Source organism: Petromyzon marinus, chromosome 28 (assembly GCF_048934315.1).
Source record: "Petromyzon marinus isolate PM22_M1 ecotype Great Lakes invasive population chromosome 28, UKy_Petmar_22M1.pri1.0, whole genome shotgun sequence".
Classification (NCBI taxonomy): domain Eukaryota; kingdom Metazoa; phylum Chordata; class Hyperoartia; order Petromyzontiformes; family Petromyzontidae; genus Petromyzon; species Petromyzon marinus.
This window is the reverse complement of record NC_133694.1, coordinates 8,128,704-8,417,061: the sequence shown is the minus strand read 5'-3', so window position 1 is coordinate 8,417,061 and position 288,358 is coordinate 8,128,704. Positions and strand designations below refer to the sequence as shown.

General features: G+C 45.3%; 4 protein-coding genes across 13 annotated transcripts in view; 2 read left to right on the top strand and 2 right to left on the bottom strand.

The window, feature by feature from the left end:
* PLCH1 (phospholipase C eta 1) overlaps window positions 1-94,884 on the top strand; it is a 348,896-nt gene extending 254,012 nt beyond the window's left edge. For 3 of the 6 annotated variants that reach the window (XM_032962321.2, XM_076070313.1, XM_076070314.1), the window contains 19 exons: window positions 2,585-2,714; window positions 4,710-4,880; window positions 8,999-9,092; window positions 16,537-16,740; window positions 32,742-32,862; window positions 35,072-35,243; window positions 39,874-39,981; window positions 50,929-51,093; window positions 56,593-56,679; window positions 59,115-59,182; window positions 62,469-62,620; window positions 63,539-63,724; window positions 64,565-64,672; window positions 68,187-68,311; window positions 69,752-69,836; window positions 77,299-77,445; window positions 78,476-78,555; window positions 80,725-81,157; window positions 86,597-94,884. In XM_032962321.2, the coding sequence (XP_032818212.2) occupies window positions 2,585-2,714; window positions 4,710-4,880; window positions 8,999-9,092; window positions 16,537-16,740; window positions 32,742-32,862; window positions 35,072-35,243; window positions 39,874-39,981; window positions 50,929-51,093; window positions 56,593-56,679; window positions 59,115-59,182; window positions 62,469-62,620; window positions 63,539-63,724; window positions 64,565-64,672; window positions 68,187-68,311; window positions 69,752-69,836; window positions 77,299-77,445; window positions 78,476-78,555; window positions 80,725-81,157; window positions 86,597-89,133 (5,173 nt within the window). In that variant the 3' untranslated portion in view covers window positions 89,134-94,884. Of the gene's footprint in view, window positions 1-2,584; window positions 2,715-4,709; window positions 4,881-8,998; window positions 9,093-16,536; window positions 16,741-32,741; window positions 32,863-35,071; window positions 35,244-39,873; window positions 39,982-50,928; window positions 51,094-56,592; window positions 56,680-59,114; window positions 59,183-62,468; window positions 62,621-63,538; window positions 63,725-64,564; window positions 64,673-68,186; window positions 68,312-69,751; window positions 69,837-77,298; window positions 77,446-78,475; window positions 78,556-80,724; window positions 81,158-85,310; window positions 85,380-86,596 lie in introns of all 6 variants that reach the window. The other 3 variants (XM_076070315.1, XM_076070316.1, XM_076070318.1) reach the window with 3 other exon arrangements.
* A 2,265-nt stretch (window positions 94,885-97,149) lies between these two features.
* On the bottom strand, window positions 97,150-107,178 carry LOC116946991 (neutral phospholipase A2 3-like). Its single transcript, XM_032962316.2, has 4 exons — window positions 106,288-107,178; window positions 101,003-101,171; window positions 100,475-100,581; window positions 97,150-99,584 (listed from the first exon to the last, which is right to left on the bottom strand). Exons 1-4 carry the CDS (start codon window positions 106,334-106,336, stop codon window positions 99,442-99,444), a joined length of 468 nt encoding a protein of 155 aa, XP_032818207.1. The 5' UTR covers window positions 106,337-107,178; the 3' UTR covers window positions 97,150-99,441.
* Window positions 107,179-110,523: 3,345 nt separating this feature from the next.
* Window positions 110,524-286,661, bottom strand: VEPH1 (ventricular zone expressed PH domain containing 1). Of its 5 annotated transcripts, none has more exons than XM_032962312.2 (14): window positions 286,048-286,661; window positions 248,202-248,453; window positions 240,542-240,754; window positions 226,069-226,243; window positions 192,411-192,574; window positions 171,128-171,607; window positions 161,402-161,619; window positions 143,634-143,846; window positions 139,060-139,583; window positions 126,706-126,845; window positions 124,612-124,746; window positions 121,814-121,931; window positions 119,338-119,474; window positions 110,524-117,525 (listed from the first exon to the last, which is right to left on the bottom strand). In XM_032962312.2, exons 2-14 carry the CDS (start codon window positions 248,337-248,339, stop codon window positions 117,289-117,291), a joined length of 2,892 nt encoding a protein of 963 aa, XP_032818203.2. In that variant the 5' UTR covers window positions 248,340-248,453; window positions 286,048-286,661; the 3' UTR covers window positions 110,524-117,288. The 5 variants fall into 5 exon arrangements, with proteins under 5 accessions (XP_032818203.2, XP_032818200.2, XP_032818204.2 ...); XM_032962309.2 differs by lacking the exon at window positions 286,048-286,661 and adding an exon at window positions 285,727-286,012; XM_032962313.2 differs by lacking the exon at window positions 286,048-286,661 and adding an exon at window positions 285,727-286,012 and having other exon boundaries at window positions 110,524-117,522.
* PTX3 (pentraxin 3) lies at window positions 206,253-221,182 on the top strand. Its single transcript, XM_032962315.2, has 4 exons — window positions 206,253-206,616; window positions 217,147-217,391; window positions 219,074-219,311; window positions 219,725-221,182. The coding sequence occupies exons 1-4, from the start codon at window positions 206,523-206,525 to the stop codon at window positions 220,375-220,377; spliced, it is 1,230 nt and encodes a 409-aa protein (XP_032818206.2). The 5' UTR covers window positions 206,253-206,522; the 3' UTR covers window positions 220,378-221,182.
* Window positions 286,662-288,358: the final 1,697 nt, after the last annotated feature.

Sequence of the window (288,358 nt, the reverse complement as noted above, 5' to 3'; positions counted from 1 at the left end):
GTTTAAAATCGTTATTTCCCATAAGCAATGTGTGGCAGTGATCAAATCAAGTGTCATAAAGGCATGGATTGTGAAAAAAAAACAGTAACTCGTTTTCACCCTCAGATCATATTCGAAAACACACATTCACATAAAAGCAGTGTATTTTAAATATGTTATTACCATATGTACAAAACTTGAATTTCACAAATAATATATTTTTAATCAGTTTTAGACATGAAACGTTTAATGGCTATCCATGTGCCTGCAATTTGATCGTTTTAATAATAAGACACGATTTAATATTTTATTTCCCTTAAGCAGTGCGGATTTATAATTTATTAGTAAATTATTTCGTGTAATTTGCATCCATGAAATCCTCTTTCGCGAGTTATTTAGATGTTCACTACGACGTGTATGCAGTATGAATGCATGCTCGGCAGCTGAAACGCCCCACAGAAGATGCATGGTTGTGTTTGAATTTGAGCAAATCATTGCACATTCTAATACAGGCTCGAGGTTGGCAACTGAATTTCTCTTCAGTATTTCAGTAATATTCCATTCTGTAATTGTAATCTTACAAATGGTACTTTGCACAAGTGTAATGATCGTGAACATTACGACCATTAAGTATACATTTTTCTTGCACTATGTCGGCTGTGATTATTCCAGGTGAAAAGGTTACAATACGGAAATTGGATTCGGGTACCAGATATGTTAATTTTATGTTAATTGCAATTACTAAATTATAGGCCCTCTGAAATCATACAATTTGGCTCATTTGGGAATGTCTCCTTTAATTAACATGGCACACATGTAGGCACAGCTGTATATTATGAGTGAGATTTATAAAAGAACATTCTCAGGAGTGCATTGTACATGATCACAAGCTTGAGTTTATTTGTGTTTATTACACAGACGATGGTCCCATTTAGCCAGTCGCCCGGCTATTTTACAAGGGAGACCTGTGGTGAGTGAGCACAGCAGCGACAACAAAACAAAAACATCGACATTGCAGGGAACGAGTATGGCAGGGTCCTTAAGTAATATTATACCACGAACAACACAAGGTGGCTCGGCAGTACATTTTGAGCCGAGGCACTCTGTAGTGTCTCACTGATCACGTGTGCATTGGGGCCACCGATCGGCACCGACTGTCTCCATCACGTGGCCCTAAGTTCGTGGCAGAAATTCCACTTTCTGTGGCCTCTAACTCGTCCTCAAATCTTCCCATTGGCCACATTTTTACTTGTACAGATTAAAGGAATTGCACGCCAAATTTGAGCATAGAGGTCCACTCCCGAGGTGGTGTTTATGGATACCAAGTTATTGTCCATAACAACACTTGGAACAACGAATAATGGGGACAAATGATCATATTATCCCTCTTTATCCATGGACTTGCCTCACATGGACGTGCTGTGTTAGTCCTATTATCCACAATAATTTTTGCTGAAATCTGTTATTCAAGTGTATCTGTTATTTGATTTGCCAAATAAGAGGAATAATGTTAGCAGAAAACCACGGATTAAATATGATTTGCCAATAATTTCCCCACGATTAACGTGGATAAAAAAATATCACTGTTCATGGAGGTATGGGTATGGTTTATTTAGCTGGTAGGTGAATGTGAATACGATAAAACAGTAAAATCACACATTATGATCCTATTTAGAAATCAGAGGCTCGAGCAAAATTTACATTTTGATATCTGCCAGGATAAACTAATCTAAACTCGTTTTTTTATTTTACCAGGTAAATCCCACTGAGCTGTATAACTCTTTTTTCAGAAGCGACCTGGCCACAAATGATAGCCCAATGAAGTGGCTTGTAATGTGGAAATTTAAAGCAGCCAAATACTCTAAACGCGTGTTTCTAAATGCGGAGGGAAAAACCGGAGGACCCAGGAAAAAAATCCACACGACCACGGGGAGAAAATGCAAACTTCAAGCACAGGGGTCAGGTTTGGGAACAAACCCACGACCTCCTGTATATGAGGCGAGGTAGTTAACATCTCGCCACCGCCGATGCATTACACAATACAATAGAAAAAAATATTTTTGCCAGCAAAAATAACATTTGCCCATTGTGAATTGGGCCTTAAGGTTATTCCGTGGTTGCCTCACGATTACGTCCCAACGACTGCTTTCGCAGCTTTAAATTGTTAAGGTGTTCCAAAGTGGCCTGTTGAGACACTGGATATGTTCATTCTCTTACCACCATTCACCTAATCCACAACGTGCATGCCCCCTGCAAATATAGCCAACCACCAATGAATTACCCTGCGTGTACGTGCTAAAACATTCATTTACACTCGTGGTGTTTTATAATACGAATGTCAACGTTCCTACATAGCGAAGTGAGCATTGGTTGGAGCCTGTATCAATTGGCAACCTCGAGACAGAAAAGCCGCATTCCTATGGCGCGTGCAGTATTTTAATACAGCAACCGCTGTTGTCTTCCCACGAAGCGGTATGTATTTATTTGTTATGGAGTGTTGACGCGGCAGGCATGCAGGCAACAATAAAGCAACAACGCAGTCCTACATTTGCCGACACGTTGTGGCCGCGATGGGAAAACTCGTTATCCGTAACGGACCGTTCAGGTGGCTGAAGCAGACCTTCATGGAGGCCGACAAGAACGGCGACGGATCTCTGAGCATCGACGAAGTCCTGCTTCTCATGCACAAGCTCAACGTTAACCTTCCCCGCAGGAAGGTTAAGCAAATGTTCCAGGTGAGAGGTGGTGTTTAAGCGCGCATGCCCTTCATGTCGCACGGCACTACAACCGATGCGGGAAAGACTGCCACTCGTATGTCGATTTGAAACCCAGCAGACTGCCCTGGTTAATATTGCTTGTACATTGACTGTAAAGCATGCGCCTATCTGCTTCACAGTAATGTCGTTGGAAAAGAGTAGACCATTGTGTGTCAGCGTAATGGTAAACATTTTCCAAATATAAAAAAAAAAATTACCCACAAATTACTGAATTGTGAATAAACAAAACAATCATCGCCCCCTACTGGCAAACTGTTGTCTGCTTGTGCTGCACATGAACTGCTGCCTCTGGGGGGGGGGGGGTCCCTTTGAATCCACGGTGCCGAGATGTTAACGACTTCACCTGATATACAGGAGATTTTGGGTTCGATCCCGACCCTGTCGCCTGTATATTTGGAGTTCGCGTGTCTCTCTCCCCGTGGTCACGTGGATTTTTCTCCGGGACCTCCGGTTTTTCCCTCCACATTTAGAAACACGTATTTGGCTGCCATGCATTTCCACATGATAAGCCACTTAGTTGAGCTATCATTTGTGGCCAGGTCAATTGTGCAAAAGAGCTGTATAGCTCAGTGGGCTTTACCTGGTCAAATAAAAAATAGTTTAGTTTAGATGAGATACGATTTAAGGCACTTTGAGATGCTGAGTCATTTAAGTGCCCTATAATTGCATCTATTATTTTCATTGTTACTGTCAACAGCGTCATCTTTGCATGTAAAAGAAAACAACTATCATTCGTGGAGCGGTGGTGAACGAGTAATGGCACTCTGCTAATAACTGTCGTGATCACACCTGTAATATGAAAATTGCAGTCAGATGGTCAAATTATTATGGCTGCTACCTCCATGTGCTTTGGGTCCACTGCACGTGGGAGATTTCTCAGTGTATTCAAACATCGGTGCTCGAAGTGTCTTTCAAACTGGAAGGATATCCAATTGTTTGTTGAAACACACATTTCGGGGGCAACTTTGCTGCAGACCTGTATTTCTATTCCCCACATTATTGCCTGCCAGAAATGACACATTTTGTTGCCAAGTTTGGTTATTTGATTGGTTTGCCTTGCATTATTTATTTGGGTTATTTTTTTATTTCCTTACTTTGGCATTTATCAGTAGTGGTGTTGATGGTCCCGAAGGAAATACTGCTTTCTCACTATTGCAATGTGGGCTTATGCCACTGGCTTGGGATATTCCGAGGTGATCTGTGTTGTCCCATGCTCAATTAAGAAGCAAGAATATATGGGGTGCTTAAAGAGGTGTCATAACCCTTATTATAGAATTAGAGAAACCCATATGAAAAATCTTCATCCTATCAAGTAAATGTGCATATGCGTATTGAGTTTTATCAGTGGTAGTGTATCGGTTAGCGCACTGCGCTACGAACCCGGCCACCTGAGTTCGACTCCCGCTCACGGCTAACACCAGTGACGATTATCTGATCCGGTCCTGGGCCTCCTCCCCTAGGTCTACTTAGCCTCAATTGGGAACCTAGTGTGATGTGTAAAAACATTACCGCTAGGGGGACAAAGGCCACCCCACCCCCTCGTGTGCCGTGTCGGCCTTCATAGGTGGTCGCTAACAGCACTTGCCCCAACAATCTATTAAGACTATATGCGGGATATGTGTCTTTATCTGTGTTAAGTTTTATCAACCCAACTCAAACTGCTGCCTAATTCGAATTATTTCATCTTGGATGGCGCCTTCATTGACACCTTATACATTGGCCGAGATTCCCATCTGAACAACACAGCTGAGAAACACACTTAATTGGAAATCCCACCGATACCGTTTGTTGTGCAGGCGTCACCGCATTACCAATAAACAGCAACAAAAATCTGACCAAAGTGACCATTTGTCAATTCGAGAATACTGCCCTTGGACTTCCACGATGCACGCGCGCCTCTTCCCCCCCCCCCCGTGTGTCTTTTATCGACGTGCGGAACCCTCTGCTCCACAGGAGGCCGACACAGACACCGACAAGGGAACGCTGACCTTTGAGGAGTTCTGCGCCCTTTACCAGAAGATGTCCACCCGCCGTGACCTCTACCTGATCCTGCTGCGCTACAGCAACCGCAAGGACCACCTGACGGTCGATGAGCTTCAGCGGTTCCTGCAGATAGAGCAACAGGTGCCGCGCTCGCCTTGCGTCAACTGGATACGGATACACTTTGGCATTGAACACGAACACCAACAGGAGGCTAGCCAGAATAGTTAATTAAGGATATTGGCTTGTAGTGAGGTGTAACTCCACACACGTATGTATGTAAAAATTATTTTGCACCGTATGTAGCCAATCGTGCTCATCGGAGGTGCAGGATGTTAAACATCTGCAAGAACGAAGCATTTGCAAACGAATTAAGACTTGAGAGTTCTAATTACAATGGCCTTCCCAATTGCTTTGTATGTAAATTGAATCTTGGGCATCGGAAAAACGGTAACATTTTTTTGAGATTCAATACCACAAGAACACAGTTCGTAAATCCCTGGGTGGAAAGAATCACAAGCGGGCCACTTATTCGACGAATCCCAAATAGCACAGAGAACACTGAAGGGTGAACACCGTAGACAGCTGAGCTACTCTGGGCAAATTATATTAGAAGAAGATGCAGAAGTAGGCCTGTTAAAAGATAACCATGCAATGAAAAGTACGATGGGAAGAAGTGTAGAGCAAGTTTTTCGACAGGACGGGGGAGAGAGCGTGAATGAGAAGGCAGGAATTAATGCAGTGAGCAGTCGGAACGGCACAATACTTGATGAAGTGGAGAGTGCTCGTTGTGTATGCCGCAGAGTCTCACAGGGGATCTCCTAAACGACAACATCACTCGTGAAAGCAATGAGCTCACGTGAGCGCCTCCAATGGAAATATTTTGACAGTGGATGTCAACCACAGAGGGTGGTGATTAACATGTTGTCCTCGCGCAGAGTCCATATTTTCGTGTTTGCCATTGCACCTGTGTGAGTGATATTGGCTGTACATAATTTACATTTAAAATACAATTATTTCTCTGATCGAAGGCAAATGAGGGCTCACTCACTCAGAGGGGTAATCCCCATTCGCGTGTCGCCAGCATTCAACGTATTCATTCAGCGAGTGCGTAATCGCCGAGCCGCGCCAGTAGCGTCCTCGGTGGCCATGTGCGGTTCTCGTGGCCAGTGGACGGTCACCACCAGTACGCAACATCGTTTGTACGATGCCACAGCTGCAGCTTAGGTTGGCGTGAAGACCCCTTAGGGTAGAGGTTGACTGCGCAGAGAGACCTTGCCCTGTTCCAGAACCTGTTCAGCAAGGCCCATTCAACGTAAAACCATCCTATATACATATATACATACGTTTAATGTACAACGTGTCTTAAGTGTAACTGCAGCTCTAGATGCTGTAAATATGAAACGCAACACAATTTAAACTTGCGTAGCGTCTAAACGCCGCCGCAATTCAGGACACTTCACAAAATGCTTTTCGATACGGGGTGGGGAAGAGTCCCCCCATTTAATGTTGTCATTGCACCGAAACCATTCTCAAGCCTGTCTCGCCAGTGAAACGAGCGTCGCCGATAGTGGTCATCGCAGAGACGCTGGCCCCACAAACAACGTAACGGGCGAGATAGTCGGGCGTGTGCGTGCGTCGTCACCTGCGTTCAGGCTCTCCCTTATCTCTTCGTTCACCTGGCTTTAAGAAGTGAATAATAGATGAGGCAACTGTTTCTGAGAGCTTTTAATGCCCGCTATATAATGGGGGCAGACGCTCCGACCAGAGGTGAGTTGCGGCAAGGGGAGAGCGGATTGCACCTTGAGACGTTTCATTTGCCTGAGCGGTGAAGCAATTGACCCTCCACTGTGTTTCGGTGAATTGTTACAGTGTGGCCAAGAAACGATAGGTTGGAATTTTTGTTTTCGCTTTTCTGTAAATGGCGATTCCCTCTCGTGGATGCAAGAATTGGACTGAAAACTCATAAAATATATGCAAGATCAATTAAATCTTTGGCAACATTTTATCCTGAATCAGCCCTGATCTCATTAGATCCAGGAGGATAAGAAAGGTTGAGCATGGATAGTGCGTGTATGGGTGAGGACCATGCATAACACAGGTGCTGTTTCGGCTACTGCTGCTGTCAGCAAAAAGCAGTGCAGCAAACTCCATTGTTGAACTGTACTTGCTTCGGTATTATGCTCCTAATCTGCACCAAAATTTGCACTGTCCAGCGTGGTGAAGTATAGCTAAATAACCTCCATGACCCATGCAGTGTGGAGAGGCCCTCGTCCATTCAGCAGTGGATTGACAAACATATACTGGACATAAAATGGGGCCTTTTCTGCCAGTATCAAAGTATGAAAAAGTAAGAATAGGTTTTACCCTTTCTGGCCTATAAAACTGGTGTTACGATGCTCAAACACCAAATATAAACCTTTGGCAAGGAATAAAGTTCGCATTAACCACACACAGTACTTGTGGTGAACATGCAAACAAACATCCTCTGATAATACATGGGCATTGTCTTTGAAACTAATTGGCCTACACCAGAGACAGCCTTCTTTAGGGCCTAGTCTCACCAGTGTCAGACCACTGAACATGTTTGCATGTTCACCACAAGTACGTGTGGTTAATGCAGACTTGATTCCTTGCAAAAGGTTTATATTAGGTGTTTGAGCATCTTAACACCTGTTTTATTGCCAGAAAGGGTTAAACCTATTCTTATTTTTCCATATCCTGGATATATTCATAAAAAAAGATAAAACCTTGAATTTATTACACATGCAATTCAATGCATGTATCATCAGGAGCATGAGAGATAATATTAATTGATCAATCAATGCATCGCTCCAGCTCTGGCGGAAAGTACGGAGCGCAAGTTCCGTTGACCGCGCCGTATATGTGACTGCACGGGACGTGCCTCGCCTTGAGTGTCCTGAAAAACTCGAGGCCTAAATTTGAGCCACACGTTGCACGTTCAGCTGCACGTGACATTTACCGTGTAATCTTTGCGAACGTTATTTTCCACTCTTTGAGTGAATTTAAAAATAATAACAGCAATAATGGGGCGGGAGGAGGGAAAAACCCATGGGATTACTAGTCACAAACCACCGCGTGGCAACAGATGGATGGATTAACAACCCGGGGTTCTTAATCCATTGCGTGATCTACAGATTTACATGATGCTTTATTGCACTGTATCCCGTGTCTCTGCGTGCTGCCTATTCGATGCGGAGCATTCGCAACATGTTGTACAAAAGATGTGTGAAACTCATTTCGTTTGGAAATATCCCCAATAAGTTAGACACATATTATTTACATTGGCATCCAATGCCCACTGGCGGTGATATTGCAGCAGAGTCATTTTCTTGAGACTGCTTTTTAAACGTAGATGTGTAAGGTCAGTGCTGGTCACACCACGCCTGATAGGTGCTCGCAAACAGCACCTGCCCCCGACCGTCTTTAAAGATAAATATGGAATTCATATCCATCTGGGTTGGCCCTATGGATAGAGCATTCGACTGTCAATTAGGAGGACGCAAGTTCAAGTCCTGGTCAGGGATTGACTCAAGCCCATCATCCTATTGGGGACAATAAATTGTGTGAGCCTATCCAGTAAAGCCAATGAGGTTGGCTCGGCAGTGGAGCGAGTGGCTTGCAATTGTAAGGTTTAACATTCCTGGTTGAGGAGTTGACTCATCCCATCATTTCTGTGGGGGTCTCTAAAACAAGTACTGCTTCATGGGGAAGCAAACAGAATTTCCACCACTGCCTCAGGGCTGTAAAGGACAGACGAGCGCAAACTCAATGCTCATTTAACCCTTTGCCGTAACAAGATGTCTGCAAGTTGCAGGACGGGTGTCCCGCTTACCGCTGAATCTCGGAACACGCAAGCGTTTCAGCGTTAATTTTATTTTGAGAAGCATCACGCCGTTGTTTTAGAGACATTGTACTCGCCACAGTGAAGTGTAGCGACTCTATGATAGCTGGCACCAAACTGTGCCACGCGCCATCCCGCATGGCATTGTGGGAGCCTCAGTACTAATGAAGTTTATTTTATTTTATTTATTTCGGTTCCGTTGTGATAACGTACACATACGTCATTGGAACGGGAAAGAGTTAACTATCTCAGTGTAGCTCCTCGGATGTACAAGGCATTCCAGCTTATTTGCAACATCAAGGTAATGATGCCCTGTTAGAGAAAAGTATAATATAGGTCCATAAGGAAGAGGGGGTAAGCAGCGAACGATGTGAATGCTGTCTCCCACACGCTGCAGATGACGGATGTGAGCAGGGAGCACTGCGTGGACGTCGTCAACATGTTCGAGCCGTGCGAGGAGAACAAGCAGCAAGGCATTCTGGGAATTGACGGTAACAGCAAAAAAAAACAACCTCTCAACATCTGGGTGGACGTCGGTACCATTTTATGTTAACGCAGGGATAGTCCCCACACGATTGCTGCGGATGCCACACTGGCATGCAGGCAGCAGTAGAATATCACATGCTTATTGTTATGTCTGAATTACTGTATTCAAGCCGTCCATTCGTTTGTTTTCATGCGTTTTTCTTAGTGCATTCTGAATTTTAAAAGTGTGTTAAATCCTCAGTGTCATGTCCATTATATAACTAACTGCAGTGTTGTTGTTGTTCCAGCCGTATTCCTCTTTCGTACACTCCGAATTTGCACAGGGTCGTTTTTCAAAGTCGCATGCAAAGTGCTGGAATTTATGCTGAAAATTAATGCATGGCCGAAGCAAGCTTGGAGGAATGTAGCGCAAGGAACTATAAAAGCATAGGCAATAATCTAAGGCCATAAAGTAATAAAATTTAATGCATCGAACATATTAAAAGCAAGGCAGGTTTTTGCCACTATAGCAAATGTTTAATATGCTAATGTGTCACCACTTTAACCCCGGAACAAAACTAAAACATGACAAATGTACACATCTATATATACACGGCAGCCTGTGGTTCGGCAATGGGTACAGTTTGTTACGTGAATGTAGAAAGTGCATTGGCCTTGCGAGCAATATTGGCTCGCTGCCGTCGACTCAGCCCATCACCCTGTTTCCGATAAAGTTGTGTTCCACTCTGTGCAACAAAACAAACAATTACTTCTCACGTGAAGTGACTGCTAGAACTTCCACCGCTCGATCAGGGTCACCTATGGAGATAATTGCTGCCTTCTGTTTCATTCTTGGTGGGGTAAATGGGGGGTAGGGGGGAGGTGCATTGAACATTTTTATATTGTTGATATTGACAAAAGAGAATACATGGAATGTTTTATTATTATTATTAAAGTAGGGCCCTATTTGAAAATCCTGAAATTTCATGACCGCCTCACCCCCTCACCCCCTTGGGAGGTTTCTACGTTTGCCCCTGCTTTCCAGAAGCCATGAGAAATCAGACTCTTGAAAGGGATGTCCCAGCTCCCTTCGTGTCTCGTCCCAGTGCTTCCACAGCTGCTAGGTCACTGTGTGTGTGGGCCCTCCCTCCTCCTGCCTGTCCGTAGCCAGAGGGAAGCGTTCGTAAAAAATAAAATGTACTTTTTTAATTTTTCACTCGGTGATATTGACGTACAGGTGGGTTGCAGACTACTTATGTCCAACATCAACCCGCGCCTGCCTCTGACTCTAGCTTCTTCAACTCGTGCTATACCCAATCACAAACGAATTTGATGTTTTCGAGATATGTATTTGCCACTTGTCTTTTAACATTTCTAAAACACGGCTTAATACGTACTTGGTGTTAGGTTACGCTAACCGAGCAATAATATATATATTTTTAAAACACTCACGAAGCTCAGAAGTTGACCCGCGGCTATTTGATCCGTCTTTGCCACCCGCGTTGTCCCGGTCTGTTTCTGAGGGAAGCTTCAGCTGCTGGCTACTATGCCAAGGTGGCCCTGCTATCAGAGTCTGGTTGGCCTGACATGGTCAACACCGGAAATCCAGGTTGAACCCACTTCCCATTGGCTGTGGAAACACGGCAACTGACTCCGCAGGCTTCTGTAACACACAGAAGTTAATCACCTTTGACTGCCGATGATCAAAATGTACCTTTGAAATTGATTTTTTTACAATCTATAACTTAAAGAATGACAATGCACTGCTATCACTGCTGCTTCCCCACCATTCATGTGCTGCCGCTATTCATTTGATTAATTTAGCCACGCAGAGTGATATATCATGCCGACATGATTGATGGTACCTGTCCCTCCGTACATCGCTGTGGGCTTCTATTCAATGGCAGAGAGAGAGAGAGAGGATGAGAGAAGTTGTCAAAACACACATGTGCACACACACTTATACTCTACATTGTATAATGTGTATATATGTTCATGCAGGCTATATACATATCTTGTGCATACGTATACTGTATATACACACACACGTTTTATCTTTACACATACATGTACAATGCAACATACATATACACCCACAAAGTAGCCTATCGAGTAATTCATAACTTGAATTTATTCACATTGCTGTAACAGCAGCATGCTAACCATATTGTCATTATGTGAAACTATATAAACACATCGGTCATGCACGCTCATATGCACAAATTATCACCCGGTAGTTTAAGTAATGTTAAAAATTACAGTTGGATTGTGTTAGAGTACCCCGAGGCGGGAATTTATGATAATCACGTGACCCAGGATGTGGCCAATTTCATGAGATTCCAGATGCTAAGGAGAATGAAGCCTCGGTCGTGTTTGGATGGGTGACCACCACTGCTTACCATGTTTTGTAGGTATAAGGCTACAGGCTGTGAGGTGACCAGGAGATGACAGTACAGAAATGGGCTCAGCCCACATATGCGTCGAATGCATGTGGGCTGTGTGTGTGTGGGGGAGCTTGGATTCATCTGTGGGGAGCTTGCATCGTTGTCCCATCGCATCCAAGGGGTTTTGCCTTGGTACTCTGGTTTACACCAACACTCCAAACACTCATTAAGTCAGGGGTGGGTAACGTCCGGCCCGCGGGCCGTATGAGGCACCGCGGAATCATTTGGGTCTCTGGCCCTGCCAAGGCAACCGCAGGCGGGACTCGAAATTCAATAAATCTAGGAGCAAACGTGGAAAAGCAGTTGCGAGTAGCAACATCGTCAATACCAGCTAACATCATCACACGCCTCACCAAAGAGAAGCAGTTCCAGCCATCGCATTAGGGGCGAGTTAATTAAATGTTTGACCAAATATAACAGGCTAATTTTTCAGTTGATAATTTTGTATGGCCCACGAATGATGTTATAAATATCCAAATGGCCCTTGGCAGAAAAAAAAGTTCCCCACCCCTGCATGAAGTGATCTACAAAATGGGACCTTTTTTGCCAGTATCAAAGTATGAAAAAATAAGAATAGTTTTACCCTTTCTGGCAATAAGTTCAAACACCAAATAGAAACCTTTTTACTGCAAGGAATCAAGTTCGCATTAACCACACACAGTACTTGCAAACAAACATGCTCTGATAATATATGCATTGTCTTTGGCCTACACCAGAGACAGCCTTCTTTAGGTCCTAGTCTCACCAGTGTCAGACCACTGAACATATTTGCATGTTCATCACAAGTACTGTGTGTGGCTAATGCAGACTTGATTCCTTGCAAAATGCATATATTTGGTGTTTGAACATCTTAACACCCGTTTTATTGCCAGAAAGGGTCAAACCTAACTTATTTTTGTCATACTCATGAAGGGAATTGGCTAAACATCCCCAATGCAGGAACCTCCTGAAAAAGAGTGTCGTGACTCAGTGAGGCTTTCCTTGGTAAACAATTGGCCATTTTTTTATTCCTGTATTATACTATTAGTAAAATAATGCATTGACATTATTCAAGAGTAATTTAATTTCCCGTGTTGGCCGAATGAATTAGCCTCCAATCTCGTGCGCGGCAAAAGTGTTCGTCACGAGCTGTCCCAAAGCACTTTGTACAGGGCATGCAATATTTAAATGGCCTGCTTGAATTTCATAAGGTCATACCGCTGCATGCTGTGCCTGGGCGTTACACTTTATACAGCGGTTCACATTCGACTGCACACTATTATATCCTCATTAACCAGGATTTCCTCCCGCCCGGGGGTGTGTTAACCACGCAGAACTACTCTGAAGCTGTTGTTTGTCACATCACGCCACGTGTTAACACCACAGGGTAATCTGTCCTACACTACAGTGAGCTATACACGTAGCACATGCTGTGCTGTTTAACGCATCACATCTTTCACTAAAAAAAAAAAAGATGGAGCAATCGCGCAGCGGGTCATTCACCGTCCTAGGAATCCGGCGACCTGAGTTTTATTCCTGGCCATGGTTAACTTCAGTGGCGAGTGGTATTTTAATTTGCCCTGAGCCGCGCTGCACTTCATCAACCTGTACTGACAATTGTGGTGAGGTATGATAAAAACAATTTCCCGCGACTGAAACGGCATGGCAAGGCCTTCACCCAGCAATGGATTGCCACAGGGCTATAGTGTTCTTTTTTTTTTACAAGAGGTTTAAAAGTAATACCATTTGTAGTTTGGTGGTATAAAACAAATTGCTTGCGACTTTTTCATAGCGGTAGCAGTATTGTTTGAGCTATAGGGTGCAAACACACATCACTGAGCGGGAATATATGACGGGCATTTAAAAAAAAATTGAAACCGTATCCGTTCAGTGAGACGTAGAATTCCATTGCTGCAAATGGCAATCTGCCGAAGACATTGACCTTGCCGATTCTGTCACGTGGCTTTGGGCTGGGGGAGCGGGGTTCGAGGGCAGCGATGCTCCCCACCGAGCGAAGCGGCGATAGCTGACGCTGTGCGGCGAGCACAACCCCAGAACGCGCGACACGCCGCCACCGGGATTGTTAAGTGACCCTCGATGTCCAAGAAAGTTGCGTGCCACCCTTGCGTGAAGACAGGAGCCACGGTGCAACTGTTGGTCACCTTATAGGAAGCCCAGAGAGGCGTGGAGACTCATAGAGACGCGTAGAGGTACGTTGAGGACCTAAGCCACGGTGCGACTGTGGCCATGCAACCCACACTATGGGTTACCTTATAGTGAACCCATAGGGACACAGAGACTCATAGAGACGCATAGAAACACATTCAAGACACGAGCCACGTGCAACCCACACTATGGGTTACCTTATAGTGAACCCATTGGGACACAGAGACTCATAGAGACGCATAGAGACACATTCAAGACACGAGCCACAGTGTGACTGTGGCCATGCAACCCACACTATGGGTTACCTTATAGTGAACCCATAGGGACACAGAGACTCATAGAGACGCATAGAGACACATTCAAGACACGAGACACAGTGTGACTGTGGCCATGCAATCCAAACCATGAGCCAAGTATTAAACCACTGTCGTCTGCACTCATTCAATGGAGGATTAACAAAACTCACGAACTCTCTCCTGAAGCCCTCTCATGTCCCGCAGACCTCGACACTGGCATTTTAAAAAATCTCCCAAACATATCGACATTCTCAAGAATACAACTACCGTACAGTACTCGTTAAAATGGATTTTGAAAATGGTTGATGGGTATAACTTTATCAAATTTAAATGAGAATTATATTGTGTAATGCTTTTGCCTTAATTGCCCTAGCCAGTTGAATTCTCATGATGTAGGGTCACATTTTGATTCTTGATTTGATGTGTTGCCGATGTAGTGCATTTAGCGCCTCTGGTGGCTGCAGCAATTGCATGAACCAATTGCATACAACATTGAGGGATTGAAAATGTGTTGATTGTATACAGATCATTGAATTTTTTAATCATGAGGGTAAGAATAGATTTTAATCAATGAATCGAAGCATAATTGCATTCCTAATATATAGCTACTTTTAAAGGGTTGACTGGAGGTGGTGTATATTGCTTACAGGGCAATATTTATGTATATATTGATTAATAATGATATTTTACACTCACATTACATGTTACAAATTGTGTGTGACAATAAATTATATGCCATTAATGTAAAGTGTATGGAAATGGTATGCTAATGATACATTTATGGTAATGTAACGATCAAAATTGTACACATGACGCATAAATCATTGAAAGATAATGCAAGTAGAGAATTCCTATAAATTAGGAATACGTGACTTCATTAAAATTATATCCCCGCATTGTGAATATTCATCAACTTGCTGGTGGGTATGAATCATTACATTTATAGTATATACTACAGAAATTATTTACAAGAAATGGTTTTGTGCCAGGATGTGTTGCCGGACTGCCAATAGATTTATAGCGATGGAATAAACGTTCACTTTATAACTGTGCTGATAGACCAACTGGTCATCTAAGTCAGATGTATTTTGAAGCTCAATTTTACGACATTCTTTTTATGCAATCTTGATTTTAAGCTTTCGTGATGATGGTGATGATGATGGTGAGGGTGAGAGCCCTTCGACGGTCAAGAATATTTAGAGACACGACGGCGGCTGATGCCCTTGTTATAAATTGGCGTCTTACTTCTCCCGACCACTGCTTCCCCTGTACATCACCTCGGCCTCAAGCGAGGGCCCAACGCAATTGTCTCCACTGCGTTGATGTTGGCGCACTATTGTCCCTTGGTCGTAATTTTAGGATGACATCACTCAGCAGAGGCCCTTTCCACATTCATATAGTCATTGTGAATAGGCTGGTAAAGCGCCCTCCCACCAGATCCTCATGTAGGTATGCTGAACTTCTTTCGCACCGTACGGAGCCAACCGTGCTAATAGGTGCTCGCCAAATCACACTTTTCCCCAGCAATGCGTGTTTATTAAGGTGGGATCATTATCTGGGTTTTATATATATATGAACATCTATAAACCATATTGTTTGGGTGTTACGGTAAAGCCACGTAGATAGAAAAAAATTATAAAAATATCACGACGTATCGATCGCAACACAAGCACTCGTCATCAGGTGAAAAAATGGCGAGAGAGCTGCTGAGGCAGGATGTTATAAAGGTTTGAGATGGGTGCAGCCCAAGGGTCATGAGCAAAGTGGGCGGGGCTAGTGAAGAAATTTGCATGTCAGTATAAAATCGGAGTGCTGAGCTACCTCCACGACGACGAAGCTATGGAGGTGGCCATTTATATTGTGAGAGATTAGCATGTCAATGTAAGATCGTAGAGTCACCGTCATATCAAGGAAAACGAGCAACGGTGGCTGTGTTAGTGAGACATTTAACCTGTTAATGTGAAGGCATTTAACTTGTTAATGTAACACCAGAGAGTCGAAAATAACTACTAAACATCACAGCCAGTTATGACTTAACTTGGTTAATAACGTCCTTCCAATGATTTCCCAGTTTGTACCCATCTTCTCGGTTGAAATTGTGTCTGTGTTTATATATCTGGATGGCTTGATGAACGATTAAAACGTCCAAGAATGGTAACTTGCCATCCTTTACCGAAAGACCAAAGAATATGAATTCCTGCAGTCACGAAAGCTTTAAGCCATCAAACCGCACTTGAGTAAACATTCAATAGAAACACGCGTTGAGATTATTTTGATTATCTGGCTGCTATTAATGTCCACGCGATAAGCCGCTTTGTTGAGCTATCATTTGTGGCCAGGTCGCTTCTGAAAAAAGAAGCTAAGAGCTCCGTGGGCCTTTATCTGTTAAAATAAAAAATAGTTTAATTTTATTTGTATTTTCTTGTCATTTGCTTACCATTCCTATACTCTGCACTTCTATCTGACCCACGCCTACTGGACATCCGTGAAAAAACGAGCTTTAAAGCCCATCGGATTCCACCAGTATAAATGCATACTCTGATTTTGAATATCCATACGTACTGCTAATCCGATTCGGTTTTCAGGTTTCACAAACTACATGCGCAGTCCGGAGGGAGATATCTTCAACATGGAGCACTACAAGGTGAACCAGGACATGATGCAGCCGCTGTCTCACTACTTCATCGCTTCGTCCCACAACACGTACCTGACCGGCGACCAGCTCATGTCGCACTCCCGGGCCGACATGTACGCCTGGGTGCTACAGGCCGGCTGCCGCTGTGTGGAAGGTACGTACTTACGCCCCCGTTCTTTGTGTCTACGCTCCGTTCTCCTATAACGCGAATTTTGTATATAACGTGATGAATGTATCAGGGAACACATTTTTTTTTTTAATATGCGACTGCCAATTGGATATAACGCGATCGAATGAACGGAACTACGTCGCAGCGAGTAGGAATAAGCGGTTGTACGGCTGCCTCGGCGTAGTATCACACGAGGCGGGATGCTGCTGGATGCTTCTAGGTGCTACCCATGCGCGTTAGTTTTTGTTCAGCCTGCATACGCATCTCACGTGTTATCGCGAACTGTGCTTTATACCCGATGTTATATATTATTTATTATAGTGCGATGTTTTCATACCGCGGTGTTCTTCAAGAACGCAACTACTGCGTTATAGGAGAACAGACTGTATATATGTATGCGTCTTGAGGAGAGCGGCAGTGTAGTGATTAACCAAGTGCACTACAAACCCGCTGACCCGAGTTCGATTACTTCTCACGGCCAACGCCAGTGACGAATATCTGAAATGGTCCTGGAACCTCCGTTAGGTCGACTCAGTCTCAAACGAGTGCCTGGTGCGGTGTGTAAACATCGCCACGGGGGAGACAAAGGCGGCCCGGGCGTGGTGCCGGCCAGCCACCCCCTCGTGTACTGCGCTGGCCTTCATAAGTGCTCGCTATTGTCTATTGCAACGTGTTTTTATCTTTTGTGATTTGCTTCTCCTTTTCGGTACTTGTCACCTCCTGTCGTGTTTTTGTATTGTTGTAACTTTCTGACCCGCTCCTCCTGGACATCTGTAATAAACTCCTTAATTTTTTTTTTAAAGAACGTTTTTATTAACAACTTCGTTTAACTCACGGTCGACAAGTACGTGAATGGCGCTTGAGACACGCGGCGTCTGCATTTTGTGCCAGCCGATTCCACAGTTTCGGGACCGCGGCGTTTTTGACCAACACCAAAATATATAATTAATAAGCCGTCGATAGAAAAAAATTGTCATTGCTTAAAAGGAGGCAATTAATTGATGAATTGATGCCGAATTTCATACAGGCATGCATTGTCTCCGGATCTGAGTACGTGTTCAAAATTTGGAATTGATTGGACAACAGGAGGTACACTAACTTTTGATTACAAGATTTGACCGCGACAAACACAAGTGAAGTTAAATACAACCGTTGAAAAAGAAGAGCTTCATAGATCATCGGATTTCTCCAGGATAAATAAAGATTCTGACTCTGCTAATAGCTCTTACCCAAACAGTCTGTGAAGGCTTCAAGGGGGAGTTTTGTGTCTTGTGTATATTGAGTGGAAGTGGAAAGCCCGTTTAACACGTAGGCTTTCATGACTAATGTATCATCCATAATATAGGTTCATTTCGTTAGATCACGTGAATATAAATGTGTCATTAAACCTACCACCACCCGACACAGCCAAATAGTAAGGTTTGTTATGTAAACAGAACATGCGTTGGAGAGAAAATCCACAACATTTACAATCTGAGTACGACGTTTCGCCAGTGAATTACAACCAGCATCATCGGGCGTACAGAAATGTTTCTGGAGAAATCTCCCTGTTTTGTCCTTTAAATAGAGGGATAGTGTCGGGTGGTGGCGGGTTTAACAACACATTCATGCTTACGCGATCTAACCCAACAAAAACCTTTATTATGAATGGAAAGCCTGTTAACAAATCGGAGCTCCTATCCCCCATCCGCAGTCACCCATAAAAATCGCACACATATCCACTGGTTGATTTTGAAATGGAGCTAATGTTAAATGCTGATGTAAATGGTTGAACGGATAAGCAGCACCGGGTAAATACGCCGAGTGAGTCGACATTGTAATTTTAACCTCATTCACATACATTGTGTGCCATGAGATTTCAAATGACACCTTATTCATTGAATTTTGTGGAGTACCCTCTGATCATTTTTCTGGACAAGAATTCCAATGTACAGATTAGCAGCTTGTTATGGAGAGTCTAATTGGTATAGACTCCCATGACTGATGATGTAACATCTGTACGAGCTAGAAAGTTTAAATTAGACTGAAATATAGTATAATTTATGCTTACAGTATTACTAAATATAAAAAAAATACTGCAAAGTTTCGCCACCTAAAATGTATGGCCTGGAGATAAATTGGTTGGGCTAAGCCTAAACTTCTACATTTCCGTACTAAGGGGCCGTCCATAAATGACGTCACGCACCTCAGGGGGGGGGTCAGACATTTGTGACGATGTGTGACGAGGGGGGGGGGGGGTTGAGAAATGTGACGTCACATCAAAATGCGCAACTTTAAATAAATATAGAATTGTTATAACAACACTAATTGTTATAACAACACTAATTGTTATAACAACACTCCTACAACAGCAGAGTGCAGCGCCACATTAAATATGCACTACAATGACAATAGTTTAAAGCGATTTGAAGCATGTTTTATTTTCAAAATGGAAATATGGTTTTGGGGGGAGGGGGGGTCAGAGCTTTGTGACGTCATATTTGAGGGGGGTCTGACTTTTTGTGACGCCGTGTAACGAGGGGGGGGGGGGTAAAAAATCGTCCAAAATCGCGTGACGTCATTTATGTACGGCCCCTAAAACGTAATCATATGTGATAGTCATCATAATTATGGTGGCGAGATCTTAACTACCTCACATGTTATGCAGGAGATCATGGGTTCGACCCTGACCCTGACACCTGCTGTATATTTGGAGTTTGCATGTCTCTCTCCCCGTGGTCGGGTGGATTTTTCTCCGGATCCTCCAGGTTTAGAATCAACATCACGTGTTTAGAGTATTTTGACTGCCATACATGTCCACGTGATAAGCCGCCCTTGTTGAGCTATCATTTGTGCCCAGGTTGCTTCTGTAAAAGAGCTATGTAGCTCAGTGAGCCTTACCTGGTAAAATAACAAATAGTTTGATGGGTAATGTTTTTTTTATTGAATACATATCAACGGTCATATCAATAGTCGAATAATATTTAAGTACACCAATTAATTCCCCTCCAGGGGTGTGATGATGAAGCCCATATAAAGTGGGCAGAGCCTGATTATTTGTTTAATGTTTGGCATAACTACTGGAAGTTTGATATTTGAGTTACTTTAAATGATCAGAGAGTATATTGCATCTGCTATGAGATTTACTAAAATTTAAATCCAATTGTATGAAAAGATGATCAGCAATTTGCATATTTAGATGTATGAAATATACATGCAGTAGTTATATGATACCGATATGCACATAACCGGGATTTTCTGTAATACTGTTATTTTTTTTGCCGGTTTTATAGTTGTACGGTACCCGTGTTATCTTGATATGTGCATGTTACGTTGTTTATCATTTTCTGTTTTTCACTTTGGCCCTTTTTTTTACTTTGCGCTGTCGTCTGAAAATTTCACTCCCTCGTACAGTGGCACTCATTTCCTACTAAGGGGTGGGGGGGGGATGTGGAGACTTGGCATAAGGTAATTGTGTAATACTTCACAAATAATGAAAGCCTGGTGGCAATTTGGAAAACGCACCAGTAATTATGCTCTTTGAATGATTTTCGCGAGAACCGCAGCAGCCACCGTCGTTGCTGGTTCGCGATATTGAGGCTGGAGCGCAGCTTGAGCGCGGGGTGCATCGTTACCACACACAGGGCCCCCCTCTAACGCCCCTCATTATGAGAGTCGCCGCGTGCCCTGCCGCGTTACAATCGGCCCTCCCCTGAGGGCGGCTGAAATGTGGAGCCCGCCGTAGCGCTGCACGGCGGCGTCAAGTGGCTGGAAATATTGGCAGGGAGGACGGGGACGTGGACAGGGGGGGATACTTTGACCATACTTTCACCGCACTGGTCAGTGCGGGTTGGTGAAGGTAAGAGCGAGTGCTGAACAACAATGCTCTCTGCTGCCCGCAATGCCTACATCTGCACCCCGTCAATTTGTGTCTCTCCAGTCTGTAAGCACTGCTTCGCTTTGCGAGATTTTGACGAGAGCCGGGCGCATTTTTCAGGTGATGTGAAATTAGTAACCCGGTGCAATGTGTAAACACGGTTGCTTGGACAGCATACTGGCCTGGACATTTACATAATCTCCTCTCGTGGTGGTAATAGGTGTGTTGCTAACTTAATGAGGTTGATCTAACAGTGCGGAGAGCACATTATGATCACGGCCCAAGCGCCAATTTTGCACCATAATTGCTGGAGAGGGAATCGTGTAAAAGCTGATTTCGCATTAAATTGAGGCCATTGTCGTAGGAATTGCGTATGATATTTCCCAAGCAAAGTAAAATATGTATTTTTTTTTAACTAAGGCGCAAAGTAAGTTAATTGGGTTTTGAAGAGTCCAGAAATATAATGAAATAAAACGACACCTTTTGTTAAATATACGAACTGTAATCAAAAGATGATTACGTGTATATATGCGTTGTCTTGGATAACACTTCAATGTAATATTCACTGCTGGAGCTTAAATGTTGAATTTAAATGTGTCATTGTAGGCAACCATTGTGATCTCATTAGATGCTGTGATACCTCATGATACAACACGCATTTTTTTCAACAATGAGAACACCTTACAGTTGGAAAAAAAACGAAGCTTAAATTAATTTGTAAATGTCCCGTGAAAACCTTTAATTAAAATAATGCCTTGATGTTTAACGAAATCACAACCGGACTAAGTGCCATGTGCAATTCGTCCGTTTCATTGAACATTAATTAATGTCGCCTGTTGGAGACAGGCCATTGAAACAAAATTAATGCATAATAAATGAGCTGCAAGACATAATTTACGGACGCTGGGATATAAACGTGCAGTACTACACAATTTGCTGGTGTACAAACAATAGCGTGACAACGTTCATTGTGTGAAATAAATTGAGGTATATAGGAAAAGACATTCCGAGAACAATATACACATTCTTCATTGAATAACCACTTGTCACATGTGCGTATACACGAAACTATTTTTATTTTACCAGGTAAGGCCCACTGAGCTATATAGTTATTTTTCTGAAGTGACCTGGCCACAAATTATAGCCCAATGAAGTGGCTTATCGTGTGGAAATTTACGGCAGCCAGCTACTCTAAACTCCGCATGTTGCTCAATTTGGAGGGAAAACTCGAAGGACCTGGACAAAAATCTACGCGGCCACAGGGAGAACATGCAAACTCCAAATATGCAGGCGTCAGGATAGGGATCAATCCCACGACCTCGTGTATAACAGGCGACGGAGTTAGCGTGTATATATGCGTTGTCTTGGTGTATATATGCACTCCTTTCCATTGTGCCTACTGGAAAAGCAATTTCATAGATCTGATGAAGGTGGAAATGGAATAAAGTAAAAGACATTGTCATTCTCGGTCGTATAAACAGAGAGCACTGTGAAGTTCACGCAGAAAATAAAACACTAAAAGAAGAAATTAATTTCGTTCAAAACTTGTGCCTGGCAGTAAATGTTATTCTCTCTAGATTTGTCATTGAGGCTTCTGTGGAAATTTATCTGTAGAGGCATAGTGAATAGTGCTTTCACATTTTCAGAATTTTCATGCGATTAAAATAAAGCTTCTCGTGACCTGGTAATTTTCTTGGGGCATTACCACATCTGTGGTGCCAATTTGAAAGTATATCTACTTCATTCACAAGTACGTAGAGCATTGTACATGCCTGTTCCTTCGACTACATCTCAGCTCTGAAAATTACTGTCAATTAACAATCACCGCTACCTCGAGGTTATCACTGTTAATTGCTCAAGTCTTACTCTTTGTTTTTTTTTCAAGTTCAAGTCTTGCCTTAGCATTTATCAGAGTTACAAGCGTTTTATATTTGGTGGGCAGTATATAATATTTTCTGCTATTTGTAAATCGCATGTTAAATGCCTTGCTGTTTGGGCAGTCTACCCATCTGCAGAAATATTATACGAGGCTAATTATATAATTATATTTCTGTTATTCATAAGATGCTTCTCCAGGTTTCCCTCGCTTAAATGCAGGTTCGGTTTGTGCGCTCTCACGTATATGTGGTTGAACCTATTTCCACTCACAATGCACTACGTGTTGTTTGAATTTACTTACACGCGGCTATGCGGTCAGATGTGAGACAACATTGTATGTGTACTGTATGTACCGTGTGCGCTACTCGGCAGGCATCTCTCTCGTGCGGTTTCGCTTTGTGTGCCTTTTTTTGGAACGCATTTACTACTGTCGCATTAAGCGAGGTTAACCCCGTATAATATTATCTGCTGTTTGTACAATCCCATGCGAATTGCCTTGCTGTTCATGCAGCATATTACATTGGGCAAATGATCTTACCAAAATCCCTAAGATTCATTGGTGTGATACAACTATACTTTGTCACCGATTTTAACGGCATGCTGCTGCAGGTGCTCTTACTTTCCAACACCTGTGTGCTTACATTGGGACATTTGTGTGGTGTCATTAACTTGCTGCTTTGTCCCAGGCTGAGCAGTTATTATTACACCATCTGTGTACAGACTTAAACATGCATGCAGTGGGAGTCTAAAATACCAACTAGATATTTTAGCTTATGACATTTCTAATATGGCTTTCTTGTTGGTGGAAAAAAAAAACCCCTATACATATGTAAAAAGCAACTGTACGTATTTTTGTTGTTGTATTTCTTCAATATTGCAAAAAATATAGAGCAATGGGCAGATAATTCCCCCACAGGATGGACCCTGGGGATGAGTGAATGGTGTTACCAATTACTGTGCTAATCGGTGAGAAGATGCCTCTGCACTGTGGGGCCTTAGCCCAAACATCTGTAAGTGGCTTTTGCCTCATTTTGCTATCCACTCCAGCCCCTCAGGGGGCGGCATGTTTCTCTGAATCGTATCAGGCCATACCATGCGATTGTTGCAAGCGCGGTATTAAATTAACTTGGTCATGTTCATCCATACACACATTATTGAGTCTACTGGGCATTGTTTTTTGTCAGTATGTGTTTGGACCGATTGTAAGGATACATGATTAAATTACTAGCAACCGTTACGTAATTTGACTAGAACTGGTAACTTCATGATGGAGGAAGCCCTGTTTTATATCACTGAATTAAATGTATATTTTAATCAGTGCTTATTATTTCATGTTGTGCAGTCCCTCCTAGCCTTCCCTCCATTCTTACTTTTTCGTCCATTTATTTTCCAGTCTGGTATGGATTTTAATAATACATATTTATACTTGGAATACAGTTTCAGTATCAATTGTGAAAATCTCATTTGAGACGAATATATGTTGGAGTTCTTAACACATCCATTGTAAAATATGAACACCCAGTCAAACCTACGTGTTTTTCAGTATTCTTTACAACTCCACTAAATGTACGTATTTGTGTCTATACTTTCAAAGCTTGCACTGTACTTTCATACCAATAGTGTGGTCAATTATAGTTGAATGAGCATGAGTTAACTTCCAGTGGGAAGTATTGGTAGGGCCCCTTCCTGGCCTTACAGGATGACCCAGCAGTAATGTACATCACTTGACCTGTAATCCTGTCACACGGTGCAGAAGCAAGGTCTACAGGGCTAGGTAATGTAAGTAAAAAAAAAATCGGCAATGCTGAAATCACTCTGGGGAATCTGACCAGAGCATTCACTCACATCCTCTGGGATGTGTGCCACAAATGTTCCTCCTAAAGGTGCACCACAGGTTACTCGGTCTTTTGCTGAGAAAGGTTAACGGTGGGGCATGTTCATTACAGCACAGGAAGCCTCGACATTCGGGGCAATAGACACAGTCCTGCCATTGATTTTCGCTCCGCGAAACTTGTAATTTTCTCTGGGACAATGGGGGCATTTCTCAGCGAGAAGCGATTAAAGGTGACGGCGCTATCCTTTGACTATTTTCCCTCTGGGGTCAGGTTCAGGCCTGTGTTTGTGCGTGGCGAAAGTGTATTTGAAAATGCACGTGTCTTAATGGGGGAGGCAGAGCCATCGCAGGGGGTGTGACAGGCATTGTTGTCATTGAAGGGAGGAAATGTAGGCTTGCTGCAGATAGTCTTACGACAATTAATTATTGTATGTTGAACTTCTTTCGCGACGTACGTAGCCATCCGTGCTAATCGGAGGTGTGGGGGAAGGATAACAAACTAAACACCAAATCCTGCACCAGCATTTACCATAAATGGGGGATCAACGATATTCCTTCTCAAAAGCGCACGCGATTGGGTGTTTACCCGCCGCTTTTAAAATATTCAGCCGTATATATATACGCAGCTGAGTATTTTTAATCACGTTTCTAAAATCCACAAATCACCAAACGTAACAATCTGTTTGGCTTGGTTATGTACAATTGTTTTATCACATCTGCAAAATCAGCTTTAATTAAGCATATTAACACACAATTGTAGTGCATTATTTTCCGCAGATTTGTCAATTAGTAAAAATTAATGAGCTGGCAGTACTTTTTCAGTGCAAAGGGGAAGGGTGTCTAATTTATACAGCCGTTGTGGCTGTTTAATAATGTATATGATGATCCTAATTAATATTTGACTGCGAGCGCAGCTGCAATCGTCGCACGCTCAATGAATGAATTCCTGAAGCATTTCCAGAATGTACTAATTGATGCCAATCTTGCTCACCAGAAGAGTAATTTTATACACCCTTTTTTGCCCTATTTAGTATCACAGGAAGCGAAGGAGCTAAGGTGATGATTTCTAAAAGTTATTTGACAATGTTCAGTGCATACTTATGAATTATAATACTTTTTTTTTTTATCCACTGCTGAGTGAGGGCATCCCTACACCGTGCGGTTGTGGAAGTAATTTGGACAATTGCACGCTGGTGAATATGTCTATGCACTATCATGTCAACATCTACATTCTGGGATTCTGCATATACATAAGGAGTAGTTGAATATAATTTTGAGATGTTTAAAAGCATATGAAAGTTTTTTGTGAATTTTATTTTCCATATTGCAGTCTTGTACATCAAAAGCTTTCTCTTGGTACTCGTTGGTTCTATTCGGTAAAGTCACGTAGGTAAAAAATTAAAACAACACATTTTTTTACCTACGTGACTTTACTGAATAGAACCAAAGAGTATGGATCCTTGCAGTCACGAAAGCTTCAAATCTATAACTTTCTCTTGGTATCCTCCCTGGAGATGAATTGAATTCATTTCAGAATGTTCACAATAAGCAGTGTTGTCACCCACGTGTTAAGACGACTATCTCTGGAATGTGATATCAAATAACTACTCCTGAGAGTCCTTCAATTGCCTCTGAGCCACACGAGGTGGGGCACCATTTCACTACCATAGAGATATTCATCGGATTCCAATAAAACCAAAGAATGTTCAGTCCTCGAAACCAGAACATTCTGAATTATCATTATTTTTCAGCATTAAATGTTATGGATTTTGTGTGCAATCACTATCGACCAGGTTGAAGACAATTAAGTTTTTACAATTACCCAATTTTAACCACAGGTGCCTGCCCAGATTTAAACCCAGGATCTCAGCATTCCATGTGGATTTCATTTGAAGTCAATCGCTCTTAAAGTCACGTGATGGGACACGGCAAGAAGAAATCTCGGAGGTTCCTTGTTGACTGCTATTTCAAGCATACGGAAGGACCCATGGTGGCATCAGTGACATTGGTCGTGATGACTTCTTCAACTTCGTGCTCATAATTTCACCCACATTATGCATGTTTTGTTTCATTAAAAAAACATGTTAATTAATCCGAAATATATCAATAATGACTCCATGTTGTGCCCATGCTCATAATACTGGGTAGTTCAGATGTCTTGCGACCCGCAATTAATTGACCCCAAACATTTTTGCATATTAATTTGTTTTCACACACATTGGTATACAGACATAATACTTTTACAGAATGGGAGGGGGGGTCACCAGACATCTGGACCACACTGTAGAGAGAATATACTATTGCGCGGGTATATTCACTTTCTATTATAATCTTGATTTGAAGCTTTCGTGAATGCAGGAATCCATACTCACTTTAACATCATGCTAATCTCTCACATTAACATAGTCACTTCCGTACCCAGTTACATGCTAATGTCTCACATTAACATCACTAGACCCAGCCACTTCTTTATGACCCTTGGGCTACATCCATTTCAAACCTTTTAAAAGTCTGCAGCAGACCATGGCTTTCCCACCTGATGACAGGACGCTTGTGTTGCGCGCGAAATGTCGTGATCTATTTTATTTTATACCTACGTGACTTTACCGAAAGGACCAAAGAGTACTTTATATTATACCGCATTCAATTATTAAAGTACTGCCCACAAATATTTGTAACCCTCCCCCCTTCTCGTCCCCCACAAAGAGGGTGCATTAAATCAGCACGTGCCCTGTGCACAGGCGTGTTTAAGCGCCACTCATCCAGTGTTTATACGCAGGTGCTCCGTTAATTTGGCTGCATATGGGGGGGGTGCTGCTTCCTGCAGAAATGTCTCTTTCAGATTAATTACACCGCCTGGGGCATGCATGGGGGAGCGTAAGGCATTGTGTGCGGGTGCCACTTATACAATCTAATGGGAGGCTGCGTGCCCTGCCAGCACCTCCACCTCCCCACCCAGTGATGTTGCCCTTGACTTGACACAGCTGAGAGTTGCTCTCCCATTGGCTGAGCAGCAGGACACACATGCATGACGGGTTTCTTTTCTATCAAAAAGCTTCCATTAACTCTTACAAAAAGGCTGCCAACATTGTCTGGGTGTTCTTTCACGAAAATTACTGCGAGATTTGACGTACTCTCCTCTGGGCCCTTTTTAGAGTGACCATTGTTTTGATCCTCGCCGCTGCTTCGTGAATTCTGCAGGAGAGGTGATTACGCATGTGTGCTGCGTGCCACGAAGCCAACGCGTCAAAGAGTTTGCCTCTCTCTGATCAAATGAGCATTGGGATGATGCTCATCCCTCACTGGCAGCCCTGAGCCTGCAGTTAACATTCTACAGTGCATCATCATCAGACAACAAAAATCATCAAAAGACAGAATGTGTAATGCCACGGTGTTAGAATTGGTTCATTGTCACTCTTAGGCAGTGCCAAACTGTCCACACAGTGACAGAGGGGAGGGCTTGTCCACATGCAGACCCTGCAGCTAAAGGCAGTAGGCGGTGATGGCTATGCTCTGCTGAGGATTGTTAACATTATACATTATTTTAAGCGCTTTGAGGCCTTCTGCAAATTACGCTAAAGAAAACTGAGTTTATTATAATGTTATGACCGTAAATTTGTGTATTATGCAGGCAGTATCGGGATTTTCGGTAAAAAAAAAATCAAGGCATGATGGGAGGATCAATCCCGTGTTCACAATTGCACCTTTTTGGTTGTCGTAAAAAACTCACATTTCGCATGAATTAATAATATCAAAGTAGTACTTTATTAACCCAGGGGGAAGGATGACCCTTGACAAGGAATTTAACTTTAAACTTTCCCATTGTGAGCCAAGCACTCGAACCACAGTGCTAACCAGCCAGAGTTACGTAGTGGAAATTAAGGAGCCTATGACATTATTCTTCACCAGTTTGTCATAAGGCAAAGGGACATCATAAAGAAAAAGTAAACATTTACCTGTAAAGTAATTTATATACATATAGGTTCTTATTTTCCCTCTAAATTATTCTTCTGCAGATATTCCTTTCAACACATTTCATCACTGTAATTCCATATACACGCAATATCGTGCATATTACATTCATGCATTTATGTGTCAATTAACCGTTAATATTTATTGCTAATCTCAAAATACATGTATCGAATGGCATGTGTGAGAATCGATGTTTTTTTTATTCAAATGTTGCATGTAATGGGTTCAAGTGACCCTGTCAGCTACGAGATGCAGCAATACTCACCATAATTAAATATATATTGGATTCTTGAATTTGAATTGTGACCCTGAAAATTAATTTAATCAATGAGGCATGCAAATCATTAACCTCCTCTATATAGTAGGTATATATATTTAAACATCTTAGGTATTTGTTTCATTGCCGAGATGCAGTGACGTATAATCCATCAGCAAATCGCTCTTTCTGATCAATGTATCCCAGTAGAATTTGTGTTAACAAGGTAAACCTTGGAAGACCTGGCAGACCAATACAAGGCCAATTGATTGATCTAAGTATTATTTCTTCAGGTACTGAAAGAAAAACCCTTCCCCTATTTTTAGATGTTTTTTTTACAAGCATTATTATTATTTTTAATTTCATTTCGTATGTAATTACAGTAAATTCAATATGTGTGCATATGTCGTCATGATAAGGGCCTGTGCAATAGTATTACATCCATTGTCCAAAAACGAACAGAGCATGGCTTTGTTATGTGGATAAGGGGGGGGGGGAATCCACGGGAGTTGTAGACAATGTGTGTGGCTTAAATCAGACCGGTTTAAAAGTTGCTCGGGGAATTATGTCACGGTGATAAACGTTTGGCTGCCATCATACACGCACAGTCGCGGAGTTGCAAGGTTGCATTCACGCACGCTCGCTAAAATATACCACCTACGCCAGACCCCTTATAGTCCTCGGAGATAGCAAGGCGAGCGATCACAAAAGAGAGCGCCGATATCCGTGCCGTGCATCTGCCGGGCTCTTTGTGTGTCGCTGCGTCGCCGCCAAGCAGGGCCCGTAAAGAGTCGTCGCATCCGTCCCCCGCAATCGCTGCACCGTTCACGTGGCGCAGCCGCAACAATTGACACGGAATGGCGATATTGGCATTGCACCGTGCGTGAACTCCAACTGCAGAGTCTGTTCTCTCCGTTTGACGCGTCATTTACGCACGTAAGGTTCCTGCCAATTTGTGACCGCGCAAAGGGCCTGCTGTTGTTCTCGTGCACGCACGCACACACGCGCACGCACGCACGCACACAAACAACAATGACTCGCCCTGTGTAGACTACCAGGCTGTTGGGGCAAGTGCCATTAACAATCACATTCTGAGACTGACATAGCACACCATGGGGGTTGTGTGGCCAGCAAGCACTCCGCAGTGCTGATGTTTACACACCAAGTGCTCACTCACGGTTAAGTCCACCTAAAGGAAACCCAGGGCCGATTCAGATATTCCATTGATGTTGACCGTAAGCAGGAATCGAACTTGGGTCGCCGGGTTTGTACCTAACCGCTGCACTACCGCGCGCGCACACGCACACGGTAAATGTGCTAAAGCACACTCATACAACTCAATGTCTATAGCATGGTGGGGATTTCCACGTTGACTTGCACGCAAATTTGACAGGTTTTTACGCCGCTTAGTATTTATATAAGAAATGGCAATTTAGCTTGAGCACGTGTATGGGAACCATTAAGTACGTAAGTCATGCTTAAAGATCAAGGGAACCGTCCATTTAGTTGATGCTAATGCATTCGCGGTATATAATACACACACACACATTTTTCTGCTGTAATGTATTTGGGAGTGACAGGTGATCATTACGAATTCATAATAAATGTAGAGCAGTGTAAGATCCACAAAGGTGAGATCCGAGATGATGAGGATGAGAGCCTTTCTCTCGCGCTAAGTGCCCGATGAGCCAGCTGTATTGATGGCAGGGGTCCGCTGCAGATGCGATTCCCTGCAGATATCTTTAATGTGAATTAGTGGCTAATAAGATGCCATTACATTGGCTCCTAGTGGATGAACAGTGGCTGAGCGGCAATGACACCGTTAACGAGTTATAGGCATTGTTACTCGCAGCGCACGCAAACGTACATTTGTACACAAGTCTGTCCCTGGGTTCAGGATCGAGTTACAAACATGGTAACGTAATTGCCCTAATAAACCACGTTCTGCGATTTTGTCAATGAAAGCATCATTTCTTAGTTTTTCATGGACTTGGAAACCGTTACGTTCTTTGGAAGATCTGGAAATTTTGTTTACGCATCCTAAAAATAATGCGCATTTATATCCTGTGTTTTTATGTATTTTTAACATGACTGAATTGTGACTGCTACATCAGAATGCATGTAGTGGGGTAGAGTGCGGCTACTGGCGGCTAATTTCAGAGCGATGGCTGCAAGTTTGGTCGTACATGTTATGTATATCGTTTATTGTTAAATTTGAATCACAGTTCCTATGATTACTGTTGTTACATTGTTTTTATAGCTTCATTTTGGTGATTTCGAAAACATATGGTTAATCTAAATTGTCTTATGGTTATTATTGTTTGACTTGCATCACACTGGGATTATTGCACACAGCGTTGTAATACTTTTTTTTGGAAGAGTTTGCTGGTTTATCCTGGGATGTTTCTGTTGCGCGTCGTCACTTTAAGATGTTCTCTGTTCATAGGAATAGGTTTTACCCTTTTAACTGTTTGCATTTTGACTGCTTGTGTTGTGGTTATTGCAAACATGATGCCTTGAATAAAGGTGTCAGTTTTTGTGCCAGTTAAAAGGGTAACACCTATTCTTATACCTTGTTACTGGCAAAGGAGGTCTCATAATGTAAATGCTCACCCCAAGCCCTCAATACTCTGATAGTGCGCTCTTTTTGAGTTGTACGCCTTTTGGCGTCTTCTGGTCCAACACCAATGGAGACTAGGCTCTAAGAAAAGCTGTCTCGGGTGTGGACCAATCAAATTCAAGGACAGTGCATATTATTATCAGAGTTGTCTTTTTTGTTTGCATTTTGACTACTTGTGTTGTGGTCATTGCAAACATGATGCCTTGATTAAAGGTGTCAGTTTTGTGCCAGTTAAAAGGGTAAAACCTATTCCTATATCTTGTTACTGGCAAAGGTGGTCTCATAATGTAAATTCTCTGTTCATATTTAGTTTGTTGCGGTTGCACCCGATTTAAGAGCCGCATGGCTCACAGGGCTATACCTAATGAATGAAACTTGAATGAAAACTTGAAACTTGAATTTATCCAGTGTGGAAGTGTTGGCCAAAATAGCCTTGAGAGGAGAGGGCCTAAATTTTGATTTAAAGCTTTCGTGACTGCAGGGATTCATATTCTTGGTTCTTTCGGTAAAGTCACGTAGAAGGGAAACAATGACATGAAAAAAATATAAAACAATAAAATGTGAGAATTTTATTGTTTTATATACAATAAAATGTGAGAATTTTATTGTTTTATATTTTTATTATTTTATTGTTTCCCTTCTACGTGACTTTACCGAAAGAACCAAGAATAGGAGAGGGCCTCTTGAGAGCTCCTTCAAGTGGAGGCCCTTCTGTAAGCAGTTGCCTGCAAAAAGCTGTTGCAGGGCTGTGTCTTTACCTGCATGTGAGCAATTGTACCATACCTATAAACTATTAAACATTTTTGTTTTACCAGGTAAGGGCCATGAAGCTATATCGCTCTTTTTCAGAAGTGACCTGGCAAATAAATACCTCAACGAAGTGGCTTATCAAATACTCTAAATACATGTTTCTAAATGTGGAGGGATAACCCACAGGACTAGAGAAAAAAATCCATGCGATCACGGAGAGAATATGCAAACTCAAAATATACAGGCATCAGGGTTGGGATCGAACCCACGACCTCCAGTGTATCAGGCGAGGTAGTTAACTTTTCTCCATTGTGGCCCCCCATATCAACATTTCAGTGAAGACCATGGAATCTGATACGTACACATTTTAGCGTAGTTATCATGCTGCGATTACAGAGTTTAAATGTGCTTGTACAGCAGATTTAAATGTTGCATAAGAGATCCTGCGTCTGTGATATCATCACTGCTTTATATTTGCAACGCCATTACTGTGTGCATAGTTATGCCTGGTTTATTGTTCAAGTGCATTAATGCTATAATTCAAGGAATGAAGCAACACCACCTCGCATTCAATCTCTTCCCACCGCCCTCTGTATCGTTTCTTGATAAATCAGACCTTTATAATTCATGCATGTATTATTTATTAATATTTAGTGACTTGTTTACAATTTGCTATATTTTGCACTCCTATCGTTGTGTTTTTGTGTATTGTTTGCTGTTGTGGCTCGCTGACCCACCCATACCGGACATCTGTCACAAAGAGCTTCATAGCTCATCGGCTTCCTCCTCCAGACTAAATAAAGATGATTCTGATTCTCAGTGGACTGCTGGGACGGACCGGATGGAGAGCCCATTGTCTACCATGGCCATACGCTCACGTCAAAAATCCTCTTCCGCGATGTCATCGAGATCATCAACAAGTATGCCTTCGTCAAGTCACAGTGAGTACTGCCAGGGTCGTCCATGGTGTTGGGGGGTGCGTGGCCCGGGGAAAATCACACCATGTGACCCCTCACTCCCCGACACCTTCAAACTAAATCGGAAGTGGAAAAAAAAGAATAGGTTTTACCCTTTCTGGAAATTAAAACAGGTGTTAAGATGTTCAAACAACAAATAGATAACTTTTTTGTAAGGAATCAAATCTGTATGGCATAATCTCACCAGTGTCAGTACAAAAACAATGCACGTATCAGAGCATTTATAGCTTGTGGGGAGCAGCTATATCATGGGATACCTTTGAGACTGGCAAAAAAAAGTCCCATGATGAACCCGAAGTATTACATCTGACGCCGTGATGGCGAAGTGCGCGGCCCCCCAAAGCGCACGGCCCCCCAAAGCGCGGGGCCCGGGACAGTCGCCCCGTTGAGTACGGCAGACGTTTACTCGCGCCTCCGGGTTTTGCTGAGCGGTAGTGGATATTTGGCGAGGCTGTATTTGCGCCTTATATAACAACGCTGAGTGTTTTTGTCTGTTTTGTCACGTGAACCGTATTCTTCGGAAAGTATGACGCACACCCCAAAACGTTAAGGGTCGTTTTGAAGAAATGTCTGTTTTATAACTGGGAGAATATAGTATTGCTACGGAGAGCCGTCGGAAGGTGATATTATGAATGCGCTGCTTTAAAAATCGAGAGACGTCTTCTGGAAGATTCTTCTGAGTGGCTGGTGGTGTCTTCTCTCCTGCGGATGGTAATACGTTGCTGTGGAGAACCATTATCCTGATGATGACTGAACATCTCGGATACAAACACATCTTCCAGAAGACCAATGTATCCTCCGGATCACAAAACGCAACCCGCGACTTCACGCTGAACAAAATAGCGTCGCAATCCAGTGGATCTCGTACACTTTTCTTCATGCACATCGCTCGAGTACGCTTGTGATGGTTTTCGCACACGCCGCGTAGCTACAGATAACGCTGATGTACGCATATGTCATCGGAACAGAGATGGGAGAAAAAAATATAAAGTAACTTCATCGGTACCGGGGCTCCTGCGAGGCGATGCGAGAGGGGCGTGTGGCACAGTTTGGCGTCAGCGATCGTGGTGTGCGGTCGGGTCGCCATGGTGGCTAGGAGATGTTAACTACCTTGCCTGGTATGCAGGAGGTCGTGGGTTCAATCCCTACCCCACACCTGTCAACCCCTCATCGGTGCTTACCTTATCACAGACCAATTTTAGACCTTATCGGTCACCCCGTGCCCGTATAAATTCGGGTCCCTTCGAAAGATGAAGGCACCGCACCCCATCCTGCGTACTGCCCTTGAGCAGAGGTCGGGCTCTCCCACTCTTCCAAATGTCTGACTGTCGGCGTCGCTCGTTTCACCTTCTTCGCCGCAGGAGGTGACGCTGCCATTGTCGCCCGTGCTGTGGCGTGGCTTGTGTTTTGGAAGACCGGAGGTGCAGCTTGTGTGCACGATCTGTACCCAGAGCGTTGTAATTTCGGATAAAAATTCGTCGGCTGCTACGGGAATCGAGACTCTCCAGAGTAAAAAAGAAAAAAGCTGTCCCACGACTTTTTGTTATTTGGCCGTATGAGTCCTTTTTTTTTGCCCGTATTGAAACGGCTGTACGCCACATGGACCTGAAAACTCAATTTCCCTCTACAAGAATACGGGTAAACAGTATGGGCTGACAGCTATGCAACCCTGATGCCTGTATATTTGGAGTTTGCATGTTACCCTCATGGTCGCGTTGATTTTAATCTGGGTTCTCGGGTTTTTTTCCTCCACATTTGGAATAAACAACGCGTTTCGAGTATTAGGCTGCTATACATTTACACATGAAAAGCCACTTTGTGGCCAGGTCGCTTCTGAAAAAGAGCTTTACAGCTCAGTGGGCTTGACCTGCTAAAATACAAATAGCTTCGTGTAGTGTCACTTCGGTGAGTAGTTATGTCTTTAAAAAACAACGGCGCTATGCCTCTCCAAACAGACTTGACGCCGAAGCGCTTGCTCGTTTCCGAGATGCAGCGGTGAACGGGGACACCCGCACCCTGCAACGGGACACCCGCACCCTGCAACGGGACACCCGCACCCTGCAACGGGACACCAGCACCGTGCAACTCGCGTCCGGACGTCTCTCGGAAAGGGGAGAGAGGCCTTGAACCGCGACGCCGCCCCTTCAAACCTTGGCACGTTGTCGCTCCGCAGGTTCCCGGTGATCCTGTCCATAGAGAACCACTGCAGCGTGCCGCAGCAGAAGAAGATGGCCGAGTGCATGCGCGAGATCCTGGCCGACAAGCTCGACCTGTCGCGCGTGGCGGACGGTGACCCCAGCCGGCTGCCTTCTCCACAGAGCCTCGTGGGGAAAATCCTCGTCAAGGTGCCCGCCCCACACCCCACACCCCAACACACACGCACGCACGCACATCTCTTTTTTTCTTTTGCAAGTCTTAAACGAATGTTTGTTTTGAATCATTCAAAGGGGCGCAGCCACTTTGTTCCCCACCGTTTTGGGCTGGTGAGGCCGCAGTCTATGTTTGTGAGTTGCAGTAAGCTGTGGTTTTCATTATTATTAAAAAGTTCCATTGATACCAGACCATCCTCAGTATGATCATCTTTGACTGCACAAGTTAGTAAGGTGTCGAGTAAGGAAATAGACGACACCGCATTCTCCCGATAATGACGCACTTTCGCTCGCACATCCCTCTCTGTATTTAGCGAGTTATATCAATCAAGTCTGCTAATCCAGTAGGTGTGTGTGTGTGTGGGATTTGTATCACTTTATTGACACCCGGAACAAAAGTTTGGGGTGCATCTTGTATTCCGGAACGTCTTTTCAGCCGTAGAATAGGTAATTTGTGTGTTTTGTTCAAAGCTATTGTCATTGTTGTTTTCGTAAAATTATTTCCATGATATGGTTTTTAGCGAGCTATGTGGTTAACTTGCTTGCCACGGGAGGCGGTCGACTTCCCGGTTGTGGTGGCCTCAAATTTCACCTCTTCCCACAGTGCTTTGGGCACGAGAAATATATGACATGTGCTAAACATACATGGAATGCAATGCGACATTCTAAGCACTACAATCGTCGTTTTAATGTTTACCCACATTCCCTTAGTTTTTATTTTTTTTATTTATTTAACTCCGAGCACCGCTTTTTTATTGTTGTTTCATTATTTACCTGCAAGCTCAGGTCTAAAGCTGGACCATAATGTTCCAATTTGGCCATCATTTGAGTGACTGCACCGTTGCACACAAGTGGCTCGTTTAACTTGGCGCTCTGCTCAGTTCATTGCTTCTTTCTCTCTCTCTCTCTCTCGTCTCTGCCCAACTAAATAAGAAGAGAATATGTAAAGGGCAAAGCGAGGCTCTTTTCGTCTAGACGCTGGGCTGGGTAAGTTTGCCTGCCCACTTGAAAGTGCGCTTGCCAATGATGTGGACGATTTCAAAGGGTTAGGCGGTTCCAATGTTCACCGTGCGCTTCGTTTGGCATTCACTTGGTGCCAAAGTAAAACACAGAGTACGGTAATCCCTCGTTAATCACAAACTTGCTATCCGCGATTTAAATCGCTATCCGCCAATCGCATCGGGAACTCTACACGGCCACTGCATCGAGAGGGACAGAAGGGAAGCCATGTGATAAAGTGATGATAGAGAAGGTGATGAGCTAAAGCGATTAAAATGTTATAGTAATAGGTTTTTACCCTTTTAACTGGCACAAAAACTGACACCTTTATTCAAGGCATCATGTTCGCAATAACCACAACACAAGCGGTCAAAATGCAAACAAAAGAGACAACTCTGATAATGATATGCACTGTCCTTGAATTTGATTGGTCCACACCCGAGACGGCTTTTCTTAGAGCCTAGTCTCCATTGGTGTTGGACCAGAAGTCGCCAAAAGGCGTACAACTCAAAAACAGCGCACTATCAGAGTATTGAGGGCTCGGGGTGAGCCTTTAAATTATGAGACCTCCTTTGCCAGTAACAAGATATCTTGTTTTTGAGTTGTACGCCTTTTGGCGTCTTCTGGTCCAACACCAGTGGAGACTAGGCTCTAAGAAAAGCCGTCTCGGGTGTGGACCAATCAAATTCAAGGACAGTGCATATTATTATCAGAGTTGTCTCTTTTGTTTGCATTTTGACTGCTTGTGTTGTGGTTATTGCAAACATGATGCCTTGAATAAAGGTGTCAGTTTTTGTACCAGTTAAAAGGGTAAAACCTATTACTATATCTTGTTACTGGCAAAGGAGGTCTCATAATGATTAAATGTTTTTAATATATTCAATAGCTTTTTTAATGTATTTAAGATCATTTTCAGAGGCCAATATCATTATCCACAAAATCTACTATTCAGTAGCATCTCCAGAACGTATCCCTTGTGAATAACTAGGGAATACTGTAATAATAATGAACATCCTTGAGCTAGGAAACTGTTGCCAGGTTTCATCATTCAGAAGTTGTTCTGCTTCAGGATTCCGAGCCAATTTCCGTTCTCTTTGTTTCCTCTGAGTGTTTTGCATGTACCATTAAAGTGTAGAAGGTAAGTCACGAATGAAAGGAGAGGGCACTTAAAAAAAATTCCACACAGACTGGTCACAATTAATTTGCTCTCCTGCCAAAACGTGCTGTGCTGATCATACGTTGGTCTTCTTACAGGCCCGAAAGTTGGGCGTCTAATACCACCCGACGATCTCTGCTTGATCCACCAACTCCACTTCCAAAGCCCTGGGTTCAAGCAATAATTATTAAATTATGTTTCCCATCATCGTTCCCCGGAAATAATATGTTGCACCTGCAAACAAGAATGACTCAATACTCATTCTCGATGGCCATCATCATTGCCGCTGTTATATGAAGGCTATCCCAAGCCTCCACCATTTTTCACGATCCTACAGTTGCAGTGCAATAATAATCCACCGAGCACCTGTTTAGCGGTGAAAGTTCCACATGTCCATGGTGTGGGTGAGTCAAACCACAAGGCAACCATTGATTGCTTCCCACAGAGTGGCGCTGTTTTTTTTTCTTCATTTTAGCAACCCCTGAGGAATGACTGGCCGCAATTGCGCTCACCAAATTGTGCGAATAATGCGACTATATATATATAAAAAAACGACTGATTATAATGAGTACTTTTTTTCATCTAGTCGCATCATTCACGTGAATTTCAGCTCACAACCCTGCACAATCCGATTAATGAGTGTTTATAGACGTGGAAGAAAAACTGGAGCACCTGGAAAAAAAAAAATCACTTGCGTGTGAGGGGTTCTTTCGGTAAAGTCACGTTGAAGGGAAACAATAAAATAATAATATATATAAAACAATAAAATTCTCACGACGTTTCGACTGTAACACAAACAGTCATCATCAGGTGTGAAAAAACCAACGGCCAGAAGCATTTGAAAGAAGTGGCGGTTTGTATTTATTTATTTGCAAACGTTGTTTTACTTATTTATTTTTAAACGGTGTTTGTATTTATTTATGAGGCTATCCACATATACAAACACAGAAACAATTTCAACCGAGAAGATGGATTCTGGCTTAGCAATCATTGGAAGGATTTTATAAACCATTTCGGTTCTTAATTGATTGTTCACGCTTACGGTGGCTTTCAGAGAGCATACATAAAATTTTCGTCTCCCCCCTCCTCTTTTCCGAACATAGATGGACTCGTCCTTCTAAACAAACTGTCAAATCGCTCTCCGTGGTGCCAACGTTTTTAAAAATAAATAAATGCAAACACCGTTTTAAAAATAAATAAATAAAAACTGCGTTTGAAAATAAATAAATACAAACTGCCACTTCTTTCAAATGTTTCTTGCCGTTGGTTTTTTTCACACCTGATGATGACCGTTTGTGTTACAGTCGAAAAGTCGTGAGAATTTAATTGTTTTATATATATTTTATTATTGTATTGTTTCCCTTCAACGTGACTTTACCGAAAGAACCAAGAATATGAATCACTGCAGTCACGAAAGCTTTAAATCAGAAGTTGAAAATTAGTCCGCACTTTGCTGCGTCGCATTCTCCTGACACACCAGGGCGTGGTGCCTCGATGCCGATGGGAAAGGAGTTTTGAAACATTTTCTGCGATCAACCAAACCTCACCTCCACAGTGCTTGGTTGCCGGCATGGGCCACCACCAGCATTTAATAACGATGATTCCTGCGCTGAGCCTGAATGGGTTTTCAACTGCTATGGTGGGACGGATTTATTTTTTTTGTCATCACTTGCTGAGTACAGATTCAAAGTCTCAAAACTCCACGTGGCAAGCAACGAATAAGCACTTGCTGAAGGTGTTATGCACAGGTTAATTTTTCTTAAATTGACCTAGGTTAGAGGAACTTGGCAATAGATGCTGATGGGAGGGAATTCCAAAGTGGAGGAGTGCGTGGACAGAGGCAGACAGAGGAGTGCGGTGGCTTGCAGTGTGGTGGTTGAGTGCGACGTGGATGAGACGAAACGGTCAGTGTCTCAACATGGGTGGAGGAATCAACGAGTGAACTTGATGGCAACCCTAACCAAGGAGGTGACTGGGGGGGCGGGTGCCACGGTGGAGAGATGTTAACTACCTCACCTTGTATACAGGGGGTCGTCAGTTCAATACCGACCCTGCCCATGGTCGCGTGGATTTTTCTCCGGGTCCTCCAGTTTTCCCCTCCCGCATTTCAAAACACGCGTTTAGAGCATTTGGCCGCTATACATTTCCACGTGATAAGCCACTTCGTTGGGCAATCGTTTGTAGCCAGCTCGCTTCTGAAAAAGAGCTGCATAGTCCAGCGGGCCGTACCTTGGTAACATTAACAAAAAAGTTTAGCTTCATAGACTTAACGCCCGGTGAGCGAGTGACCGGAGCGCATCGGCGAGCGTCCGATCGTCGGTCGACCTCATCGCTCCACGCCGAATTCCGTCGAGCGCAGTGAGTTAGGAACTTAGCGCTCCGATCCAGGCACAACAGCGGGAACGTCGTGCATCAAGGTATCCGCGGCTCCCCGTGCACGCGCGCTCGCAGGGCAAGAAGCTGCCGGCGAACATCAGCGACGACGCGGAGGAGGGAGACGTTTCGGACGAGGACAGCGCTGATGAGATCGAGGAGGCGTGCAAGCTCATCAACGGAGACGTATGTCGTGGCGCTATCGCAAGGACACGTCGCCTCCCTGATTGGTTTCATTTTATTCTCTCCTAAGTGTCGTTCTTCTCCTGTCGCTTGCCATTCCGTCCGCCCTGGGCATTTCTGACTCCTGCGCCTGAGTAAAGTGCCAAATATTGTTCACTACACCATTTTCTTTCATTTATAAACACAATAAAGACAAAGATCCCCCTGTATAGCCTTAACAGACTGTTGGGGCAAGAGCTGTTAACGAGCACCTATGAAGGCCGGCATAGCATACGAGGGGGTGGGTGACCAGTGCCACACTCGACCGCCTTTGTCTCCCCAGTAGCGATGTTTACACACCGCACTGGGTACGCATTTGAGGCTGGGTACTGATTAGAGGCTGAGACGACCTAGAGGAGGCCCAGGACCTGTTCAAATAATAGTCATCGGCGTTTGCCGGAATTGAACTCGGTTCGCCGGATTCGTAGCGCGGCACACTAGCCGCTACACTACCACTCCCACAATACATACACACACACAGTATGGCATACATGTTTACATCTGGCTGTTATGTACTGAATGTACATAGATAAATGCTCCAATGTATTTTTTTTTGGTATTCAAATCTTCATATTGAACGTTTTACACTGTACTGTGTGTGTGTATACAAGCATGTTCGTGTGTACTCGTACGCGTTCCTTGTAGACATGCATACACAACACATGTGTTTGTGTGCATGCATATGCATGCTCTCATGTAACACTGCAGTACAAAGTTCGTGGGAGGGGAGGATTGATGCAAGTGGTTCCGGCAACTGAGCTGTGAACTCGGCGACCCGAGTCCGATTTCCAGCCACAGCCACCGCTAGAAGGCGGCGAGTTATCCCAAACAGTCCTGGCCACTCTTCACTTCCTCCTTAACTGGTGAAGTATGGTCAAATGAGCCTAACGATTGAATAGTTGCGCGGGGGGCTTCATCCAACGGTGAGCTGACAAAGGGAGGGGGAAAGTGATTGCTGTCTTTTACCATGAAGCAGCGTGGAGCATCTTCCAGTGTACAATGTCATTATCAACTGCACACTTCTTGCAACGTGCATTCCGAATATACGGCATGTGTGTTCATATAGAAGTTGAGATCACATCTCGTTGGAAGTTCTAGGATTTTTACAGCGGGACGCTTTTGTCACAATGCCATGGACGTCGGCCGCATCTCGTGCAAAATTCTGTCGTGACAGATAAACATCTTCAGGGCTTTAGGATGGGACTACATAGATCACGCAGAGGCTGGCCCCCATCGCTATCACCCAACAACAACAACAAAACGTCGATTTGCTTCTCACCCCACGCGTCCGGCATTGCCCCGCCTAATTGCGGCGCGCGACTGATGCCGCGGATTTGCAATTGGGAACGCACGCGGCGATGCCTCGGTGGATAACGGCGAGTCACGGGTGGGTGTGTGGGTGGGTGGGTGGGTTGGTGGGTGGGTGGGTTGGTGGGTGGGTGGGTTGGTGGGTGGGTGGGTTGGTGGGTGGGTGGGTTGGTGGGTGGGTGTGTGGGTGGGTGTGTGAGTGGGTTGGTGGGTGGGTTGGTGGGTGGGTGGGTGTGTGGGTGGGTGGGTTGGTGGGTGGGTTGGCGGGTGGGTGGGTTGGTGGGTGCGTTGGTGGGTTGGTGGGTTGGTGGGTGCGTTGGTGGGTTGGTGGGTTAGTGGGTGGGTTGGTGGGTTGGTTGGTGGGTTGGTGGGTTGGTTGGTTGGGTGGGTGGGTGTGTGGGTGGGTGGGTTGGTGGGTTGGTTGTTGGGTGGGTTGGTGGGTTGGTGGGTGCGTTGGTGGGTTGGTGGGTGGGTTGGTGGGTTGGTTGGTGGGTGGGTGGTTGGGTTGGTGGGTGGGTGGGTGTGTGGGTGGGTAGGTTGGTGGGTTGGTTGGTGGGTGGGTGGGTGTGTGAGTGGGTGGGTTGGTGGGTGGGTGGGTTGGTGGGTGCGTTGGTGGGTTGGTAGGTTGGTGGGTGGGTTGGTGGGTGGGTGGGTGGGTTGGTGGGTTGGTTGGTGGGTTGGTGGGTTGGTTGGTTTGGTGGGTGGGTAGTGGCGGCATGTGGCAGTTTCATCAAACAAAAAAGCATCATCGAATGATCTCCGCGAACATTATTTCACACGGAGAATTTGGCACCGATCTGGCATTGTGAAGCAGCAAACATTGCCTCGTGCTGCCAAATAAGTTTGTCGGTAAACAATAGTAAATTGAATGTTGAATTTTAGCAGTTACATTCTGGCGAAACATTGGAATGTGTTTGTATGTTTCTCTTCCTCCTATTGCCTCGGCCAAATTGGATTTAAGTAAATTTCCTTTAACTGTTGAGTAATAGTCAACGTCATTTAAACCGTCTGGCAGCTTTCACTTCTGTTTAATAAAATAAGCGCGGGCGCAGTGGGCTGCTACTTTAGAATGTCGACCCAAATTTAGGAGGGATCTTTGTCTAATTAAATGCGCCTTCTGAAAATAACCGAAGCAGACACATGCGATGCACATTCTGTTGCTCGTGATTGTAATGCAATTTACCTTTTTTAACTTTCACATTTGATTAGTTATATTCTTTTACAGTTATTTCAGCGTGATTATCGTGCGATAAACAATTAAGTTGTGGCTTTATGCTTGGATTTTGATGGGTGTATTAATTAAATAAATGAACGCAATCTTTTTTTTTTAGACAAACAAAAGCTATCGTTCAAACCAATGGCACGCATTCGGTTAAATTGATCGTTGGAATTAATATGCATATTCTCAGGAATGTTTTTAAATATCTGGAATATTACCATGACCATATTTGTGAATATTATTTCAGCCGAATAACAGATTGTGGTGGCACATTGATTCATGCACTGCGCTATGAACCCTGTGGCCTGTGTTCGAATCCCGGCCAAGGCTGGCATCAGTGGTGAGAGGTGTCTGAACGAGCCCCCCTCCCATACCACCTGACCCTGACCAACCTACAATGACCAGAGTGGTTGAGTATGGTCAAACAACCCTCATGACTAACATGGTTTTGGGGGACCATCAGCCGGCAGTGGATGGAAAAAGGCCTAATATAATGATCATTCTAAAAAAACACATACGTGCGTATATGAACATCTTTTATAAACAAAGTATCTAAAAATATGTCATCCCGGCCTTCGTAGCTGCTAGCTAACTGCACTTGCCCCAAAAGTCTGCTAAGGCTATACGGGGGATTTTTTGTCTTTGTTTTGCTTATCCTGTGTGTCCCTCTATCCTTCTACCTGTCCATGCAGTCATCTCTTCACGATGCATACACAGTGGGTCTCGCTGTCATTGTCACAGTATCTCCCACTCACCGGCACACACAGTACTCGCCTAAATCACCGTGGCACTGTGAAGTACAGGCAACGTTTGACTGCATTCAAACTAAAGCTTTCAAATTAACCCGTGCGTTATTTTTAAATCCAATTAGCTCTAATGAGCAATTAGCTATTGACCAGCTCGCATGCCGATGCCACTGCAATCATTCCAAATCTCCCCCCACCCCCCCCCCCCCCCACTGTCTAATGATGTGGGAGCACATTTTCACAGCGTGTTTCCTGCTGTAGGTAATAGTAAACAAAGCGCTGTTGTGTTCAGAATTAGACCAGAGTGTTACTCCACCGAAGAGCACGCTAAACATGTTAATATCGTCCGCTAATAATAGAGGTTATAGGAATGTAACAGTATAGGTATGTAACGATATATTGATTCATTGAATTCTATTCCAGCTTAATAGTACAACTCATAAGTGTGAGAGTAGCACCTTGAGATGCGGATGCATTTAGACGCTGTATAAATCCAAATTGCATTGCAACGTATTATTTACGAATTGTGCTAAATATTTTGTCAAGTGACGTACCATCGTCATATTTAGGCTAATGGTGTTTAACGAACAGGTGGAAACGAGATGGAAAACTAGAAACAATACAAGCGGTGTGGCCAAGAATAAGCAAAAATAAATCATCCTCGAATCGAATCAGAGCCCCAAATCATGGAAATGCGTCACATTGATTTGTGGAGGGAGAATCACTGGATGCACTGCGATAGAACGCGTTACATAAACTGCTTCTGAACGAAAGCGTTTGTGGTTTCTCATTATGGGAAATGTAAACGTATTTAATAATGTGTGTGACGGCTTAGTGCATTCATCGATTGGTTAGTACTGCATTGTGTATTACCTTTGGGAGGCTTTATCGATGGAGTCTTGCAATATTGTGACGAGCAGGGCCGGGGCTATTTGCTGAAAGATCCGAATGCGACCCCGGTCGTGAATACGCAACACTCGGCATATTACGTGCACTTTGCACCTGCCTCACAATCAATGAACATTCAGGTACAGGTAATGCCTGTGGAATAATGCCTTTGTTTTTCTTACAGGAATTTGTTTTCTGTTTCCCTGCTCACAGTGCCTGCAATAGATCTGGATCTGCCCTGTTGAGTGTGCCGCTGTCACGTCCACACTGGCAATGGTGTACAATTGCATTTCCTAGACGGCGCCGGATGAATCATACCTTCCGAAACTTTCACCTTTCTTTTTCAGAGCTCCTGCGACGATTTGACGTGGGTTGTGCGATAGTCCGCCGCAGAATGAATGGGGATATGCGTCTGATTGTGTGTGGGTCACTCGTTAAAAATGACATGCTTACAAGCCATGGCTTGTGAGAGGTATACTGTCAATTAGAAGGGTCTTTTTGGCATGAATTGTTATGGTAAGTAAATTGTTAAAATTACATTGAATGTCCTTGCAAATTGACAAGATTTGCATTTGCTCTTTATGCTTGGGTAAACCACGGTTGGTTTTGCATACACACATATATAAGTGACATGGCAAAACGTGGTGTTAAAAATGCAACTGACATCTCCGTTCATTGATTTTTTTTTACATTCTTTCAATAGCCGTCCTGTTCTTCCTTATGTGCAAATTACTTGTTGCGTAACAATGCATCGATTAATGTTGTTGCTTATTGCTGTAAATCAGACTGATCTATTTTTCTGTAGATCAAACCGATCGACAGCAACCCATTCAGCCACTAGAGGCTCTGATCATGGCACCGCTGAAATCCTGGGTTCAAATCCAGGCTATCACTTGTGATTAAACGAGGTTCTCAATTCTTAGCGAGTACATGGTTTCAGCTTGGTCACCAATGTTTGCACACACATTCACATTAAATTTGATTCTATGCTCAATTTATTGATCTGACGGTCTTGAAATGAACATTACTCTCATAAGCAGAATGGGTTTCGCTTGAAACGATCTCAGAAGTGGCTCTGATATCGATTTCCGTGCGCCACTCTGCAACAAGATGAATGATTGGACTGCTTTGTAAGAGATCTGATTGGAGCCTTTGTCTCGTGACGTAATGCTAAGAGCACAATCAGGGTAGCTTTTGGGGAACATGGCAACATTTTTTTTAGTAATGCCCTCTCCAATTGCACTCAGTTATTGTGGTGTTGTTTAATATGTATCGCTTGTTTTGTATTTGAATAGGAAATGGGAATATTTTGCTGCAATGTTACGATGTGTTGTGTATTTAATTTAGCGTGTATTTTATGAACAGCAATATTAAAATTGCAATTGTATAGCGAATATCTATACATTTAAAGTGTGTTGTACGAATCTGACGTGTGGTTTCGTGTTATATCCCGCACATTTTATTTTGCATGTTCAACCCAACCCTTAAAAAAACATTCCCAATGATTTAAGACGGTTTATGTTTTCCATATAAATTAGCCATTGCACCCTGAGGAGGTTATGCCTTCTCCTTTGCCTGCTGATACAAAGCATTAATGCTATTAACAAGCATTAATGTCATTTTCCTATGAGATCGTCTGTCTCACATGCTCACCCGGGCCATTGAAAACAGATACAGCAATTGATGCATTTTGCACACACGCAGATTCACTTTGAGGCAGAGACGAATTTGCTCAATTTTCCCAACCCTTAAAAGCACTTGGCAAATGTGTATAAACTAAAAGCGTTGTATCTTACCAGGTAAGGCCCACTGAGCTATCGAGTTCTATTTCAGAAGCGACCTGGCCACAAATGATAGCTCAACAAAGTATCTCATCACGTGGAAATGTATAGCGGCCGAATACTCTAAACACATGTTTCTTAACGTGGGGGGAAACACCGAGAGACCCGGACAAAAAATCCACGTGATATCGGTGAGAACGTGCAAACTCCAAAGATACATCTTCAGGGTCGAGATGGAACCCATGCCCTCCTGTATACCAGGCGAGGTAGTTAACATCTCGCCACCGTAGCGGCCATATAACCCAACACATGCCTGTTGGGTACTGGTCATAACTGTTTGTGAGAATTGCCATCTTATGATGATGCAATGCTTATTGAATTGGGGATATAGCCTCACTTAGATGCCATCCTCTGTGGTTGGTTATGGCTATGAATTTCCCTTAGCAAACTATTAAAATCCGCGGCACCTGGATGTGAAAGCTGATCCTTGGCAATATGTCATTCGTAGGGCTTTTAAAATGAACAAACTGAAATTCCCAGTGCGCATTTATTTTTACCATTGCCCCAACCCCCTTCAGAATGAAATGAAAGGCTATGGTGGCTTCAACAAAATATAGATAACATGAATGAATGTTATTCTGAAGTCCAGCCTGGGGGACCTTCATCTCGCAGACAAAGGACTAAATTATTAAAACGGTAAAGGTACAGCCCTGCAAGTACTTGCTCATGCTACTGCTGGTGGAAGGGCCTCCACTCGAAGCAGACCTCGAGGACCCCTTTGGAGGGTATTATTATTATTATTTTAAAATGATACAATCTAAAATGTATTTAAGTAATGACATAATAGAGTTTGTTTTGGGTTAGATCGCATAAATATAAATGCGTTGTTAAATCCACCACCCAATACGGCCAATTAGTGAGGTTTTTCACAAAAAACTAAATATAGTTCCGAGTTCAGCACACCGGTGTATAGGAGAGTAAACCCACATCATTTACAATTCGAGTACGACGTTTTGCCGGTAATTCCAGCCAGCTTCATCAGGCGACAGCCAGAATTGTGGGTAAATGCTCTTCTTTCGGTCTTAAATAGGTAATAACATGTGTGCGTCATACGCAACTGGGAAAAAGACAGGTAGAGCGCGTTGCCTTTTTAAATCTGCCACTAATGCACATGAAGAGCATAAAACTACGCAACGATATAGATTGTGCATTTTTTTACTAAACTTATTCGCGTTGGGCCTGCGAGCAGCAAATAGCGTGAACATTTACTCAAGAAGGCCCTACGGTCCTGCTGAGGTGCATCGGCGCACTTTCCGCCTCGTCCAACGGCTGGTCACTGGGTAACACAAGGCAGTCACTTTAAACAGCCAATTCAGTAAGTCCCGGCATGCTTTGCACGTCAAGATTGTAGCACCATTTCGCGTGCGTTTTCTGTACACACTCTATACTAGTGACGGACAGACACGGCACCTCCTTCCCCGACTTGTTAGGGCGAGGCTGCGGCTGCCCGCTGCACACGCCGGGCAGAGCTAATGTGCGGAGGCACTTTCCAGCCTAATGATTTATTCCTGCAATGTGTGAGATGCATCATTCTGACAACGGAGCACTTGCCATGCATTACCATAAACAAGCCAAAGTTTTTCCCCCCCCCCCCCAAGTGGAATGTTAAGGCTGGACACCGGTACATAATCCCCCGCATGCACCACCGGTTGACCCGTGTAACTGAATGACAAACAGTTTCAAAATTATTCCATCAATCCCATTGAAATTTTTAAAAACGCCTGACGGTGTTTGCCACGTTTTATTTGTTGCACTCGTTTACATTTTATATATATACATACATATTTCACTCACCCTTAAATCTTCACACAACACCGTCTGCTGCGTGAGATGAAATCATGCTCAGATTCTTTCTCTGTAGTTCTGACCTCGCTTTATCGTCGAAGCTAAAGTTGCGGGTTGCTATTTGGCTAAATTTTACTAACGTAGTTTTTTTCTTAACCTTTTGCCCAAACGTACGCATCTTTGAAGGTTAAGGTACAGTATGGCTCACATTTTTTTAAACATTTGAGAATTTGACTTTTTTTTCTTCTGGGTGGCTGTGATGTTGGGACAATGTATTGTTTTCTCTTTGTACTTCCTTTCAACAATAGTCTTGTCGTTTTAAGTTCTTATGCAAATACACACATATTGATCTTGTTCTTGCATTTGTTTTGCTTGTTTCCCGAATATGAGTTTGATCCAAATATAAGTTTATGTTGCAAAGTTAGTTTGCCTTACATTGTTGTTTGGAATGTAATGTTGATATAAAGCAAATCACATGTACTTACAAAACAAATATTAAGTCCTTTCCACCCATTCTTTGCCCCGTTTGAATTCACAGGTTTTGTAATCTAGAACCATCCACACAGTAAATTATTAAAAGTACGATTCAGCACAACATGTGTTTAGTGACCACAAATCGTTCTTTTTTATGTTGTTGCCAAAATCGATAAACCCAGTTAGAATTAATCCTGCAGGACATGTCTAAGTTGTGAACTCATGACAATGGCATAACAGGGCCGTGTTAACCAGAGTTTGAACTCGCCTGTCCCCTCCACCTACAGGTCGAACTGAGTTTCATGGACTGGTCACATCAGGCATTGTCAATATGGCTAATTGAATGATAAATGTGTGCATGTAACCTGCAGTAATGTTATTGGCCTCCGTCTAACCTCATGAATTCCACAACTGTTGCCCAAGACGTTTGGATGAATGGAGAGGACTGCCATTATTGTCGAATGACCATTTAATTTGCTGAAAAAATCCCTTTTGCAGATTTGTTTTAAATGGCAGCTGGCCCAAAAAAAAAACCCAAGGGGAATTTAAACAAAAACAACAAAAAACTATTTTGTATTTGGTGACATTTTTTTACTTAATGGAACCATATGTCGCAATTCTTGTAGCTGCACTTCCGTCAACTCTCATAACCATTGAGGTAATTTGGCAGATGGATAGCCTGGCGGTTAGTGCCCTTGTCACTGCATGGGGTCGATTGTTCAATTTCGTCTGCATTACAACTAATTCGGCAGGACACCAGCATGGAACACCGTGCACTTAACAGTGGACAGCACCACACACCCTGTGACATTCAGAGTCCAGCTCATGCCCCATGTTGCAAACTCTGAATATTATAGACAACTAAACTGAACAAAGAAGTAATTTTGTTTATTTCATTTCTTTAAAACAAAAATATCGGACGGTGCACTCGATGGAGCTCGTTACAAGTGGAGGTCCTGATAAGTAGAAATTCCACATTTATATGGCAGGAGGAGGTCATTCACATAGCACAATAACTATCGACGTTTGCATTAATCTGTTTTATACTCTTTTTGGATCTGTACAAGACACAACACATCCCAACGCATTGCTACCTAATTTGTAACTAAAGAGACGATTTCATGAAGTTTAGACATAATATAACACACACATAAATGATACCGGTGATGAAAATTATATCTTTAGAATTCCAAATTTATTTATTTTGTATTATAAATAAATTACCGCTTTTATTTTGACCGATTCCCTTTGGGTTTTTTTTTTTACAAATGAAATATTGCAAAAAAAATTTGACCTGAAATACGATTCTCAAATCGGCAGGCACATATCGTTATTTTTGTCATCATTGAAAATGTATGAGAAGTGATTGTTATCCGGTTTCCTTGTGTCCGCGTGGCCATCCATTCATATTCTCGGACTGCACTATTGTGGTGACCACAGCGAATTGAGAAAGGGCGCAGAGAAACGCCAGCAATGAAATAACCACGTGGACAAATGTACCGGGTTAAATTTTAGATTACATTGAAAGTCCAACAATGGATGTACTGCCATACAATCGTAATGAATGTGTTTTTGATTGCCTGCCATTGACTTCCTGTATTTGGCTGTCGCTTAGCAAAGTGAGAGCCACCAAGGGCTGAACAAAACAACCCCATCCGCAAAAAAAGCGGCACGCGCAAAACAGGATTCTTACCCCTTCAATCGGGTGCCACGGTGGCGAGATGTTAACTAGCTCGCCTGGTATACAGGAGGTCGTGGGTTCGATTCCGACCCTGACGCCTGCTGTATATTTGGAGTTTGCATGTTCTCTCTCCCCGTGGTCACGTGGATTTTTCTCCGGGTCTTCCGGTTTTTTCCCTCTGCATTTAGAAACATGCGTTTAGAATATTTGGCTGCTATAAATTTCCACATGATACGCCACTTCGTTGAGCTATAAGTTGTGGCCAGGTCACTTCTGAAAAAGAGCTTCATAGCTCAGTGGGCCTTACCTGGTCAAATAAAAAGTAGCTTTATAGTTTTTGACATTATCGTTATATTTCTGCCACAGCCAGATAGATTTCAACACGGTTTGCTGATAGCCTATTAGCAAGCCTACAAATTCAACTAACCTGTCAGAATCAGAATCTTTATTTATACTGGAGTAATCCGACGGGCTATAAATCTCTTTGTAACAAATGTCCAGTAGCTTGTTCCGCTGATACGATTGGCGGGTGAATTGACGAAGTGTGATCATTGGCAGGTTCATAAAAAAATGTACGGTCAATCAGACACGGTGAGAGGTCGCTAATTCGGTCTACCGACACGGGCATTTGAAAAAAATGTACAAGTTTATTACATCCACCCTGCATCTGTCAGCCCAACAGTATAAAAGGCCTCGTTGCGTGTGCGTGATAAAGTGTGGGTACTCCCACTTCTTCGAAGACATTTGGCCGGCGTTTGAAGAGTAGGCCACAATACCCTCTCGAGGAGCTCTCCATAGCTCCCTCTAGCGGAGGGCCCTTCCGCCAGCAGTGGCGTGAGCAAGAAATTGCAGGGCTGCGCCTTTACCCCCTTTTACTGTTAACGCAAGGAACCGTGCAGCTGTGCCGCCCGAGTGCGCTGGAAAGTGGCCGCTGCGAACCCATTTCTGTGCCGCCCTTGCCCCGTGCAGAACAGCAGCCCCCACCGCAAGCTGGTGGAGTCGTTCGCCAAGAGGCGCCTCGAGTTCATGAAGAAGGAGTCGAAGCTGAGGAGCCACGAGGAGGAGGTTGAGGAATTCACCATCGGAGCCCTGCCCCGTGCCACCAAGCCCGCCATCTGCCTCCAGCAAGAGCAGGTGGTTCACTTTTGCGACGGTTAGCACAGCGTTGAAACAATGGTATTTGTTTCTTTAAACCGCCCCCCCCCCCCAAAGATAAAGACATTGATCCCCCGTATAGCCTTTGCAGACTGTTGGGGCAAGTGCTGTTAGCGAGCACCTATGAAGGCCGGGCACTGTGACACACGAGGGGGTGGGTGGTCAGCGCCACGCCCGACCAGCTTTGTCTCCCCAGTGGCGATGTTTACACACTGCACTAGGTACTATTTTGAGGCTGAGTCGACCTAGGGGAAGTCTAGAACCGGTTCAGATAATCGTCACTGGTGTTGGCCGTGAGCGGGAATCGAACTCCGTAACCCCGGGTTGGTAGGGCAACGTGCTAACCGCGACACCACCGCTCCCCCCAGCCGTAGCCCTGTCCCCCAGCTGTATGTGTGGGCTCACCACAGTAATCCCACCTCTTCAAAGATATCTGGGCCAGTGGGAAGAAATAATAGACCAGATTCCTCCTAGAGGGCCTTTCTAAGAGCTGTCTCGAGTGGAGGTACCTCTGCCAGCGGTGGAACGAGCAAGGAATTGCGGGGCTGCACATTTACCCCTTACCTGAATAAACTCCAAGAGCGTATTTGTCCGTGCTAAAATACGCATTTAGGCAGTGCTTGACGACCTCTGTGACCTTAAACCAGGAGTTAAAATTCCTAATTTTACTAACACAGGCACCTTCGCTCGTTTTCCTCGATGTGGTGGGGGCTCTGTGATCTTACATTGACATGCTAATCTCTTATAATAATAATACTACGGGTTTTCCCATTTTTTCTGGCAACAAAACTGAAATCTTTTTACAAAGATTCATGTCTGCATTAACCACAATACCTGCAGTCTTTGAGCTGTACGCCTTTTGGCGTCATCTGGTCGTGCACCAATTGGGTCGAGGCTCAAAAGAAAGCCGTCTCTTGGTGTGGACCAATCAGTTTCAAGGACAATGCCAATATATTATCATAGTATGTATTTTTTTGCATTTTGACTGCAGGTATTGTGGTTAATGCAGACATGAATCCTTGTAAAAAAAAGGTTTCAGTTTTGTTGCCAAAAAAAAGGGGGGAAAACCCCTATTATTACATTTTGGTACTGGCAAAGGAGGTCTAATGATGCTAATCTCTCACAATACAATCGCTACCTCCGCAGCTTCGTCGTTATCGCTAGCCCCGCCCACTCCGCCTATGACCCTTGGGCTACGCCCATCTCAAACCTTTATAACGTCATGCCTCAGCAGCTCTCTCGCTATTTTTTCACCTGATGACGAGTGCTTGTGATGCGATCGAAACGTCGTGATATTTAAAATATATATATATTTACGTGGCTTTACCGAAAGACCCAAAGAATATGAATTCCTGCAGTCACGAAAGCTATAAGTCAAGATTTGAAAATCCACTGACTATTTTATGTTTAAGGAGGTAATAGCCCCGTGAATGTAAAGCACATTTATATTTTGCTTACAGTGGTGGTCTTAACAAATATTTAACAACATTTGCATTGGGTAAAGTTGTCCAAGCAAAGAAAAATGAGGCATAAAGCTGCTGGAAATTGAGTAAAAAAAGGTTTCCTCAAGAAAGGTTTTCATATCCACTCTCTATATAATTTTTAAATATATGCAGCCTCTAGAGCAGTGGTTCTTAACCTTGTTGGAGGTACCGAACCCCACCAGTTTCATATGCGCATTCACCGAACCCCTCTTTAGTGAAAAATAAAATGTGATTTTTTTCAAATTCAAGACATAGATATGTTTTTTACTGGTACACAAAATGAGCCGTGCATGAACATTACCTTGTTCAAAGAATAAAACCAACACAATGCATAAACTCACAACAAATTACATACCTGGAAATCAATGTGACTTCTGCTGTTGCCTTTGAGAGATCAGTTCAGATATGCGTGGCTTCACCTTGGCAAGTGCCACTCTCATGTCATTTTCACAGCAAAGTCTGTTCCTTTTCTTCGTTTTTATGTCCAGCATCCTCGAAAAGGATTGCTCACAAAGATATGTTGTAACAAATGGTATAAAAAAAATCCAGGGCTTTCTTAGCAATAATTGGATACTTGTTCATTTGTCGACACCAAAACGTTGAGAGCGTTGTTGTTCTGAAGAGTTGCTGTTGAACCTGGCTCTGCTGAATTTCAATGATTTCGTCGAGGAATTCATCATTGACATCTGCTGTTTCAACAGCAAACGTGAACGGCTGTCTCACCCATGCTGGATATGACTCTCTTGTAGGGAAATATCCGTCGAGAGACTTTGCAAGCTCATCTAAGTGCGTGGCAATTGTTTGCTTCAGTTCCGTGGATACAGAAATATCTCCGATTCCAGACACATCTTCGATCTTACTTGCACAGTCGTCCAGAAGCGGGAAGTTTGCGAAGTTATTGTTCTCTGTTCGTCGTTTCCATAACGGTAGCTTTTTTTGAAAAGCCTTCAGGTGTTCTTCCGCTTCCATGATATTGACTCCACCACCCTGCATCTGCTGATTGAGATGATTGAGAGCTGCGAATATATCAGCCATGTACGCTAAAATGAGAATGAACTCAGGATTTTTGAAGCAATCTGCATGGCAGTGTTGGTGCTCTTGCAAAAACAGGGCTAATTCCACACGCATGGCAAAAACACGATTCAGCACCTGTCCCCGGGATAACCACCGAATATTAGAATGGAGCAGAAGTACCTCAAATTCAGAGCCCATTTCTTTACACAGCTCACTGAAGATGCGGTGCCTCAGAGCACTTTTTCGCACATAGTTCACACATTCCACCACAGTTTTTAATACTTCTGTCATTTTTGGAGGTAAGGTTTTTGTTGCCAACGCATGCCTGTGCAGAATACAATGCGTCACAATGATGTGTGGTGCATCGGCCTTTACTAGCGCACCAAAACCAGACTTTCTTCCCAGCATGACTGGAGCTCCGTCCGTACAAACTGCAGAAACCATATCCCATGAAAGATTGTTGTCTCTGAAGAAGTCATCCACAAGCTTCTTCACATCGGCTGCCTTCGTTGTTGTTGTAAGAGGCTTACAAAATAAAAACTCTTCTTTTATCATGTCGTCTTTCACATAGCGTACAAAAACAGCAAGCTGGCTTAGATCAGAAACGTCTGTGGTTTCGTCGAGTTGAAGGCTGAATTTTGCCGGGCTTGAAATCAGATCCGCGACTACTTGAGCCAAGATGTCTTTACTCATGTCTTCTATTCTGTCACTGACGGTGTCATTTGAAAGGGGAATTTGGGATAATTTACCTTCGGCCGCTGTTCCGAGTATCAGATTCGCCATCTTTAATGCAGCTGGTTTCACAAGTGTTTCACCAATGGTGTGTGGCTTGCCCTGCTTTGCGATCAGGTAAGCAACTTCGTACGATGCTGTCAGGATCGGTTTGTTAACAGGTACAAATCCAAGAGCAGGCAGAGTGGCCCTTTCATCGAATCTGGCTCTCTTCACCCTGAATTCAGCAAGTGTTGTGTTCTTGTATTCCCCGTCTCCATGCAGCTTCAAGAAGTGTTCCTTTAGTTTTGCCGGTGCAAGACTAGAGTTGCTCAACTTGGCGTTGCAAATCATGCAGATAGGATGCTCACTCCCATCACGTTCCGTGATACATGAGAATCCATGTTGTACATATTCGTCCGACCACTTTCTTCTTTTGCCCGACATAGTTAGTATGGATAAAATATTAAAGAAATCACACGACGTACGACAACAACAGTCACACGTTGACTACTGAGTACGCACTAAATTCCCCACAGCGCTGATTGGCCAAGCAGTGTAGCATGATCATCTGCAGCCAGTGATGGCCAAGCGGGCCGTGTGTGTCATCACAAATTTACACAATAATTCAAGTGTGTCCGGACCTCCGTGGCGGGGGCTCTGCCGAACCCCTGAGATCGACTCACCGAACCCCTGGGGTTCGATCGAACCCAGGTTAAGAACCACTGCTCTAGAGAATCGAGTAAAAATTGTCACTCGTGACAAAGTATCAACCGTTTGTCTACATTCAGCAATCTACCCAGCCCCTAACTGCTGCAAGTTTGGGACATTTCAATAAAACTTGCAGCCTTTCCGTGACATAAAAATATGATGAAGTGACATTTTATTGATCTATTAGTTTACTTTGTTTATTTTAAAAAAATCATTACATCTCCTGGCGATAGATGTATTTTTTCAACGTTGGCAAGCTAACGAATGTACTATAGTTATTGCCTGAATATGTCTGTTGACTTTATAAAGCTGCATCGTAAAGATAAAGATACGATGCAGCTTTACACAGCTTAAAGGTCGTGATCTGAACGTGGCTCTTTCACTCCAGCGCTGTCCTACCAGACAGTCTCGTCCCTTCAACTGATGAAGGCCGCTTGTGTTGTGGCCGAAACGTCGTGAGAATATTATTGTGTTATTTTATTTTATCAATTTATTATTTTATTCTCATTCTAACGGACTTTACCGAAAGAACCAAAGAAGACGTAAAGATACTCTTACTTTGTTAAACCTGAGATATAAAATACTGTCATCTGATAAAGAAAGTGCCCATATAAAATGAAATTCCATCCAAGCAAAGCCATGTCATGGTACAGGCCTTTTAATCTTTCAAATAATATAATACAAGTACACGATGCATTTTATTATTATTATCTGCATAAAGACAATAGCTTTAACCTTGAACTTAGATACTGCACGTACAGTTACAAACGTGGAATGCATATTGTAAAATTAACCATGATCCGTGATGGCATCAACTCAACTGGAAGTGCTGATTGAGAACAGCTGAAACACTGTGCAACAGTGAGAAGCTGCCTTCTTGAGTTGGCGTGCCTGCGTCTGCATTGGCGAGTGAGACACATGGCCCTGTTTAATTTCCCACAGGAATATTCACTGAAATCTAATTTTCTCAAGATCAGCAGGGGGGTACAGCTGGACATGTTTATGCTCATGATAATGGGCCTGCTTCTTTGTGTTAAATGCAAATTTTGGCTCGCCTCTCAGTGGGGATACAGCTGAACTTCGGGGCTAAACTTTACCCATTGGCATAATTGGGGCTTAAGAGTCAAAGATCGAAATAGGTTTTAAGTACAACGTGTGCCCCACGACTTGGTGACCTGGGAGATTTTTTATTTTTATTTCTGGCACACCAGCCATAACACCCAGGATTCAAACATTGCCAGCTCCTGGAGAAGCTAAGCAGGTTTTGTTCTGGCCACTGCTTGTACAGATGATTCACAATTGTGTGCGAGTCGAAATCCCAGTTAGAGGTTGATGCAGCCCATCATCAACTAAAAAAAAATGGCAGCAATTTGTGAGAAAATTTTACCAGTTATGTTTTTCGTGACTGCCCTTTATCATAGAAATTTAGAAAAATGTACTTACCAAAGGGCCTCATTTGAACAGAAGGCTTGCCTCTTGCTTGCTTGAGCAGGGAGACACCTTGGCTTTTACCATTAGTTAAGCTCGTTTGATTATTTACATTCTCGCTTCACTGCAGCTGCCGAAGTCGGAGGGAACAGAGGTAACGGAGGAGTTTGCCGTGAGAAAGAGACGCTCCATCATCCGAGCATTTCAAAAGGAAAAGGTAACCTTTGTCTTTAGTAGATAGTGGATTTTTAACCCGCATATTACGCAAACCCAAATCACTGATGCACGCGTATGGAAAATGCATATTTCTTGAACTCTAATAGGATTGCTCGGCAGTGAGTGGCCCTGGATGATGGCAATTTAGAACGCCACGGGAGTCACTGCAATTGGCCTATTCTAGTCAACACGTGATTGGCACTGCTTCGTGTACTGTAACGACTCTAGTCGTCAAGGTTTCATCATCATCATCATCACCATCACCGTCGTCATCAGCCATGCTCATTCTAATTCTGGATAAAAGCCTCCCCCCAAGCCTTTTCCGCCTCCCGGAGAACTCTGATTTAGTAATCCACGAGCGAATCTCATCGCTCCCTCTTGGCAGAGGATGTCTTCTCGGTTGAGTTCCCCTACTTTGGCTGCCAATCCGACGTAAAGTCTTTTCTGCTGACCATCGTCCCTTCTGACGACGTGTTATGCCCCACTACTCTTCTCAGCAAGTGAATATAATTTGTATAACTCTCATACGTTTTCTCTCACGCACGTGTTCTTTTTTTCTGTCCATCAATGTAACTTGTAATCTTGCACAGATCTCTGCTTATTTGTTCAATTTTTGCACGTGTCACAGTCGTTAATTTGCACTTGATTTAATAGTTTCCCATTTAGTTTGTCGCGAGCGACATTGATATGTTGCCTTTGTTAAACTTCACAAAAGCACTCCAAATTCATTTTTGTGTTTAGATCGCTGTCCTTCACCCCCCCCCCCCCCCCCTGCTGATTAGCACGGTTGACTACGTATGGTGCGAAAGAAGTTCAACATACACACACTATACACACACAGAGTGCTTCAAAATAAATGTTAACACTTCGGAGAATTTGCAACAACACCACGGGACATGTGCTGCTGCCTCCGGGCTCTGGAGATCACCTGGAGAAGATTCCAGGTCACGTGCGTTGGCAACGATGGCGAACAAGTGGAGACTCTTTGACTATTTTAAGCTATTAACATCACATTTCTTTTCATGTTACAGTGCATTATCCGTTCTTTTTAGTCCCGTGTAAGTGTTCACGTCTTTTTTTAAGCACCCTGTATATATATACATTCCTCAATTAGAGTTTGGATGGGGAGGGGGGGTTGCGTGTGCAGGCACTTGCGACTGAGCAGAGACCTTCAACTCGTTGCACTGGAGAATCTGGTTTAATCATGGATGTCTGCCCAGATTCACATTCAGCATCGCATTGGCGGTGGCGGACCGTCTCACACCACAGTAGAATCATCCCCTCGAGGCGCCCAGCCACATCTCACAACGTCTAATCTCAGTCAATGTTAAAACATTCATCAAATCCGTTCTATAAGCACTGTAATGCCCCCTCTTTGAGACGGTGGCTCTTAGCTGTCGCCTCAAATGCCGCGAGTGTTTTATTGCAAAATTGCTGTCTCTGTGGATGCTGCGTCTGCCGCAAGCTATTTGGATCCTGTGCCGACTGCATTAATGGCCTTAACAAAACTGGCACATGCTAAATTAGAAACACTGCCGGTTTCGTGCCTAAGTGGGAGATTTGCGAGCGGTCACAACAAGACAACACATTTATATACAAAGAACTTAATCGTGTCGCCATCCTCAGCCACGATTGATCCTCTGCTGGATGCGGGCCTCCATAAACTGTCGCTGTCCGTTACGATGGTGCGATGTGATGATCTGTGAGCGTGTGTACCCGAGCTCATCGCGCGTCTCCCCCTTCTCTCTGGACGTCCTCTCTGACGCGTTTTGAAAGCAAACCTCTGCAGTGGACCAAGAGCCGTTTCAGAGTAAATCAAATGCCCGGTCGCATATACATACGCGTTATGCTGTTTGTAGTTGTTTCAGATGATGCAGGTTATCTCCATGAAAGGGTTAAAGGGTTATAATACTCGATCACTAAATAGCATCGTCATACATCTCTGGTTGTTAATGCATAATAGAGGTGTTTTGTTTTTTGTTAGATTGCGTAAATATAAATGTGTTGTTGAACCCACCACCACCTGACACAGCCAATTAGTAAGGTTTGTCACATAAACAAAACATGACGATCAGTTACTAGGTCAGCGCACCGGTGTGTTGACGAGTAGACCCACAACATTTTACAATTTGATTACGACGTTTCACCAGTAATTACAACCAGCCTCATCAGGCGATAGCCAGACTTGTCAATTCAGCACAGCGGTGTGCTGAACTAATAACGAATTGGCATGTTTTGTTTATGTGACAAACCTTACTAATTGGCTGTGTCGGGTGGTGGTGGGTTTAACAACACATTTATATGTACGCGATGTAACCCAAAAGACCTCGATTAATGGATAATATTGGTCGCGAGAGAACTACGTGTTAATGTGGTTGTGAATATTAACGTGGAGGGCGGTAATGTTAGTTTGCTTTGCACCCTCCTCTGATTTAGAAACGGAACGTGAAGCCAAAGGTCGCTGCAGACGAGGCCGAGCAAGAGAATGGCACTCAGTCGGACTGGTGAGAGCCATTGCACCACAGCAGTCGTTATCATTTTAGATAACCTAATATGTATACGGGGCACGAGGTTCATCTGGTCGACGGAGTGTATGCTACCGAGGTGATCCCAAGAGTACAACGCTTCAAAGCGTATCCGCGCTCGGCAACGCATCGCCAGAGTGGCATTGTAAACACGCCTTGTCCGTCATTCTATTAGAGCCCGTTTGGCATTGTGTGTTGAGATGATAGCTGACATGTTGAACATACATATATAGAAAAAATAAGTTACACATTTTTTTTTTAATGCCAAAGTCCTTTCCTGTTAGAAGCCCTTGAGGCAAACTGACACATGCAATAGCTAGTATTCATATGATGACACCATGGAAAGATGAGATATGTATGGTATTTAAAATTGTGAAAGGCACAAAGATTAACATTATTTTGCATATAGTCCTCTGGGCAATGGCAGGTATTTGGCTCGAATTCCCTGTATTCTACCTGATGTGGAGCTTCATGTGTTTCACTTGAAGTCATCCAGTGGCGGCACCTTTGTTTTTACCCCACACTTTACCCCACCGCACGCGGCCTGCCAATCGACTAATTGCTTGGTGTGGACAGAAGTGGGGAATTCAAGAAACGTGCACCATCGTTGCAAATGCCGTGCTTGCAGATCAAACGTGCAACCCTCTGGACTACAAGCCCAGTGTGTGCTAACCGTGACACCAGCGGCAGCATTTAAGTGGCCGATAAGTGCAGCCAACGTTGTAGCGTGTGCGTGTTTTATTAGACGCCATATCGCGTGCTAAAACGCGTTTTTACACTTTTGCATTCACTGTTTCACACGTGCTGATTAATTGTGCACTCTGCGACATCGAGAAAAGATTGGTGTGCATGTCACCGTCGAAGTTTGATTTCTTGGGACTAGTAACCTTGCAGATTCTTAAAAAAATATTTTTTAATTGGGTGCCTACTATTGACCTCCTTTGTAATCTGCTTTTGTTAACTGAGGTTTTTTGACGTAAAAGTTGGGGCATGTCCAACGTCTGAAAGTAAATCTCCCTCCCGTTCAAAGCGTACCAATTATCGCACTGTCATATCGCGAATCCTCATGGCAGCGAACGTGGGAGCGATCGAGTGATACAAACGTTGGACTTTGCACTTTAATATCTGTTTCAAATTTCCCTATCATCATCATCATAACGATCTTCTTCTTTCCACGTGGCACATTGCAGAGATGAGCAATTGATTTATATTTTTTTACGGCACGAGGCTCTTCTGCATAATTGGCTTAACGTGCACGATTGTAGCCACCGTCGGGCGGCAGTGGCTGCTACGCACGCCTGCAATCCAGCACCGTGGAGGCGAGGGTTGGGAGGGAATCGCACAAACGTCGCGAAACTGCCTTCCCCGTTGACGTTCAGGTGTCACGCTCTGGCTTGCCAGGATAACACGGTACAGTGCGGACGCCACCTGTTCCATCTGCATTGGAGGGAGTGTTGCACCCCCACCCTGGCAACACACTCGGTGCTCTTGTGTCCTCCCACACGTATTAACTTTAATAGTAGAGAACATCTTTATATATAGAGGACCGCAGAGATGTGGTGGGGGTTGGGGGTGGGGATTTGGTGCTTCCCGTTCCTCATCTGGTTCCTTGCATCGCTGAGTTGTTCTCTCGCTTTGAAAGCGACGGGAACATTTTTGCGTCCACGCGTTTACAACTTGACACTTTTTGGTATTATTACCGTCGTGAGCTGTCATAAAATTACTACATTGCTACAGTAGTATAATGCCAATCATCTAATTGCATATGATGATTGTGTTATATGTACAGGATATGTTCACTTAAGGCCATTTTAAAGGTAACTTACTTTGTTTAGCCAAATGAAACAAATGTGATTTAAATTCTCGCTTTCTTCAAAAAAATGTTTGCTACAAATTGTCAAATTATGACACTGACGCCTAATGGTCTCATCTTGTAATTGGTGACACTCGCACATAGTAGACTTCGTGCCATATTGTATGTGCTTATAAGAGTAGTATGCAATAAAATAAAATAAATCACGGCGTTTGGATCGCAACACAAAAAATATAATCCAACAGTAGAACAGTTCAGCAGTTCCACTGCTGGATGATTATATTTTCCGCCTGAGGACGACTGCTTGTGGTGTTGCGATCGAAACGTCGTGATTTATTTTATTTTCTACCCACGTGACTTTACCGAAGGAACCAAAGAGTATGGATTACTGCAGTCACGAAAGCTTCAAATCAAGATTAGTATATAGTGAGTCTGCTCCTCTGCAGTGGTGTTCCAGTCCAAATAAAAACCTCTAACTTTACCTACCCACTTCAGTCCAGAGGGCAGTGCAGAAACATTCATTGCTGTACTGTACTGTAGTATGCTCACACTTACATGCTGCCCACTTTCACCAGCACCCATGGTCAAATAATTCCCATGACCCCACGACATATGGGGAGGCCCTTAGCACGGGTGGCTATGCACGGTGCGAAAGAAGTACAACATACATATACCCAGCATGGGGGTTGACAAAAAGGCCATAAATGTCCATCCCCTTGTTTGCTATTGTTCACCACATACCGGGTGATCAATCCAGAGATGCACCACTAAAATAACGAGGGAGAAATTCGAGAGGAAACAACAAATGTATTTCAAAAGCTCCACATGTCTCCCTTCAATCTCCATACACTCTTATCTAGTAACACTCTCCTCTGTAGGATACAAAGCCGTTGCTTCCGCAACATTCAATCACCTTTTGAGAAGAACAAGAGTCATTAAAAATCAGTGGGTTGTCACTCAATGGATCACCCGGCACATTTCAAATGTGTTTCCATCATCAGTGGACAAAGTGGAAGCATTTTTTTTTTTTACAGATCATGTAAATATTAATAATATGTAAATATGTTGAACCTCTTTTGTAGCCAACCGTGCTAATCGACAACAAATTAAACACAAAAAGCAGTTCTAAAGAGTTTTCAATCTCGATCAGGACACCCTGCAGGCAGCAGAACCACATGCTGTCTACGAGGTGATACATCTGGCATTGGCAGTATAGATCAACCATCAGCTTAAATGTTCAATTTCTTCATGACCAGGGCTCGTGCAAGAGGGCCCCAATGCGCGCCTTCGGATGGTGCAACGAGGTGACCCACGTGGGCGGTCTGCCCCAAGGGCCTCCAGCATGAACCTCTGGGGCGGTCCCCGTGCTTGACGCCCCCCCCCACCCCCGCTCGTCTCTCTAACCCTCCTGACCCCTCTGCCCCTGGGGGCTCCTCCCCACCACGTGCGCAGCGCCCGACTCAATGGGCAGGAGAGCCGGGGCAGCGGTTCGCATCGCGCCTCCCCTCGCCGCGGTCCGGGCAAAACCATGAAGCTGTCGCGAGCGCTGTCCGACCTGGTGCAGTACACGCGCTCCGTCGCCGTGAACGACGTCGATCACGACGGTACGCGGCTGCTAGCGTCCACTGGGCGCCGCTGTGGCTAGGTGTTAACTCCCTCGCCTGGTCTGCAGGAGGTCGTGTGTTCGATCCCGACCGTGACGCCTGCTGTATTTTTGGAGTGTGCGTGTCTCTCTCTGCCCGTGGTCGTCTGGATTTTTCTCCGGATCCTCCGGTTTTCCCCTCCACATTTGCGTTTGGAGTATTTGGCTGCTATAAATATCCACGTGATACGCCACTTCGTTGACCTATCATTTGTGGCCAGGTCGCTTATGAAAAAAGATAATAGCTGCGTGGGTAAAATAAAAATAAATGTTTTTAGTTATTTGTTTACCTTTCCTTGAAATTGCACTCCTGTAGTGTTTTTGCATTGGTTGTAGTTGTAACTTTATGACCCACCTCAAATGGACATCTGTGAAAAAAAGTGCTTTATAGCTCATCGGGTTCCTCCAGTATAAATGCATATTCTGATTCTGATGAATTCCTCAAAATGCGTGTTATTAAAAGACCGCTGTTTATTTTTCGTATCTGGGGTAATGCAGTGTTACTCCACTCCAGCTGGGTAGTTCTGTGGTTGAACCACTTAACCTTCAGTAGGAAGGGCCATGAGTTCAAATCCCCGTCGGGGTCATTAAATGCGTGCTGCTTTGCGTGTGAATTCAACAGCGGTTTCTGCAGAGATGGCAATGATGAACTACCACTGCTGGCACATTAACAACCCCATTGGAGATGAACACGATCCAACGCTTGTTCGAATGTAAAGTTTTTCAGGCTGTAATTTTTTAAAAAAATTATTATTCTATTTTCAAAGTGATCACATTGTTGTATCATCCTGTACAGGCTCTGTTGATGTCTCGGAACCTCGTGAGGGGGAATTTCACTGTCTCTCTCTCTCTGTCTCTCTGTCTCTCTGTCTGTCTGCAGCGGTGGCAAGCAGCTGGCAAGTGTCGTCCTTCAGTGAGAACAAGGCGAGCCAAATGCTGCAGCAGAAATCGCAGGCGTTCCTTGCCTTCAACCAGCGGCAACTCTCGCGCATCTACCCTTCCTCCTACCGCGTCGACTCCAGCAATTTCAACCCGCAGCCCTACTGGAACGTGGGCTGCCAGATGGGTGCGAACATCGCCCATTTACTCAGGGGTAGAATCTTTGCGTGCAAATGTTTGATTCCCAGCCAAGGCTCACATAGCAGGCAATCACCTGTGATGTTGGCCTTGGCTGGGTTGATCCTGACATCTGTATATTTGGAGTTTGCATGTTCTCCCCGTGGTCGTGTGGATTTTTCCCTCCACATTTAGAATCAACGTGCGTTTAGAGTATTTGGCTGCTATAAATGTCCACGTGATAAGCCACTTCGTTGAGCTATCGTTTGTGGCGAGGATGGATGAGATTGGTGATAGAATGGTAGCCAATAGAGAGAACACGCCTGAGAGGATGGCCACCTTGGAGATAGAGCGATGAGATTAACTCATGTGCAGGAGCGGGATTGTTTCTACCATCTCAGGACTTGTGTGGGATTGCAGTGGATCGATCATGGCTGATGAAAATGATGATTGCCTAAAATAACATATTGGGCTCATGATGCATGCATCATGTCAAAGGAACAGATATTCTCTTCATGCAAATATGAATACTATTCATGCAAATTATATGCACACTGTATGCTATTACCGTATTACTTTTAGCTGATGGGACCAAAGAAATGGACTAAGGGCACGACACAAAGAAACACTGGCTAATAACACAGTAAAGAACCGATTCTTTAATCAAATTGTGACCCCCCTGAATCGTAACCAGAGGTGGTTTTAGTCTCCACTTCAACGTACAATGCTGAGACAGCAAGGCCGGGTATCGAGGCCCTGCGGATCTGCAGGATTGTCACCTCGTGTTGCTGCCAAACGAATGTTTTTTTTTTAATCCCGTGCGTGTGCGTCTCGATGCTTTTCCTTCCAGTGGCTCTGAACTATCAGACAAGTGGACGGGTCATGGAGATGAACAGGGCTCGTTTCATGGACAATGGCAACTGCGGCTACGTCCTCAAGCCGGACTGCATTTTCGATGGTGCATAATTCGTCGGCTCATCGCGACCTGCCTTAAAATATCTACACACATGTATCAGCTCAAGCCTCCCGTCATTCACGTGACGTCTGCGTGGCCACGCCCACCCTGCATCCCTCCCCCTCTCCCCATCCTCTGCGTCTATCACAAGGCACGAATGTAGCCTCTTCTTCCCTACCCCCATCTCTCCTGACCCTTTGGTGCCGTTTATCTGTTCCTTTTCCATACTTCTCTTATTTCACATTATTTCTTTCTTCCCTTCCCGTTTCCTTTGTCCTTTCATTAACATATCCTTTAATTAGTTTCAGATATTAGGAAGCAACTAAAGCGATGCACTTTCAAATCTAGATTGAAAACTCATTTCTTTAGAACTGCTTTTTGTGTTTAGTTTGTTGTCCTTCCCCCGCACCTCCGATTAGCACGGTTGGCTATGTATGTTGCGAAAGAAATTCAACATACATACGTACATTATATCCTTAACTCTACTCCCCTTCCCATGGTGTTTGGCCATGGGTACATGTTTTATATGTATATATCATGATCATCGTCACCACCATTGATGCTGCGGTGGTATCACGATCAGCACACTAGTGTTTCAATACAGAGGTTTCCGGTTTTATTTCCTGTACGTATGCACGTTGAACTTATTTCGCACCATAATTCTCTGGCACGACAGTTGAAATAACATTGAGGCAATTTCTTGAAAACCTCCACCCCTCTACGCTACGTCCGGAAATATAAATGAGGACATCATAGTTAGTCAATTGGTAGGTCACCTGTGATAACGTAAAGTGTTGGTCCTGCTACCTATTCTACGATCACCTTGTGCGGTGTGTAAACATTGCCACCCACCCCCTCGTGTGCCGTTCTGGCCTTCATAGGTGCCCGCTAGCAGCACTAGCCCCAGCAGCCTGTTAAGGCTACACGGGGATCTTCTTTGTATTTGTCTAAGATGTCTGGCTAGCTTGGAATGAGTAAAGGTTTTTTTTTTTCAAGTTTCCTCAAGCGGGTGCCCTTCCGCCAGGAGTGACGAAAGCAAATCCTTCCAGGGCTGCACCTCTGGCATCACCGTCATGAATACCCACAATGCAACACACTTCTGATTACGTATCCAGCTGGGCGGCTCTCGTGGTCAGAGGCGCAAGTCTAAATCCCACTCTGCAGTCAGCTCAACCGAGGTTTGATCCAACGTTTACCACTATCTGGGAAGTGAACAGTGGTTGTCCTATGGGAGAAACTGATCAGACTATTTTTCATAATCAGAATGTTTATTCATATTTGAATAATTAGTCAGATGAGCTGTAAAGCTTTTTTTTCACAGATGTCCAGTAGGGGCGGGTCAATATCCCTGTCATACGATTGTGGAACTTACATTGTGGGCTACAGCCACCAGCTGGGATGAGCAAAACGACGATTGCTCCTTTGAGCCTGTGGGCACGTTGACCTTGGCCTGACTTTAAAGTAAAATAATTCTTTAAAATTGCTGGTAATGGCAATGCGATTTACTCTACAAGGAATGGTAAGGAGTTTTTAATTAAATAATTTGAATGTTATTTTGGAAAGCCCCTCTCAGTCTCAGGACGTTTTCAGTGTCCTGCGTTCGGGACGTTTTCCCCAGTTCCATTGGTCACCATGCCTAAGTGGATCTACGCATAACGTCGTTGGCCGATGTTAGGGTAACAAAATGGAAATGATCGTCTTATCTTATTCTTATGAACGATACAAATTTGAGTTTCCCATGCACTAAGAAACCCACATCAGATTGGTCACAAAATAAAACAGCCCACGGCATACTTGCCTCGCGGCTCAACATCAATTGTGACGAATTTCCAAAGCCTACACCAGGACTCATGGTTTATGAAAAAAAAATACAGTTCCAAGACCTCACTTAACGCATTCTCTTGATTGTGAGACGCACTATCGCGCTCTCTCTCTCTTATTTTAAAGAAAAAGTTGAGGTACGGTATTATATCGTCCGGGCAGATGTGCGACCAGAGTCGTGCAGCTTTATTGATGCCCGGACGCAGGTTTCTTTTGGGGGGGAGGGTTGTGGGGTGTGCCTGACTTTCAGGAGCATCTTCTAAACCGGGAAGCACTGTAGCCAACTTGTGCCAGTGATAGGTGCCCCTACAGCAGACGGCTGTGTTTCCGCGCCCACACACAGCGGATTTCATCCGACACTTGCGGCCGACCTCCGCTGTCCAAACTGAGCCACGCGCGGCGGTCGAGCGCCACCGTTTTGACTCGTCGCGCCGGACGCGTTGGCGGTTAAACAAAAAAGAAAAAAATGTCGCGCGGGAGGAAGACGTGAAAACGCGCCCGTTCCCAACTTGCGCGCGCGCCCGTGTTGAAGGGTGGCTCGCCGCGTGAATAAGGGGCACCGTTTCAGAGGACGTGTTTGCCGTTTTTTGCGGCGCGGGATTCGCAACGAGGCTTTGCGGCCGACATCCACGCGCACGCAAGCGTGACCTTTGAGCGTCCCCAGCTGCTCACAGCTTTGAGAGGACGACGTCTTCTCCAAAACGCGCTTCTTATTCATTTATTTATTTGAGTTACATCGACCCCTGATTTTTTTGGAGTTCCCATCGAACCTGACGTGGCCTTGCGGCGTTTTGCTACGGTGTCCTTTTGTTTGAGCAGGAAAACTCTCCAGACTGTTACGGTTCTTTATTTGTAACCCCTGTGACTACGTGAATTGAATCCACCGCACGCAGGAAATAAAAATTCACTGGGCACCGACTCCTCAGGAAAGACCTCAGAAACATCTTTTTTGTGGTAAATTGGTGAAAAATTTGCATTTGTTTTTTGGATTGTTGTAAAAAAAACATACGTGCATAGATTTTTTAAAGCATCGCTTTTTATTAGGTCCCGCACCACGATGGTGACTAGTAATACTGTTTTAATTGTTCTTTCATAGTGTAGAGGAGTAGTGTGTCGATGTGACGTCATGAGCGCTGTGAGGCGCGATGACGTCACGTCATGAGCACCGGAGGCAGATATCGGGAAGAACGAGGGCGGGACCGAGAAAGGGGGAGGAGCCGCCCGAGGGGATACTTAAGGTGGACCCGGTGACGAAAGCGTGGTTCGTTGTGGGAGCCCGGGATGCAGAGCGTCTGAAGGAGGTCTCTGCTGCTCGTGACCGGACGGTGTTGGCCGATCCCCCGTCCGGGTTCGACGAGTAGGAGAGCCGAAGAGACAGCCAGGGGTAGGGCTCGGGGAAGTCTGTGAGAGCCGGCTAAGGTTACGTGGGGTGCTGCCCTCCTCGGCCGGGCGGTGTTGGCTGAACCCCCGTCCCGAATCGAGTGAGAGAGGTGATAGCCGAGGCTAAGGACGGATTGGAGCCTGAGGTCCACGTGAAGGACCGAGTGTGTGGACACCTACCTCTGGTGTAAGTTGTTACCTTGTGCTTAAGAAACCGGCGCAAGCCCTTACTAGAAGTTCTGTCTTCGAGTCGTTCTGCACTACACAACAATAGTATAGAGCAACACCGGCGTCTCTGTGTTTGGGGTGTGTCTAGGAACCTTCCGCCCGTTTTCAGAAGACCCCTTGCCAGGCTACCCCAAGACCCAGCTCATCGTGAAGGTGATCAGCGGGCAGCAACTCCCAAAGCCCCCAGACTCCATGCTCGGCGACAGAGGAGAGGTGAGTGTCTACCTTGCTGATCTAGTCAAGGAGCACAAACCATCACGCAAACTCCAGTCATCCTCACAGCAGCGGCTTTTGGATCACCATCGAGCAAAGATGATCACCGCATCTCGCGCTTTCCGATGCACTTCTGCGGACATCTGGAACACTCTTCCTTCTGATATTCGGAAGCCACTGGAGCTGTGCACTTTTTAATCTAAATTGAAAACTGATTTCTTTAGAACTGCTTTTTGTGTTTGGTTTCTTGTCTCCAATGAGCACGGTTGGCTATGTACGGTGCGAAAGAAGTTCAGCATACATATGTAAAGACAGAAAACAACAGACCACTTATTTGACACGACACTTGTGCAAACGGATAGTCAAGGAGTGTGCTAAGGGCCTCTGTTTGGTGCAGGGAGGCCTCAAAAAGGATTGGGTAGGGCCAGAGAGTTGAACTGATTGGTGGAGAGATTGAAACGTAAAAGGCGGGGAAACGAGGATGGACTGTCGGGGTAACTATTGACAACCGTCAGAGAAGAAGGAGGAGGGAAATGGGGTGAGCGAACCTTGGAGAAAGGGGGCTGGAGGAATGTTAAAGGGGATGGCACAAGGGCAAGGGACAGTTGGAAAGAAGACGAAGTTCACGCATCAAGAACCGAAGCCCGGGCCTAGAAATAGTGATAGTGTCCACAATAAAGGCTCGTGAGTAAAGCAAGAACGTGCGTCGGCGTCACTACATACCTGAGCGTCTTCTCTCACATCCAGGAACAGAGAACCAGAGCAGCCAGCCCTGCACCGGTTTTATCTCAATTGCTAAGCAGATGCCAGCCAGTGAGGCTGCAACAAAGGTAAATAAAGAAGGCATAGGAGAGATATAAAAAAAGCTTTTTCAATTGTCAGATTATATGAGGTTTGGAAGATATATTTTACAGGATTTAAACCTGCACTTGCGTGTTTAACTAATCCTCATTGTGTTCAATCCCCTCAGCTATAGCACCTCTATGCAGCAGCTGCTGCTGTTTTCCTACTTTAGGTAGCCTTAGTCCAGACCCCTGCCTCCCTCACTCCCCCCTCTCAGTCAGCCCTCTAACTTGTAAGTCGAAGCCTCCTATGCATGTATGTATGTTGAACTTCTTTTGAACCGTACGTAGCCAAGTGCTAATATGAGGTGCGGGGGAAGGACAACAAACTGAACACAAGAAGCAGTTCTAAAGAAATGAGTTTTCAATCTAAATGTTAAAGTGCGTAGCTCCAATGGCTTCCTAAAATCGGAAAGAAGAGCGTTCCAGACGGCCGCAGAAGCGCATCTGAAAGCGCGCGATGCAGTGGCCGCCGTCTTTGTTTGAATAACAACACGAGTCCAATTTAGGCCAAAACGACTGCTTTCTGTAGCGGTTTATTTCCCAATGCCATTGGATTCAACGTCGATGCTGGGTGTGACCTACTCGTCTCTTTCAGATCATTGATCCATTTGTGGAGGTGGAGATCATTGGGCTGCCGGTTGACTGCTGCAAGGAACAGACTCGAGTCATAGACGACAACGGTAAACAAACGGCGCTCACATTGCCAAACACACAGGCAACGCACGAAGCCCAAAGGGTCCATGACAATTATCAGCATTTCCACAAAGGCCTCACAGCTGAGGGTGATGCTGTATCAGTGTGTGTTGGGAGTTTCCGCCTTCTCCCCTCTGAAGAGTCTTGAATGTTATTCATTCATGCGTGTGTAATTATGCTCTTTGGTTATTTCGGTAAAGTCACGTAGGTAGAAAATAATAATAGATCACGACGTTTCGATCGCCACACAAGCAATCGTCTTCACCACCTGAAGACGATTGCTGGTGTGGCGATCGAAACGTCGTGATCTGTTATGTTTTCTACCTACGTGACGTCACCGAAAGAACCACGGAGTATGGATTCCTACAGTCACGAAAGCTTCAAATCAAGCGTGTGCCATTTTTCACGTGCACGCATCTGCATTCGTGTTTTATTTTTATTGTCGTCATCGGGTGTTTGTAGTGCACTGTTGTTATTCCACGTCGTCAGTGTAAGACATATCCTAGTTCAATATGCATGAATGAAGTGGCGGCTCATTGAGATAGACTGCCCTGTTTAAAGTCTGCGTACGCGGGGAGTCGTAACCACATTATCTTTTGCTATCATCTATCCACTGCCACCGCCTTCCCTCACAGTCCTGCTGGGATGCTACAATTAATTTCACCCTTCACACAGGAACTGATCTCATCGGTGGTTGTCCGTTTGGGGGCATTCTATTTTGGCTGCCATTCCATCACACATCTCATCCATCAGTCATCTTGCCTGCTAGCCATGTCCTGCTCAAGCCCACTGGCTTCCCCTCGTAAGGTCGCGCTCGTTACACACAAAAGTGCCTGCCACAAGTGAATACCTTGCTGATCACGTCAAGGAGCATGAATCGTCACGCGAACTCCGATCATCGTCCTCGCAGCAGCGGCGTTCGGCGAGCCATCGAACAAAGATGGTCACTGCGTTGCGCGCTTTCAGATACACTTCCGCGGCCGTCTGGAACGGTCTTATATTAGGAATCCGATGGAGCTAAGCACTTTTAAGTCTAGATTGAAAACTCATTTCCTTAGAATTGCTTTTTGCGTTTAGTTTGTCCTCCGTTTCCCGCACGTCCGATCAGTACGGTTGGCTACGTACGGCGTGAAACAAGTTCAACATGCATACACAGTAACAGTCAGTATAATGTCTCTGATTTGCACGTGTTCCTTGATCCATGCGTAAAGCTGTCTGTTGCACAGTGTAATTCCCAGCATGCGTCATTCTCCTCTTATTTGTGAGCTTTTCTTCAACACTAATGCGGCTTTATTGTATTATGTTGACATCTTTTTGTTGTTGCAATCTCTTTTTTTTGCGGCTCGGACTCACACGTAACCCTCGCAGAATATCATTCCGGGGTCGGTCAGGTTTTATACCCCGGAATTTCAGACACTTACCACCATGGCCCACAGGTGTCTTCCTGAGTTGACTTCCATGAAAGGAGTCGGGTGAGAACACGTTGACGCGGAAATTCTGCCCTGGGAGAACCTCAGGGCGGGGGGCGTGGAATACCGAGGAAAGTTCAGAGACAAGAAGGGAAACGGGGGAATTGAGTTCTGTACATCATACAAGGGCTTGAAATGTATTATATTTAATAGATTGACACCGAGGAAGGTGCTGCTATTTATATTTTGAAGGAATAAAGGTTTTTAAATCGTTTAATTTTCCACTTCCCTTTCTACCAAGATACACTATGCTGTTACATTTCTATATATGAATAAGTAAGCAAAGTAGCAAAAATACATAGTTAAATAAATCATTAAAAAATCACATCATTCCTCTGGGGTTTATAAGCAGAAGCGGTGTTACAATGGTTAGAGCAATGTACGATGAACCCAGAAGCCTAAACCTGTAAAAAAAATATAAACTATTTTTATTTTACCAGGGCGACCTGGCCACGAATGATCGCTCAACAAAGTGGCTTATCACGGGAAATTTTATATCAGTCAAATATTCAAAACGCAAATTGATTCAAAATGTGTGTGGGGGTTGGGGGGGAAGGGAAACCGGAGGACCCGTCCTCCTGCATACCAGGCAAGGTAGTTAACATCCCGCCACAGCGGTGCCCACAATACATATGATGATGATGATGGACTGGATCAGAGCAAGCACGCCAACATCGACGATGAGTGGTGCATGCCATGGCACCGCTTCCCACTCGGCTCTTCACAAACCCATGCTGACCATCACGGTGAAGTACGGTCAAACAACTCCCGTGACTGACGCTTCATTCGGAAGGCCTTCATTCAGCAGTGGATTGACAAGAACCATACATTTCGATTTAAAGCTTTCGTGACTGCAAGGATTCATCTTCTTTGGTTCTTTCGGTAAAGTCACGTAGAATGAGAATAAAATAATAAAATAAAATAAAATAAGACAATAAAATTCTCACGACGTTTCGGCCACAACACAAGTAGCCTTCTTCAGGTGAAAGAACAGAACTGTCGGGACGACAGACCTTGAATGAACGCTGTTAAGATTCTTAGCGTCTTTTAAGCTCGGTGAGAGGCGTGGAGAGCCTTGACAAAGGGGTTTACCTATCAAAGCAGGAGAATTTAGCATTGAAAAAGCTGAGGGATTAGCTTGTGACAGAAATAGCTGTGTTAAAGTCAAAGTTTACATATCAACAGAGGCATTTAGTATATGGACGTTAAAGGCCTCCAACTACCAACTATCAGAAAGTAAACGGTGTGAAAAAACTAAATCTATATTACATCAATATGATAAATGTACTTAATATATTCTTCAATAAGCTGAGCTATTAATCACAAAGCAACTGGGTATACACTACACTATGTAATGAATACCATATAGTAAACCAATTAAAAAACCAAAATATAAGCTCCCTCAATGTTATCAATAAACTCTATATACTCTCCAATCAGCTGAGCCACCAACAATATGTTATTATATATCAATGCCACATGGCAAAAAATTGTGTTTTTTTTTCCCTTCCCCTCACCGCTAGTCCCACGGACAGCGACGTTCAGGCGGACGAGTCAATCCATGCTTGGAACGGAGGACGGGGGAGAGGGAAACAACTCCAATGCGCTGTTATACTCCATGTTATAAACCATACCATTAACCGTGGTGTGAGAGGTATTAAGAGGCAATGCCAGCGAAAGAGCTGCGGTCTGACGGTCACCGTAAAATAAAATTAATTAAGAACCGAAATGGTTTAAAACATCTTTCCAATGGTTACTAAGCCAGAATCCATCTTCTCGGTTGAAATTGTCTCTGTGCTTGTATACGTGGATGGCCTCATGAACGAATCTCTCATGGTAGACAGTTGGCTTGCAAAGAACCTCCGTCTTGGAGAAGTCAATGTCATGTGAACCCACTGAATTATAACAGTGATCTGCCACGGCAGAAGATTTCATCCTACTGTGTTTCAAGTCTGCTTTATGTTCGCGGATGCGGTCCGATATATGCCGTTTGGTTTCCCCAATGTAGTTGCTACCAGAGAGGCACTTTCATTTGTAAACGCCCGGGTACTGTATGTCTGGAACAGTATCTTTTACAGATGGAACCAGATCACGGATATTATGTACTGTGTTGAATCGGACCTGGATCTTGTGTTTATTCAGGATTTTGGAGATATTTTTAGTGACCCCTGCAATGTAGAGTACGGTGATGGTTTTGAGTGGCTCCTCAAGAGGATCCTTCTTCATGACTGGAGTGATGGCTTTGCGGATTGTGTAGTCGGAGTAACCATTAGCTCTGAGAGCCTGGTGTACGTGCTTAAGTTCACTGGCAATGTGTTCCTGGTCGGAAATGCATTGGGCTCTATGGTATAGAGTCTTGATGAGAGAGTTCTTCTGGGATGGATGGTGGTGGGAATCCGGTTTCAAGTAAGCATCTGTATGGGTAGCTTTTCTGTAGACAGAATGGCTCATTGAACCATCAGGTCTCCTTTTAATTAAGACATCCAAAAAGGGTAGCTTGCCATATTTTTCGACCTCCATGGTAAATCTGATGGATGGGTGCATGGAATTGATGTGGTCGAGAAATTGGTCTAGAGCAGGCTGGCCATGTGGCCAGATAACAAAAGTGTCATCCACGTACCTCTTCCATAAGGTCGGGCGTAGAGTGGCAGTCTGGATAGCGTCAGTTTCAAATTATTCCATGAATACGTTGGCTACAACCGGAGACAGGGGGGAGCCCATTGGGGTGCCCTCAGTCTGTTTGTAGAAAGTTACATTCCAGGTGAAGTATGTGTTGGTTAAGCAATGTCTCACCAGGGGGGGTACATCAGTATGCAGTCCTTGATGAACCAAGTATTCAATGATTGCGATGGTGTCAGGTACCGGAACTTTGGTGAATAAGGACACCACATCAAAACTGACAAGCAGGTCGTCTGGGGACAGGGAAATTCCTTTGATTGTCGATACCAGGTGAGTAGAATTTAGTACCGCAGAGATGGTTTTTCCAGTGAAAGGTCGCAGTATATCAGCCAGAAAACGCGCCAGTTTATAAGTGGGGGAGTTGATAGTAGAGACGATGGGACGAAGGGGTGTAGCTTCTTTGTGTATCTTTGGGAGGCCATATAATCTTGGTGGTCTGGCAGCAGAGGGTTTCAACGAGAACTGTTTGGTCTGATCAATTAATGCTGTTGAATCAGAGATGATTTTGTTCGTTTTGGTAACCAGGCTGTTGGTGGGATCTCTTTTATTTTTGTATAGCTGCCATCGTTGAGTAGTTCTTGAATTTTGTTGTTATATTCTGTTTTATCCATGATGACAGTGGCATTGCCCTTGTCGGCTGATAGGACAACAATATCATCTCTCTTTTTTAGTTGAAATAATAAAAAGCATTCATCTTTGCTGATGTTGCTAGGTGGCATCTTACCGTTTTTGAGGGTTGCAGCGATTTCAGATCTTGCTACGTCTGCAGAGATGTGACTCAAGCCCTTGAGTGCAACATCGACATGGGCAATGAAATCATTAACTGCTATGTGTCTCGGTGTGACAGCAAAGTTTAGCCCTTTAGCTAAAACGGATTTCAGGCCATCAGAAATGGAACTGTTACTGTGATTAATTACGACTTTGTTAACGTCTATCTTTTCGGTGTGTGGATCCGATTTTTTGTTGGATAGGCGGTTAAATTTGGAAATCAAATTGTCCCTACATTTGGTCGACATAGTGGCAGCCGAAGAGGTAGTCATATTGTCTACATGTTCCCAATCCGATGTAGACATTGTTGCTGTCAATGTTAAGTGTGATTTGTAGAGTATCTTGTCTAACTGATCTAGTTCGGTGCATGTAAGTCTGATTTTTTTGGAGATAAGAGCTAAGCTAGATCTAGCTAGAATTCGTTTTGCATTAAAGGAAGTTGCAGCAGCAGAAATGAGTGTAAATGCGGTTGGTATTACCTTAGAGTCACGGCATTTCTTCAGAAAGGTGAGAGACTCGATTAGTTGAGCCTTCTTGTCCCGGAAGTCTGTTGCCAGTGAACTCAAGCACGTACACCAGGCTCTCAGAGCTAATGGTTACTCCGACTACACAATCCACAAAGCCATCACTCCAGTCATGAAGAAGGATCCTCTTGAGGAGCCACTCAAAACCATTACCTTACCCTACATTGCAGGGGTCACTAAAAAGATCTCCCAAATCCTGCATAAACACAAGATCCAGGTCCGATTCAACACAGTACATAAAATCCGTGATCTGGCTCCATCTGTAAGAGATGCTGTTCCAGACATACAGTACCCGGGCGTTTACAAACTAAAGTGCCTCTGTGGTAGCAACTACATTGGGGCAACCAAACGGCATATATCGGACCGCATCCGCGAACATAAAGCAGACTTGAAACACGGTAGGACGAAATCTTCTGCCGTGGCAGATCACTGTTATAATTCAGTGGGTTCACATGACATTGACTTCTCCAAGACGGAGGTTCTTTGCAAGCCAACTGTCTACCATGAGAGATTCGTTCATGAGGCCTTCCACATATACAAGCACAGAGACAATTTCAACCGAGAAGATGGATTCTGGCTTAGTAACCATTGGAAAGATGTTTTAAACCATTTCGGTTCTTAATTAATTGTATTTTACGGTGACCGTCAGACCGCAGCTCTTTCGCTGGCATTGCCTCTTAATACCTCTCACACCACGGTTAATGGTATGGTTTATAACATCGAGGATAACAGAGCATTGGAGTTGTTTCCCTCTCCCCCCTCCTCCGTTCCGAGCATGGATTGACTCGTCCGCCTGAACGTCGCTGTCCGTGGTACTAGCCGTGAGGGGAAGGGAAAAAACACAATTTTTCGCCATATGGCATTGATATAAAATGACATATTGTTGGTGGCTCAGCTGATTGGAGAGTATATAGAGTTTATTGATAACATTGAGGGAGCTTATATTTTGGTTTTTTTTATTGGTTTACTATATGTTATTCATTATATAGTGTAGTGTATACCCAGTTGCTTTGTGATTAATAGCTCAGCTTATTGAAGAATATATTAAGTACATTTATTATATTGATGTAATATAGATTAAGTTTTTTTTACACCGTTTACTTTATGATAGTTGGTAGTTGGAGGCCTTTAACGTCCATATACTAAATGCCTCTGTTAATATGTAAACTTTGACTTTAACATAGCTATTTCTGTCACAAGCTAATCCCTCAGCTATTTCAATGCTAAATTCTCCTATTTGATATGTAAACCCCTTTGTCAAGGCGCTTCACTTCTCTCACCTAGCTTAAAAGACGCTGCAAATCTTAGCAGCGTTCATTGAAGCGCTGTCGTCCCGACAGTTCTGTTCTTTCACCTGAAGAAGGCTACTTGTGTTGTGGCTGGAACGTCGTGAGAATTTTATTGTCTTATTTTATTTTATTATTTTATTCTCATTCTACGTGACTTTACCGAAAGAACCAAAGAAGAAGAACCGTACACACACAGTACACGTGCACATATACCCCCCCCACTCCCCACGATACACGTCATACTCTCTTTGTAGGGCGCCTTGCAATGCAGTTGCATTGCAGTTGGATGCTAATAAATCCAGATTGCGTTTGAATGTGGGAATTTGTGCCGCACAAAGTGAATTCACTCAATGCTGCTTATCGCCCCTTCCCAGACTACAGGCAGTCGCTGGGCCAGTGGCTCGTTGGCAATGGCTCTGCCACTCTCCCTGCCACACGTGTGCTGCTGACTTGCTGCCCATCGTGATATTCCTCTTCGTTCAAACACCGCTGTCGCTCACTCCTGCCATCCATCCTTTTGCCACGGTCTTCCCCATCGATGTCCCTCTTATCGGCGTGACCAGTGCTCGCGCTGGAAGTTTTGGGATGGTGCGTTCGTGTCTTGTGCCGCTCGAGTCTTTTTGTTACCATCATTGTCATCGCTTACTGACGATGCAACGTGGGATCGTTAAGGACGGCCTCTCCGTAATGCCGCCTGCTTTGTGCGCGCCTCTTGAGCAGGCTTCAACCCCGTGTGGGACGAGACTCTGGTGTTCACGCTGCACATGCCGGAGATGGCGCTCATCCGCTTCCTCGTGTGGGACCACGACCCCATCGGCCGAGACTTCATCGGGCAGCGCACCATCTCCTTCAACGGCATGATGCCCGGTGCGCTGGCAGGCACCCCCCTCCCTGCAGCTGTGCTGTGCACCGTGTTTTGTCTGTTCCAGTTCATTGTCATGAGAATAATGATGCATTGCGTTTAGCTCCCTGTGTGTTTTCGAGTTCGGCGTTCCGTTTGTCCATTTGTCCGTCAACTAAATTGTAAGAGCCTTTCAGAAGGCCTGAATCAAAACGTTATATAAAGTGGACCCCCCCCCCATCCCCCCAGATGTGGGGGTAAAAAGTTGATCCAACAGGTTTACAACAATTGTCGACTCCCGAAAAATAATGTATTTTGTAAGCATATATAGCTACACATACAAGAGTCAGTAGTATCTACATATATACCTACACACCTTACATACAAGAGTCAGTAGTATCTACATATATATGCACCTACATACCCGGCATGCAATATAGTCAGTGGTATCTACATATTTGCCTACACACCCTACATGCAATGAAGTAGTATTTATATATATACCTAGACACCCTACATACAATAGAGTCAGTAGTATTTACATATATACCTATACATAAGCGTTTTACCCATAATTCACAGCATCAGAAATAATTTTTCTCTTTGCACTCAGAGAAGCATTCCACTATACGAATGTTGAACTTCTTTCGCACCGTACGTAGCCAACCATGCTAATTGGAGGTGCGGAAAATCACACTGTAGATGGCCATATAAACCCATCGTGTTATATTGGTCCTCATAAGCTCTTATCAGTGAGCCACAATAAGTTATGGATCGCCTCAAACAACAGGGTGCTGTTTATGGTCGCTCATAAAGACTCATACCTAGATATGGACTTCCATTGAGTGTCCACAGTGCAAAAACAGATGGAGAGATGCCAGCTGGCATGTAAGATCTGCGAAGGAATACTAAGACTGACGATGACTAATAATGTAAATCACTGAATTAACATTTGAGGCGATGGGTTGAAACGACGCCGGCGGTGTTCCAAATATGAAAATTCATAATGCGGTCAAACGCTCGACGTGGTGTCGCAATGCTGTGTGAGGCTCGCAGGTTATCGCCACGTGTACTTGGAGGGAGTAGCGGAGGCTTCGGTCTTTGTGCACGTGGTCATCAAGGAGTTCTCTGGAAAGGTTGGTTTCACTGTAAAACAAAAACAAAATCCCCCTCGACTAAAAGCACGCCGTCAAATTTTGGCAGCTCAGCTACATACTCTAGACAAGTTGTAATAACTGAATACTTTTTTTTAGTTTAGCAATTATGGGACTTCCTTAAAAAACAAATGCTGATTAAGGCTTAGAAGTCAGCATTGAGACGTCTATGCTTCCTCGTCTTTACTAACCCCGCACTGGCCAGAGTGGCGAAGTATGGTCAGATGACCTCCTCGACCCGTATCGCGTGAGAAGGCGTAAAATCCATATTACGTATGAACCTTACGGTGGGACCTCGGGGTCCCGAATAAACGGAAGTCAAAATCGTAATGATTTTATTTATTTTTGGCGACTCCGTCCCACCGCGCACATAAACGCCGTGACCCACCTGGCGTGGATCGTTCTGTGGTCACGTCATGTCCAAGCGCAACAGCGAGGATGAATGCGCACAAGAGCTGAACAAGCGAATGCACTCCATGCTCGGTTATGGGCAGGATCATAAGTCTTATCCAAAGCTGCTCAAACTGCCTACACGACTTAAGTCCTGTATTTGTCATCACGGTATGCATAACACAGTGAAACTGCTCTCATTTCTTCATTATTATTTGTGACCTACCAATGTCTGCAGCCAGGATCAATCGATGACAATCCTATTACCTGCAGATATTTAACAGATGAGATGCGTTGCACCGTTAATGCCTCCTGTTTGATAATACTTCTCTTGTCTGTATACATCTGTGCAGATAGGTGTTTTTTTGCGGTTAAGCCATAATCCCCACATACCGCTCATATCAATGCGGATAAGAGGAGCGGCGACCCACTGCTCTGTAGAGTAACATTGGTATAAACGCTTGTTACAATATGAACAGCGCATTGAAAACGCGTGCTATTTTATGTACTGTTTACAAAGTCTATTCACAAATCCACACTGAGAAACACGATGATTGACAGAGGGGTGTAAATTATTTTTTCGATGGTGTATTTAAATAGAGGTACTGCAGGTAAGTAGTTTTCAGTTTAAAAAGCATAGTTTAACAAGAAAACACTTGCCACCGTCCTTCAAACCCATTGGTGAAAAAGAGCAACGTTTTTGTTTACATTATAACATAATGTTTACATTATAATATGTTTATAATGTTTATGCGAGAGCCGGGAGCTTATGGGACACAGGGGTCCCGCCATAAGGTTCATATGCTGCCTAAAAGAGCACGAGAATACAAGCCATCACAATACCAAATTAATATTTAAATAATGGCCCACCCTTTGTGTTTCAGTTTATCCTCTGGCAGCGTTCATGAATTAGTAACGAGAAACAACTAAAAGAAGAGAGCTTGTGCACCGTTGCCTGTAGCGATCTTGGTGGTGGTGGGGGGGGGGAGCGGCAGAGAATAGAGCTCCGGAATACCTGTACCCTCTCTCCCAGATCAATACCTGTACCCTCTCTCCCAGATCAATACCTGTACCCTCTCTCCCAGATCAATACCTGTACCCTCTCTCCCAGATCAATACCTGTACCCTCTATCCCAGATCAATACCTGTACCCTCTCTCCCAGATCAATACCTGTACCCTCTCTCCCAGATCAATACCTGTACCCTCTCTCCCAGATCAATACCTGTACCCTCTCTCCCAGATCAATACCTGTACCCTCTCTCCCAGATCAATACCTGTACCCTCTCTCCCAGATCAATACCTGTACCCTCTATCCCAGATCAATACCTGTACCCTCTCTCCCAGATCAATACCTGTACCCTCTCTCCCAGATCAATACCTGTACCCTCTCTCCCAGATCAATACCTGTACCCTCTCTCCCAGATCAATACCTGTACCCTCTATCCCAGATCAATACCTGTACCCTCTCTCCCAGATCAATACCTGTACCCTCTCTCCCAGATCAATACCTGTACCCTCTATCCCAGATCAATACCTGTACCCTCTCTCCCAGATCAATACCTGTACCCTCTCTCCCAGATCAATACCTGTACCCTCTCTCCCAGATCAATACCTGCACCCTCTCTCCCAGATCAATACCTGCACCCTCTCTCCCAGATCAATACCTGTACCCTCTCTCCCAGATCAATACCTGTACCCTCTCTCCCAGATCAATACCTGTACCCTCTCTCCCAGATCAATACCTGCACCCTCTCTCTCAGATCAAACAAGTCGGTGGTCTCAAGAGCCTCTTTTCGAGAAGCGTCAAGCACGGCTCGCTGGACAGCCGCACGTCCTACTTCTCTCGGCGGCGCTCGCTCGGCAAGGACTTCCTCCGGCGCACGTCCAGCGTCCCCGCCAAGGGCCGCAGGAAGAACAAGTCCATGTCGCTGCTGGTGACCTCGGAGAAGGAGGGCGAGGACGCGGAGCGGCCGGCGTGCGGCTCGGCTGCCGCCGGCGCCGTCGGGAACCCCGGCGAGGCTCCCGCGGCCGACGGGACGACGGCGACCGCGGCGCCGGTGACCTCAGCCCCGTCGGCAAGGGGGCCGTCGCGGCGTGACGGCGCCGCGGAGGAGGAGGAGGAGGTCGACGGCGGCGAGCGTGACGCTAGCTCCCGCGGGGCGCAGGCGGACAGCGAGGGCTGCCGCGAGGGAGGTAAGAACGCCCGCGGCCGGGCTCGCTCGGCACGCGGCCCCGTGGGCGCGTGCTTCGGCGGTTGCCTCGGCGCCGGGGAGAACTGCGTCGGCGGCTACAGGTGCGGCCTGGCGCTGGGGCTCGGCTGCCAGGAGACGGAGCCTCCGCGGCGGGCCGGCGGGCCGAGGCGCGGGCACGTGTCGTTCGACCAGGGCTCCGGGACGTCCACGCGGAGCTTCGTGCACGCGGGCGCCGGGGACGGCGGCGGTCGCGCCGCCCCGTCCGCCGCGGCCGCCCCGTCCGCCGCGGCCCCGCCGCCGTCGTTCCGGAAGCTCGGGCCGAGGGGCGGGTCGCACTCGGCTAGACGGGGCCCGGTTGGCGGCGGCGTCGCCGAGGCCTGGCCCGTCGGCGAGGAGGGCCGAGTTGATGTGCAACGGCGGGGGGCCTCGGTCGTCAGCAACGGAGTCGCTCCTGACGGCTTGCAGCCAGCGGCGTGTTGGGCCCCGCAGGCTCCGCAGAGGCCCGTGGGCACTCTGCAGAGAGAAATGGATAAGCTGCTCACTGAAAAGATAGAGGAGATCAGGAGCAAATCCCCCATCTTCCGTCGTGGTAAGGGCAGCAGCAGTGTTAATGTAGTAGGCATTTTAGTCGTGGTCTGGTCGACGACAACCTATGAAGTTTTAGTCGAGTCTTAGTCTGTGGATATTTCTCAATTATTTGCCTCAGACTAAAATGCCGACTAAAATGAGCACTGGGCGGCGATACTGCATAGGTCGTGGTGGCTCTAGGCATGGCCGGAATGGATTGTGGCAGAAGCACGTCCCTTTTGGAGAGCGGGAGATTGATTTATCGATGTCATCGTACTTTTTTTTTGTTATGTCCGTGACCTTGCGGATCAGCCAGACGTAAAATTCGAAGCACGTGTCCAGCACAGAAAGTGTGCTGCAGTTCTTAGCAGGTTATTGAAAAGGGACCATGGGAAATGGGGCAATAATGTCGCTTCTTTGCTCAATATCATGGGAATGTCGAACGTTGGCGAGTTTGTCCCAGCGGCTTCCCTCCAAAATGAGCCCGTACGTGCAACTGCACAATCGCCTTCTTTAGCCATGCGTTTTCCACACCATGAGGATGACAGCACTTTATTGGTTGGGTCTCTATGGCTGTGTAAGGAAAAAATAAAGAAAATATATTTTCTCACGTATGACTCCATTTAACAAAGCCACCTCATAGGATGCGTTTCAATTGCCACTGTATATGACAAAAATGTAATTAAAAAAGCGACATGTCACCCCAGTGTACGCGAGTATAAGCAACGTGTTTAAACTTTAAATCGTCGTCAAATGTCAAAGTGTAACTCTTTGGCGTGCTGTATGCCACGGCAGCTTTAATTATATAATCCTCACCATTGCTAACGCTTACGGCAAGTGAGTTTGTAAACGTTTCCTTCTCTCTTTCTTCGTGTTTAAAGCCACAGTTGCAACGGGCTTCCGTAAGAAATGCATGATGCTAATTTACAAATTGCAAATTAGTTCATGTCGAAACTATTTTTGTTTTGTATATTCAACCTTTGGCCGCAATTATTTTTGTTTGTCTTTCTACACGAACAGCACAAAAACTCTGAGCAACGTTTCCTTATTTAAAAAAAAACAGCCATCCATTTTTTTGGAGAATGATTAACTCGTTAAAACAAGTTATACCAGCACTTCATCATACATGAAACAACGGGAAACATTTATATTTGTTAAACACTTAACGAAGTTAAATGACCCATCCAATAAAAGCACGTCATGATAAACGTTCGTGCGGCATCATCATTATTATGCCTATAGGTTATCAGATTCACTGCAACTTGATATGCAAGCTTCGCCCCACATCCTGGCACAGATTTATCCAGTCCCATCGTCTCTCACTGAATTCTGGTCCCTCAGTGAGGCGTTACCGATCGGTCTGCTAGGTTGTTGGGGGAGCTATGCTTATCAACGTGAACTGGATGCAGACCTACGATGGTTTAATTATGTCCTTTTGAAAGAACTTCTCACTTGTAAGAAGGTATACTCAGTGGTGAAGGCATGAGACATTGGGGTGGCAAATGTTAGGACAAATGAACTACATGAGATTGCTGTTTGGTTCTTTCGGTGAAGGCACGTAGAAAGAAAATAAATACAATTATAATAGAATACGACGTTTCGATTGAAACACAAGCAACCATCATCAGGTACGAATGAATGAAAAAAAACCTAGTAAACTCAGAAATAAAATGCAATACAATCAGAGAGTCGGCCAACACAACAGTCAACACCCCACCTGGTTGATTACGTTCTTCCAAAGATTGCTAAATTTGAGAGAGGGATAAAACACAGACAAGGAGACACAAAGACAGACACACAAGCAGAGAGAGAACACAATATAATATGAGATTGCCTCGGGGCTGTGTGAGGCCGTGGGTGTCATACAGAATGCATAAGTCTGTAGTCTATAGGCTAGTTGCTGTTAATAACATACTCAGAGTTATGAAGCGATAAACGCACAACCACTTAACGGGTGACTCTAGCACGCATTGTGTGGGAACCCTTTAAGACCGATTGCTGTTTGTCACGTGTCACGTCTCAAGTTTTTACGTTTTTTTTAACCAGGTGCACAACTCAAGAGACCATAAATGAGTCTCATTTACAAGCGTGACCATACTAACGCGAACTATATTATCTATAACAGTGGTTTTTGTTTGGGTCAGATCGCGTAAATATAAATGTGCCGTTAAACCCGCCACCACCCGACACAATTAGTAAGGTTTGTCACGTAATCAGAACATGCCAATTCGTTACTAGTTCAGCACACCGGTTGTGTGTTGGTGAGTAAACCCACAAGGTTTACAATTTGAGTAACGTGACGTTTCGCCGGTAATTACAACCAGTCTCATCAGGCGGCAGCCAGAGTTGTGGACAAATCCTCCAGTCACGGTCTTAAATAGAGGGATAAATGCGATGTCGTCACTTGCGAGCCAATCCGGTGCGAAGCAACAAAGCTAAATAAATAAATGCGCAGCAGTGAAAAACATTAAAATCAGAACAAAAAGCAACCGTTTCACATGCATGATTGAAGTTTTATTTTACCCAAACTTAACTCAGAATTAAATATTACGTTCCCAACAGTGCAAATTGGTTTGGGCAGATTTATTTTAGACTCCTCATTGTACAATTACCAGATGAAGGTGCCATAAACATTGAAAAGATAGAATGTGATCATAGTATAGATATGTAAACAGATGACTGTCACCACTGGGTATAACTTCACGGGAGTAGTTTAGTCACGTATACGGCAATGTTAAATGTAACGTTAGAATACTGGCAGTAGAATAGAACGTTTTCAAACGTATGTGTATGTTTTTAATGAAAATGTTGCATTGCACTCAGTACTGGACACGTTCAGACAAAGGAGCAGCCCTGCAATGCCTTGCTCGCTCTCCTGCTGGTGGAAGGGCCTCTGCTAGAGGGAGCTCTAGAGAGCCCGTCTAGAGGGACATCTATTTGAAGTGCTCTCCCACACTGACACATTTGCAGGAAATAAATTGTGTTGATTTATTTTCCACTTAAAGTCATCATCACAACCGAGGTCGGTTATAATGTTTATAATTGGCCAGGATGGGCCTGCAATCCTTTCCTCTCACCTCGTAGAGTCTCCAGCTCAAAGGAGCTCCCTCAATACGGGGCGCCACGGTGGCGAGATGTTAACTACCTCGCCCGGTGTGCAGGAGGTCGTGGGTTCGATCCCAACCCTGATGCCTGTATGTTTGGAGTTTGCATATCCCTCTCCTCGTGGTCGCGTGGATTTTTCTCCGGGTCGTCCGGTTGTTCCCTCCACATTTAGAAACATTAGTTTTTAGTATTTGGCTGCTATAAATGTCCACGTGATAAGTCACTTCGTTGAGATATCATGTGTGGCCAGGTCGCTTCTGAAAAAGAGCTATAAAGCTCAGTGGGCCTTACCTGGTAAAATAAAAAAAATTGTTTTAAAATGTGGTGGGAATTTTTTTTTCCTCATTGGCAAATTTGCATACAGTGATAAACTTTTGGTTGAATAACGAATGCACCTTTTAAAACTTTTCCCAGTTTCATAATTCCAGAGCGAGCCTTGTGTCTGCCAGAGTGTTCTAATGGATAAGCATTACTTGTAATAGGCTGTCTTTGTTATGTCTCTTCCAACGCTTGCAAAATAGCTCAGGATTGACTAGGAACTCAACGTACAGGTAACGAATGTGTACATGCTATATCTGTCCGTGGTTTTCCTCATTCGTTTGTGCGCATGGTATCATTGCTGTTGCATTCCCATTCATTTACTGAAACACTGACTCTGTGATATAATGCATTATCAAAAAAACATTATTATATGTATTCTTATATGGTTCAGCATTATTGATGTCGGTTTGAAAAATCACTTACATTTAAAAATGTGATTACATTACAAATACAATACACATATTACGGGAAAACACTGACCTTCCTTTGAGCATACATTATTAATCTAATATAATTACTCAGATGAGTGTTATACATTCACACGATGTTTCATCCTAGCTTCAAAGTCATTAACCCAAAAAAATGGGGTAGCTTGCAGCCAATAATTTAATTGGCTGAAATGCCTATATAAAAATATCACGTGTGCACGTTTGGGCCAATCAAATTGGCTCTCGGTGGGCTTACATGAAACACATGCCCACTCTTCCTTTAGCAAATGCGAATTATTTGGAATTTCAAATAAAGTATACGTACTTGCACTGTACATTTCCAGCAAGGTGAGCAATTGTGTGATGCCACCGATGTTTACGTTAATATTTGCATATATACTCATCATGCTTTTTTTTTCTGTACTTATATCTGTCTCATAATTCAAAGAGACAAAGTTACGTTGATTATTTTATTATTTCCCTTCTACGTGACTTTACCGAAAGAACCAAGAAGATTACGTTGATTGCTTTGTATAATTAATTATTTTAAAACGTTTACTAACACTAAAGTCATTAAAATTGCGAAGTGATTAACATTACATTTTGTTACCAGCACCAGGTGTAGGAAAATAAATAAATTAAGATTTGGCTTACAAAGCACATTCACATTGGTTTGGTTCATCACATCTGGCATGGCACATTAATTAACTTACATAATAAGCTCCTTTGATGACATGAAATCCTTAATGTAGCCGAAAGCTATCTCTGTACAGGCGGTATCATTATAAATCCAATATACATATCGTACGTTATCTATTACCCATTTTCATCAACCGCACTGGATTTTCCTCATAATTCCTGGCACATCAACACCGGGCGCGATCCAGCGCACGCTATTTAGTAAAACTCCACTTGATGTCATGGTGTAAACATTGCAGGTTATATAAATCTTCTTGCGCGGGCCAATGTGGAAGTCGAACGGTGCGGGATCTAACCGAGATCTCCCTTTGTTTTCACAGCAGGTGGAATTGGTTCTGCATGCCCCAACTCTGCTCCAGACAACCGTGCACACTCCAACGACCTTCGCTCGAGCACTCCCCCACGTCCTCTTCTTCTCCACATGATCAACCGTGCGTCTCTCAAGAGGGCATCTTCTCAAAAATCTCAGAGCAGTGACCCTCCGTCGCCGACCTGCGGGGCCAACCCCGATGCGAGCCTGGCGGCAGGCGGCCCCACATCCCGGCCGGACGCACGACATTACGCAAGCCACCCACTGCTCAGCCAACACGCTTCCTTAGAGTCCCAGGACAGAGATCTGTCGGCGGCTTCGGACAGCGCCGATTCCGTCAACGGCTTCGACGGGGACATCAGCACGAGCTCGGAGTCGTCTTCCGACGAGACCCTGGCGAAGCGCGCCGAGCGAGTCCCGGGCTCGCAAGACCACGGTCTCGTTACCGAAGAGGTGACTCGGAGAGCAGGACACTGTCAAGATCCCTTAGACAAGAGCATGAAGAGGAGCTCCATTGAGCCGTCGCCAATGTTTTCGGTGAACGTCACTGCCAATGACAAGCTGTGGAGACCGCTGGACGGAAAGAGCGTGCGCGACAGCGTGGCATCCGCGTCGAGTGTCTCATCGGCCGACACGGTCATTGACGCCTTTTCGTATGAAGGCCGCTCGTCAATTGCAATGCTGAAGAAGAAGCACCTGGAAAATGTGTTCCTCAGAGGGGACACGGTGGGCCCAGATGCCCGTTGTGTTCCCAGTGGATTTCCCGGAGCAAATGAGTCGGTGTCTCCCCCAGCGTCGTCTCGCCTGAACGAACAAATGGCAGTGGACAGTAGAGTGGGTGAGGGTGTGAAAAACGACGTAGACATTGGAAATCAAACAAAACTGGAAGCTGCTCGATCGGACTTCACTGCAAAGCTAAATCCGGATGCAAATGGCATGTCGAATAATCAAAATAACAACCACATAAATGTAGGAAATGAAGACAATTCATCATCAGCTCTTGGCTCTAATGAAGGAAAGGTGCCTTTCGGTGTTGTCCAGCTTCGACAGAAGAAGTCCACAATGCCTGATTCACAAGGCCAAATAGAAGGCAACGTGCCACACTTTCGTTTTCCATCAGAAAAGCCAAAAAATGATTTGGAGAGGCCGTGCGATAACAGGCAATCACTTTCAAGCTTTGAGAGAGTAGCAATGTTGAAAAGGGAGTTTATGGGCATCTTGGGACACCAGTGGAACGACGAAGTAGATTCGGGAAATAGACCGAATGATCAATATACTCAAGTTACACCTGCTATGGAAACATCCTCTGCATTGCCAAATGGAAATGAACCTTTTAAAAGGTCCATGTCTTATGATGTCGCATACTTCAGCCCGGACTCGGCTGCGGTGATGCGTAAAGACAAACTTAACGGACCACCTGTCAGCGCAACAACCGTATTCACAGGGCACCCTGCCGTCTTCGGGGGAGCAGAAGAGATTCCACCATCCACCAACGGCGAGACGTCTGGGCCGGACCCCTGCGGCGGAACGCGAGTGCGGGAGATGAGCGCGGACGGCGATGCGATCGGCGGGGACCAGGAGCCGTCGCCCGACAGTGGCGTGCTGCTCAGGACGCTGTCGCTCGATCCGGCCACGTCGATGAGCGCAGGCAAGAGGGCGGCCGCCGGCGCTCACGGTCGCCGCCCACGCTGCGACACGGCGACGGCCGCCCGCCCGTCATGGAACAGGCTGTGCATGCAGACGCTCGTGCAGTCGAGCAAGGCGGCGGCCGAGGTGAACGCCCCACCGGGCGACAGCGTCGCAGCCAAGTCCAAGAGCCTGGGGGACCTGACGTCGGACGACATCGTGAGCAACTTCCAGAGCAAGTACAAGAGCATCTGCCGCAGCTTTATCACAAAGTCGATGCGCGACCAGCGCAGGATGGTGGCGCTCGGGCGCCTTCCGAGCCAACCACAGAACCCGCTGACCGAGCAGATTATTCAGCTCGCGACGCTGACTCAGGACGAGGTTCCCGAGTACACATCGTCGCCCCCCCACCGTGCGTCTGAAGGCTCGACCTCTCCCAGGTTGAGGTCGCCCGGGACGCGGAACCTCGGCCCCACCGCCATGAGAGAGAGGTCCTTCTCATACGGTCCCGCGTTCTCTGGCTCCCGGTCGAGGAGCATCAGCGACGGCAGCTCCCTCCACCGCAGAACGACCATGCCGGTGAATCTCTTGAGAAGCGTCTCCACGGAGCAGCAGGGCGCTTCGGGCCCACAGAGGAGGCTGCTGAGCGGACAGCCGCCAAGCGGCGGCCTCAAGCGGAGTCAGTTTGCGCAGAGGTATCCGGCGTCGAGCTACGGCCTGTTCAGGCACTCGGTGGGCTCGTTGGATGGCATTAATGTCAACCCGCTGCTGACGGAGCGGCGGGAGGCACCGGACGGAGCCTGCTCGACGCTCACCAAGACCCGCTTCATGGAGGAGCCCTCGGTGGTCGGGAAGGCGCCGTCCTACTCCGAGCCGAACCTCAGCGAGGAACCAGAGGTCTTCTTCATGCTCAATCTGTAGCGCGGCCGTGCGGTCGGGAGTGTGCATGCGGGTGTGGCGGCACGTGAAATGAATGCATCACGCGCATGAAAATTAGCGGCGAGTCGCGGGTGTCCTAGTTTAGGCTGAGGCTAGAATTGGATTTTTTGTTTTCTAATTTTAGTGCAAATGAATTGCAAAAAAAAAAGGGGGCGGCATTGTAATATTTTTTTTTTACTAATATAAAGTAGTCATTGGTAGAGTATATGCATATAAATCGTACATTTGTATAGTGTATTTGCAGTATGTTTTAAATACAAAATCCCGACATTGAACATCGTTATCTACTGGAACCTGTTTAATAGCATGCTATTTAAGCAGATATAACTTTAGAGTTAAATTAATCCCACACTGTTAAAACATAGTATTTTTAGTATAATTCGGGAGCGATGCTACGTTATCTTCACTTCCTATAAATGTGTACATTTAGGGCTGGACCATTTCTTTATATAAATTGTAATATATGCTGATACCCAAATGGGCATTGACACTAACTTGTAGAGCTATCCATCCCGTTTTTAAGTGTCCCCCAAGTAAGTAGTCTTTGCACAAGTGCTGTAGTTTTCAGAGTAGCGGAATGTGTGATGCGTACAACAGAGCAGAGAACACACGTGCCCCAGCATGTGTGGCGGTACTTCCAATTGGTTTTCCAAGGCATTTAATCGATATTATTACAGAGAACGGCGATTGTTCGCAGCCAGCGCTACCACCCTTTACTGCACGACAGTGCCTTCATACAGCCAACCAGTCAATCACTTACACCCCAATGCATAGCTTTCATTTCTTTATATGCAAACACATGTTGCTGTATCCCTCATCTTAATATATACACAAGTGTGTGTGCATATACGAAAAGTGTATCTGCATATACATGCATGCGTGTATGTATACAGTGAGGGAAAAAAAGTATTTGATCCCCTGCTGATTTTGTACGTTTGCCCACTGACAAAGAAATGATCAGTCTATAATTTTAATGGTAGGTTTATTTGAACAGTGAGAGACAGAATAACAAAAACAATCCAAAAAAACGCATGTCAAAATGTTATAAATTGATTTGCATCTTAATGAGGGAAATAAGTATTTGACCCCCTCTCAATCAGAAAGATTTCTGGCTCCCAGGTGTCTTTTATACAGGTAACGAGCTGAGATTAGGAGCACACTCTTAAAGGGAGTGCTCCTAATCTCAGCTTGTTACCTGTATAAAAGACACCTATCCACATAAGCAATCAATCAATCAGATTCCAAACTCTCCACCATGGCCAAGACCAAAGAGCTGTCCAAGGATGTCAGGGACAAGATTGTAGACCTACACAAAGCTGGAATGGGCTACAAGACCATTTCCAAGCAGCTTGGTGAGAAGGTGACAACAGTTGGCGCGGTTATTCGCAAATGGAAGAAACACAAAAGAACTGTCAATCTCCCTCGGCCTGGGACTCCATGCAAGATCTCACCTCGTGGAGTTGCAATGATCATAAGAACGGTGAGGGTTCAGCCCAGAACTACACGGGAGTATCTTGTCAATGATCTCAAGGCAGCTGGGACCATAGTCACCAAGAAAACAATTGGTAACACACTGCGCCGTGAAGGACTGAAATCCTGCAGTGCCCGCAAGGTCCCCCTGCTCAAGAAAGCACATATACATGCCCGTCTGAAGTTTGCCAATGAACATCTGAATGATTCAGAGGACAACTGGGTGAAAGTGTTGTGGTCAGATGAGACCAAAATGGAGCTCTTTGGCATCAACTCAACTTGCCGTGTTTGGAGGAGGAGGAATGCTGCCTATGACCCCAAAAACACCATCCCCACCGTCAAACATGGAGGTAGAAACATTATGCTTTGGGGGTGTTTTCCTGCTAAGGGGACAGGACAACTTCACCGCATCAATGGGACGATGGACGGGGCCATGTACCGTCAAATCTTGGGTGAGAACCTCCTTCCCTCAGTCAGGGAATTGAAAATGGGTCGTGGATGGGTATTCCAGCATGACAATGACCCAAAACACGGCCAAGGCAACAAAGGAGTTGCTCAAGTCTCTCACTGTTCAAATAAACCTACCATTAAAATTATAGACTGATCATTTCTTTGTCAGTGGGCAAACGTACAAAATCAGCAGGGGATCAAATACTTTTTTTCCCTCACTGTATGTGTGTGTACATATGGTGGATTATATATGCATATTGTGCTGTATTGTATATACATTTGTGTAAAATACGTACATGCATACGTAAAAAATTCCAATATTTCCGTCGAGTATTAATGTAATAAAATGTATAAGAAAGCAAAATCTACTTGTGAAAACAAACACGTTAATATGAGGCCAATAAGACAGCAAAGTCATTATATTTTTTAGCTCACGTATTTATTGAGATATACGTTCATATTCTTGGTTCTTTCGGTACAGTCACGTAGAAGGGAAATAATAAAATAATAATGAAACATAATAAAAACACATATAGATATACGTTAATTATTCTTTGGGCTTATTGAAAGCATTTTAACAATTTGTTTTAAAAAATACATCGCATTAAAAACTAAAATATAAAAACAAGTTGTAGCGTTGCACACAAACAGAATATCAGGCAGAGGAGTGACTGCGGAGATGGAGCGATGAGAGTAGTTTGAGCAGGAGTGAGACCAATTGTAGCATCACAGGATTGCGGTGGATGGTGGCAGTGTGAAGGGGCCTTCATCCAGTCGTGGACAGAACATGACTAATGATAGTAACAGTAACGGTGACTGCATTCGCTGCTGTTAAATGTGATCTTTAATATTTCTTATACGGGCAGTCCCCGACATACGACTTATGAACGATCCGCACTTACGAACGAACCGCCATAAGATTGTTATTAATTTTAGCCATCCAGCTTGCAAATGTTCGTTCGTACTTACGAACCGAACCGCGGAACTATTTTGTTCGGCGAATTAATCCTCCGCAAGATGTGACGAGTCCCAGCATCACCCTGCATGATGCACAATTACAGTGCTCCCCTTTGTTGTTGAACCATAACACACATTTTATGACACTGACCGTATGTACAATCAAAGATCGAGTTCCGAGATACGAACAAATGGACTTACGAACGGATCTCGGGAACGTAACTCGCCCGTAAGTCGGGGACTGCCTGTAATTGTGTGTGCAGTAATCAGTGGCGTAGCTATCGAGTGCGCAGGCGGTGCAACTGCTCCAGCGACCGTGGGCTGGAGGGGCCCAGCCGCAGATCTACGAAGAGGGGGGGACATTAAATTTCTTGCACCAGAAACCATTCCAATCATGCCACTGGCAGTTAACGAGTAGAAATTTTAACAGAAATTGCTTCATACGTGTTATATTTCATCCCGTTTTTACACAAGGGTAGAAACGATTGGCACACATGCTTTTTTCATCATTATTATTATTATTTATCAGGCCTGACCTTTAGTACTAATTTAAATCAATTATCTGGCGATGACCCTTCTCATTTGTTATCCGTCCTGTAACTTGGTGTGCGTTGCCCGTGATGTGTACACTTTAAAAAAACATCTGTAGAACTGGATGAAGTCCACGATATTCTCTGTGCTTATTCTTGTTATTACGCTTGTTTTACCCAGGAAACCCTCACTCAATCTCAAGACTGTTTTCTTTTTTTTCGGGAAGATCCTGCCAAGTTTTTCACAGTGTGGGGCGATGTTGCTGCTCCAGCGTAAGCCCAGTAAGAGTCATTTGCCGGTATTTGGTGTGCGTTTGGATGTTTTTGCCATTACCAGTTACCTTGTAGTTTTGTGTTTTTTTTACTTTTGGAGAAAACTGGAGAACTCGGAGGAAACCCCATGCAGAACATTGGGGAGGACGTACACACGCCACGCAGAAAGGCACCCAGATTGGGAATCAAACCCAGGGCCTTCTTGCTGCGATGTACAAGTGTTGCCACTGCGTGCCCCACTGCCACCCACTTAGACACTTTCAGGGTCCCTCAGCTTTGTGTCTTAGATGTCTTGCCTGCTACCCCCTACCTCCCCGTGTACCCCAACAACATGACTGATGGTAGTGATTGGTTTCACGGAGTAACGTACATCGAAAACACAGAGCGAAATAAGAAACATTTAAAAGTGCATCGCTTAAGCGTATCTAAACACTCGGAATATTGATGATGCGTTACAATCCAGTGCTTCTGTAATGGGATAAATCTGGGTATAGAATACTTAAACGGTACTGTGAACGAATCATCATCGATGCTCATCGAATAACACTTAGCAATGTGCAGCGTGCGTTAGAGACCTTTGTACATATGAGCTGTATAGGCACTTTGATCAAGTGGGTGTGAGGTTTTGGGACCGGTGTTCGACATTTTCCCAATCTAATATTGCAGCATTATACATTCTAGCAGGAACGTCGTCCCATAGACATCGCGATGGTCCTGGCACTTGGTGAGCACCACATTAAGAAGTCAATCATTTAATGTTTTTGACATTGGCCCCCATAATGTTAATTGGAACAAATCATCACGCTTCCCCTAACCTACTGGTGGTGTAATGATGCAAGGGACCTCCTACAGTCACGAGAGGACGCTATAGTCACTGCGATGTTAATGAAAGAGGCTCGATCCTTCGATTGAAATCGCGACCCTGAGAAAGTCGTCACAGGTGGAATGAATCACGACGCAGCGAGAGATGCATCCACCCCTGCTATAATAACACAGGCTGATCCATTTGTAGACACTTCACTAAAATAACGTGTGTGGGGGGGGGAAATAGAGACATTTGAATTGAAAACCTTTGCAAGTCTCACACCAATGACAATACACTTCTTAGACATTTGAATATTCCCCAAAATACTTTATTCACCATAGCCAATGTGCTTAGTAAGATGGTTATGAGAAAACTGAAGATATCTGTAAAGGGATCACCTTGTATAACAAAACACATACATTAATTAACACATCCTTTGAATGTAACCATTAGTATTGCTTTCCTTTCTTAATTTCACCTTCCTTTGAAAGTAGTTGCAGCATTCGATACACATTGTGTACAACCTGTATTCTGTGAATATTAACACAAATATGGCAAAAAAACAGTACTATCAAATTAACAGTTACTCTTGTTCATTAAGGACGTTCATATCATGGTGTTGTACTGTACGAAAATACAAAGCGTAAAGTTTCATGAATGTAACATTACCATTTTTAACCTTTCTTAGTACAGCGAGCTTTTCGTGAACATATCTGCTGTCAATATTTCTTTATAAAATTGCCTTCTCAGCCAAATAGAAATTTTACGAAACTACTTACATGACTGTTATTAAAAAAAGGTACCATAGGTTGTGCTCATTTTCCATTTGTTGCATGAACATACACAAAGGTAGCCGGTTTTTGAAAGGGTCATATCAGTGTGTAATGGCTATTATTCCTGCTCCGCTTCAGCTGATTTGACCACTTTAAATATGCAATTGTGTGTTTTCTATATATCTGCACTAATTATAGCTTTGGCATTGAAATTATAAGACTGTAACCTTGTGTGTACATTTAGTTTAAGCAGAAATTGTTGTTAATTTTTAATGCATTTCATAGCTTAAAATCATATTGCTTGTACGTATCCTGCATTTGATGAATACATTTTATGTAACGCTAATATTAAGAGCAAAAACTCTCATTTTGCAATAAAAAAGTAAGGTAGATTTTGTAATGATCGAAAAAATCAAGAATTTTTCCATGTTATCCATGCACAACTGTCTGTTAAACAAATAAATACTTATATGCATTTTCTCGTTTATTAGTCCAATGGAATATATTGTCGCATGGCATGTGCATAGGTACAAAATGTACGTCTCTTATTATTGAAGGGGTCTCCCGCTTGTCACAGCATCAACCGTGACGCCAGCATGGGATCACAATACAGGTGCTCTTCTACTCATGAACATTCGACTTACGAACTTTCAGAGATACAAACAAATCTGTCCTTATGTCCAGTTGCCTGTGCGGACCGAAGTTCAGCCACCACGCAATAGATGGCAGAGTGGTGGCATCTACATCTACAGGAGAATATACAACTTTTAAAGCCATTCCCCGTGTTTAGTGGACATGCCGTACAACTTGTTTGTAATCGACAGGAGTAAAGTTGGACTTACGAACAGACTTCTGGAACCTAGCTCGTTCGTAAGTAGGGGAGTCCCTGAAGAGTTCCAGAACTCCTCTCATCCACGACCCTATTACCCACGGCAGCAGTAGGCTCCATAAAACGCATTATCCGTGATTATCTGCAAATTCTAAGCCCGTGGATGAGAGTACAATAGCGGATAAATGCCACGGATAATCGGATCCGCGATTTGCCCCCCCCCCCCCCCCCCAATGTCTTAGATAAGAGAAGTGCTCCTCTGCTCGGACGCCCAATCCACACAGGTACTCCGTTAAAACGGAGCAGATCGATGAATTGGAAAGCTGAAAATATCAATGCGCAATCTTCGTAAAGGTGCTAAAACGAGTGCCAAACTCGGAATGCTTCTCGTGAGCCGCGTACGCTTGCCGACAGCGCCCATGTGTGACCACGAGATGAATGCCTTGAATTGCAGTATCAATTAAAACAACACATTTTTGTACGTGATGTCGCAGAACACACACACACGCACACACACACGTACATAAGCACCGAATGTATTATTCGGGGTAGAGCTTTGACAAAGTGTGATTTGTGCAGCTGCGCTATCAACCGAGTGGCCTCACTTTGATTCCAGGCAACAGCCTAACACCATTCATAATAAAGGTTTTTGGGTTAGATCGCGTTTATTTATAAATGTGTCGTAACCCTCCACCACCCGACACGGCCAATCAGCAAAAAAAGTGTCACGTTGACAAAAGACAAATAGTTCACTACTTTAGCCCACCGGTGTGTTGAAGAGTCAATCCACATTTACAGTTTGAGTACGACGTTTCGCTGGTAAATACTTCCAGCATCATCGGGCAATTCGCCAGAATGGTAAAGCCCTCGCTTGCTCTATATAAAACCGGGAGCAAGCGAGGGCTTTACCATTCTGGCGAATTGCCCGATGATGCTGGAAGTATTTACCAGCGAAACGTCGTACTCAAACTGTAAATGTTGTGGATTCACTCTTCAACACACCGTTGGGCTAAAGTAGTGAATTATTTGTCTTTTGTCAACGTGACACTTTTTTTGCTGATTGGCCGTGTCGGGTGGTGGAGGGTTACGACACATTTATAAATAAACGCGATCTAACCCAAAAACCTTTATTATGAATAATATTGGTCGTGTTAAAGCCTACGTGTTAAACAGCCTAACACCAGTGGCAAGCTCTCCGATCCGATCCTAAGCCCACCTTCGGCAGCCCGCACTGACCAACGTGATGACGTATGGTTGAGATCAGCCCCGTGGTGGACACAGCGTGCGGAGGACTTCATCCGCCAGCGCGTTGACAAAGCTGTAGATGATTATTGTTATTTGGATTCAAGTATATGCGTGTGAACCTGGGCACGTGGATTCAGTTCTGGGCATGCACGGCATCAATGGGAATTGCTCTTTGAACCGGGGGGCCTTGGGCTTCCCATAGGTTCACCGAACGTAAATTGATTTGTGAATCCACTGCTTAAGGTCCCCACCCCCCCCCCCCCACCCACCCCCTATGCCGTGTCATGGTGAATGTTTGACCATACTTCACCAGGCTGGTCAGTACAGGTTGGTGGTGGCAGGTGGAACGCGGGGACCAGTTGAGATATCAGCCGCCGCTGGTGTTAGACGTGGCCGGGGAATCGAACTAGGGGGTTCGCGTTCATAGCGCAGTGTGCTAACCACTGCGCCACCGCTCCCCGCCCCGTGCTGTGTTATCGTGTACGAATATCAACAATGGGTGATGCTCATGGGAGCGAACCATGATTGTGGCCACACCGCCCACGTGCCCTGTGCCGACCTGGATACACGTACGTGCCCGTTAGGAGCACTGGCCTAGTCTATCAGGCTAAACAGGAGACATTCATCCTCATGTGTGCTTGAGCAAGAAGACTCAATGCAACTGTATCAAAGCCAAAGTTTTTTATTGAACAAGAAAGCATCCACCAATGCAGACGCACGCTTGCGTTCTGCTTTTCACCGCGTTAAAACACACCGTGGAGGTCGCGGTCTTAATGTCAGCACTTTCATTTCGGACATTGCTTATCCACTGCAACGATGATGAGACGATGCTCAGTTCATACGCACGTGACATGGTCATCAATTCGAGTTTTTTAAAGTGTACCTAAATGTGAGTGTATGTGTACAGCACCAGTTGACGTGACGCATGATCATGTTGCGAATATGCTAATGCCTGGAATGGGTTACACTATGAACATGGAATGGAGTCGTGTTGATCGGAAATTAGAGAAAGATTAAACTAAAAATAAAACAAATCACGACGTTTCGGGCGCAACACAAGCGTCCGAAACGTCGTGATTTCTTTTATTTTCTACCTGCGTGACTTTACCGAAAGAACCAAAGAGTATGGATTCCTGCAGTCACGAAAGCTTCAAATCAAGAAAGGTTAAACTGTTCATTGATATTCTTTGGGTCTTTCGGTAAAGTCACGTATTTTCTTTGAACCTATCTACGTGACTTTACCGAAAGACCCAAAGAATATGAATTCCTGCAGTCACGCATGCTTTAAGTCAAGATTGTTAATTGATACTTTTATGAAGAACACGTGGAGCAGCATGCAGATTTTATGTTGACAATCGTACTCTCAACATTTTTTCTTTGACTAGTGAAAAGCATTATGGGATAGGTTTAAATTAGACTTAGGAGGAAATAAACAACTTTTAACAGGAGGCAGATTCAAATGAAAAGTCTAAATCGTGCAAGCTGGCAGCTGCTGCCAATTTTAAACTCACGTGCTAACTTAATTCGGTTTTATGAAGCACGCGCGAGGAGGCTTTCTCAACACGCGGTGCTCACATGAACGCTACGATCTGCCTTGTGGGTGTTGAATTTCAAACGGTGGCAGGTACTGAAACATAAGTTGACTATTACATTTTGGTTTGTAAATAACGTTCAGCTGAATGAAGTTTAATTCACATCCGACTATAATAATGCAGGCCGGCTATGCCGACGAGTATTTTTTTTTTCCCCTGCAGTCATAATTCCCTGAATTCCAAAACTGGGCTCACACAACTGTGAAAAGTCATTCGTTCTTTGCCAGGCGATAACGGTTGAACGCAGGTGGCAAAACTTGCTCCAGAGGCAACGTTCAGACCCCCCCCCCCCCCCGCCAACTCTTCGATGCGTTTTCGGGTTGCACTTGCGCGCCGTTCGGCACGACGTCTGACGTTTAGCTCCAACACCGACAACAAAAAATCCAATCTTGAAGAAGAATGAGCTCGCAGCACGTACAAGCGGATCGTCAACGGGTGCCGAACTTCGCGCCGTACAACCCGCAACCACGTCGAGGAAGCACAGCCGCACAGCCGCACAGCCACACAGCCGCACATCCGCACAACCGCACAACCGCACAGCCGCACAACCGCACAACCGCACAGCCGCACAACCGCACAGCCGCACAACCGCACAGCCGCACAACCGCACAACCGCACAACCGCACAACCGCACAACCGCACAGCCGCACAACCGCACACAAAAATAAAACCCACGTCGCCGTTGACGAACGCTCGCTGCTCCACTGGCGTGTGTGGTTCCACATCGTTACCGCGCGACAAAAAATATTAATAATATTGTTCCTTAAGCAAACAGTAATACCATACGAAGAGCAATACATACCGTGTAGTAAAACGTTTCATTTCAGTTCACCTCGAGGCTAACGCTTGCAGTTGGCTTCGAGGCCGTCCATAAATGACGTCACGCGATTTTGGACGATTTTTGACCCCGCCCCCCCCCTCTCTCGTCACACGGCGTCACAAAAAGTCAGACCCCCCCTAATGACGTCACAAAGATCTGCCCCCCCCTCCCCCCAAAAACGATATTTCCATTTTGACAATAAAACATGCTTCAAATCGCTTTAAACTATTGTCATTGTAGTGCGTATTTAATGTGGCGCTGCACTCTGATGTTGTAGGAGAAAACATTTATTAAAGAGTCGATTTCATTAAGTAAAACGTGTAGTCTATATTTATTTAAAGTTGCGCATTTTGATGTGACGTCACATTTCTCAACCCCCCCCCCCGCCCCCCGCCTCGTCACACATCGTCACAAATGTCTGCCCCCCCCCCCTCCCCCCCCAGGTGCGTGACGTCATTTATGGACGGCCCCTTAAGTAAACTGCAAAACGGTACTAAGAGCAATACAAACCGTGTAGTAAAACGTCTCAATTGAGTCCACCTCGGCTTAAGGGCAAGCCGGGGTGGCTCCGTAGCATTCCTCGTTGGGCCAGGCCACGAAGTTGTTGTCGAACTGAGCCGAGCGGAAGCACTGGGCCGCCTGCAGGTCGCACCCGCAGACCAGCTTGGCGCAGTCGTCGTTCTGCTCACCTGTTTGGGGGCGAGAAAGCGAGTGGGTTGACATTCATCATCATCATCATCATCGCATGTCGGCTCCTCACCTTTCCCCACCAAGGCTTCATGCGAAGCGTATCGATGACACTCTGCTCGTGTCGGTTCGCAGATCGATTTGGGCTTGGCACTCGATCGATACACCTCGCCCCACCCCCCCCCCCTCCCCCCCCCCCCCCCGTGTGATTTATGGTATGTGTGCGCGGATGTACGTTGAACTTATTTCGCACCGCACGTAGCCGACCGTGCTAAATCGGAGGTGCACTGGAAGGAGGTGCATCTTGAACTTCTTTCGTGCCGTACGTAGCTGACCGTGCTAAATCGATGGTGCGGGGGAAGGACAATAAGCTAAACGCAAAAAGCAGGTTCTAAAGAAACAAGTTTCGATCTAGATTTTCAAAGAAATAAAATAAACCCAGGTGACCACCGGATTGCCGCTCGCTATCCTTCGGTGAAACGCACTTCACCCCGAACGCTGGAGGCGATGGTGGTGTGGGGGGTGCCTCTCGTTGCAGAGCTTTCGCCGTTCGGGGCGAGTGTCCGTCGCTGTACGAGGCACCGCGGGGGTGGCGGGTGGAGTGTGAACCCACACAACACTGCAACGCCACCAACTGCACGGCGGACCTCGGGAGATCCCGTGACTTCGTTTGAAAATGGGGTGTCGCGGGGCATGTGTGTGCAAGGCGTCACGGCCAGATTTCAACATTTACACCGTATTTACAGAATATTCACACACATTTCTACGCATTTTTCCCCTTGCTGGCAAAAACCGTATCCGTCTGTGAAACATAGCGCCCTTCACGATAGCGCTTACACTGCAAGAATGGCAAATACAAAATGTACTTATTATTGTTATTATATAAACTCACTGCACGTGGCCTGCATGCTGTTGCACTCGTAGTTGTAGTATTTCATGTACGGATTGCAGCCGGCTTTGATCGCCTTCCCATAACAGCAGTCGTGGGCATGACAGCACCTGGTAATAAAAATACACGATATTTTAAAGACATTCATTTAAATCTCCGATGGGTTTTTGGGGTTATACAGCACAACCGCCAAAACCTACGTGACAGTATACATTCGATCCCGACCCTGACCCTTGTTATATATTTGGAGTTTGCCTGTGTCTCTCTCCCAGTGGTCTCGTGGATTTTTCTCCGGGTCCTTCGGGTTTTCCCTCCACATTTAGAAACACGTTCAGATTACGTGGCTGCTATAAATGTCCACGTGACAAGCCACTCCGTTGGGTTATCGTGGCCAGGTTGCTTCTTAAAAAGAGCTATATAGCTCAGTGGGCCATACCTGGTAAAATAAAAAATAAAGTATTGTATGGCACCAACATGCCTTTGAAATAACTTGCAGGAAGGAAAGTATAGAGAGTAACACACACAACCTACCAGTCTGTCTTGTCTACCGGACGTCCGTGGCCTCCCATTCCACAATAGCAGCCATAGCCATTGTACTCCAGAGGGTATATGCCCACCACACACTCGATCAGACGCCCGAACTGCAGAATGTTCCGCCTCTCCTTCGCGGGCGACACCGCGTGTGACGAGTACCCGCCAGCTGAGAGGGGTGAGAGCGGATCACAACCGCGTGGTTAACTTCTGGGAGGCTCCTGGGTAGGCAGCCCCAGTCTCAATCCCGTAGCTGCTCCCTCGGAAAGGACACGAGCCCCGAAACGTGATGACGACGATGCCGTGGCGTCTAGCCACGCTTTGCTTTAAAAGGCACCCACTCACCCACCCACCACCCCCAGTGGCAGCTGTCCCTGTGCCTGCTATAGATTTCCACATGATCGGGGCCACTTTGTTGAGCTATCATTTGTGGCTATGGGCCTTACCTGGTAAAAACAAAACAAATATTTTTTTTATCGTTTCGTTTTAGACCCAGCAGCCGGTCTGCAAATAGACATGAGTGGACAAGGATGGGGCAATAATTTCAATGTATAATCCCACGACTTTGATTCAGACAATTTGGAGGCAACGTCAATTTTACGCGATCTAACCCAAAAACCTTTATTGTGGATGATATTGATCGTGAAAGCCTACGTGTTAAATTGGAGGCAACGGTTGGTAGATTAAGTATATTTGTGAAAGGCAATTTTAGGGCAATCGCCAGCAATTGACACTGGAAATGCGTTGACTGCGAACAGCTGCGACAACCTGGCAATGTTAAAGGATGACCGAGTTGAATGCAGCCAATGAAAACGGAGTTTGTTGAAAAGTGATGAACAATGACTGGTCCGACAGAGCGCACAACCTTGGGAAATCATGTGATGTTTGTGATTTTCTTTGGGAAGTTGTCATCCTCGTGGCCCCCCTAGAGGGAGCAGCATGCAGGTTTGTCTAAATTCAGGCAGCTATTTTGTTTGACACAATAGAACATGATGCAGCAGCAATTGCAGTTGACAATTGCCAGAAACAATGGCCATTAAATTACACTACTTTATCATGGCCTTAATGTTGTCCGTTCAAATTCTGGCCAGGGGTTGGCACACAGCCCATCGTCCCTCCAGTTTAAACAACTGATTTGGTGAAACTGGTGGTGGCAGTGGTCCACAAGCACAGATAACAAAAAAACACACACATTCGTCAATAGCACTGCCTTCAAAAGAAAAAGTATATAACAGGTGACGTTTCGTGAAATGGCCCTTAAAAGCACATGCCACACAGGTAGAGTCTGGCCTCTATATATACTAAAGAAGGGCAATTTTGCTGAAATATCGTCAATTACATACTTTTTAATTAAAGGCAGTGTTCTCGACAAGTGTGCTGCGTTTATTTTTCCATCATCCCTACAGATGTTGACGAAAAGTAACACTTTCTCTGATCCAGAGAAAGGCCCTAGCTTTGGAATGTGGTTTAGATTATTTGGCAACCATAAATTCCCACGTATAATAAGGCCACTTCGATCAGTTGTGGCCAGGTCACCTCTGAAGAAGAGCAAATAGCTCAGTGGGCTTTGCCTGGTAAATACAATAGTTTCGTTTTTGTTTTAGTTTCGGCTCAGGGCCACCAAAAGGGGACACACATAGTCTCGTTATTGTTTGGACAAGAAGATGCTTTGACGTCCTTTGATATCTGCTCTATTCTGGTGAGACTTTTCAAATCACCAAAAGGTGTTTTCAGACAGGTCATTTTCCATCGGTGTGTGGATAACAATCCACGTGGGCACGGTAGGCGGGCAACTCAGAGAGCGGCGTTATTGTGAGGATAATTACTTAATGGCTGTGTTTTTTTTTATTGAAACCATCTTAAACTTCAATGAAACCGTACAAATTGCCCATTGCCCTGGCAATCGCTGACATAAATGGCACGTGTAAACATGCTCCCTTCGAAAGCAATTTTGTTAATTGTATAGTTTGAACAGCCGATCTTGACCGCTTCTAATTCACGTAATAATGTATAATTATGCGCCCAATCGTTTCCGCACTTGCTCCATAAACGACGCAATATTCCACTTTTACCAATTCAAGTTAACGAGCCACTTCAAATATGATTGTACAGTACGTGGTTTAAAAAAAAAAAAACTGAAATCCGCAATTGGCAGCGAACAATTGACAGCAAACCGTGGGCCACAACGTTGGAATTGCTGAAATGACAAAACCCCTCATTGTATCATCGTCGTTACCAACCACGGTCAATCCGCAGCTTCATGTAGGGCTCCTTGAGCAACTGCCATCTCTCACATTTCTACCACGGGAAAGTCGTAGAGCACCGGCCGATCAGCATTACGAATACAGTCACAAAAAGTGCGATGTACGACTGTTTACATTTCAGCATTGGAAATGTTGATAGGTGTAAACGTTGATGGATCTTAAACCTGATGTGTGTGTGTCTGGAGAAGCTCAAAGCTGCAATGAAATGGCAGTGTTTGTAATGCGGTTGTGATAGAATCGAGAAATGTCAGAGATACGGATGGCAATGTTTTAAAATTAGCTAATAAACATGCATGCCTCTAAAATATCAAAGTATTGTATGAAAACATATGGAAATAAATTAACAAGCGTTAAGAGACAAGGGGAAATATACAATATAACTAATAATAAGTAACCACACTAACATAGGTAATATCAACAACTTGATTTTCTACACTCGAGATACCCATTGATGTAATGCATGATACAAAATAAAATACTGGAGTAAAATATATCAGTGACACCGGTCAGCCTAAACCATCATCCCTTTGGGGTGATTGGAATCAGTAGTAACATTCTCTGGAACGTTAGCTGTCGATTCCATATACTGGCCCCTGCCATATGAATGTGGAATTTCCGTCGATGTCTTCGTGGCTGCCAATAGAGAAAGAGGCCAATAATTTTAAAGTGGTATCATGTGTAATATTAATATTGTGTCCATAAGCCAATACGTATACGGTACTGAATGTTCTAACAGTTATCATATTCTTGGTTCTTTCGGTAAAGTCACGTAGAAGGGAAACAATAAAATAATAATAGAATATAACAACAAAATTCAAGAATTACTCAACGATGGCAGCTATATAAAAATAAAAAGAGATCCCACCAACAGCCTCGTCATACAAACCAACAAAATCATTTCTGATTCAACCGCATTAATTGATCAAACCAAACAGTTCTCGTTGAAACCTTCTGCTGCCAGGCCACCAAGATTATACGGCTTACAAAAATACATAAAGAAGATACACCCCTTCGTCCCATCGTCTCTACTATCAACTCCCCCACCTACAAACTGGCTCGTTTTCTGTCTGAAATCCTGCGGCCATTCACTGGAAAAACCACTTCTGCGGTACAAAATTCTACTCACCTGGTATCGACAATCACGGGTATTTCCCTGTCCCCAGACGACCTGCTTGTCAGTTTTGATGTAGTTTCCTTATTCACCAAAGTTCCTGTACCTGACACCATCGCAATCATTGAAGACTTGGTTCATCAAGGACTAAACACTGAGGTACCCCCCTGGTGAGACACTGCTTAACCAATACATACTTCACTTGGAATGGTTCTAAAAACAAACTGAGGGCACCCCAATGGGCTCCCCCCTATCTCCGGTTGTAGCCAACATTTTCATGATAAATTTGAGACTGACGCCATCCAGACTGCCACTCTGCGCCCAACCTTATGGAAGAGGTACGTGGATGACACTTTTGTCATCTGACCACATCAATTCCATACACCCAGCCATCAGATTTACCATGGAAGTCGAAAAAGATGGCAAGCTGCCTTTTTTGGATGTCCTAATAAAAAAAGAGACCTGATGGTTCAATGAGCCACTCTGTCTACAGGAAAGCTACCCATACGGATGCTTACCTGAACCCGGATCCCACCACCATCCATCCCAGAAAAATTCCCTCATCAAGACTCTGCACCATAGAGCCCAATGCATATCCGACCAGGAACACATAGCCAGTGAACTCAAGCACGTACACCAAGCTCTTAAGGCTAATGGTTACTCTGACTACACAATCCGCAAAGCTATCACTTCAACCATGAAGAAGGACCCTCTTCAGGAGCCATTCAAAACCATCACTTTACCCTACATTGCAGGGATCACAAAAAATATCTCCAAAATATTGAATAAACACAAGATCCAGGTCCGTTTCAACACATTACATAAAATCCGTGATCTGGTTCCGTCTGTAAAATATATGATTCCGGACATACAGTACCCTGGTGTCTACAAACTAAGTTGCCTCTGTGGTAGTAGTTACATTGGAGAAACCAAACGACATGTCTCGGACCGCATCCGTGAACACAAAGCAGACCTAAAACACGGTAGGACCAACACCTCGGCCGTGGCAGATCACTGTTATAATTCAGTAGGCTCACATGACATTGACTTCTCCAAGACAGAGGTTATCTGAAAACCATCTGGCTATCATGAGAGATTCGTTCATGAGGCTATCCATATATACTGTACAAATACAGAGACAATTTCAACCGAGAAGATGGATTCTGGCTTAGCAATCATTGGAAGGATTTGATAAACCATTTCGGGTCTTAATTGATTGATCACGCTTAAGGTGGCTTTCAGACCGCATCCATTATTTTTCGTCTCCCCCCTCCTCTTTTCCGAACATAGATGGACTCGTCCATCTGAACAAACTGCCAAATCGCTCTCCGTGGTGCTAACGTTAAAAATAACCGCCACTTTTTTAAATTTTCTTGTTGTGGTTTTCACACCTGATGATGATTGCTTGTGTTGCAGTCGAAACGTCGTGAGAATTTTATTGCTTTATATTTTTATTATTTTATTGTTTCCCTTCTACGTGACTTTACCGAAAGAACCAAGAATATGAATCCCTGCAGTCACGAAAGCTTTAAATCAACAGTTATCATATTAACATTATCTATATTGCAATAAACAAACATGAAATGAGTATAATTGTATTATATCACCATGTAATTAATCACATGGTAAAATATTCCTTAACATGCGCATCGACAAGGACACATCGACAATAACCATATATATTTTTAATATATACACAGCTGCAGTGTTATTCAAAATTAATACATTCATCAAAATTAAATATCCCCACACAGCAACAATAACACTGATACTGTATATAAAAACATAACCAATACAGGCCTCGCCATCACTATCACAAGAGACATCGTTGCCACCGCCAATCCCTATGAAACCCAACAGCACCACGGCGAACATCATCGCATCGGCCCATCGGAGACGGCGTACTCTACCTTGGGTGAATATGAAGGCAAGCAGTAGCGCATTGAGCCACACGGACATGCTTGCTGATTCCTGGGGAGATCTATTGGCGCGGACAGCCCCGATTAAACCAGATAACCCTGATGGAGAGATGCCGCTGCCGCCGCTGCTGCTACTGTTTGTTATAAGCTCTCCCGCTAGCTTTGCTCAGTTGCCCAATCTGCAATTGCAACAGCTCCCGTGTCTATTATCACAAATTGCCGCGCTAGCGTGTGGCACGCGTGTCCGCGTGATGTTATGCTTGCTGGCAGTATCAACCCTGCCTGGCCTGCTGCCCTACACACGTTTTTTTTGTTTTGCAGTTTGTGCTAAAAAAAAAATACAGAATCGTGGCCGGGTACACGAACAAAGGTTTGCGAACGGTCGCTTCAAACGTGTTTGTGTTTGTTGCCCGTTCCGTGGCTTCGGTGTCGGCAGCAATGCAGAGGTTTGCCCCCTGGAGGAAAGAGTCATCATCGCAGCCCTTCGCTTCGCTCGTTGGTCATTGAAGTCGGCGGTGTTCGATCTTTAAATGCCACGCGTTGCAGTGAATAGACTCTGCTCAGGGTTTTACTCCGTGCGATATATCCGGGGTAGAGTTCCGGAAAATAACACCTTTCTGCCCTCCCACCTCCTTCAGGGAGGGCAGGGATCATTGATAAATAATTACCTATCCTTTGAGTCTTTCGGTAAAGTCACGTAGATAGAAAAAAAATATAAGAAAAATATCACGACGTTTTGATCGCAACACAAGCGGTCTTCATTTTTATTATTATTAATGGAGTGTGTTATTAACTTTATTTTTGTGTCCTGGTCACAAAAGCAAAAGTTTGTGGGAATTAATAGCCATGTTCTGTACTTTTGAAGCATAAGCAATTAGAAAATAACACTTACTACCCAGGAATTAGTTTTCTGTTACACAGTGAATTATCGCCGCTCTAAGTCTATGAGCAGAAACCCAAATGCATTGTATTGCATCTACTGAACTGTAGATGGCGACTTATGAATGCTAAATTGAGACTTTTCTGGAAGGCATGATTTTATTAGTCGTGTAGTGGTGATGGATTTAAGTGGCGTGAACTATAAACAATATACCTCTTTGTACATCCGTGTAAATTTAAACGTGAGCTCGGACCAGAGTGTTACTTGTGTTGAATCAATGCAGCTAATATTATCCACTGATGACTGTGAAAAATATACATTGTTTTCCTTAGTTTTATGTGGAGAGACAGACTATGAAGGAGACGTAGTTGCCTCTTTCATATGCCTGTTTGTGTGGCTGAGATAACTAACATTGATGGAATTACATATTCGCCCCAACCATTCATTTGTATTTGAATTGCATTCATTCAGCGTGTGTAATCGCCAAGCCATGCGATAACATCCTGGGTTAAATTAAAATAATAATGTATTTTATTGAGTGCAAGCTCCCATTGATCGATCTTCAACTAATACACAAGAATCACATCAGGCCACTCACAATACGGTACTGTGCGGTACATTACAACTCCCCAGATTAAATTACCTTCTGTTATCCAGATAATGGTTCAGGCATTAAGTGTTGACATTTAACATCCGTAATTGTTTCATCTGTAATTTTTGAATTAACGATGTTTCCAACAACTGTAATAACCGAGCACTGTGATGAATGGGAATGCACCTGCCAGCATTGTATACTCACTGCTATGTCGGGACCAAAGACGATTTATATTCTGTTGAACGAGTGCCCATGCCCATTTGTTCACGTGAAATGATTGTGTGGGAAGGAGGCTCATGCGCAAAGTTACTGACCACGTGTTGGACATTTTAAATTATGCAAATAAATGCTGAGGTTGCAAATGTAATTATGGGTGAGCAACTGGTGGTACACAACATGTGTGTTACAACTCTTGCCAAATAAACGTACCTCACTTGGAACCCTTCCCACGGTGACTCACAGGAACAACAACCGTAGGGGCGAACAGGGCTTCAATTAAGAATTATGTGGGATGCAATGTTGGCATTTGTAACGATAACATATACATACAAAATTAGTTTTGAACTGAAAAACAACAGGAATCGCCGCGTGAACTGCATGTCACGATGACATTAAACATTTTATTTACCTTTTCTGCAGACAGCCTTGTGATGGCCAACCAGCTCGAAAGAGCTGAGTGTGTTGAAATAAAAAAAAACATTTATAACAACACACCAGTACGGCCAATGGAAAACATTTACATGAACGCGACCTGTTCGTGTTAACGTGGTATTTAAAACAAAAACTAGACAGTAGAATGGACACAAAGCAACTGTATACCATACTCTTTGGTTATTTCAGTAAAGTCACGTAGGTACAACAATAAAACAAATATATCACGACGTTTCGATCGCAAAACAAGCGGTCGTCCTCAAAATATAATCCAGCAGTTCCCTGCAGGATTAGTTCCCTGCTGGATTAGTTCCCTGCAGGATCAGTTCCCTGCAGGATTAGTTCCCTGCTGGATTAGTTCCCTGCAGGATTAGTTCCCTGCTGGATTAGTTCCCTGCTGGATTAGTTCCCTGCTGGATTAGTTCCCTGCAGGATTAGTTCCCTGCTGGATTAGTTCCCTGCTGGATTAGTTCCCTGCTGGATTAGTTCCCTGCTGGATTAGTTCCCTGCTGGATTAGTTCCCTGCTGGATTAGTTCCCTGCTGGATTAGTTCCCTGCTAGATTAGTTCCCTGCTGGATTAGTTCCCTGCAGGATTAGTTCCCTGCTGGATTAGTTCCCTGCTGGATTAGTTCCCTGCTGGATTAGTTCCCTGCTGGATTAGTTCCCTGCTGGATTAGTTCCCTGCTGGATTAGTTCCCTGCAGGATTAGTTCCCTGCTGGATTAGTTCCCTGCTGGATTAGTTCCCTGCTGGATTAGTTCCCTGCTGGATTAGTTCCCTGCAGGATTAGTTCCCTGCTGGATTAGTTCCCTGCTGGATTAGTTCCCTGCTGGATTAGTTCCCTGCTGGATTAGTTCCCTGCAGGATTAGTTCCCTGCTGGATTAGTTCCCTGCTGGATTAGTTCCCTGCAGGATTAGTTCCCTGCTGGATTAGTTCCCTGCTGGATTAGTTCCCTGCTGGATTATTTTTTCCGCTTGAGGACAACCGCTTGTGTTGCGATCGAAACGTCGTGACATATATTATTTTTTGTTGTATTTTTATACCTACATGACTTTACCAAAATAACCAATGAGCATGCATTCCTGTAGTAACGAAAGCTTCATATTAAGATTCAAATGTACACCAGTTTCATAATATTTAGAGCTCATCAGTACAGTGAAGCCCTCCCCCACCTGGCCTGGAGCGACACAACTGGCAGAGCCTCAGAACAACAATGTTTACCAACAAATCAACGATTGTACTGCCTTTTGTTAATCCACCACGAGAAGAATGCCACATTAAAATGCCGGTTGTGTGACTGTGCCTCGCCACACACTGGACAGTGTAGGGGGTGAGTGAAGGTGCGCCCCTGAATGTTTCAAATATTACGAAACGAAACGATTTTTTTTACCAGGTAAGGCCCGCTGAGCTATGAAGACTTTTTTCAGAAGCGATCTGGCCACAAATGGCAGACACATACTCGAAAGCCACGTTGATTCTAAACGTGGAGGGGAAAACCTGCACAACCCGGAGAACAATCTACGCGACTTCGGGGAGAACGTACAAACTCCAAAAATACAGCAGGCGTCAGGGTCGGGATCATCGGGATCGAACCCACGACCTCCTGCATACCAGGCGAGGTAGTTAACATCTCCTAGCCACCGTGGCGCCCTAGATAGTATGTTAAGCTGTGACTGGGAGTCCAACTCAGGGGGTTTACAATCATGGGGCAATGCGCTAACCATTGTGCCATGCTCCACTCCCAAACAAATTGACAATAATTTTCATATAAATATCTCGAAGTACAGACAGTCCCCGGGTTGTGGAAGACCAGGACTTACGGAAATCCGCCTTACGGAAATTCTGCCGTAAACCATGTTCCAAAAATTCAATACGCGGAAATGTTTGCGTTACATTAGCGCTTGAGCTTCACTAGGATTAAGGTAAACGGAATTTATTTGGATTTTGCGTGGGGGAATTGCTCAGCTTCCGGGATAAGGATCGCTCTCGGGAACCTAACTCCCTTCCGTAACCCGCGGACTGAACGTAGTGACTCCATCCTCCATTGCTATCAGCCATTATCGCCACATGTTTTAGCATCAACTGCCATGAGCATTGTGATATCATTGTTCATTATTATTTTATTGACATCGAAATAATATTTGCAACGTACAAAAGTATCATCGTTATCAACTGTTTGTCTTTATTCACGGTACAATATTTACAAAAAAATGTTTACCAAAAAAGGAAAATTACATCTAATAGCCATCGTATATTCATCTAAATGTATACACTTTTAGTTTTTTCTCATGAACATCTCGTCACTATTTCTATTTACAAATGCCATAAATGACACTGTAATGAGCGTCTCTAATTTTAACATAATTAAAACCCCATCGTGTTTACCATCAACACTGTGGAAGATGCAGTACTACACTAAGTATGGCACTTTACAACATCGCAAACCCATCACATATCCGCACAGCCCGATTCACTGCCCACACACAGCGCTGTACCGTATTGGTGTGTGGTGCACCTTTTCATTTCACAAATACAACCATAGATTTTCACAAATGTGCTTTGTGCACCGCTGCCAAAGTAGTATTACAAAACATGACTTTTCACATTTTCAAATGTGGCCGTGTGTTTTTCACGTCGCATAAGTTTGCTTGCTTCTTAAGCACAGCCAAAACATTTCCCCCCCACCCCCCACGTTTAAAGCAGTTTGCGCTTCACGTGTTGTCCAGTGATCCTATTCGTGTATCGCGACGGAAACTGTCATTTTCCAGGGACGTTCACATATCCGACAAATATCTGAGCATAAACCATCACGCGAACTTCAGTCGGTCAACCTCGCAGCGGTGTTTTGCTAGCCATCGAATAAAAAAATGGTCACTGCATCGCGCGCTTTGTCCATATATACATGTGAGCTTCTTTCGCACTTTATTTAGCCTTACCTTGCTAATCGGAGGTGCGGGGGAAAGGACGTCTGGAACGTTCTTCTGATATTAAGAAGCCACCGGAGCTATGCACTTTTAAATCTAGATTGAAAACGAATTTCTTCAGAACTGCTTGTTGTTAACATTATGAGACCTCCTTTGCCAGAAACTGGATATAGGAATAGGTCACGTTGACTTTACCGAAAAAACTAAGAATATGAATTACTGCAGTCACGAAAGCTTTAAATCAAGGTTTTACCCTTTTAACTGGCACAAAAACTGACACCTTTATTCAAGGCATCATGTTTGCAATGACCACAACACAAGCAGTCAAAATGCAAACAAAAAAGACAACTCTGATAATAATATGCACTGTCCTTGAATTTGATTGGTCCACACCCGAGACAGCTTTTCTTAGAGCCTAGTCTCTGGTCCAACACCAATGGAGACTAGGCTCTAAGAAAAGCTGTCTCGGGTGTGGACCAATCAAATTCAAGGACAGTGCATATTATTATCAGAGTTGTCTTTTTTGTTTGCATTTTGACTGCTTGTGTTGTGGTCATTGCAAACATGATGCCTTGAATAAAGGTGTCAGTTTTTGTGCCAGTTAAAAGGGTAAAACCTATTCCTATAACTGCTTGTTGTGTTTAGCTTGTTGTATTAGCCCAGCACTACCGATTATCACGGTTGGCTACATACGGTGCGAAAGAACTTCAACATAAATAGATTTTCACTTATCCCACCTATACCGGCAGTCCCCAACGAGTAAGATATGCCACGTACTGTAAAGCAGGTTACAACCGTTTGTGATTAACTCCCTGTAAGTAACAACACCATATGTCGATTTGCCATGCTGGTGGTATATTTAAAGAGACTCAAGAGCTCTAGTCGTGGGTAAAAGCTTCCCGTGAGATTAACCGTGGGATTGTGAGAAAAAGCTGTATAAAAAAGTCATTGTTATGTGTGTGTGTCTTTGTGCTTTGGGAAGAATATACCGGCTCTCAAATGCATACTCAGCAGCCAGCACACAATGTAGCATTTTCACACAAAAGGTTACGTTCTGCATATTTTTTTCCCATTTTTTTTTACCGAAGAAACCATTACTGTTACGTTGTTTTTCACAAAACTGTGGCTCATAGGGCTTATTTGCCCAAACGCAAGTAAACACACAAGGGACTGCGCTGGCAGTGGTGTGCAAGCATGGGCCCAAAACACCTCCCAATAATCGTGAATATAACTACAGTCACTGCATTTTTCAAGCCTTGTTTTATTTTGCATGGGCGTCACCGCTCACACACCCCGTGGGTAGTTCTTAATTTTCCGTACAGATTTTGTATTTTTCCACGCTTCAAACGTCTTGAAAACCGACGAATTTTTGAATGTTCGACTTCGTTAAATGCCACGTAGAGGTGTGAGTCTTATTTTTTTTACGAATACTAGGTGCAGATGTTTAAAGCGAGACAATGGTATATATACTTCTTTTTACAAATACGCAGTTGATCACACATTGGCGAGAAAATAGCGCTGGCAAAAGCTACGAACTAAGTCTCGGTGCATGCCACTGTTACATCACGTAAAAAAAAACATCATTCCCAATATCGCTCACAACTGATGTTCAAACTCAGCGCTCAGCGGCTTTGCACAGCTGTGCGCTAACCAACGCGCCACCACTCCATCCACTTGGAACTATCGGAGGGCGTTTGTCCTTCAAAACGTCTTACTAGGACATCGACATCATCATTACCAGCCATGGTACATCCAACTGCTAGACGAAGGCCACACTGTTGCCATCCCTCACGGCATTAGAATGACGATCTTTGTTTCTCGCGCACGCGAGCCCAACTTTATCGCTCCATCTCTCTTGACAACGTAATTGACGATTTGATTGCATTGGGCACACAACCCACGCCTAATGCAATTACATTTTTTTTTCTAAACCATATTATACCTTTAACCCTTGAAATTATTTTTTTAATAGTAGAATTTCCAAATATAATGTACATCAAACAGGCTTTTCACTCTTTAAATTAAAGAGGTCACTGCATAAGCTGGTGTAAAAACCATGGGGTGTTTTTTTTCTATTTGCGCACATAAATAAGTCAGTTTCACAGTAACACAGTAAGCCTAATCATAGTAAAAACAAAGTGGTAAAGAAAGTGATAGTCGTATAACGAGCGAATGTTTTTCAATTTCCAGGACCGTAAATGTAGTTTTATATTGAATAGGAGCCTCTTAAGTCTCCTCCAATGTCTAATTACACACCATACATAGCACTATATATCTTGATTAAGGTTCTCATAGATATAAAAAAATATATATATAACATATACAGTACAGTGGAACCATTACTTTTAACTCTAATGGACTTTAAAAAAAAATACATTTCGTTACGATAAGTGTCCATTAATCCAAAGCAAGTTTCAAGTGTGCGATGCCATATCATGTTTTTACAGAACAGTAATTGTGGATTATAGTACGTACGTTTTCTGAGGCGTGTATTCATGAACAACAAATGTATGTTAACAGCTTGCTACACGAGTCATTATAAAGTTAAAGACACGAATTTCTATATACGCACATTTCAACTTCATCCACGAAGGAAACCCTCAAGAATATATACATATCACTGTTTGTACAAAGACGTTTTATCGTGACACTAATTACCTATACATAAATGGTTAGATTAATAAAATGCATTCCAACCAACATTACAATAAGTACTTAGATCAATATGTTAACAGTCCATGTGCTGCTGTTTTAAAAATGTCCGTTCATAAATCAAACTGTAACATCAAGCCCTCTTTCTATTCTGGCATACAGCATTTATTTTAAAGGTTGTAACAAGTTTTTTCCACCCATTTTATATCTTAACACATGCATTAGCTGTAAAAACAAACCAAGAGAGAATTATTCACAGTCTGTCGAGTAACTGAATTATCGTGCATTTCATAAAACTATGAGCTGCTTGTACCGCGTTGGCCTTGTAGATAGGAGTACTAATTATAATTATTAGTGGACTCGAGACTAATATTTATGAATGCCTTGTTGTGGGATGCAAGGGCGATTTGATAGTTGGGTAATTATGTGTCTGAATAGTTATGGGAAATTGTAGTACTATATATACTTTGGTCTGAATGGCCCAAAGCATCAACGATATAACATATATCCCCTCTTGAGAAATCGTACCATTGTAATAAAGTGTGCCCATTTGAATGTCCTTGTACACACCTTGGTTGAAATTCATGAACACAGACACAAGGCAGAGCTCAATGTCTGAGGTTGCTTAACGATATCGGCACGGTTGGACAGCTTGCGAGATCCTGCTGCAGATATGAAATGGCATGAAATCCTTAACTCATCCCAGAGAGGAGCGATCATTGCCATGCTTCTCCGTGGATGATTGAGCTGGGCTTAACGCCCCTGTGATGGGTTTGTGACAGCAACGCACTGAAAATGCTCATTTGGCAGTACGAGTGTTGTGGCAAGCAAGCGTGATCATCTTAAAGTCATCATTTTGCTCTCAAATTGGTTTGCATATCCGTGGCTCAAAGTGCCGACTCCTTCTACCTGTATATAAATATTTCAGAATGCTTGATAAAATGTTTAGTGAGCATTCACGCACAGTTTAAAACATATATACAGTGTAAAAAAATCACATTGCTGTGTTATAGCTTGTACATGTCCAGTCCTATGTGTCAATTATTTTCTGGATCAAGTCCTTCCCCATTGCTGTCGGTCACGGGGGTGGTTGTTTTATACTCCGCCGTGCTGGTCAGTGTCAGTTCGTGAGAGGGGGGTACCCGCGACTGGCTCAGATGTCACTCGCCACTGACTCCAGAGCTGTGGCCAGTCATCAAACTCAGATTGGAGAGGATCACAGCGCGGCGTGCTCGCTGCTGTGCCACTGCCTCCACCCCAATATTGGACCATTCTATACTTGTGGTGCTTTGTCAGTTTTCAGTGTTGAGACAACACGTGCAAGTAAACAGAGATTTTATTAGTATAGGTAATTTACAGTTCACGTATATATGTGCTCTAAAATGTATTTAAGAACACAGTTGACCTTGAAAGTGGTGTTTTGAGCTTCATTTCACGTAAAATAAAATAATGTATAATAATAATTGACATGCGGTGCGCAGTGCGTGCATGTACCTTTTGTCCCGCACCTCCGATTAGCACAGTTGGCCACGTACGGTGCAAAAGAAGTTCTACATACATACGTCCCACTACACACTTAAACAATAGTTCTGAGTGGAGGAACTAAGAGACATGGGAAACACCTATTTGTCAGCAATGCAGTATTTATGTACATCTTTCAATAAAGATTGTGTTCAATAGTGTCCGTGAACAATATCGGTTTTTCCCTTTAATACACTATGTATGGAAGTAATAAATACTTTATTAAAGTTGAAAATTTGTTAAGGATTGTTCTCTTCTCCACTGGTTACCATTTAGCCAATGGCAAAAATGGAAATTCCACGTGTCGATGTTGTGGACCAATGTCTGCATATTACATCCACTGTTGACTTCCTACCAAAGACGCACAGCCTCACCAGGCATTGCTCGTTTCATCAACCCTAAATTGATGATGGGCCGAGATGACCTGACCTGGGTTTTAACGAATATTTTAGTGATAGAGAGCTCTGCTGCTCTACCGACTGAGCTGTATCCTGTGATAAACACGCGATAACATCCACGATTCTATAAGCCAATGTGTTGTTCAAGAATAACACATTTGACGATCATCATTGTCAGTGATTGTTATTGACATATATGCAAATAACATACAACGTACATTTTGTAATGTACAGCCATCTAAGTGGATTACAAATTAACATAGCTAATGTAAGTGGAGAAAGCTCGCTTGTTCATTTAAACAGGGGGTTTATACTTATTCCTTCCCTTGAATAAAGTGCTCTTTGTCACAGTGGGCATAACAAGCAATTGCACGGTATATAATGAGACATCATGTATTTTAAACTAATCATGTACACCATTATACCCGATTGAACTGTGCTCAGCAACCGGATTTAAAACCCAGCTGTTTAAGTTTCACAGTCACACGAATCCCTAACGACCAATAAAACAAACTGCAGAGCGTTTGTGTCACATCATTGTGGGACAGGAAGCAGACTCTGGTAAGCATATGGATAAAACAGATCCATAATTGTAAAAAAAAACGTAAAAACAAAAAAAACATTAAACGGAAAATTAATTAAGCTTAACGTATGTGTATTTTTTTTTTAATCTGTAATAGATTTATGTTCCCAAACTTATTCCTTAAATTCCATATTTTTTTCACAAACCTGATGGACAAGACACAATAGTCAATCTCGAAGCATCATTTGCCTGAGACAGGCAAGTCTCTTGATGAAGCCAACACCATGTGATTGTCTTCAATGTGGCCTAAAAACCGATCCGTGAGTGAACTTGACAATGAAGTGACCCCAAGTTCTGCGATGCCCTTGACCATACAACTGCGCCTTCCCCCTACCCGGCTGAGCCTCACACATTCGTGAGCTCTGGTACATGACACAGACTTGGGAGTCCCCTCTCAGAGACACATCAGCAGCTGTGGAAACGGGCTGCTTCGCCATCGTGGAGGACCAATGCAGGGGACGCACAGGGCCTCCAATCAATCTTTAAGGTCCGGTGGTCGCCGCACAGCTGCGGCACCTAACGGCACAATCTGAAGACTGCCTCCCGTGCACGGGCTCTGGCACCTGCTCCACCCGTGCACCTATCACTCTGGCCCTGCCACACATCCCAGGTAGGGTTGCCATCTCTCCTGATTTCCCCTCTTCCAACAAAGCGTGGTATTCTTCCTCCCGTGCTGTCTTCTTCTTCTTCTTCGACCTCGACAGGTGGCAGCCCCCGGGCCACGCACCTCTGCCACGTGCACGCCACCACCCCCCGCGCCGTCATCAGCGCCCGGTGGCGCCCCTCGTCACAGGTAGGTGGTGGTCTCCTGGCTCTGGCGCTCGCGCGCGCGTGCCACCGCCACGTTGAGGCACCGCAGCCACTCCTCGGCGCCGCGCTCGTCGCACGCCTTGAGCACGTACGAGCGACTTTCGGTGAAGATCTCGAAGGCGCGAGGCAGGCCGCGCTCCTTGCGCTTGCGGCTCACGACTCGCACGCTCTGCACCTTGCTCAGCTCCAGAGGGCACTCCTCGCCCTCGTCCTTCTGAGCGACACGCGTGTGTAAATAAAATGCATGTATGTACGAATGAATGTGCGCATTGAACCTACATTTGATTAAATTTGAGCACGTGCACAGCAGTGTTGGCCACAACTGCGTCACGTCACGAGTTGCCACGTGCGTGCCGGCACACACGTGGGCACCGTGGGGGCGCCAGGGTGGCGAGGTGTTAACTACCTCGTCTGGTATACAGGAACTCGTGGGTTCGATCCCGACCCTGATGCTTGCTGTATATTTGGAGTTTGCGTGTTCCCCCCATGGTCACGTGGCCTTTTCTCCGGATCTCTCCACATTTAGAATCAACATGCGAGTATTTGGCTGATATAAATTTCCACGTGATAAGCCACTTCGTTCAGCTAGCTTTCATTTGTGGCCAGATTGCTTCTGAAAAATAGCTATATAGCTCAGCGAGCCTTACCTGGTCAAATAAAAATAGTTCAGTTCAGTTTTAATTCAAATCAAGGAACTTATTAGACTAATTTATTACGACTTCAATAATGCTGCTTGTTGCTAGCTGCTTGGTATTTAGGCTGATTAGAAACTGTGAATAAAAATAGATATATAAATGTGGGCCTGGGCACAGGATATATTTGGTGAGTTTGTGGGGTGTTGTTGCGAAAGTGAAATGCATGCTGGACCATGGGCATAGAAAGTCCATGTCACCGTCATTCACAATCAGAATATTTATTTACACTGGAGAGATCCTATGATCTATACGGCTCTTTTTTACAGATGTCCAGTCGAGCTCTGAAGCTATAAAGCCCTTTTTCACAATGTATGCCGATGCTGTTCCATGTGTGAGGCACGTTAAGTGCTGCATTTCAAAATGGCCTGCAACTAATTAACAATCTCGAAATTGATTGTCAGTTTAAAAGATGGATGTTGTTGACTTCACATCTGCAATGTCTTACATATTTTATCAAAACACATTTTACGTTTAATGTAAAAAAAAAAGCATGGCCCACAAAAACATACACAAAAAACATATCTGATGTAAGCTCTCATATCATTACATACTAATATAAAAACAGATTTTGCAGCATATATTTCTATGCAATTACCCTGACCCAAGCGTATTCCTCAAAAGTGATAACCAATCTCAGTGGAGTCTTTTTTTGTATTTTATCATAAGTATTGGGTTATATTAGCTAAGAAAACTAAGGGAAGGATGGAATGGAACAGACACTGGTGGAGGTCTTTGCCCATGAGTGGGAAGTTAAAGGCTGACTGTGCCAACAGCATTGGTTGATTTAATGACGGCGTGGAGCTGTACGTGTGTATGTTGAACTTCTTTGGCACTGTACGTAGCCAACCGTGCTAATCGGAAGTGCGGAGGAAGGGCAACAAACGAAACACAAAAAGCAGTTCTAAAGAAATGTTTTTAAATTTAGATTTAAAAGTGTATAGCTCCAGTGGCTTCCTAATATCGGAAGAGCGTTCCAGACGGCCGCAGAAGCGCATCAAAAAGCACGTGATGCAGTGACCGTCTTTGTTCGATGGTTATCAAAAACCCGCTGCGACGATGACCGGAGTTCGAGTGATGGTTTATGCTTCTTGACGTGATCAGCAAGCTATTGTGGTTCATTTGTGGCAAGCACTTTGCGTGTAACGAGCGCGACCTTACGAGGGGAAGTCAGTGGGCTTGAGCAGGACATGGCTAGCAGGGAAGATGACTGATGGATTACATGTGTGATGGAATGACAGCCAAACATAGAATGCCCCCAAACGGGCGACCACCGATGATGCAGCTGTACGTATGTATGCGTTGTTATTCGGCGTCGAAGGAGGTTTTCTCACCGATTTCCCCTTGCGGAAGAGCAACTGGTTACCCGCGAGAGTAAAATATCGCGTTCTCCAGCGCTTGATGAACTTCCACCGCACCTGCTTCTCCTTGAGCTTCCCCTCCATGAGCGGCCTTCCCTCTTGGTTCACATCTTGGCAGCGAAGGGACAAGGTTAGATGCCTGGATTGGGCATGGTCAGTGCTGGAAGGGTTTACTGCTCAGCAGTGAGCTGTCGCTGATCGGTTATCAAGGTCCTGTCGATTATATCTATTTTTTGGTCGTAATTTTAGGATTTGCTCGAGTCAAAGTATTTGTAACCCTCAACACATTCTGAGCAATAACACTGCCTTGCAAAAAATATATAATAGGCACATTTTTGGACGGTGGCCATTGCCTGAAACGTCACCAATATATGTTCCTTTTTAAGGCAGTTATATTGACGAATGCTTTTTGTTATTATTATACATGTTGCTTGTGCGCCACTGCCAATGCAGAAATCACCAAATAATGTGTTAAGTACCTAGTGTTTTGTCTATAGAGTATTTTAAATTATCGATAGATTTGTATCCTCTAAATATGGACGGCCTCGCTAAATGCTGCACGCACGATTGATAAACCTAATGTTCATATACTAAACAGCAATATTCTACTTCATGAAATCAGCTAATCAAAATGTGCGACCTTTGCTGTTTTCGTTGGCTCTTGTCAACGACATCCAGGCACACACACACACTCTAGCGATGGCTAAAAGCTAACACGCGGTGGGGGGCTTAACGTAAGCAAAATCACCGTGGATGATTAGTGCACAAACATTTTTTGTTCGGAGCCATCCATTTAGTACGTATGCATGGAGGAGGGGTTAACCCAAATGCGTACGCTTGCGTATGGGGGGTCTACTCACAATGTACGCATAGTAAACGGGGGGGGGGCGGGGGGGTGAAGCCTCGATAATAATTTATCTACATTGGCCTTCAAATAACTTTGATAGTCTGGCGGTGGACTATCTGTTTGCTTAAACACGTCAAGAGTATGAATCCTTGATCGTTTCTGCGTGGATTAAATATCGGCCGTTCTATAGGATTCGGGGGGGGGGGTGTAAAAAGTACGCGTGCGTACAGGGAGGGGGGAGGGTTCAAGTTTTGACAGATTTTTGCGCACCTACTCAATGTATGGCCCTTTACTTTACGGTCACTATTATGTTGGGCACATTTTTCGTGTACGTTCTTAACCGTACTGATGTTAGGAGGAACAATGTACGGCCTTGTAAGTCTCTGAAGTGATGCATTTTAATGACACTCAAAAGGAACCAGACCACCCAGCTCGAAGGACATTCCCGATTGTCACGATGGATTTTACTGATGCTGACCAAGCTTCTACATATTGTGTTTGTGTGTAAATGTATATATATATAGAATATATATGGAAATTAATGTGGGAAGCGGTCGTGTAGCGGTTAGCGTGCTGCGTTACGAACCTGGCAACCTGAGTTTGATTCCCACTCACGGCCCCCAACATACAGTGACAATTATCCGAATCGGGTCCAGGCCTCCCCTAGGTCGATTCAGTCTCAAATGTGTACCGGTGCCGTTGTGTAAACATCGCCACCGGGGAAGACAAAGGCGGCCAGGCGCGGTGCTGGCCACATGTGCCCTGCTGACCTCGCGTATGCGCTCGCGAACACTTGCCCCGACAGTCTGTGAAGGCTATGCTGGGGATCTGTATCTTTGTCTTTATATATAGAATGTACAATGCAAGCAAGCTGTGGTAGATCCGTGCGATCAATGGAGGCCCAGCGCACTGATTAATGCCCTTCGGCGTGCTTTTTTCTCCTGCAGATCTCGCGGACGTGATTCTTGGCTACCGGTAAAAGTCGGTGCGTGTGGTTTTTGCTGTGAGCAGGGTGCTATCTGCCAGACTTTAAAGTAATCTATCAGTGGGTGTGCGCGTGTTGTGTGTGTGTGTGCTCTCGATCAGTGTGCAAGTGTGTGCTGGGGCATGTTTGGATACGGCAGTTTCTCATCAACCCCGACCCACCCAACCCACCACCACCCCCTGAAACGGTTTTGATCTCCCACCGAAAAGGATGTGGCAAGAATTAAACATGGACGAGCCCATTGTTTTAAGAAGAGGTTGGTGGGTGGGGAGGGGGGCACTTGAGGAGAATTGCTTTTGAACGGGCATGGGCCTCCCCTAGGTCAACTCAGCTGAAAATAAGTACCAGGGAGACAAAGGTGGCTGAGTTATTTGGCTCGACCCACCAACCCCTTTGGGGTGTCGTGTCATCTTTGATAGCACGACTTCCCGACACCCGGTGAGGATAAAATTGAAATACCTCTGCTGTGTATGAAGCAACAGCAGATTTTGTACAGAACATTTCACTACTCGATTCGACATAATGTTTGTGCCAGTCGAATGCTGTGTGTTCAGTAGGTGGGTGAGTACAACACGAGGCAATGGGTGCTGTATTGCAAATGGGGTGATGTGTATTACCAAGGGCCTTGTCTGGGTGGTTACACATGTAACAACCCCATCTGCAGGCCTCTTCATCGAATCCAAAGACGTCGAAAAAACACACCTCTCCCAATTGCTGCCTCAGGAACTCAACGTCCTGCAACGCAGAGAGGGGGGAGGGGACCACGCGAACTGCTTCAATCGAAGACTTGAAGCAGACACTAGACTTGGCAAACTTAAGGCGCTCGTGACATTTTCGACGGGGTCTTTCGACTGAGGAGAATGACGGGACACTTTTTGTTTTGTCAATGGCCATGTTCAGGTTAGAACGTGTATACGAAGCCACACCATGCCTGGAGAAAAAAAGAAAAAAAAAGAATATTACAATTTTATTTGATTCCTTTAAGTGGGCGTTTAATCCAGCGACTTCCAGAAAAGTGTCCGACAGCTGTCTCCAAAATGGCTTCCTCCATGGATACACTCTACAAGGTGCTCCAGATGTCTTGTGACCTCCAACCTCCCTTTGCATAATCATTTATGTTTAAAATTTACCTTACTTTTAAAATGTTCACTTTTAGAGAATTTAACACGTAGGCTTTCGCGACCAATATTATTCATAATAAAGGTTTTTGGGTTAGATCGCGTTATTTATAAATATGTCGTAACCCTCCACCACCCGACACGGCCAATCAGCATTACTAATCATAACCAATGACTGATTACTAATCGATTATATAATTACAATACCCCCCCCTCCGCCTCTAATCACTGCACCTGAAATGAGTTAAATGATGACGTCACCCTGCTGCTCTATTTAAGACCGAGAGCAAGCGAGGGCTTTACCATTCTGGCGAATTGCCCGATGATGCTGGATGTATTTACCAGCGAAACGTCGTACTCAAACTGTAAATGTTGTGGATTCACTCTTCAACACACCGGTGGGCTAAAGTAGTGAATTATTTGTCTTTTGTCAACGTGACACTTTTTTTGCTGATTGGCCATGTCGGGTGGTGGAGGTTTACGACACATTTATAAATAACGCGATCTAACCCAAAAACCTTTTTTAGATAATTAAATGGGGGGGGGGGGTGGTCACAGGATATCTGTACTGTAGTACATGTATTGCAAATGCGAACAGGATGATGCCTCGTTTAAATAACGGACGAGTATGACCCTGTCGCTCGGAGTAATACTCTGAACCTCTTGATTTAAAGCTTTCGTGACTGCAGGGATTCATATTCTTGGTTCTTTCGGTAAAGTCACCACGTAGAAGGGAACCAATAAAAAAATAAAAATATAAAACAATAAAATTCTCACGACGTTTCAACTGCAACACAAGCAATCGTCATCGGGTGTGAAAACCACAGCAAGAAAATTTTCTTCGTGAGAATTTTATTGTTTTATATTTTTATTATTTTATTGTTTCCATTCTACGTGACTTTACCGAAAGAACCAAGAATATATATATACTCTGAACCTCCTCTCATCTGTGGTGATGTGGGTGGGGGGGGCACTACTGGCAGATCCTGTGCACATTTTTTGTATGGAAATTATTCCCTATAGCCACACGGAGGTCATTGGAGAAACGCAGATGGTCGTATGAATTTGATGCCACTTCCGTTCAATCCCCTTATCCATAGACATTTGGGAATAATGGGAAGAACTGATGCACGCAAAATAGGATTTTGTGTTATCAATGTTATAATAGAAGTGTCACTAGTAACACGTGGTGGTGGTGGTGTTGTATGATTCATAGGCTGGTCTGTTTCACAGCCATCGTGGCAATGGGTAGTCTGTGTTTTTTTCGCCACAGATTCACTATAATATGCTGCTGAGAACTCATTCAAATGATCAATCAATTAATTGATACCCATAGCGGCCTTATGAAATTTAGATTTCCCAGCAGCCTGTGTTTCTCTTTGTAATATGCTGCAGTTTTAGTTCCTTTCCAATGACCATCGTCTAATATCTTATGGGGGGTGTCTTGGACTGGCTCTCTGAGCATTAGGCACATCTGATGCACTCTATAATCGCAATTAATGACGCGTCTACCTCAACGCACTTTTCGCAAAGCAGAATGTATTAACAGCAAATGCGATGCCAACCTTGCTTTTAAGGAGGGTTCTGATATGTCCAGGGCAATTAGAGCTGACTTAGGTGCCCTCTATTGAAAGCAAAGGGGTGGATAAGCCCAGACTCTTTAAGTGACACCAGGTGGGGTCATATCTCGTGACATGAAATTGACATCACTATGCATGGAACAATGCATTACTGCACGATACAATGTACATGCATTAAATAATGCACATGAGAATATTATATTTGCATTTTAAGAAAAGATATTCAAACGATATGCAAATGTTAATCGAGCAGATGAGGCTGTGCAGAGAAGACGTAACAATACAAGTGGGGATGGTAATAATGTTTAACACGTAGGCTGTCGCGACCCATATTATCCATAATAGAGGTTTTTTGGGTGTTCGCCTGATGATGCTCGTTGTAATTACCGGCGAAACGTCGTACTCGATTTGTGAATATTGTGGGTTTTACTCTCCAACACACCGATGTGCTGAACTAGTAACGAATTGGCACGTTCTGTTAACGTGACAAACCTTACTAATTGGCTGTGTCGGGCGGTGGCGGGTTTAACGACACATGAATATTTACGCGATCTAACCTAAACAAAAAAACTCTAACATGGATGGTAATATCGACCAAAAAATTATTGGATCTTGTATAGCAAATATGAGAGCGATTAGTGGCAATTCATGGAACTGCTTGCGTTATGGCTAACCAGCACAGCAAGGCTTGCTTGGGCAAGCACAGCAAGGCCTGACCTTTGCGGAGGGCAGCGGTGAGTGGATAACGGCCGTCTCGAAGTCGAGTCCGCCCTTCTGGCGGGCCCTGTCCCACAGCTGGGCCAGCGTGCGCACCACCGCATCGTGCACAGACAGCGGCGACGAAGACCGACTCTGCCCACAGCAAAACAAGAAAAAACGTCGCACAAACCTCAGCATTCGCATGCTTTACCCGGCGGACGGGATGATTCGCACGGGTTGGCTACGGTCGTTGCGAGAGAAGTTCTACGGACATACGTGCAGGGAAGTGAGGGGAGGTGCGAGTGGTAAAAATGGGGCACGTGTAAATTTTTTTTTATAAATATAACATTTGGCCATTGACCAAATCACTTGGAAAGCATCTGATCTCGTCAGCTCTTGGACGCTGAGCAGAGTTGAGCCTGGATCATGCAGGTTGTTACAGGCTGCTGCACACCGGTTGTGAGCAGCAAAGGGCAGTGTAACACAATCCATTATTGTTCTGGACCTCTATGATCCCACGGCTATTTTCTCTACCTTCGCAAACCGGAAATGACCAGCGTGACCCGCAAGGTGTGTGGGGAGGTTCTCATCCAGCAGTGGATTGATAAATGGTTACACTAGTACGCAATATTTGAACAAATAATATGTGGTTTGTTTCGTCTTTTCCCTCAGTCACGTCACAATTTTTTCGACTTAAAGCTTTCGTGACTGCAGGGATTCATATTCTTGGTTCTTTCGGTAAAGTCACCACGTAGAAGGGAAATAATACAATAATAAAAACAATAAAATTATCACGACGTTTCGATTGCTGTGGTTTTGATTGCTGTGGTTTTCACACCTGATGATGCTTGCTTGTGTTGCAATCAAAACGTCGTGAGAATTGTATTGTTTTTATAATTTTTTAATTTTTCCCTTCTACGTGACTTTACCGAAAGAACCAAGAATACAACGTCCCAATTGTTCGACTGCAGTTATGCCGTGAGATGAACAAAACTCCTAACCGGAAACTCTTGCTGTGCTGCATCATCATCGTCAGTCTGTCACCCTGCGTTGGGGAACGGCCTTACAGGCAAGGCCCACTAAGCGATACAGCTATAGCTCAACAGAGTGGCTTATCATGTGGAAATGTATAGCATCCAAATACTCTTCAATTGCCTCTCACCCACATTAGGTGTGCTGAGCCTTCTCACACACTTTGCTAAAGATTTGCGAGTTGCATGACAGGTAATCAAATATATTTAAGTCCTCAGAACTCGAAATATGTTAAAGTGAAAACCAAATTGAACGTAATCACGTTTTTTGCAATGCTCCTATAATGTGTGAAATCGTTGGTGATTGGGCAGAGATCGTCAACTCATTGTGCACAATAACCTAGTTTATACAAACAAATGCCATTTCATGGCATTTATATACATACTCTTTGTTTTTTTCGGTAAATTCACGTAGGTACCTACGTCACGCAGGTACCTATGGATCCCTGCAGTCACGAAAACTTCAAATCTAGATTAACATTTATATTCTGAACATAAAATACATATTGCACTGGAAAAATGGAAGCGAAATATCTACAACAGGTCCTTGCCTCGTTTAAATAAAATGTATGCATGTATGAATGAATGCGCATATATAACCTACATTTTTTTTAATTTTAAGACGTGTACAGCAGTGTTGCCAACAACTGGCCAGAAAGTGTATCATATCACAAGTTGCCACGTGCGTGTAGGCACACGTGGCAACCGTGGGGGCGCCAGGGTGGCGAGATGTTAACTCCCTCGCCTGGTATACAGGAAGTCGTGGGTTCGATCCCGACCCTGACGCCTGCTGCTGTATATTTGGAGTTTGCATGTTCTTCCCGTGGTCACGTGGCTTTTTCTCCGGGTCCTCCAGTTTTCCCTCCACATTTAGAAACGCGCGGTTAGAGTATTTGGCTACGAAAATGTCCACGTGATAAGCCACTTCGTTGCGCTATCATTTGTGGCCAGGTCGCTTCTGAAAAAGAGCTGTACAGCTCAGTGTGGGCCTCATCTGGTGAAATTAAATGAGTTTCAACAGTTTCATAGTTACTGGATGGAATGTGGCAGCGCTCTTCTCGCAGCTCTTGAGTGTGGGCACCTGTAAGAAGAGTGTCATGAGGTGGAGCCAGGTTTGTGGCTGCCGAGATGGGAGGGAGAAGTGAGACTTGGAGTAGAGGCAGTACTCAGATTTCTTGGGACACCCGAAGCTCAGCTTGAACAAGCAGCGGGGTCCAAGCTCTGCGGAACGCACCTCCAATTAGCACGGCTGGCTACGTACAATGCAAAAGGAGTTCAGCGTACATGCACCGGACTTCAGGCGAGTCAAAGCAAGTAGATTTTCCACAGGAGAGGATTCCTTTTTTTTTCAGTTTCATATTTTTTACATTCATGGGTGCATGTTTCTGTAAATAATTGCACACTTCAACCACGCTATTAGCCACGAAACAAACAAAGCTTCACATTGAGGACGCACACTCGGTCACAGCTTTGAAAGCTGACATCAGAGAACAACCACTCAAGCCCCCTCAACGGTCATCTTCATGAACACTTTGTGGCACACATTCATAAACGTTGCAAGGCGCGTTTGCCGTATTTCAATGAAACTCAATGTTTTAGAAACTGGAATGAGCCCCTTATTTGTGACAACCGAATATTAATGTTACGCTTCGTGCGGGCAAAAAGGCTACACTTGAGAAACAAGGTTCATGGGTGGCTGCCTGAATTTAACAAGGTGTTAGGCCCATACGCCACCCCGGACCCTGCAGTTTGTGCATTTGATAAATGAAATCAAATTGTGTATATTTAATCGTATTATTATTGTGCTTGTTTACCCAGGAAATCCTCACTGAGTCTCTTGACTCTTTTTCAAGAAGGTCCTGCCAAGTGTTTTTTTAGAACAGGGAGGCGATGATTTATGTCACGTATCATCCCAAAATGTGGACTCCTGACGCCGGCACACAGTGACTTATTATTGCGAATGACGTCACGGGATCCGTAACGTCCGCTATAAAGCAGATGTCAAGCATCTCATGGTTAATACGTGCGTAGTATTCATCAAGGCCGCCACTGGATTCGAACCGTGAACCTCTGCAACAAGTGGTGAACGAGCTACCGCCAGGACATGTCGCAGCCCCATATTTATTATTATTACTTCCAATATTATTTATTGATAGGAACACTTTTGTTGATTATGTCAGGGTGCATGATAAAACTTTTTTTTAATGAAATAACATAACGTTTTAATTGTTTTACATCAACAGCTGGCCGACCCGCCCATCACCTTCACAAAAGGAAAATTAAAGACACAGCCACATTAAGTGCGACTGTGGCCATGCAACTCAAACTACGGACCGTCGAGTAAACCCATAGAGGCTCATAGAGATGCATATCCATACCCGTCTGGACTACTGCAACTCTCTTATGCTCGGTCGACTCTTTTGCCCCCCTTCAACAAATCCAAAACAAGTCTGCTCCGATCATATTCAACCTTCCCTATAATTCCCATAGCTCGACCCTCCTCGCACAACTGCACTGGCTCCCGTTTCAAATTCACTCACCTTGGTCTACAAATCCCTTCATGGACTTAACCCACCATATCTTGCCACACTTGTACCTTTCTACGTGCCTTCTCGCCCCCCTTCACTGGAACAAACTTCCCCCTGAACAAGAAGCAGTCACCTTCGCTCACTAAGTTTCCGCTCCGCACTCATTTTAGTTTTAGTTTTAGTTCATTTATTTTGATATAGCCCTGTGAGCCATTCGGCTCTTGAATCGGGTGCAACCACAACAAACAAAAAAACTAAAACACGAACAAGAAAACATCTTTATGTGACTGTGCAAACAGAAAATCCATGAAAAAACAGCAAAATATTCCTGAAAAAAGCACCGTACACCAACGCTGTGTACAAAAAAATCCCAGTGGGATGCAAGTCAAACAACAACAACCACAAGACAACTTAGATTAAGGCCGTCAGTCTAACTCCGTACTACAACAAAACAAACATGTCCAAACCAAAAAACTTTTTGAAATCACCAAAAAATAAAGCCATAATTGCAACGTAACAGTGATCATAGGGACTGTGACCAAATAAACTACGTAAATAACATGTAACACCAAATCCTAGAGCCATAGCTGGCTGCATGAGTTACTCCACAACAACAGAAGCATCAGTCGGAGTATTAAATTTTTCAATGCACCTTTAAGATCAGCACGCTAAATCAAAATACAGATAATACTTTGCAGAGTCATCCGGAGCGAAACATTTTATTTTATTTTACGCCAATGAATAGCAGTGGCAGCTAGGGGTGTACAACTCCTCTAGAGCAGTTTTGAGAGAAGATCTCATTGGTAGCGATTCAAGTTGCAGTTTATTGGCAATAGCATTCTAGACCCTGGGGGCTCAATAGCAAAGGCCCTTCCTCCAGTTTTTGTACGGCAATAAGGAATGTGAAGCTGGTAAATGAGCGAAGACCTGAGGTCAAATTTGTTCTTTGAAACAGAGAGGAGATCCAGCAGATAGTCTGCGGATTTTTTTGTAAGTACATCGTGAATAAATACGATCTGGTGCACAAGCCGTCGAACATTAAGAGATGTTAAGTTTGACCCAATGTAGAGATCACAGTGGTGAGTCCTATATGGGCAGTTCAATGTAAATCTTAAGGCCGAGTGATAGATGGAGTCAAGCTTCTTCATTACAGTACTTGGGGCTGATTTATACACGATGTCACAGTAGTCAAGTAGAGGCAGTATGGTAGCTTTTATCAATTCCAAACGGAACATTGGGGGGAAGCAGTGCTTGTGTCGATACAGAAAACCAATTTTTTTTGTCTTTTTACCAATATAATCAATGTGATCTTCAAAATTCAGTTTTGAATCCAGGATGACCCCAAGATACTTATAGATCTTGACTTGCTCTATTTGATAATTATTTAAGGAATGCAATTGGGGAAAAATAACTTCCTGCTTTAGTCCTGGTGAGAAGCATAGCACCTTGGTTTTGGAGGTATTCAGGACTAGTTTAAGACCAACTAGCTGATGTTGTAGTTTGTTGAAATCACCCTGTAGCTTAACAATCACGTCATCCGGAGAGCGGCCAGCAGTAATCAGTATCGTGTCATCTGCAAAAAGATTTACCCTGGAATGATCCAGGTCAGTGCCCAATTCAATGACATAAAGAGAGAACAAAAGGGGGCCGAGGATGGAACCCTGTGGAACCCCTTTTGTTATCTTAACACTGTTTGACCTCCAACCATCTGTGAATACGGTTTGGGTGCGAGAAAAGAGGTAATTTTGTAACCATTTTACTGCGTTTTCGGAAAAAACCGAGGCAACTTAGTTTACTAAGCAGGGTGTTGTGGTCTACTGTATCAAAAGCTTTGGACAGGTCTAGAAAAAGACAGGCACAGTACTGCTTATTATCAAGGCTACTGTAAATGTGATTCAGAGAGTCTAATGCAGCAGATGTGGTGCTGTATTTTTTTCGGAACCCAGATTGTTTTAGATGTAGTAGATTGTTGGTGGACAGGAAACTGCTAATTTGGTAGTTCAATAATTTTTCAAAATTTTTCATCAACGGGGACAAAATTGAGATAGGTCAGTAGTTATTTGGATCATCTTTAGGGCCCCCTTTGTGAAGTGAATGGACATAGGAATATTTCCATTATAGAGGAACTGATGCTTATTTGATGGACAGGTTGAAAATATGGGCTATAGGTTTGTATATTAGGTGACCAACAGTTAGTAGAACAAAGACGGGAATACTATCTGCTCCGGTAGAGGAGGACCCTTTGAGGTAGGATAGTTGTTTCAGAACATTACTTTCGTGGATTGGCTGGAAACTAAATTCGTTAAATGTTTGGACAGGGGTGTAGGAATTTGCATGAGCACGGGTGACTCCCAATACATTATCAAAAAGATTACCAGCTTCAGAAAAATGAAGGTTAAAATTGTCAACTATTTTTTTGGGATCTGAAAAATATTCCCCATTTCGGTTAAGCTCAACGGGCAGATTGTCTGTTTTGGATGCCTTTTCGATACATTTGATTGTTTTCCAAAAAATCCTGGCATTTCCATGTGATTCCAGGAGAGTGGAGGAAAGGTAGGCATTTTTTGCATGCCGTAATTTTTGGACACATCTATTCCTTAAAATCCTGTATTCTAGCCAGTCATTTACCAAATTACTTTTCTGAGCACATGCTCAAGCCTTGTCCCTAGTTTTCATGAGCTTTGTAATCAAAGGATCAAACCATGGTGGGCAGTTGCCTTTAGTTTTAAATCTAACCAACGGAGCATGTTTGTTAATAATTTGGAGAAACGTGTACCTGAAGGTCTCCCAAGCCGTAGTCAGGTTGGGGATATCACAGACCTTGTCAATATCCGAGTGAAGCACATCATTAGTAAATGCCTGAGTGCTGAAGTGTCTCAGAGTGCTTCTCAACCAATTTAGGGGGGGCTTTGGGTCTGGCTGATGATCTCACCCCACAAATTAAGGAGTGATCACTAAGGTTATTACCCAGAACACCAGTCAGTGTGAAATTGTGAGGGGCATTTGTCAATAGGACGTCAAGCAGAGATGACTGTCCCAGATTTTTTAGGTTGGGTCTTGTGGGGACATTTGTTAATTGAAACAGGTTAAATTCATCTGCAAAATTTGTGGCCACGGCCGGCGGGTTTAGCCAATTACAATTTAGATCACCCACTAAAACTATTTCACCTTTAGGGAGGCCCCCAAAAAGCTCTCTCAGTGCATATGCAGCTTCAACATCCTTCCCACTAGGCGGTCAATAGCAGCACACTACCAATATCTGTTGATTATTTGGGAGAGTTATTCTGAGAGCCAGACCTTCAAAGCAACATTTTATAAACGAGGAGTGAGCTAGTGAACATGCAATAGTATTACGAACATAGATGGCAATTCCACCTCCTTTAGATCCTCGGTCAAGCCGAAAAAGGTTGTAGTTGTCAATCGTCATCTGCAAGTCATTGACGGCAGGAGTGAGAAATGTTTCTGTTCGGCAAAAAATGTCCAGGTCAAGATTTGCCACTTCTAGTTTTAGTTGACTTAATTTAATCACAAGCCCTCTGATGTTAACATGTAGAACACCAACACCTTCCCTGCCAGAAAAATCTACAGAATTATACGAGTTATTTTCATTTGGGCCAGGATGAAGCTCAATACCACCCAGAAATAATAAAAGTAGAATTAATAGTTTGCACAAGTATTTTCTGTGAAAGGATGAAGAGCGGCGAACCTTGGACGAATAGCAGTAGCTCGCAGATGGTGTTATTTTTAAGAGCAGAATGAAGTTTGGAAGTAGTGCTGGTGAAATAATGGGACAAAGATAGGGTTTAAAAGGATACAATGATGGAGTGTACAAGTGTCTATGAGCTGTTTCATTAGCAGGTGTAGTGGCAAATCGAGCAACAAGTATGGACACAAAGTAACGAGGGTAGCTGTTTGTAGAGTTGAGTGTGGCACTAGATATGGCTGTGAGGGACAGCAGTAGGATACACAGCAGAGAATTGCCATCTCTAAAATATCCGGGGTACACACAGATAAACACACAAGCGGAAAATAAAAAAATATACAGTATATACTTGTAGACCGAGCACGAGAAAACGTCTTGCCGCACTCGTCATACATGCACGGCTTCTCGCCCATGTGCTAGGGTTGAACAGCGCCCCCCCCCCAGACAGCAGACAGCAGATTCTTGGCTGTTGTGGGCTCGGCTGAACCGCTTGCACCGCCTCCTTTCCCCGCCGCAGGATGGTGCTCGAGCTAGCCCTCCTGGAGCTCAGCCCACAACTGGAATGTCGTTTCTTGGCCTCTCGTGTCTCTGCTGCCCGACCAAACGGCCCCACTGAAGCCCACACAGGGGACTCTTCATTCACGACCCTTGGCTGTCTTGACGATCTCCGTGAAGTTTTCCAGGAACACACCTTGGGGTCCGTCGCAATGTTGCCTTGGCAGGAACACAGCTTGGGTCCGTGGCAATGTTGCCTTGGCAGTAACACAGCTTTGGGGTCCGTGGCAATGCTGCCCTGGCAGGAACACAGCCTGGGGTCCATGGCAATGTTGCCTTGGCAGGAACACAGGTTGGGGTCCACGGCAATGTTGCCTTAGCAGGAACACAGCTTGGAGTCCATGGCAATGTTGCCTTGGCAGGAACACAGCTTGGGGTCCGTGGCAATGCCGCCTTGGCAGGAACACAGCTTGGGGTCCGTGGCAATGCCGCCTTGGCAGGAACACAGCTTGTGGTCCGTGGCAATGCCACCTTAGCAGAAACACAGCTTGTGGTCTGTCGCACTATTAACTAGGCCTCACTCAGGCTGCGCCATGGGCACGATAAACCAGGCCTCACTCAGGCTGCGCCAGGTGCACTGTCAACCAGGCCTCACTCAGGCTGCGCCTTGTGCATGATTAAACAGGCCTCTCTCAGGCTGCGCCAGGTGCACGATCCGCCAGGCCTCACCTAATTCACGCATCACAGATTTGCCCCCCATTGCTTCCTCTCATCTATTTCATTCACCTCATCTCTACCATTACATTCCCATGTACCCTTGTTAATTCTGTGTAAAGCGCCTTGCTTAAGGCGCTATATACATTCCTTTAAGATAACATACTCATACAGACACAAAGAGACTCATAGAGATACACAGTTACATTAAAGATAAGCCATGGTCCGAATGTAACCACGCAACCCAAAATATAGATAACATAGTAAACCGCTGTGGTCCGCGCTGCGTCAACGGAGGAGGCATAGCAAAACTGCACAAACTCATTCTGCTGAAAGCCCTCTCGTCGTGGCCAGCAAACATTGGCATTTAGCTCCTGAACATATTTCTGCAATTCGCAAGGATATTTTATACAGTAAAACCTTGGATTGCGAGCATAATTCGTTCCGGAAACGTGTTTGTAATCCAAAACACTCGTATATCAAAGCACTCGTATATAATTTGTGATCACGTGACGCTCGGCAGACAAAGCATATACGTACTACTCGTATTGCAAGACCCTCGCTCGTTTACCAAATCAATATTTATTTACAAAATTTGCTCGTCTTGCAAAACACTCGCAGACCAAGTTACTCGCAATCCAAGGTTTTACTGCATATGGATAATTGATTTAAAAGAAATACATTTACAAAAAAAACTGCAAGAATGTATGGTACTCTAGCTACATTTTCCAAATTCCTGGTGGGACTGTGTTCCAAAATGATGCCCATCAACATGTTCCACTCATTTGTGGTGAACACCACAGGGGCAGTGCAGCAAAAATGCATTGTTTAAAAAAGTGTCCAAGCGCATGAATATGATGTTTTGTGTCGTGAAGTCTACGTGGGAAAGAAAGACAATGTCTTAAATACCATCTGTCATAAACTACGTTTCACGAAAAATCTGTTTTCTATTCCGCAGCAATATTCTAGAGAATGTGTTTTTGTTAATGATTATCATAAACTAAACGAATGATAAATGAGGAACACGTGTTAATTTTTTTAAGAGTGACGATTCCTCAGAAAACCTTGCTCAACATTAATCCGCCCTGCGGAAATACGGATCATCAAGAATTAGCCGAGCAAGTTTGATTTATTCGGTGCGAGCGTGAGCGAGACACGGGGGGTGGCTTTGGGAGCAGGTGCCGGGTGTCGTCCTTGTTACGGGCCCGCAAGAAGACAACCCGCACGTGACTAAATCACCCGCAAATGCGCCCCGTTTCGTCACTTCTCAGCATCTAAGTGGTGGGAGTCAAGTCGGGATAGTGCTGGGATAGTCGACCAACCATGCATAACAGGTGTTATAGACCGTGGGGCGAGGTGGTGGACAGCGGAAGGCACAGCACAGAGGGAAAAAAAAACGTATTGTGCTCTACTCCTACGCTACAAAGTCTATGCTGCAATTTTTTTTGCCAGAATGATTACATCCAGCACGTACTCAAATTGTAAACGTCACCGTAAACAAATTGTAAACGTTGTGGCTGAAGTAGTAACTAATTGTCACGTTTTGTTTACGTAACAAGCCTTAATAATTGGCTGTGTCGGGTGGTGGCGAGTTGGCGATATATTTATATGTACGCGATCTAACCCGAAAAAAAACTTTATTGTGAATACTATTGGTTGCGAAAAGCCTACGTGTCAATATGGTACCGTTGAGAATGGGTTTTCCCATTTTTTCTGGCAACAAAACAGCTGTGTTAAGATGTTAAAACACCAAACTGAAACCTTATACAAGGAATCATGTCTGCATTAACCACAATACGTGTGGTCAGAATGCAAACAAAAAACATACTCTGTTAATATATGATGCATTGTCCTTGAAACTGATTGGTCCACACCAGAAACAGCTTTCTTTGGAGCCTTCATTAATCTGCACTGACCAGTGTGGTAAAGTATGGTCAAATAACCCCCACATTCGGAACGGTGTGGGGACTCCCTCATCGAGCAGAGTGGATTGACACATTTGGTTGTTACATGCGAGAGGAGACGAAAAGCAGCACTGCCTCACGAAGCTTGTCGTTTTAGTGACTTAGTCCAGAGAACCTGCTGCATTCTGGGGTTGAAGTCCTGTATTTGTTCATCCCACCATCAGGGCATCGCTTGCCAGTTCGGTGACTGCACATTGAAAATGGTATCAAAGATAGCACGCCAGTGGACTCGGGTGTCTGCATGCACACAGCGGTGGATGCCAAGGCTTCTTCCAGGTATGTTCCATGTTTGCCTCAACACTCCCCAACCAAAAACCTGTACACAAGAAGCGTGACACTAGGTCCCTTAGTCTACAATGTACAGAGGCTTGCGTTTATCCCCAATGGCTCCCCGCAACTGTTGACAGCCAGATCAGAGGCTGCAAAACTTGAAGGATGTGCATGTTTGCAAGGCGGGTGGAAGCCTCGGCATTACACAGTTTGCACACATGCCGTGCCGAGTCCTGACCGCCCATATTGGCAAGGGATGTAATGAATTACACCCTGATGTGAATATCAATGGGAAGGAAGGGGGCGGGGGCTTATCTCAGACCCCTGCCTGACACCCTGTGCCACATAGGATATTACGTTAACAGTGAAAAGTGGTTCCTGCTGAAATTAGTATGGGATGGTGTTCATTTTATATTTGCACTCCAGGGCCATCGGTGGAAATTAGACATTCTTATCGAGGGGAAGATCAAATTATGCCATAGAACAAACAATGTTGACTTCCCACAAAAGTAGTACTCATTTACAGGCCCTAGAGCAGTGGTTCTTACCCTTACCTGCAGCCTTGCACCCTTTTGGCTCTCAATCTTTAAAAAAATGTATAATGTTAATAACTACCTAGGGTTTAAATATTGTTTTATATATATTTTATTATTTTATTGTTTCCCTTCAACGTGACTTTACCGAAAGAGCTAAGAATATGAATACCTAGGGTTTCATGAAACAAAGCAGTTGGAATTACATGCCCGTGCTGAATGTGTGTTTTCGATTATTTACCTAATAAATAAAATCTGGCGTGTCTCGCACACCCAGAAAGGGCATCTCGCAACCCCGAGGGGTGCGTGCAACCCAGGTGAAGCACTACGACCCTGGAGGGACGAAGGGCTGAGTCGACCCACGACGAACATTAAAAACGCGCCGCTTTTCCGAGTGTGAGCCACGAGGTCTAAACCACACGGGCCCACCCGGTCGGTCAGCATAGGCATCGGATAATCTGAGAAGCATGTGATTAATAACGTTCAGATTAATTGATATTTAATAAGAGCCAAACATATGCAACGGCGAGATCAGATAGCACCACAGTAGGCGAGGCGAATAATTAAAACAAGGAAAAGCGCATGTGCTTTGTAAGGTTAATAATTGAGAAAAGCTGACCAAGCATCGCAAATGATATCAGAAACGAGAAATCACTTAATCAAAATGTCATAGAGTAAAAGTTGTTCAGAGCATTTTAAGGAGATGCAGATGACATGATTTATAAGCATACGTGGGGCCCAAATGAAAGTTTGCAAAGTGCCCAGATTTTAATGCAAATATTTACACCATTTAAACTATACATTTTTTTGTTTTCATAACATTAAAAGGCATAACCTGCCTCTCCTCGTGTGTAGAATTACCACGCTATCTGTAAATCAACGAGTCAAGAAGTGCACTGCAATTTGATGAGTTTAGTTTTGCCAAAGATACATGTTCTGCCTCCCACCATTTCACTCAAACGAGGAATACTACCAAAACGAGTTTCCAGACGAACCTGTTCCTTATATCAATGTTTCAATTATCGTAGCAAAGGTAAATGCGTCACGTGTCACGCTCCGCGGGCAGTTTATTTTGGCGTGAAGTTCCATGGGAAGTTTGTGTTTCCGCAGTTATGTTTGCAAAAAAAATCCTTTTTACTCCCCCCCCCCTCACCAGCATGGAAATGTTGATCATTTCCCAGCAATGGAAACGGTTTTTTTTCTGTGCACATAATGACTACGATTGTGCAGCAAGACCAACAGGTCAGGGTACCCGTGCTTGGCACAGACTGTGCTTGTCTGTCAAGCCAGTAAAAACCTGTAGGAGGCTAAATATAAGTGAACGGCGTTTTATTATTACATCTTTATAAATGGATGGTACGTTGGCAAAAAAATGTTCATTAGGCAAAGGGCCATATGCCTCAGTTGTTTCGTAAGGCAGAGCCTAACCACGGCAAAACATGACCGAAACATTCAACATGCTCTTCTGTAAAACATGACATGGCTCTTCCAATAATTATATATATTTTTAGCTGGTGGTAAGCAAATTATAGAAGCACCACCAACAGTAATACCCTCGGGGAATATTGCTCCGTGTTATGTCAAATATATCACTGGTTTTGCGTGCTACGATAATGGCTCAATGTTATTCCTTCCCTCAATGTTGTCGTAACGCATCGTCCACAGCCAAGAATTACGTGCACTACAACATGAGGGAACATTGCCCGATTTGCAAAGCTCACAGGTCTGTAGCTTGACTGTGCCCACCGTTGTAGTTAAAATTGGGGGGGGGAGGGTTTCCTTGAGCTGTTTTATTTCAACCCCTGGCGCTGCCGGATAAGACTATGCTCAATGGTGGCTGTGTTTCAGTCGCCTCGCTTGTGAACTCACTGCCCGATTTATTCTGCTGCGAGTGCCACTTAGGCGCGGGCCCTTGTCACAGCTGTCGCCATTCTCTCCTTTGAATGGACGACATCACAATCCTACCCCGACCTTCCCTGTGACTAAACAGTTCAGCACATCTGTAGTGACATAGTCACGTAGCAGCATAGCGCTGGCTGCTGGCAGGGAAGGGGATCTGCAGCTTACAGCAGCCCTGACTGACGGCAGGCCACGTGATAGACCAGAGAGGGATCTAGGAGAAAGGTTAGGGAAGGGGCACATCGAGAACCCGCTGGTAGGTTCCAGAAGGAGGCGTGGCCAGGGGCGGAGCCAGGCCACGCCTCCTGACAGTATAAGAGGGGCCCCGGGAGGGGACCTCGTGGCTGTCGTTTGGAGTGGGATCCCCGTCGTGCTGCTGCTGGAGTCTTCACAGTCTCGGCGTTGCCAGTCAGGCAGTCTACCAGCTGTCCTGACTGGGAGCCGTAGTTACTAAAGCGTTAACTGTTAGGCCGTGTTAATAAACAGAGTGCCTCCTACTCTTAGTGTCTCTGAGTCAGTCACTACATAGCTACAAACACAGCCCACCCCCCCCCCCCCCCCCACCAATGATGCAATGCATCTCACGTAACGGCTTAAAGGGCAATGCGAAGTTAGGCACAGCAGGCGCACGCCACTGTTGGTATTAATTTGGCACTAACTGCTTTGCGAGTAATTGCAGCTGCTTAACGTCACCTGCAATCGTGAGGGCACGGTAACGTTGAGTGTAACGCCGCGTGCGAGTCGAGGGCACGGCAAAAGAAACGCAATGATCGCACGTTTCACCGCGAGTGTACGGCCTTTTTTTTCATCCAGTAACTTTTACAGTTTCTTTTATAAAGCTGAGAAATAATATGAATTGAATTTTTTACATTTACGATGCAGATTATCCCCCACGTGTTTGACAATGGTTATTGTACTGATGAACAAAGGTTAAACGTTGAAAAATAAGAATTGGTTTTACCCTTTCTGGCAATAAAACCAAACAGAAACCTTTTGCAAAGAATGAAGTCTGCATTAACCACACGTACTTGTGGTGAACATGCAAACAAATAAACTCTGATAATTCGAATAGGTCCCATGATAATGAACGTTGAGTTAAAATCTGGCACCCTCTTGACAAAGAACCTTGGGACTTAGTGATGATTTAATACGTAAATAAAATAATTGTTACTATTTTAAATACTATAATGATGTGGACATTGATGGTGATGCTTCCTGTACCAATGATGAAGATGGCTGTGACAGCGGTTACAATGAAAATAACAGCAGTGACGACGCAGGAGGAGATTGCAAAAGTTCCCACGTGACAAAAAATAGACAAAAGCTTACCTTCAACAACACAGCGCTCAGGAACTGGGATCTTCTTGGTGACATCAGCACAATAGGCTCGTATGTGCTTCAGGTTGTCCTTCATGTATCGATAGAGACCATCCTGCGGCTCGATCTCAACGACGGTCTCAACCTCCACCATCGCGTCCCTTCCATCGGTCGCATTTACCACCTCCTCCTCATCCCCTCGTGCAGCGTGGTGAGGAAGAGACCCATTGCTTCCCTCGTGCGATTCATCCACATGCTTTGTGTCCTTCTCTTCCGCCAATGCCGGGCTGCCATCGGCCTTCTGGTTCGCTGGCGGAGCAGTGACGACATCCGCCTGCTCATCCACGGAGGCACCCGGCGCTGGCTCTCTCCTTTCCGCTGGCTGCTCCGAGGGTCCACTGGCGTCTACCTTTTCCGCAGATTGATCAGCATGAGCTTCAGCTTGAGGTCCACTCTCTGCATCGTCCTCTGCGTTCCTCTCGTCGTCCGAGTTAATGGTTTTGGAGCGCAGGGCGTAGAGCCCCAGGCTTTTAGATCTGGCAAATGACACACGGTGCAGTGAGACCCATGTTTAAAAAATATATTTTTTAAGGGACATGTGTCTGGCAAATCCGGCGTACGAGTGACTGGTAACGGCACATTAGCGTACTTAAAGTGTACATAAGTATGAAAGTGTAAATCACACACTGACTTTCATGAATGAAAAATGTCTTAAAAGTCATTAAAATCTATTTATTAAAACGCTTTTCGCAAGTTGTCATTAGGATCTTTACAATTTATGAACGCACAAAACTATAATATGAAATTAACTGGAATTAAGAAAATGAAAGCTTAAAAAAGCCACAAATGAGGAATCATTAAGAGCCCTCAATAGAAGATTCGGCGAATCTGTTTTTTTATTTTAAAATACTCATCGAAATGTGTGCCAATGTAGTGATAATAATTAACACAGTCACATTTTTTTTGGCCTACATCATGCAAGTCCCATGAAGAAGCAACGTCCAGAACGCCGCAATACGTTGCCATATTTTTTATTTTACGTCAACTGCGGTTTTGCGAGCCCGTGCCATGGAACACTGTATATCAAGAACAAATTTCGTGAGATTTCCAAAATTTTTTTTTCCCAAATTCACAAAAGGCTGGGGGGGGGAGTTTCGGCACAGAAACACTGAGGCCCATTGTGTGAGGGGGAAAAAAAACACTCCCTCGTGCAATCATTTCCTGACTTTGGAAAGGCAGAATAACATGCAATTTATGTTCTTAATACCCCCTCTCCTACGCAGCTCATTAAGGCGCTCAGAAGAAGGGGGTTGAGACACAGCGCCCGTACTAAATCTGATTGTAAGCCAAACCACATGAATTGCCCCCTCGCGGCAAAGCAACGGGCAATGGTGGTACCTGTAATCTCTACGGGGCATTGTTGCGTTTCGTTTATTTTACCAGCGTCATTCCATGAAGCGCTCGGCCCGTTATTGAAGTGGGCCGTTTAGACGTTAAGCTGAAGCGGGGGGTCCCGTGAGGCCTTTGACACAAGTTCAAACGGCACAAACGTCGTGGGTTGGAATTCGCCCGGGTGGCGCAGTCGTCTTCAGAACGATTTGCTTATGAGATAGGTGGGTTGGATAGGTGCAGCCGTTAGAATTTTGGAAACCCAGTGAGAAGCAGTGATTCAGCACCCGTAAGCCACGTAAATAAATGTTGAGCAGCACCACGGCATTGAGGATGAGATACTGAAAACCCTTCCCGTGTCATTCGCAGCCTTACAGCGTTTCAATCTTCTTTGGTTCTTTCGGTAAAGTCACGTAGAATGATAATAAAATAATAAATTGATAAAATAAAATAACACAGCTTAAAGGCCGTGATCTGAACGTGGCTCTTTCACTCCAGCGCTGTCCTACCAGACAGTCTCGCCCCCTTCACCTGATGAAGGCCGCTTGTGTTGTGGCCGAAACGTCGTGAGAATATTATTGTGTTATTTTATTTTAGCAATTTATTATTTTATTATCATTCTACGTGACTTTACCGAAAGAACCAAAGAAGATGAATCATTGCAGTCACGAAAGCTTTAAATCGAAATTTAGCGTTTCAATCATTAGCATTTCGACGTTCACGCGATCAAATATTGATGAGTGTGTGTTGATGATACTACTGTACACTTCCAAAAATAAATGTCCCTTGATGTCATTTTAACATGTTAATCTCAAAGCCGTTTGAAAAGCTATAACACGTGCATTACTGCACACAACATGCATCATATTACTGCGATAGGTTTGTTTTAATCTGCTCAGTTTGGCAAAGTAGGCCAAAAACACCCTCGAGAGGGCCTCACCCTTTGGTGGAGGCCATTCTGGCAGCAGTGGCATGAGCACATAATTAACCTTGAACCTAGAAAGGTTTTATGTTATAGTCTTATTATGGGTATTTCTTTTTTTACATTTAGGGAATGTACGAGGAAGACACTGGCACACCAATTTGGCATCTCCTTAAAAAGCAGTAGTATAACGGGAATGTTATTGCCCCTTTACCTGATACAGAACACTCCCAGCTTGATAATTCCCCGCACACATGAATTCCACACAGCCTAGCCTAGTGGCAAATGCGAAACTGTCTCGCCAATCACGTTGCACATATACCGTATTACACAATTACACAATGCCCATGAATTATAGTTGGGGAAAACAAACAGCATTTTTATTTATCTATCCTAACTTGTACTATTATTCGCTGATGTCCTATCAAGCCGTTTCATGTTATGTTGGGTTGTGTGTTGCTCGGCACGAATGTCCGACTTTTCACTCAAGTCCCAGATCGTGCAGAACAACATCCGAAACATCCCAGCAAACACACCTAAGAGCTGTCGCAATACTTTACTTCGTATGGGACAATCTATAATTGTGGCTGCATGTTTGTGATCTTGATGGCCAAGAACTCCGCTTCGGACTTAACAGACACATCAACGATGGCTTTTCGGGTTAGATAGGGTGAAAATAAATGTGTCTCTAACCCACCACCACCCGACACAGCCAATTTGTAAGGTTTGTCACGTAAACAAATACGTGCCAGGTTACTACTTCAGAGCACAGGCGTGTTGGAGAGTAAGCCCATAACATTTTACAATTCGAGAACGATGTTTCTCGCTGGTGATTACAACCAGCTTCATCGGGTGATTTGACACATTTATATATATGCGCGATCTAATCCAAAATGATATTATAATTTACGTGAATCATGTTGGTCGCGAAAGCCTACGTGTTAAACAGGCACATCGACGATGGCTTTGGAACAACGGTACGAGAGTGAAAGAGGGAGGTGATCATGAGCCTTTTTAGAAGCGAGCCATGAATGCTGCAAGCACGCACGCACGCACGCGTGCAGCATTGATGGCGTGACGGCCGCTCAAGTGGACAGCTTGCGCCACCACTTGCCATGATGATGTGTCTCTGGCTGCCTTGGTTTGGTGACGTCGCTGTTTACCGGCCTCATTCGGAGCACGTCACAAGCACGCAGCACAACCGCGTGTAAATGTGACAAATTTGGCCCGATATCAATAGCCTTAACGGCCTTGTTATTATTGTGAGTGTGCATGTTGCACTTTGTGTCACGGTCGTTTCATAGCAATTGTGGGCTTTTCCTGCTCACTAATTTTCTCAATTGGGGTGCACAGATTTGCCTATCGTTAGTCACTAATTATACATAATGGTGGTCATAGTTGGGTAATCATGTATTGTTTAATGTGCGCTGCGTTTAATGAAAGTGCAATGATTGCTTCGCTCCGAGCCTTGCTACTCACTCTATTGTGATTAAATGTATGTTTTGCCACTGTCAACACTTTCCAGTACGCTAATCAGGCTCTAAGGTTATTTCTTTAAGGGCCTATGCTTTCACTTATTATAAATTTAAGGGGAAAATATAAATGTGGTAAAGTCACAGTTCGAAAGTGATTCTGCCAAAAAGCCCTCTACACTATTTTTTTTAAAACCAGCTTGACAGGGAACTGTCACAAGTAAGCATATGAACGGGATGTGTATGTATACGTATACATGCGTAGCTCTGCGTCAAGCCACTGCTGAATGGTAGCCTCATGGGGGATATTTGACCATACAGCACCACGCTTGTCAGTGTGAGTTTGTGGATTTGCTGCACGGCCCTCAGCTGCTAACTGCATGTGCACCGAACGTGCAGTAAACAAGATCGAGGATTTCCTTGCCAAAGACAAAGATTACATTTGATTTGCAACACCTCAACAAAGGCCTTGGAGCCCACAATGACAGGAGTGAGAGACAGACACTGTGGGTAGACAGACAGGGAGACAGACGTACATACATACGTACAGTAACACAGATGGACAAATGCAGTGAGAGATGGACTTATTTATAGACAGACCGAACAGCCAATAAGTTAGACAAATGGACATTTTGATGAATTGACAGAAAACGGATGCCGTGACAGAAGAGACTATTGGAGTGACAGCAAGAGACATGGATGGATGGATGGACAGACGGATGGGCGAACGGACTGACGGAATGACAGGAAGATGGACTGACGAACAGACGGATGATCGGAGCAACGCGCGCAGAGGTGAGCACCTATTAAACCGAAGATCGCGGCGCTCCTCCCTGCGTGCCTCCCCGCAGCTGTATCTCCGAGTCTGTGCCTGGGGGCTCCCGCCGCCCCCCTCGCTCCTCTCCTGAGCCGATGGGTTCCCCTCGACGTGATCCCTGGGCAGGGCCGAACCCTCCCCAGCTGCGGATGGCTGGCCGACGCGTAACGGACGCTCGCTGCCCGGGAACACGGAGGGCCTGCTTGCAGAAGGGCGCAGCGACGAGAAACATAGACTGCTTGCAAACAGACGAGCGGGACAAGCGAATGCACGTGCGCACAAATGAATCATTTGGCGGGACCCCGGGGTCCCGCAAAAATCAGGTCAATAATTATTATTTGTTCAGTCCGCCCACTACGTGACCCCGCAAGGACACCGATCAACACGACGGGCGCCACCCCACCGGCCAAACGCGAGCCCCGGGGGGGCGTCCGCCGCAGTCGCGCGCGGCGACGACGGCCCTCCGGTCAGCCGTCGATCCTCAGCTTCTCTGCCAAGGCGAGCCCCGCCGCCCCCCCACGCGGTGAATTTAACGTGTTTATGTAATTTTTCAACTTTTTACTAAACTTAGTGCCCTGAGTAGCTCTCGACGAGGCCAATCGATTGACCACTAGTTTTGTTGTCGGTAAGACAAGACTCGTGTCGCTACGCGGTTTTTCCCACCCCGGGGCAGTGATGGGACCCCGGGGTCCCTCCAATTGCTTCAAATGCACACACATACAGCGAGTCATGCCCACCTATGCCTACTCGGCTGAGCCAGGCTACAGTGTCATGTGCAGTGCTTCGTGCTCTCAGTCCTCCGTCCAATTTTCTCAGAGAACGATCCTCCTCCACATTATACAACTAACAAACTAAACTATTTTGTTTTTTATTTCACCAGGTAAGGCCCACTGAGACATATAGTTCTTATTTCAGAAGCGGCCTGGCCACAAATGATAACGAAAGCTGAGTTAAAATATATTGCGACCAAATACTTTAAACGCACGTTGATTCTAAATGTGGAGGGGAAAAATCGGTAGGACCAGGAGAAGATTCCGAGCGGCCACTGGTAGAGTCGGGGATCGAATCGACGACCTCCTGCATACCAGGCGAGATATTTAACATCTAGCCACCGTGGCGCCCCTCATATGTGCCGCACTCTACTCCTGTCCACGTAGCCTCGGCTCTCACGGATGCCCCTTCGGGCCTCATTGGCCATCCAGTGAACTTTTCCTTGCTAAGTTGTTCCAGTAAGAGCTCATGCATGACTCCATCTACCCATGTCCTCCCTCGTGCCCCAGTGTCTCTGTATCTCCGTGTCCCCGGTGTCCTCCTGCGTCCGTGCCATGTCCATGCATGGCAAGGCTGTAGGCTGAACCCTGGTGGTCGAGTGGTGGTGGAGGGCATGTCCACTGTGAACCCAAATATCGTATTCCCCCTCGAACATAAAACAGAGGCAAATGTTATCGTCAAGATGTACAATACAGGTAGTCCCCGACTTACGGTATTTCGATCTTACGATGGCGATAGCGATATGAGAAAATTGTAAGATATTTTTAATTTCGCGCGGCAGGCAAACGCAGCAGCGTACGAGGTACGATACTGAACTTATCATCGCCATCCTCCTCTTCCGACAACTAAGTTAATGTAGCCATCAACAACTTAACATCGTTCAAGTATGCAGACGACGGACATAATCTTGGTGAGTACAGTAGAATAGTAGAATATGATACGTTACGATACGTTCAATCCATGTGTATGATACGAAGCTTTAGCGATTTCATTTTAGGGTTACCACAATACAATACATACGTTCAATGCATGTTAAACGTTTTTTTTATATATATAGCAGATAGGATTGTTTCTTGAAAAAACTTTCTATGAAATTGCAGTTCATATAGGTAGGCTAAGAATTTACCTTGTTTTTTACTTTAAATTGTACTGTGCAATACAGTATTGTAATTCATAAATACATACAGTATATATTTTATACAGTACGGTACTGTAAATTGCTCTGTTTTGCTAAATTATCACCATTCTTTAAGACTCCTGGGTTAGGCTAGGCCATCTTCGACTTACGATATGTTCGACTTACGATGGGGTCGTCGTAACGAATCTCCATCGTAAATCGGGGACTACCTGTACTTTATCTGATCAGTCCAGTTGCTGGAAAGATGATGCACAGAAGCAATATCTGCTTTAGTTACCTGTTGTGCTGGCTTCCAAAAGGATGTTCTTTGCAAGTGGTAACATTTCCACGCTGTTGTAAACTGTTTGAATTTACTACAGCTTAGTCTTACACCAAGGCCCGTTGAGAGGCTTCGTCACAGTATGCGCAGTGGTGAGACTTTTGAGTCACGTTTAGGGGAGACAATGTTTTATTTCATCTATTGGCCATAACAAATGGAGCCAATTGGTGTATTGTTAATACCGGTCTTCACACAGTGAGTGTGCATACCATAGAATGATTTCCAACATTTTATATATATAACTGGGTAAGAGCCTATTGACACTTCAAATCGTATTTTCAGGGGAGAGTTTGGTTACAAAAGCGATTGAAAAAAAAACAGCGACAGCAAAAAGTGCAAGAGTTGCAAAAAATTGCAAATGCCAAAAATAAATCAACATCAGTTAAATTGTTTACAGTGGTTAAAGTATGAGTAAGATACAAACTAGGTGATGCAGAGTGTAATGATGAAGAGAAGTGAAATATGTTTTGCCCAAAACGTTGTTACTTCTTTCTTAATTACACTCTTTTTTGTGGGGGAGGGAGGCAGTTTAGCTCGCGAAAAAACGAAAATTCGCTTTCATTTTAGAGTATTTGCTTTCTCTTCAATTTGAACCACATTATAGTTTACCGCTGCAAACAAATCTCACAAGCCTCCTGCAGACACGTAAACACGCAGGCATTCCTGTGCGGATGTTACAGTCGGTCACTGCATGGAATGGCACGTGCTTACAATAATCTCTTAAAGGATGTCCACTTTGGAAAATGACAGCGAGCCAACTACAAAGCCATTGAAGCCACATGCGTCGCAAATGGGTTGCACGTGTGCATAAGTTCGGTAGCGTTTAATGTAATGGTGTTCATTAAACCTGATTGGGACAAACCCAAGCATAACAAATCTGTACAAGAACGTAGCTTTGAGTAGGACTGCCGTCATTAATACAAAAACATTTTTTTGTTAACAAAATAATTACGATGCTATTATGACGAGCGGTATTGAGTATTTCACTTGCACAAGGCAAATGTGTACGAACATTGCGGTGTTTCACACCGACACTATTTGCGATGGTGGTGGAGGACATACTTGAACAAAGGCTGTTTCAATTTCTCTGAGCCCTCTTTAAAATGGTTTCTTGACACCGAGTCATCTGGTCACCCATTAAAACGTCCCCAGCACTAAGTAAATACTTTACATGCATATATCACTTTAACATTTACGTTGGGTGGCTGGGTGGCTCAGGGGTCAGAGCAGTGAACCAGCACCTTTCAGATATTGGGTTCAAATCTGGGCAGACACCCTTAATTCAACTGGGTTCTTAGGTGTATTAAGTTAATGGTCGCTGTTGGAAAAAAAAAAACTGTCGTTAAATTACGTCTTCCACTCAACTTGGTTACATTCCAGCTGTGATATTTAAATACCAGTGAGACAACCATACACCAAACACATCTCTCTATAAGTGAGTGTAGGATAGTGCATGTATATGAAACGTAAGATCGATTCAAAGGGTTTCAGCAGAAGCTCTCTGAAGTCTGCTTCTGTGGGCCATTTTTGAACACGTGTTGACACGGGTGAAAATGGAAACGCTGTGCCATGACATAATGGTATCAATGGAATAAAGTTTGGGGAAAAGCTAAATAAAAAAATACTTCAGCAACCTGGCTGTCGACTGCAGAGTAATGTGGTCTACAGGATGCTAACAATGCTGACATCCCCCGTCTCTATCTCATCCATCCCCATGTATTTCGGATACGCCGTGTAAATCTAAGATGTTTGGGAAAATAGAACTGTTGCTGCTCTCTAGTTGCCTGGGTGAAAATTAGTGAACTAAGTTTTGCCCAATCGTCGCCAGCTGGATCATCAATGTAATAAATTAAACTAAACATCCGAATGCAGGACCCTTGTGAAAAGAGCCTTGAGACTCTGGGAAATATTTTTTTTGCATGAGTTAAAATATTTTATTTAAATAAAATTTCAATATAAAATATGTGTTTTAATATCATGTACTGTATTGTTAAAGTTTCGTTCAGAGAAACAAACAAAAAAATAAGTCAAGACCAAATATTGTACATCATAACAATCACAATATAACTTTATAGAATTTTATCCTAATCGGAATACATGTTTCATTGGGCCACGTATTAAATCTTGATATTGTTGTGGAATAAATCAATCATTCCTTTCTTAATATAGGACTGGCACTGAGCCGAGTGCAGCTGCTATAACCGTGAGAAATCTGTGTAACTTTCATAGGGCTGCACAGAAAGTAACATTATAAACAAAATTTATAAAAATAGATGAGTCAAACATTGCTGTTGGACTAAATTCTGGTGGAAAGGAAACTGAAAATATTAAATATAAACAAGACAAAAATGACAAGTTTTGTGACTTTTTATTTTCCTGTGTCTGAGTGATGTCTGAACATCCTACATTGAACTGTGTACTTTATTACAGATATAGCAATGAGTAGAATCTCTCTTCCAGAAATAATATGAGGTGAAATATACTTGGCTGCAAATCTCTACAGTGATCCTACATTTTATTTAAATTGATCAGTGTACATGAAGTTGTATATCTTTTAGAACAGACACTGTTTAGTCTTCCCCAATGCTTCTCACACTTGCGCATGTCTGTTCCTTACTAGGAGACTTCCTGTGCACGCTTAGGCTGTATATTTGTACAACTATAGTCAATTTCAATGTGTACGCAACACACGTGTATTATGTATACATGTCTTTGACTGCAAATTTTGCATGGCCTTGAAACATGATGGTGCATCCTTGAATTATGTTGTATTTTTTGGCACCTACCTATGACTAAATCAGCCTGAATGTGATCTCATCAGATTTTGGAAGCTAAGCTGAGACTAGATGGTGCTTGGATTTGAGACTGCCTGCGTAAACCAGATTACATAGGCTTGGGGAATGAGGTTTAGCTATTCATTATTTCATCTTTCCGTGGCACTTTTGAGTGTTACCAGCTCCCGTCTATGTGCAGGAGGTCTTTTTTGGGGTTTTCCGAACTCCTCCCAGAAGACAAACATTTATTAGTGGAACTGGTCAAATCTACCAATGACAAGGACCCTCCTGAAAAAAAAGGCATGAGACTCAGTGAGGCTGTCCTCGGTAAAGGCAAGGGCATTATCATTATTACATGTGACTCTGTAAATATTCTGACCTTTATTTCTATCCCGTAACTTAATTTAACCACATGTATTAACAACATGCTGTTTATGTAATTTGTACAAGGCAACTTCACAGCACTTGTAAATTATTGCATGAAGTGGACTGTAATTATAACATGTGTCATCAAGTATCAGTTAGGAGTCGAAATGTATTTTTTGGGCAATTTTTCAACTGTCACACCACAGAACTAGTTATTGCGTTATCTGCACTCTTCTTAAGTAACGGAAGCTTATTTAAGTATAGTTCCAATGAATACCGCGGTGGAAGAAAATATCATCCATTTCATCCATCGCTTATGGGATTGAATCCCGTGGATGTCAGAGGTCAGGTGTGGCCCTTGCGAAAACAACTGTGGCATTCTAAAGCGAGATACGGTAGCATCAACGGCAATGGCTGCCATGACCTCTTGACCTCGACCTGGTCCTATTCAGGCAACTATCACTGGCAGAGTTTAAATGAAAGCGAGTATTTGGTTTACCACGTTCGGTTCATTCAGCACGTACACAAAGGGTATCGTTTAACGCATGCAAGGGCAAGGGCCCGCTTGGCTTTGTCCTACACCACTGGACTCACGGATCAAGGTGGATTCGGCACCCTTCAGCACCGCCGCCGTCAGCGTCACACTCGAGTGGAACTGGCGGCGGCGGCGGCGGCGGCTCGGCAGCTCTGCTGTCACCGGCTTCGCCAAAACCCACGCGGGGTTTGGCGCCAACTTTCACCGTGCAGGCATTCACGCGCAGCCCACCCGCGGCCCGTTTGCGGAAGCTCCCTGCCTGTAGGATGCGAGCCTCCTCCCCCCCCCCCCTCCCTCCGTACCCCCCCTGTAGCCCCCCCCCTCCACCGCAGGATGCGATGTGGAGCGCCGCCAAGCCGCTCGAGGCGCAGCCAGGAGACATTCATCACGCGGGTCCCTGGGCCGTGCAAGGGGATGAGAACCACCTGCAGCGGGGGGAGCGCGTTGCGAGCGGCGCCAGGTGCCGCGGAGCCGAGAGCGCGCGCGCTCTAAGAACTCACGACGGGCTGTGCGGGATGAAGCGCGCGGGGTGTAAACGGTTGGCTTCGACGGCGATTCGATGAATTGTCGAGACTCGGGGGGTTGCGAGCAAATGCGAGGATTGATATTTGTCGTGCGTTAAGACCCCGTCGCGGACGGTGCACGTGGGTCGAACATTTTTTGTCGCACTTGCACAATTCGTTGCATGGTTCATGAGCTGAAGAACCGATATTTATGGAATCGACTGACGCATCATTAAATCTCCAACAAATGCAGTGCTTTTCCTGTTTAGTTTGTTGTCCTTGCCCCGCGACGAGCACGGTTGGCTACGTACGGTGCAAAAGAAGTTCAACATACATACACTTAAATCTTGACTTAAAGCTTTCGTGACTGCAGGAATTCATATTCTTTAGGTCTTTCGGTAAAGCCACGTAGATAGAAAATCGAATAAAATAATAACAATATCACGACGTTCCGATCGCAACACACGCAATCGTCATCAGGTGAGAGCCGCTGAGGTAGGAACAAATGACGATTGCTTGTGTTGCGATCGAAACGTCGTCATATTTGTATTATTTTTATTATTTTATTACATTTTTTCTATCTACGTGGCTTCACCGAAAGACCCAAAGAATATGAATATACATACACTTTCATAGTCAATTCAACGTCAAGTCAACGTTAAGGAAATTCAAGACATCTCCCTCCTCAAACAAACATTTGGTGGTGGTCACCGGTATTGATTCCCCATAAAGCAATATCAAACAAAAACAACAACAATCCACGTGCCTATGGCAAGGGCCACGATTTAATCGTTTGCGTTAAAACCCTGCGCCACACAGACCTGTAACATCGAACCACAGGCATGTGGTTGACGTGTACCATCACTTCGAAAATGTGAATAGAGACATTCTTGAGAAAGAAAAACACACCAACCCTGCACCACAGCCCCTCTACCCCGAATCTTTCTTCACCTGCCACGAAATGCCGTGAATGCGTTCCCACACGGAGCTCATACGCGGATTGTTAAGCACTGTCTGGTCCAGAGCCCTGTCATTATGCATTAACCCAACATGTCACTTAAAATTCGATAAATGCGTGGAACAAAAGAGACCAAAATTGGAGCCAGCGGTAATGTATAAACACCCAGCAAGAGTACCAATTCGCCCGTACGACGGACGACCTTATTCCCGGCCACATACACGGTGGCTGGAGGGCATCTATAGGATAGCTTTTGTTCTAACGCGAAAACAAAATTGCGTCAAAGCAACTGAAGAAGTCCAAAGAAAATCAACCCTGGGGCAGAGAATCCAATTTAGCCGTGCCAGTGATGGTGTCTTGAATACGTGTCTTCAAAATATAATTGGGCACGCTTGATATGATGTCCTGTACGCAGGAGTTAAACAATCAAAACATAAATTGTACAATGTACAATCTCACACTCTCTACACCAGTGTTTTCAATGCATTGTCCCAATTCAAGGGCCAAGGTTTGATCCAAGAATATATCCTTTGTTCTGTCACATGAACACCGTTTCTTGTTTTTGTGCCTCAATCATACGGCCTTATTTCCTCCATCGGCTTAAATGTAAAGCAAGAGAAAACATTTGCACGTAACTTACATTCACCGAAAATAATTAATTGTCACACATGCTGGTCTATAAATGTATCGTGAGCATAATGATGGACTTACATACCTCGTGCGCATGGAATCATGATGTATAAAAAAAATCATATTTTGTTTGGATTGGATTACGATTTGGTTAATTTTATTTTGTGTGGATCATGTCTTTGTTGGTGGACTTAGTCGTTGGATTGTTTGAAATTGCATTTGTGATCCTACCCCCCGCACCTCCAATTAGCACGGTTGGCTATGTACGGTGCAAAAGAAGTTCAAAATACATACATTTAACAATGATTTTTAAAAACATAGTTGAGAAATTCCATATCTTCGTTTGGAGTGAGCAGTAAAAACCCCCGACGTCTGTTTCGGCAAAAGCAATTCGTCAAAAGCCAGTACAGCTTTAAATAGTTAAGCCACTCTCAATAATTTGAATCCTAAACTTAATCATTACATTATGTATACTACAGTATACCAAATGAAACCTCTCCAAGACATATCACCAGTGTGGAAGAGTTACCCTTTACAAGGGACTCTCCAGAATGTCCTCTTGTGGAGGTCATTCCAGCAGTAGTGATGTGAGCAAGCAATTTCGGGGCTGTGCCTTAACCTTTACATTTTACCATGTTAATGAAGATTTAGTTTTTTACGTGCATTAATAAAATCACATTTCGATTGAAAGCTTTCGTGACTGCAGGGATTCATATTCTTGGTTCTTTCGGTAAAGTCACATAGAAGGGAAATAATAAAAAATACAAAAAATTCTCACGACGTTTCGGCCACAACGCAAGCAGCCGTCCTCAGGTGAAGAACAGAGCTGTCGGAAAGACAGCTCTGTTCAGCAGTCGAAACGTCGTGAGAATTTTATTTTATTATGTTTTATTTTTATTATTTTATTATTTCCCTTCTACGTGGCTTTACCGAAAGAACCAACAATATAAATAAAATCACAAATTATTTAAATATTGACCATTGCGTGCCCATTGGACCAGTTGAGCTCACGGATTTGCGTAAGAATTTTCCGTGAGAACATTTCCCATCGCGGACACATCCTGGCAATGCCTCGGCTAATTAACTAACTAGGCTGCGTGCGACCTGATGATTGTTCCTGTGGTATAATCGGTCAGGGATATGCAGGCAGGCACGCATGCGTGGGCATGGGCAGACGAGTCTCCGCCGAGACATTTAGCGTAACATTGCAAAGGCGGACTTGGCGATGACTCTGCAGGGTGTGCAATAGCTCTCGGACGATTTTGTGAAAAGCTTCCCGCCGTTATTAATGGAGTCTTTGTGTGTTTTTTGTGTCTCAAGAATTGCATTGTCAATCTTTGCATATAGCAGCGCACGCTTGAGTTAACACAACCCGTTCGGGGTTGTTTTCTTTCCGTTCCCGTTTGTTTTACAAACACACTTTAGGTACAACCATGTTGTTGGGCATTCGTTCATCCACTGCTGGATGAAAGTCTCTCAATGCCACGTGAGTCACGGGGATTGTCTGACCATACTTCCTCATGTTGGTGAAGGGGAGGGCCAGATGCATCTTGTGTTTGCTTCTCATACATTTTTGGAAATATATATAGGTATGCCGAAGTATTGTATTTTGATAACCACTCAAATATAAATTAGCAAACATTTCAGTCCAATGCCCCTCTGAAAAAGAGGCTTGAGGCTCAGTGAAGTACTTTTGGCAAATAAATGGCATTATTATTATTATCTATTAACCTTGTCATAAATGAGTCATTACCACTCACTTCCATGTAACCGCCATGCATACATCTGAATAAACAGTTTTCTGTAATGAGCTACATAATGATCTTTGATTAAGGAATTACTTTCCTTATTCCCTGCACAATTTGAGAAAAGCCCCATCGAAAACATAGTAATAGACAGGCAGGCAGGTAGGGTAAAAGACGAGGAGAGGGTATAAATGGCAATTCCCTTATCCACGAATAAATGTGTTGTCAAGACCTATACGTGTCGGAAATTGTGAACTTTTATTTTATGAATATATTTTTTGTCTCCATGATCAGTACCAGTTAAAGAATAACTGTCAACTTAACCATGCTGGTCAGCTAAGATGTATTTAATTTCTTTATTTACCGCTGAAAACTAGAATCTTATTAAGTGCTTTACATTCCCTGAAACTGGATTATGTCATTAACATGTCTTGACCGATCTTAAGCACGTGTTCACGCTGACATGAATTGTAATTCTTGGTTAGGATAACAGATACGAAATTTAAAAAAGTTAACGGTTATATTAATGACAATAGCCGTTCGCATTTATTGTGGAAAGGCCGTCTGAAAAAAATATTATAAATATATTTCAGTGCGCATTCCAGTTCTACTTGAAGAATGACTTAATGTCATTATTACCAGTTCTGAAAACACTTACATTGAATAACGCACTACGGTTTCCTAGAAAGGAGAAATGTGATCGCTCACATTATTTCACCTATCAACATCCTGCCAAATGACTTCCTTCATAAATTGTAGATAAGTAATCCAACACCGCACACCCAGAGAAAGAAAGAACACGCGCACCACTGCACTTCTGCGAACACTTGTTTTCCATCTCACGGTGCAACACATAAACCTCCACTCAGGGCCGATGAAAGTCATATGGAGGGGGGGGGGGGGAGAATGTGGATTGCCAAGGAGCCTCGTATATATTCGCATGGGTGACTGGATTCGCACAAGCAAATGGGTTTTCGTGCCCAGAGACGAGTTCAACGCACCTCTGCTTTCTGTCGCGAGGTCCAGAACGAAGTCTCGCTGGGAATAGTCTCAGACTTCAATAGAATTATTGTGGTCAGGGCCCACCAGTGGTGATAAGTGCCGCCCCATTGCCCGTGTGAGTGGGGAGCTACAATTAACGTTTTAGGACTTCGACCTGCATTCATTTTATTGGAATTAGGAGACCACGCGTGGCCAAGGGAAAATAATTGAAAACGTTTCCAGTAAAAATCGAGTTCGGGTTTAATCTTCTGGCCATAGCCTTGAAAGTGCCATCCTAACACGTGGAACTTTCTGCGTGGGTGGTTTAACAGCAAGCGATGGGACATGAATTGAAGAGGATGAAATTGTGCTGTTTTCCAGGGAGATGTCAATCAAAGTGTCCCAATCATTATTAACATCAATAAGTCTGCAATATCTTCTCAGTCAGAGACGCTGGAGCCGTGTGCAATACGAAATTGAATAATTTACGAGGAATTTTTTTCCGAATTCAGCCAACTTGGACCATGCCGCAGGCACACAATGCGCCCACTCGCTTCCAGTGACTTCAGGGGGTCTCTGACGTGCACTTAGGAGCTCACGGCGTGGATTCCCTGGTGAGTGAACCTACAGTGACAACGAGCGACAAGGGTGGGGCGCTGCTCATCTCCCGGTGGTGCGGTGCTCATGCCGCTACGCGAAAGAAGTTCAACGCACGTACGTACAGGTCGTGGCCCTGAGCGAGCGGTGAAAATTCCACATGGCCCTTTCTACTTTGTGGGCGCCAGTCTTATCCATAAGATGACCACCATTGTCTGTCTACAAAGTTGTGCAATTTTGACGACCTTCAGGGGGATAATTAGGTGAGTTTACTGTTGATGATTGCGAGATGGATGCACTACATGAGTGCCATCTGAGTGATCTCATTCTAATGACAACATTTGTTTCATGATCAGTGTCAGACCACGAGACGAAGAATCCATTCGTATCTCTCCCAGAGCAAGCATGGTCCTTCATGTTAGACAACGGCCCCCAGGAGCAGACTTCACAGGACTAGTATTGAGATTCCTTCAAGTGACCTCTGATCTCGCAACACTTTCCCGCACGAGTGCGGAAACAAATGAGTCCGGAACCACATTTAATTTGACTTTTTTTGTTTGTTTGTGCAGTCATTGGGCGACTGTGCTGAAACCGTCAACTCACACGACATTTGAGAACCTGTTCATAATCACGGGTGGATGCCTGTAAATGAGTTTCACAAATCCATACCAGTCTCACCCAATATTCGTACCTAGGATGACAATACTCGGACAAGAGGCGTTAATAAACCTGCTGAGCCACCCGCTAACATCCACAATGAGGGGGGAGTGGGGGAGGGGGCATGCGTTGTGGCCAGGGCCATTACAATTGACTTGGTTGTCATCATTGCCGCTTCAGACGGGCGGCGTGCCGAGGGCGTGTCGACATCTCGAGGCAAACTTTAGCTCCGCTCCCAGGAAGGTTTTAAAAGCAAGCTCTGAACGGCTCGCTCACTCAACGGTGAACAGCATGCGTGGCGTGACTGGGGTTATTTTTTCAGTGGGGCACAGGTAATTAAACATGAGCCGCATACGAGGACACGTTGCAAGTGCACAAGGCAGCCTAAACTTGCACTGACTTCAACAAGACGTGTGCAGTATTGAACGCTGCACCGGGAATTAAGATTTTTCGCTCATCAATTACATTTTACAAACAAATCTATATAAAATGTCTACATATTGGTATTTTTAGACCACCAAAATGGTATAAGTGGCTATAATTTGTATTTTACCAGGTAAGGCCCACTGAGCTATACAGCTCTTTGTCAGAAGCGACCTGGCCACACGTGGAAATATATAGCAGCCAAATACTCTTAAACGCGTGATCTTGATTTTGAATGTGGAGGGAAAAACCGGAGGACCCGGAAGAAACAATCCGCGTGACCACGGGGAGGACATTGATAATGGTTGTCCTAAAACACGGCTCAACAAAGGTCCTGGAACCTTCATTAATGCAGGAACCTGGGGCAGCCATCTCATTCCGCACTCAATGGCAACTCTAAAGTGAGTCGGCGATCGAACCGGCAACCATGAGATTGCAAGGCTAGTGTCCCTAACCAGTACCCCACAACAGCATCGCCCATGGCCATGGAAATTTAGTAAAATAGGCGTGAGGAGCCACACTCTGAATCCTGTCTTGTGCCCAAAATTGGCTTTTGTTCGGCACGGCCATATTCATCACACAAATGTGACCACGCAATTCATTACGCTGAATGTGAAATCAAAATTACGGGAATTGTATACGCAATGTACTCGAGGTGAATGTGCACATAGGATATGTTTTCTCGTTATAGAACCTCTCACTTGATGAGACATCGTGGTTTGAAAGTTAATCATCCCTAACCCACGATGTCTAGAGGAGTCTGGGAACGCAACCTGGATTTCCACCTCGATACCATCAAGCATCTCTATTTGTGCCGTGAATATATTGTTCGTCAGTATACAACAACGTGATTTACATTTTTATAGCCCCCCCCCCACCCCCACCGCGGCGTTGGCAGGTTATTTAGCATGCAGGCAACACAAAGCGGGTGAGTGCCACAAATCCAGCCGTGTTTAGACGGCACACAAAAAAGCGCACAAAAGAGACGCGGGAGTGAGCGTGCGTCGGCAGTGCAGCAGTGATCCCGTGCGCACAACAGGGCAAATCATTAAAACTCGCTGCAAGCGGACAGCATTGGGTACGTGCACCGTATAATGAAAGGCCTCCAATTAATTCACTCATCGGTGAGAAGGTGAACGCTCGTGCCTCGACGAGAGGGAGGGCCGCAGAGGGCCCCCTCTGCGGGCTATTTAGGCCTACTCTTCCACACTGGCCGGGTGACTCAGAAGAGGTGGGAGTACCAACAACTTTACCTCACTGCACGTGACCTGCCGATCGACTAACTGCGATGAACCCAACTGCACCGCTGGGCAGACAAGAGGTGTGGGAGATTTGAGAACTTGGCCATTATTTAAACTGCCGTGCTGGAAGATCAAACGAACCACCTCTAGATTGCAAGTCCAGTTCGCGAACCATCGCGCCATTTCTCAGCATCCCTAAATCATTTCAAAAAACTAAACTATTTTTGTTCTTTACCAGGTAAGGCCCACTGAGCTATATAGCTCTTTTTCAGAAGCGACCTGGCCACGAATGATAGCTCAATTAAGTGGCTTAACACATGTAAATGTATAGCAGCTAAAAACTCAAAACGGTCACCTATTCCTCATCGCATTTCCTAAATAAGACTCATCCGTCCTGGGGTTTTTTTTTCCCAAAACATGAAATCTCAGGAAGGCCTTGGCTTGCAGCGGGGGTGATTCACCCTGTTTGGCCTCTCTGGGGGTAGTGGGGAGGGAGCAGCTTCAAGCATGAGCTCCCTGGAGCATGAAAGCCAAGACCGCGTCTTGGCACACATTGTAAATAAACACATGATTCATGCAGGAAGCGAGTGGGAAGGACCTCCTTCAGCTTTGCGGGGGGGGGGGGGGGGGGGGATGTGGAAGGGAAAACATCACTCTTACCCGACGTCACGGCGAAACGACGTCACGTGCATACACGTGACGCCGTGATGGAGAAGCCCACTCACTGCCAACCTGGACGTGAATTCGTACCGGCTCACCTCCGGTGTTGTTTTCAGGTTGCTACCGCGTGTTGTTCGGCACGACGTCCGACGTTTCGTTCCACGTGCCGGGAGAAGATGGGGCGGGGCGGCTGCTGGAGAAGCTTAGCGGCGCGTGGAATGAGATGCTTAGAAAAATAATATGATCCAAATGAAATTAAATGTAAACTAGAGAAATTGATAACAGCGTTTAAGTGCTACGTGACGTTTTATGCTTGCAACATCTCCAACGGCCTTCACCCAAAATCTCTTTATCTTGCCAAGTCAAAGGTCCACATACGACAACGTAAACAAACAATATTTAAGAAAATAAATACGTAAAAAAGTGGCAGTCAAGTCAAACATTTGACATTGTTTACCAAAAGAAATCTGTTTATTATCAAAATTGACTCCTTGAAGATCAAATGTTATCCTTATCAAAGTAGCACACGCATTAAATGTGGTATTACGAGTATAGTCAAAGGCTCTGGGCAAACACAGCATTCCAAACTCCTCCAGTTCCTCCACGTGAGCAGAGGGTGTGTGGTTATTCAATGTCCTGCTAACTTTAAATCCTATAATTGCTGTGGAACATTGTATGGCGACATAGCGCGACCATTCTGACTAGATTTCAAGCCTCCCTCTAGCTGATGAGACTCAGAAATTCAAAACCTGCCCAGAGTTCGCTTGCTTAAACAAATGCTGCTAAATAATATTTGGTCTGGTAATCCATCAGGCCGTGGAGCCCCCTCTAGCCAGCCAAATAGAAGCTGCTCAGGCATATGGAGGTGGGCATGTGAGCTACAAGGCCCAGCCAATTCAACATGTATATCATGGAGACAACAAAAGCAGTTCTGCTTATGAATGCTTTTTTCTCTGATCTGGCCGAGTGACACGACGATTATAGGCAATCAGGAGATTGTGTAAGTTTAAATGCCCAGTGGAGCCGTTGATTCAGTCTGCCACTCCTACAGGGTAGACAAAATGTGTACATCTTTACGGGAAACACTCATGACTGGAACTTGCCAAACAGCCCAATGCAAGACTCTCCGATTTCGTCAGGAAACTAGGCTAGCACAGAGAATCCCCGTGCATGCGAGTGGATAGTATTTGGAGCTCTACACCGACGGGATTGCTAAACCGCTTGCCGTACTGCCATCATGGTCCAAGACCTCTGACAGACACTTGAAGCCCGAAGATGAATGCGGAACAAATGGATCACAGCATCGACAAACGTCTTGAGGCATCCGCTGTAAACCACGACAGTGTGGCGACAATTAGCCCATTGACCACACACACGCGCGCGCGCAATGGGATAATATTCAAGTTCCCTGGAAGACCAGTGCACCTGCAAGCTGGGACTTGCAACCTGCCCCCCCCACCCCCCTGCATAAAGCAATTATAACTCAGAAGCCACGTGGGAGCCATCTGCTTGGAACGTGTGCATAGATGGATTATTGGAATGAACCTGCAAGTGTGTACCGCAACGCCCATCACACATTGCTAATGCGGCATGACTTCATCCGATTCGCATGTCAGATCGCTCAGTTAATGCGGCCTATTATTATCCTCAATGGGCATCAAGCAGACTGAAACAGGGAAATCACGTGTATAGTATCTCCCGCGTATGTTTTCATCACGACGATGAGCCATGATTGGTCCACTGCTGGATGAAGGCCTCCCCAAAGCTGCTGCCATCTCTCGCAATCCTAGCAATGTCTTCACCCACCGAGCACTCTGCACACGAGCTTTAAATTGACTCGCACACTCGCCACAATTTTGAGAAGTGTAACGCGACTTTTTGTTCTTCTTCCGTACACAAGGTGAAGAAGGTCGTCGCGGCCAGCGCTTTTGACGATGCCACCACCGATTTGTCAGCGCCGCTTTAACGTGTCCAGCTGAAGAGTCGACATCTGATTTCCAAATCGGTCGCCGACCTCTGGGTGTCTCTCCAATGCCTGTCTCAATAACCTCCCCATTATTTATATTTCTATAACATGAGATCAAACACTTACCATTACCAGTGTTTATTATTATTTCAATAAATCAATTACCTTAATTTGCAAGTCGGTGAGAATACATTCAGCCAGAAGCCTCGAGTAAAACACCAATAAGAACTAGGCTAACTGCGTATGTACACGGTCAATTTGTAATCCACTGCTGGATGAAGGACAAACTCAGCTGTAATCCAATCTCCCTCGATCTTGCGAATCGATTTCATCCCTCTGTCTCCCTTTCAGTGACCCCTTCAAAGCGTGTTCTCTCTCTTAGTTTCTAGTCCATCACGAGGTTAATCCAGGGCTTATCGCCTTTGCTTGTATAGACTTTTACATACATGCACATATGCACTGTACAGGGTATAATAATAATAACGAAAGCAATTTGTCACTCTCTCCAGAGGGAGATTAAACTAATGATGCTGAAAAAGAAAAAAAAAGTTTTTAGCATTTCGGGGAAAAAACCCTAATCCCATCACACGAACAAAAGCCCTCATGAATGTTCCATTAAACAAATCCTGCAACATTTCAAGTGTATCCGATATGGATTGTAAAGCATACGTTTACAAGCCTGCAAGAATGTCTTAGTCATTCCAGGCATATAACAAATTGCCTCGGATATTAATAACCAAAGCCCGTTCGTTGTTGAAGGCATTTCATCTGAAGTGCAGCATTCATTTTTGCAAATTCGTAGGTTTTGTTTGCACTCTGTTTGTAAGGTGATTTTTTTATTTTGTGATATGATTTAAACATTCTAGACATTTTTTTTCCTCAAAAAATCTACTTGTCCACCCGAAAGCAACGGTGAGACGAAAAAAAAATTCCAACCAAAGTTGTACTGCACTCATTATATTGACCCTGAAGGAACAATCACGCTTGGAATTACATTGAGACGCAAGCATCAGCAAACAAATGGCCAATCTGGAAAATCTTTTTTGACTTGTTAGGAAAGTGAGTGGCCTTGGGCAGAACACATTACGAGAAGGGATTGAGGCTGATGGACAAAGTTGGTCACGCAATTAAAGCCGAGGGAAAGGGAAGAATGCGTCCCAGAGGTGCAATAAACCCAAAGCCACAGCGGTGAAATCAATTAATGCACGGGCATGATTTGGATTGTGGCAGCTCAAAACTGTGACAGATGGTGATGATATTGGGCAATCGTGCATCCAAAGGTGCTCGGGACGAGGAAGAACGCATGCATGCACGTTGAACTTACTTTCGCACCGTACGTAGCCAACCATACTGATCGGATGTGCGGGGCGGGGCGGAGGGGGGGGTGGTGTAAAGGACAATCGTCGTCGACAATCGTGGTCACCGCCATCGCACGAGCGTTGGAGGAGAACCTCCCTCTCCGTGATCCCGGCGCGTGAAGCCCAGCCCACCTGTCTGCCTCGAGGGCGGCCCTCTCGAGTTGGCCGGCGAGCAACGAGGCGATGGCCGCGTAGCCGTTGCTCATGCGGTAGACCTCGCGGCCGTGGATGCGCAGGAGGCCGAACTTGTCGGTGATGCTCTTGATCTCCAGCAGGAGGGCGTGGTGTGACGTGTGCTCCGTGCTGGACAGCAGGGACACCATGTGGTTCAGGCACTGGCGCGCCCTGTCCTGCGTGGCGCAGCAGGAACAAGAAATTTTTAAAAAAAGCAAGGTTTAATTGGTCCACATTAACGCTGCCAGCGAGCTTTGTGGCTGCCACTGCGAGTAAACATTTTCTATGCGGGGAGCCGAGGTTTTTTTTTTTTGTCGGACCGCTGAAATATACAGATTTATTTTTAAATGAAAAAAATCATCTTTTAGTTTCCTTCATGTTTTAATTTTCCTAAAATGAGAGAGGGCAATCTCACCAAGAGCAGAGGATTTGGTAGACTCACGCACACCAGGGCGTGGGTTTGCCGTGTGCACTGCTAGTGGTAACCTTGCCTTCTCTTGACTTTGGACATGAATTCTCTGAATAATTGACACTACATCGCTTGATCTATCGTGTCGGTCGCTTGATGTTTCTGCTGTTGGTGACCCTGAGGCCTCATGCTGATGTTGTAGCGAGTTAAAATTCTACTGTAATACACGTGCTCTACGTCAGCGTTAATGTGGACATCATAAATAAATATACAATGATATAGATTGTATGTTTTTATATCAGTGGGGGGTTATGGGTAAAGCTTTGTACTGACAAGGATTCAAATTGAGAAGAAACACATCCCAAAAGCTCGGATTATTTGTAAAGTACACCATCTCCAATTTGTATTCTCAACAGCTGTCAGTCCAGTCACATTCGATGAAACACAAACATCGCTGGTCCCAGAACGATCTGAAATTTTAAAATCACACTAGAATTCAACACAGCGCTCACGTACAATTTCACAGCGACACCTTTCCAGACTCATCCACCTTTCAGCTGCTGGGATGTCATGAGAATATCCTCAGCTGATTCTGAACGTTATTATCACTCTGTCCTCAGTCAACCACAGACACGTACTCAAACATATACTTGCAGCTTGTTCCAGTGCACGCCCGAATGGGCGTGCACTGGAACATCATCAGACAAAACAGCAAAACTTTTTTCAAATTTTCTTGATGTGGTTTTCACACCTGATGATGATTGCTTGTGTTGCAGTCGAAACGTCGTGAGAATTTTATTTTTTATATTTTTATTATTTTATTGTTTCCCTTCTACGTGACTTCACCGAAAGAACCAAGAATATGAGTAACAAAATGTTAAGAAATTTGATTTTAAAGAATATGACAATTATATATAGTTATAGCCTGCGTATTATTGTACACGGGTTAAAAAAAACATCCGTAACTCTTTCAGTAAAGTGAGTAGGAGGAAAGGATGGGGGCCCACAGCCGTATCCTGCATATCCCCGGTGAAATAGATAGTTGCGCCCCTGGGTATTCCGACCACTTCCAAGACGTCTGGCCGGTATGGGAGAGTAGGCCAAAGGCACTCTAGAGGGGCTCTCTAGAGCTCCCTCTAGTGTAGGCTCTTCTGCCAACAGTCGCTGACGCAAAACATTGCCGTCCTGCACCTTCAACTTTTGATGCGTTACCTTTACCTATGCAATTATCCAATACGATACGGCATTTTGACCTGATTTCATAATGATAGAAGATACTCAACCTATACTCTTTGGTTCTTTCGGGAAAGTCACGTAGGTACAAAAATGAAATAAAATAAAACAAAAAAATATTATAATAAAATAAAAAAAAAATTATAATAATTATTTTTTTTCTACCTACGCGACTTTACCGAAAGAACCAAAGAGTATGGATTCCTGCAGTCACGAAAGCTTCAAATCAAGACAATGTACCTACTTTCACACAAGTCATGCTTCTGGGCCACCATTCGCAATCTCTTACGCTGACACTCCATAGTGAAGGCACAGCAAACGAAACGTTTACATTTGCAATTTCCAAGGGATTTCTTGGGTAGTGGGTATAAAGACCCAGGTCATGCCACTTATTTATCATTATACGTATACACTATTTAACCCAGTTACTAATTTGAAGTAATGGACAACACTCCCTCGATGCAAGTGACTTAAACCTGCTGCATCATCTCAATGCGATGTGCGACGATGGAGAATTTCTTTTTTCATAAGGAAAGATAATAATGTACTGTGAACAACGCATGTACGAGTACAGCTGCTTTTGCCCATCCACTGCTGGCCACGTGTTCGAAAAGATAAGAGCCGCATAGCTGAGCGAGGGCTATTCCAGTTTTAAATCAAATGTCGATGCTCATGGATGTGGGTCTCTGCCCCCCCCCCCCACGTTGTCGAGTCGTGGGGATCATTTGACCAAACTTAACCAGGCCGGTAGAAAAAAAAGGGATGCACAGACACAGGAACGAATGTTCTGCTGCGCTGCCCCTGATAGCACCGCAGCCCTGAAGCGACCTGTTTTACACACGGTGGCAAGCCGTGCAAGCCACTCGCCGTGCAGGCTCACACCTGCTTGGCTTTCAAAGTCGAAGAGGATCGGGTGGTGGCAGACATTCGAAAAGGAGTGCGCTGTGGGTACGCAGGAAGGCTTCACTGAGTTTTTTTTTTGTCAGGAGTATCCTGCTATTCAGATGTCGGAGACCAATTCCAGTCTCGGATGGTAAATATAAGCCATACGAAGGCTTGATCCATATCTTCTCTTCGCTCTCGGCTAAGTCGAGAGCTCAAACCTGTGACCCGGGGGTGTAACAAGTGTGAGCCGTACGGACTGCTTAGCCACCGGGGGCCCCATGATGGATTGACGTGAAAAGGTGACTTTACAAACACGAAGGAGAATTTCCAGAAGAAAGTGGAAATTTCCATGTATACCAGATGGCCGTTATGTCCCCCCTCCCACGTCCCCAAATGCAGGCCTCTGTAAATGCTAGCAGACTGCTATTTACAGAGCTATGTATAGTGAATAAATACACTCTGGAATCTTATCAGAACTAAATGTAATTTTATTTAAGATTCTTCGGAGAATACTCAACGGTGCTATGGTCCATCGTCATCCATCTCCCCGTTAATGCCAAGTGGCAGTTTTCCCAAGAGGAGAAAAATTATGTAAAGCATTTACAGAAGAAACCTATTATTGTTTCTGAATGCTAACTTTGTATAAAGTGTTGGGTTTGGCCCACCGTACTGGTGCACAATGGACTATGTCTGTGAAGTCACGGGGTATTCAAGGTCCATTGCACAGCACATGGGACAAAGTGTAAATGCCTCGTAGAACTCAAAACATATTCCAAGGTGAATAAAATAAAATAATCTCTCGCTGGCTTTAACAACGTCATTCTCAACTATTTTTTTGCGATGTCTTCACCAGGGTTATTATGCTTCTTAACCATGTATTGTAAAACTAAAATTAATCATATTAAACAAATTGCCGCAATTTCGCCGCGTTTATTTTTGCGATTATAAACTAAACGGGTATTATCGCATCGGTGGCAGGGCCCCCCAGTAACGTCGGAGGCTTATTTTTGTTTCAGCCTCGTTTGTATGAGCAAGCAATTAATGTAAAAAACAATATTTGTGGAGAAAGAGAATTAAAATAAAATATTCAGTGGGTCTATTGCATTCTTTCAGCGTTTACTTTTCATTGGGATGTTAACAAGTGCATTGCGTATAAGCCTGCTATGCATAGTAACGTTCCCTCGAGCACACCGGAAATTCGTCATTATTGTTGGAATGTATTGAAAAAAGGTGTTAAGTGTTATTTTTAAATGTGTTTAATTTTAGGGTTTGTATTAGCCCATGAAAATAGTTTTTTGGGGTAGTTTGTTAAATTGGGGAAATGCATTGCTAATTATTGTTATTAAAAAGGTTTTAAATAGATTAGGCCATACTGTATTCGTGTTTTATTAAAGCTATAATGTTATTCATTTGTATATAAATGACAATGTGAGTGTTCAGAAGTAAGCTGGCATAGTGGGGAGCACAGTTGGTGCATCTGCCAGTCATCTCAGTCAGCCAACCCACGGCACCTGGGTCTGTTCCACAACCTCCTGCCAGCGAGCCTTCGACACTTCACGTCGCCTCAAAGTGCACCTAGCCTGGCACAAGTACCGTGGTGACATCACCGCCACTCAGTGGTGAACGGCGGTTATTGTTTTTGTAGTTATGATGATTATTTACTAATTATGATCGGCTGTTATCAAGCAGTGGATCACATTACATTTCTTTGAAGTCTCCCATATCTGCTGTGCTGAGAGTTGGCCAGAAAACAGTGCAGCAGCAAGCGGGTTCATGAGCCCATATTTGAGGATCAATGACCATTATTCACTCGTGTGACCTGCTATTCATGTTCAGTTTGTTGTTCTTTCCCCCTTACCTCCGATTAGCAAGGTTGGCTGCGTACGGCGCCAAATAAGTTTAACGTACATACATACATGTGCTTACTATATTTATGATAATGTGTTATCTATCACGAATCAAAATGAGTTGTTAGTAAACAGGAATTTGACAAACATTGGTGCTGGACATCTGTGAAAAGGAGCTTTATAGCTCATCGGATTCCTCCAATATAAATAAATATTCTAATTCTGATTGTAAATTAGGACCCTCTTAAATAAATCTTTACACGGTAGTGAGACTTTCCTCATGAAATCAAAAAATGACTCATGATTGTAACTAAACCCATAAAAAATTGCAAACTTGTAGACATTTTAACAAAACAAATGTAATGGCCTAATGTGATTCCTAAATGTGAGTAAAATTTGGGAAAATCCAAATTCGTCATGAGCTTCCCCTGAAAATTCCCAAGACATTATAAACAAAATCTGTGACAACTGAAAAACAAAATGGTAAAATATCCTTGAAGAAATATTGAACAATATTCTGTGGCAAAGACTTCATTCTATTTGCTCTAGAACATTCCACGTCGCTTCTGGTAGATTCCGTATTGGTGCTCTATCATTGCAATGAACACATTTAATCATGCTCCTGCAATAAATACAAAAAAATTGTGAATAACAACACAGCAATTGACAGCTCCCTAATCGATGCCAGACGTTACCCAACAGGGGCTACCGCCTGCCTTGCATTCGGGTGTTCTCCGTAGCAAAGTCACACTGCGGTGACGTACAACCCACGTGACATTGGTTACATCTGGCGTTGAGGCCGTCGACTACAGAGACACATTTGTGCGCCCTGTAAATACGTGCTGCTGCCAATTACTTGCAAACGACGGCACGCCACATGGATTCACTCACTCCCGTAATTGAAGCCAAGGTCTCCGAGCCGACGGAGACAAAGATGGAAGCCTCCATGAAGACGTTCCTGAACTCCAGAGAAACCGGGATGTTAACTAATTCGTTTTAATATGAAGGGTTTTTTTTTGTTTGATTAAGAGAGCTTTTGTTTGGTTTTGATACGTGAAAGTTGTTGATTTGTTGAGCCATGATTTACGAATGCAAACAATTGCAATGTTTTTTTTGTATTATTGATAAAGAAATCATCTAATGTTTACTGGATACATGGAAATCTGTTTATGTATTCATCTGAGATTCATAAATAACAATGACTGAGTTTCAATTGATTATATTTTCTGTTTATGATATAATGTAATTGTTCTTAAGGAGTAAAAATCTTTATACTTGTTGAACTACTATTTATTTGCTATGTCCGAGTGCTCATAAAATTGTAAAACTATTTTCAATAATAATTCTTTCAGGAGGTCCTGATCTGGTCAAAATAAACCTACATATCCTGAAACTTTTGACCTAACCTTGGCCCTGAAAACATAAACATTTGGCTTTCCTCAATGGGATATCTGCACCCAATGCTTTTATTTAAAACTTGTGTATTTACGTACCTTATCAATGTAGGAATTCTGAATAATTGTGTTGAATGTTTGGGTCTTTGAACACCAACTAAGTACCGTCCATCCTACGCTTATAAAATGTGTCTTTAATTTTACTTAATTCACACCAGGAATTTTTTCTCGGCATAAAATCACCCGCAAACACAACCAGAACTTCTAAGAGATAATAATTCATCTGAACGATTCAATAAAGTCAAAGGGCCACCGTGGCCAATGCTGTGGATGCCAACACACTTCATATTTGAATTGTTTCTTCATATAAATCCCTCACAGGTAACAAAGTCGACAGGCCAACCTCCAGGGTCTGATCTCACGTGACACCATCGTCTGGCTTTGGGCCTTCCCTTTGGTCGCCGATCTCGGGTCGACGCTGTGACACCCGCCTTCGGTAACCGACCCTCCTCCCCCTCAACCAGACTGCATCCGCCACACTTTCCTATCGCACTCTACGTATGCCGAGCCACTTACCCTTTTCTGCCACAGCATTCTTAGCATCGTCCACCACGTACCCAAATTCAATAGCCACGAGTGTTATTTTTTTCCGTTTCAGAATAAGAAAATGTATTTACACTCGAGGAATCCGATGAGCTGTAAAGCTCTATTTCACAGTCATGCCATAATTTTTCACAGATGTCAGGTTGCTTTTGTTTGAAGGCCAGCTCTCGCCCACGCGGCCACAGAGGCGACGAATACTGCGACGGATATTGAATTGCATCCATACCGTCGCAGGTGCCACCCCAAAAGGGGGCACATATGATCCAATAGGGGTCCACAGTTCAAACCGTGGCAGTAACCAACACTGGGGCCACGTAGCCCTCTCCACTTCCCTCACTCCCCCCCCCACCACCACCACCCAGCTGAGGCAGCGATGGAGATCATTTTCTTCGTGAACCAGTCATCTTTGAACTGTGCACCTCTCTCCAAGGACCAAGCCTTATTCTCCCAGACTCTGAGTCAGGCATTCAGTGCCATTGTTTTCGGTGAACTCGAGCTGAAAAACCCTCCTCACAGCCCTTGGACTTGACATTGTCCAACGCTTTTGCGACTCGGTACAATGCCAGATTTGTGGAACAACTGGAGTTTAAAACAACACCACGGGTGAAAGGAATTCAGGAGTCAATATTTGGTCTAATGAGGCTTCGTAGAAATGGGTACGACAGGCTAATATGCTTGACATGTATATACAAACACGAGAATTCACCCACACATATGTTAATACAGCCTTTGACCATGTCACCCGGAATGTACCACATCTCATGAGATCTCGAAAGGGGGTGACCATCATGCACGAAAACAGTTGTCAGAGGCTAAGTGGTGGGTAGCAGAGGGCATTGTAGCAAAATCCATTATTGTACGGTACTTCTGTGCCAGTGGTGTAGGATGGTTGACATGGGCGCTGGTGCACGGAATGAAATTGGGGCCCCCTCTTGTCCAATCCTGCTGGGTGCCACGGTGGCAAGATGTATGCAGGAGGTCGTGGGTTCGATCCTGACACCTGTACATTTGGAGTTGGCACGTTCTCCCCGTGGTTGTGTGGATTTTTTTTCCGGGCCCTTCGGGTTTTCCCTCCACATTTAGAAACATGCATTTTAGAGTATCTGACTGCTATATATATCCGCATGATAAGCCACTTTGCTGACCTATCATTTATGGCCTAGATAGGTAAGTGGGCCTTACCTGGTAAAATAAAAATAATAGTCCAGTATTCCCTCGTTATTCATGACGGTTACATTCCAGAGATGCTCGTGAATAGCAAATTTCACGGATAATGATATTGGCCTACAAAAACATATCTTTTTAATGAATAACATTAAATAAATACATAAATAGGCTTTCTCTCTCATCAATTTATCTGATCACTTTATTTGATCACTTCATCCCATCACTTTCTCTCTCTCTCGATGCATTCGCGTAGAGTTCCAGATGCGATTCGCGGATAGCCGAAATCGCGGCCAGCAAGTCCGTGAATAAACGAGGGAATTCCGCGGTGAACTTTGTGCCCCCTTCTCCGTAGACCCGCAGGCGAGCCCCCATCTGGCCCGTGGGTCCCCCCGCCGCCGTTGCCGACACACCCGACAGCTACGCCATCGACTTCGTGCCAGAAGGCCAGCAACGGAATTGGGGGTCACTCGCATTTTTGCCCGGTGAACTGCCCGCGAAGCCTCCCCGCATCCCAACGCGTGCAAGCGAATCCGTTCACTCGCGCGCCCACACAGCGGCGGTGGTGGAGTCAGCAAGCCCGCGCGCGCGAGAGATTACAACGATATACACCGAGCGCCGCGCGTAGGCTGCCCCGTGCCTGAGTCACGCTCGCGGTGGGGGGAGGGGGGGGGGAAATAAAAAGTACTTATCGTGTTTCCAAAAAAATTGATTGAAAACGTGCCGTATTTGTCCCGAGTCCGCTCGCGCCGTGCACCCTGACAGCGCGGGCAGCCCTGGGTCACGTCAGCGTTCGTCGGCAATTATTATCACCCACGCGGTACATTACCACGACGCCCCTGCAATGCACTGGCCGTGTTTCGCCCACTGAGATGTGTGGAATACTTCACTCAGTTCTGGCTCTGACCGAACCTACTTTCAAGGGCATTCTTTGTTGCAGGACCTGTGCTCTAGTTCCTGCTTCCCAAGGGACAGAGGCTCCTGTGAATTGTACATGCGTATTACTTACACATGCACGAACAGCCACATGTGCGATAGAGTATTGTGCACAATGGATACGTATGTATGGATGTTGAACTTCTTTCGCGCCGTACGTAGCCACCATACTGTAGGTGTTTCCACTAAAGCACGCCGGCGAGAGGAACGATAACGAATGGAATGTCACGTGCTTCCTTCCTTGGATGGTGAGAGCACCCGAGGTGCTCCTGGCATTCATTATGTTAACATCACGGTTGCGAGATGTCAACTACCTCGCCTTGTATACAGGAGGTCGTGGGTCTGATTCTCTGGGTCCTCGGTTTTTCCTTCCACATTTAGAAACATGAGTATTTGGCTGCAAGCAATGTTCACACGATTAGCTACTTCGTTGAGCTCTCATTTGTGGCCAGGTCGCTTCTGAAAAATAGCTACATAGCCCAGTGGGCCTTACCTGTTAAATTAAAAATAGTTTAGTACAAATTTTGCTTAGTTTAGTTTCACTTCATTGTGTGAGCCAATATCATTCAAATGCATACCGCACGCTCCTAATGAAAAAACGGACGCATGAACAGCCGTGCATGTATGTATGTATTCATGTGCACATTCAGCTTTATGGATTTTCGGGCCGAGTGATGTCCGCGAGCATCTATTTTACAAAAGACATGGAGAAAGAGGCTCTGTTGTGGCTAGGACCAATCATGGCCACCGTTATCTGTAGCGGGTACTTGTTTTTTGCTGAGTTGATGCAATGGATGCCCATTTGGGTTCAGATACTAATTGTTATAATTGGATCTGGATTGTGAGGATTATTGCGTAGCACATGAACCACACCTTCCCTAATACACAAAATGTGCATAAGGCCACGCATGCATGCATACGCTCACACACGTCTGCTAACGCACATCGTGTGATGAACATTACTCTCATATGCGGGGTGGGTGGGAAAGTGCTTTCGCTCTGCTGTGCCAATGAAAAAATATATAATTTCAGAGGTAGCCCTGCGAAATCCACTTTTACGTGCCGTTCTTTAACACGAAGGAAGGGTTGCGCTGCTCCGGGAGTGATCCGAATTATTGTCTCATGACAATCGGGACAACATTTGCGGGGGGGGGGGGGGAATACCCCAAAAATATTGAAGTAAAAAAAGAAAAATTCGTGAGAAAATCCATACCTGGCGCGTTCGCCCGATGACCCCAAGGACCCTGGCCGCCTGCCCCGTGCGCGCGGGAAACCACGCGGATGCCTGCAGCACCTCGCGCAGGGCCCTGTCGAGGCCCCGTCCCTCCACGTCCGCTCCCTCGGCTCCCTCGCAACCGCCGGAGCCTCCGGCGGCCCTGCTGGTGTCCCCCGAAGCACCTCGAGGCGGGTCAGCCGAGGGATTCTCCGGGAGTGCCGGTCCCCTCTCGGCTGCTGCTCCTGCTGCTGCTGCTGCTGCTGCTGCTGCTCCTGCTGCTCCTGCTGCTGCTGCTGGTGCTTCCGCTGGTGCTGCTGCGGAGGCTGCTGGCGACGCAGCTGCCCCGGCGATGGCGAGTGATCTGACGAGCAGGGCGGGCCCCCTCTCGGCCAGCTCTCCCAGCAGAGTGAAGGCGATGTCGCTGTGCTCGGCCATCCTCACGAGAGGGAGCAGCTGAGGGACGCATTCCGAGAGCACCTGCGCGCGAAACAGGGGCGGCGGTGCAGCGCGTCACAAGACGGGCGATCGATGGGGTGCACGTGATCACGCGTGCGGTGTGCTGCGGCACGAGTTTGTCGATACGCTGTTTGCTGGACGAGGGCCTCCCCACGCCGTGCAGGTCTTGGGGGTTGTTTGACCATACCTCACCACGCTGGTCAGTGGCGGGTCAGTGAAAGTGGTGAAGTATGGCTAAACTTCACACAAAATTTGCACAATTACGGCTGAATAATTCACTCCCTATTCCTCACACGACTAGATTACTGCAACTCCCTCATACTCGGAGGGAAGCTAAGGCATGATGAACACCCTCGGTATCTATGAGTTATCCTGGATCGGACGCTTAACTACCGTCACCATCTCAAACAAGCTAAAGGCTAAACGAAAGCACGAGCGAATGTTATTCAGAAACTTGCAGGAACGACCTGTGGGAAGCGATGCCAGCACGTTGAAGATATCGACGCAGGCCCCTTGTTCACTCCACTGCGGAGTGCCGTGCCCCGGTGTGTGGGGCGCAAGCCCCCGCACGAATCTTGTCGATGCCGAAATTAACAACGCGCTTCGTATCATCGGCGGTTCCCTAGAGTCTACTCCGCGGCCGTGGCTTCCAGTGCTGGCGAATATCGCTCCGGCCAACATCCGACGCGATGATGCGACGACACGGGAGTACAACGGGACAATGAAAAACTTGACTCTGCCGCTCCATCAAGATCTAAAGGAACCCCCACGCCCAAGGCTAAAATCCAGGAAACCGTTCTGGATACACGCCTCTGCTCCAGCAGCCGGAAATAAAGACGCCGTCATTCGGTGGTCTGAATCATGGGCGGCTATGGAGGTGGCAAACAAAAACATCATTGGCGATCCGGTGGTGGAAGTACCAGGATTCTCTCTGCCACGACGACTATGGACCACGCTGAACCGCGCTCGAACACGACACGGCAGATGCGCGTACAACGTTCCATAAATGGAAGATCGACCACATCACCGATGAACGCTCCATCCATGCACATCCTGGCGGTATCGCTGAAACCCACACTGCGTCAACCACCTCATTGGACTGGATAAGGAACCTTTGCGTTCATTCATGACGATCATAGAGAAAATTAAAAAAAAACTGTTGCTTTTCACAATGCCATAAGAAAGAAGAAGAATTCCCTCCTATGTATTTAAACCACTCCCAGACATCAAACTCTCCTAATCCAGCCTCGCTGGCTACAGGTCTACTATTGTTGCCTTTTCTAATTCCTCACCCGAGTTTATAAATCTCTCCACGGTCTTGCCCCCAAATTATCCTCTCGCTTGCCTCGCTTCAATCCACGCTCCTTCTCGCCCTCTCCGCTCACAATCCCAGCTGTCTCTGTGTCCCACCTCCTCCCTGTGCCCAATCACGATCCCCTCCTCTCTCGTTTATGGCACCCTCACACTGGAACAGGCTTGCCCCTAGACGTCGAACAAACGGCCTCACTGTCCACTTTTCGCTCGTCCCCTAAAACTCACTCACTCAATCTCCCCTTCACCCTCCCTTCCCCATCGCTAACTCCACCAATCCTCTTCCCAACTTCACTGCCCGTTTCGTCACACTCGCCCATCATGAGCCCACTCATTGTCACTTTCGTCATCGTTTATTTCACGCGTCGTCATTGTCCGGCATGTGCTACCAACCCTTCTCATCGACTGCTCTCATCCCATTACACTATTCTGCTGTACAAGTAATTAATTACTTGTTAAATATTAATACAACTAAAAAATATAACATAAACACCGCCCCCCCCCCCCACCCACACCCCTTATGGCCGCCACAGAATTGATTGACAAACGGCAGGAAATGGGACAATTTGATATCAGTATATGTATATCATGTACAATCTACTGCTGAACGAATACCATAGCACATTGCGTCAGTGACGGGGGGGGGGGGGCTTGTTTGACCATACTTCACCACGATGGTCGTTACAAGCTGTCGAAGGGAAGGGGGGTGGGAGCGCTCGGGAGTGGTTCAGATGTCAAGTAAATGTTTTTTTTGGGCACAAATCTGCCACTCAAAGCGCCGTCACAATAACAATCACGACTGATATTGAGCCATGGCTGGCAATCAAATTTGGATTTCCCCAGTTCATGGCCTGGTGCGTGAACCGCTGTCCCACTCGTTCCACCCCATAATTGTTTTATTTCAGCCATATAAAAAAAATGTACACTAATTTTTTTCTCTCGGTTCTCAAGAGAGAGAGACACACGCACACACACGTATTGCCATTGGGTATTAATCTGCGCATATTTTAATGTCACTTGTAGTTGTTACACATTACTGGGATACATGGAACCAATTCTCGTAGCCGCGTTATCTAGAATGAGTCACAAGCGTATTCTATTGCCTGCTGCACTTACTCTGGAAATAATACGTTACGATCAAATGAAAATCGCTAGTGCTCCATAAAACATGGTGACTAACTAGAATAACATGTAATAGAAAATTGTGTGTGACTCAGTGCAGTTGTCAAAGAGAAACATTGGCCACTAAATCACGTCTGGAAATACAGCAACTGATAGTTCCTCACTTTATATCTGCGCAGGCGACACGGTTGTTTGATGTGAAGGAACGATCGCTCGTGTTTATGAATAGATGCTCAATGCAGAAAATATCGCGCGCGCACATGAAAGCATTGCTTAAAGGCTGTGATTTATTCCGATCATAAAAATGTTGGTGACTGTTAGGGCCGCGGGGAGGAAATGCAGGAGGGCCTAATTAAAACAAGCACTCCATTCTTTTTTTGTCTTTTTTGTTTTCTCCTAGACCACCTCTAATTACGCAATTGGCAACGTGTTGTGAGAATAAGATTCCATTTGGAAATCTTGCAGAGCCGTGCGGTGCATCCCTGAGTGTCAAAGAATGCCTGCGGACGAGATTCTTCAGTCAGGTCTTCTGAAGAATTCTTCAAGCGCCCTTGTTTTTATATTCTTTACACAGCAGGCATCACACTTTCCAACAGACTCTGCTATGAGATTATGAAGTACAAAAGCAAGTTCAATAGGATGCTCCTGCGTGTGGTCTTCTTGATCCTCGATGTGCGTGTGTGTGTGTTTCATTGTGGGGAGCGGTAGTGTAGCGGTTAGCGCTACGCTGCGCTATGAACCTGGCGACCCGGGTTCGATTCCCGCTCACGGCCAACACCAGTGACGATTATCTGAACCGGTTCTGGGCCTCCCCTAGGTCGACTAAGCCTCAAATGAGTGCCTGGTGCGGTGGATAAAAACATTGCCACTGGGGAGACTAAGGCGGTCGGGCGTGGTGCTGGCCACCCACCCCCTCGTTTACCGTTCCGGCCTTCATAGGTGCTCGCTAACAGCACTTGCCCCTACAGTCTGTTAAGGCTATACGGGGGATCTTTGTTTCATCGTACCGCTTGTTGTTTGGCATGAAGCTCTCAGCATGTGGACGCAAAACGTTGGGCATTGGACGGAGTTAATCTGATGGCCTTAGGCCATCAAACTAATTACACCTGAGCAGTTGCATTGTGAATGGCTCGGCCACCTCTTATTCTGTTGTTGCGAATGGCAAGATGTTCGGGAGCTAAATGTCAATGTCGAGGTCTGCTAGCCACGACGAGAGGGCTTCAGGACAGGAGTGCAGACTACAGTGGTTTAATGTACGATCCATAGTTTTGACTGCATGGCCACAATCGCACTGTGGCTTGTCTTTAAAGTTCTATTCGTGAAAAACTTATTCGAGAAATCTTTGAAGATATTTAACTTTGCAATGCGTCACACACCCTCAAAAAGTAAAATGCCTGGATAAGAAAAAATGAATATAAAGCAAAAATCACTTTTGTTTAAATAGTGTTTTCTTAAATTAGCCTTTCTCATTTTTTATATGACAAGATTTGATTAATTGGCCATTAGCAACGGTATGTAAGTAATATACTACTTATTCGTGGCTTGTTATGGTTGCAGCAGGGCTAAGGCAACACATGTTCTTGGTTATCCAATGCTGCATGCATGCTCCTGCATATTAAGCATTATACAATTAATTTACGCAATACCAACGAGCCGCAACTTAAATCACAAAGCAATTCCATCGTAATTATCCATTGTTTACACATAAACTAGATGTTAATCGTTAAATAATTGCGCTGTAATTAACGACATCGGTCGCTAATATTACGTTTGATTATAATAACTTACAGCCCTGTGTTCATCCGATGCTGGATGCAAGGGCTGGCCCTGCCACGTCATTCATGGGCAGTTGTTTGACCATACTTCACGGCTCTGGTCAGTGCCTGTTGGTGAGGTGGGGAAGGCACAATGACCATTTAATATATCAATCGCCACTGATGTTAGCCGTGGCTGAAAATCAAACATGGGTGAAATCAAACCAGTGCGAAAATAAGTTGCCTTTTTTACTCTTGCATGATTTTGTTTTCCCAGACACCGATTTAATCAGGGCCTGCGTCACTTTGAAGAACCGAACTTTCATACACGATCCCTGGCCACCTTCTGTTAAATTCACAAGTGGTCTCTCGTGTGTCTCTCTCGCTCACGCTCCGTATATTCCCGCTGGGGATCGCCAACGATTATACTCGGTTTGCCCCGGTGTTTCTGCACTGGGTGTTGGTATTCAGATATATATTTAAAGTGCAACCCTTCCAGAAAATACCATTTAGAACACGCTCGACATCCCACAGAGTTGTACATTATCCACAGTCCCACACGGCCTGCTGTGAGTGGCACATGAAGGCGGGGAACTGGTGAAAGGCTTGACGCGGCGGTCACAACACGCCGCTACGACTCACCTGAGATTGTGACCGACACTTATTTCGAGCCCTGCCCCGTAGCGACCCGACTCGACGGAGATCGAATTGGCGCCACGTGGCCGCGCGCTTTGCACGAACAGCACCACCAACGGTTCACCGAACAAGCATTCGACACGGCCGCCCCTTGTTTTCGGCATGTTTGTGCGGTGGTTGAGAGGCTGTAGTCTCACCACGGCTTGAAGCATTCTCTAACTCCAAACAATTATTACTGCGACCGTGCCGACGCGAAGCATGTCAGAGGAGGAGCACCAAGTTCCTGCCTCGCTGCACTTTGTTTGAATTCAAAGTGAAGCGGTTGGGGGTGATTGATGATCCAGCACCCAACGATTCACTCCAGTCACTCGATAACTTAACTACTCATTCAATCACCCACTCATTCACCCACACAGTCACGCACGCAGTCACTCACCCACTCATTCACACCAGTCGCTCGCTCACCGGCAATCAGTCACCTCCGTATCACTCTTCTGTCGCTACTGCCATGGTTACTGTTCACGTGAACCTCAACCCATGTCGAAAGCTCGTATGTATAATATGTATGCCTGTATGTTGAACGTCTTTCGCACCGTACGTAGCCAACCATGCTAATCGGAGGTGCGGGAGAAGGGCAACGGACTTTGACTGCCCACCAGACTATTTCGATGCACCCTCGCTGTGTTCAACCACCACACTTCTCTCTCAGCTTCTTTTCGCCCGCATTTGTCCACTCTGGAATTCTCTCCCAACGCCTCTCTGCCCAGGCTCTTGTAACCTCGCTCAACGACAATAAACGCGTTCGCTCTCGTCTATTGCGACCTCAATCGTGCCGCTTGTTGCCAGCTGCTTGACGTTCAGGGCCCGTGCTCGTGAAATTGTGCTTAAATGTGAAAACGAGAAACTAAATTCTCGTGGAAATTTGCTACGAGTGCGGATAAAGAGGGCCGAGTGAAGGGACATCGGAAGTAATTCTGTGATGCCATTTTATCTTTGCCACTATCTAACAATTGCGATTTGAAATCTATTAATCGTATAACAATATAGTGAGAATGTGAAGTGGAGGGGGGGGGAGGTGAATAAAGAAATGGAAATGTGTTGTAAAAACTATTACATAATTTTTTTTTTTAATCTGTATTATCTATTCTATTGTTGAAATTCAAACTCAACTGGCGTTCAAAATGGCTGCTGCAACCCGCAGCTGATTTGCAAGGTATCGTGAAGCTGCAATTGTTTTTGCCTTGCTCATGTCGTTCCACGTCTGGTTTGAGCATCGGCCTCACAATAAGCAATAAGCCAGTTACGTTGGAGGTACGTACAGAGACGTTTTTTTATGTTGACGGGATATGTAACAAGACCAAAAGAAACATGCTGGAAGAAATTAAAGATCAGTGGTAGAATGTGCATAGCCCGGAGCACCCATATGTCTGCTTTGGCATCGGAACAGAGTAATCTGCTTATGGGGTCTGCAAATTTTCATTTTCCGGATGCAGTCAGTATAACTAATCTAAATACCAGGGAAATCACTTGTTGCGCGGTACCCTTCAGTTATAAAACAATTGTCTTAGTGCTGTTATTTTTTCCAACCACCAAATAAATCCTGCATGCTCAAGCCCGTAGCATCGTGACAATATTTGCTTACGGAAATCAATAACTTGAGGATCAACTGCTGTTGGCTGACTTGCTTCTTAAGCGAATACATGTTTTTTTTGTATCATTCACAGATCCGAGAATCCGAGAATGTTATCAGAGTGACAAGGCTGGAGAAGGGTGTTTGGATGAGTCAGCAGAGATTGCTGCTTCGGCATTGATAAGAAGCCTTGTATACCTGTAACGATCAATCGAAATATTAGAATTTCCTCCTTGTTCATGGTCTATTATTTGAGTTTCAATCTTGATTTGAAGCTTTCGTGACTGCAGGAAGCCATACTCTTTGGTTCTTTCGGTAAAGTCACGTAGGTATAAAATAAGAACCAAAGAGTATTTGAGTTTCCTTTAACATTGCAGTTGCCGCCATAACCTGTCTGGGCGAAAGCAGGAAACCCCTACAAGCCACACCCAGCGTTATACGCCTGGTGATGCCAATGACCTCACCAAGGCCCCGCCCATCATCTACCGTCTCACCGCACGTGGGAACAGAGGTGAGGCTTATTTTCAATGATGACTGAATGATTCGTCGAATATCCGAACCAATAATAAGTGATCAATTACTTAAAACATATAAATAGCCCAGCACTGGAGGACAATAGTGAGATGTTAACTACCTTGCCTGGTATGCAGGAGGTAGTCGGTTCAATCCCGACCCTGACGCTCTATTTGGAGTTTGCATGTTCTCCCTGTGGTTGTGTCGATTTTTCTCTGGGCCCTACGATTTTTCCCTCCAGATTTAGAAACATGCATTTAGAGTGATATACATTTCCACGTGATAAGCCACTTTGTTGTCCTATCATTTGTGGCCAGGTCGCTTCTGAAAACAAGCTACATAGCTCAGTGGGCTGCGTCTGGTAAAAAAAAATGTTTTAATCTTTTTTCGTATCATATTATAAAGCTTTACCAAGACTTTTCTTTGTTTTTGTCCCCCTTCATTACAGATAAACTAAAATCTACATGCAACAAATGACAGTACATTTTCCTGAATTCCAATTACTCACAAGTGATCATCACAGTTCCCCGGGGGTAACTATGAAACACGCTTTTTGCGCCATGAGATGAGACACGGCGGTCGTAAGCATTAAGGATTCTACGCCACTTGGTCGACTGGAAAAAGGCGCCACACTGAGCTCCTAATGATGGCAGCTGATTATAATGAAAGCATTACATGGCTTCTCGACGGGTGGTTAGGGTTACCAACAAAATACGATGGAGCGTTAGTGCAGAAAATGGCATTCTCATTTCACACAACCATATAATACGATTGATAGAATGATTAAAAAATACATTAAATTACTTACATCTAATCATTCATATTGTGGAAAGTGCACATTTCGCGAATAATGTCGATGGCTGTAAGTATCCGTAGGTGGCTTACGTGGCCTGAAAAGTGGCTGGTAAAGGCCCCAGTGGTATTTTCAGTCAGAGACTGTGAAATTGAACTTGAAATACCTGCATTTGGCCCATGTGGAAATGGGAAAATGTGGCCTCACGTAACCTCAGTAAAGTGCGTAAATAACAGGAAAGTGCCTGCAATTACGGCATCATCGATGGATCTGTCACAAGCGCTGATGCGCATCTACATAATGATACGATTTTACAATTTGATTAAATGTGATTGCTGCATTGGTAAATCTCACGTGCCAATGTAAAGTTTTATTTCGGTGTGGTGTATATTCCAAACGGGGTTGAGCCTTGGTACATTGATTATCCCACTGTGCCATGAACCCGTTGACCCGAGCGATGCACAGTCTGGGCTAACATCAATGACAAGTAATATTAGAACCGATTCTCTCCAAGTACTCCCTCTCCTCCTTCCCCAATCCACTTTGGCCAGTGTTGTGAGGTATCATCAAGCAAAGCCCATCACCAACATGACCAGAGAAGTCCTTCATCTATTGGTGGATTGAGAATCAGGTTACATTTTTGATACTCTTTGGTTTTATTCGGTAAAGTCCGAAACGTCGTGATTTTCTTTTATTTTGTTTTAATTTATCTACGTGACTTTACCGAATAAAACCAAAGAGTATGAATTCTTGCAGTCACAAAAGCTTCAAATCTACATTTTTTATGTTATTTTCCGCTGATGAGACGCAGAATGTCAAACCCAGTCCAGAGTTGACAATTGCTACTTGAATTTTGATTTAAAGCTTTCGTGACTGCAGTAATTAATATTCTTAGTTCTTTCGGTAAAGTCACGTTGAAGGGAAAACAATAAAATAATAATATATATAAAACAATAAAAATTCTCACGACGTTTCGACCATAACACAAACGGTCGTCTTCAGGTGTGTCGGTTTGCATAAATTTATTTATTTTTAAACGGTGTATTTTAATTTATTTATTTTTAACGGTGTATTTTAAAAATAAATAAATTTATGCAAACCGGCACACCTGAAGACGACCGTTTGTGTTATGGTCGAAACGTCGTGAGAATTTTTATTGTTTTATATATATTTTATTATTTTATTGTTTTCCCTTCAACGTGACTTTACCGAAAGAACTAAGAATATGAATTGCTACTTGATCAAATTTGCCTGGAAAGTCAGTAGACGTATGGACTAAATCACATCGTTATCACTATGTGGAGATACAGAATGGTTTTGTGGTCATATATCATTGTACTCCAAAGACTATTGGAGGCTGAGCTGATCTCTATTGATGGCCCTGAGCCAAAGGTGAAAATCCCACACTCCCACAGGGGGTCCCAAACAGCAGGATCAACTAAACTATGTTTATTTTATCAGGTAAGGGCTACTGAGCTATTTAGCGAACATCACTCGGCCCAAAATACCATAAAGCTGCATGTATATGTGCACATGAAGTCAAAGATCCCCCATATAGCCTTAACAGACTATAGGGGCAAGTGCTGTTAGCGAGCACCTACAGTATAAAGGCTAGCACAGCACACAAGGGGGTGGGTGGCCAACACCACGCCCGGCCGCCTTTGTCTCCCTAGTAGCGATGTTTACACATCGCACCAGGTACTCATTTTAGAATGAGTCAACCGAGGGGAGGCCCAGGGCCGGTTCATATAATGGTCACTATTGGCCGTGAGACGAATCGTCAGGTTTGTAGCGCAGCGCGCTAACCGCTACACTACCGCTCCCCACATGAATACATACATACATGCACGGCTGTTCACGCGTCCGTGTGTTTATTTGAATGCTGTTGGCTCACAGAATGAACTAAAACTAAACTAAGCAATATTTTTACTAAACTATTTTTGTTTTAACAGGTAAGGCCCACTGAGCTATACAGTTATTTTTTAGAAGCGACCTGGCCACAAAATGATAGCTCAACGAAGTGGCTTGTCATGTGGAAATGTGTAGCAGCCAAATACTCTAAAAATTACGACTTCCCACAAAGCGGTACTACATTTTATCAACCGCCAAGGAATAACGTGAGAAAGTAAGCAAATATCACCAATGAACAAAAATACGTTTATGCCGCCAATGCATAAAGACTAAAACAATCTGGGGGTGTGGTTCGGTTTATTGAGAAGTCACCACACGAAGAGAATTAAGGGGACCCCAGAGCTGTAGTGTGGGGGCCATATGAAGGGCTTCAAGCCTGTGGCGTGAATGGGTCCTGTATATGGGGGCTGACACATGGGGCCTGGTGAGGCCCTGCTCTGGGGCTTCTTGTACCCAGACACTCCACGTACACGAACCTTTTGATCCTAGAACGTTCATGCGTGCAAATCACTGGCAGACACGAGAAAAGGTTCGCATGCCACTGCACTGCTGTGCGTGGAATTGAACGTTTCAATTTGCCCTGGCAGCCTCCCCGTAACTTCTGCTGGGAATGTCCGAAGGCATGACGTCCGCAATCAGGTTAATGCCAATGACCCATGTGACATCATTTGTAATAGCAGGTCCTTTAATGATTGAGCTTAAATACAAAAAGTGAAACTGTCTGTAACCAAACGATATTTTCCACCAGTTTGCAAAATTTCAACAGTTGCTATGTAATTATCATAAGTCAGTTTTCTGCCGCAAAATAATATTTCGAACCTCAAATGCGTCCTCGCTTGTTTACATCATCAACAACAGCCATGAGCTATCTACTGCTGAATGTAAGCCTCCCAAAGCCATGACTATCATTCTCGGTCTCGCACGACACAAATCTCACTAGCTCCTGCACGCAAGTTGATTGTATCCCTCCATCTCTGGTTAAATACAAGACATGAACACATATATACACTGCGTATCCTATTACGTGCCAATTTCCAGCTTAAATATGAGACTTCAAGTGTTTATCTAAATCACAGTTTTTTGTTTAATATTGCACTTTTGCTTCGAGGCATTGCCTAAACTTGTCATCATGTGTAAAGTAAAATCATAAAAATATAAAAACAATAAAATTATCACGACGTTTCGACTGCAACACAAGCATATGAATCCCTGCAGTCACGATAGCTTTAAATAAGAAAAAATGTGTAAAGTAGTTATTAAACACGGTCCCAATGAAGTCACAATCATCTGTTATCGTTTGCCACTGTCGGTGTGGAAATGATTTGGCAGATATCCAAAATAATACGGAACGTCGACATCAATGTCATTCAGATGCATATAATTTCAGTGGTTCTCTTTGTCACGAGTATTGTTACCCCCAAAGCCCGTAATCCAACTAACTGCCTTTCGCAAGAAAGCTAATCGTCTTCATTTTCTGTTTAGCACCCTTTTCTCCTTTCACCCTCGTGCACATGCGCAGGAGTGTGTTGATGCACGCGCGCGCACGCGTGTGTGTGTGTGCCTGTGGGTTTATACTTTATTTTAGAGTTGTTCACCAACGAGTGTCCCCAGGGCTTTTCAGAGCCCTTCGCCCCCACCCAACCCCTCAGAGGAAGTCACAAATGGGGCCTTTAAGCCAACAATTAACTTTAGCACCGAATGCCCCAACACTGTCCATGTGTTACGTAAAAGTCGCCGCCAATGTACTGAACCCACGTTACACATGGACTGGGAACTGCCCATTGGTTGGTGTGGCCTTGTTCGTTACTCAGGGACACCCAACGGCAGAATTGGCCTTGGACAGTTGTGAGTTTGTTCCCCGATCAGCAAGACTAATCCTACCTGGTTCAGGGCATTAACATCAGCACTGAGGAGGTGCCTATGAATAGCAATGATCACACCATCCCATAATAGCCGTAAGAGGTGATAATTAAGAGCAATTGTACCAGTTGCCTAACAAAGATATCTTTGTCCTTAAATATAAGGGGTGAGAAGGGGCATTTAAATTTGTGTTTTGCAAAAATACAGAAAGTCACGCTGACCCAGTGTTAGGCCTGGTTGGAAGTTATGCCTTTATTTACAAATTGTATAGTATTACATCGGTGCATGCCATCTCACATCTATATAATGAGCAGCTGTTTTGTCTGTTGGTTCTGAGAACTCCTAGACCACTCTGCCAATCCCATTAAATGAAGCATTGAGAGTTTGGTAAATGTTTTAATTTTGAAGAAAAACTAATCCCAAACAATTCCTCTTGTTGACCCGGTGCTCTTTGTCTGTGCCTCAGAGGTGCTGCCATTTGTGTCTGTGAGACATTGTGTGCATCACAAATGTAATGACTGTTTTTTTTTATGTGAAGCCTTTACCCTTTCTGGCATTAATACAGGAGGTGTTAAGATATTCAAACACGAAATAGACACCGACCACAAGGCATCAAGTGTGCATCAAGTCTGCATTAACCAAACAAATATGCGTTGATAGTGTTTGCACTGCCCTTGAAAGTGATTGGCCTACACCAGATACAACTTCTTGCGTTTGTATCATCAGTGATAGACAAAAGACCTCCAAAGTCAAACAGTACAAAGACAATGCAAACACCAAGGCATTAAAAGGGTAAGGCCCTTTTTATCATTCAGTATATTGATGCTGGCAAAAGGATCCCAGAGATACATTCTTACTACTGTTGAAATCACACCACTGGATGGCTACAATAGTTTCCTGTAGCTCTTTTGCAACTGTTACATTTGTCTCCAGAACCTACCTTTAAACATTATTGTGCCAGACATTGTGTTATCAAGGTGATATTATTATTACACGACAATTGTTATGGGGTGCCCCGGTGGTGGGATGTTATCTGCCTCGCCTAGTATACAGCAGTTCATGGGTTCGATCCCAATCCTGACGCCTGTATATTTGCATGATCGCCCCGTAGTCGCATTTATAAACATGCGTTTAGAGTATTTGGCTGTGATAAATGTCCACGTGATAAGCCACCTCCTTGAGCTTTCATTTGTGGCCAGGTCGCCTCTGAAAAATATCTATATAGCTCAGTGGGCTTTACCTGGTAAAACACATCAATTAGTTTATAGTTATTGTTTCGATGTGTAATTTTAAATTAATCAAATTAAATCCACCAAATCACCGTGGGGTGAATAAACCCCCTCCATGAATCTATTTCCCTTGGATTTTAACGAGCTGCCCACTCACATTATTTATAACCTCTAAACCAAAAATGTTTTGACTGGCCTTCATTCTTGCATATATATGAGTGTTGCCATCTGATGGCATGGATATTTAAATTAACTTTCGTACATTTCTTCAATGTCTCGTAACTAGGACCATAGTTCAACGTTCACTCATGGAGAATAATAAATAAAAAAAATAACGACAGAGATACGTGTGCCTGACTCTCGTGGCCCCGGGATTGTTGGCTGAGGCTACCATCATTGAGTCCACGAAAACCCCCTGCTACAAGTCCCCAGAGCCAGCCTTGGCTGGGCTCTCCAGCCATCCCACATGCCTGTGACGCCTTCTCAATCAGTGGATAAGTATCGTTCATCGTAGTCATGCTCAAAACCCCAACCGTATTCATAATAACAACAACACAAATATGGAGTGCGATGTCAGCAATATCACAATGCCGTGTTGTTATCCGTTATGCCAGGCGTTGTTCATTGACTCGGTTATTGGCATCTGTTTTAGATAATACAACCCTGAGGTCACTTTGCACAGGCCTGGTCGCGCTTTCAGGAACTTAAACTTTAAAACACACCCAACCCGTCCCACGAAGAGAAGGTCCTGTGTTGCTCAGCGATCCACTATGTCGGTTTTCAGTGTCTCATAAAAAAAAAACATTCTAATGACCCTATTATGTAGCTGTTTACAAAATACCGCGTTACAAAGAAGCAAGCTGTTCTTACTCTTTGGTTCTTTCGGTAAACGTCGCGTAGTTGAAATAAAATGAAATCAAACAAATCACGACGTTTCGATCGCAACACAGGCGGTCGGCATCGGGCAAAGGAGTCAGCCTACGTGATGACTTTACCGTAAGAACCAAAGAGTATGGATTCCTAGCAGTCGTGAAAGCTTCAAATCAAGCTGTTCTCATTATCCCTCACGTAGTTATGAAAACAAAGCTTGAGTTGACCGGCAGGCCTTAGGCGCAGATGCTGTGTGCATTTACAATTAGATTCCATAGAAAACCAAAGTGTTTTGTATTGTATTGGAAGGGCCTGATGTTGAGCGATCGCGGAGGCTAAGCAGCCGTGAAGCTGGTTCAGGCTTGATGATCACCGGTACAAGCCAGATGAAGAAAATGCATGACCAACGAACCCCTTTTGGGTCTCAAGATCGGTCTTTCGAGATCAGGGTCATGAACGTTCTAATTGCTTCTTCCTCGGCAGTAAGTTTATCCTGATATCTGGAGTCCCAGCGCAGCATATCTGATACAACGGCCTAACCCTCCGAGTCTCTTGGCTGCCAATCTCTCTACGCTGCTAAGGTCACGCAAAAAGGGGTCACTTTGGCAATGTGACATCGAGGTTTCCCCCCCCCCCCCTTCCTTTAAACAGCTGCATCAATAGTTTCTTTCTTTGAAAAACTAAATGTTGAAAGTATTTTATTTTTCTGCTCTGTACTTTTTTCATTTGCCATTACTGCCATCCTGCCACTCGAACTCGTGCGGAGGAGTTGTTTTGAAATAAACCTTTGATGAGCACAGAGTTCACACTCGTTAAACCCACCGCAGGACTGTAAATGATTTTAATGCATTCAATGAAGAATGGAAGAAGAAAAAAAACACCTTTGACCAATTTACTGAGACTGACATTATTCGAAGGGGTTTCAAAATTAGAATATACGATCTCCATGTGGCACACGGATCGAGGTAGCGTTTGTTGATCGTGCGCACGTACACCAGGCGCACGCGTTTTGGCTGTTGAATTTCATCGGCGAGATGCAGCTGTCTTGGGGACCAAACCAAAACTTTCCGTGACATCTGTATACACACTGCAGGGCTGCGCACAGTGGGAAACCTGCAATTATGAGTGTGTTCGGCCACTTTTCCATTGCACCACCATACATGGGAAAACGTCAACACAGCCCGGTCCGTTGTGTGTTGCCGAGGTCACGTCTCTGTACGACGACGATGGGTGACCGGGCCTCTTCTCTTAAGCCCCCACCGCCCCCCCAGGCTGTGGAATGCACTTCGACTGGGCCTTCGCTCTGCTACCTGCCCCCACCCCCCCATCTCGTTTTATTCTCTGATTAGCACGCTTGGCTACATACGGTACGAAAGAAGTTCAACATACATACACTGACCCACTCACTGACCCACTCCAGGTTGGCTACGTACGGTGCAAAAGAAGTTCAACATACATACACTGACCCACTCACTGACCCACTCACGGTTGGCGACATACGGTACGACAGAAGTTCAACATGCATACAGTGACCCACTCACTGACCCACTCACGGTTGGCTACGTACGGTGCGAAAGAAGTTCAACATACACTCACTGATCCACTCACGGTTGGCTACGTACGGTGCGAAAGAAGTTCAACATACATACACACAAATTGCACCTCGAGACGCAACTTGTTTTGAAGGGTTTTTTCTATTTCTTGAATCTTTTGTTTTTGGGGTTGTTTTTTTTAATTGGAGTGAGCCTGCATGGGTACGTGTGTTTGTACAGCACCTTGTGATCTCCGGGTAGATAGTTTGTAAATATATATAAATATGTATATATTTTTTTCTCATTCTTTAGAATTTTCTAATGTTAAGTTGAGTTTGCGTTTTAATGCGATGGCGCTTTGAGTGGTAGATTTGTGCCTTCACTTGACTTGAAAGGTGCTTTAGAAGTGTAAATTATTATAATTTTCGTATTTGCTATGGAATTTTCACCTTCGTTCAGCGTGGTTGGCTGCGTAAGTTCAACATACGTACATGCAGGCAAAATATAACCCAACAAATATGTGCGTATATATTGTAGCTGGGTGACGGTGCCATGATTCTGAGCCAGCAATTTTGACATGTCAGGATTCAGTACGGCGTTATTCATCGGAGTGAAAAAAGGGTCCCATTGTATCGTGATTTGGATGACTTCATTACAGGCGTTAAGGGATGGCACACAAAATTCACCGTAAATTGATACGTGAACTCGATTTAGCAGCAGCCAAAGTTGAACATTTAAAATAACAGCAACCGTAACAATTGTACTCTCGCCTTCAGAACAAAGTGTATGTGTGGATATGGAGAGCGGTTATAAGCTTGTGCCGGAGGCCCCGGGGGGCCAGGCGTCTATGACGTCTCCTGGCCAAACCCCAATTGGCGGAGCCAGGAGATTGAATATCTACCCTCGGGGCTCCTCCAGAAACAACGAAAAACCACTACGGATGGCCACGTGGAATGTTCGAACGCTCACTGCGGAGGAGAGGCTGCCACTCCTCTGTCAGGAGCTGGACCGGTACCGCCTGGATCTATGTGGCATTCAGGAGGTCCGGTGGACCGGCTCTGGCTCCTGCCACCATGAGGGGTGGACAGTCCTCTACTCGGGGCAGCAGACTGCCAAACAACAGGGTGTGGCTCTTCTTTTGAACAAAAGAATGAAGGGGGCGTGGGAGCGTGGTGGTGAGGTGTGGGAAGCTGTAAGCCCCAGGCTACTTTGGGCTCGCCTTCCCATCAACCGGAGGCGAGGAATGGTGGTCGTGGTTACTGATGCCCCCACCGAAGATGAACATCCGTGGAGGGATGCAGGCAAAGCCGATGAGTCAGATGCCTTCTATGACCTCCTGTCACAGGTGCTGGTTAAAGTGGCCCCTCGGGAGAGAGTCATCATGTTGGGTGACTTCAATGCCCGAGTTGGTCATGATACTGGCACCTGGTCTGGAGTGATTGGAGGGCATGGGCCAGATCAGCTCAATAACAACTGTAGGAGGCTGCTAGAATTTTGTGCAGCCCATGGGCTTGTAATTACCAACACGCTGTTCCGGCATCGGCGCATCCACACAACATCATGTATGCATGCCGGGTCCAAGCAAGAACATCTGCTGGACTACATAGTGACGGACCATCGGATGCGAGCCCATGTCCTTGACACCAGGACCTACCGTGGAGCTGATCTGCCCTCTGACCATCGACTAGTCATCTGTAAGATGCGCCCGCCATTCTTCCACTCCGGTGGTGGGTGTACACCCAGGACCCCATTCCAACCTAAAGTGGCCTGGTCTCAGTTATCTGATGAAAGTTGCAAGCGAGAATTTCATCATCGCTTGCGGCTGGGATTGGCATCGTCCCCGACTCCTCCTGATGTCGAGGGTAAATGGGCGAGGTTTAGGACTGTGACTCATGCAGCTGCAATGGCTGCGTTGGATACGCGGTCCAGACCTCCCCAGAGACCCTGGCTGACAGAGGAGGTGTTCAGGATGGTTGAGAGAAAGCGACAGGCCCACTGTCATCGGCTACAGAATCCCACGTCAGAGAATGAGGAAGCTTACTGCAGCCTTCGCTCAGAGGTTCGGAGAGCCGTGAGGCGCTGCAAGGATGGGTGGTGGTCGCGGGTTGCTGAGGAGATGGAGTCTGCCTCAGTGGCCCGTGATCACAAATCTCTATTTAACTCCATCAAAAAAGTAATCTGCAGCGCCACACCTATTACCATCATTAGGGGAAAAAACGGTGACCCAATCTCCGACCCCCAGGAACAGGTTTGCAGATTTGCTGAGCATTTCTGTGAGGTCCTGGGGGAGGGAAAATCCCTCAGCCAGGAAAACATCGTGGCACAAAGTGAGGATGACCCTGCTGAGGCTGTGGTGCCTCAAATATTGGAAGAAGTCACCCCGTGTGAGTGGCTGGCTGAGGTGCCATCTGTTGAGGAAGTATTGAAGGCGATCCGGAGTCTGAGACCAGGAAAGGCAGCGGGCAGAGATGATCTCCCAAGCGAAATGTTGAGGGAGGGCGGCGTTTGTGCACAGACTGCCCTATATGACATCATAACAACAGTCTGGATCACTGGACGGGTTCCGCAGTGTGCCGGGAAAGGTCCTGGCAAGGATTATTCAACATCGCCTTGCCAGGCACGCTGAGGAGAGGCTTGCAGAGCCCCAATGCGGTTTCAGGAAAGGGCGGTCCTGCACAGATGCCATATTTTTTGTCCGTCTGCTACAGCAGAGGTGTAGGGAATTCCAACAAGACCTACATCTCTGCTTTATTGACCTGGTCAAGGCCTATGATACCATCAGTAGGCCTGGGCTCTGGGTTGTTCTTCGTGCTTTTGGAGTACCTGACCCTCTGCTCACGATCATTAAGGACCTTCATGATGGTGAGTGGGCCCGGGTAAAACTACGTGGCCGGGAGTCAGAGCCATTCCCTGTACACCTTGGGGTGCGACAGGGATGTCCTCTGGCTCCCACATTATTTAACATCTATTTTGACCACGTAGTTCGTGAAGCCTTCAATAGCTGTACCGGGGGAATCTCCATATGGTACAGATATAATGGGAGGCTGATCGATGCCCGGGTGCGGTCAAGGGATGGCTCCCTATTGCTCAACCACGTTATGTATGCTGATGATTTGGTAATAGCTGCTCATTCAGAGGAGGAGTTGGAGACGCTGCTGCTGAGACTGGAGCGTGCCACTAAGAGGTGGGGCCTTACCATCAGCCCCACCAAAACTAAGCAACTGCCTGGGTATTTTGTACCATCGGACACTCCACCCCCACAACTCCCAATCGGTGATGGGGCAGTTGTGGAGAGAGTGGAGAGTTTCCCATAGCTGGGCAGTGTGCTTATGACTGGCTCCAGTTTAACAGCAGAGGTCTCACTCCGAATCAGTGAAGCGGCAATATCTTTTCATCGGTTGCGTAACGCTGTGTGGAAGCTACTTGGTTTGTCGCTCCGCACTAAGCTTCAGGTCTTCTCGGCCACGGTCATTCCCTCCCTTCTCTATGCTTGCGAAACGTGGACCCCCTAATGGAACATCTTTGCCGGTTAGAAACATTTAGGCTGGCCTGCCTACGATCCATCCTGGGCTTAACCAGACTGGATTGTGTGAGGAGCTCACAAATCCTTGAAAGATTTGGGCAAGGTCCCATCGGTGAGCTCCTCCGGCGGGGAAGGCTGCGATGGCTGGGTCATGTAGCCCGCATGCCCAGCCAACGCATGCCGAAACAGCTTTTGTTCGGCCGGATTGAGGGGGCTAAGCGGGCGCGGCACGGGCTAGAGAAGAGATGGAGTGATGTGGTACAGGAGGACGTGGAGCTGAGTGGACTTGCCGATGACTGGTACCAGCGGTGTCAAGATCGGCCTCTGTGGAGGAGGCTCGTGAAGGACGCTACTGGGCAGTTGGAGGCAGTCGCCCTCCAACAACACCGGAGGGCGGAGGAGCGACGCTCACAACAACGAGCGGAGCGCCGGGTGGCTAAAGCACAGCAGGTTGGCACAGTAGGGGGCACAGGTGGTGCATCAGCCAGTCATCTCAGTCAGTCGACCCGTGGCACCTGGGTCTGCCCCGTGACCTCCTGCCAGCGGGCGTTCGACACTTCACGTGGCCTCAGGGTGCACATAGCCTGGCACAAGCGTCGTGGTGACATCACCGCCACTTAGTGGCGAATGGCGGTTGTTGTTGTTGATGGAGAGCGGTAGTGTTGCTGTTAGCACGCTTCACTACGATCCCGACGATCCGAGTTCGATTTCTGCTCACTGCCAACACCAGTGACGATTATCTGAACCGGTCCTGGGCCTCCCCTAGGACGATGCAGGCTCAAATGAGTACCATGTGTGGTGTGTAGTAAACATCGCCGCTAAGGGAGACAAAGGCGGCCGGGCGTGGTGTTAGCCACCCACCCTCTCGTGTGCCGTACAGACCTTCAAAGGTGCTCGCTAACCACACTTGTCCCTGTTACAGGCTATACAGGGAATCCTTGTCTTTGTGGATATTAGATTATGATAAATCTTGACCTAAAGCTTTCGTGACTGCTGGAATTCATTTTCACGTAGATAGGTTAAAAGAAACCTATCTACGTGACTTTACCGAAAGACCCAAGAATATAGATGATGATACTTTTCAAAAGTATACAAATTGTTTAGTGATGTTACTTTGGCAGTGGTGCACAAGTAAAATAAACAAATATTCAACAAGTTCATCGATAACACTGTTATGATGAAGCGCCTTTGTCCCAAATGTCTCCATTGTTATATATATATATCCTTTATGAATAATTATAATCATTGCAATAATTACCTGGGCTAACTTTACCTGACTTAACCTTGAAAACGGTTTTACTTGACAATCTATGTTGAGAATTACTTTTGAGTATAATTATTATCGAGAGGAAACCAGAGTGCCTGGAGAAATCCCACACTTGCAAAGGTAAAACACTAAAACGTCACACACATAGCCTGCCCAAAAAACAGCTTGCTGTACCATCTCCTAGAATTCAGCACAGCAGATGGACAGGTGTCTAACCTACACAGAACTGCTCCGTCCCTGTATCACTCAACAACCTCACGTCGTTTAGACGGAGTGCTGTTGCCAATTACATCTGGTAAGTCGACGGAATTTAACAAGCCGGAATGCAGATGAGACCCAGGAGGTCAAAACCAGTCCAGAGTTTGCTTACTTATTACACCGATGCTGTTTGTCTACTTTGGTCTAAACAGCCAATAGGCCGATGACTTAAAATACATTTTATCTGAAATGTGGAGTCACAGAAGGGAGGTCTGTATCTATACATATATATGACTGCCCGTGATGCTATTTGGGCACACATGTAGGATGGACAACAAAAGTAACAATTTAAAGTGTTGTTTGGTAAAATTGTAGGAGATTGGTGAGATGGGTGCCAGAAGGATGAGGCACCACTTGAGCACATTGGTACAAGGCCGCAGGAAAGTGGAAACGAATGACGAAATGTGCCGTGGACACCTACTGGCCTATCTGACCATGATGCTGCTGCTGCTGCTGACGCTGCACAACAACGCAGAATGAGTTTTACACATCCGTGTCGCCAGGACTACCATGGCCAGCACGCCCGTCTGTGCGGCCTTGCGGCAACGAAAAGGGGTTCGGCTTGTTTCACGCGGTTGGGGGGGGGGTGAAGAGGAGGAGGAGGGTCCCTTTCACCTGCGGCCGCCGTCGAACGACAAGCAAGAGCAGACGGTGCAGGTGCTGCGTGTCCGAGGGGCTGAGGCGGTCCAGCAGCGCCAGCAGCGCCGGGATCCGCACGTCCAGAGGGGAGGGGCGCGCCTCGTACACCTGGGGCAGCACGCGCAGCAGCGCCAGGTTGCCTGCAGGGAGCGGCGAACAGGGAAGGCGTCGACTCGGAATGTTAAAGGAGCGAAAAAGCCTCTTCTCTTCCTGTGCCCATCTCCTGTTGACGGCACTGAGCGAGTGATGGAAATTCCCCGATTTTAGCCAGAGGACAGCAGCCGATGATGGGCTGCGTCAGCCTGCAACCAGGATCGTATTGATTTGCGAAGCCACTCGCTGTCCCTGCTGAGCCATCTGGTCGAAAACAAATACAGATATATCACAATAATAATGATCTAAGGAGAGGAGTGGTGGTGCAGTGGTTAGCGCACACCTTTGAAAGACTTCTGGTACCCAGCTTGTTTTCCGTGTGTAATCATTTTTTGTATTTACCCAAGGTGATTGACATGAATTGACAACTGGGCAGGAAAAGGCTATAATACTATTCCTCGTTTTAAGATAAATATTTGAGAATTAAAGAGTTAATTATCACGAGGTTAGAGTCAGCTGATATGTTGGTAGGGTTTTTTTTTTCAAAGAAACCTCCCAGGTTTAGATAAATACATTAGTTCCTTTATTTAATCATGAGTGAGAGCTTATTGGAGACACACTATAGCCTTCTCCGTGAGAAAAACATAGTTATCCATCAATTCTATTATTAAAAGTGTTGGAGGGGGGGGGTGAATTGACATCGAGAAACCGTATATCCTTTATTTTTTGTTGCAAAACAGCATTCATCCATCCATCATTAGCAGTGAATGGGAAAACTGATACCTAAGGCCACAATAACCAAAGGCATAAAGACCGCCCCCCCCCCCCCCCGTGATGTGGTGATCTCAAGTATTGCTAATTGCAGGTGTATGTCACCCTTTTCCATGAGATATTATTTTCCTTCATGAGCCAATAAGTGTACCTACAGCTTAGGCATTAAAAACATGTCACCCGTGACAAGCTCAGATCTCAATAACTCGAATAATGAAGTATTCGTTTAGAAAATTAAAAAAGAGAACGTTAAATGAGCTAAACAACTGCTCCTTAGTGCTACCAGATATAACGCATACATTTTAGTGACATCCATAAAGCAGTTTTAAAAGGAATTCCTGAGCAATAAACCTTCAGCCTGGGCCACGCGCTGGATAATGTTTGAAACGTGCACGACGTAGGGGGGGGTAATCTTAAATTTCACGGCGTGTTTTCAATTTAGCCACTTCTGCTGGAGAGAACGGCCGTGCGGAATCAAAACATGCCTTTACGTCACCGGCCACAACATCTCCACGGGCCCCTGAGAGATACTGAAACAATATCGCACCAGAAGGACCTACGATTCTCCTACTCCAACTCATTTCATATTTCATCTGAAAAGCAACCGGCGAAAATGTACAGCTGTACGTTGAGTCGGGGAAATCCATTCCATGGCATCGGGAGTTACTTCAACGCGCAGCGTCCGTACCGCCTGCGTCAGCATATGATGGGCAGCGGTGGGTTACGCGATGAGCAGATTTGCACTTCACCGCACTCACAATGGGGCCACTCTTTCATTATAAACCCTTCTGTGAAGGAATTAGCCGCACCTGCCCTGCGTTGTCCATACACGTTTGAGCGTGAGCCAATTGCCCTCACCGCAGGCCTGAAAGCCAGCTCGCTCCCTGCGTCGGATCTTTCGATTAGTCGCTTGTTGCGGAACATCGCAGGCCGTCGAGATTTTGAGCCACCCATCGCCGACGACGCCCTTCCTTTGTCAGAAAAGTGTCTCTCCGCGCGAGTCCAGAAAAAAATATGGTTGTGGGGCCTTAGCTGGCTCGGCGGTGCAGATTTGACGTCCCGGTGGTAGTTGTCGGTTGGTTGGCCAGGATCTTGTTGTGCTCCCAGATTACGGTGGCATTTCGCCTCACGTTCTAAAGTTGGGCCTTCACTCCCCTGGGCATACTTAACATGAAGCCATCTTTATAATGTCATAATAATGAGAGAAACAATCATCATAATAATCGGCTCTTTGTCAGTCCACTGTTTGACGAAGCGTCAGTCCAGATATCACTCGAAACTCGTTGATGGCTTCCCCATGCTGCATTGGACATGGGGGTTGTCCTTGACCATACTTCACCACACCGGCGATTGGGGGTTGATGAAAGGGGGACCCAGAACAGGCTCCGATATCTCTCGCGAATTATGTCACCACTCGCCGTGGCCGGCAATCAAATGCAGGCCCGTGGGTTCATAGGGCAGTGTGCTAACACGCCACAGTGTGCAAACCACCGCACCACCGCTTCCTTCCAAAGCCGCCATATGTAGCATTAAATGAAAAGCAGCATAGCTTAGGCTTCTTGTAGTCACGTATATAAACATCATGGATAGTCTAGAATCCTCAGCAAGAGCAACACACGTGCAGGAATAATAAATACAAAGATCCTCTTTGAAGGCCTACTTACACAAAAGGTAGTAAGTTGCTGTCAGCAAGAACTTATTACAACTGCTTTAGCACGCGGTGAGATTGTTGAGACAGCGCGGTATCTGATATCGCGTTTACTGCATCACAGAACCCGGCACAAAAGCATACGTAGCTCACTTTTAAAGGTGAACCAGCATTAAGGTTTATCATAGCGCAGGCACAACTTATGCTCATTTCTAGAGGTATACTCGGCTACGAATGGTACTTATCTTTCTCAGGTTGCATTTTCCACTTACGTGCATTACCTACATTTAGCCAGACATCCAGGCGAAACTAAACTTCTCATTACACCAGGTAAGGCCCACTGCGCTATATACTGTAGCTCTTTTTTCAGAAGCGGCCACAAATGGTAGCTCAACAAAGTGACTTGTCACGTGGAAATTTATAGCAGCCGAATACTCTGAACGCATATTTATAAATGTGGAGGGAAAAACCGAAGGACCCGGAAAAAAAAATCCATGCGACCCAGGGGAGAGAGACATGCAAACTCCAAATATACAGGCATCAGGGTCAGGATCGAACCCACGATCTCCTCCATACCCGGCGAGGTCGTTTACATCTTGCCATCGCAACGTTACCCAGGAATGATGGGGTCGTCGCACAGGGCTCTGATACTGGTAGGGTCTCACGTGTCTTCTCGCAGCAAGAGGAATCTAGGTTCAATTCCTGACTCGGGCACCTATCTGTGTGGCGTTTGTACAATCTCCCTCAGTTCTGCATGAGTTCCCTCCGTGTTCTCTGGTTTCCTCCCAGAGCAAAAAAAACATTGAGTGTAATTCGTGTAGGCCAACCCTTCCCAATGCAGGACCCTCGTGGAAAATATTAATTAGACTCAGTGTGACTTTTCTGAGTAAACCGGTGTGTTTTTTAAGCTATATGTTGAGTTCCACAGGAATGGAATTACAGCATGGCATACAGAACACGATACATTGATGGCAAAATTTAACACAATCATTCAGTTGATTTTTTTTTTATCCCGGGAAGTGATGGAACAGTGGTTAGCTCACTGGACTATGAACTCAAATCTGACGGTTAATACTATTTGTCCATTTACATACATGTTACTTGTGTCATGTTCAAACACAGCAGGTGGTTGGTGTGTTCACGTAAAATAGCCCATGTTACCACCGTTCCTGACATATTTGCGTTGTTGTCAAAATTCCCTAACCATAGAATATTTTAACTCTCCCGATAACATGGGGTGCTCATTAGATGCATATCGCAACTGGATGTCATCACATTAAGGATGTGTTCTTTAAAAAAAAAAATCTGTTTTAATAATTCCTATGCATTCATGTCTGTTGGTAAACGAGCACATCAAGCAATAGTGTTGCCAAAGTAAGCGTTCTATTGCTTTCATCTTTGTGTTGATTTAAATGCATCCATTTATTTATTTATTTACTTTCCCCCAATACATTTATTCCAAGTGTTGGATACAAATTTTTAATCTTTCTGAGATTATTGAAAAGCATGCCTCGCAAAGCCACTCCGCTTTTATCTTTTAAACAAGCATGCGGCTTGCTGTTATTGTAAGAGTTATTTTCAGGGCTTCACGTGGAATAACAAACATTGTTTTCAGTAGAATCTTTTTTAACGATGATTAATAGCTGGTCGACGAGATAAAATATCAGCGCTACGATGCAGCATGTGACGCACTTAAAAAGTTGCCAGCCAGCTAAGAGTGGTAAACGAAATGCAGTTGTGCCATCATTTCGCACGGATGTATTTTAGTTATTTCGTAATAAATTAGGAGGGCTATGAAAATACCGTGCCCGCCGTTTTGGAAAATAAAACTTTTCTGCGCGCATAACAGCAAGGGACATTAAATTGTCAAAATGCTGAGTTGTGGTGCTCCCGAGTCGGCAAAAAATGTTTTGGTGATTTGTAAATTAGTGTCGGTAATGCCATTCACGCACACACAGCTTTCATCTCACCAGCTTTTAGAAAGATAGTAACAATAATAGGGTTTTTTCCCCTTTTTTCTGGCAACAAAACTGAAACCTTTTTACGAGGATTCATGTCTGCATTAACCACAATACCTGCAGTCAAAATGCAAACAAAATACACACTATGATAATATGATGCATTGTCCTTGAAACTGATTGGTCCACACCAAGGAACGGCTTTCTTTTGAGCCAAAAGGCGTCATCTGGTCGAGCACCAATTGGGTCGAGGCTCAAAAGAAAGCCGCCCCTTGGTGTGGACCAATCAGTTTCAAGGACAATGCATATATTATCATAGTATGTTTTTTGTTTGCATTTTGACTGCAGGTATTGTGGTTAATGCAGTAAACATGAATCCTTGTAAAAAGGTTTCAGTTTTGTTGCCAAAAAAAAGGGGAAAACCCCTATTATTACATTTTGGTACTGGCAAAGAAGGTCTAATGATAAAGATAGTAACACTTTGCGAAGAATAAGCCGCACTATCATGCGGTTCACGTGCAGCCTATACAGCCGTGTAAACTAACCGTTTCCAATTGTTTATAAATGACACAACAAGCATTAGACACAAAGTTGAACACAAATATTACCCTTGTTCATTCTGATAGACTTGGCGTTTTCCCACTAGTGTTTTTTTTGCTGTTTAAATTGATGATGACAACAGTGTAGAGTTTTCATGTAATATCAACGTAACATTTTCGCAGATGGTCAAATATTTAATGTGTTTGTATTTACAGTAAGGGAAAAAAGTATTTGATCCCCTGTGATTTTGTACGTTAGACCACTGACGAAGAAATGATCAGTCTATAATTTTAATGGTAGGTTTATTTGAACATAGAGAGACATAATAACAACAACAAAATCCATAAAAACGCATGTCAAAAATGTTATGAATTGATTTGCATTTTAATGAGGGAAATAAGTATTTGACCCCACTGCAAAACATGACTTAGTACTTGGTGGCAAAACCCTTGTTGGCAATCACAGAGGTCAGACGTTTCTTGTAGTTGGCCACCAGGTTTGCACACATCTCAGGAGGGATTTTGTCCCACTCCTCTTTGCAGATCTTCTCCAAGTCATTAAGGTTTCTAGGCTGACGTTTGGCAATTCGAATCTTCAGCTCCCTCCACAGATTTTATATGCGATTAAGGTCTGGAAACTGGCTAGGCCACTCCAGGACCTTAATGTGCTTCTTCTTGAGCCATTCCTTTGTTGCCTTGGCCGTGTGTTTTGGGTCATTGTCATGCTGGAATACCCATCGACGACCCATTTTCAATGCCCTGGCTGAGGGAAGGAGGTTCTCACCCAAGATTTGACGGTACATGGCCCCGTCCATCGTCCCTTTGCTGCGATGAAGTTTTCCTGTCCCCTTAGCAGAAAAACACCCCCAAAGCATAATGTTTCCACCTCCATGTTTGACGGTGGGGATGGTGTTCTTGGGGTCATAGGCAGCATTCCTTATCCTCCAAACACGGGGAGTTGAGTTGATGCCAAAGAGCTCCATTTTGGTCTCATCTGACCACAACACTTTCACCCAGTTGTCCTCTGAATCATTCAGATGTTCATTGGCAAACTTCAGACGGGCATGTATATGTGCTTTCTTGAGCAGGGGGACCTTGCAGGCGCTGCAGGATTTCAGTCCTTCACGGCGTAGTGTGTTACCAATTGTTTTCTTGGTGACTATGGTCCCAGCTGCCTTGAGATCATTGACAAGATCCTCCCGTGTAGTTCTGGGCTGATTCCTCACCGTTCTCATGATCATTGCAACTCCACGAGGTGAGATCTTGCATGGAGCTTCAGGCCGAGGGAGATTGACAGTTCTTTTGTGTTTCTTCCATTTGCGAATAATCGCACCAACTGTTGTCACCTTCTCACCAAGCTGCTTGGCAATGGTCTTGTAGCCCATTCCAGCCTTGTGTAGGTCTACAATCTTGTCCCTGACATCCTTGGAGAGCTCTTCGGTCTTGGCCATGGTGGAGAGTTTGGAATCTGATTAATTGATTGCTTCTGTGGACAGGTGTCTTTTATACAGGTAACAAGCTGAGATTAGGAGCACTCCCTTTAAGAGGGTGCTCCTAATCTCAGCTCGTTACCTGTATAAAAGACACCTGGGAGCCAGAAATCTTTCTGATTGAGAGGGGGTCAAATACTTATTTCCCTCATTAAAATGCAAATCAATTTATAAAAATTTTGACATGCGTTTTTTCTGGATTTTTTGTTGTTATTCTGTCTCTCACTGTTCAAATAAACCTACCATTAAATTTTTAGACTGATCATTTCTTTATCAGTGGGCAGACGTGCAAAATCAGCAGGGGATCAAATACTTTTTTCCCTCACTGTACCTACGTCGCAATAAAAACTGGATTGGGTATTTATAATCGTGACTTACATTTCTAGCGTTTAAATAAAAAACTATAAACTAAAAACTTATTTTTATTTTACCAGGTAAGGCCCGCCGAACTATACAGCTCGTTTTCAGAAGCGTCCTGGCCACACATGATAGCTCAACGAAGTTGCTTATCATGTGGAAATGTATAGCAGCAAAATAGTCTAAACGCGTGTTGCTTCGAAATGTGGAGGGGAAATTCTAGATTTGAAGCTTTCGTGACTGCAAGGATTCATAACCTTTGTTTTTTTCGGTAAAGTCACGTAGTTAAAATGAATGAAAACAACTAAATTAAATCACGACGTTTCGGAAGCAACACACTTTGTGTTACCTCCGAAACGTCGTGATTTAATTTAGTTATCATTTATTTTACCTACGTGACTTTACCAAAAAAAACAAAGAGTATGGAGGGGAAAACCGGAGGACCCGGAGAGAAATCCACGGGACCGTGGGGGAGAACATACAAACTCCAAATATGCAACGGGCATCAGGGTCGGGATCGAACCCACGTCATCCTGCATACCAGACGAGGCAAATAACATTTTGCCACCGCGGCACCCAAATGGAACACGGTTTGTGTGGATCTGGTATTGGATGCCCCCGTTCAATAGCACGCACTGACCAGCATGTTCAAGTTTATAAAAACAACCCACATGCCCAACTAGGCAAGGCCTTCATCCAGCAGTAACTTAACAAAGGGCTGAATTATATTTGTTACTCCTGTACTATTTTATTAAATGATAAAGGATGTAATACGTCTCGGAGGCGTCGTCCACCGCGGAGATGGAGCATTGAAATCAGACGGATCATCACATTGTGAGACCATGAGAGATAGTGACGGGCTTGGGGAGGCCTTCATGCAACAGTGGATAGATCATGTCCAATGATTATGATGATTAATGAGTGAAGCTGTGTCAAACATCTCAACATTTCATGAACGTATCTTACTTGGATCTCATTATACGCGTCGAATAGAACATTTTCAATGCAAATTTAAAGGAGGGCATCACCTCCGTTACTACTGTTTGTTTTTATTGCCTATGCAACAAAGTACACACCGGATATGGGCAGCTTGGGAAATCAGTTAAGAGTTAGGTGTGGCCATTGGGTGTGTTGCAGTCATTCGTCTGTTTTCCTTTTAATCTTTGAGCACAGCAGAGGCCATCTGGAAATAATAATGAAAAACAAAAGGGGCTATGGGAAAAAAAATCTCACTTCTAAAAATGCCACCGTGAGGCGCCCAGCTATGCCGAGGCATGAAGGGCCCTCCTGTAAAAACATTGAATGCTTTACGCGTGCGTAACATCACTATTTCTATTTCGAATTGCTGTTGGGTATTTGTTGTATGTGATAAGGCATTTATACGAGTGGATTTGTCTGTGCCGTTGCAGAGATTCATTCGCGAGGGCGATCGATCGTTTAAATAGCGAAATATACTGCAGAAAGGGCATAATCCAGGCTTAATGTCACTCGATATTTTGAGTAGGGTGGGGGTGTTATCTGCAAAAGGTGCGTATAGCAGAGTGCAAGGTACACCTATCCATAATTATAATCATCTTATATTATTGTACCTTATACTCCTATAATCATATGAACAGGTTTATGCCATGAGGACAAAATACAGTTATATGAATGTGGCGTGCCAGTATTACTCCCGAAACGACATTCCAGACTGTGTTACATAATTGGATACAACTTGAAGTTCTCATCAATATCAACAACCAAATCATCAAACATCACAATTTTTGGATGCAATGCGTTCATTTAGCATCAACAAGTTCACAAATATATCGAACAAAGGCAAAGATCACCCGTGTAGCTTTTGACAGACTGTTGGTGCAAGTGCTATGAGAGTCAACACGACGCACGAGGGGTTTGGTGGCCAACACCACACCCAGGCCGCCTTTGTCTGCCCAGTGCAGATATTTGTATACGCCGCATCAGGCACTCATTCGTGGCTGAGTCGGCGTAGGGGAGACCCAGGACTGGTTCAAAGATTTTCCGCGTATTGGCCGTGAACGGGTCCGTAGCGCAGTGCGATCAATCGCCGCATTACCGCTCGCCGTACGTACAAATACGTACAGCAGTACATATTCTTGGTTCTTTCGGTAAAGTCACGTAGAAGAGAAACAATAAAATAATACAAAAATAAAAATATAAAACAATAAAATTCTCACGACGTTTCTACTGCAACACAAGCAATCATCATCAGGTGATGATGAAATATAAAACAATAAAATTCTCACGACGTTTCGACTGCAACACAAGCAATCATCATCAGGTGATGATGATTGCACAGGATTATCAATCCTGTGCTGCAGGATGGCCTCCTCCAGGCCGTGAGAGTCGTGGAACTTGTTGCACGACGCTTCACCACGCTGTTCAGTCTCTGGGTTGGTGAAGGCGAGGAGTATGAACGGACGTCGACTCCTCCCCTCGAACGATCTGCACTGAGCGGGCGTGGTGACAGGTGATCAAAGCGCCCCCAAAATGGACCGACATTATTTGGCGATGCCTTCATCGAACAGGGAATTAACATGGGGCTGTGAATAGTTAATCACTATTATTATTATTTACTATGGGGCCGTCTATAAATGACGTCACGCACCTAGGGGGGGGGGGGGGGGTCAGACATTTGTGACGATGTGTGACGAGGGTGAGGTGTGGGGTTTGAGAAATGTGACGTCACATCAAAATGCACAACTTTAAATATATATAGACAACACGTTCTATTTAATTAAATTGACCTTTAAATAAATGTTTTCTCCTACAACATCAGAGTGCAGCGCCACATTAAATACGCACTACAATGACAATAGTTTAAAGCGATTTGAAGCATGTTTTATATAGATTTTTGGTGGGGAGGGGGGGCAGAGCTTTGTGACGTCATATTTCAGGAGGGGGTCTGACTTTTTGTGACGCCGTGTGACGAAGGGGGGCGGAGGTCAAAACTCGTCCAAAATCGCGTGACGTCATTTATGGACGGCCCCAAAGTACTCCAGCTGTGGAGAACAAGCAGCATTGGTTCTGGGAACTGGCTGCTCTGCCCTGAAAGAGCAACTGAGACGCAAACTGAAAATGGGAAAGAACAGCGGTGGTGATGTCCCTCGGCGCTATTTTATTTGCATGCCGATAGCGTGAAGCATAACTGCTGCGCCACTCTTGGTTACCAAACAATTAAAACCTACATGTTGTCTGTGAATATTAGGAGGACCTTGTGACCTTGTTTTCTTTTTTTACACTATGCATGAATTTCCAGTGGTGATAGCGGTTGGATGTTGAACTGTGTGAAATCAGAAGGGCTCCTTGCAGCTTGCGGGTGAAATATGAATATCTAGATTTGAAGCTTTCGTGACTGCAGGAATCCATACTCTTTGGTTCTTTCGGTGAAGTCAAGTAGTTATAAAATAAAATAAATATACCTACGTGATTTTACCGAAAGAACCAAAGAGTATATTAAGATCTGATCCTTTCCATCTCCTTAGAATCCGAATATTTACTTATACTGGAGGAATCCGATGAGCTATGAAGATCTTTTTCACAGATGTCCAGTAGGGGCGGGTCGGAAAGTTACACCAAGAACAAAGAAATACAAAAAAAACACGACAGGAGAGCAGAGTATAGGATCATGTTAACAAATCACTTTTGAATATATATACAAATGAACCTGAACTATTTATTTATCTTGCCAGGTAAATCCCACTGAGCTATTAACTTATTTTTCAGAAGGAACCTGGCTGCAGATGATAACTCAACAAAGTGGCTTATCACGTAGAAATTTAAAGAAGCCAAATAAACTGACCTTTAAACCACATAACCTAAAACTGTGGCCTCATATTCTCAAAATATAAGAAATATTCTCTTTGCTGTACACGATCCGTAAACCAACGGAGCAGTGTAGCGTTTATACCAAGTAACTTGCAATCATGTCAATGATAGTGGACTGCTATGGCATGGTCATGTCAGAAGAATGGCACCACGTAGGAATCTAGAAAAAAATTGTGGGTCCATGCTCGTGAAAAGGTAACAGAGGCAGAGGACGACTGAGAAAAATTATGGACTGATGGAGTGGAAAAGGCACTCGAAGGGAAACGAAAGACATGGAAACAACAGCAAAAGGTGGGATAACGTTAAGAAGTGGAGAACTATTGCCGTAAGTTTGTGGACCCAGCAGGTTCTGTACATTGGCAGGACAGGAGAAGATGACGATAATTACTTGCAATTTGAAGCCTGTAATTTCAAATCCCGGTTGTCTGGGTCAACTCAGCTATTCATCCCTCTGTGGTTAATGGAATAAGTAGCGTAGCGCTGAAGCTGAACAGCAGTTGTATTATAGAGTGAATGAACCCAGCTTATAAATTTGGAATTTCAACTCTGGCCCAGTGCCATAAATGGAGATTCACACCATTCTGCACTTGGGACAGTAATACTAAAACAAAGATCCCCCATATAGCCTTAACAGACGTTTGGGGCAAGTGCTGTTAGCGAGCACCTGCGAAGGTCCAGATTGGCACAAGAAGGCGGTGGGTGGCCAGCACCACGCCCGACCACCACCTTTTCCTCCTCAGTGGTGATGTTCACACAATGCACCAGGTACTATTTTCTTAGGCTGAGTCGACCTAGGGGTGGCCCAGGATGAGTTCAGATAATGTTTCACCGGTGTTGATTGTGAGCGGTAATCGAACTCGGGACGCCGAGCTGGATTTTGCGTGCTAACCGATGCACCACCGCTCCACTAACCGGCAGTAATAAGACCAGTGTTGACATAGAAGTGTGACTGTTGGACTAAAAAAAGCAGGGAGAAGCAAGATGATGCAAACCACAGATACGAGGGTGGCAAGATTGGGTCTTAGGGATCATAATTCAAGCTGGAACGGGGTCAGGAATGGAGAGATGAGGAAGAAGGCAAAGGCGGTGGTACTCATGTCAGAGAAACTGAACGTCAACTCAGATGGTGAGGAAATGTCAGGAAGGCTATGTCAGATGAAAGTTACGAGCATGAAAGCACCAGGCCAGAGACCAAGGGGCATACCTAAAGACAGGTGGTTGAAAGTGGAGCCCCAGAATATGGGGGCCTGTGGGGTGGACGTGGATGAGATGGCCTAGGACAGTGAAGAGCAAACGATGCGAATTCAACCCCGATGAAGCATGGAGAGCAGAATGGAGTTCTGAAAGAACTCGCACACAGACACCTCGTGAAAGACCCAACGCAGAAGATCCCTGGGTTTGATTTTCCACGAACATTCACGGTCCACCCTAAACCGCATCCACTGCGCAAACCATGGCTGCAAATGTGGATAGCTGATGCACAAATGGAAACTTATCAACTCGGCAGTGTGCGACTGTGGTCATCCAGAACAGACCGTACAGCGTATAACGACGCAATGTCCGATCCACAAATACGAAGGGGACATCATCACAGCGATACACTCCACCGCTCCTGACGCGGTTATCTGTGGCTTGACCACCCGAATGTGAAATTGTAGTTGCTGCTCTGCATTTCCTTCAGACATACGACATAAGAAGAAGAAGTGATGAGTAGAGAAAGAGGAGCAGGAAGGCAGGCCCCACATGATTTGGGGAAATGCCAAGAAGAAGATTATCGACAATTGATGCAGAATGTCATCCCGGGCATAGCCAAGGGACAATCTGCAGTCCGAGATGGTAAAATGTTGTGTTCGTCTGAGGCTTGTTTCTGGACAAAAATGAAAGTTGTTCGTACGTGCACTTTTGCAAAGGGTGACCTCAAGGGACCCAGATTGAAGTTACAGAATGTGGAGCAGTGGCTCCTTCGAAGCTAACAGAAGCCAGATTTCAGCAACATTCTGAGGACAAAACAATCGCGTGACAAACCTCCAGAGGCATCTCTATGTTTTACGACGTCCACTACAGAAGGATGTGTTTTGATTGTTCTATAGCCGTCAATAGAATTTGAATGATTAGTTTCATATAAAAAAAAAATTAAGCGACACGCACGGGTAAAATAACAACACCAAAAAGGTGGGGGTTTTTTTGGTTCTTATTGGATCCAGAACGGATCCCCTTAACTTGGTGTTCTCGATGTGGGAGTCAAGTTTAAGGGGCGGTGTGTTCTTGATTACTCGCGCAACCCCTGATGACCTCTCTCCGAATTCCCCAGGCTCCTTGCTCGTGCTTTGCCATCATAATTAGCCACTCGGGTGCGCAGATATTCAGGAAACTGGAGGTAGATTACACAAGGTTGTTTTTTTTCTCTCTCTCTTTCTCCTTTGCTTTTCAACCCTCCCCCGCAAAATCTCCCGCGAAACTCAGAAAGGCCCCGTGGTCCCACACGAACGAGCAGAGAAAGCAGGGGGGGGGAGCGACCAATGCAACGTCACTATTCCCTACACGTCCTGCCCCCCCCACGACATTGCTTCCACCCACCCCTCTTACTCACCTGCCCCCTCTCCACGCCAACACACAGAGACAGAGGTCCCCCTCCGTGTAGCCTGTGCCAGACTGTCGGGGCAAGTGCTGTTAGCGAGTGGCACCTATGAAGGCTACCGGCACTGTGGCACACGAGGGAGTGGGTGGGTGGCCAGCACCACGCCCCACCGCCCTTTTTCTCCCTCGTGGTGATGTTTGCGCGCAGCAGCAGGTACTCATTTGAGTCCGAGTCGACCTAGGGGAGAAGGCCCATGACCGGTTCAGACAATCGTCACTGGGTGTTGGCCGTGAGCGGGAATCGAACTGAGGTGGCCTGGTTCGTAGTGCAGCGCGCTAACCACTACACCCCCGCTCCCCATGCCCCCCCCCCAAACCCCACCTCTTACTCACCAGCTCCCCGCCCCGCTCCAAGCCAACACATTCCCCCACCCACACACAAGCATCAGCCGTAACGCAATTCCCAGGACACCTTTGTTAAAAGGCTCCTGGCACGTGCCCCCCCCCCCCCCACCATCCACCCTTCCCCGATGGTATTCTCTCTCCCTCCCTCCCGCCGACCTCGCTTCGTCCGCAGGGGTTGAAAATCCCGCGCTTCCGTCTCGTTTCTATTTAAGGGGAACCTCAGGCTGCATCGGGGCAAAACGCTGCGCAAAGCCTCCTCCTCCTCATCCTCATCCCTCCTCATTCCTCCTCGTGTCTCTGTCGCGTTCAAAGCGACCCGCTCACTCTCTCTCTCTCTCACTCCCTGTCTCTGTCCGTCTCGGTCAGAGTCTCACGCACGCACACGCGCGCACTTCGTTGCCAGGATGAAACCGTCGGCACTCAGCGCCACGCTCACCTGCGCCTGCCTCTTGCTGTCGTCGTCCGTCTGGGGCAATGCCATCAACTACGTCGACGAAGGTGCGTTCCTGCGTGCCCGTCAGCGGCGTTGTAACCGCATTGTCGGCTCAGGGGGTGGGGGGGATGGCCCGGTGGGCCCCCCTTCAATATTTGATTCGTCTCGCACGGTCGCACCTAGACCAATATGATATCCGCGGCTCCTCTTGCCTAAATTTACGTCGTCATGACGCTCGCCGTCTCGAACATTTAACGCTGTTAGGGGGCGCTCCGTATTTTACAAAACGCAGCCACTGCTAAATGAAAGCAATTTTCATTCAACAAAAAAAATGTTTCATTCAAACCGCCTTTTTAAAATACGCTTTTGTTCTCTGACACTGTTGTTGAAGACATGGTGGTCGTCAAGGGGGGTGGGGGGCCCAACTAGTAGCTTTGGCCACCAAGGGGGGCGGCAAGGCGCCCCCCACGCTAGTTAGACGACTGGCGCTCCCGGTTTGCTATGGAATGTTTTGCGACGGTTTAAGTAAGGCGCATGAGCAAGCAGACTGCTGGTGGTCAATCTGGGTCGGTCAACCCGTGGCGCCTGGGTCGAGTTCCGTGACCGACCGACTTCGACACTTTGGACGTGGCCTCAAAGTGCACCTAGCATGGCACGAGCGCCGTGGTGACATCACCGCCACTCAGTGGTGAACGCCGATTGTTGTTGTTGTTGTACTGAATGGGAGGCGTATATCGGGCAGATCTCCACATATCAACAAATATGATTAGTTCTTCGGCCAATTGGCTTTGCAGACCGATGTTATCCAGTAAGCATTTGTTTAAACAAGCTAAACTCTTCAACTTCTTTAGCTTATAACGGTGATCATAAATAATGTAATTAATATTTATAACGGAAAAGTGCGATTATAATTTGCGTGAAATTAGCTACTGTTTTGGGCAATGGCATTTACTGAAGTATTTGATTCAGATTTAGCTTAGAGAACATAGGTAAAATTCGTTATGCCAAAATCTGAGTCTGTAGGTAAATATTAACTTTCGGTTCAAAGCTGACAATTCAATTTCTCAAATGAATCAATGAACGTATATTAACGTATCACATCGAGTGCGTTCTTAACTTTTGCATCAGCAGAGCTGCATGAGTTGGGTTAAGGAGCGAGTGATGTATGCTGATCTGTTTTTCAAGCCGGATTTTCCTACTTTGAGTACGGGCAAAGAGGGGAAGCTTTAAAATTGTGGTTTAATCTTACATAGGTAAGCAGCAATTATTGGAGTGGGTTAAGAATGCCCTCCATAGCAGACAAGTCAGTTTTCCCCATAAAGCAACACAAACGTTAATGTCTGGTAGTGAATGGCACGTAATTAATTTTGGAAGGTTCCTACTGACTGCACTTACACAATACATTATACATTCCAAAAACACAGCGTAAGAAATAGATTAAAACATAACCTGCACTCTGTGATTGACTGGCTGAACATTTGTTTATTTTATTGAATACAAAGCACTAATTACTGAAGTTCAACAAAACGTGTCACTGCTGATTATTCCCCGCTGTTCTCAGTTCACGACAATCCATCAGCTGTTTCTTGACTGAACTGCATAAACCAAACAGGCGGAAAGTATTCCAGTGAAAATATACGAGTCAATTCTATTTTTGTAATGAAGAAAAATTACAAACAAAAGTGTGGCACAATTGGGAGTGATCGAGCTACTTTAAAAGCCTCTTCTAAGGCCGGTTATTCACGCACACTTTATTACATTTCGAACGACCCCCCCCCGCTCGATTTGATTGCATCGGTTCATATACGTCGCCGTTCTGACAATTTCATAGCGCGCCCTTTAATCGCACGAGCTCTTTGTGCCCAAATTTGCGACCACCAGCGACGGTGGTGCACGCACGAAGCCCGCGTGCAAGGGGGAGTTGTGAGCCTCTCGGCATGCTTGACGAGCCACGCAACCGGAGTGGGGGGGGGGAAGGAGGGCCCAACGCCCTGGAAAGAGTGGCCGCTCCGCGCGCTTGCATTCCAGGAAAACACAGCAGGGAGCGCGCGCGCGCGCACACCACACGCGCGCGCGCGCGCACACACCACACGCGCGCGCATGCACGTACGCACATCGGGCGAGAGGTCGCCCCTAATGGGTCAACAACGAACAGCCCCAACGGATTTTGGAAGTTTGTCCCCAAACGCGTGCAGGAAAAGTGTCGCGGTGTCACGGAAGCATGCATTAACAGAGGGCCTGTGTTGTGGGATATGTGTATACTGTAATGTGTGTGTGTAAGGATGTTGTGACTCTATGACAGGTCTTCTATATAAGTGTTAGAGGTGTAACCCTGCGATTTCTCGCTCGTGCCGCTGCTGGTGGACGTTCCCTCCACTCGAGGGCGATATAGAGACCCCCTCTTGAATCTTGAATTCAAACTTTCGTGACTGCAGGAATTCATATTCTTTGGGTCTTTCGGTAAAGTCTTTACCGAAAGACCCAAAGAATATGAACCCCTCTTGAAGGCTATTGGGCTTGCTCCTTCCACGCTCTGATATAATGTACCTAAGATTATTTATGCAACAAAAGTTATGTTACACGCAAGACTAAAATGCACCCGATCTCGTCAAGAGATTGGAAGCTAAGCAGACTTTGGCCTAGCAAGTGCTGGAATGTGCCGACCAGAATTGGCCATGCGTTCACAGCGACGTTACATAATGGTCTGCAGCAGTTCGTGCGTCAACATCGCATCGTTGTGCTGAACCTGTGCTTGAACGTCGCCACTCCCCGCTCTCGTCAAACCCCACTGACCAGCGCGTTGAAATATGGTCAATAAACCCTCCACGACGCACGCGGCATGGGGAGGCACTCATCCAATAGGGGGGCTGACAAAACAACGCATACACGTACAAGTATTCATAGTCAGCCAGCCAGTCATTTGTTACTAAAGTTGTCTAGCCTCAGTCTAGGACTGGAGCCCTCAATGACTTTGCAGTACATCTACAAAGAGGTCTCTGTAGAGTGCAGTGCTTATAGTCTGTGTAAACCGTGCCAGCACATTCACACAGATCGGCTGTGTCTAATAATTGTTGTCATCCACCACTGTGGCAGGGGAGCATACACTTGAGCCCAGGCAGGTGCCCCCATACATCTTCAAACCTGGGCCCTTTCCCGCTGTACTATAAAAGTGCTCCATACAACGCTTACTCCAATCAACCACGAAACAGTCCCACAGTAATCGTCGCATCTGATCAAATCACAAGGAATGCGCTCCGTCCTAACCGACAACATGTTGGACACAACAGGTTGTTGTTGTTGTTGTAGGCTGCTGCGAGGCTACGTGGTGGACAGCAGATGGCAGGTCAGCAAAATCCATTGTTGTACTGTATTGTGCTTCCGTGCTTATGCTCCCCGACGTTTCTCACTCACGCTGACCTCGACTGGCACACGCAGCATACGGAGGCCCTCGTCCAGCAACGGATCAGCAAAGTGCTGTGCGTGTGGCATGACTTATCAGCACGCCTTATTGACTGGAGAGTCGTGTGGCCCGCAGGTGCGTTGTCACCCCAGTAAACATTCAACTTTGGGCCAACGCTGGCATGTGGTTGGAACGGTTGAACCAACGGTGGCCCCTTCGTGGGGTCAGCGTTCAGTGGTGAGGACAACGTCTCCGTCAATTCTCCTCCTTCAGTGAGCAATTAAGCAGAGCTTATAAGCGGACGCAAATGTGTATCTTGACATATCACATCAACTTTGACGCACTTTGACAATTGTGTACCGAATCACGTAAGGAAGCAGAGCTGGATCTAAATTGAATGTTAGAAAAAAGCCATCAATGCACATTAACAGCCCAAAAAAAATTGATTTGCTTGCATGCGGCCACTAAGAGGGCTTTGTTTCTCCCATTGCCTGTTACTGGACGTACGCACTGGAACCAACATTTGTCCGGAACATGCTCCTTGCGTACAATACGGGTGTATCTAATTTTCATTCATGCCCATATGCTGGATATTCTTACGCTGGCTCAACGCCAAGTTACATAAAACACCCCAACACGGACTGCACTCATTCATCCTGCTTGGCCCTGGGGGGGGGGGGGGGGGCTGGGGGGGAAGCAGACAATTTCAGAAGCCTTACTTGAATTTAACAGCTTTCAAATAATTGTATGTAAAAAAAATATCACAAAATATTAATTCACCCAAAAAAACAACTCAGTGAGAATTATAAATGAACAACATTTCCTCAGATGAATTTGCCCGCGTAGTAATTTACAGCCTGGCCACATGCGCCTTAATTTTATAGCATGTGTGATGCTTGTTAGTGCAAGATTAACAACTACGACCGTTTACACTGGGACCTTACATCGGTGTGTTAATGCCAGCGCTGTGCATGAACTGAGGCATTTAAAAATGCACAAGGGTAGCGTTTGCTGACAAGTGCTCGCCCTGTAGAAGATTATTCCTCGACGCTGCACATGTGTTACATGTTTTCACCGGATACATGCATGACGTGTAGGAATTAAGGCCATAAAACGAACAGCGTACATTTTCCACACTGAAGCGCCATTATTCTGTGCAGTCGAACTTGCAAGGGGCTGAGAGATTTACCTTGCTTAATACTCATTCTTATTTCATACTGGGGTTTTTTTTTGTAACCGATTTAGTCAGCACTCATTTTAAATAAATGTCCTTTACTTAATCAACGTAAGAGGCAAGTGAGGATTTATATATATTTGTATGTATCCTGTACAGAAGACAGAAACGCATCATAGCATGTGCAGTCATGCATTGGAACAGTTATTATTCACGTTTTTTTATATATATAATTTGTTTGCAAGTAATTTTCTAATTCAGGAATTTTGGGCAAAAGCTGTACATATGCACTCGCTCTTGTACGCTATGATGACGTGGGCTCTAAAATCCACTTGTGCACCACATTTTGCAGCTTGGGTGCATGGGATATGAGTTGTACAAAATGGAGTTGGCATTTCAAGACGCACTTGAGCAGGCCTTGGTCATTCCCTCCAGATACTCCCAGACAGCCGCTGAAGCCAGACTGTTGCCCTCCTCGCACATTGCTCCACGAAACACTCGCGTGGGAGGCACTCCATCTCGCCAGATAGCGCACTTCAGTTTAACTCGTAGGCCATCGATGACCAATGTTATTAATAAGAAATCGATTTTTTTTAATGGGTTAGATCGCGTAAATATAAATGTGTCGTTAACCCCACCACCACTCGACACAGCCAATTAGTAAGGTTTGTCATGTAATACGAAACGTGCCAATTGTGACTGTCGCCTGATAAAGCTAGTTGTAATTGCTGGCGAAACGTCGTACTCAGATTGTAAACGTAGTGACGAATTGGCGTGTTGTGTTTACGTGACAAACCTTACTAATTGGCTGTGTCGGGTGGTGGCGGGTTTAACGACACATTTATATATTTACGCGATCTAACCCAAAACAAAAAACTTTCATTATGAATAACGCACTTCAGAGACCATAAGTCTCACCGAGTCTCCAGACCTTTTTTTCTTTAGGAGAGTCCTGCGTTAGAACATTCAACGAGTAATTCCATCCATTAATGTTTGGTCGACAAAACCCCACGCATGCGAGTCAGTAACACTCCAAACACTGCACAGATTGATACAAGAATCCACTGCTGCACTGCCTTATCCTGGCGACCTAGCGGCTATTGCCATTTACGCGGTACTCGTTTCACGAATGCCAGAAGCATTATGGGCTTAGTTAACCTCCATGACCTCCAGGGCTGGGATTTTAAACATTTGACTCTGGGTCGCATGATCTAACCGCATTGCTACCGATCCATATTTGAACCTTATGGCGGGACCCCGGGTTCCCGACTAAACGCAAGTTAAAATCGTGATGAATTAATTTATTTTTTTGGCGACTCCGTCCCACCCGGCGCACATAAAGGTGGCGACCCACCCGGCGCGGATCGTTCTGTTGTCACGTCGTGTCTCGTCCAAGCGCAACGGCGGCGAGGACGAATGCGCAACAAGAAGAAACACAACTTTGAAACTTTGATTAGCGCATCGTGTAGAGCTCGTCGAGAAGATATAGATTGCCGTGTCGTTCGCCTTCAACAGGCGTAAAATGATGTCGCAATGCGGTTTATGCGAGAGCCGGGGGCTTATGGGAACCCCGGGGTCCCGCCATGAGGTTCATATTTTGATTAAGTAGCTAATAATTCATTCATGCGTAATTTTCTTCTCACCTGTAATGACCTTCTTTTGTCAAGCAATAATTCATCCCACATAGCTGTGCAGTCACACAGGCTCAGTCTAACTTCCATGTGAAAACAAAAAAAATGTATATTTTCTCTTTTGTTTGGGGGGGAGGGGGGCAGCACCTTTGACAGCCATGATGTATCCCCTCTGAGTTACACGCAGAGTGCTTCTTGTGTGCAGAGACCCCAGTGCACGAGTGCACCTTAACACACCAAAAAAACAAGACAAAGTTCCCCCCAGTATAGCCTTAACAGACTGTAGGGGCAAGTGCCGTTAGTGAGCACCTATGAAGGCCGGAACAGCACACGAGGGGATGGGTGGCCAGCACCACGCCCGGCCGCCTTTGTCTTCCTCGTGACAATGTTTCTACACATCCCACTGTCCCACTTGGGTCCTCAATTGAGGCTGAGTCGACCTCGCGGAGGCCCATGACCGGTTCAGATTATCGCCGGTGTTGGCCGTGAGCGGGAACCGAACTCAGATCGCCGGGTCCGCTACCCTACCGCTCCCCACTAACACTCACACCACAGCACAGCATACAACTCGCTCACACTATCCGTTCGCTGGACCATGTTTTCCCAGTGCAATCCCGTGCATAAGCCACTTCAGTAACTGGCGCGATTATAGATATTAAAAAAAGCATTACAATTTCAAATAACATCTGCTTACATTGAAATGCTTTCTCCTTCTAAGCCAAAACTGCCCTTATTGCAAGGGATAGGCTGCTGGATTTATATATCCACCAAGTGCATTGAAATTAATACCCAATGATTTACAAGCCCCCTTTGACTATCTACTGCTGAATGAAGGCCTCGTCGTGCTGTGTTGGTAAGTGCGTCGTGGTTTTGACCATACTTCACCTTGACATCACTCGCGGCTAATGTTAGCTATGGCGGGGTAAGTTAAGGTCAGGCCGCCGGGTTCACAATGCAATGTTCTAACCGCTGTGGCCACCGCTCCTCTCGCGTTGGAATAACTGTAAATAACAAAACACAAATCGCAACGGTTGAATGAAAATGTAAATGTTCATTCGGTAAAACGTATCAAAATGCATACCCTCCATGAAATACACTGCGTAATCTCGTCACAAAGTAAGTGATGTCACTAAAATTAAATACCTATTATGTACCTATTATATTGTGAAATTAAATAACTGTTCATAATAATAATAATAATGCCCTCTAACCAGGAATGCCTCACTAAGTCGCTTGGTTGCTTATTTTTTTGTTTTGTTCAAGAGGCTATCGGGGACGTTTGGCCAATTCCATTGACGAGCGTTTAGCGCCAGGAAGGAGAGGGGGAGCACCTTGGACCCCCCCCCCCCCCCCGACGTATTCGAGAGTGCAACGCTCGAATGCTCCGCGCAGACGTTCAGAGCTTTCAGGGGCTCCCTGCGCCTCGTTGCACGTGACCGCCAAAGTCAGAGTGCATCTCAGCTCAAACAGGCAATTGCGGCACCACTCGTAACGTGTCCTGCTTTTGCATGCTGAACGTCTTTCGCGCCGCACGTGGCCAATCCGCGCCAACGTCGGCAGCCCTGAGGACGGTGGTGGGAATTGCCATGGCAGGGGTCAGCCTCTCAGTCTCTCCGCTGGCGAACAACAGGAGCAAGTTCATTCTGTTTCATCAAGTGAGAACTCGAGAGACCAGGATGAGTCTCAAATTCGAGAGTAACCGGTGTCGGTACCGAAATGACAAAAGCAAAGGCTAACAATTCAAAGTTAACTACAGCAACGAAGCAAACATAGAACTCAGAACAGAAGCAACACAGGCGGCGCTGATTGTATACACTCCTGGGAGCAGGATGGCCTCAGATGATCACCAAAGGTGATTTTGATCGCGTCACTTTTCACTCAAACCGCAGCAACCATTAATTACACTTTTGCCCGCAAGCCATCCATTTTCCAGCCTTCAAATTCTCTCTCTGGTTCTTGACATACATTTCACATTCACCATATATACCGAGCGATCGGGATCCCCTCCCACCAACACCTCCCCAGGTAGAGGTGCGACTGTGTTACCGAGGTATCAGCAGAAACCAAAATGCTCCGACCACGAATTATTGCGCGCGAACACATGCAGGCCAAATGTTTGGGAAAGATCTAAATGTTCCTTATGGCTGTATTCTTGGCTCAGAGGGAATGATTCGCGATGCACTTCAGTTCACTGGGAGGTACCCACACAGAGTAAATCCCGTGCCTTGTTCTTAATAGATGGATTATCCCTCCCCCCCTCCCCTAGCATGCAGAGTGCCAGACATGAACCACAGGGGGTATTTGTGAGCCCCACCACCACCTGGGGCGACAGTGCTGTTCGCTGCATTTAATTTTTAAAAAAATGTCTAATCGTTTGGGGTTGCTGAATATTGGATGCAAAAGTGGTGGTTGTCCAAAGAGCCTCATCGTCATCATCACCACCATGTTAATCACGTGCTTCGTGAACAGATCTGACGTTGTGTCAGTGCGTGGTGCTGTTAGTGTCATTTTTTATGTGCATTTTTGCACAATACGTTATCGCGCGTGCTGTAACGTGGTATCAGTGTATTTATCTGCGTTACAGAATGATAGCAGAGCAGGGAATTGCAGGGCCGCGCCTTTAACTCTGTTTTATACGGGGATAACAAGGTGATGTGAATAGCAGCGGTGAGTTCACACAACGGGAAGCAAGCCATGCACATACGCCTGTTATTAAAAAAAAAGCACACAGTGCATGCATACTCATACTTGAATTACAATATGTATTATTGCGCAGCTCTGCTTGGCACGGTTGGGTACGTAAGGTGCGAAGGAAGTTCTACATACTACTATTATAGTTAGGCGCAACTTTAGCTAGGCGGGTGGTCCGGTGACAAAGAGCCCATCATTCGATCATGGCGTTATCTTAAATCCTCGTTCGGGGTCGAGCCTGGCTTTGGAACGCGTTGTCTTTGCTAATAAGATAGAGTTGTTCGATATATTTAAGTCTGTCTTTGAAAACTCACCTCTTTAAATTGGCCGTTATTCCTATCTAGTTATCTAGTTCGAGCCGTTTACCCTGGTTCTGTTGATTTCCCGATTTCCATACATGGCGCGTTTGGCTCTGCAGATGAAATGCGCCTTACGAATGTAGATTACAATTATTATTGTGATCGCATTAGAGTTGCTTCAATAAAGATTTGAAGCTTTCGTGACTGCAGGAATCCATACTCTTTGGTTCTTTCGTTAAAGTCATCCCCCATTAACACGACTGAGGTGCTTGCGTCCGGGGGTGGAATTCCTTTCCAGCTCAGACCCCGCCTGCTTGCCCATCGCCACGTATATAACCTCCTTGTTGTAACAGCTCTCTCGCTGGTTCAGCAATTCCACTGCTGGATGATTATTTTTTCCGCCTGAGGACGACCGCTTGTGTTGCGATCGAAACGTCGTGATTTATTTTATTTTATACCTACGTGACTTTACCGAAAGAAGCAAAGAGTATTGCTTCGATAAGTTACCACATTTTGACACTTCAAAAGCGGTTTTAAAATTTAGAATGATCCATGCCATCAATGCACATGGGCACCGCTCAAAACCCATTTGCGATGAGTACCTTTTAATACTTTGGGCGAAGCCACTGGCAGTTGTGCTGTGAATAGTAGACTTCCTCACTATAGGAATGTGGAATTCCACCACTGGTTCAGGACCATCAACAAAGATGAGTATCGCCCAAAAGTCATTTTAAAAAAGGAGAAACCTTAACATATACTTATCGTTGGCACATACTTACACTCTCGTTATTCTAATTATTACACTCGAGCTTTAAAATTTTCCATTATTTTTTGTTAATGAGCTGCACGATGATAATTTCACTCCTGTTTAGAGCAGTACAGGCCGGGTTGCAGGTGCATCATAGCCAGGCAAAATGTGTTTGTGAACTTCAGTCTCTGTCCTTCACCTCATTCCCTTCCTCTCTTAACGCTCACCTCTTCTCGATCGCCCATTCTCTTCCTCTTGCCTCCCCTCGTCCCTCCACGACTTCCTGTCCCTCCCCGACCCTTTCGTGATCCCGGAGTACCCGCGATGCTGTCACTCATTGCTAAATCCTTGCACGCTCCTGGTCATCGAAATCACTCTTTTGTCAACGTTTTACTTTAATCAGGTCAGGCGCCGTGAGTGAATGGCACAGGATAAATATAAAATAAGATAAGACGGTGTGGGGAGCAGGATTGCAGTGTTTATCATCTAGCACTACGAACCCGCTCGCCCGAGTTCGATTCCCGCTCAGGGCCAACATCTTCAGCGGCCGCACTCCCTCCATTGACGCTGCGCGCTGCTGTAACAACCCTTGCGTGCCGGCAGTCCGAGCGAGGCTACCCGGGGAACTTTTGTCTTCGCGTGCGAACCTCAGGCTGCGAGTGCGCCGCAAAGCCGTCCCCCTCGCTCGTGCGCTGGGACAAGCTCTTCATCATGCTGGAGAAGTCTCAGAAGAGGGAGGCCATGATGCTTGAGGCCATGGAGAACATGATCCGGAGCGAGATGCAGAACGTGCAGGCGGTGATGGAGGAGTCGAAGCAGGAAACGGCGCAGCGTCTCGACAGGACCCTGAGAGACGCCTCGCGCGAGTTCCTGAGCCACATCGACATCAAGTTGCAGGTATTGCAACGCGTGTGTGGGGGGGGTGGGGGGGGTGGGGGGCTATCGTGGGGAGCAGTGGCACAGCAGTTAGCGCGCTTGCGCTACAAACCCGGCTGCCCCAATTCAGTGGCAACGGTAACATTTCGTGCTTGGCCATACTTGGACGATATATTTTTTTGAAATCAAGCACATCCTAGGCATCACGTAGAGTAAACATCACGTTCACGTGACAGCCACCTGCAGGCCAAAGAGGATTGCCTGTAAAGCAGTACAGCAAGTAGGTTGTGGGTCTACCTCCCTGCTGTAAAAAAAAAATACTCCGACGGGAAATGACCAAACTGGACCCTCCCGAAAAAGTCTTGAGCTATCCGATGAGGCTTTCCGAGGTAAACATAGAATGTTATTATTGCTATTTAAATCGGTGACCAGGCTGAGACTCAATAAGCACCATGGTTTAATCTCAGGCGGCTGCGTGAGACTTGGACCTCGGTATTTGGTGCCGTTTTGCTTTGTAATACGACACGGGCATTGGGCCCCCACAGCATCCCAGCTACCCCGCGCGTATTGCATTTCCAGTCAATATTAGTTAAACACAAGGCGTACTTATGTGGTTAAGCGGTGGGTAATTTCCACCACGGAATTCTGAGCCAGGTCCTGCATTCGAGTAACCGTGTCCGGCCACAGGAATTTTAAAAGGCTTGCCGTGTGCGTTGGGTTTTCCACTCTCAGCTCGTTGACTCATTAATTATCTTTATAATATACTTAAGTCAACAAAGCCGACGCGTCACCTCACAACCGAACTCATCTCCTTCTGAGAGAGGAATTGACCCCAATCGTGGAAATGTGAAATTCCTACTACTACTGGCTCAGGGCTTGTTAAAATGAGAACCAATTAGTGAGATGCAACAGACTCCGCCGACTAACGAGGCCTCATACTTTATCAACTTTGGAGAGACAATGGGCTGATTCAAACCTCCGGGAAAAATGAACTCAAAACCCATGGAATTTCTGCCACGGCATCAGATAAGTAAATGTGTTGCCTTTCCTTAATCAGCCTCTGGTGGCTGGAACCTGCAATGATCTGGGCTCTGTTCTCAATCACGTTGAGCATAAGAGAGGCCAGAGGTCTTTCCACTGTGGGGAGAGCCCACGACAGCCAGGTCCATGATCCAATGACTCGGGCCCTGCTTGCATCTTACAACTGCAGCCTCCTGCATTGGCAGCCGCTGTTGTATGCATGTTGAACTTCTTTCGCGCCGTACGCAAGCCGATCGTGCTAATCAGAGGTGCGGGAGGAGGACAACAAACTAAACACTAAAAGCAGTTTTAAAGAAATGAGTTTAGCTGGTGTGGAGCAGCCATAAACATCGCGTAATCGAGGGAGAGAGTGAGCCGCCCAATTCCGTTCCTGACGAAGCTCCCCAGCGTGTGGGTTCAAAACGTCGGACTCCGTCCGTGCCCGAACGTGCGACACGCAGTGCAACCCGAGAGCGCATCGGGGAGCCGCGCGGCGCCAACCGCACAAAATCCCACGGCAATTATTCCCGAGTTGAAACCGCAAACCGAAACGTAACGCCCGCACACGATCACCAGGAACGGGGGGGGGGGACGTGAATGGATCCGACGTGCCCCCGCCCCTCTCCACCACCACCACCACCCCGGGGCCTGACATTTGTCTCCAACTTCCGCGGACTGTACAGAGCGAGACGAACGGCAAGTTTGACAAGATCGAGCGCCTGCTGGGCAAGCTGGTGACCGACGTGCAGGCCATCTCCCTGGAGCTGCTGCGCGTCACGCAGGAGTCCACCGAGATCCCTGCCGCGCACGACCCGCCGCTCATCGCTCCGCCCAGCCACGTCGCCCAGACCCTCGGCGTCAACAACCTCGCGCTGTCCGAAGAGAAGGTCATGTGGAGCCTGGCGCTCTTTCCTCCTCCAGGTAAGCGCGCCCGCCCCAAACGCCCCCCCCCCCTCCACCCCCCCACCTCCACCCGTGCGACAGGTGCCTCCGTCCCGCTCGCGACCAGGCGAGGAAATCCGCCAGAGCCACGTTGGTCTTCTGTCGAGAGAGGCCGGCGGGCAGGACCGCGGCGGGCGCTGTGCATCGTTTGTCGGTTTCATAGCCGCGGTGGCACCCTCTCCGCGAGGCTGTGTCACCGCCGCGAAGCCGGGTTCGGAACCGATTTGATCGCCACGTCCCTCCGTAGACGCCCACGTCTCCGTCGCACGAATCAACGAACCATTCCCCCCCCCTCCCCCCCAAGCACAGCTCCGTCGCGCGTACGGGGCCACCCCGATAACGGCGAGGCGCTTCTCCCCACCGCCCGTCGCGACGTTTGCGCGCGTGAGCAGGCTGCTTCATGACGCTCCACTTCCCCATGCGCTCGCGCGCCATCGCCGTGGGCGTGGACCCCGGCGTGCCCGCGGAGCTGCGAGCCGTCACCCTCTGCCTGTGGGCGCGCCCCTCGGAGCCCCTCTCCAAGACGGTGCTGGCGAGCTACGGCGACAAGAGCTCCCCGCGGCTCCTGCAGCTCTACCTGAGCGGCGACCGCGCCGTCTTCTCCGTGGCCGGCGACGACGCGGCCGAGGGGGGCGGCCGCGCCGAGGCGGCCGGCGCGGCCGCCCGCGACGCGTGGGCGCACTACTGCGGCGCCTGGGAGTCCGAGTCGGGCGACCTCGCCCTGTGGGTGAACGGGCAGCTGACGGCGCACAACGGCTCGCCCGTCGCGCGGGGCTTCGTCGTGCCGCCGGGCGGCGTCCTGCAGCTGGGCCAGGAGAAGAACGGCTGCTGCGTGGGCGGCGGCGGCGGCGGCGGCGGCTTCGACCCCGAGCTGGCGTTCGCCGGCGCCCTCGCCGGCTTCAACGTGTGGGACCACGTGCTCCCGTCGGAGGAGATCGCCAAGCTCGCCGGGGGCAGGGGCGGATGCCGGGCGCAGGGCAACGTGGTGGCGTGGGGCGTCACGGAGCTGCACCCCATGGGCGGCGCGGTCTTCAACCTCTACTGAGGGCGGGCGCAAGCCGGAGGGCGAGGCGGCGGCGGCGGCGGAGAGATCCGCCACCTGTGACGCGTTTTGTCGTTTTCTCGTTCGTCTGTCTGTGAGATGGCAAGGAATTGTCGTCGTCGGCGGCGGCGGCGGCGGCGTCCCCCACAGCCCCCAACCCCCCCCCCCCCCTCCTTATTCGCCTGTAAGTTAATAAATGAATAGATTTTGTCCAATGTCTCCGGTTGCTCTGCCGGAGAAATTGCGGACGTTGAAGCAATTGCCTTGTTGAAAACAAAAAGGGATATTGTCAAAATGATGAAGCCGAGTGGCTTGGGTGGGTGTAGGGTGGAGGGGGCGGAGTGCGTAATGCCCGTTTAGGAGACACAGAGCCAGCGCTGTTGAGTACCTGGGTTTGAATCCAGCCACCCGCCTGTGATTAAATCAAATTCACATATGCAACGAGCCAATTGGCAATGGACTGTTTAAACAAACAAACAAAAACACGCAATTGTTTAAAGTTAATTTGTTTTTTTTACTCAATTAACAAATTACATCCCTCGCAGAGTAATGTCTTTCTTAGTTTGAGTGTCATATATCACGAAATGTTCACATTGCGTGAAGCAGCGCCAGGGGGTGTGATGAGAGAGGCCTGTCGAGGCGACTGCAGCAGTAGTTCTGCGAGGTCAACTTCTGGGGGCCCGTTCCCTGAACAATGTGACGCTCTCTTGAGCAAACGAAGTCCAGAAGGAAATGTCTTTGTCTCGTGATGATTTTGATAACGCCAATGGGGGAGTTGTAATCATTATAATTGGGGGGGGGGCGGGGGGGGGAGCAAATGGAAAATAATAAATATCCCTTTCGTATTGTTTATTCCAGGTTTTGGCAGTTATTAGTGTCACTTTTTTTCAGATTTATGTAATGGATTAATTAAATATTATTTTCGAGGGAATATTTATATATATAATAACTAATGTTGACCTTGCTTATACTTCAAGCACATGGTAAATATATATTCAACAACAAAAATGACAAAACGAATAAAGACACCGGGGCTTTTGGGTCCGTAATAGATTTGTTTTCGGGTCAGATCGCCGCGTGAGTACAATGTGTGTCGTACACCCTCCTCCACCCGACAGCATGACTGGTGCCGCTGAAGCAGTAATACATCGGTGGCACATTTGTTCACGTGGCAACTTTAGTTAACCCTTTTCCGTCCCGAGACGTCCGCAAGTTGCAGGGGCGGGTGTCCACGTTCACCTCTGAATCTCGGAACGCACAAGCGGCTCGGCATTAATTTTATTTCGAGAGGCGTTGCGCCGTTGTTTTTGAAGACGTTGCATTCACCGCAGAGAACCACAGCGACACGCCGGCGCTCTGCGATAGCTGGCGCCAAACTGTGCCACGCCCCCTCGTGGGAGCCTCGGTACCAATAAAGTTATTTCATGTTTCTTCCGGTTTCGTTTCGATGATGCACACACGTACGTCATCGGAACGGAATTGGAAGAAAAAAACGATTACGCACACGTACATCGTAGGAACGGGAAAGGTTTAATTGTTGGGTTTGGGGTGGAGGGGGTTTACAACACCCATTTTACTCACGAAATCTGACCCAAAAAAATAATCAATTATGAATCTAATTATGCGGATGTTTATGAATTATAAAGCAGACCTAAAAATTAGACCACACTTAGGACACTTGTGGCAATGTTTCTCATCCTAAAACAAACCCTTTGTTTTTTAAAGTTCATATATCTTGTCTTAATATTTTGTATCCAATATTTTTTTTATCTCTTTCATTTTAAATTTAAATATCTGCTCAACTTCTTTAAAAAATACAATACGGTACTTTTACCAACCTCCCTTTTGCTGTAATTAATAAAGAAAGAAATGGATGCAAAGGAGACTTTGGATTTTACGTCTATACATTGCAAGTATATATTTTCAACGGTAACAAATTGTAGAGGCCATCATGTCACAAATAAGGATCTGCAATGGAAAGTGGACATCTATATGCATGACTACATGACTTGTTTCTATGAACTAGGAATTTTACTTCGAAGTAAAATGATTAAAGCCACAAGTGTGTACATGAAAGATGGCTGAAAAAATGTATTTTATGAAAGGAGTTGTACTTTGCATCTTTAACGAAAATCCAGAAGCCCAATTTGACAGATAATGAATGTCTGGAACAAAGTATATGACTGTTCGTTAAAACAATTTATTTGTAAAATGTGTCTTTTATATTTTAGATTGATGTATGCTTTAATAGCCAAAAGTATGTTTGTAAACTGAAAAAACACAGCAATTAGCAGAAACACTTCCAAAGTAATATATAACCGTAACTAGCTAAAATTTAGACGGCCATGGCATCGGCAATTAATGCACTGAAAACAAACTTCTTCACTATTCTTATAACTTTCATTTTATAAAAACAAAATGTAAAAAAAAATAAGTCTTTCTGACTTCATGTAATTTTAACAAGAAGAAAGAGACGTGAAATATATATTTTTGTTCAATGAAAAAAAAACATTGTAAGACTAAAAAACGTTGCCTCCTATCGCCATGGTGTTATTTCTAGAGGGAAGGCCTTGGATGATTAATTACGGCTGAACACACGCGTTGATTATTTTTCAAGGAAACCGCAAGCATTCATTTAAGCTCATGAAGTTACGTAATTCACTAACACTTACATTGAAATTCTGAGAATGGAATGAGCACCTCACGGTGTGCTCGATTGTTCTGTCCGTAACAGCCCAAGGCATCAAACACCAATTATATATGTATGCAACAACCAAGACACCCAGAGAGATCATGAGCAAACGTGATAATTTTTGCTTTCGATACCTATGTGACTATAGCAAGAAGAGACGATTTAGGCCTTCATACAGGCACATAAATGCCTGTTTTAAAAATACTACTTTTTGAGTCCACTTCTTAGCAGAATGCCAATGCTTTAATAATGTCCTACAGCATTGCTAGCTAATGCATGAACACGTTATCGAAGACGGCGGTGAGTATTGCATAGGTTCAGCCAGCTTATCGAACTCAACATCAAGTAAACATTGCCATCGGAGTGATATTAGACACGGTTCTGACTTAGCAACCACATGCCGAGCACACTCCTGCATGCCGACGTATCACCAGACTAGCTACGAAGACAAAAACGGCCTCTATCTAACTTACATTGGCTGTTGGTGAGCACGTGCTGATGGTGAGCACGTGTTGTTGGTGAGCACGTGCTGTTGGTGAGCACGTATTAAGACTGGAGCGGCACACGCAGGGGGTGATGTGGCCAGTAACCACAGCCGGGCCAACCTTTGTCTCCCCAGTGATGTTTATTTGTTTTGCCAGGTACTCACGTTAATAAAGTGGACACCTAACTGCAGACACACGAGCATGAATGCACACATGCACACACTCAAATTGTGCATGCCCACGAAAGCATTCAGCTGCATGAGCACGTACGCGGTTCACGTGTGAAACAAGTCCCACTTATCAGTCCTTCCTACTCTACTTCGCACCTCCGATTAGCACGGTTGGCTACGTACGGTGCAAAAGAAGTTCAACGTACGAGCAACATACATTATCAACAGTCCCACACATTGGTAGCAGTGCCGTTCATTACGGTATCAACAACAAGGCTATCTTTGTTCGTCTAACTTAACCCAATATAAATGCAAAATGTATGACAATATAAACAATTGTGTTTTTAAAAAGACTATATTTGAAAGAAAGTATTCAAGTGGACATTTTCAACACTCGGGAGTTATAATTCCCGAGAGAAAGTTATTCTTGTATATTTTTTATCCGCGTAATTTTTTAACTCGATGTAGATCCCTTCCGCAATGTAGCGTGTGCATGAAAGTAACGCTGTGTTGGGGATGAATGCGACAATCGTACGGAATGGTGTCAGTAAAACACGTGTCAGCTACAATCATACCTCTGCTCAGCCGCTTTCTTCGCCTTAATACATTGCTTTAGTACAGAGGCTAAGGTGCGTTATGTTTTAACAATTATAAAATATGTAGGCATCTTTCTAAGTGGTATTCAACTGCAAAAGCCCACTCCGTGCTTTGCAAGTATTTACTGTTTTTAAACTTAACATTTTATGGTTGTTGTTGTTAATCGTAGGAAGGATACGATTTACAATTGTTAGTCGTGCACGGTGATTTGTTTTAGTCACCGAGGTATAGACCTCTTTGGAATTTATTGTTTGAGAAAATGTCCGTACCTAATGCACACTCTGTGTCCCATAGCTTTATTAAATTAAGTAGAATAAATCACCCGTTTTTGTGTTGTGTGTGTTATCTGTGTGTGTTATCTGTGTGTGCTCGTGTGCTACGCGCAAACAACGGAAATGAAATTGCTGAAGCAACACGTCTTTGTCAATGGAAGGCCATGAATAGATGCCATATACACACAATCCATTTATCCGCCTTTGCTTTATAGTCATGGATATTCCCTTCTTCAGCAGCATCATCATCATCATTTGCTTGTTAGGCCTAGAGTAAAACATCCTTACGAATCCAAGTGTCTCAGCCTGAGGCTCAGGCATCAAAATGATCACGATCGGGAGGACCGTGCCTGCTACATTCCGTGTGCAACTCCAATTGGTTTGAGCAAAATGCTGTAAAAGTGTGTAAATGAATCATTGATTCACCCAACAGACAAGTCTAACACGCACAAAAAGAGATAAGTAAATGCGTATAAAAGGCAGATATACAGATATGGGGGTGGAGCGGTGGCGCAGTGGTTAGCACGCTCGCACAATGAATCCAGAAACATGACCTTCATTCCCAGCCACGGCTAACGCTGGTGTCGAGTGATATGTTCCTGATCCATATTTCATGGCTGGTGAGGTGCACTGATTGTAAGATTTTTTCCCTATTTAGGCACATTTGTATGTTTATTAAATGCAATTATCCAATTTATTCCATCATTTAGATTTTGATCCTGGTCCCATATGTTTGCTCCCTGCCACCCCCTCCATCAGCCCACACTGACCAACGTGGTGAGGTTTGGTCAAAACAAGCAAAAACAGCATGGGGAGGCCTTTATCCAACAGTGTCATAACATAGGGTAGTAAGTCATGGCTCCTTGTTTAAAGTCAAGAAAATAGCCTAACCCTTGGGAATATGGAATGCCACTGCTGGCTCATGGATTATGTAATGTTGTGGGGTGTAGAGTGTGTGTACTCCCACATTTGCCAAGACATCTGGCCATCATGGCAGAGTAAGGCCAAGGTGCTCTAGAGAGCCCCACTAAAATACAGTGGCAATAGTGTCGTACGCGAGAAGTTTCAGGGGCTGTGGCTTTACCTCGCTACTGACTCAGCTCAGGGGTACCTGGCGACGTTTGAAACTAAAAACTGTTTAAACTTTAAACTATTTTTTTTTATATTACTAGATAAGGCCCACTGAGCTCTATAGCTCTTTTTTCAGAAGCGACCTGGCCACAAATGATAGTTGCAACGAAGTGGCTTATCCCCGATTCGTGTGGACATTTACAGCAGCCAAATTCTCTAAATGCACGTTGATTAGAAATGTGGAGGGAAAAAAACCGGAGGACGCGGTGAGCGAGAGCGAGAGAGAGGAGACACGCAAACTCCCAAATATAACAGCAGGCGTCAGGCTCGGGGATCGAACCCACGACCTCCTCGCGCACCCGGGGAGAGTTTGGTCAACGTCCCCCTGGCCACCGTGGCGCGGGTACCTGCGATGACGCTGTCAGCCACCGCCTCCACGTGCTGGCCGAGGAGTGGGGCCTGCCCCATGGCGGCCAGGGCGATCACGCTGGACATGCTCCTCGACACCTCCGCGTCGCCCCTCCGCAGGAACCTCACCGCCACCGGCACGGCCACGCGCATCATGGCCGCCCGCCCGTAGTTCTACGCGCGAGATGCCGGGACGGAGAAACGGCAAACGTGTTTGCCGTAAAACGTTAGTTTGGCGATGTGTGTGAATAATGTGCGTGTTGAACTCCTTTCGCACCGCATGTAGCCAACCGCGCCAATCGAAATTGCGGGGGCGAAGGACGATAAACTAAACTGAAAAGAGCAGTTCCAAAGAGGTGAGGTTGTCGGGACACACGTGCGTTGCCTGATAACGACGCGAAGCTACGTTTCTGTGTTGCGCACTGAGCGTAAAGGGGCCCTTGCGATGACAGACTTGGCTTGAGTGCGCTCACACTGTAAACACAGTGTTGCCCTCAAGTGCCCGATTAGTGTGGCTTAAGATGCGTCCAGCGATGGATATGTCATCCTCATGAACATCAAGATGGTTGCAGTGGCAGATGAATATGGGAGTGGTAGGCCGCGTGCGGCCACTGAATATTAAATTAATCCGTCGGGCACACCCCCCCCACTCCTTCCGCAACAAAGTCTGCTTTTGTGTAAGACGGCTGGGTGGGTGAGAAAGTGGCAGAACACGTCACTCACTGTGGATATGTAATACCTCAGATTTAACCCATCATCCTTCTTGGTCATATATTATTCATATTCATACCACTTTGCAATGGTTGTTGACCTAGGGACAGGCTGTTCCCAGGAATGCGGAATTTCCACAGCTGGCTAAGGGCCACCGGTACAGATGAGCAGAACACATTGCTCATTTGCGCATGAGGTCAGATTCTGACATTTAAATTCTGTTGTGCATTTACTAAGCCAATCCCTCAGCTCCCAGCTTCAGATGGCCACTCCAAATTCCTGCCACCAAATGAGTTGATGAGCGTATCTGAAAATGCTGCACATCAGAGATTGGACATTAAGTATGGGATAGCTGGGGGGGGGGGCAATCAGGAATGAACATGACCGAGACTAAGCCTGCTATGGAGATGGAGTCATAAAATACGCTCATGTTGGAGATCTAGGTGACTCGTCGCATTGCAAAACCGTGAGAGATAAGGGTGGCTTGGAGAGACCTTCATCCAGCTGTGGATAGATGATAACCTTTAATGATGAAGCAGCAAGGGGCGATGGGTAGACCTGCATATGGGGTAATTACTCAGGGGTAAGGTCAGGATTTATACCGCAGTGCTATAAAAATGGGTCAGGTTCAGAGTGGAGAAAGATGTTAGTCACATACAAAGGAAACAAAAACGCGCTCATGGTGACTTTTATTTATTGCCAGGTTAGAGCCCACTGAGACCAGAAGTCTCATATTTAATTGGAGACCTGGAGAAAAACAGAGGGAGGTCTTAACTCATGAACTGGACCAGGGAGAGGAAGCTAACAACGCACGTGGCCACGGGGAGGGGTTCCAGATAGTGCAAGCAGAAATATCCACCTCTCGACGGTAAAGCGCAATACTCAAGCTGTCGCCAAAATCTCTCTCGGTCCCGTGATGCAACACGTGAGCTGATTTTGTTATACCCGCAGTCGGCACTGCGGTATGCACGTGTATGGCATACGACTGTAATAATAATAATAATAAAACCATTTGTAACGCGCGCAACGTTGCGGACCGAAGAGGCAATTCTGCGGCGCGAAGGCGAGCTCCGTGTCCAGGGAGACTCGCGGTTAATGTCGAGCTGAAGGGGTGGCATTTGAACGACGGAGGTTCTAAATGTGCACTTATATTTCACGTGTATAGCACACGTATGGCATGTGTAGTTCGGTAGACTTGGAGAGCTGTTCAGTTGTCGTTGAGGCCATAGGAACCTGCGGGTGACAACCACACGGGTAGCTCGCCTCTTGAATTGATTCCCACAAATACATCCCAACCACAAGCTGCTGCTGCAAACACTCGCTGGAGATGTTTACGGTCAAACGCTCGGTACTTCACAATTCACAGGAAACACAAATCACAAGACGCACTGAAAGCATGCTCGGTGTGACGTGCTACTCAGAAGACGTGTGGCAGCATTGGCAACTCAGTCACACACTTAAACTGAATTTACTTTGCTTTGTACATTGAATTTGAAAAGCAATTGTTCTTATTTATGAAGCCAACTGAAGGCCCACTGAAGCAGTGTTCCTGTCGCAACATATATTCTCTTTTCTTGATCAACATTGAGGCGCCAGAAGAATAATGTACACACACTGACAAACTGTGGTGGATTATCCAACAATAATACCACATTTCAATGAACCGCAGAATTCGAGCATACACTCCAATTGTCAGCCACCCACCCTCACCCCGACCACTCACCCTATTTCTACTCTTAAGTGGGCTGCCAACTCGGGCCAGAGCCCGAGTTCTCCTCTCGTCACCTGGGGCCTGCTCTGATTTCTATGTCAGAATTTGGATCGAGTGGAAATGCGAGTTTCTGGCAAAGACCTGCCCAGCTTCGTGCGGTAACTCAAGTACTTCAGAATCATAATTCTTTTTTTATGTATGTATACTGGAGGAATTCGATTAGCTATAAAGATCTTTTTCACAGATGTCTAGTAGAGGCGGATCAGAATGTTAACGACAACAAGCAATACAAAAACAGGATAGGAGTGCAAAGTATAGGAAGCAAATAACCAAAAATATACACAAAGTAAACTCAACTATTTTATTTTACCAGGTAAAGCCCACTGAGCTATTAGCTTCTAATTCAGAAGTGGCCTGGTCACAAATGATAGCTCAAACGAAGTGGCTTATCATGCGGAAATGTGACGCAGCCAAATTAATCTAAATAATGAAAACACTTGGTGGATGGTGAATCGACACATGCCTAGTATCGATTACAGCAGTAATTTTTGTTACATATATATTAATATATCCCATGACGCTCGCCTACATCTCCCAACGCACGTGCGTAGCGCCACGTCTGCGGATGGGAAAGGATCCGTGGCGTGGAATACGTTTCGCAGGCGTCACAGGAAGCTGCCTGCCGCTGTCGACCATCCTCCTCTCCCGGGCGCTGCGTTGCATCACAGCGGCGCTCGCGCGTCACGACGCAGCCCGAGCGAAGCGCCACGCGGGGTTCAGCATCCTGCGGAGAGCTCCGAACGTCTTTCGCTGGGCCAGATGTCAAATCCGGAGATGCCGGGAGGAGCTCGTTCGCAAGAGAGAGAGAAGTTTTTCTTAAGTTCGTACGGCCTGATGATGTAGATGGTGCAGAGCATCTACGACTACGATTTCGCATTTCGGGCGGTCGTGCCAGAGACGACCGCGTCAGGAGCGGCGGAGTGTATCGCTGCGGTGATGTCTCCTTCGTATTTGTGGATCGGGCACTGCGTCGTTATACGTTGCACGATTTGTTCTGGATGATCACAGTCGCACGCTACCGGAGAGTTTTTTTAATTTTCCATTTGTGCATCATCAGGTATCCGCATCTGCCATGGTTTGTGTAGTGGATGCGGTTTTCGGGTGGATCCTGAGCTTCGTGGAAGATAAAACCCAAGTATTTTTTGCGTTGGATCTTTCACAAGGTCCTTTGAACTTCATTCAACTCGCATCGTTGAAAGTTAAGCGCATGGGTCCAAAATGGCTTAGAGAGCCAAGTGCAATCAATTGACACGGCATTTAAAAAACATAAATGCATTGTTATTTTACACGACGCGGAAATATGGTTAGAAAGCACAGACCGTGCCAATACACACTGGATACCATGTTTGTTCTGAAGAGTAAAATTACCCCCCCCCATTTTTAAATGAGCAATGGATGGTGGTGCTTCTCCCCCCCCCCCCAGCACGTTAGCAAGTGCTGGATATGTCCTCGGCCCCACGATGGAGACCGGCAATGCGGCTGTGGTGCGATGGTTTACACGCCAGACTTGCAATTCACAGTTAACCAGTTCCATTTTTCGGCGCGGCAGTTGAACCAATGGGAACGTTTCTTAAATCCCATCGCCTCTGTTCACCGAACAATATATATATGGATCACACCATTAGCTGATCGGCAGGCCACGGATGGTAGGCTAACGTATGGGTATTCCCACATCTTCCAAGATATCTTGCCGGCATGTAAGAGTGGCCCAAAATAACCTCTAGAACTCTCTCTGTAGAATAAAGACAAAGACCCCCCCATATAGCCTTACCAGATTATGGGGCAAATGCTACGAACAAGCATCTATGAAGGCCGTCACGGCACACGAGGCCAGTACCACGCCCGGCCACCTTTATCTCCCGAGTGGCAATGTTCACACATCGCTCCAGGTACTCGTTTGAGGCTGAGTCTACCTAGGAGAGGCCTAGAACCGGTTCAGATAATCGTAATTGGTGTTGGCCACGAGCAGGAATCGAACTCGTTTCATTAGGTTAATAGCGCAGCGCACTTAGGACTGCACCACCACTCCCCACTCTCTATGACGTTCGGGCATCCACACAAAGTTCTCCTTAGTACAACCACTCTCTATAGGATAACCACTCTATAGGATAACCACTCTATAGGATAACCACTCTATAGAATGACCACTCTATAGGATAACCACTCTATAGGATGACCACTCTATAAGACAACCACTCTATAGGATAACCACTCTATAAGACAACCACTCTATAGGATGAACACTCTATAGGATAACCACTCTATAGGATGACCACTCTATAAGACAACCACTCTATAGGATAACCACTCTATAGGATAACCACTCTATAGGACAACCACTCTCTAGGATAACCACTCTATAGGATAACCACTGCAGCTTCTCTCTATAGGACAACCACTCTATAGGATAACCACTCTATAGGATAACCACTCTATAGGACAACCACTCTATAGGATAACCAGTGCAGCTTCTCTCTATAGGATAACCACTCTATAGGATAACCACTCTATAGGACAACCACTCTATAGGATAACCAGTGCAGCTTCTCTCTATAGGATAACCACTCTATAGGATAACCACTCTATAGGACAACCACTCTAATAGGATAACCACTCTATAAGATAACCACTCTATAGGATAACCAGTGCAGCTTCTCTCTATAGGATAACCACTGCAGCCTACAGCTCTACCGAAACTGAGTGATATCCCAGCCTCCGTGCGTGTGTATAGAGTTTCGGCAGAATAGTTGGATGCCAAAATCTGTTTGCCTTCTCATACAACAGAGATGCATATTTAGAAGTGTGAAGAATACTTGTCAGCCGACATCCTGGAAACTCTTGCAAATGAGATGTTCCACATCGCAAGGGTTTGTCCGGGTGAAAGATTTTTAACTTCAAAAGAAAATGCAGTCATGTGTGTACATAAGTTCTTGTACATGTAATCATTTCATTTTATGTCTTTGTGGGTGTCAGTTTTGTTTTGTTTCACAGAGTTCCGTGGATGACTCCACGCCAGCAGCACGTGTCTCGATAAATCACTGTGACCATCATTTGAAGCTGCAATTGAACAAAACTACACTAAATTGTAGCACTCGAATTATTGCCTAACAACATTCGAACAAAAACCTCCAACAAATCGCAAATTGCATGATCGTTTCAAATGGAATATCCTGTCGTAAAAACACAATTGTGGAGTATACACACACACACACGTAAAGTAATGTCTTCGTGTAATCGTTTCCATATTTGCTGACTCTTGACGGCCGGTTCCTGTAAAACGGCAGACGTCTTGAGAGTTGAGCAATCTGTTTTCAAGGAGTTGGCAACAGATGCAAATGATTACAGGAGCAAGGTGGGGGGGGGGATGAGGAGGGCACTTGGAGTCTCCCAAAATGAGGCCAAACAAAAGGTCCTCAATCCACATCGAGTACAGGGATTGACACGAGGGGCAACCCGTACGAGTACAGACCCCTCGCAGCGTGGGGCAATTAAATACATCACGGTAACTGATTAATGGCTCAAATTGCCGTACATGCTTAGGTCATGCCGAGGAAGCCGATTAATCAGTTCCGAGACGAATGCATAATATGCCAAGCCAAAATATGTCAAGTGATGTTATGCATTCCGTGGAGATTAACGCGTGAAAAAATAGTTTTCAAAAAAAGGTGCAGCCCTGAAAGCGCTTGCTCGCGTCGCTGCAGGCCGTAGCGCTTGGTTCTAGACGGAGCTCTTTGGGAACCCCTAAAGAGGGTGGAGATTTTGGCCTACTCTTCCACGCTAGCCAGATTTCTTGGAAGAGATCGAAGTATCCACACTTTATCCCCCCCCCACACACAGGACCTGCCGACCGACTGACTCTAGTGTACCTGTTTAATCTGCTGGATAAAGACAGAGGCGTGGGAGATTTAAAAATAAACTTGCACCATTCTTGCAGGTGCCTTGCCAGGAGATTGAACCGGCGGCCTCCGGATCGCAAGCCACAGCAGCCTCGCCAAAACACGTAACGCTTTAATGTAACAATTAGACAATTATAATGTAATTTACCCAGGAAAGCCTTCATGCGTCTAAAGTTCCCTTTTCCAGTGGGTCCTGAATTGGGATGTTTCGTCAGTTCTATTTACTTTGTGTTTGGCATGTGGGAGGACAAACGGAGTATCTGGGAAGGCTCAAGTATATGACTTGGTCAACCTCAAATTTCGGCGGAACCCGGTAATGAATTCTTATAACGACATCCTTCTGGTGAGGCCTCAACGCTGCCGAGGCTCTGAGCTCTGATGAGATCGGACAACATCCCTGGTGACGTAAACATGACACTAATTAATTATTTAACGAAATGTATTTTATTCAATTGGTGATTGGGCCCAGGAATGCACTGTCAGGGGGTTGCAGCTTGTTTGTCCTCACAAGAATAAACGTTCTCACAATACACTGTGCCAGCAATTTTTTTTTATAATAGTGGGAATATAAATGTATTTTTTTCGTACTTTATTGGTACTCAATAGGGAATATTACATCACTAAGCATGTGCTTATTCAAAAACTGCCCATCGGAATTTTTTGTTACGTAATTCTCATCAGGCCCCATGATGTTTAGTGCCTCTTTCTCTCTGGTCTCTCGCTGTATGTGCTGTGCTCGAATAACCACGTCGCTCTTATTTTAATTTGACCAGGTAAGGCCCACTGAGCTGTATAGCTCGTTGTCAGAAGTGGACCTGGCTACAAATGATAGCTCAACGAAGTGGCTTATCACGTGGAAATGTTCTTTGGTTCTTTCGGTAAAGTCACGTAGAATGAGAATAAAATAATAAATTGATAAAATAAAATAACACAATAAGATTCTCACGACGTTTCGGCCACAACACAAGCGGCCTTCATCAGGTGAAGGGACGAGACTGTCTGGTAGGACAGCGCTGGAGTGAAAGAGCCACGTTCAGATCACGACCTTTAAGCTGTGTGAGAGGAAACAAAGCGCCCTCAACTTTAGCGCTTTCATGACGCAGTGTTCTAACCACTGCGTCACCGCTCCGCCCTGGTTTTCACACAAGCTTGTATTGAAACAGTTTGTGGCTAATTTAAACTATCCACTTACAAACTCTGAGCCATATAGAGGCTATTGACATCATCAGTTTAATCGGTGTTCCATTAGTTTCACGGGTGCTATGATAGTTTTATGATAATTAAATTGATTTCACAACTTTAACGCCCCAATAAAGTAGACATTTGAGCAATATATCCACTCATTTTATAGTCAATATACATCAGTTCAGCCTTAACTGATTTTCACAGCAGTAAAACGTGTATGTTTTGCGCGTTGTATTTGTGACGTTCGCATTGGAAGGATGACAGATGTTTGTCTAATACCATCGATTCAAATTAATCATCTTCACCGTTTACTTTGTGAAAACCTCGCAATACCAGCTGAGCGCTCATTGCAATGCATTACTTTTGCTTTCAGCACACGCTGACCTCCCAGTGGCCCTGGTCAGCATGGCTATGAAAAGCTCTGCCCTACACGCTTATGCAAGAGATAGATGTTTGTGATACAGCACAGGCAAAATAACACTGCCCTGAAAGGGATAAAAAAACACATATACGATATGCAATGTTTTCGACAACGATTCTTCTTCGTTATCTCTCTGCTACGATGAACGATCATTACCCGTAGCGTTGCCTGATGTGATATTATTATATATTTTTTTTCATTTAAAGGTCGCAGTGTTATTGACGAATGTGTTGGAGAGGGGGGGGAGGAGGGGGGGGTAGACCAATATTTATTTCCCAGAGTTTATTGGTCAACCTCTGGTGAGCCGAGCTGTAACCCTGCAGTAAATAACGTTGAGCGGGGGGGGGGGGGTCACCCTCGCCATGTATAATCCAGACCGGGACACGAATGCACTTTGTGAGCGATGCACTCTTACTACGTGTTCGCCGTGATGCCATCATCTTGCTCTGCCGGAGACTGGAAGGAAGCGAGGAAGGCCTCTTCACAATGCTGGCGAATCGCCTGATGAAGCAGCTTGTTGTAATCACCGGGCGAAACGTCGGGCTCGAATTGTAAACGCGTCGCGTCGCCTTACTGGCCATCGCGCCGATGTGCTGAAGTAATCGCTAATTGGCATATTGTGTTCACGTGACAAGCCTTACTAATTGGCTGTGTCACGTGGTGGTGGTGGTGGAGTTTACGACGCATTTATATTTACGCGATCTAAACCCCCCCCCCAAAAAAAAAAACTGTATTACGGACATTAAAACATGACCCATTCATTACACACGCTATGCATTTGTCTTCGTGACTCAAAGCCATCGCCTGACCCACTTACCCCACTCACTCCTCTCCTTGCTGTTGCCCTATGCAAGCCCCAAACATTTCCCAGCCATTTCAACTCCTCACAACCCCTCCCCCCCCCACTATTGTTTACGCCAAGTTTATCCAAGGTCACGTGACCTTCCCGTGCCCAAAAAAAAACTTGTAATGGGATCGTGGACCCTTTCCCAGGACAGAGAGACCCAACAATAAATTACTCCAGAGGCCCGCTGGGTTTTTTTTTATCGTGTATTTCCACACCCCTGCTTTGCTGCTGAAAGAGGGGGCCACGTTGGGACAATGTCTTTGGTGGGGATCGATGCCCCCTGGCTCAATGTCCGTTGCTGCCCATAAAGCAGCAGAGATAGACTGCAATGCGTTAGAGTGCACACGTGCTATGTTGTACGCATGCGTTTACAGCCAATCCACTGCTGGGTGAGGGCCTTGTTATCCTGTACTTCTATGCTCTGACATTTACTCTCCCCACCTTCACCAAAAATAATCCGCATTGTCCAAGCGTGAGGGGGGGAAGTATGATCGACTGAATCCATGGCCCAGGAGGGGTGGCCCTAATCCAGCAGCGCCACAACAAAGGACTCTATTGGCAATTAGGAAACAAACAAAGGCAGTGAATTCATTGTATCATAAATATTATCACTGATATTGAAATAGTATCGTGAAATCAATATTTGAGGGTTTTTTATGTGTTGATATATCTATCTTGATGCAACATGCCCAGTATTAAATTTTGATTTAAAGTTTTCGTGACTGCAGTAATTCATATTCTTAGCTCTTTCGGTAAAGTCACGTTGAAGGGAAACAATAAAATAATAAAATACGGTCATCACACCTGATGATGACCGTTTGTGTTATGGTCGAAACGTCGTGAGAATTTTTATTGTTTTATATATATTTTATTATTTTATTGTTTCCCTTCAACGTGACTTTACCGAAAGAGCTAAGAATATGCCCAGTATTATTTGTGCTATTATTATTGCATCAGAAATCATACTGACATAAATGACGTAATGCATGTGTTGCTGTACAATCATTTAAAACTTAAAAACTGTAAAATAGTTTTCGGTTTTGTGTCTCTAAGGAAGTGTAGGTCAAAAGCAATTCAGTCGTAGGCTTTGTAACCAGAAAGATAAAGATTAGAATTGATGAGAATTTACGTTCAGAAAAAATAGGTCTCTAGTGTCTGACAATCCGGTTATAGATATCTCCTAGACACAACAGACTCCATGCTGCTGAGTCCAGCAGACCCATAGGGCCTGTGGCTCCAAGGTATATTAAAGAACCAAAAACATGGTGAAATCAAACAAAAACTCCATTCTGTGTCTCCACATCATCATGATCATCAGCCATGGTCAATCCACTGCTGGATGAAGGCCTCTTCAAGTCACCAGCACCTCTCATAGTTCCACGAGACAACAACACAACCAGCACCTGCACACGAGCCAGTTACATCGCTCCATTTCCTCAGAGGCCACCCTCTCAGACACATTCTTGGCGTGTCTCCATATACCAAAAATATGTATATATATAAACATATGTTGGCTTTCAAGACCAATATCATCCAGCAGAATGTATTAAAGCAAACAAACTCTGGACCAGTTTCGACCTTCTGGGTGTCATCCGTAGTCAGGCTTGTTCAACAAATGCTGCTGGATTCCCAGGGGTTATTGGCAAGAGCACTCTATCGAAACTATGGGGACCACATTCAATGCAAAATTCGTTCCCGTTTACATGCGGAGACAGAGCGCAGTTCTGCTTAGGAATGCGCTTACCCATAATGCTCTGAGAACAAGGTCACTCATTGCTGTCCGCTCCAATTACCACTGTTTTAGCTCCGATTATAATCCACGGTGAAATTGTAAGCACACTGGACTTACAATCCAGAGGTCGCCAGTTCGATTCAGTCGTCCGGCACAGCCTCTGTCCACCCAGCGATCAGCTGGTCGTGTGTGGTGGGATACAGTGTGCGTACCCCCACTTATTCCAACACGTCTGTCCAGCATGTGAAGAGTAGACCAAATACCCTCTAGAACTCTCCTTAAGAGAAGCCCTTTCCTCCAGCAGTGGTGCGATCAAGCAATTGCAGGGCTGCACCACTTCCCTGTTATCCGGCGGCAAGAGCTTTCCTGTCGAGCACACACAGAGCCTTGAGCAGATGATCATTCCCATTGCCTTTCCTGCTGGGGCCATGCCGACGTGGGTTTTAAAAAAAAATTCGCCCGTTGACACAAGCAGAGCGGGCAGCTGGAGATTTATCACGGTAAGAGAGCTGGCAAGTAATTCCACACGCAGAGAGGTCCTTATTCTCGCGGTGTCCACATAGAGAGAGCTATGTGGGCTATCCTTCCGTGCACTGCACGTGCGTCTGGCTTAGAGAATGAGAAATGTCGGGCCCGCGTGTACTCTGGAAGTCCTGATGAGGTCAATTTTTGGCTGCTGGCTCAAGATAAATTAACACAAAAAATAATTTCGTGAACGAAATATTGTACATTTACATTAGACGATTACTTTTAAAGTTAAGGCGTGACGGTAACCGAGCCCATCATCTCTACAGGTGTCAGTAAAATACATACCACTTTGTGATTATTATACTGTATATAGAGACTGGCTCCTGCCATAGTAATGGCTCAGGTCCATGAATACGAATTAACGGCTGAATCTTCTTCCACGCATTTGTTCCACTCATGTGGGCTGAATGGAGACACTCTGACTGTCACTTGACTTTTTGGACAGGCAGCAGTGTGTTATCATGGGAAGAATCGTCCCCTGCCATGAGAATGTAGAACTTCCAACGTGGGTATTGGATCACGAGCAAAAACAAGCACACTCTGCTCGTTTGAGCGTGTGAAAAATTGTGATGTCTTCACTACAGATTCACTTGAACGTTGTTGCGTGGAGTATTTGCGGATTTTTCATGGCATCGTAAAGATTGGCTTGGAAGTAAAATAATATCTCGAAGGACTCGGGAAAAGTCACCAAGTTGTTTTTTTTTTAAAGGATAGCTAGTAAAAATATTTGACAAAAAAGGTAAATTGAAGAATGTCCTTTGAGAGCCACCCGGCAAAGTTACGTGGAGAATAGGAGACAGCGGATTGAGGAATGCTATAGCAGGAAACACAAGTGAGGAGATGTTTGATTTAAGAAATCTGGCCGGCCAACCATAGATCATGAAAATGCAATGGGAATTTATTTTAAACACGGCACTCTTTGACAGAGAAGACACGTGACAGATTGTCAAGACACGTAGTTTGGAGACATCTAAGAGCACGGGGGAATTGGAGAGTATGTGTTGGGAGGAATTTACTTTCATTGGCTAGAGCCGTGTTCAAATGCCCATGGCAGTGTCGGACTGGCTTACGATAAAAAGATGTTCGTGACAGGGGAGTGTTCAGTCTTCAGTTCTATCGATCATTGTGATAAATGCAATCTTGGGAAAAGTTCAGGAAGGATGATGCATCAGCAGGGCGATGGCTGCGTTGTGGTGCAGAAGCTAAGATAGAATATAAGGGGCACCACGGTAGCGAGATGTTAACTACCTCGCCTGGTATGCAGGGAGTCGTGGGTTCGATCCCGACCGTGACACCTGCTGTATATTTGGAGTTTGCTTGTTTTCTCTCCCCGTGGTCACGTGAATTTTTTCTCCGGGTCCTACGGTTTTTCTCTCCACATTTATAAACACGCGTTTAGAGCATTTGGCTGCAATACATTTACACATGATGATAAGCCACTTCGTTGAGCTATCATTTGTAGCCAGGTCCACTTCTGAAAAAGAGCTATACAGCTCAGTGGGCCTTACCTGGTAACATAACATGAATAAAGAGAGACGTGGTGATCTGGGCAGAAAGTAGAGTTCACCGCCCCTTCTTGGAATGTTTCCTGGCTTGTGTGAGACGTTGGGATTGTGGTCTGGGAAGTTGAGACTTTTAATGGACCAATTTTCTCTGTTGTGGTAACTTCTTTTGTTTTTGTACTATTTATTGATTTGTTTATTAATTTTTGTCTTTTTCTGAGCGTTTTCATTTGCTTGGTAGTTGCTCTAAATAGGATGTGGCCCTCGTACATAATTAGTGTACAGCATTGTGGGATGCAATTAGTATGAATGCAGCTATATCAAATGCACGACAAATTATGGGAAATTAATAGGGGAACTTGGTAGTAGGGTCTTGTAAAGCATACACATCGAGATATTACTGCGTGTAAAAAGCAGTGTCTGCACAAAGAGACCGACAATGCTGATGATGACAGTGATGATGATAATGATGATGTACACAAACATATGTTGTCTACCAATCAACCCCAGCAGTACCTGGACGCACAGACCAGCGATGCTGGTGATGACTGTGGTGATGATGATGGTATGGTGGTGGTGATGATAATGGTGGTGGTGATGATGGTGGTGGATGTGGTGATGATGATAATGGTGGTGGTTATGATGATGGTGGATGTGGTGATGATGATGATGATGATAATGGTGGTGGTGGTTATGATGATGGTGGATGTGGTGATGATGGTAATAGTGGTGGTGATGATGGTGGTGGATGTGGTGATGATGGTAATGGTGGTGGTGATGATGGTGGTGGATGTGGTGATGATGATAATGGTGGTGGTGATGATGATGGTGGATGTGGTGATGATGGTAATGGTGGTGGTTATGATGATGGTGGATGTGGTGATGATGGTAATGGTGGTGGTGATGATGGTGGTGGATGTGGTGATGATGATGATGATAATGGTAGTTATGGTAACAATGACGATGAAGAGGATGATGACGTCTCTGAACCACAACCACAGCACCGCACCTGCAAGATACAGATGGTGATGATGACGGTTATGATGACGATGATGACGGTGATGATAATGTTGGTGGTGGTGGTGATGATAATGGTGATGGTGATGATGGTGGTGGTGGATCTGGTGATGATGATGATGACGGTGATGATAATGTTGGTGGTGGTGATGATAATGGTGATGGTGATGATGGTGGTGGATCTGGTGATGATGATGATGATGACGGTGATGATAATGTTGGTGGTGGTGGTGGTGATGATAATGGTGATGGTGATGATGGTGGTGGTGGTGGATCTGGTGATGATGATGATGATGACGGTGATGATAATGTTGGTGGTGGTGATGATAATGGTGATGGTGATGATGGTGGTGGATCTGGTGATGATGATGATGATGATGACGTCTCTGCACCACACCCGCAGGCTCCGCACCTGCAGGATGCAGCTGGTGATAACGGTGATGATGATGATGATTTGGTGATGGTGATGATGGTGATAACGGTGATGATGATGATTTGGTGATGGTGGTGACGATGATGATGATAACGGTAATGATGATGATGACGGTGGTGTTGGTGGTGATGATGATGATGATGATAACGGTGATGATGATGGTGATGGTGGTGATGGTGGTGGTGATGATGATGACGGTGGTGGTGATGATGATGATAATAATGACGACGATCCACACCTGCAGGACGCAGCTGGTGATAACGGTGATGATGATGATGGTGGTGATGATGACGGTGGTGGTGGTGATGATGATGACGGTGGTAGTGGTGATGATGATGATGACTCGTGGTGATGATGATGATGATGATGACGATGATGTTCGGTGGTGACGATGATGATCACGACGATCATGATGACGACGACCCACACCTGCAGTACGCAGCTGGTGATGTCCGCGGCCACCTTGGCGTGTGGCGAGTCCCCGCGGGGCTCGTGCGCGAGCGCCCGCTCGAGGCAGGCGCCCCACAGTGACGCGAGCGCCGGCGCGTGCCGCTCCACGGAGCGCGTCTCGCGCAGGGCGGACGTGACGCGCGTGACGCAGATCTCCACCACCGCCTGGTCGTTGTCGCTCCGCAGGTAGAGCTGCGGAGCGGAGGGGTGCCACGGTGGGGAGATGTCAACTGCCTCGCCCACGGGAGTGGGGGGGGGACGGGGCACTTGCCGATGGTCTCCCTCGTGGGTCTCCATCCAGACCCTGACGACGCCCTGCATTTTCTTGCCGTGGTTGTTCCACCTGATGAAGATTGCTTGTGTCGCGATCGAAACGTCGTATTTTATTGTATTCCTAACTACGTGACTTTGCCGAAAGAACCAAAGAGTATGGATTCCTGCAGTCACGAAAGCTTCAAATCAAGATTCTATATTTGGAGTTTGCGTCTCTCGCTCTCTCTCTCTCTCCTTGGTCGCGTGGATTTTTCTACGGGTCCCTCCGGGTGTTTCCCTGCACGTTTAGCTGCGTGCGTTTTGGAGTATTTGGCCTGCTAGACATTTCCACGTGGATAAGCCACTTCGTTGAGCTTTAATTCTGTGGCGAGGTCGCTTCCGATGAAGAACTACATAGCTCAGTGGACTTTGCCTGGTCAAATACAAATGTGTTTTTTCTTTTAATCAAGCGCAGGGCAAGGAACAGAAGAATATGTTCGCACATCACCACTGTCACGGCTGCTATAGCGACAGGTGGCACGATTTGAGCATCATCATCGCCTGCTAATGATAGTGATGATCATGTTGAGTTTCATATATGTTGCGTCGTTGTTCGCGCAATTTGCATCTCACAATCGCTGAGGATCCGCAGACAAACTGGAAGGGCTGCGGCAAGGCCGTGAGATGGTGCTCTCCAACGATTGCCCAAAGTTCTGCAGTCCTCTACATATTAAGATTTGTTTAACAATTAATGAGTTTCTATGCATGCGAGAGGAAACCGGAGCAGATTGGACAAAATTCACACGTGCGAGGGTGCAACACTCTATCCCGTACAGAACGAACAGGTGACATTAGTCCGAAACTTTGCGTGTAAACCAGGGTATGGCGCTTGCTCAGAGCCGACGCGAAGGGAGTTTCACACGAGATTTGTGTGATCCACCAACCCCCGCCTCCACAGCGCTGGGATTACAGGCCACGTACATAGCCGCCACAGCTCGGCACAGATACCCGATGTCGCGCCTCACCGGTGGTCGAACTGTGGCGGTGTGTGTGTGTGCACGTTGAACTTCTTTCGCGCCGTACGTAGCCAACCGCGCTAATCGGAGGTGCGCGTGAAGGACAACAAACTAAACACAAAAAAATCGGTTCTCGAGAGATTCGTTTGTCAAATCTAGATGATGATTTCAAAGCGCTTAGCTCCGGTGACTTCCTCATATCGGAAGGAAGAGCGTTCCAGACGTGCGATGCGGTGACCACCGTCTTTGTTCGACGTTCTAGCCAAAAGCCGCCGCCGCCGTAGCGAGGACGGCCGGAGTTCGCGTGATTGTTTATGCTCCGTGACGAGATCAGCGAGGTATCGTGACTCATTTGCGACAAGCACTTTGTGTGTGACGGCACCGTCACTTGTCAGAGCAGCCAACGCGTATAACCGGTACGGTACTTACTCACTGCCTGCGCCTCACACAAGAATCGAAGCACTCACGTAGTGAGGAAGCACGGCACTAAGCTCCAATGAGCCGATAAGCATTGCGCGCACTAAAGTGTCCAACAAACTAACACTTAGGGCTCGCATATCGTGACTCTTGTAAGCTTAACATAGGCGGAGTGCAACACTGAATGTCGTTTAGGAGAAGGTGAGTTGTCAAACGTTGTTACGTACGGGGGGCATCGCTGTCCAGTGTGCAGGCGCTGCAACTGCACCAAGTGCCCGGGCCGGCGATGCCGGAACCAGTGAGTTTGAGTCTCTAGTTCTGGCTCGAGTGCCCTCTCGCTACCGGCAGCCGTGCCCATGGTTGTCATCTCTTCATCGCGATGTACGCCTTCCGAATGGCACGCAATTCCTACTCTCTCTCTCTCTCTTCGCTTTCTCTACACAGGCACTGTGTTGGCGCAAACGCTGACGTTCTCTCAACGCTTATTGAGCTTTGGAACTCGCCGTTGGCCGCCAAAGTGTTGTTGGTTCTCGCCTTAAAATATTTATGCCCACCGTCCAGGGTAGGGTCATGGCCTCTCGAGAAACAAACTTTGTCATTTTTAGAAGAGGAAATGGTGTTTACTGATCGTGGGTGTATTTACTCATCACGGTACTACTGTTAGTTTTTGAGTTATAAATGGGAAAGACAAACATATAAATATCTTTGAATAATTCAATAGTATCAGTATGATGATTACGATGATGATGATGATGACGACGGTGTGTGGGTTTTCCATAGACACTGCGAATTCCCCTTGCACACGCAAATACTCAGAAAAGAATTGGCACAGCCGCCTGAAACCTACTGAGGCGTTTTCTGTGTAAGCAAATTATCATGACTTATGCATTACAATTCAACTGTATCTAATTACTTACACAGTGCCACGTTGCCATTGCTGTGTGCGCGCGCGTGTGTTTGGCGCTCAGTATGCGTGAGAAGTTCCACTCTCATTATTTTCAGTCTGTAAAGAAGAATTCTACTGGAAATTATTATCAGGCTAAATCATACTGGAAATGGAGTCACAAATGAGAATGGGGTTCATGAGCGGGATACCTTTAGTTAATTTGTCATTTGTGGAGAAATACGCGACAGAGATATGGTAATAAGTCTGCCTCGCACTGGGTCATTCAAGTTTCGTTTTAAAACACAGTTACCTAACATATATACGTTTAAGGGAGGACATTATCTTCCCACACACTAATGTATGTCGCGATACCGAATGCGTAATCATTGTTACGTTTCAAACCTGGTTTTGAGTTGCCTGCAATCACAGTGTAAATGTGTGGATGTGCACTTTGATGTGAATCTGTTTTGGAATTTTTACGGCCTTTTATTCATTAACCCACTGCTGAATAAAGACCACCCCCGTGTCATGTCAGGTCATGGGGGTTGTTGGACCGTATGGAGATGCAAAGTGTGAATTTCCAGTTTTAGCAGTGCTGCTATTTACACACGCCACACCAGGCACTAAACGGAGGCTGAGTCAACTTACAGGAAGCTCGGGTTCAGTTCGTATATCACTCACGGCTAACATTGGCTTTGGTTGGGAATCCAACTTAGGTCGCCGAGTTCATAGCGCGTTGCAATAACCATCCCGCGACCGCCACCCCACATAGCCGTCCGTATACACAGTCTTCAGTAAAAAAAAAAATGTTTAATGATGATCGATGTATTATAATTTGAGGAGGTTCGTTGCAACCTTTTGGTTCATCTGATGTAGTTGCCTCTTGATCAAGGGGTAAAATAGGTACACCGTGGTAAATTGTTTCCGCAATGGTATGGGGGGGGGTGGAGTAAAATGTAGCCGTGAGTCTTGAACGCAAGGGGCCCTCCCGTGTGTGGTGGCGTACGTGTAACGCCGGTACGGGTCGATCGGCAGATGATTCTGCGCACACTATTTCTCACCGTCTCGACGTGGCGCGCAGACTGGTTCCGTATTTAGAACTGTGCGCAAAAGGCTCACGGAGGGACGATATCTCACGGATGGAGCGCTGCGTGGTCTGTGATCGGACTTTTACACACCACGTCCTTTTGCTGCTAACAACCTGCGCTTCACAGGAGGCATTCGCTGCTGTGCGGTCTTCGTTCTGCTCTGGGACTAATGATGGTAACGAGCTCACACCATGCTTAAATGTGAATTCATGGAAATTGCATGACTCCCTTCGCAGATCCCAAGGTGAAAAGGCACTCTGAGTAACTGATTCCTGCTGAACGGGTTAATCACTTAAAACTTTAAATCTGAAGTGGTAAACTAATTTAAATATTTTGAGAATTGTTCTGTGTGTACTCTGGTGTTATGAACTCTAACTGAATATGAAAATTCAGAGTCGTGACCTTCCAGTAATAGATTTTGCTTTTTTTTAACGATGTATTGTTTTCATTGTTGTGCACATAGTCTATCTTGAGCTCGGTCCCATATTTACTGTGCATTCCAGTCGTGCCTACTATTACTATTGTTACACATGGAAGTATGTTTGTACTGCAGGAATGTATGTGTAATGTCACCACGTGTTCGAGTTTATTTTGTTTTAACCAGCTGAGAATGCAAGGAACCAGAATGAGTCTCATTTGCAAGAGTGGTCTTTCAGTAGCAGGTAATAATTCCTGTATATAATCCCAATTATTCAACAAACTATATTTTACATCATTAGACCTCCTTTGCCAGTACCAAAATATAATAATAGGGTTTTTCCCCTTTTTTTCTGGCAACAAAACTGAAACCTTTTAAACAAGGAATCATGTGATGTAGATGCTTACCCCTTAGCCCTCATTACTTTCATAGTGCATTGTCTTTGAGCTGTACGCCTTTTGGCGTCCTCTGGTCTAGCACCAATTGAGACGAGGCTCAAAAGAAAGCCGTCTCTGGTGTGGACCAATCAGTTTCAAGGACAATGCATATATTATCAGTGTGTTTTTTTTTGTTTACATTTTGACCACAAATATTGTGGTTAATGCACACATGATTCCTTGTAAAAAGGTTTCAGTTTTGTTGCCAGAAAAAGGGGAAAAACCCTCTTATTAATCTATATTTTGTTATTTTACCAGGTAAGTCCGACTGAGCTATGTAGTTTTTTTTTTCCCAGAAGGGACCCGGCCATCACAAACGGTGGCTCAACGAAGTGGCTATTCGTGCGGAAATTTATGAGCAGCCAAATACTCTGAACGAATGTTGATTCTAAATGTGGAGGGGGAAAACCGGAGGACCACGGATAAAAATCCACGCGACCACGGGGAGAACATACAAACTCCAAATATACAGGCGTCAGGGTTGGGATTGAACCTATGACCTCCGGTATACTGGGCGAGGTAGTTACCGTATCGTGGGTATTTTTTTTAACTTGGCAAATTCGGACAGATGAGCAGTGAGAGAGAGACGATGCATTAATGTCAACCACAAAACAGGCATTATGCCTTAAACACCACGTCTGTCTCGCCAATGCACTTTAAACATGTTCAAGCGTCCTGCACTGCTGATGCCCTGCAAACTGACAAGTAACGAAATGCCGTGCACGTTTCGTGTTGAGCAATGAGCAAAACTAGCACGTTTTGAGCAGCAGATGGCAATATTTACCACAATTGAAACTTCGCACACGCGTACGGCTCTGTAGTGCAATGCATTAAAACGATACATTTACACAATACTCAACTTAGAACAGGTACGTCAATACACCCTCCTTAACGATTCGCTGAATGTATCATGAGCTTAATCATAAATATAAATCACTAAATGATGCATTGTTCTACCCATAACAGTAAGTGTATATATCCGTTGAACAATAGAAGAAAGGAGCATAGCCGTTATTATTATTATTTGAGAATATATTCACTGTATTGGTGGTAGTAGCACATACTCCTAATCCGGCACTGTGGTGGGAAGGGTTAGTGGATCATACAAGTTTTGCGAAACTCACTTCCCGTGTGCTTCGAGGTGCCATACCCTGGCTTGCCAGGAGGAGGCTGTACAGAAACATGTAGGCTGATATCCTGTTACTTTTGTATGGGATAGAGTGTTTCCCCCTTGCACGCGCGAGGTTTACTTGGGGTGCTCCAGTTTCCTGCTAATAATTAGTCAATAATTAGTTAGAAACATCTTAATATGCCGAGGGTTGTAGAGCTTGGCAATTGTTGGCACCGGTTCACCACATTTTCCTTTCCCAATTGTCGGTGCCTCCATGGCGCCTCTGAGTTGATCTCTCTTGTCAAGAGTGAACGAACGCTGCGTGACGGCGATGCATTCAAAGTCAAATCATTGTCATTGTTGAATGCCTGTTGTGTGTCCACAGAGATTTGACAAAATATCATCACAGATTAAAAGAGAAATTTCAGAAAATTAACGTTTCTAAAAGTTTTTTTTCTCATATAACTTTATCTTATTGCGCCATAATAAAATGCTACACAAATCGTGATTTGAAATGCCGAATACGCTGAACGTTCACTTTCTGGTGAATACACCCAGGCAGAAATTTTGCTCCAAATTGGCAATTCCAGAACCACAACACTAGCCCGAGAAGATCACAGAACCACTCACTGTGTAGTAAAAAATGAAATGCGTAAGAAAGACATGGCCCGCTTCTAAAGCTACTCACAGTTCAATCGAGCTATGTGGGCCCAACCCACCACCATCCAGTCCAGACCTGGCACCTTCAGAAGTTAATAAATTCTGCCCACTGAGACACTGGCCTACACCGGCAAGGTTTTGTCGAAATGGCACCGCCCGACAGGATGCCGATCCACAAATATTCACGTGGCACCAGTGAATCCCTTTTACGGTGATGGAATGCTGGCCCCTGGTTTTAACGTCAGCACACCGTGCATAGAAAATATGTAAAGCATGTTGAAAAATAGACAAATGTTCGTAACATTTGGGTATAATGTGACACAGACCTATTTGGTTTGGACAGGGAAATAAGATGTGGGCCAACAAATGACCACCATGGAGCCTTGCACTGCCAAGTGGAAGGAGAAAGTATTGGAGGCTGTCCGTGTTTGAGATGTATTGATGCAGAGGACCAGGATTTCACAGAGAAAGACAAGTGAACAAGAAGAAATCGCTTCAACTGCCATGTGAAGACTGATGGAATAGAAAATATGAAGAAGAGTTAATGACTATCCAATGAAACAACATCTACTATTTTGTATCAGTGGCATTAACAAGTAATTGAGAGGAATAATAGGAGGCATTACTTTTAGCGTATCTAGTACATGCGAGGACATCATCAAAATCGGCAATAGGCTTTAGTGGCCTCCACCAGTAAATCTACTTGAGAATGGCTCCACATTCCAGAATCTTTACCTCGTCCATACATCCACCATCCCATGAACAAAACAAACACTTGGATCATCAAGAAGCCTTTCCACGGAGGTTGAAAGCTTCTAAAGCTGCTCACTTAAGGGCTCATCGATGACATAATGGAACTCAGCTATACTTATAGGGGATGACTCACCCCATCATTCGTCAAAGGGATGCTTGGCTTTTTTGATGTACGTATGTTGAACTTCTTTCGCACTGGCAGTGTAGCGGTTGGCACGCCGTGCTATGAACCCGGCGACCCGGGTTCGATTCCCGCTCACGACCAACACCAGTGACGATTATCTGAACTGGTCCTGGGCCTCCGCTTGGTCGACTCAGCCTCAAATTAGTACCTGGGGCGATGTGTAAACATCGCCACTCGGGAGACAAAGGCGGCCGGGCGTGGTGCTGGCCACCCACCTCCTCGTGTACCGTGCCGGCCTTCACAGGTGCTGCTCGCTAACAGCACTTGCCCCTACAGTCTGGTCAGGCTACACTGGGGAGACCTTTGTCTTATTTTGTATGTTTAACTTCTTTCGCACCATACGTGGCCAACCGTGGCTATATTGGAGTTGCGTCGAGCACCGGGGTTCTCATTTAATCGCAGCCGCGTTTCACTCACCGGTGAGGAGACGATGACCTTGATCTGCTCCAGAGCGTCAGAGAGGCCATCCTCGATCTCGGCATCGTCCAGGGAGAAGATGTCACCTGCCAGGGAGAGGTCCCTCTTTCCCAGCACCAGAGCAAACAGCTTGTGCATGATTGGGCCCTCGGAGCCAAGTTATCTGCTCATCAGGTGGGCCATTTCCGCGAGGTCAACGCTCCCCAGCCACGTTGGAGTGAGGCCCCTCGTAAGCGAGGTTCCCCTTCATGCCTGTGCGGGTGTGAAAGTCAGAAGGATTACCACTTCAGCATAGCAGCAGTGGTTTCGATTGCAGCGGTATTAGAATTCAATACGAACGTGCAATATTTAATTATAATAGGGTCGGATTAAAGGTTATTGCAGGCCCTTGGCACTTCTGTTTCGTAGGCCTTCAGTGATAACTTTCTACAGTTGGAACTGCTGCTGGTGCTGCCCCATGTCACTACCGCCGCTGTCACTCCGCTTGTTTCACGCATACTTCGTCCAGCCGCTGGACAGATGTCGTCACCGATGCGTTCATTATTTAGTCTATGCCATCATTCGATGGGAGTGCGCTGTGTGCCGCAGATAAACATATTTAATTTGAAATTACTGAGAGAGCAAAAAAAAGGTAACCTAAAATACCACAAGCGGAAATGTCTTCAACGAATTTTTATGTTAATTATCATATCGTATGACGCAGCTTTGAAAAGGATGTCGTTCATTTTCATCGATAACAAATGCAACGTTCTGATAGGACGCCCGCGTGGCGAGCACAATATTGCTTACTTTCGTTTAAGCTTAGCGATTTGTTTGACTGTTATTGTAGGTGTAATATGTCTCACAACGGGTCAACGACCAGTTACCACTGCAAACAAATTGCAACGAGCAGCCATATAAATATATTTCTTCTTGGTGACTACAAACGAAAAAAAGACATGGTCATATTTTGTATTCGTAGGCCCTATTGGATAATACGGCCCTGAATCATAGCACCGATGACCTGAAAGTTAGTGACCCAATAAGCTGTAATGTAAGCCTATATGTTATCAGTCATTCATCATCAGCCATGCTTAATCCACTGTTGAACGACGGTCTCCCAGATAAATGTGCCAACCCATCTGCCCCTGGAGATCAGGAACTCACAGACAATAGAGGCTTTTAATTCCCGTCTGAAGACCCCACCACTTGTTTGTGAAGGTCTCTGCTCTCTGGTTCTCTTTCTGGTCTCTTTAGTCTCTATCTCCACAGTTACTTCCAAATTATTATCTTCATTTATATGCATGGCGTTCTGAGATCTATTGTTTAAGGGCGCCTTATCATTAATATTATAAGTAGTATCTGCAGAATAGCATATTTCCTCACTCCACGTCCACCTAAACTTTTGCAGAATGCCAACTGGATAAACAGGATTCCTGTGGGGAGTAATAACCATATTGACAATAAACCGCTTACTATATGCGCGGTGATAAAATAAAAGTGCTTGGAATCACCATTTCAAGGTGCTAGGGGGGGGGGGTTGCCAAATTTCTCGCAGGCAACACTAGCAATCAACTTTTGAGCACCCGGCAATTAGTAAGTGAATCCCAGTAAACCCCTTCTAAATAAAACCAGAAAGTGGCGATATATCCGGAAATGCTGCCCCTAATTACGCGCTGTTCGCAAGGCAAGCAATAGCGCAGCGCTAAATTGCTTGCTACGGATATCATAATGGCTCGCTGAATAGGAGCGATAACACGAGCAGGCAAAACACAAGCGGGCGGTCAAGCTTTTCCAACAATGGAGCCTCGTTTATTGCGAAGGATTACTGATATGGGCATTGAGTAATTTTGGCGCCAAAGTTATGGAACAGCTTGGCTGTCAAATATTACGAATGCGCACACAAAGTCGTCAAATTGAACATTAAATTGAAGGCGTGTGTATGTTTTTTTTGCAGAGTGGAGCTTTTCAATGTTTTTATTGTCGTTTGTTATAGGTGTTGTCTACGCTCTAATTTTGGAACATTGTACTGTATTTGATCTGCAGTTATCGAGTAATTATCTCGAGTAGCCTTTTTTGTCCTGACGGCTCGAGAATTACTGCATGGGTGGCACGCCATGAATAATAAATGACGACGGTGATGATGATCAGCGCTTAATTTCTTCCTCCACATTTCCTGGAACGCTGCTAGGCTGGCTTGGAGTTGTGATTACGGGCTTAAGGCACTACCGGCAGACTACAAAGTACTCCCATCCGTAATAATCCTCTATTATTCTGCCCTATATTCCCATAATCCTATGAAGTATTAAAATGCGTTGCTTGCACATCACGAGGACAGTGACGAATATGTTCACCCCCTCGCCTGGTACGCAGGAGGTCGTGGGCTCGATCCCAACCCTAACGCCTGCTAGATATTTGGTGTTTGCGTGTTTCTCTCTCTCTCTCTCTCCGTGGTGAGATGTTAACTACCTCGCCTGGTACACAGGAGGTCGTGGGCTCTATCCCAACCCTAACGCCTGCTGGATATTTGGTGTTTGCGTGTTTCTCTCTCTCTCCGTGGTGAGATGTTAACTACCTCGCCTGGTACACAGGAGGTCGTGGGCTCTATCCCAACCCTAACGCCTGCTGGATATTTGGTGTTTGCGTGTTTCTCTCTCTCTCCGTGGTGAGATGTTAACTACCTCGCCTGGTACACAGGAGGTCGTGGGCTCTATCCCAACCCTAACGCCTGCTGGATATTTGGTGTTTGCGTGTTTCTCTCTCTCTCCGTGGTGAGATGTTAACTACCTCGCCTGGTACACAGGAGGTCGTGGGCTCTATCCCAACCCTAACGCCTGCTGCTGGATATTTGGTGTTTGCATGCCTCTCTTCCAGTGGTCGCGTGTCCTCCGATTTTTCGCCTCTACATTTAGAAACATGCGTTTAGAGTATTTGGCTGCTGTACATTTACACGTGATGGTTCACTTCGTTGAGCTATCAATTGTGGTCAGGTCGCTTCAGACAAAGAGCTATATTGCTCAGTGAGCCTTACCTGGTAAAATAATAAAAAAAATAGTTTAGTTTTTTTTGTTTAATTTGAAAGTTTTAGATCATCGCTTAATTCCTGGAACAGCATTCAAAAATTCCCCAAGCTGAAATTAAGCCGCGATTATGACGATGATGATCCCAAAGTCCATAGTGATAGGGCAAGTGGGTTTACAGCCTCGAAGTCGTAAGCAGACTGCGGGCTGCGTGTCACCACACACACACACATCTCTCGCGGCTCACTCTCGTCGCTGTCCACTGGACCAGCGGTCCCCAACTTTTTTGTCACCAGGGACCGGTTTCGTGGAAGACAATTTTTTCACGGACCGGGGGTGGGGGGGGGGGGGAGTTCATCATTGGGTCTTTCCCCCTTTCCAAAGAAGCTCTCCAGACACTTTTTTTTTTTACTAATTTTGGCTACTAGGGGTTCGAGCTAGTGGGCTTACCAACACTGTGACCGAGACGAGTGCGCAGTGCGGGGAAGAGGCGCGCACGGTCGTGGTGAATAATAAAATAATGTGGGCGGGCCACGCGCATGGACTCAGCGCTCTCACCTCCTGCTGCTGCTGCTGTGTGGCCCGGTTCCTAACAGGTCACGGGCCGGTACCGGTCCGTGGCCCGGTGGTTGGGGACCCCTGCACCGGACTTTGCGCGGCCTAAGATCACAAGCACCATCCCACCCAAGCAAATGCGCTCGACGCATTCGCCTCTTCTGTTTTTATTTTTATACCTCGCATTAGACCTCTTTTACGCGGGCTCCCGTAAATCGCTTTAGTCCAAACTGTGATAGCGACGTCTATGAAACTGCCTCATGTTGAGACGAGTTATAATGCACTATGTGCTTGTTGAAGGAATCGTTTGTTTTAAGCTCATACCAATGGGTTGGTCAAATCGGTTCGACTAAATTGTTGAGTCTTCTTCGTGCAAAAAAAAAGCGATACTGGTTATTCGCTTGGATTCACAACAGCTCGTCAAGCAATCAGTGAAAATACCAGCGTCTGTTGCAAACTGCGGTTTTAAAAAAAGTGGGTTAGTGTTTACACAAGCAAGTCTAATGTACTGGTCACACAAGTGATTTGTAAATCATTTAACCTGTTTGGCAGTTTTTTTATTATTTTATCAACTCTTGTCGGGGGTCAGTGAACACGAATGTGAGGAATGCTCAGGGCTGGCTTTCCAGAGAGGCTGGATGCACTCACACACACACACCACACACACTCACAAAGATCCCCCATATAGCCTTAACAAGCTGTAGGGGCAAGTGCTGTTAGCAAGCACCTATGAAGGCCGGAACGGTACACGAGGGGGTGGGTGGCCAGCACCACGCCCGACCGCCTTCGTCTCCCTAGTGGCGATGTTTACACACCGCACCAGGTACTCATTTGAGGCTGAGTCGACCTAGGGGAGGCCCGGGACCGGTTCAGATAATCGTCACTGGTGTTGGCCGTGAGCGGGAATCGAACCCGGGTCGCCAGGTTCATAGCGCAGCGCGCTAACCGCTACACTACCGTGCCGCGCCCGCTTAGCCCCCTCGATCCGGCCGAACAAAAGCTGTTTCGGCATGCGGTGGCTGGGCATGCGGGCTACATGACCCAGCCATTGCAGCCTTCCCCGCCGGAGGAGCTCACCGATAGGACCTTGCCCAGATCTCTCAAGGATTTGTGAGCTCCTCACACAATCCAGTCTCGTTAAACCCAGGATGGATCGTAGGCAGGCCAGCCTAAATGTTTCTAACCGGCGAAGATGTTCCATTAGGGGGGTCCACGTTTCGCAAGCGTAGAGAAGGGAGGGAATGACCGTGGCCGAGAAGACCTGAAGCTTAGTGCGGAGCGACAGACCAGGTAGCTTCCACGCAGCATTACGCAACCGATGAAAAGATATTGCTGCTCGACTGATTCGGAGTGAGACCTCTGCTGTTAAACTGGAGCCGGTCATAAGCACACTGCCCAGGTATGGGAAACTCTCCACTCGCTCCACAACTGCCCCATCACCGATTGGGAGTTGTGGGGGTGGAGTGTCCGATGGTACAAAATACCCAGGCAGGTGCTTAGTTTTGGTGGGGCTGATGGGAAGGCCCCACCTCTTAGTGGCACGCTCCAGTCTCAGCAGCAGCGTCTCCAACTCCTCCTCTGAATGAGCAGCTATTACCAAATCATCAGCATACATAACGTGGTTGAGCAATAGGGAGCCATCCCTTGACCGCACCCAGGCATCGATCAGCCTCCCATTATATCTGTACCATATGGAGATTCCCCCGGTACAGCTATTGAAGGCTTCACGAACTACGTGGTCAAAATAGATGTTAAATAATGTGGGAGCCAGAGGACATCCCTGTCGCACCCCAAGGTGTACAGGGAATGGCTCTGACTCCCGGCCATGTAGTTTTACCCGGGCCCGCTCACCATCATGAAGGTCCTTAATGATCGTGAGCAGACGGTCAGGTACTCCGAAAGCACGAAGAACAACCCAGAGCCCAGGCCTACTGATAGTATCATAGGCCTTGACCAGGTCAATAAAGCAGAGATGTAGGTCTTGTTGGAATTCCCTACACCTCTGCTGTAGCAGACGGACAGAAAATATGGCATCTGTGCAGGACCGCCCTTTCCTGAAACCGCATTGGGGCTCCGCAAGCCTCTCCCCAGCGTGCCTGGCAAGGCGATGTTGAATAATCCTTGCCAGGACCTTTCCCGGCACACTGAGGAGTGAGATGCCCCTGTAGTTGTTACAGTCTGTGCGGTCCCCATTCTTAAAAAGGGGGACCACCAGGGCATATTTCCAATCCTGCAGAACCCGTCCAGTGGTCCCGACTGTTGTTATGATGTCATATAGGGCAGTCTGTGCACAAACGCCACCTTCCCTCAGTATTTCGCTTGGGAGATCATCTCTGCCCGCTGCCTTTCCTGGTCTCAGACTCCGGATCGCCCTCAGTACTTCCTCAACAGATGGCACCTCAGCCAGCCACTCACAGGGGGTGACTTCTTCCAATATTTGAGGCACCGCAGCCTCAGCAGGGTCATCCTCACTTTGTGCCACGATGTTTTCCTGGCTGAGGGATTTTCCCTCCCCCAGGACCTCACAGAAATGCTCAGCAAATCTGCAAACCTGTTCCTGGGGGTCGGAGATTGGATCACCGTTTTTTCCCTTAATGATGGTAAGAGGTGTGGCGCTGCAGGTTACTTTTGTAATGGAGTTAAATAGAGATTTGTGATCATGGGCCACTGAGGCAGACTCCATCTCCCCAGCAACCCGCGACCACCACCCATCCTTGCAGTGCCTCACGGCTCTCCGAACCTCCAAGCGAAGGCTGCGGTAAGCCTCCTCATTCTCTGACGTGGAATACTGTAGCCGATGACAGCGGGCCTGTTGCTTTTTCTCAACCATCCTGAACACCTCCTCTGTCAGCCAGGGTCTCTGGGGAGGTCTGGACTGCGTACCCAAAGCAGTCATTGCAGCTGCATGAGTCACAGTCCTAAACCTCGCCCATTTACCCTCGACATCAGGAGGAGTTGGGGACGATGCCAATCCCAGCCGCAAGCGATGATGAAATTCTCGCTTGCAACTTTCATCAGATAACTGAGACCAGGCCACTTTAGGTTGGAATGGGGTCCTGGGTGTACACCCACCACCGGAGTGGAAGAATGGCAGGCGCATCTTACAGATGACTAGTCGATGGTCAGAGGGCAGATCAGCTCCACAGTAGATCCTGGTGTCAAGGATATGGGCTCGCATCCGCTGGTCCGTCACTATGTAGTCCAGCAGATGTTCTGGCTTAGACCCGGCATGCATCCATGATGTTGTGTGGATGCGCCGATGCCGGAACAGCATGTTGGTAATTACAAGCCCATGGGCTGCACAAAAATCTAGCAGCCTCCTACCGTTGTTATTGAGCTGATCTGGCCCATGCCCTCCAATCACTCCAGACCAGGTGCCAGCATCATGACCAACTCGGGCATTGAAGTCACCCAACATGATGACTCTATCCCGAGGGGCCACTTTAGCCAGCACCTGTGACAGGAGGTCATAGAAGGCATCTGACTCATTGGCTTTGCCTGCATCCCTCCACGGATGTTCATCTTCGGTGGGGGCATAAGTAACCACGACCACCATTCCTCGCCTCCGGTTGATGGGAAGGCGAGCCCTAAGTAACCTGGGGCTTACAGCTTCCCACACCTCACCGCCACGCTCCCACGCCCCTTTCATTCTTTTGTTCAAAAGAAGAGCCACACCCTGTTGTTTGGCAGTCTGCTGCCCCGAGTAGAGGACTGTCCACCCCTCATGGTGGCAGGAGCCACAACCGGTCCACCAGACCTCCTGAATGCCACATAGATCCAGGCGGTACCGGTCCAGCTCCCGACAGAGGAGTGGCAGCCTCTCCTCCACAGTGAGCGTTCGAACATTCCACGTGGCCACCCGTAGTGGTTTTTCGTTGTTTCTGGAGGAGCCCCGAGGGTAGATATTCAATCTCCTGGCTCTGCCAATTGCTTGCCAATAAGCTTGTGCCTCCGGCACAAGCTTATTAGTTATATACTTAATTCGCGGTTTAGTGGTAATTAATTGTAGGTGGAGGGGTTACCAGCCACTCGCACCCGTCCAGAGCCCCCGTTTAGCCCCTGTGGTGGACACAGATGCCATGAGGGGAGGAGCCAATCGAAATTGGACCTCCCCCCACAGCACTGTCCACGACAGAGTTGCCCGTCCGGCACCGTGAGGAGGTAGGGGGTTGTTTTGCCGGACCACACACACACAGTCACACACACACACCGTCACACACACGCGCACTGTCGCAGCGTATCTGCGGGCCGCGTTCATTCAACGCGCGCTAAGAGAGCAGCGAAAAAGCCACCCTCTTACTTCCGTCCCTTTAACCAGATTCTATCGCTAATTTGTGTGGACATGAAAGGCAGATGCCACGGCTTTGTCCACCGAGCAGGTCGCTTTGTTCTCATTAATGATGGAATGCTAACAATTACTTACTTTTGCAGTGCGGACAAAAAATATGAGAGTTTTTTTCGCGTCGTTTTTGGCTGTTTTGTTATGGAGCCATTTGCCCGCTTAAAAGTTGTGGAGCGGTGAGCCCACTTGCGCCATAAACCCGGCAAACCTGAGTTCGATTTCCAGCCCGGGGCTATCGGCAAGTGATATCTGAACTGGTCAAACAAGCCCAGTGAGTGGCGTCCTTCATCCAGCAGTGGATTGATGACAAAAGTACGTAACACGAAAAAAATACGGGAACAAAACAAACCCAAAAACACCGAAAAACAAACAGTGCACAAGCATGAATGCGTGTAAGTTTAACTTATTTCGCACCGTAAATAATTCGTCCATTCAGTGCAAAAATAAAAGTTGAATGATTTAAATTTGGCTTTTCAACATGTATTTTGTGTTAAAACCGAAAACACATTACACATATCATTGACCCTGACGTAGTTAAAATGTAAACATACCGAACATGGAGGTTTTATATTTCAACCCTTGTTCCTTTCCTACGCAGTACTTTATACACCACCCCGTGGTCTGCTCCGAAAGAGAACGATATTTCTCAACACATTCCAGTACACTCACAAAGGAGGGATATTGCATCTCTCCTAAAGTATTTCATTTTCGTGGACACATTTTCCCATAGATACATACACTCTCATAAATCCACGTGACAGGGCTATTAAAGCTTAACACAGCTTTCCACGAACGTGCTTTACCACCTGTGCTCCGACCTGAAATTTCAATTTTAATAACCATCACGAGGCGTGCACCGGTCGAACCTACATCTCGTAGCCGCGCGCACACATATATATAATCATCCATAGATGGTCTGCGTCTGTTAAATCACTCGCATGCAAACAATAGGCTCATCGCTTTGCAATCTCTTCGTGAAATAAACTGCCATTGATAATGATGAATGGTACCTCTCTCCGCACACGAGTTTTCGAGACGGGCTACCCTCCCACAAACGCAAACATGAACCAATTCGTCATCTTTAACGCGTAGGCTTTCGTGACCGTCATTATGATTCGCCATTGATTTTTTTTTTTGGGGTCAGTTTCCCACGTGAGTAAAATGCCAATGCGTGTCGACTACACTCCTCCAACCTGACAGAGCCAAATAAATGAAGTTGCATACGTGAAAAAAAAGTGGCGAATTTATGATCGCTTCAGCACAAGTTGCGAGAGCAATCCGCATAGATTTCATGATTCTGGCGATCACCCAATGATTGCACCTCCGATGAGCATGGTTGGCTCCGTACGGTTCGAGAGAAGTTCTACGTTTGTACGTACGCACGTACAAGATGCTCGTTGTCACTACCAGCGAAATGTTGTACCAAATTGTTGAATGGTTTGTGAATTTCTCTTTAGCATACCGGTGCTGGAGCAATACCAAATTGGCACGTCTGTACACTTAACAACCGTATTTCTCTGGCTGTGTCGGGTGGAGGAGGATATGCAGCATGCATTTTACTCATGCGGCGATCTGGCCCAAAAAAAGATTTACGAATCGATTAATCGTCTGCCAGATGATCGCTCGCGTACATCGGTAAGGATTCTCAAGGGGTCCATCATTGTGAGGTCTATCGTAGGTTTTATACATTTAGCAAGCAATTTAATTAATGAAGTTCATACCCTTGACATTCTTACAAGCAATGTCACGTCCACTTTAACGTCATTTTATAACACGGTTATATAATAGGAACCTATAGGGCATCTGAATGCTATGGAAACATCCAATGTGTACCATTTATTTTTTTATAATGTGCCATGGTACAAGAGCACACAGGTGGAATTGGATCTGTCGAGCCTTTGCGAGAAAGACAGGAACTATGATGATGCATTGTATATAGACGTGCACCAGCATATTGACCTTTTGTCAGTGGCAGTACAGAATAGGAAGAGACACCAGACCGCAGTGACTGCTATCGGGACAATACTTAGTTGATGCAGTATTATTATTATTGTTGATATCTTTTGTTCGACGTTTCAATATTACAGCGTAGTATTTTCCGTGAAGTCAATTGACACCTCGGGGAAACCCGTGGGTTAAAGTTTGGGTGCTCCACCTCTTCCGCAAAAAGTTGGCCAGCATGGAAGAGTAGGCCAAAATACCCCATGGAGGGATTCCATTGGCGCTCCATTCTTGTGTGAAGCCTCTCAACCAACAGTGGCATACGAGCGAGGACTTACAAGGCTGCACCTTTATCCTTAAGTTAAAAATAACAGCTGTGAATATGTCAGAGTCTCTGGCGAAAATGTACCGAGTGGCTGGCTCTGTCACAGACAATGAGACAAATCAACAGGGGGGGGGCGGGGTCAGATGTGCTTCATCCATATTGTCAAAGATATGAACGTGGCCCTCAAGTGTCTCGAGTTAAACCCGTGCCAAATGTTCCGCGTGGCTGGCGAATCACTAAATCCGTAAGCTCCCTTTTATGGGATGTGGGGCAGGTGCGTGGAGAGAGAGAGAAGGGGGGGGCGCACACAGGAGGCTCGTGAATCACCATGGTTTGAAATCTCCTGAGATTTCAACCTGCAGCAATGTGAGCACCCTTCACCCCAAGGGCAAATCAGTTTGTCAAACAAGCTGGGACCATGGCACGGTTATCTTCCTCTAGGGGCATCGTTGACTTACCGGGGAGTTTTACAGCCGCCGGAAAACTTCGTGCCTCGAGTAGGGTACCACCTGAGCACGCGTGGTGGACATTGGGTGGCACCCGTCCCAACTGGTGGCCCTGAGGCAGATGTGGAAATTCCACGTTTCTACGGAAAGGAACCGATTGTGTCCCTTTGTCTCCCCTTGAAAAAGAGATAACTGGGTCTCAATGGGTTCTAACCTGCTCTTAAACAAATGAGATTATAATTAGTGGTGACTATCTACACAAATGTTATTAGAACTAGTGGCGACTATCTACAAAATGGTACTTAATGTATAGACCTACCAAGGGCTGAGTGGGCTTCCCTTGATCGTTTACAATTAGCAGCAATTAACCACGCAATTTGTTGCATTTATTATATTGAAACAGTGGCGATACATTTTGGTTGACGGTGCTGTGTTCGCTGGTATAGGCGCACAATCAGCCAGGATAAATCCACTGCTGAACGAAGGCCACCTGCAGACATCGCCATTTCTCACGATTACGCGATGCAGGAATCCACTCGGCATGTGCACACGATCCAATTTCATCGCTCCATCTCCCAGGCATACGTCCTCACAGTGCTGTGCAGGTATCCCTCGATTTACAAACGTTCAGCGCGTAAACGCAATTGGCAAATTACGGGGCGTTTTTTGTCTAACGAAAACAGAATTTCCGCGTACGGAATATGTCACGACCGCACGTGCCACAACTTAAATCAAGAACAGCGCAACGGTAACACCTCCACATCACCGTTCTAGTTATCCCAACTTTCCAGATCCTTTGGTGAGTTCCCTGAACAGGTGAATTAGTTTTGTTTTCAAATGAATAATTAATCGTTTTAACATTCACGTTCTAATTTCTAGGTTAAGAGCAGGCGTGGAATGGCCGTCCGAAACACATTCCTATTTTCTTAGTATTAAATTAATGGGAAAAGCCATTCCGAGTTCACAAAGTGTCGTTTTGCGCCGTGTTTTTTTTTGGTTTGTTTAAGAACGTATCCCTTTCGTGAATCGAGCGATACCTAAAGCATGGATCATGAAAGGAGGGCCACAGTCCGTCGTGCTGTGCGCTGTGGTGCACGCTGAAGGTCCTCCACCTCGGTGAGCTTTTCATCTGTGATGTCATACTCCAGGGATGACGTCACGCACGAAAGCCTTCGCACAATGAGGCCCCTTTTAAAGGCGCGCCTCTCAATACGCCCAGGCATTTAACCTCCGGCCCCTTGCAAGGATCCAACAGCACTCACATACAGGGACGCCCCCTCATCCCCCTCCCCTCATCACCCACTCCCCCCACCCCCCCCCCCAAAACAATGCTTCATATATTAAAGAGCAAGTTCAATGTTGAGCTTACTATTATGAATACCTAGTAACAAATATCCGTTGTGGCTGCAGGTTGTACCATGTGCTGCTAAGCAACAAGAGACAAACACCAGAATCAGAATATGCATTTGTACTGGTGGAATCCGATGAGCTATAAAGCTCTTTTTTTCACAGATGTCCAGTCCAAAAATACCCGCAGAGCAAACCCTAAAACGAGTCGGAGAGCCGTACGGCAAAAACGGCAGAAAATCTACACGCATCTCGGAACGACGGCAAAAATACACAAACACAAGTTCAATATGAGACCACGTGTAAAGCTTAGACAAGGTCTTGGCAAAGGTGGGGAGTTGGTTTTAAATCCCTCGACTGAATTTGACAACAAAACAAACAAACGCAGCGATCTACCAATGGTTTTGAAAAGCATTCTCTCTGAGAGGTCGGCGCTTTTAAAGGATGTGCTCACCTTTGGGAAAATACCAGGACATTCTTTTTTTTAAATACCCACGACAGAGACGTGCACCGAAGTCGTACAAATGATGGAGGTTATAGAACACTAAATGGGAAACGTAAATAACAAAAGTGATGTTTCTTAAAAATCGTGCTCTTTCAACACCGGCTCTTAACGCAGTCTTAAAAAAAAAACTTGGCAGTCATTCCTTACACTCGTGGACAAAGTTTTAGCCCACACGGTTGAACATCCAGGATTCTGATTACTCGTACAAGGCGCATACAATTCCGGAGCTCGTAATTACACCAGACACGTGCGCACATGCACGAGCTCAATATTGCTGATGGCGAGAAGGATTATTACATTATCATAATGCTTACTGCTACGACCTATATGTCCTTGCCTTGCAAGGAGAGCTTCTGCCACCGCGACATTGAGAGGCCTATGAGAGACATGCACGCATACACAAAAACAAAGATCCCTCGTATAGCCTCGACAGACTGTTGGTGCAAGTGCTGTTAGCGAGCACCTATGGCGCACGAGAAGGTGGGTGGCCAATACCACGCCCGGCCGCCGATGTCTCCGCAGTGGCAATGCTTTTACGCCGCACTAGGTACTCATTTGAGGCTGAGTCGACCTAGGGGAGGCCCAGGTACCGATTCAGATAATCGTCACTGGTGTTGGACCGTGAGGGGGAATCGAACTTGGGCCACCAGGTTCGTAGCGCAGCGTACTAACCGGTACACTACCACTCCCCATTATACACATGCATAACACACACAATAACACACACGCACAACCATTCCGCCGCGTCTGATGACACATGCATTCAATCCAATTCTTTGAAGGCAACGGTTGGTGTATCACATCGATTTGTGACACTCAAAAACCTAGAAAATAAATAGAAAATAAATCAGAATCTTTACTTATCCTGGAGAAATCTGATGAGCTATGAAGCACTTTTTTACACATGTCCAGCAGGGGCAGGTCAGAAATTTACAACAAACAATACAAAAACTATAGTAGTGCAAAGTATAGGAAAGGCAAGCAAAGCCCTAAAAATAAATGAATAATTAAACTTACACGGAACTTTTACATTTACCAGGTAAGGCCCATTGAGCTGTACAGCTCTTTTTTCAGAAGCGACCTGGCCACAGATGATAGCTCAACAAAGTGGCTTAACACGTGGAAATGTATAGCAGCCAAATGCTCTAAATGAATTCAGTTCCTGAAGAAGCTCCCAGCACATGGAGCAAAACTTCGGACATAATGCCGAACAACCTTAAAATACATCGGAGAAAAAACTTTCCCACTTCAACCTTCAAATTGTAATTTGAGTAACTCTAACCACAGCACCAAATGATTGGACTAATCGGAATATAAAACACAGAGCTCAGACCCAATTATTGAAAAACTCTGATTCAAATGGTCTCTAGCATCCACATACTGTACCAACCAATTGCACGCTGTGCGAATGCCTTGAAAGGTGGAGGTTAGATTTGAACAGCTGAATGATTGCAAATCTGTTACCCCCGAGGCAAACAGACCAACTACCAGCCTGCAGAGTTACGTAACACTGAACATTAATTATTATAGGCGCCAAATTAACATGACATTACAACGTAGAACAAAGCCGAAATCAAAATTATTTCTTGCTCAAATTATCTCGTTTACAGCCCTGGTGCCAGTGGTCTCTCCATGTGACAACCACTGTTGACTTCCACACAAAGTCGTACCTATTTTATGGACCCTGGGGGGATGATGTGCTGAGTCAACCCAAAACCAAAATTAAGCTCTCAACCTTTGGACTGCGAGCGGCTCACTACCGCGACGACACTTGGGCTGGTCTCTTACGGTCATCATAACAGCAATAATTCGGATACAATACAGGCCTTATAATTACCATGCATATTATCACAATACTGGTCTACTACCTCGCCTGCTATACAGGAGGTCGTGAGTTCGACCCCGACCGTGACGCCTGCTGTATATTTAAAGTTTGCATGTTCTCCCCGGTTTTTCCCTCCAGTTTTTCCCTCCACATTAAAAAAATGGGTTTCGAGTATTTGGCAGCGATGAATATGCCCATGATAAGCCACTTCATCCGTGGCCAGGTCACTTCTTGAAAAAGAGCTACATAGCTCAGTGGGCCTTACCTGGTCAAATAAAAATAAAAAATGAATAGTTTTTTGTTGAAATGACCTAACACTGTGTCCCAATGCGTAGGTGTGTTTTTTTTTTCAGCAAGATACTTAATTTGCCCAAATAATTATCTATGAATGGAAAGCGCTTCATGAAAGTTTGTTGTTTGACAAAGGTACTTTGATATTTCGGTAAAGATACCCATAAAAATTACATCTTTAGGGGTTTTTGAAGGACAGTAGCAGCAACAACAACAATTATACCTTTCGCAGAGTGTTTAAAAACTGATATTCATGGACGCGCTGCAAAGGATGTTAAGGCAACTTTTTTTAATATTGTTATTGTGGGAATAAGTATCGTAAGCATATTATATTTATTCGTTAAATCGGAATCTAATGGTCCATCTTTAAAAAATAGTTTGATCGTGTATTTTAGACTTTTTTTTATTAAGGAAACAGTGAGAAAGATATGGTAGAAAAGGTTTATCTACAAAGGACGCTATTCATGCGAGCAATACGATGATTGAAAAAATATATCAAATATATTGGCGAGCTTGTGTCGACTATAAAGAGGCATTTGATTTCAGTGGAAATGGCTCATCCAAGCTCTCACTGAAATCCATGCCACGGTTAAAAGATCTGCGCTGAGCTGATAGGGAGCCTCTGCCAGAAATCTACAAGGAAACGCCTGCTAAAGTGACAATGATAATTATTTGATAAACCTTTTAAATCACATTAATTCATAGCGTAGCCTCTATTAATCTCCGTAACAGACTGACCACCGAAATCATTTGAAAGGGTGGGCAGAGCTAATTTGCTCGGACACTAATTGAAAGTGATTAATTGTGTTCAGCATGGACAGTTCAGTGCCTTGTGGGCATTTCGACTTTGCTGCCACGGTTCCTAAGTGGCTGTCGGCGTTAATTTGCAAGCCAAGGAACTCCCTTGAACCCGTGCGCATCGCTACGCCGTGCTAAGGCGATAATTATCAATCGCTGCAAAGTGACACCTCCACAATTTTCTCTGCGCTGTCTTCATCCGGAGGTGTAAATTAACACGGCCACGATAAACACTGAGACGGAATGTGGGAGGAGGAGGGGAAGGGTTGTGTTTCGTTGTCTCTTTGCCTCTCTGTGTGTCTCCGGGCTAATGCGTTGTGAAATTTAGGTTCGGTAACTTCGTTGTGATGAGATGCTTAGCGCACTGCACAATAGAGGCTTTTGGGTTGGATCGCGTAAATATAAATGTGTCGTTAAACCCGCCACCACCCGACACAGCAAATTAGTAAGGTTTGTCACGAAATAAACAAAACACGCCAGTTCGTTACTCGTTCAGCACACCGGTTGTGTGTTGGAGATTAAACCCACAACATTTACAATTCGAATACGACGTTTCGTCAGAAATTACAACCCCATCGTGCTGTGCAACCCCCAATGGTTTCAAATTGTGTGGCGGTCCGCACACGACGATGTCTCATCGGCGAAAGTGCCCCCCCCCTTTGAAACCTAGTGAAGAGCACTGCTCTAGAGGAGCTCCAATTCGATCTCCCGTGCGGCAATTACACGAAACTATTTTTGTTGTTTTACCAGGTAAGTCGACCTGGCCACAAACGATAGCTCGACGAAGGGGGGAAAAAAACGGAGAACCTGGAGAAATATCAACGTGACCACGGGGATAACATGCAAGCTCCAAATATACAGCAGGCTGTCAGGGTCGGGATTGAACCCACGACCTCCTGTATACCGGGGCGAGGGAGATAACATCTACGCCACCGTGGCGTCTCAGCGAGTCAGATATACGACGTACTGCATAGCTGGTCGAATCGTCTTAACCCAGCCACTGATGACTGCGCTCTAAAGGAAAAGCAATTGCATAAATGAGGTGTCACATACACCTCTGGCTCATCCCAAACTCCCAGGGATTGAATCCCCGACCTTCTGTATACCAGGCGAGGTAGTTAACACATATCTGTCTTTCCGACAGCTCTGTTTTTTCACCTGAGGACGGCTGCTTGCGTTGTGGCCGAAACTTCGTGATAATTTTATTATATTATGTTTTATTTTATTATTTTATCATTTCCCTTCTACGTGGTGACTTTACCGAAAGAACAAAGAATATGAATCCCTGCAGTCACGAAAGCTTTAAATCGAAAGTTAACGCTTTGTCACTGCAGCACCCACAATGGTGCAAGTTTCTTAAATTGCTCCGCCTCTGTTCACCCAGCAGTCAAAATGTCTACCCTGCAGTGAGTTGGCTGTGAGCGTTGGGGTACAGTGTGGGCACTCCAAACTCTTCGAAGGTGTCTGGCTGCCACGGAAGAGTAGGCCAAAATCCCTTAGAGAGGGGTTCTCTAGGGCTCCTTCTGATGGAAGCCCTCGTGCCAGCAGTGAGCAGAAGGCATTGGAGAGCTGTACCTCACCTTACGTTTTGGCAATTCTGGTGACCTCGGCTAGCTCTCTGTCAGTGCACATTCTTTGCATATATTCATTGCATCTGAGCATTATGTTGAGCGGGGCATGGTGGTGCACCCCTGTGAGTCAGAGCTTCGTATACTAGGGGTTGGTGGATCACACAGATTTGTGAAACTCCCAGGCACTCACGGGCTCTTAAGTGGTCAGCAGGTGGCGGCGCAACAAATGGGTTTATGAAAAACATCTGTGCATGCCTCTGAATGCCATCTCCTTGTCCTCAAGGCACGGATATTAAAGAGGTCCTCCAATTCATACCAAAGACAGAGTGACAGTCGGAGTGGTTTTTCCCACCGCGGAGATGGAGGAATGAAATCAGCTCACTGCCAAGTGTTCTGTGGATCGGAGCAAGAGCTGAAAGGTGCATGCATGGCATTTTTAAAAAATCTAGATTGAAAACGAATTTCTTTCGAACTTCTTTTTGAGGTTTAGTTTGTTGTCCTTCCCCCGTACCTCCGATTGGCACGGTTGGCTACGTACGGTGCGAAATAAGTTCAACATACATACACACATGTCTACACTAAGATACATAATGGGAAACACATTGACTGAAAATTTTACGCAAGTTAGGCACATCGTATTGACTGCGAAGAAAATAAAGTATAACTTGGGAAGGGCACATTATGAGAAGAAAAATAACGGCTGATGGATGAGACTGGTAATGGAATAGCAGCCAAGAAGAATACATGCCCAAGAGGACAGCCGTCACGGTGCAAGTGATATGTTCAGCTCATGTCCAAGAGCAAGACAAACAACAACAACCGGCATTCGCCACTAAGTGGCGGTGAGGTCACCACGACGCTTGTGCCAGGCCATGTGCGCGTTGAGGTCACGTGAAGTGTCGAACGCCCGCTGCCAGGAGGTCACGGGACAGACCCAGGTGCCACGGGTCGACTGACTGAGACGACTGGCCGATGCACCACCTGTGCCCCCTACTGTGCCAACCCGCTGTGTTTTAGCCACCTGGTGCTCCGCTCGTTTGTTGACAAATAGATCGCAGTATCACACGACCATGAGGGATGGGGATGACACAGGGAAGCATTCATCCAGCAGTGGATCGATCATGGCACACTATGATCTTGGCGACACATCACAAGTTGATACTTAGCATTACAAAGTGAGGAAGATTTAGAGAAACAAGCATTTTTAACCCCAAATGCATACCATCCCTTACGGACGCACACACGCAAATCAACGTGTCTGAGGGCGTAGACTTTCGCGACCAATATTATCCATAGAAGAGGTTCTTTTTTGGCGTTAGAGCACGTAAATATAAATGTGTCGTTAAACCCACCACCACCCGACACAGCCATTTAGTAAGGTTTGCCACCGAAGCAAAGCGTGCCAATTCGTTACCAGTAGAGCACACCGGTGTGTTGGAGAGTGAACCCACAACATTTACGATTCGAGAACTGCTTTACCCTCCAACCGCACCGGCGTGCTGAACTCGTAACGAACTGGCACGCTTTGTATCCGCGACAAACCTCACTAGCTGGCCGTGTCGGGTGGTGGCGGGTTGCGACGACACATTTGTATATTCACGCGACCTAACCACCCCCTCCCCCCCCCCCCAAAATAAATATATATATAAAACCGCTCTCTTGTGCACGTATCTGATGGTTCGCGGGCTACCCGTGGTTTAATAGAGAGAGGAGAGTTTGTTCCCGTGCCCGTCGCCGGCCTTTGGACAAGCGGGTTGCCACTCTCTGTGGGCACACGGGGGGAGGGTGGGGGCAAGCTGACTGGGGGGGGGTGGAAGCGAGACGCATGACCCACCACGTGTGCTAAATGTATAATTCACGCGGCTGGAGCGCTGCATTCTCCACCCCCCCCACAAAATCTCGATGGTTACCGGGCCAACGATGCTAGAACAGGGAACAATGCTGCCATTATTCAAGCCCGGCTCAGCTTACGGCCGCCGCGGAGGACTGACCGAGGATGCACGCACGCACAGACATCGGCAAAGGCACGGGCAGAACAAGTGCAGCCTACATACGCAGAAGCAACAGACAAAGATGCCCCGACCCCCATCTGTAGCCTGCATAGGCTGCTCGGGCAAGTGCTGTGATGGTGTCACCGGTACCACGTCCGACCACCTTTGTCTTGCCATTCGTGATGCTTGCAACACCGCACGTGTTACTCATTTGAGGTTGAGTCGACCTAGAGGAAGCCCAGGACCGGTTCATACGTGGATACATGTTTCACTGGCGTTAGCCCGTGGCTGGGAATTGAACTCGAGTAGCCGGGTTCGTAGCACGGCGCGTTAACCGCCGCGCCGCTGTTCCCCACTTATGTAGACAAAAGACAAAGATCCCCCGTGTGGCCTTAACGTAATGCAGGGGCAAGTGCTGTTAGCGAGCACCTATGAAGGCCGGAACGGTCTCCCCATTGGCGATGTTCACACACCGCAACGGGTACTCATTTGAGGCTGAGTCGACCTAGGGGAGGCCCATTACCGCTTCAGATGATCGTCACCGGTGTTGGTGGCCGCGAGCGGGAATCGAACCCGGGTCGCCGGGTTCGTAACGCAGCGTAGCGCTAACCGCTACGCCACCGCTCCCCGCCCACGTGGGCACACACACACACACACCCACGTGTCTGTCGTGTACTCACGCGCACGTGCACAGTGGAGAGAACGGCCGTGACACTGTGGTGACAATTACCGCAGCACCTACGCCAGGCTAGGTGCATGTTGAGGTCACGCATGCGCACAATGCTCTCGTACACGTTCTCGTGAAAGCACGCACGAACATGCACAGCCCATTTGTCAATCCACTGCTGGATGAGGGCCTCCCCCGCGACATTCATGGGGCCGTCCATAAATGACGTCACGCACCTGGGGGGGGGGGGGTCAGACAGTTGTGACGATGTGTGACGAGAAGGGAGGTTTGAGAAATGTGACGTCACATCAAAATGCGCAACTTTAAATAAATATAGACAACACGTTCTACTTATTTAAATAGACTTTTTAATAAATGTTTTCTCCTACAACATCAGAGTGCAGCGCCACATTAAATACGCACTACAATTAAGCATGTTTTATTTTTTGGGGGGGGGGGCAGAGCTTTGTGACGTCACATTTGAGGGGGGGGTCTGACTTTTTGTGACGCCGTGTGACGAGGGGGGGGGGCAAAAATCGTCCAAAATCGCGTGACGTCATTTATGGACGGCACCCCATACACTGAGGGTTACTTGACCATACTTCACCGCGCTGGTCCGTGCTGGTTGGCGATGATTTTCCGAACTAGCCGGCTTTTTGTGCGCGGTGGTCGCCTATCCAAGGACTTTCAAAGCTCAACTGCTGCTTAGCACGTGGGGTGTGAAGGGATCAAACGAGCTCCAGGTGGTTTGTTCTTAGGCTCGCGCGCGCACTCGTTCGTGCAATTATAATTCATGGCTGGGGTTACCACTGAGTTCTTCAAGAAACTGTCTTGTGTTTCTATTTTTTTTTTAATACGTGATTCACATCATAACCTTCGTGTGTCACGTAGTCACGCAATCTAAATTGAAAACTCATTTGTTTATAGCTGCTTGTTGTGTGTTTGGTTTGTTATCCTTCCCCCGCACCTCAGATTAGCACGGTTGGCTACGTACGGTGTGAAAGAAGTTCAACATGCATACATACTCACGGAAGAACGATTGTTCAGGGACTCCTCTACTTATGAACATTCGACTTGCGAACTTGCAGAGATACGAACAAACCTGTCCGTATGTCCAGTTGCCTGTTCGGGCCGAGAGTCGAAAGTTCAACCGCCGCGCAAATAGATGGCGGTGGTGGCATCTACATCTACAGAACGCGAAGAACCAGTGGCATCTACATCTGCAGAACGTGAAGAACCAGTGGCATTTACATCTGCAGAACGTGAAGAACCAGTGGCATCTACATCTGCAGAACGTGAAGAACCAGTGGCATCTACATGTGCAGAACGTGAAGAACCAGTGGCATTTACATCTGCAGAACGTGAAGAACCAGTGGCATCTACATGTGCAGAACATGAAGAACCAGTGGCATCTACATCTGCAGAACGTGAAGAACCAGTGGCATCTACATCTGCAGAACGTGAAGAACCAGTGGCATCTACATGTGCAGAACATGAAGAACCAGTGGTATCTACATCTACAGAACGTGAAGAACCAATGGTATCTACATCTGCAGAACGTGAAGAACCAGTGGCATCTACATCTAAAGAACATGAAGAACCAATGACATCTATATCTACAGAACATTAAGAACCAGTGGCATCTATATCTGCAGAACGTGAAGAACCAGTGGTATCTACATCTGCAGAACGTGAAGAACCAGTGGCATCTACATCTGCAGAACGTGAAGAACAAATGACATCTACATCTAAAGAACGTGAAGAACCAGTGGTATCTACATCTGCAGAACATTAAGAACCAGTGGCATCTACATCTACAGAACGTGAAGAACCAGTGGCATCTACATCTGTAGAACATTAAGAACCAGTGGCATCTATATCTGCAGAACGTGAAGAACCAATGGCATCTATATCTACAGAACGTGAAGAACCAATGACATCTACATCTGCAGAACATGAAGAACCAGTGGCATCTACATCTACAGGAGATTATACAACTTGTAAAACCATTCCCCGTGTCTAGTGTAGACGCCGTACAACACGTTTGGAATCGACAGCAGTAAAGTTGGACTTGAGAACAAATCGACTTACAAACAGACCTCTGGAGCCTAACTCGTTCGCAAATAGAGGAGTCCCCGTATCTGAGTGTACCTAACATGCAGTGACATCATTTGGTACACCACAGAGTTACCAAATCACACCGTGAGGGCACTTACAAGGAGGTCCGTGTGCTGTATTGAATGTTTCCATGGTGGAATGCTTCATTAGGCCGAACACAGCTCGTTGGTAAGAAAGACCCTTTGTCTCATAGGCTTGCTTCATTAATTAAGCAGTATCTAACTTGCTTTACAGACAGTCTGGTTTATGTATTTTATTTAAGTTACCAATATAAAGTGTCTAAGTTAGGCTGCGTTAAGCGTGTTTGTAAGAAAGCCGCTGTTATTTCCCCTTCATTGACAATCGTTGTTATTATTATTAGCATCCATGAATTGCCCAGTGAATAATTTGGTCAAGACTCGAGCACACGGTGACCTACTTTTTCCACGGAATTGCAATTAAGTGGAAGGCCTCATGCTAAGGCTTGTGCCGTCATCCCTTCTGCTATAAAGTGCATTATGTGCTTTTAATTGCAAAAAAAAGGTTTGTTGAAAACAATTCATTGGTATCTCGTTGGCTATCAAGTCGTTACCACATTCTCCAAGGTTACAAATTAATACTTTTGCTCCCCAATATATATAGTCAGCAAAAAAAACTTGTAAGTGTGTCTTGTAGGTCACGTGTTCCTGTGGTCGAATTTATGAACAATACGCACACAAGCTTGTTATGTGTCTAACTTTATGGAAAATCCATTAATCCTGACAATTCAGTCATTGATAGACTTGACAATGTATGTAATATTAGATAATCATGTATAATTAAAATCGGTAATAAAGTGGTAATGCCGTTTGCGCTGAGGAGCCCACTGCATCTAAAGACTCTCTTACAGGTGGGTTCAGCATTTGCATGTTTGTGTTTGAGAGGAAACTTCTGGTCCTGAACCATCAAGGTCACATGACCCAGATTTTCTCGCATCCTCCTCCTGTGAACCACACCTCATAACACAAGGTGAACTGAAAGACCTTGTTAGAGATTTGGATCTACCCAAATGTAAGGCAGAGCTGTTGGGTTTCAGACTACAGCAGTGGAATCTCCTGGCAGGCGATGTTAGGGTTTCCATGTTCCGTGACCGTCAAAAGGATCTTGTCCCATTCTTCTTCATGGAAGGTGATCTTGTAGCCTGCAACAACATCGATGGTGTGATGGCAGCCCTCAACATGATCCAGATGAGTGGAGACTGTTCATTGATTTATTGAAGATGAGCCTTCAAGCTGTTGTGCTGCATTATGGCAATGTTTTGCCATCAATTCCAGTTAGTCATGCAGTCCATATGAAGGAAACCTGTGACAACATGAAACAATTTTTGAGGTGCATAAACTATGACGAACATCAGTCGCAGCTTTGTGTCGATTTTAAGGTTGTTGCTCTCTTGCTTGGTCTGCAGACTGGATACACAAAGTACTGCTGTTGTCCCTGTGAATGGGATAGTCGCGCGAGAGATTTCCACTACATCAAGATAGATTGGCCACTCCGACAGTCATTCGAGCCTGGGAGGAAAAGTGGTCAGCATCAACCACTTGTTGAATCAAGGACTATTTTGTTACCACCCTTACACATCAAGTTGGGTCTGATGAAGAACCTTGTCAAAGCCGTGGACAAAACACAAGCGGCTTTCAAGTACCTCCGTGGAAAATTTCAATTGTTAAGTGAAGCTAAGATCAAGGAAGGTGTCTTTGTTGGTCCTCAGATTCGTGAACTTCTTCGAGATGATGCATTTGACAGTGCACTGCGTGGCAAGGAAAAGACGGCATGGAAAGCCTTCCAGTTAGTGGCAACAAATTTTCTCGGAAACAACTACAGGGAGTTGGTGGAAAACCTCAAGGCATACAAAAGCCTTGGTTGCAACATGTCACTAAAGATATTGTTTTGTACTCTCATCTAGATTTTTTCTTCCCACCGAACTGCAGAGCAGTAAGCGACGAGTATGATGAGCGATTTCACCCAGGACATTTCAACAAGGGAGAAATGCTATCAGGGCAAATGGAGCCCATCAATGATTGCAGACTATTGCTGGGCAGTGACAAGAGAGAAGCTCCATTTAATGAATACAAGAGACAAGCCAAGCAGCGCCAAGTAGACACTGAATAAGGACTAAACTATGTACGTATATATACATAATAGTTTTGGGCTTTTGTTTCATAATACATTTTATTTATATAATCCTTTTTCTGATTTTTAAGTGTTACATGAACAGGACAGGTGACATGTTATCATGTAAAGCAATCATAAACACATACAAAGACCCAGGTTTACAATTTATGAGCAAAACTCTATCGACACAATATACAGACGTAAAATGTAAAAAAACTTAAATATCTTGGGAACAGTAGCCATTCAGTTGTTTTAATTGTGATATTTGAATTCAGCACATCAAAATCCATAATAAACAGCACATTTCATCTCTGAAGCAGACGACGTCTAACAAATTGTAGACCAGTGTAATATACGCAGACTTGGGCATTGGGGATTGTTGCTCGGATATTGAGTTTCATTGCGAATGATTCAGGGATTTTGTAGGTTTTTTTGTGAGCATTTGTGGAGTGCCCTCGGACTGGCGGGTGGACAAACGGGTGGACAGATTTCCCGTGAATAACCTCAACAACAAAAATGCCGTAGAAGTGGCTGGGTGACTCACGGAGCCAAAGCTGTGTTAGAGGGCTGAGCCAGCACCACTGAGGGCATGGTTTTGCAATCCTGTTAGCAGCCACTTATGACTGAAATGTGTTTGTATCAAGTCTTTGGGAGGACAATGGTCTCAGCCCAGTCACCAGTTACTGCACAAGACGACCGCATCATGCAGTCAATCTACTCCCAGCTCTGAAAAAACGCAAATAACGTACTTCAGCGTACAGCAAATAATTGACATATGTGGTGAACCACTGGTATTTTGTTTGTCGTGGGTCTTTGAGATGGCCGGGTGGGTCAGAGATCAAGTTTGCTGAGCTGGTACCGCTGAGATTCTGGGTTCGAATCTAGCAAGGCGTCTGTAATTAACCCGAATTCTGGAGTGCAGCGAGTTGACGTTTTCAGTCAAATCGGTAACGATTGCACCCAAAACAACCATCACATTCTGCTTGTTATTTAACTTAATTTGGCTAAATTCCAGCTCCGGTAATTAAAATGTTGACTGCCATGCAATGAAAATAACCATTTGCAGAGCGGGTGGTGAAATGCTCCTCTGTTGACCGGGGTGGTAATTTCAAGGCATCTCAGAGGTAAATCGATAGTCGTGCAATCTATATCATGGGACCTTTGTTGCCATTCTAATAGTATGAAAAATAAGAAAGGGGTTTTACCCTCTCTGGCAATCAAGCAGGTGTTAAGTTGTTTAAACACCAAATAGACACACATTTTCAAGGAATCAATTCTGCATTAACCTGGTGTAGGCCAATCAGTTTCAAAGACAATGCATATATATATCAAATTATCACAACATGTTTGTTTTAATGTTCACCACAAGTACGTGTGGTTAATGCAGACTAGATTCCCTGCAAAGTGTATCTATTTGGTGTTTGAACAGCTTAACATCTGCTTGGTTGCCAGAGAGGGTAAAGCTGATTCTTATTTTTCATAGTTGCACATTGTTCTGGAGAGTTCGGAGCTTTGGCGCTGACATGCAGTGGCAGTCCACGTGACTCGGTTTGTATTCTTCTTCTTTGGTTCTTTCGGTAAAGTCACGTAGAATGAGAATAAAATAATAAATTGATAAAATAAAATAACACAATAATATTCTCACGACGTTTCGGCCACAACACAAGCGGCCTTCATCAGGTTAAGGGACGAGACTGTCTGGTAGGACAGCGCTGGAGTGAAAGTGCCACGTTCAGATCACGACCTTTAAGCTGTGTGAGAGGAAACAAAAAATTTCGGTTTGTATTGTCAGCGCGGCTATTATGCTGTCCAGAATGTAAGCAGCGTATCGTATTCTGAAGGCATTTGCATCTCTTTTCGGTCTGGAATGTATGCATTCCAGAAGACTTCATCTGCAAAAGACACAATGGTAAACCACAGAATTGTACTCTGACATGCCCCTGTCGAAAATGTATGTATTGTGCTGCTAACCTAGAGTATGCGTCTTTGACATTCTATAATGGTTTGGCTGTTATAGCTTGAATATAGGGACATTCTCTTCGGGATGAACCCCATCTTGCCAGGTCTCAGAAACTAAGCAGGTTTGATTGAGCCTGGGTAGTGCTTGAATGGGTCAACATCGTGCACAAACAGGTAGTCACAGATGGCTGCCGAGATTCGCAGTGGGCAGCAGATAGCAACATCCGTTATTGTACTGTGCTTCTATGCTCCTGTGTCTACGCTCCACACCTTCACGAACCCATTCTGACCAGCGTCAGTACGCCTCCACAATCCACACAGCATGTTGAGGCTCTCATCCAGCAGTGGATCGACAAAATGGGTTGTAAATATAAGCATGTACTCATGCATGTCCAGCTGTGGCTTTGTGGCGACGAGCGTATTTTACGATTCCTCTGGCTCAAGTTGAACAACGCTCATTTGTTTCTGAACTTGACCTAGGCTTTCGTTTGCTAAGAGGTAAAGGTGCAGCACTGCAACTGCTCGATAACATCAGTCCTGGGGAAAGGGCCTCCACCAGTGGGAGCTCTAGAGAGCTCCTCGAGGGCTCTTGGCCTACTCTTCCACACTGGTCAGACATATGTAGGTATGTATGCTACTTTGCTGACCCGCCCATACTGGGCATCTGTGAAAAAGAGCTGCATAGCTCATCGGATTCCTCCTGCAGTCTAAGTAAAGATTCTGATTCGCATTCTGTATATGTTGAACTTCTTTCGCACCGTACGTAGCCAATCGCGACCATTAGACAACTTGGAAGATGTGCGGGTGCCCACACTTTACCGCAGTTCACCCCAGCAAACTGCGGTAAAGTGTGGGTACAGAAAGCTAACCTAGGTCACCCAGAGTGCAACAAAGTAAAACTAAACTATAAAACTTTTTTTTTTATTTTACCAGCTAAAACCCACTGAGCTCTTTTTGCAGAAGCGACCTGGCCACAAATGATAGCCCAACGAAGTGACTTATCACGTGGAGATTTTATAGCAAGCCAACTACTCTGAACGCGCGTTGATTCTAAATGTGGAGAGAAAACCCGGAGGAAAATCTGCGCCACCACGGGGAGAATGTGCAAACTCCAAATATAGAGCAGACGTCAGAGTCGCGATCGAACCCACGACCTCCTGTACCCCAGGCGAGATAGTTAACATCTCCTAGCCACCGCGATCATGATGATGACGATGAGAGAGACGCAAACTCCAAATATAGAGCAGACGTCAGAGTCGGGATCGAACCCACGACCTCCTGTATACCAGGCGAGGTAGGTAACATCTCCTAGCCACCGCGATCATGATGATGACGATGAGAGAGACGCAAACTCCAAATATAGAGCAGACGTCAGAGTCGCGATCGAACCCACGACCTCCTGTATACCAGGCGAGGTAGGTAACATCTCCTAGCCACCGCGATCATGATGATGATAATGAGAGAGACGCAAACTCCAAATATACAGCAGACGTCAGAGTCGGGATCGAACCCACGACCTCCTGTATCCCAGGCGAGGTAGGTAACATCTCCGAGCCACCGCGATCATGATGATGATAATGAGAGAGACGCAAACTCCAAATATAGAGCAAGACGTCAGAGTCGGGATCGAACCCACGACCTCCTGTATCCCAGGCGAGGTAGGTAACATCTCCGAGCCACCGCGATCATGATGATGACGATGAGAGAGACGCAAACTCAAAATATAGAGCAAGACGTCAGAGTCGAGATCGAACCCACGATCTCCTGTATCCCAGGCCACTGCCCGTGGAAGGGCCTCCGCTAGAAGGAGCTCTTGGCAGAGGTGGCAGTATCCACACTCGACCCTTACACACACGAACTGCCGATCAACCGTGGTGTATCAAATGATGCCGCTGCATAATTGGTATGTTAGGTACACTCCGATGCAATCGTTCTTACGTGAGTTTGTGTGTAGATCTTCGTTTGCCACCGTACGTAAACGATCATGCTCATCGAAGGTACGGGAAAGGACAACAAAATTAACACAAAAAGCTGTTCTCAAGAAATGAATCGATTTCGACATTCAGTTGCCAGGCATGGCGCTAGCCACGTTTAGTCCAACACGTTATGTTGTGATGGCCTTAATAAGTTCTCGCGAACTGCACTAATCTCAACCGTCAATTACCTAACTGCGCCTCATTGTACTTTCATTAATCCGTCCGACAAATATAGTCCATTATAATTTCCAATTGGTGATGATTGTGCCGTACGCGACGATTGTCCGTGTGCTAACACGCAACTCGAATTGAGATAAAAGTTCCTATTATCGCAGGAAATTTTCTCTCGATTTGAGTTGCTCCAGATAAATATCTGATAATTGTTATCTGATAATTATCTGGAGCTGAGATCAGCTTGCATAAAACGATCGTTTTCTCACATGTCGCTGATGCAGCTATTCCGTGCCAGCTCTGCAGCATTATTCCACCAAGTCAAAACACGTCAAGCACACATACGCGACGTGCAATGTCGTGAATGCCTCGGTCACGACTTACATTTGCCCTCTCAGTTGCGTCACTCCGCACACGTACTCAGAATTTTCCGACAGCTACAGCTGAGAGCGAATGCAGCGGCTTCAGCGTGAGGCCACAGTCCCTCCTTGACAGCTGCACGGAGGCTGCGGTTCTCAAGTTGAATTATTGAATGTTCGAAAGTGCGTTCACGGTAAATCTCTCCTAAATGCGCAACTCCAGATAACCATTCGCGTCGCAGGCATTGCGTCTTTCTGCAGGTATCCGTCTCCACGTAAAAAAAAAAACAATATCTTACACAACCCATCGGCCGCACGGCAAGCCTGACTGCTAATGAAACACTTTTTTCATGAAACCAGTCCAGGGTATTGCTTGCCTTGAAACAATCCTGCTGAAATTGCGTGTTCCCAGAAGGCCGTGCGGCTGCTGGTATTTTACATTTCTAAAAATAATGGTTTAAGTCTAAATGGATGTGTGAAGGAAGATGTATTGTCTGCTCATTTATTTTGCTTTCTAAAATATGACATTAATCCAACATTGCCAAGAATTAATAGTCTACAACTGTTCATTTTGATCAAACAAAAAAAAACATCAAAGGGCAATCAAGTGCAGAGTCGTTGCTCTTTTCACGATTTATTTCAATATTCGAATGTAAATTGACTTGCAATACACGCCGTGAAAAATGTGCTGAAGTTATTTTATCGCCTTGTTGTCAGCTTGCCTCTCATCTCACCTCTCCTTATTTGCCCTCTCGCTGCCTGCAGTGCAGCTAGTCCCTTTAACACCTCACATCAATGCATGTTTTCACACGTGATGAAGTTAACGCGAGGCAGAATTTCTTCGGCCATGACCCCACATCACCGTAACCTGGTGTGATTGTGTTTCACAGTTTTATATTCAAAGTACGTCACCAATCTGTGAAGGTCTCCCATGTAAAAAACATGTACTCATTTTAATGTTCTGTAAAGTGATTTTATATACATAGGGTGTATTTAATTAAACACGCTATGTATATGTATGGATATATACTGAGTATAGTATATTGGACAATTCCTTAAATCATCAAATTTTTTGACGATATTCCGTGGGGAGTGGTGGTGCAGTCATTCGCACACTGCACTGTGAACCCAGTGACCTGAGTTCAATTTCCAGCCACAATTAGTACCAGTGGCATTTGTGATAGTTCCATTTCCATTTATTTGGTATAGCCCTGTGAGCCATTCGGCTCTTGAATCGGGTGCAACCGCAACAAACAAAAAACATGAACAAGAAAACATCTTAAAGTGACTGTGACTGTGCAAACAGAAAATCCAGAAAAAAACATCAAACTATTCCTGAAATATGTGTGATATTCACATTTATCCTGAGGCCCCCCTCTATCAACGCGCACAAACCAGATAGGTAAAATATAGTCATACAACCTCCATGTCTGACACTGTGTTATTCAACCTTCAGTCCACCAGTAGATTGACAAAGGGCTGGAATGTATGATTGTAATAATGTATTCTTTGGGTCTTTCGGTAAAGTCACGTAGATAGGTGCAAAGAAAATAACAAAAAAACTCACGACGTTTCGATCACAACACAAAGCGTTCGCCTGATGACGATCGCTCGCGTTGCGATCGAAACGTCGTGAGTGTTTTGTTATTTTTGTTATTTTCTTTGAACCTATCTCCGTGACTTTACCGAAAGACCCAAATAATATGAATTCCTGCAGTCACGAAAGCTTTAAGTCAAGATTATAATTACGGTTATTATTGTGTGCCATTGCCAATAAATATGACACCTTGTATATCTTGAAATGATGTAAAATGAAACGTTAATATGCTGAAGCTACATTCTAGATGTACATAATGAAACAATTCTGGCATCAACGGAGGGCAGGATTTTTGCAAGTTGAAACCTTCTAATGAACAAAGTTCATCGTAAATAGCCGTGTCTGCCGTGGTCAGCAACTTGCGTTGACAGAGAGAGCATTCGGTGCATGTATGCAGCTCACTGGGGGTGAGCGGTGTAAATCGAAAGTAGTGGTATCGCAGATGCAATTGCTGTGAAGCAAACACGATCAATGAGAAGCGTGTAAAAGATAGCAAAAACTGTGGCTTAGCGGCCGACAAAGCTTATGGAGTGTCCGTCTAGGCTGTAACGCTGTTGCCAAGGCCATAAAGCACTGGTAATTGGCAATTACAGGACTCGATGTCAAACATAACCTCTATGTGACTCATCTTTATCGCTTCATCGTTGGTCCCGTGAGGACGATACCAAAGTTTCGAGCGCTCGTGGTCGTGTTTTGGACCTGCGCTAGAACGAGAGGGCTCGCACATCGGAAGGTTTGCGAGTTTGACTCCTGGTCGGGGTCGACTCAGCCCATCATCCCACTAAGGTTGATAAAATGAATACCCGTTTGCGGTGAAGTCAACGATGGAGAAACTCACTACGGCCCTCGACTTGACTTTTGGTCATCAGCGTTGCTGTGGCACCATCTGAGATGTTTTAAACACAACCATGAAATCACAATATCCTTCATAATGCACTGCAATGTGTTTTATTGTTTTATTATCTACATTACCCTGATTATCCTAATATGGCTGCGTACAGTATTTTGGTTTCTCAAGATACACCTGACGTAGAAACATCTGCAGACACAAAATGTCATTTTGTATCGGCTTGCCACGTGCCGTGCCAATTGTCAGATTTGGAAAAAAAACATTACACCTGACAAGCAATCTATAAGTGAAAGCTCTTCCTATATGAGGGCTTCACAACCACATACGTAATATATTTTTTACATGCTAGGAAGAAGAGCCATTGCCATAAACATCCCCTAGTTTATATGTTTCCCTTTTAAGGCCACATTGATGAGATCTTAACCCATTGCAGGTGATCTGGCCATCGGCAGTACGTGAATACGCAGCAGTAAAGTGTGAACCATGCATAGAACATTTAATCTCAACAGGTATCCACTACGATCAAATGTAACATGCTCCGTTCTTTTATTCGCCAACAATGTCCAAGCTCTCCATGGCTACCCCACGATGGTATGTGCCCCACGATTCGACTGCAGTCCACAGAAATATGCCAGCCTCTGGCTTACAAGCTGCCCATTCAAGTGTGTAATCTGTCCCGGTATGTGCGCGCGTGTGTGTGTGTGTGTGTGATGCATGCAGCCACGGGGCAGCCCTGCCAGCCCTGAATAGACTCCGCTCGTGCATTTACATGGCCCTGAGTTAATGTTTTTGGAAGCAGGAATTTGTATTAATATGATTATACTGGCCCAGGGCGAAGAAGTCTACATTTTAGTTTTAAAGGAATGCACATAATGGATTTGTACAGCGGTGTGTTTGGAAAGGCATCCGTGGTGCGTTTGCAGAGACGAAATTAGAGCTGCATGGAGTATTGCATGAAGCTTTCGTGACTGCAGGAATCAATACCATTTGGTTCTTTCGGTAAAGCCACGTAGGTAGAAAATAAAATAAAATAAATCACGACGTTTCGGACGCAACACAAGCGTCCGTCATCAGGTGAGAAAGCTTGCTTTCTACCTACAGTACGTGACTTTACCGAAAGAACCAAAGAGTATGGAGTATTGCATTGTTTATGCAGGCACTTTAACAGGCCTCTATAACTGTTAAGGCACTTTAACAATATTTGATAGTTAACAGAGGCTGTGGCCAAATCACAGGGAAGGTACCCCAGCCTCGTAACATTTGGGTAAGTAAAGATGTTTGGGTCTGGATAGTGCCAAGGTGAATAGAGGCAATTGGAATATTAACAAACTTTCTCATTGTTTCAGCTGCCGCGCCGGGATGTCAAAGCGACTACTTCTGCATGTATCGCGGGGTCCAGTGTGCTAACAATTAAAAATCACCCACCATGTGGCTACCATGGATAAAACAGGTGTTATAGGCTGCTGTGGGTCTAGGTTGCAGGCATCAGAGAGCAGTGCTGCAAAAGCCATTGTTCGATTGAATAATGTTCCAACTTCTATGTCCCCCACCAGCCTTCGCCAACCCACACTGAACGGCGTGGTGAAGTATGGTCAATTACATCCCACGAATGCCATGCAAGGCGTGGGCAACCCCTCATCCAGCAGTAGATTGAAAAGAGAGCTGAACGTGTACGCATCCAATTTTAATGGGATTTGATGTATCGATTTCCCCACGATTTGCATATAAATAACCTCTGGTCATTTGCATTAATGCGTTGCAATCCCATTGATTCGCGAGGCATGCAGTCTTGATATTGAGACGCCCTGATTTACTCTGATCTCTGAACTCTCGCTTGATCCGCACCACAATTTCACAACGCATGTAATCATCTCACTGCACGAACTTTCTCTCGGTTATGTTTAGCAACGATGTTAAAAAAGAGAGGTCATAAAATATAAATGAGCGCTGAGCAACAGATTCACAGATTCACAGTAGAACGTGATTAATGCAGAATGGATGCCGCTAGATCTTCACGACAAATGTTTATGGAGGGCAAAGTCATGAGCAGCAGAGTAGAGATTTTCCAGGATTTAAGATAAATTGATAACCTATTTTACAGAAGACCTCCTCTTATCCGATTGCCATGGTTGGTGACGTATGATGCGAACGTTGAACATACACACGTATGACCCTCTTACCCACAGCTTAGCTGTAGAATTCATGAAAACTCCTATTATCCGTGGCCCTATTCTTCCTATATCTGTGATTATCTGCAAGTATTCCCATTCTGCTTTGCAAATGTTTGCAGATAAGAGGAGTTCGTCGGAATATTAACCCCCTTACCTGCAATTATCTGCGGAATTTCCCCTTCTGCTTTGCAGAATGGATTCCTACTATCCGCAGTTTATTTCACGGATGAGAGGAGTTCATAAAAAGTAAACCTATTATCCACAATTATACACGATTTTTTGCAGTGGATAAGTGGCGTAATATACCAGATAACCCCCCCCCCACCCCCCCGGATAATAGGAGCCTGCATATTTGTCCCGCATATCACCGCAGGTAAGCGGAGTTCTCCGTGTAACATCGCACCGATACATTTGACTGACAAAAAAAACGTGTCTGTGACTGAGAAGTCTGTGGCAGAATGTGACTCGGGTCTTGCGTTTCTGGTTTCACAGTACCAGTATGGGGAAGTAGGTCAATTTAAATGTATCACATACCATCGCAGTGTAGTGACAGGGACCACGTGGCTTTTAATTACACGTCCTCAGGCGGAGGCACCTAAAATGTAACTACCGCTGGTCCACTTTCAATGCCGATCGATAGCTGTACGATGATTTCTCTCGATAAATTAATTACTGAAAGTGACCGGGTGACTCAGAGGGCAAATGCCACGCGGGTGTCAGTGAACCAAACGCTGCCGAGATCCCAGCTTCAAGTCCCCTCGCTCTGAAAGTGGCAGCGTGTCCTTACGCTCTTTCAGAGGTCAGTCATAATCTCCATCGGTAGTCCTGACTTGGGAGTGCGTGAACGTTCCATGTTCCATGGCAAAGACCAATCTATCTCGTGAATTGCAATTTAACTTCCCACCGATTGGATTCCCGACCACGTGATGCTTGTTTTACAATCCGTAACAATGGCAATTGGTTACCGAAAGCCTCGCTGGTAAAAAATTGTAGAGTCCTTCCGCTTCCTGGGCACTATTCTCTCCCGGGACCTCAATTGGGATCTGAACATCAGCTCCCTCACCAAGAGAGCACAACAGAGGATGTACTTCCTACGGCAGCTGAAGAAATTCAACCTACCAAAGACAATAATGGTGCAATTCTATACAGCAATCATTGAATCCATCCTCACCTCCTCCATAACCGTCTGGTACGCTGCTGCCACTGCCAAGGACAAGAGCAGACTGCAGCGTATCATCCACACTGCTGAGAAGGTGATTGCCTGCAATCTACCAACCCTCGAGGGCCTGCACACCACGAGGACCATGAGGCGAGCGAGGAAGATTGTGGCCGATTCCTCCCACCCTGGACACTCTCTGTTTCAGCTACTCCCCTCCAGCAGAAGGCTTCGGTCCATCAGGACCAAAACCTCACGCCATGAAAACAGTTTCTTCCCATCCGCTGCTGGCCTCTTCAACAAGGCCAAGGGCTTACACTGACTTTAACATTTTATCTACAAAATGACACCTTGCCAATATTAACTATGTTACCCCATTTGTATTTTTTATTTTTAGATTGTATCTTGTAGCTATTTTATATTCGATATTTTTTCAATTTTATATACTTTAGCCCCTTGGTGTTAGTTAGACTTTGAACCCTTATTATAGTAAGACTTGTTTACCACTTATTTAAGATTTTTGATTCCTATATGTTGAATGTATGCACCATCCTGCCAAAGTAAATTCCGTGTCTGTGTGAACTTTCATGGCGAATAAAACCCTTTCTGATTCTGATTCTGGTAATCCTCACTGAGTCCCAAGACTCTTTGTTTCATGAGGGTCCTGCATTGAGATGTTTGGCCAATTCCATTTCGAGTGTTTGTCGTGAGGGTTGAAACTGGAGTTATTCAGAGACAATGAACACAAAGACGAGGAGTTGCAAGGTCGCACACATAGATAATTATATGCACAAAAACTGAACGTGGTATTGTGGACCAAATCTACCTGTGGACCATACTTATTATTGGACTGCCATCGTCAGAGCCCAAGCAGGAGTGTGCCTCCAGCACTTGGTATGCACCGGTGGTCACTCGAGTACCTAACCAGGCTCGACTTTGCTTAGCTCCTGAGACTCGGGGAGATCGAGCACGTTCAGCTTGATTTGCAGGAATTGAACTCGCAGGCTCATGATTGGCAGCGTGCATCTCTACCAGCTGAGCCAGAGTACGTTGCCATGACACGTGCGTGTATTTATAAAGTGTTTATTTTAATAATGTCATCACGTGTGATGAGTTAATTACATGAGGAACGACTGACTTAGCAAATGAATGAAACTCTTTCAATCACCGCTTGGATTGGTGTGCTTACTTATATGCATTAACAGAAATTGACCAAGTACACAAGTGGAAGGAGACACGAGATACCATCTCGTGCAAGTGAACATTTCTTTTGCATTATTACCTTGCTCTTAGTTCCAAAATGAGCCCCATCGTTCTGTGTAGCCACATCCAGCCAGCACGCAAGTATAAAAATGCGATACTGTAATAATAGCAACCTACTACTGCATGCGCACTGCCTTTTCGAGATAAAGAGTGGGATTAAGCAACCGTCAAAATGAACGAAGGGAAAAAAACCATCAACCGCCTGATCTGTAATAACAAAAGAATGTGTTTTTAAAGTGACCGCAACAGTTTGTTTAAGATGGGATTAGGAAGCCAAGTGATTTTTTTTTGTGGCAGGAGGAATGCGTATGGCCCAGACCGCAAGCAACAGTGAATTGTTACATCCAAAAAGATCCCTCGTGTAGCCTTAACAGACTGTAGGGGCAAGTGCTGTTAGCGAGCACCTATGAAGGCCGGCACACGAGGGGGTGGGTGGCCAACACCACGCCCGGCCGTCTTTGTCTCCCTAGTGGCGATGTTTACACATTGCACCAGGTACTCATTTGAGGCTGAGTCGACCTAGGGGAGGCCCGGGACCGGTTAAGATAATCGTCACTGGTGTTGGCCGTGAGCGGGAACCGAACCCGGGTCGGTCAGGTTTGTAGCGCAGCGTAGCGCTAACCGCTACACTACCGCTCCCCATTATACAACAACAACCGCCATTCGCCACTAAGTGGCGGTGACGTCACCACGACGCTTGTGCCAGGCTATGTGCACCCTGAGGCCACGTGAAGTGTCGAACGCCCGCTGGCAGGAGGTCACGGGGCAGACCCAGGTGCCACGGGTCGACTGACTGAGATGACTGGCTGATGCACCACCTGTGCCCCCTACTGTGCCAACCTGCTGTGCTTTAGCCACCGGCGCTCCGCTCGTTGTTCTGAGCGTCGCTCCTCCGCCCTCCGTTGTTGTTGGAGGGCGACTGCCTCCAACTGCCCAGTAGCGTCCTTCACGAACCTCCTCCACAGAGGCCGATCTTGACACCGCTGGTACCAGTCATCGGCAAGTCCACTCAGCTCCACATCCTCCTGTACCACATCACTCCATCTCTTCTCTAGCCCGTGCCGCGCCCGCTTAGCCCCCTCAATCCGACCGAACATTATACACACACACATGCGCACGCACGCGTCCATTTGCGCACGCACAATCAAACGATACTTCGTACGGATGGCAAGTGCTCGTCCACACGTGCTCCTGTGATGTGGACATTTTAAAACGATGCACATTAACTTATCCTTCCGTAAAAAAAAATGTTTGTGCGATATTAATCAATAAATAAAACACACAGCCCTTTGTCAATCCACCAAAATATTGGACGAAGGTCTCTCCCACGCTGCGTTGATCGTAGGGGTTCATCGACCACACTTCATCGAACTGGGCAGTGCAGGTTGGGGAACGGAGGGACCAAGCAGCCTTTCAGATATCACTTGCTTGTATCTGTCTTCGCTGGGCATCAATCTCAGGTCCAGTGGCGTTGCACTGCAGCGCTCTGTGGCTATCACTCCACCCACCCTTCATGCTGCAATGTTTAAAATGCTCATATCTGCAGTATCAGACCGTGTAATCATTGAAGTCCAGCCGAAACTATTCTACTCGTAAATATGTCAGCGATTGTAGAAAAGCGACTGGCACCCGTGAGATACATTTAAGGAACGTGACATCTTGGACAAAATGAATAATCAGATAAATGCCAATGGAGACAACTGCTCCTGAAACTTTTGTTTGTCTGTCGGGGGGTGGTTTCGAATCTCAAGTGGTTAAAGTTTGCTGAAATAACACAACCACCGAGGCTGCGTGTCACGATATAAGCAGTAACACAGAAACACGCACAAAACGTGGCGCTGACGAATGCCTACTAAGGGTAGTAATAGGTCACATGTAAACACGTTCAATAACGCAAGTCGATACAAACACGCATTGCCAATGTGCAATAATTAAAACGAGCAATGCAAACGCATGCAATGAATTTGGGGGGGGGGGGGGGGGGCGATGTGTATGATCTACCTCCGGTACCTCTTCCGAGGGTGAATTAACACGCCATACGAAGCCGCATATGGTTCCATTCATCGCCAGGAGAGCGGCATAGACTACACGAAGCGATACACACTCACACGCACACTCACACACAAAGCGAGCCACACTTGTACACCCAAACACAGACACGAACGGCCTTACCTGCGAATGAATGAGACCGAACGGATGGATGTCGGGGGTGGGTTTTTTTGGGGTGGGGTGGGGTGGGGGGGGGGCTAGAAATAAAAAGAAAGTTAACACTTCTTGCCCGGAGCCTCAGCCACGCTCATCTGCATCACGCAGAGAACCCACGCGCTGCGCCGCTCCAAGCTCGCCACAACCCCATACGCTCACACCGCACAACGCACGCGTGCGCGCACTGTGAGCCATTCACGGCAGTCACACAATGCAACCTCACCCCCCCCCACCCCATCCCATCCTCCTCTCCGCTATTGTGCGGCGGCTTCCCGGCAGAATGCTGACCTCTGAAGGGGAGGCGGGGCCGCTGCTGCTGCCGCCGCTGCCGCTGTTGCTGCTTAGCTTGGCACGCAGACGCCTGGCACGAGTTAATAATGCATCGCACCGAGAGTAAGAACCTTGCATTGCTCTGTTTCACCGGAGCCGCGCCACAAGTAATGCGAGTAGGACACACAAAACGAACTCCTGCCCCGCTAGCAGTTAAAAAAAAACAATGTACAGATACAAAAATGAATGGCATTGACAGGTGGTAAAAATCATTCACTCTATTAAGGGTTTTTCTTTTTTTAGATAAGTACGGTTGACATGGTCATCGCCTGGAGGTGCATGGCCCATTCACCTTTCCGTCTGAGCTCTCCAACAACCTTAGTAGCACTCACGGGATGTTTCAATGGACAGGCTTAGGAAAGAGGAGGTCCCTGATGCGAACTCCTCACTGAGGTTTTGGACCTCAAAGCCTCTTTGTCTTCCCCTGATGGCCTGCTTATTCAGCCGTGGCAATGACGATGCACCAATTAGTTCTGCCTTTATTGAGATAGCTCAAGTCTCGATGCCATGTGCCCGGTTGCATTTCGTCTATTCGTTTCGCTGAATATTCGACACATTTTCTGACAAAACGTAAACGTTGTACCGAACCGGCCGACACGTAGGCATATGGCAGCGCGTACGTAAGAGAAAATATTTTTTCTCTGTAATCTTATTGCAAATGTAATAATTCCAGAAATAGTATCAACCGTAAAATAATTAAAATAAACAAATAAGACTGCACGCAGGGCCCTTTGGTCAATACTTCTGCTGAATGTAGGACTATCCACGGCGTGCTGGCCATGGAGGTTGTTTGACCATACTTCACCGCGCTGGTTAATGCGGTACTGTATCGTGAAGTGGGAGTTGATTCAAATGGTTAGCAGTGGCCAGGAATCAAACTCAGGGCGCCGGGTTCAAAGTGCTGTGTGCGCTGACCACTGCACCATTGAGCCACCACTCACCACCCCCTCCAAAAAAACAAAGATCCCCTGAACAGACTGTTGGGGCAAGTGCTGTTAGCGAGCACCTATGAAGCTCAGCACGGCACACGAGGGGGTGGGTGGCCAGCACCACGCCCGGCCGCCTTTGTCTCCCCAGTGGCGATGTTCATACATTGCACCAGGTACTCATTTGAGGCTGAGTCGACCTAGGGGAGGCCTAGGACCGGTTCAAATAATCGTCACAGGGTGTTGGCCGTGAGCGGGAATCGAACCCGGGTCACCAGGTTCGTGGCGCAGCGCGTTAACCGCTACACTGCCGCTCATCACACCACTCCCTCCACCCCCCATAACACGAGCATTGACAATAATGTAGCCTGGCCGTGGTGGTGCACGCCTGTAGTCTAGCACTGTGGAGGCGAGGGTTGGCGTGTCGCACAAGTGTTCTCTGCATACTCCCTCCCTGCGGGTGCAGGAGGTGGTTTCACACTCCTGGCTCGCCAGGAGAAGTCGGTAGAACTTAGCAAAGTGCGCGCCAATATCATACGTCCCTTCTGTGTGGGATACAGCAGAGGTCGGCAATCTGCGGCTTTTTAAGGACTGCTTCGTGACATTACTTATGAATGACCACCGTCTCGTATTCACATGCATTGCGGCTCTTGAAATATTTAGGGGGGGGGGGGGTTTCTTACCGGCTTTTTATAATTTTGGTTTGCCGACCCCTGGGATAGAGTGTTGCCCCCTCGCACGTGTGTGCTTTCCCTGGGCCATCTGGTTTTCGCCCACATGCGTAAACAATCATTAATGTGCCGAAAGCATCGTAATATATAGATGACCGCAGAGCTTGGGCAATTGTTGGTGCCCGCTCACCACCTGGCTACCTTCCCGCTTATCTGCGGTTCATTGTGCCTCAAGGTTGTTCTCTGTCTTCGAGAGTGAACAAGTAGCGTGTGAGGCATTACAAGTCAAAAATATTATTTGTATTAAATAGTGATAATCATTATAGATTTGAAGTTTGCGTGACTGCAAGGATCCATACTCTGGTTCTTTCGGTAAAGTCAATGAGGTAAAGAAAACAAACATTAAATAAAAGATAAAAAGATACATTTATTTTTATCATGCCGAACACCATACTCTGGTTCTTTCGGTAAAGAAAATAAAAATAAAATATAAAAAGATACATTAATTTTATCTTTTATTTTATTTTTATTTTATTTTTATCTTTTATTTTATTTTTATTTCCTTTACCTACATGACTTTACTGAAAGAACGAGTATGGTGATAATCATATCTAGCAAACGTAAAATTTTCAGGTTATAATACGAACAACATTGGCTTTATTTGCATACTTG

What these genes read in the sequence shown, in the direction of transcription:
- LOC116946991 (XM_032962316.2), bottom strand. Translation starts at nt 106,336, where the DNA reads ATGTCCGTGTGGCTCAATGCGCTACTGCTTGCCTTCATATTCACCCAA. An exon ending in TGCCTTCATATTCACCCAAG is followed by an intron (nt 101,172 to 106,287) that starts GTAGAGTACGCC and finishes CACCCCTCTCAG; the next exon opens with CTGGCGGGTACTCGTCACAC. An exon ending in CCGGTAGACAAGACAGACTG is followed by an intron (nt 100,582 to 101,002) that starts GTAGGTTGTGTG and finishes TTTTATTACCAG; the next exon opens with GTGCTGTCATGCCCACGACT.
- PTX3 (XM_032962315.2), top strand. Translation starts at nt 206,523, where the DNA reads ATGAAACCGTCGGCACTCAGCGCCACGCTCACCTGCGCCTGCCTCTTG. An exon ending in ACATCGACATCAAGTTGCAG is followed by an intron (nt 217,392 to 219,073) that starts GTATTGCAACGC and finishes CGGACTGTACAG; the next exon opens with AGCGAGACGAACGGCAAGTT. An exon ending in GGCGCTCTTTCCTCCTCCAG is followed by an intron (nt 219,312 to 219,724) that starts GTAAGCGCGCCC and finishes GCGCGTGAGCAG; the next exon opens with GCTGCTTCATGACGCTCCAC.
- VEPH1 (XM_032962312.2), bottom strand. Translation starts at nt 248,339, where the DNA reads ATGCACAAGCTGTTTGCTCTGGTGCTGGGAAAGAGGGACCTCTCCCTG. An exon ending in TCACCAGCTGCGTACTGCAG is followed by an intron (nt 226,244 to 240,541) that starts GTGTGGGTCGTC and finishes TCTCGCGCGTAG; the next exon opens with AACTACGGGCGGGCGGCCAT. An exon ending in TGAGCGCTGTGTTGTTGAAG is followed by an intron (nt 126,846 to 139,059) that starts GTAAGCTTTTGT and finishes TGCGTTCCGCAG; the next exon opens with AGCTTGGACCCCGCTGCTTG.